Source organism: Paramisgurnus dabryanus, chromosome 7 (assembly GCF_030506205.2).
Source record: "Paramisgurnus dabryanus chromosome 7, PD_genome_1.1, whole genome shotgun sequence".
Taxonomy (NCBI): Eukaryota; Metazoa; Chordata; class Actinopteri; order Cypriniformes; family Cobitidae; genus Paramisgurnus; species Paramisgurnus dabryanus.
In genome coordinates, this window is record NC_133343.1 from 29,487,897 (window position 1) to 29,776,254 (window position 288,358).

Genomic DNA, 288,358 nt, shown 5'->3' on the forward strand with positions numbered 1-288,358 from the left:
CTGATGAAAATGAAGGAAGATATTTTGAGGAAGTGTTCATGAGCCCCATTCATTTCCATAGTATTTTTTTTTTTAAGTGAATGGAGCTCCTGATCGATTTGAGACCTGAAGCAATGGATGGTGATAATAATAATAAATCTATCAAAACTAGTCAATGACCATCCATCAGTATACACTCGAAAAAATCAGTTGAGCCAATTTTTTTAAACAATATTATGTGTTTTTTTCTGTTTTTATAGTTATATTATTGTATATGTGTTTGCATTTATTATCATTATTTAATATTATAGTAGTCAGGCCGCCGCTGATGCTAAAGTCAGGATTTATCTTCTGTTCCTAGAAAAAAGTTATAATGTACATATGTATAATGTAAATATATTTAAATGAATATGTTTTAGATGCGCATTCTTCTGTATTCTTATCATTATTGTGTGAGTTAGTAATGGTACAAGAATGCTGGAGAAGCGCTGTCCAGTAGGGCTTTCTCTTTTTTCCTTCAAGAAAAACAAAAAGTGAACTTCCTGTTTCGGGGTGGTCCACGGAGTCCACGGAGAAAGAGAGAGAGAGAGAGAGAGAGAGAGAGGGAGGGGGTGGTCTCGCATTCTCGTGCTGTAACTTTGGGCTCCTGGGACCCGCAGCACTGAATGTGGATCTCCGTCGCTGATCCTAAAATCCAAACTTTACAGGAAAGTTTTGTGATGCTTTGCGCGAGGAGACGGACAATAATATTCCCATCAGAATGAAGTGAAAAGTTCAGATCCTCCTCATCATCTGCATCAGTGTGTGTGTGTGTGTGTGTGTGTGGGACAGAGGGGCTTTATTGGAAATTCTCGAACCCCCATTGGGACGCTCTCGGCTTTCAGCTCCGCGCGGCGCAAGTTTTCCAGGGAAATTTCGAGTTTGCTGGAATCATTGTGGGATCAGACAGACGAATGAAGGAGGAATCGAGTCTTGTGAGGTAACGTGTCGAACTTTTCTGTTTACGCGCAAATACGCCTGATGCGTGATGTCTTTAAATCATACATATCTGGTTTATATCGTGATATATCGGTGGAGCTTTGCATTGAGTGTATGTGTGAATGCGATATTTAAGCTCATTGAGTGCTCACTAGTAAGTGTGTTGGAGTGTTAATCAAGTGGAATGTTTGCGCATTGATTAACAATCCAAACATGTGTGTGTGCGCGTCTCTCTCTGTGTGTGTGTGTGTGTGTGTGTGTGTGTGTTACACACTCTGCTAGTGCACACACACGAGTATAATGATGTACACAAGAGTTTTTAAACACACACACTTCATCAGATTTGTGTAATGATCATGAAGCAGCTAAAGACGAGCTCATTTTACGCTTCAACTCGATTCACAAATGTCTATGCGTGTCTAGTTTAGTTGGTTTAGTCTTCTTTACCTCTTTATTGTCTTGAGTTTAATATCTTTAAGATAAAATGTTCAGTGTTTGATTAGTAATGCGATGAGTTTTCTTTCGTGTATTGGATTTGAAGGGCAGTAAAGTGAAGTTTGTATGATGGTGGTCTTTCCCGGTGGTCCCGATGTGTCTGACGAGTAACGCGCAATGAGACTCGATATGAAACTTTTACTTGAGAAGTTTGATTTATTCTGAATGTTTGCGTTTGTTTGGTTTGTGATTGTTGTCTTGTTAGTGTGGAGTTCTTTGTGTTTTGCTGAAAAATAGCTGAAGTGATATCTTTAACAAATCTGTCGAACCAGAAGTCTGTCAAACATATTAAAAACCCAAACAAAATGACTTTAAAAATGTATTTTGATTTCCTCAGATGATTCCAAAGCATTTTCTCAGTTTAATGTAATTATTATTTTTATGTTTATTATTATGAGATTTTCTTTGGATTCAAACACTAAAAATGCAAATATATTCCTATGCTACTTTAACTTAAAAAATTAAGTTATAAGTTATGTCAACTATTCACAGGTCAAAACCTAAAATAGGTGGAATTGACTTGAAAAACCAAGTTGTTTTAACTTCAAGTATTTTTCATCATCATAAGGAGGGGTTTATGTAAGGGGGAGGTGTTTAGTATTTGACAGATTTGTGGTAATGAGACAGTTCAGACGTAGAAAGTAAAGACAGATTTGAAATGTTAAGGACATCTAATCTTCACAGATCTGTGGAACTTTTGTGTAAAATCTCACATGAGCCGATTTAATTATCAGTAATGAGGTGTTGGTGATATCACCACATCGTAAAGGCAACACTGATGACAATTTATCACGATTAAAAAATAACTTAAAGATATGTCAACAGTTTTATAGCATTCATCAGTTTACTAAAGAGAATCATTTAGCCTAATAAAGAGAGATTTTTTGGTGAATTGAAAAGAGTTTCAAAGGTAAAAATCAAGCAGTCGGGTTTGTAGCGGTGAGGTGAGAAAGACTCAGCAGGGTTTCTTCCTCTCATTAGTGTTTGATGGAGCTGCATTAGTGCCAAAAGGATTCTGTTAGCATACAAACAAACACCATCTACAGATCCTAATGAAGAGCTTTCAGATGGAGGAAAATGTTACACACAAAAGGGCAAAAGAGATTATGAATACATCACCTTTTGCTAACATGTAGGTGAATATCTAGAAGCTGAACAAAGTGTAAAATGATGTTGGTTGTATTTGCATCAAGTCCTGCTTTTGCACTCGTTTTCTGTAGTACAATTTGATTTGGTGTTTTTGGAGCGGCTATAGTGAATCAGGTTGAATCTTTAGATGTGTGTGTGTGTGTGTTTGTTTTCTGCCTCTCTTACTGTGTGATTCAATGCATGTGGGAGACGCAAAATCCAGGCAGGCAGGCGGCAACAAGTGGTGTGTTTTCGCCAGATTCCTTTTTCGGCTGCGCAGCTAGACGCTCTTGTCACGTGACACTTTCCTTTGCCTCCCCCTCTTCTCCAGCATGAAGACCACCCTCATGGGGATCGTAGACCCCAATCACACCCTTTCACACTCTGTGAACCTGAAACAATCAACTTTTAATAGCAGCTGTCTATCCAGTGAACGTCCAGAGCCGAGCTCAGATACCTAACCAGAGAGCACAGAAAACCACTAAATAGCCCTTTATTTCTCTTTTTCATGCCCCTGAGCTTTTCTTCTCTTCTGTTTTCTCTCTCTTTCTTTCATAAAGGGATAAAACCGAACACAAAACAGAAGTGATGCTGAGCATTTTCGGTTGCTTTCTCAATTCATTTCTTACAGTGCATGTGTCCTCCTTTATGTCTTCAAAACCTTTTTCAGGTTGCTTGCTTTTTCTCAATTTCTTGCGTTATTTCTTGTTTCCTTTCTTGCTTGTGTTAGTTCATTCTATCAAAGAAATTATGTTTGGCAATGTGTTCACGTTAGGGTTTTCAATATAATGAACGTCTTAAATCGTATGACCAATTCCAGCATTGTGGATGTGACACATGCAGTCAAAACTTTCTCAGTGAATGCATTTATTATCAATATATTGAACCATCTGTTTATATTTTCCTAAACTCCTGATAATAGAGTTCAGACATCAGAAAAATATCAGTCTATTTACCAGTTTTCTATTTTAGAGGGAAACATGCAGGCTTTATGGATGTGAAAAAAGGACACAAATTTTTGGGAGACAACATACTTTTGTGTTTTAAAATGCCCAAGCCAGAAGCAATAATACCCAACAAATAGAGAAAGGACAGCTCTTCAAATTTCAAATACGATATTTATGTATATTGTCTGCGCATATATGAAGAAGAAACGTTATGGTCATGTCCATTTCTTTGTTATGGACATGACAAAACTTGCACTCACTTAACTATGGGAAATAATTAAAATGTAAAAACTTTAAGTGTTTTATTCACTTTATTCGTGAATAATTTCTTGTGAAATTTAGATGCGAATAAGCCGGCTTTAGCTAGCTTGTAGTCTCATATAGAGCGACAATGATTTTGTCCTCCATTGTTGTTTCGTATTTCTGCCTCTACTCGCTACGTCGAAATCACGTCACTACTAGAGCAAGCTTCTGATTTGTTAATGCAGCGCAAATATCTGACAAACTTCAGATTTCTCAACATTCGCGAAATGCCCATAACACTCAATTTGTGCCGCAGGATGTCTATTGCATCTTAACTCTTCATTCGCGTCTGCTGTGAACGCAACATAACAAAGACTTTGCATGGGTATTTAAACTGATTCTTAAATTGATATCTGCGATATGACTTAGTAAAAGCTTTACTTTTCATAATAAAGTTGATATTTGCGTAGAATTGCCCATGTGCAATTTTCTGCCACTTTATTTATTTGGAGTTTGGTGACTATAAGCTTGTAAGGATCAGTGAAAACAAAATGACCTGACTCACAGTTGTGGCTCAACTATTAAAGTTTGTAAAGCTTCAGGCGTGGCTTACTGACTGACTGGTCATCAGTTCATGCTGTCAAGAGCTCCAAGGCGGGAGTTCAGCTGTAGTTAGTAGTTTGATTTTAACATCATTTGATTTAATTGAAAACATGTTACTATGTCTTGTCTGACTAGGGTTTAAGCAATTGTATGAATGTTTAAAACTTTTTTCCACCTCACATTCAGTTTGTCGATGTGAGCAGTAATGTTGAAGTTAGTGAGATACAGCTAACCTTAATGGTGGTAGTTGTCTTGAAGTCGATTCCCACAGTCGATTGCATTGTTGGTTTATATAAGGGCTTGATTTTGTGTCCTGTGAAAGATGAGAGCTTATCTTTGATCTCAGTGTGGCCTTTAAATTAGAGGTTGCTTTATGTTAGGAAATAGACGAACAATTGAGTCTCAGAAACGGTCCCTGTCCATCCTGAACACTTATCAATGATCACGAGAGTTTAGATTAATGCAGATGCTCCGGTGAGGAAATGTTTCTGTTGATCTGATAGATTCAGACAGGCCTGTTTTTCCACTCATTCTTTTACTTTAATCCTCTTTGACGTCACACTTGTCGTCTATCTTGCTGATTTTTTTATTAACTCTCTCCATTAGTTTAGAAAGTTGCAGTATTTTAAGTTAACTGCTAATATTTCTTTTCACTCTTCATTTCTTTAAGAAGAAAATTACTCTGTACTGTTTTCCAAGACAACACAAAAAATAAATGGAGGCTTTTGCTGAAGTTTTCTTCTTTAGACATGGAGCTGTGTACTTTTACTTGTCAAGTATTTTTGTATCTGTGCTTGTTTATGGGTCTGTTTTAGTTCCCTTAGTTAACTTTAGGAAATATATCTGCACAAATGAAATATTTAGTTTCAAATCCAAACTTCATTACGTCTCCTGAGCTATAAACGAGCCGCTGCTGAGCAATAAAGGATCTGTAAGAGTACTGTGTTGTGTTTATCAGGAGAAAGATTTGAGAAGAGGAGGAGATTACAGATCGCTTCATCTTTCTCTCTTCATTTATTCTCATCACTCTCTAGAGATATTAAAGAGATCTCATTGATGATTTTCCTTACTTACATGCTCATGATGTCACACTACTATAAGAAAGATCAGTTCTGACATCACACACACCTGGATTACACCTGTCTCTCTCTCTCTCTCTCTCTCTCTCTCTCTCTCTCTCTCTCTCTCTCTCTCTCTCTCTCTCTCTCTCTCTCTCGTGTGGGTTGGTCTATGTGGTTTACGAGGACATGAATAGTGTATAATAACATGTTTATTATGCTATAAAGGTGGTTTACGTGGACACAGAGAGTGTCCTCATAAACGGAAAAGCTAAAAAAACATACTAAATGGTAGTTTTTCATAGATTAAAGACTGGCAACAGGTTTTTGTGACATTGGGGTTAGGGACTGGGGTAGGTAAGGGGAATAGAATATAACAGTTTGGACAGTATAAAATACATTGCGTCTATGGAGATGTCCCTGTAAACCACATACACCAACATGTGTGTGCGTGTGTCTGTGTGTGTGCGTGCTTGTGTCTGTCTGTTAGTCTGTATTTGTGCATGCTTGTGTGTATGTGTGCATGTGTGTGTGTGTGTGTATGTGTGTGTGCATGTTTGTGTCTGTCTTTCTGTCTGTCTGTCTGTATTTGTGCATGCTTGTGTGTATGTGTGCGTGTGTGTGTGTATGTGTGTGTCTGTATGTGCTGATGATGACTCATTGGTGTCCAGTGCGTTAAGAGTTGTGAAGAGGCGGTGTTTATTATTCACTCTGTTGTCATGGAGACGCTGAAGTTTTGCGCTCACATCATTGTAATTATTCGTCTTTGATGTTTTTTCCTTTGGATTTTGCTCGCATTTTTGACATCTGACAAATGAAACGCAACAAAGAAAGATTGTCAGAGGAGATTGATATAATTGCTTTAAATGACAGTGATGGGTTGTGGTGGGATCATGTTAATAATATCTGCTCATATTTAATAACTTTATCTAAGTTTAAATTGTCATTATAAAGTTAAACAGAAAGAATGTGATTGGTTTTTACCAAAACTTTCCAGTGGAACGCAGATAATAATATAGACACTGGCAGACAGCCATGATTTTACACAACCATATGCACACACACACATGCACAAACACGCATACACACCTATACACACAGGTAAGCATACTGAAATGCTTTTCTCACACTGGGCTTATATTGCATAGGTTTGTCGTTACCACACACACACACACACACACAAACATCATCAGTGTTGAGACTTTTATCCAATACAAACACACACATGAACACATTTCTGCATGCTTCATACACACACATGTTGCCTTCACTCACTGTATCTCAAAGCATAACGCAATTAGGTCTTTACAGAAATAATATGGTTGGCAAGCGCTGAGAGGAGTTTTGTTTTATTAGCAGTGGGCACGCTGAGAGACTGGGCAGGATAATACAGCGAGAAAGAGAGAGAGAGAGAGAGAGAGAGAGAGAGAGAGAGAGAGAGAGCTGTAGATTGTTTAAAATGTGCTGTGAGTCAGGCACTCAGATTTATGCCCATCGGCTGCTGCAGCTTCTTGGGTGGGCTGCAGTCGACTGAATGAACCAATCAGAGATGAAGAAACTGAATTCTGCTTTCCTGCTGTTACACACTACTGCCCAAACTTTTCTTTCTTTCATTCTTCCTTCCTTTCTTTCGTTCGTTCTTTTTTCTTTCTTACTTTATTTTTTCTTTCTTTCTTTCCTTCTTTCTTTCATCCTTTCGTTCGTTTGTTCATTCTTTTTTCTTTATTTCATTCTGTCTTTCTTTCATTTAGCAGAATGTTCCCAATATTTTTCCTGTTTATGTGACAAACTTATCTAAAACAGAATTTGTCTATTTCTGGCATAATTATTATTATTTTTTATGACCCTTTAGAGACATCCTGGATTGCACTCATGTTTAACTTTAAAGCGAAGAGAGTTTTTGTTATTAAGAAAACAGTTATTTGTGAACTATGATTTTAAAGCACATGTAGACAAACATTTCACCGGCTTGAAATTATAAGACATTTATGTCAAATTTGAGTCATTCACATATTCTTATTATTTGACAACTTATTTGCATTATTTGATTGTTTTTTTTTTGTTTTGGTTTTTTTTTTTGGACATTTTAGGACTTTTTATTTAAAAGTCAAAGTCAAATGGAAAGCAAAACCTTTGAAGCTCAATATCTCAAAACGACTCTGAATGCAGATAGAAACGTATCATTCTAAGGTAGCGATGTTAAAAGAAAACCATATAACATTAAAGATGTTGTTTCTGCATTCAGCATATTTCTGTGTGTTTCCAGTTGAAGAGCAGATCTGATAAGCGTACATTTTTCCTGCCAGCTTGCTGTTTGTTTTACAAAAAAACCCTGAGACTCATGGCCCGCATATCCTCAGTAACTCCAGCAGGAATTGTGTGCGTCAAGTCCCAGTGTGTACAACAGCATGCAGGAGATGTGAATGATATCGCCCTGACAGACAACTTTAACCTGATTTCAAAGTAGGATTGTTTTTGAACGTACAGAATGAGAGTTTTTGCCCATATGCGCACGTCAGTCCCTCTACTTATACACTGGAAAAACGTATTCATTCAATTTACTCCATGTTTTTAAGGTGAGTGGTTGCAATCAATTTATTTAAGCTACATTTAAACAAACAGTTTTTTATTTTATTTGTTTTTTTCTAATTTTTGTTGTTTATATGTAGCTTAAATAAATTAATTGCAACCACTTACCTTAAAAACATGGAGTAAATTGAATGAAAAATTTTTTCAGTGTAATGCACTTTTAATATATGTGGTCTAAAGGCTAAAGCTTTACTATGATTAGATTATGTTAAAGTTATTGACATTGTCTTAATGTGTGACTTTATAACCTTCAACCACTTCAGTGACCAACGGAAGTGATACATTGTTGCTTGTTTAAGAAAGTGTTGATTGTTGTTGTGTTACATTTACAAAGTTTTTTGTCGAGAAAAACGTGCAAACTTTAAAGCAGCTTCACAGTAAACTAAGAGAATCACTTCGCTTGTGACAGTATGTTTTGTAGTATTTTCATGGTAAATGTCTAAAACATGGTATTATTGATGGTATCCATGTTAGTGAAGTACGTGACGTCTGAAAGTCAGCTGTGTGGCCGCTAATGCTCGGTGAGGTTTTTATGGTAATAGTTGTGCCTGTGAGCTCGTAAGCCTGGTCACTTTATTATTTACAGACGTCTGTGTGTGTGTGACCCGTGTGCATCTGTTTCTCATTGAGACTCATGGTTCCTCTGCAGTATTATAATAATTACACTCATTAATTACACAATGACTTCCCACAATGCTTCATGTTCTGGCTGTGAGGTTTCAGTCACCGGGTCATTCTAGACTTTAGACAGCAACAGACATGATCTTCACTAGTGTTGACCCATGCATGTTTATACAGTAAAGTCTGTAATACTTTTGACATTACATAAATAAACGGGTTAAACAGGTATAGTTTAGGTATAGGTTAAAAGGTTTCTAATATTTGAAGATGAAGTTATATTGGGCAAATATGATTCAAATTCTTCAATGGTACCTTAGGCAAGCGAGTCGATCTGTGCATCTAAATGTCAAGCTTAATCCTGGATTGAACGTCTTCTAGTCTGACTTACGATAAGTTAAAGGTAGAGCAGGTTCATCTTTCTGAAGTCTTCATCATCATCATCATCATCATCAGTGGACCAGCAGACCTTCATCCCAGCAGCACATGTTGTCACTCAAAGCATTACAACCAGCAGCTGTTGTTGATTCAGCTACTGAGCTGATGTTTTTTCACTCACACATGCACGTAAACACAAGGGTCACAAGTCCCACCCCTCACAGTTAATTACATCAGCGACAAAACCCTGTCCCAAACTTCACTTCCACCGGAAGTTTTTACAGGAGGAAGTCACCTGCCATCAGAGGAGGTGTGGGAGAAAGAGAGAGAGAGAGAGAGAGAGAGAGAGAGGTCACAGACGAGTATGAAACGCAAAAGATAGAAGAGCGAAAGTACTTTAATCATCTGTGGACAAACACAACGGGAGACTGCATGAGAAGCTTCATGACAGATCTGGGACTGACCACAGGCAAGATTTATTTCTTCTTTTATTGACATTGTAATATGAACCAGTTAGACACTGATCCAGGGACTTGTTTTGGTGTTATCTTGGACAGAAGATGAGAAACTGCTGGTGATTTGTAGTCTGATTGTGAGAATGCTGTGGTTTGTGTGTTGTTTAGACGCACACACCTGCTCAAATAAGGCCATGAGGCGTGCAGTGTCCTCTACAAGTACACAAATACACAACAATACATGGATCAGTCCTGAAAAACTTTCAGAGTTTTTTCTGATTGTTACAGGCAAAAATCCTTGATCTTGCGGCATGTTTTCTTAAAAAATGTGATGGAATATGCAGGATATTTATACAATTGTATGCAATGAAATTGCAGGAACTTGCAAAAATTGCGGGAACCTGCAAAACTGTTTGCAAGCTTTTGCAGATTTTCAGTGATGTTGTCGTCACATAATCACGTCACTTCATAATGTTCCCATGGCGCTTAAATGCAACATTTTTCAACTTTCTGCTAAGATATATGTGATTTTTGCAACAAAAATGTGGGAGTTATGAAATCATGCAAGCCCCTATGCATATTTTGCGCATGGGAATCTGCAATTTATACTGCGAAAAAGTGGTGTTTTTGAAAAAATGCGGCCCCGGCATAAAAGTGGACTTTGGCTGACTATGCGTTAAATCATGTGATCGCATAATTGCGTTTTTCTGGAGGGACTGATGGATGCATATATATATATATAAGGTATCTTTATTATGACACTCTCCACGTTCTCATAACTTAACGACCATTTACATATTTCCCCAAAGCGCACATTTTTGTTTATTTTCATATATTAGTGTCAGCAAATGAATGCAATGCAGCATCAAAGCGGTTGTAGCAGCGAAAACACAGCGAAAGAGGCACAAGATGTTGTGACAGCTATCGACGCAAATCATGGGTTTGGAAAATTTTGTTTTTGGAAAATAGATTGGACAGACAGATTGGTAGAAAACCATTGTCAGCACCAGCTGAAACACTGAAGACTTTAACTGTTGCAATCATAACCTTGACTTTATGTGACATTTTTTCCCTCGTTATTTATTTTTCTTTATTTATTTAAAAAAAAATAATCCTAGTTTGTTGTTGTAAATGTCCCAATTGGGACAGAGATAGTGCCTTTTTAAAGAGTTTAATTAAACGTTTACATCATATATTTTGGTTGCATTTGTGAGTTAATAGAAATGTAACTGCTTAACTAGACTCAAAGTATTAATCGAATCGAATTGTAATTGCATCAAAGAAATGTTCGATGTATCAGCAAATATCAGCAGAGATATTCGGCACAGTATCGTATCGCAATGAACTGTCAGAATTACACCCCAAACGTTTACCTTGTTATTTACTGCTCAGTTCTTTAAACATCCACACACTCTTAAGCCTCATTCACACAGCAGTTTAGTCCCAGAACATTTCTGTAAAGTTGTCCGAGAGGCTTCTGTGTTAAAACAAACACGTCCTGTAAATGTTCTGGGATCGATCCCGTAAAATGTAGTAACCTCCAGTAGTAACATTTACGGAAAGTATTCTGTGTGAACAATACACGTGAAGGTACGTGCCGTAGTGAGGATGTCATTGCAACATAAAATTATGGTTCAGCCCTTTATTTACATCCTTTTTGCAGATCAACATTCACAACGAAAAAATGTCAGCAAGCAGAGATCAGGGAGCTCATCACTGTCAGCGCTGAAGCTGAAATCATTCACCAGCATGACAGAATAGCGCGTCATGGCTCTTTGGCCCAAGTGCAGGACTTTAAATACGTCACGTGTCTTTATGGGATCTTTACGGCATGTGTGTGAATGCACGCACAGAATCCTGGAAATCATTGGCAGTGTGAATGAATAAAAAAAATCTAACGATCCCAGACAAATCCCGAACGCATTTTCCGTGTTTTCCTGTAATGTCTGTGTGAAAAGGGCTTTATGGGCAAGACCTAAGCAAATCAAGTGATATTAATCATTGCAGGTAAATTCTCTGATCATAACCATGTGTAGTGGTTCATTGAGATAGATTATGATGTGATGTTCTCGGGCACCTGTATGTTCTTACCGAGAAGTTTTTTCCTAAATGCTGATGGCTTTCCTGGCTCAGCTATTGTTCATTTGTCAGATAAGCAGCTGTGTGCATGTTTGTGTTCAGGGTTCCCTGTTGAGACACCTGCAGTCTTTGACTTTATGTCCCATCAGCTGACACAGAAACATTTACACCTGTGCTTTTAGGACACTGGGAAACAAGTCTGTTTCTGCTTAAAAAAGTGTTTTTCTTGTTGAATTTTAATCTGAATGTATGAATCATGTAGCCATAGTCAAATATCTGATATAGATGACCACACATCTGTTCAGATCTTTATTAATGCAGAAAGTTCTTATAAACCTGTGTGATTCTTGTTATTAATGAATATGATTATTAAATGATATATTTGCTGTATTATTGCGTTGTTCAATTAAAGCAGTAAATCTCTCTGTGTCATATTGTGATAAAATCACTGTAATGCATGGCTGTGAGTGATGTATTGTTTTAATATTGAGCTCTACATCTGGATTTTCTTTGGCTTTTAAGCTGCGTTCTCTGGCTGTGTTTTATACTTGCTCAGATTTTTGGCAACATTAGACTGTGAGTAACATTACAAAACCTTCACTAACCTCATCTATGCTTGTTTATGTCTTAGGGGTCACACCCAAATGTTTCAATAGTTTAATGTGGTGAAAAGCTTATTAGGTTATTAGATTATTAGGCTGTGACTGACAAGTTGTGTTGAGGACATAATGCAGATTTTCTGTAACCATCTGTAGGTCAGCTCTGTGTTCAAATAGACACAAACACAATACACAACAATACACAAGTTTTACATGTTGATTTTTATAAGCTTCACTGTTCGTGAGACAAACACTTATAAAAATCAGCATCTTATTAACAAACATAATAATCTATAAAGATGAGTTGTCTGTCATGTCTTGTGTTTGTTTATAGAGATATTCTTCTTTATGTAGCACAACCCTTTTTTCAATGTCAGGGTTTTCCCAGAGAAAAATGGTTTTGCTCAAAGATTTTTCTTTTTATAGCCTTGAGACTTCTTATTAGTTATGTTTTATTTAAAGTTTGTCGTCATCTGTGATATTCCTCCTAAAATTCCTTAGGGAAAAATAAAAAAGTTTTTTTTACTGAAAATATATAGCTGTAAAATGAATGCAGATAGCTTTCCTCACATCATTGGTCTTGGATTTGAGGAGCAATATTTGTCTTTTTAGTCTCTCAACACAGTTTGATATATTGTTGAAATCACTTTTGTAACTCAACACACGTGTCTTTTCCAACGGTATAAAGTACTGAAGTATTTTTACTTGAATCAAGTACATTTATCTTTACTTTATCAGAGTGTTTTTCTTTTCATACTTTTTACTCCACTTTATACCACGGGTCTGTTGAGTGCTTCATTCTGATTGGTTGATAAATGTTTCACAGGCATTATTTTTGATAACCGCACACCTGACCTGTCAAACGTCTTAAAATAATCACCAGAGCAATGTTTGTGATAACCATTGAATAACTGACTCCAGTGCTTTCAATTATTTGAAAATAATGCACACCTGCCGCATTACTACCTTGGGTGTGCATTATTTTCTAATAATTCAACAGCCGTCACAGTTATTCAATTCAATTATTATAAATAAGAAAGACCTACCTTTTTATGTACTTAAGTATTAAAAGTAAAGAAACAACTTGAAATGTGTATTGAAATCTGGGAATGAGATAATAGCAGATTTAGGGCCAGATTTACTAAGAGCTTGTGGTAGCGCAAACCATCATTTTGTTGTTATATAACGACTGTCGGGATTTACTAAAGACACGCAGTGGATAATTAGTGCTGAAAAAGTGTGGTCTAGTCATTTTTGCGACTGATCTTATTGCGTATTCAGACGCCAAATTTATGGGAGGACATTATTTAAATGATTCACGCAGTGTCATTTACTAATGTTTGCGCTTGTGATATTATTGGTATTTCAGCAATTATTTAAATCAGGAAAAAAGCATGTCTTAAATAATTTTGCACGTAATTGATTATTTATATGCCAGAGGAACATATTATTCAAAAAGATTGTTTTCAAGACATTTTATTTTTTTTTTGCAGAAGAAATAAAATAGCAGTCACTAGGAGAAGTCACACAATAGCAGGTGTTTCAAAACTTCACATTGTTTGTCCTTTCAGTTTACTTTGGCTTCATTAGCTGGAATTAGAACCCTGAATTTTCAGCTGTGATATCTGTGGTGCTGAACTCAAGCTCATCAGGTGTTAGTAGATCACCTGCACCTCATCAGCTCTGCTTATTTGTGACCCCGTTGCTCTTAGTAGATTGCATTGGTCATTATGGAAATCAGCTGTTGCACCTGTGTAATTTAAGTTGCGCCTTTTTAACAAACAATCCGCAGATATTAACTCTCCCATGATACGCTTTTTTTGAATTGCGCTCTCATGATAATTTGCCCCATTTAGTAAATCTGGCCCTTAATGGTCTGAGTGATTTTATAAGTGTCTGGGAGAAACACTGAGGTCTTTTTTGATGTATATTTTTTTCTCCTGAGAAATGATGCATGATTCAGAAGTTATTGCAGTGTTTGAATTATGGTTAACTACCGGTATTTCTTGTTGTTTGTCCGTGTTTGGTTGGGAATCCCTCAAGCTAGTGACTGAGGGAGTGTTTGCTAAAGCTCTGAGCTGTGAGGTTCACCGCGGCCGTTTCACACACAAATACACAAACATAAACACACACACACAAACACACACATACACAAACATCAGTCCATGCGGTGACTCAGGCTTCGTTCCAGTTCATAAGTCCATAAGACCACACTGGACATCTGTTTTTTTTATTGTCTTAAATTACACATGGAAATGATTTCTGAATTTTATGATTTTGTTCAAAATGTGTTGATTTAACATGGAAAACATGAAGATTTATTTCTGTCTCTCATATCATCTCACAGCTTTCACTGGGAACTTGTTGCATTGACATGCTGCTAATACAGTTTGGGTTACACTTTATATAATAAGGGTCCATGAATCATAATGAACAAAGACAGAAATGTAATTTTACTTAAACCTGAAATAATGTTGATGCATGTACTAGTCATGAACTAATAAAGAGTTATCATTATTAAAAAATGACATGTTTTTTTCATTGTTAGTTAATGTATTAATTAACAACGAATTCATGTTTTGACTCATGTTGTAGTTAAAGATGACTCTTCATTAGTTAATGCACCAGCATTAGTTCAGCATTAAGAAGGAATTAATTGATGTATTAGTTTATCATGACTCATGATGAACACTTATTATAAAGTGTTACCACCGTTTGTAATGAAGCATCCTTAATTGAATTAGAAAAGAAAGCAAATGCATTTTCTCAAGTATTGTCAGCCGTTAGATACCCCAAAACACACAAAGAAATACTAGTCAACTAGATAGTTGTTTTAACCCTTCTGTTGAAGTAGTTTGAAGAGGGTTTAGAGAAGGACCTGATGGATGTATAATTCACAGTCTTGTCTCTCTGTAAACAGTAAGACGTATTCAACAGTGTCCAGAAAGACGACCGTCCACCTCGGAGCTCTTCAGTTTTATACTCACAAGAGTCTTTACACAACTCACATAACCAACCACATTGTCTAGCAACCAACCAACCAGCGAGTCAGTCAGTGTCTGTGTGAGCGATCTAAGACAGGCTTAGACAAGCCACCGGGCTGCCTGTTTAAATGCTAATGTCCTGTTTAGCTTTAGGGTTCAGAGTTAAATATCTTCTGCTGTCGTCTTCTATGCTTGAAATCTTTTGTTTAGTTTTTGCATTTATGGCATAATGTGGATTATTATTTTTGTTATTAAATGGTTTAAATTACAGTAAACATCAAACACGTCATACATGAGGCTCATGTGATAGAAATAATGATGAATGTCTGTGTAATATACGTTGTTTTACATGAACTGCTGTCATGATCTTGTGAAGACACAAATGAGAAGACAGCAGGTCTCTTTAAAAACACATTCATTATTTCAAATGCACAACAAAGGAAAGTTTACTGTAAAGAACAATTCTTGCCTTAAAAAGTGCTTTAACACAAATAAGGTGTAAATTTTTTTTGGTAAAATTATTATTGCAAAGATGCTGTTAAGAAGGTTTCATGTGTAATGAAACATGAACATTTCATTTACTCTTTACAGGTTCAATCTTGTTTTCTTCAGTGTACTAAAGGTCAGTTTTGAGTTGATAGTTCCTGCACATCTTTTGAGTTGATTCTGCATGTGTCACCGTTCAGGGCGCAAGAGCCCTTTTCACACAGAAAATACACGGAAAAGGCGTTCAGGATTTGTCTGGGATTGTTTGATATTTGGTTCATTCACACTGCCAATGATTTTATGGAATCTGTTTATGCATTCACACACATGCCGTAAAGATCCTGTAAAGACACGTGACCAACCTGATCTCACGAATTTCCGTGGGATAGTCACCAAATTTTTTGCTCAGTGGTTGATGTCCTCAGGGCAACATTATGTTGAACCTTGGACAACATTTCAATCAACCAATCAGATTTCAGATTTCTGTTCACACAGAATGCTTTCAGTGAATGTTACGGCAATGTTACTACTGTAGGTCCTCTTTACCGGAGCAATCCCAAAACATTTCCACAACGTGTTTGTGTTCACATAGAAGCCTCTCTGACAATATTACGGAAATTTTCTGGAACCAAACTGCTGTGTGAATGAGGGCTCAGACCATCACATCTGGACCATCACAGTGACTGCTGAGCTCACGGGTTTGACCTGTATTTTCTGTTTTCCTGCTGAAATGAGGTTGAACAGAAATGTGGCTATATTTCAACATCATCTTGTCTTTGAGTTTTTTTTTTCTCTCAGATAGCAGTTGTCTAGTTAAAGAAAGAGTTGAAAAATCACAGAAAGCTGTGTAAGAGTGTATGTGAATGTTCGCACACGGTCACATTAACAAGGCCTTCTGTTTTACCTTCACATGCTAATGACTCATTTAACACTGACCATACACACACATGCACACTCCTGGTGTGAGGAGGAAGCTGTTACAGTGGCTGTGTTACGTCTGTTTGGTACCCAATACACAAAGGCAAGGTTCTGCAGACAGACAGAGAGATAGACAGGCTTGAGGATAGACAGAGGATGATTGGGGGGTGGATAAGGCTTTCAAATGACGTGTGAAATGGGAACACTGGTATTAAGTGTTTGTCTCTGGAGGAGGTCTATTGTTAGCGTGCTGAAGGTCCTGCTGAGACGCATGATCTCCTGCATTAATCTGAATGTGGTTGGGCTCAGACCTGCGGTCGGGGTCAAAGACCTACTAATGACCCGCCGCTCTGAACCCGCCCATCACAACACCCATCAGGCGCATGCTTACCTGGACCGCCTTCACTCCAGCTACACCTATATATAGTACACTGCAAAAAATGATTTTCAAGAAAATATTTTCTTAGTATTTTTGTCTTGTTTTCAGTAAAAATATCTAAAAATTCTTTGATTAAGATGCTTTTTCTTGATGAACAAAGCGACCCAAGAAAATAAGTCACTCAAGTTTATAGACCAACAATATCAAATTTAAGGGAGTTTGTGCATAAAACAAGCAAAAAAATCTGCCAATGGGGTGAGCTAATTTTTCTTGAATTTATTTAAAATTTTCAAGATTTTTTTGCTTACCCCATTGGCAGATTTTTATGCACAAAATCACTTAAATTTGATATTTTTGGTCTAAAAACTAGACTTATTTTCTTGGGTCATTTTGCTCTTCAAGAAAAAGCATCTTAATTTAAGAATTTTTAGATATTTTTACTGAAAACAAGACAAAAATACTAAGACATTTTTTCTTGAAAATCATTTTTTGCAGTGTAGGCTACTACCTAAAGGCCCAAGTATACTTTCTTGTTTTTTAACTGTGAAAAGTGAATGTACGCCTTGCAAAGTATACTTTATTTGGGCATTTCACACATGTGCATTGTGACAAAATTGCAATACCTCTCCTGGCTTGTATACTACATACTCCTGTACATGTGGTTACAAAAATCTGCCGGTGCCCCTATAGTATGCGCATACTATTTTGATGACGAAATTTGTGTCGTACGCAACATATGCTGACCCTTGCGTAAGCTAAAAAGTGAAGTTTCCCTGGGACTTAAAGTCAAATCCACCGCTCAAATGTATGGAAACTCAACGTAATTTATATTTAAAACATGAAATATTTCGAAAGACAGAAATTGTTTTGCTTATATAGTCTTGTCAGGGATTTCAATGGATGTGCTAAAGTATGGCCAAGTAGGTAAGTTTATTGGCTGAGCATTTAACATTTTGCCTAAGGGGCCAAGAATAAGTTTTGTGTACAAAGCTGTTAAGGATCCATTATACTTCTACGTAAGACCTACGCCGTAGACTTAACACTGTAGGCTATGCGTCGTTGTTCCCGTTGACGTGCACCTGCACATGCAGATCGCTAGTATGGAATGTCCACACCGGGCATGTCATGGTGTATATCATTCCTCAACTTGGACCATCTTTGTTTTTACCGTTGCAAGTGGAAATGCGTATGAGGAAATGTGACGCAGAGATTTTTTACCTGATGAGAGGGGTTAACTTAACGGACACGTTGTCACATTTTTGGAGAGGTGCACCTCAGGCCATGCATTGCCTACGAAACACTTTACTGTCATTACTCATTTGTGTATTTTGTGCACTCTCTTTAAAATCGTTTTGTCTTCATTAGTAAATACTGTAACAACAACATTAGCCATGAGTCAAATGTGTTCATAGTCACTTAACGTTCGCTGTCGTATTGCAGTCATTTGGGACATTGACACGTGCGTGTGTGTGTTAGAGAGGTTGTGTAGCGAGTGTACGCGAGCATATTTACACAGTGTTATCCTGCTTGTGCACAGCCAACAGAAGTGAAGCGATTGTCAACAGTGGAAGTCCATAAAATGTGCAGCTGACAAAGCGTGAGCAAACACTTGATTTACTCAGGATTTCCCAACAAACACTTCAGGAGAGAATTAAAGAAACACCATAGCCATTAGGAGATGACTCTCCAATCTCTTCAAAACTGACCTTGGGTCAGATGTTATTTATATCTGCTTGAAATGCTTCTGGTCTTGACCTGAATATTATGACTGATTCCATAGCAGTTTTGTCACATAAAAATGTATTCTTGATGTGTGGTTAGATAGGTAAACTTTTTAAGACACTCCTGTTTAACAACAGAGAAATACAGAATTAATAAGATGATTTGGCCTATTTGAGATCCCCTGCATGCAGAATTGGTAGTATATTCGGAAAAATATCACAATATATCTGACAAAGAGTAAAATCTCATGTTTACATACAAATGCTGCCATCCGCATTGGAATGAGATTGAATGTGAGATTTATTTACAGCCCTGATCTCTGAAAGAGACCTCACAATGGGACAGAAATCTAAAGCCCCAGCGCAAACACAAGCAGAAGATTATTGTAAGCATCTTTTTCTTCTCCGCCGAGCTGTCATGAAGCTCAATGTTTTAAATAAAGCAGCTCAAACCCAGATAAACTTCAGCTAAACTCAAAACTTTGTGAAAAAAAATGGCTGCGCACAGAAATGATCATTGAAATGGACACAAACCCATAGCTAGAATAACATAAATGTTCACACAGACCCAAGCACCATCTTTCATTAATTTATCAATGTTTAATACAACATCATGTTAACATTGCCTTTATGTTAGCCAGCTTTATGTTAATGTGTTTACATTTTAAAACGCATTACATTTGTTACGTTTACACCTTTCATCCAGATTACTCCAATGTTTTTAACCCTCGTTCGTATATGCTGCAGAACCTGTTTAAGTTTGACGAACGTAGATGAAGTCTTATGTAAACAAACAGCTGACTTTAATGTAACAGTGCATCATTTTCAAAGTGAAATTAAGGTTTGCAACAGTGGTTTTGTCCAAAATAGTAAACATAATGCAACCAACTATTATTAATGCTCTATCAGATGGTTTTTAAGATGGATTCTAATGGAGAAAATGTCTGTTTTATATTTGTTTATTTTCTGAATATTTTTGTAATGTTGTTTATGTTTTGTTTCAATTTAATTAGCTTATGACAAAAACCAGACGAAACTTTAAACGTCATTTATAGTAGAAATTGAGTCATTTTCAACCACATAATAAGTTTTGTTTGATTCTCATCACGAATTTCATTTCATGTAATTTGTTTTTTAATTTTAATCGATGTTTTGTTGATAAGCTTTGTGAATATAAATAAATAAGAACATTAAAAAGAACACTGTGCATCTCATTGATGCTTAACAAAAACAAACCACTGCAATATGCTTCTGCAGTCTTGAGAAAATGCTAAAACATGCAGTATTATCGTTTGCATTGTTGTTGTTGTTATAATGATGTGCCAATTATATTATATATATCACAAAAAACAGCCTTTATATTAATTAAAAAACAATGTCATATTAATTTTTAATACTTTAGCCAATCGCGCACTTTGCAATTACTTTTTGTTTGGTTAATAATAACATTAACATTAACCTATTTTGTGCATGCCAGTGTGTGTGAATGGTAATGTTTTATGTGATTATGGTTGTGTAAAGTGTGGACGAAAATCGTTTCTGAAATGCCAGTGTAGACGAGGATCGTTTTCATTTTAAAATGCCTTTTTAAAACGCAAATGTACACAACCCCTAACCTATAGTTGACAGAAACAGAGGAATACCTACTGTCTGACTTTCTTCTGCATGCATATGCACGACAAAGCAATATGAATAAACAGACAGATGATGAGAGATACAGTGTAAGATAAAAAGTGAAGCGATGGTGACTGGGGGAGGGCAGTAAGCCGGGGCAGGAGGGGTCGATGATTAGAATTCATCTCACGCTGCAAACAAAAGATGTCATGAAAAAGAGAGAATGCACGAGCAGGAGAGAGAAAGTGAAAAGGTTGTTCGGCTAGCCCTAAATCACAGCCTTTGACTGGCGGCACAATCGCAGAGGAGAGGAGGGGCGACCCGAGCCCGGGATACTGGGATGAAGAGAGAGAGAGAGAGGGGGGCATTTATTATTCGGAGGGCTTTTCCCTCCCGAGTGTCTTGGGCAGTTTGAACAGGAGGTCAACAATTTACTCAATTACAAGACAAACTTCCCAAGAGCCCTACAGCCGACCGACTCTCACAGACACGAGAGGTTTCTCTCTCTCGCCCGCCTCTCTCTCTGCTCTTAACTATAAATGTTTGGCCCTCCTCAGGTAGGAGAGAGTTTAACCTCCTCACCACTCCACCGTTCTTGAGTCTGTGTTTCAGTGAGATCCAGAGACTTTGACAAAGAGAGAACATGAGGGTATGCTGGAGAGATGGAGGCTCACGCTTTGTGTTATAATGAATGAGGAAATTCAGAGAGATTCGGATCAGGTGCCAGTGATCTGTTTTTGTGCCCTGACCCCTCTTTAATTCTGATGTTTATTGAGAAGATCCGGTGCATGTGCCATCGTCTGTGTAATTAATCTGCAGAATTACACACCTCTGTGATTTTAATTTTTGATTTTGATCATATTCATCAGAAAAGTTTTACTTTTAATAGTCATATTAAATAGTCAAGATTTACTCAAGTTGTTTAGAAGAGATTTACTGATCACACATGTTTTTATTAGATCTGGTCAGAGACCGGAATAGGCCGATTTTACGCATGATTGACCGGCCGGTCAGTCTCATGACATTCCGATTCCAAGACGGTCCTAAAGCAATAACGTCACAGCCTAAGATGCCAAACGCACACTTGCAGTGGAAGCAGCTCCCAACCCATTAATCAACAGCTCCATTCATTTCATTTTGTACTGGAAACATGATCCATTTTGCAAGACTGCACTGCAAAAAATGACTTTTTTACTTAGTTAATTTTGCTAATCAAGAACATGCATCTTGATTTAAGAATTTTTAGATATTTGTACCCAAAATAAGACAAAAATACTAAGAAAATTAGTCTATCACATTTAAGTGAATTTGTGCTTAAAACAAGCAATGGGGTAAGCAAATTTTTCTTGAATTATGAATAATGCCTGATTTTTTGCTTGTTTTAAGCACAAATTCACTTAAATTTTTTGTCTAAAAAGTAGACTTATTTTCTTAGGTCATTTTGCTCATTGAGACAATGCATCTAATGCATTTTTAGATATTTATACTGAAAACATAACAAAAATATTTATAACTAAAATATTCTTATAACTAAAAGTTGTTTTTTGCACCGCCCGTGCCTATATTGATTCTATAGTAACTTTGTCGCACATCCGTTGTTTGGGTGATGTTGGCTCAACAATATAATTGATGGATTTAATGTCAGAATATTGCTGTAAATAATGTACATTGCATCCAGTGACTCTTTTTGTTGTCGTGTTTTAGTTCTCTGTTGTTTTATTTCAATATATTTCATTCATTTGCAAGTTTCCTTCTACGTCTTTTTGACATACGTGCTATTTGCCTCAAACACATCTTCAGTTCACACGAAAAATTCACATGACACAAATTTAAATCCCACAAGTAATCTAGACCGTGGAACGTGATGCTTCACGTTTGGTGTGTATGCAGCATAAGTCTACACGTCATACTAAATACAAACTGTGCTTTTAACCACAGCTGTCTAAACGATATTTGGACATCTAACATAATGTCAGTGAGCCTGACTGAGTCTGTGAGCACTTTATTTTGAGATCTTTTCAAATGAAAGAAGATCCTGTAATTTAATGTTTAATAGAAAAAAATGTTTAGGAAGAAAATCGGTATCGGCAGGTCACACCTACAGAAAATTGCAATCGGTGCATCTCTAGTTTTTATGTTACATTTGGTGGGATATATCGTATAGCAAATGAGAAACGCAAGCCACATAGCAGAATATTACAGGGATTTGGGGGTCGTTTTGGAGGTTTAGCAACAACCTAGAATCTCCCCAGCAACCAGAAGCAGCACTCGAAACACTTCAGACCTGCCACTCTGGTGATGATTTGCATTGGTAACCAGTACTCAAACTTCCTACAGAAAATGTAGAAATGTAGTCCTGATTTATCCTCATCCATGACTGAGTGAACCCTCTGTGTTCCCTCTGGCCATCTTACGCTTTAGCCATCAAGACTGTAATGATGCTTCTCTAGATTAAACACAACACAATCTCTCATCCTTCTGTCTTTGATTCGTAAGGAGCTCCTCGAGGGCGTCTGAATGCCACACACAGTCTCTCAAACACGCACAAGCTGAAACCAACTTCCTGATCCTAGATATTTTCCATCTTGTGTGCTGGAAGTTTTCTTCACTCTGGATTTCTCTCCATTGCTTTCTGTCTTTCTGCTTTGAAGATTCAAAAGCATGATGAAATAAAAAATAAAGCTAGAAAATGTGTTAAATACAGTAACAGTAATAGTGTCATTAAGTGAGTTTCATAAAGCTGGGAGCAAAATAAGCAAAACAAACAAATGTGATTTAGGTATGTTTCCATCAACTTATTTGTGCGAATAACTGTGGAATTGGTAACCTACTGTAGTAACCAACAGTAAATAAAACAAGACATGCTTAGAAAATAAAGACAGAACTGCATTTAGTTATGATTGGGCAAGTTATAAATTAACTAGCAGTGCAGCTTGTTATTATCAAACTGAATGCTGTGGAGAGAAGAAGGAATGCAGAGTTTTTGATGCAGGCACTAACAGCAAGGGCATTAAGATGACATCAAGCCCATATATGATAAAGACAACGACAGCGGAAACAGCAAGACATTCAGTCACGTGGGTTTAATGTTCGCTACATCAGAATTTATTCAGCAAATACGTTTCCATCTCCCATTATTTGCATTTACTCTTAATTGCATAAGTCAAAAACCATCTTAAGTGAAAGTAAAAACTTTTTAAAAAATTAATAGATTTTTATTTCGAAATTTGCCGTTTCCATTATGTGATACTCGTTTCTTATGTGATACTTCTAGGGATGCACCGATACCACTTTATTGGAATATGAGTACGAGTACGAGTACTTGCATTTCAGTACTTGCTGATACCGAGTACTTAATAAAAAACATGATTTAAATTTACAGGTAACAGCTTTAGTCATATAATTTAACAAAAAAACAAGGGACTAGTTTTCCAGTTTGTTGTAAACTCTGCCTCTTTGGACAACACAAAAGGGAATTAACCCCTTACACGCCACTCAAACATAGACATATCGATCCCTGGTATCGGGGGACTTTTTACGAGTACGAGTACTTTAGAAAATGTGGTATCGAGGCTGATACCCGATACCAGTATTGGTATCGGTGCATCCCTACTTTAAAATGTGCATTAAATCAGTGTGATGGAAACCCAGCTGTATTTAAAAATGTTGCAAATCTCTGTTGCTGTCCAGTAATGATGTTTGTTTTATTGGCGTAGCGGCTTTACTTGGTTTAAATCTGCTTTCTGAAGGAGTTGTTAAGCTGTTATCAAGCAACGGTTGTTGAGGTTTCTCTGGCAGTCTGTCTGTGTGTGTGTATTTGTAATATGATCAGTGAATCGCTTGACGTCGAGTGATTCTGAGCTCTTTTTGGCTCACATACAGGCCACACACACACACACAGAAATACCGCGGTACTGATCTCTAAACCTGAGAGCAACTTAAACTCATTTAGATCTCATCTCTCTCTCTTTCTCTCAGTGAGATGACGGCTTCATTTGTTAGTGTTTCAGTGATGTAAATGGCCCTTGATGACAGAGCTGTTGTGGATGTTTCTCTCTCTCTCTCGTGTCGTGTGATGGTGGAGAGGGTGCATTTAGAGCTCCTGGGATTCGTATAGTAAGGAAACAAAAAGCTTTTTCACAAACTGAAGGCAGGAGGTGAAGTGTGCTGAATAAATGATTGTTGACCATCGTCCGTTTACCTAAAGGAATCTGTGTGAATGTGTTGTGTCAAAACATCAACAAATCAAAAAAGAAAGATGGAGATAAAGAATAACTCGGGCAGATTCACAAGCTCTGATTGGTTGGCCCGGCTCAGAGTTTCAGCAGCACCATTACACATTAACACTACGCAGGTCCACAACGCCGACATCCATAGTAATGATTTAGACGTGCATATAAACATTGATTGCAGTGGGATAAAGTCACAGACATGAGTTAGTTCTGATCCAGATGGGCCACACACTGTGTGCTGAGCTGAACGCATGGATCTGAAGTGAACAATAAAAATACATTTAAAGTCGTGCAAAACCTTTCATAAAAGTTGTCTTTTATTTTAAACAATACCAGTTCTTGTCTCAGGATAACTTTTTTGATCCACTTCAAATGTTGACTAGTGTATTTCAACTCTTTAACTAGTCTAAATGTCTTTGCGTTAGATAACATTCTGATAACGACTCAGCTGGTGTCTACCCAGTATCACGAAATTATGTACCTATAGTCACATAAATTTGTGAGTCTTAAGCGTGACACTGACACGGTTTTCCGCCTTTTTGCGTGAACATGTCACGCATTTCTGTTTACATGTCACTGTCACATATTTTGTTACTCAACTGTTTTGGACAATGGTAAGAAAACAGTTAAGTAACAAATACATGACAGTGACACGTAAACAGAAATGCGTGTCACGCTTAAGACTCACAAATTTACTTGACTAAAAGTACATCATTTCTTGATAGTGGATTGTTGTTGTCTGTGTGAATTTTATGTGTAAACATAAGTGAAGTTTAGCACATTAACTGTACACATCGGACACTTATTTTAAATACAAAGATAGGGGACGTTTGATATGGGTTTCTTACTCCACTTTCATAAAAAATACTGACAATTTACCCCCCCCCATGTCTTCCAAGATATTTATGTTTTTTTTGTCCAGTCGAGAAGAAAATAAGTTTTTGGAGGAAAACATTCCAGGATTTTTGAAATCCTTTATTGAAAAATATTTACAAGACATGTGTACTGCAGATCTGACATGATACTGTTTGAATGACACTTTACTGCATGCTGGAGTAACATCATGTAAAAAAGATTGATTGATCTGTTTGTATTTTGTTTGGAGCAACAAATTTAAAGAAAAGAAAGATAATTAAATGGATTTATCCACTGATGCCGATAATTAAAATGAATAAAAATTGGCCAATATATCAAGCACGGCAATCGGTCCATTACTATAAAGTGTCACGATAATTCAAGTCTCAATGTTTGATGTTATAACCATTGTGTTATCATTTAAAATCTTTACATTTTATTTTACTAAATGTCTAAATGTTTAATCATATACTTTATTTGTAATAACTTTTTTAAGAATTAGTATATTTCTATTTTCTTTCTATATAAATATAAGTAAGACAATGACATTTATAAGTGACCTACAGTAAGTTTGAAATACTTTTGGGATAACTGTATGTATATCTGGACTAGTTTGAAATTCCCCGATTTTTTCCACACATGCCGTGCACATTTTAGGTGTGGGTTTCATCTACACTGATGAGAAAATCCAATCCTGCTGTCATGTTAAACAGTGAAAATGACTCACTGTAGCTTTAAAAATGTGGATTTAAACTTCATTCACTTTTACAACAGACAGAAACATGATCACAGCCTGCCTGTGTGTATGTGCATTCATGCGTGTGTTTGTGTATCTGTGTGTGAGTGTGTGTTAGGATGCTCCACGTGCAGTCTCACTATCAGACTAGTTTGAAAATCTAAAGGTTGTGGTTTCCTCAGTCATTTAATGACAGTAAGTTCTAATGTAATTGACTTAAATCCTGTGTATGGACTGTAGATCAATGATATATAATACAATAGTGGATTTAATACCAACATTTAAAGTCTAAGGTTAAAATTAATGTTTTTTATGAATCCTTCTCACTTTAAATACAATGATGAGTTAATACGAATAATGGTAACACTTTAGTGTAGTTTAAAATTCTCACTATTAACTGTTTACTTATTAGCATTAATATTACTGAGATATTGTCTGTTTATTGATACTTAAAGAGCTCATATTAATACCTGATTCTTCAAAACCTTCTTCTACACCCTTAATCCTACCAATTCTTAAACAACTACTTTACTAAGTATTAATAAACAGTAATTAGTATATTAGGAGGCAAAAGTAGTTAATAGTTAGTTACTAGTTAGAATTGGAAGTGTGACCATAATAATTGATGTACTTTTATATGTTTTATTCAAACCTAACTTTGGTTCAAGGATTTAAAAATCTCAGCACACACACAGACGTCTACTGGGCCACCCGTGATTATTCTGGTTATTTTGTCTATTTTACACATAATCCTTGTGGTCACAGTAAGTCCAGAGGTTATTATGAGGCTTCAGCGAGGCTATTCTGAGTCAATGTGGATGATGTGAGACTGTGGTCATAGAGGAAGAGTCTGCATGTGTGTGTGTGTGTGTGTGTGTGTGTGTGTGTGTGTGTGTGTGTGTGTGTGTGGCAGCTGTGTCCCAGCTGTGAGTGTTTTGGTGGAGCAGTTTCCTCATCATGCTATAATCCTCATACAGTATAAAGTTCAAAGAGAAGTCTGATGATTTGCACATTAATATCTGATACAGTAAATGTTTTTTACCAGAGAGAGAGAGAAAGAGAGAAGAGAGAGAGAGAGAGAGAGAGAAAGTGTGTCTGTGGATGTGTAATATAGTGTATAAATTATGGACACAGGTTTTAGAAATGGGAATGAGTTGAGTGAGAGCCGATGGAGGTGTGAGGTTTTGGGGTGGAGGGGATTACAAGAAACCACAGGTATGGACGGCACAGGATGGGCGGTCATTCTGGAGAGAGAGAGAGAGAGAGAGAGAGAGAGAGAGAGAGAGGTAAAGGTAAGGGTAAGGAAAGAGAAACTGGGAACAGATGTAGGGAAAAAGAAGACGCCCTTTTCCAGTGATGTTTCCATAAAACAGTTTGTAGTTACCATCACAACAGCAGCTACTAAACTCTGAACTTTATATCTGTAGACTTCTAGCTTTATATTCTTAACCAGGACGTCTCTGTGTTTAGGTAACAGGTGTATGATGCTAAATGTACAGTGTAGCCTCTGTCAACAGAACCTCAGAAGATTCAGACTCTCAAAGCAGCAGAAATCTGACTGCTGACAGAGAAGTTTGACCTGCTGAATGCACTCGTGTACGTACCGCTGAGCTGTTAGGTTAAGATCGAGTTATCCGACTTATGGTTAGCCAATAAAACGAGTCGTCATCACGTTTGGAGTTGGGTATGATCGAGTCTGAGGAATTCTGTTAGGGTGGTTTGGGGGATGAGTCGGGTTATAAAAACAATGCCAAAATTGGAAAACAAAGTTTACTTTTGAAAAAACCCAACAGCACTGCAGCAGTGGGGAGAGACGGAAAGAAAAAAAGTGTGGCGTTTGGCTCGAGCCCAAGCCCGGCCCATTCTCTTCTCTCTTTTGGGCCACATCAGGAGCGGCTGGCTACATTAGGGCTGCCATTATCCGCTCCAAGTCATAACAGCCAGAACACCCACCTCGAGCGGCTGGAAGGGAGGGATCGGCTAAAGGAATGGGGGTTGGGAAAAGAGACGGAGCGAGAAAAGCACTGAGCCAAGAGGGAGGGAAAAGAGAGAAAGTTGTTGCAGATGAGGGTGTTAGAGAGCGTTTTGCCCTGTTTATGAGCCGTCTGTCTTTAAAGACTTTAAACATCACACCATCACACACAGACAGACAGAAATCTTTCTTTTAATCAGAATGCAAATACAAATTGAATTTGACTTTCTGTATAAGAGTCTGTATGACTTAACAGTACCAGAAAATGAGAACAAAACTCTCTCATGCGCTTTACACATGTTTGTTTTAAAGGGAATTTTGGTGGTTTGCCAAAAAAATATTTTGTAAATGGGTGATTTGAAAACTTAAGGGGTTTGTTCACCCAAGAATGGATTTTTTTTTGTAATTAATACCTTACCCTTTTGTCGTTACACCCGCAAGACTTTTGTTCATCTTAAGAACACCAATGAAGATTTTTTTAATGAAATCTGAGAGCTTTATGATCCCCCTCAACAATGCAACTCACAACTTTAAAGACATTATTAAAATGTGACTTTATTTGATCACTCCATAGATGCAAGCTGTTGATGGGGCATCTATGTATATAAATATGTCTATGGCTAATGCAGAGTGCCGTTTTTTTAAACGCATGCACGCGTTTAGTGACTTTTTGAGCACCAAAAGTATTCTCAAAGATTAAACTGTTGTAGTCACATGGACTGTTTTAATGATGTCTTTGAAGCTTTTTTGGGACTTAAAAGTTGTGAGTTGCATTGCTGTCTATATTCATCAAAAATCTTCATTTGTGTTACGAAGATGAACGAAGATCCTACGGGTATGGAATGACAAAATTTTCATTCTGGGGTGAACGGATAGCCTGGTCAAAACCAGACCATTCTCAGTAGTAACTGAGTTATGGTCTGGCAAAGCTTCATAGACAAATCAATTCCAAAGGGGCATCACCAATGGACCTTGCTCAAATGCCTCTGGGTGCAATTGGATAGACTCAAAACCAATCAGAGCGATGAAGGGGATAACGTATGCACCACTACCAGAGCGCTCGCCGCTCTTGCTAAGACCCATTTGTTTAGCCACCAAAGTTGCAAGCTGGTATATTAGACTTTTGCCGAATCCAGTCGGTAAGACAGCGATAACATCTTTTTTAGATATGAAAGCTTCGAGTGTTGTTCTTTGCTCGGTTTTTAACGAAAAGGAAAAGTAAATTGCTTACTCGATAGCTGATTTGAACGAGTTATGTTTCACAGCAGCATCCATCTGTGTAATGTACAAAATCTGCTTTACCGTAACTACTGCGCTGTCGTCATCGTGTAAAGCCCGCCCCAATGTTTCTGATTGGTGCCGTGATTTCTTGGCATTAGAAATGGGCTTGAATGGCCTCTTTGCCAGACTACTTGCAGAGCTAAATCTAAATTTGCCGGAAGTTGTCTGGGTTTTTCCAGGCTAGTGAACTGATGCTTTAATATATCATGTAAGGTGTTGTTATAAACACCTCTGAGCCTTAAAGAGCCCCTATTACCCGATTCACGATTTTACATTTCCTTTGGTGTGTTAGTTCATGTAAACGATATGCAAAAGGTACAAATTTCCAAAGTAAACGATGACTCAAGTTATCATCTCCAAATTAAATCTCTTTTCTTGGACTAAAACCAACACACCTATTGTAGGCAATAGTTTCCTTCCTGGCCCTGTTGAAGTGGAAACGACATTCATTATCATAACTCCGCCCACTTCTAAATTCACAGCCTGTAAGTTGTGTATGTTTTTATATTTAAAGACTTTACTACTGACTAAACCATGACTCAAACACAAGTTTTATGCAGTGCAGAGTAGCTCTTGTTTGTCATTTCTACGATCAAAAATGGTTTTATGTTTTAGTATCCTTACTTTTCCAATCGGTTACGTTCTGCTCAAGCCGTGCTGGTAAAGTTGATCGATCAGTTTGGTCAAATGCATTTTCTGTATCAGATTTGGCTCATATTGATAAGGTAGTAAAGACGATATTAACTCCTGTCAGCATTGCATTTAGATAATCTTCCAAATACGGCTCATCACAACGTTCTGGTTAGCTGGTCAATCAGAGGACACTGTGCTTTTCAGAGCGATGAGCTTTGTACAAAATTAACGCCGTTACAAGAAGGCAGGCCATAAGCGAGAAACAATAATGTACGGTATGTGGAAAATAATGTGTTTTTAGCCATAAATCATCTGAACACAGTGTATTACAGCAAATACACAAAACAACGTTGTTTTTAGCAATGTAATAGGTGCTCTTAAAAAAACTATTCGGTTTTAGCATATAATGTGAAATGGATGTATGCGTGTTTCAATATTTGATAAGTAACTTTACATGTAAGTTCTGCGTCCCATCTTTCTCCTGTGGGTTCTTCTGACAGGTGTGTGTCCATATGTGCTTCAGTGTGTGTGTGTGTGCGTGTGTGTGTGTGTGTGTGTGTGTGTGTGTGTGTGTGTGTGTGTGTGTGTGTGTGTGTATGAGACCTCCCTCCTGGTATTTATTGGGCCAGGCAGCTGTGACTTCATAATAGATCTGAATTTAGCGCCTGAAACTCATTAGCACACGTTACTGGATATACACCTACACCCATGTGCACTTAAAATTATATTCATGCTCTTGGTAAACACTTTAAAGAAACTCAATAAAGAGTGTAATCTGTGAAGATTTCTGGGAAAACAAAGGAATATTAAGAGCTACCCATGTGCACAAAATGACAAGTTAATCAATGTGTACATTTAATAATGTAATGAAATGTGTTGTGTGTTCTCTTACAGGGGTTTGTGGGTGTGCCGGTCTCAATGTTAGTGGATATGCAGCCACATCAGGGGCTGTACCACTACGACAACACTGCCAATCAACCCAGCAAAGGGTAAGAGTCACATTACTTACACAACACAAAGCATTTACTGCAACAAGATGTTGTTATGAAGGCTTCAGATAATCTGACCTAATGGTTATGTGCGTCATATTTGACTGTTCAGATATGTTCAGAATGTTTCTGGTGTACATGTTAGCCTGCGATTCACCTCCTGAAGCGTGTAAACACTGTCACACAATGTTGCTCAAGAAATAAATCTGTAAAGAAAGTTTGCTACTTGAAGTTTTCTGTTTTCAGCATAAACTACTGGACTCTTTTCCTTTCCAAACGTGCCTTTTTCATACTAACAGTGATGTCATGATGAAGACACATTGACAGTAAGGTTGGGATTCAGTAAATGCTGTAAGTTTAGCAGTTCTCCTCTCACTGATGTAAAAATCACAGCTCGCTCCTCCTCTCCCCCCTCCTCCTGCTGAATGCCACCCATGTTGAGCCGGCGTCAGCCTCTCTCTCTAACTCTCTCAATAAGTTTCTCTCTGTCTCTCGCCCACTTTCTCTATGACAGCTGCTTATTACTGGTCAGAGAGCAGAAACTCTCCGCATGACTGACCACACCAGACTCGGGTTACCTCAGAAAGAGAGAGAGAGAGAGAGAGAGAGAGAGAGAGAGAGAGAGAGAGAGAGAGAGAGAGAGAGAGAGAAAGACAGACAGACAGACGGAGCGAGAGAGAGAGAGAGAGAGAGAGAGATAGAGAGATCTTTATTCAGAAAGTAAAGGTGGAAGAAATACATTTTATCCAATAAATTATTTTATTACAGCTGTACTAATAAAAAAAACCTCTGAAATCTGTTAATAGCCTTGCTTTAACTAACAGGTTTTATTTCTACTTATTTTAACAGCTACGCTTGAGTTTAGGAGTTTGTTTACGTTTAATTTGAACACTTATTACTTCTGCTACAGCTTACTTTTTAGTTGTACTTTTTACTACAAAGTAGTTATCTAGTAATGCACTACTAGGAGAAGTCCCACATAGCAGGTGTTTTAAAAAATCTTGTAAACATTCTTCTTTTTGTCCTCCAGTTCTTTTCAGTGTACTTTGGCTTTGTTAGCTGTGATGTCTGTGGTGCTGAACTCAAGCACATCAGGTGTTAGTAGATCACCTGCACCTCATCACCCTGAACTAATTTGCGTTGCTTTTAGTAGATTGCGTTGGTCATTATGGAAATCAGCTGTTGCACCTGTGTTATTTAATTCGCACCTTTTCAGTAAATAACCCACAGATATTAACATTCCCATTTGCGCTTTGTTGGATTTGAAAAATTACGTTTTTAATTTGCCCCGTTTAGTAGTTCTGGCCCTATTTCTTTAGCTCTGACATAACCCTTTTTCACACAGAGATTACGGAAAACAAATCTGGGATTTGTCCGGGATCATTTGATTTTTGGTTCATTCACACTGCCAATAATTTTCTGGAATCTGTGCATGCATTCACACATACCCTTGTTTTTTTAATCGAGAAACCACTTGCGTGTATTTTAGTTTGTAATAAGATCATAATGAGTGCGTGATGCTCTGTTCTGTCATGCTGGTGAATGATCTCAGCTTCAGTGCTGAGAGTGAGGAGCTCCCTGATCTTGGCTTCAGATCAGTTTTCAGATATTTCTCATTGTGAATGTTGATCTGCGTTTAAGTCCCACAGTGCATTTGTTTATTCTCTTTAACACTAAATAGTGCACTTAATGTCACTAACTATTGCCACAGACGGAGATCTTTTATAAAATGCAGATATGGATGAGGATTTTTTTGCTGTAAAACACTTGAATGTTTACGAAAATAAAATGTACAAATGTTAGCAGGAAATAAGACTCTTCATAAAGGAGAAAAGTGAAAGTTTGACTTTTAAATTTAAAATTGACTATAAAAGCATGTAAATCTCAGAAATCTGAACAATAGTTTGTCTGCGGGAAAGAGGCGTACATTTGTATTTTTCCACCTATAGTTTAATCCGAAGTTTGCGTCTAGTCTTCATTTATGTACAGATTTTAAGTTTTGTTATTTCAGAGCGTGACAAACTGCATATAAGCAGTTATGTAAAAAGTTTCTGTAAAAACATCATTCGTTTGGGACAACAAAGGGGTGAATAAATAATGCCTAAATTATTTCTTTAAATGAACCAAAAATCCAACGATAATTTCTCTCATCCTACAAAAGATATCAGGGTAGTGACATTCACAAACACATTTTGGGAGCAGGGGGAAAGAGAGTTAGAGGTAAGACAGAGAAGGAATCTGCACAAGAGAAAAACCTTAATGTTCCTTTATTATTGTATTATTGTATGTCTTATGTATAATGCTTTGGCAACATTGTAAGTGACACAATCATGCCAATAAAGTTCCTTTAAGTTGATAAATTATAAACAACAGGGTAACAACAGTGTGATGTGAATAAGTGAGAGAGAGCGAGAGAGAGGGGGAGAGAGAGGAAAGGGGCTCAGGGCAGAGGTTCAGGAGAGAGAGAGACGTGCTGGATTAGAATGAGGAGATTAGACTTCTCCAGAATACACACAAACACACACACACACACACAGATGATGTTTAGAGCGAATGAGCAGAGACAACATCACAAAACATGATGGAAGAGATAAGCGATGATGCATGGTTCAGAGAGAGAGAGAAAGAAAGAGTGTCAGACACAAACAGACAGAGACTGAGAGAAAGAAGAATGTTGGGGATTCCCACTTGGGTGTTTTAAGTCTTTCCTCAGATGTATTTTAAAGGTAGATGTGGCGCCTCATAATGGCCATAAGCATGTGTTACAAGGAAAGCTATATTGGGCTCCAAGTGAGTTTTGTGTGACTCACTATTGCGTTATGCGGTTTTAACGCCTTTATTTATTAAAATTATTAAAATGAAATTATTCTTTAAATCCAGAACGACGAGCTGCACTGAACGCAGGGTGTTACATGTATTTCTCCTTATGAGAAAAATATTAACACAAGCTATACTACAGCTAAATAGATATTCTTTAAGAAATAAAATTAATTAAAGAGCATCATTTTGGTTTGTTAAGTGCAAATTTACAGAGTATTGCTCAAGCGGTGTCATAATGAAATTAAAATGAGCCAGTATTCGTTGAGAGTCAAGTGTTCAGTCGGTTACCAATAAAGCCACCAGTATTACATTGGCTGCAGCTCACAGTATTATGGCGCTTTGTGTTGAACAGTTAGTTTTAAACTTTAAAACTGCATTTAGAGGCAGTTTACGCTTATTCTGTCATCTCAGTTTCACTTTGATTGCTCAAGGCTTTTCACACATTCCTTATTTTCTTATTTTGATTTGAACAAACCCCTATATATATATATATATATATATATATATATATTCCATATGTGCTATGTGTGTGCAGACTGGCTCCTTCAGTGAGATCTCAGTACAGTGAGGTGTCATCTGTATGTGTGGCGCTCCCCAGTGGTCAATCTCCAGACAGCAGAGAGATGTACAATCCCTCAATGACCCCTGGAGCCTGTATGGACCCCTATATGCGGCCGCCTCATGCACCTCCACCCCACAGCATGATGGGACACCGCAGTATGCCACCACCAGAGGGTGAGTTTCAGTAAATATAATGACAAAGATGATTACTCACATGTCAGCTTTTTCTTAATTTTTTTTAATGTTTAATGTTAAAAATGTCTGTGAAATCTGAACAACCTATTTTTTCGCATGCTTGCAGAGAGTGGTTTACCAAAACTAAGTTACTGTGTTGATCTTTTGCACATTTTCTAGGTTGATAGAAGCACTGGGGACCCAATTATAGCACTTAAACATGGAAAAGTCTGATTTTTACGCTATGACCCCTTTAAGGAATAATGAACCCTATTGTTATGTCTGTGTGTTTTAGGTGGCAGCGGCGCCCCCTACTGTAACCAGAACATGATGTCATCTCATCACAGTCAAACAGGATTGGAGCACATGAGCTCAGGAGACGGTGAGATGCCAAACCGCCTGTTTATCAATCACATCTGTTTTTATCTCAAACTGTAGACTGTATCAATTAAACCAGTGTATGGTTGTTTTTTGATATTTATATCATATACAGCTGTGGAAAAAACTTGGAAATGAGGAAAAATTTAAAAATTATTTTTTTTAATAACACAATGCATATATTTTTACATGTAATCTTGGAATAGTTCAAAAGTGAATATTTTATGTAATAACCCTGATTTTTAATCACATCTTTTTACATTGCTGTTGGAAGACTTTGTCACTCCTACGGGTTTGCTTTGTTGAAATTCAATAGACAAATGGTCACAATACATCTAAAAATGTTGATTAAATGCAAAACAGGTGTTAAACATTTTATAAAAGCACTCTGCAAAAAATGTCTTACTGTTTTCAGTACAAATATAAAAAAATTCTTAAATCAAGATGAATTTTCTTGATCACAAAATGACTTAAGAAATTAAGTCTAGTTTTTAGACAATATATATATAAAATTAAAGTAAATTTGTGATTAAAACAAGCAGAAAAATTTGCCAGTGTGGTAAAAAAAATTCTTTATTTTCTTTATTATTTATGTGTTTTGTCTAAAAACTAGACAAACTAGTCTTAGGTCATTTTGCTCATCAAGAAAATGCATCTTAGTCTTTTTGTCTTGTTTTCAGTAGAAATATCAAAAAATTAAGTAAGAAATTAATTTTTTGCAGTGCAATAAGATGCTTGAGGCTGTGTTGTATCATGAATAATTCACGACTGAAGGGGTTACATGGACTTCTCGTCAGTGCCGGCCGGTGACTTCTCTTCCGAGGGGTGCAAATTCAAAATAAGTGTTAGTTGCGTCGTGAACCATGTGCATCATGCCTCACGTCAAAATACATGCCTGCTGCACACGCATCAAAAGAATTTATGATAAAAGAGATGCTCATGTTCACAAAATACTTGCAAGGCACTAATTTAACACTAAACTCTGATTACACATGAGATTAAGCGAGTATCTGGCAAATGCCAGCATCACTTTTATCATAAACCCCTTTCGAAGTGTATGCATTAGACACATATTTTGACAAGATGCATGATGCACATGACAAAAGTTTAAATGAAGCCAAACTTATATTTTGAAATGACGAGCCACACACATGGCAGGCTACATACATGTTGTAACAAGCTTCACATCGTGTGCCCTGGAAAAAGAAGTTACCGGCCGCCACTGCTACCAACCCTTTTAGCGGTGACTTAGCTTTAAGTTTGATCTCATAAAACAATTACAATAATTAAACCAGTTTATTTATCAGAAGAACTTCTCTCTCTCTCTCTCTCTCTCTCTCTCTCTCTCTCTCTCTCTCTTTCTTTCTCTCTTTGACAGCATCATGTTTTGCTACACCTCGCTCCATTTTAAAGTTGAGTAAGAAGCGTGCACTGTCGATTTCTCCTCTGTCTGATGCCAGCGTGGACCTGCAGACGGTTATACGCACATCTCCAAACTCACTTGTAGCGTTTGTTAATTCTCGCTGTGGGCAAAATGCTGCCAGCTCATATGGACATCTTTCTGTGGGAACCATGAGGTAAATAAGGGCCGTGACAATATCTGGATTCACAGTCTAATCATACAGGAGTACAGTTTAAAACAGTTCGATTTGCATTTACACCTGGATTAAATGTGGTTGAATGTCTCCATTCACTCAGTCATGATTCACTTTGACAATAAAATAAGACGCGTTTAAGGGCTTTGCAAAAAAATGTATGCCTGTTGCAGCATCTAATACTATGTATAAGTGTGCTCTCCCTGGCGTCTACTATTGATAATGATAATTCCAGGTGTCAACAGAACCTTGTTCTTGATCCCATTATCTTCCCCTCTTTACAATTGCAGTCCATCTTTGGGTTATTCCAGCTCAATGAACTACCAGTCCAGACACCAGGGGAACATTTACAGCGGTCCACATGCTCACTCTTCTCAATCTTGCCACGGACCTCCACCTCGCCTGCCTCCCCACAACCCCAGACTTCATGTTACCCCAAAACACACACATGTGAGGCTCTTCTCATTGCACTCCATCATTCAGTACACTGTTCAGTATAGACACTTGAATAGACTCTTTCTCTCTCTCTCTCTGTAGATGAAAACAGAACCTGTTCTGGGTTGTGTGATGGACAGCATTAACATAAAGAATTTAGAGGAACATTCAGAGGGAGATGTGGCGAGTCCATCGTCAACTGGAACCCAGGTAATGAACCCCTAACACTTTATGCGTGACCAACTAATTCACAAAGCGAAAAGTTCTTTCCACTACATTCCAGTTATTGTACTTTTGGACTATACGACATTTTGTAGTATTAATAGTGCAAGTTGGGTGTTGCAAAAACTAGGGTTGCAAAATTCTTGAAATATTCATGGCTGAAAAAACTTTCCATAACGTTGATATACAAGAATTAACAGGAATATGGGAATTAATTTGAGAGAAAATTGCATAATTACTATAACAGGGAACTTAAATGTAGTTAAAAAAAACCTTGCAGCATAATTTAGTTTAAACAATAAGATTTAATGCAATTTCAGTTGAATTTCTAACTTGCACATTCATCAGTCACATGCACACAGCACGTTGCTTACTGAAGGAGCATTAAGGCCACATACATCTTTGCATGTATTCACATAAATTACATATTCTCATTCATATAAGAATGATTTCTGAAGGATTTTTGATCAAATAAATCCAGGCTTGATGAACGTAAGTATCAGGATCCTTTAAAATTTTCTATTACCATGCATGCATGTCTGCTTATGACCAAACAAAATGTTTATTTATGTTTGTATATGATACAGTTTATATAAATTTCCCAATAATTCCCATAAATTACCGTTAGGTTTCCAATTTGGAATATTTCTTAAATTCCCCTGATTAGGTTCCCATGGAAAATTTTCAGAAATTTACCAGAAACTTTCCGCCCCTTTGCAACCCTATACAAAACACACTAATAAACAGGATGTACTATAGACCAATTTAGAGTAGACGTCACAGTTACGTCACTGCAACCTGCACGCGCAATGCAGTTGCAGAAAAACAGTGGAAATGAATTAGACACGAGTGAAAAGAGCAAGATAACTCACTGGAAAATGTCCGGTTGTGCTGTTAAGTGTCAGAATAAGAATGCCAAAAAAGATGGCTTTCATTTTTATAGAATACCATCGTCGAAGACATCATTTGAAGATAAACGTAGGTGTTTATGATTACAATAAGCCCTTAAACGGACAGAATGGAGCAAGGAAATCATCTGGAAATCTTTTAATAATTAGAATAGAAAATAAGTAGAGAAGATGTCCGTTGTTCTGTCGAGGTCTGTTCCCTCCATGTGTTTCTTATAGCGTTTTTATCACGTTACAATTATAATTTATTAAGGAAGAAATAATAGAAAACAAGAAAATTATGAAATATTTAATAAACGCTATTATATATAATACATGATAGTATTGCTTTTACATGTACTTTAGCGATTCAGACTGTAAAAATATTTGATTTAGCAAAAAAGAACAATACATATACATTACATACATGCATATCAGTAGCCAAGCCATTTAAACTTTTTATCTATCTAAAAAAATAAACGTAACGTGATTAAAACGCTATAAGAAACATTGCACTAAAGGAAAACATATAGGAATCAGACTTCGACAGAACACCGGATCCATAAAAATCACGGTTTAATGCTAAAACACTTCACAACTCAACTGCGGAGCAGTCACTTTCTGCAACCAGTTTGGCTCCGCCCACAAAAAACGTCATCTCTGTTTGCAAACACGAAATTGGTCTATACAGTAAGTACCCAGATGATCTACTGTATCATAAAATATATTCAGCCATAGGTTGCCATTTTCTCTGCATTGTCAAAAGAATGGGACTTGAACAGCGAAATAAAGAGCTATATAGTGCTCAAGAGCACATAGGTTTAAATCTTGCGTTGAATGAAAGCTTTTTTTTCCAAGTGTGCAACAAGGTAAAGGTTTCAAGAAGTAGAGTGACAGAAACATTATTTCCTATCTCATTAACTACACTGTTTACAAGACATTGTATTGTGTTCTACAGGATCCTCTTCTGGGTCTACTAGAGGGCAGAGATGATCTCGATAAAGAGGAGAAACCTGAACCAGAGGCCATATATGAGACCAACTGCCACTGGGAGAGCTGTAGTAAAGAGTTTGATACCCAGGAACAACTCGTACATGTAAGTGAGAGCACACCTGAGATTTTCATCTCAAGCAAATTCAAATGCAGATTTTTATGAGCAATAGGATTGATAATTCTGTATGTTCTCTTGTTTTAAACAGCATATTAATAATGAGCACATACACGGGGAGAAGAAAGAGTTTGTGTGTCACTGGGAGGACTGCTCTCGAGAACAGAGACCGTTCAAGGCACAGTACATGCTGGTCGTCCATATGCGTCGACATACTGGAGAGAAACCTCACAAGTGCACTGTGAGTGTTCTTCTAGCTCGGGTGTAGGCAAGTTCGGTCCTACAGAGCCGCAGTCCTGCAGAGTTTAGTTCCAACCCTAATCAAACACACCTGAAGAAGCTAATCAATGTCTTTAGGATTTAGACATCAGGTTAGATTATCAGTGCTTAGGCTAAAATATGCAGGACTGCGGCTCTCTAGGACCGAACTTGCCTACCCCTGTTCTAGCAGATATATTTCATTTCTCAATGCTTTCGTCAATCTGAATGTTTGTGTTTGTTTGTTAGTTTGAAGGCTGTAATAAAGCGTACTCTCGTCTGGAGAACCTGAAGACTCATCTGCGCTCACATACTGGAGAGAAACCGTACGTGTGTGAACATGAAGGCTGTAACAAGGCTTTCTCCAACGCATCAGACCGTGCCAAACACCAGAACAGAACACACTCCAATGAGGTAAAAACAACACACATAAACGTAGTCGTATCATAATAGAGGCTTTTGAAGTGACATTTACCCAGAAAGGCGAGATGATGGTGCCGAAGCGCCAAAAACTGACTGCAATCTATACTATATATTTAAACGGCTAATCATTTTTACATATTTATCTTTTTTATTTCAACTTTTTTCTTAATTTATATCTTGTAAAGATTTTTCACATTATTTGATTCCTGTTCATCCTATTTGCATGTACAACAAAATACATTACGTAACGTAATGTCAATAACTTGCCAATGACGAGTTTTTAAAGCAATCCATTTTCCACTATTATCCACTAGGTGGCGCTCTTACACAACTTATTAACACTGAAGCATAGACTGATCCAAAAACAGTAAAAACTCTGTGCATGTTTTATGATTGTTTTGAATCTGATCTTTAACAAAAGACCTTTACAAAAATAAAATTATCATCTTTTTCCTCAAAATTTTGTATTTTTTAAGAAACCTTCTCATATTTAAGAGGTGATAAAAAAATAAAAATAGGATTAAATGTTTTTAGTTTGTTTGTTTGTTTGAAAGCAGGGAGTCTTTTCTTTCATTTGATATATTGCATGTTTAAATATTTAAAGAAGAAAATTTTTGGAAGACATTAAACATTTTAAAATTATAAAAATGCTATTATAGGAGTGAATTATCTGAAGCAAACAGTTGTGCCATGTTTGGTGTGAAAGCACAGAGATTTACTTCACTTTATCGGATCACGTCCAGTGTTAATAGATCTTAAGCGTTTAATATGGTTGAACAGTTATTTCTAAACAATTTAGTGTGTTTGTGTAGCACTTTACCCAGACATTCAATGCAACCTGCTGTAAATTAAATTATTTATTAATTCATCACAAGGCTTAAGCTGTCAGCAAGAAATATTAAAAACAAGTAGTTCACAAAAGCCTAAATTTTATTTCGGTTTCCAACTGTAAATAATATACAAACCATGCTCTCCTATTTCTGGCCTTTAGAAACCATACGTCTGTAAGATTCCTGGCTGTACGAAGCGATACACTGACCCAAGCTCTTTAAGAAAGCATGTGAAAACGGTACATGGACCTGAGGCTCACATCACTAAAAAACACCGTGGGGACACTGGTCCACGTCCTCCAGGCTCTGGATTAACCCCTGCAGGTCCTGAACTGCTCATAGAAAAAGAGGAGCGAAGCAGAGAAGACTGCAAATTACTTGCTCCAGAATCTGCTTTGGTAAGACCTGCACATATTTGTTGTGGATATCCACTTGGTAAAGCTTGTTAGTCAGAGCTCCTTGCTCTCTTTTGACCCAGTGTAACTCATTTTCCTCTAGAAATCTCAGCCAAGTCCAGGTGGTCAATCTTCCTGCAGTAGTGAACGTTCCCCGCTAGGAAGCGCTAACAACAACGATAGTGGGGTCGAAATGAACCTGAATGCAGCAGGCAGTCTTGAGGACCTGACAACACAAGAGGAAAACGGGAACAGTGTTTCGGTCGAGTCCGGCGGTGGTGGTGTTGGGTCAGGGGGCATGTGCATGTCCGTTCAGGCCTTAAAGAGGCTGGAGAACTTGAAGATTGACAAACTGAAGCAGATTCGACGACCAACACCACCTGGGCGGTGTTCAGGAAATAAACTACCAGCTCTCTCAGGTAACAAGCTTAGCAAGTAAAGCACACGTAATACCGCATTATTTGCATAATTTTGTGTTTTCTGAATTTTGTGCTATAGTATTAAAGTGATGTACCTTTACTCATTAGGCAAATAACACAACAGTGGATTTACAATTGATGAGATAAAGACCATGACTTTGGCCGTGTCCTATTTCACAACCGAGTTATTGCCATGCTGACCTAGCTTTATTTTCAATTTCTTTCAGCAACAGGAGAGATGATTGGCATGTGTGCACCCTCACCCTTGCTCTCTAACCGTCGTGTAATGGAGCTTTCAGGCCCTGAGCTGGGAGGAGTTCCTGGGATGGGTATGCCATGTCCACCAAACGATCGGCGTGGAAGCGGCACTAGTAGCCTCAGCTCTGCTTATACCGTGAGCCGGCGTTCCTCCATGGTCTCTCCCTATCTGTCAAGTAGGCGATCCAGCGATGTGTCCCAAGTCGGTCAGAGTGGTCACTGCCAGTCTGTGATGGGGACTGATGTACCTGGTGACCAATTATCTCCTCAGAACAGCCAAAGACCTGGATCCTGCCAGAATGTTGGTGGGTTGCCAGGTCTACCAAGTCTCACCCCTGCACAACAGTATAGTTTGAAGGCTAAGTACGCAGCAGCAACTGGCGGCCCACCTCCCACACCCCTACCCAACATGGACCAACCTGGCACCCCTGGCAGACACGTTGCATTCCTGAGAGAATGCCACAGTCAGCCTCTTCCTCCATTTCTGCAGCAAGGGGGCACAAGGAGGCACAGTGCGAATGCTGAATACGGCACAGGAGTGATGTACCCACATCAGGCACCTGGTAACAATGCAAGACGTGCCAGTGATCCGGCACGATCGGGGAGCGACACGCAGGGCTTGCCCAAGGTGCATCGGTTTAACAGCCTGAGTAACGTGTCACTCATGAGTCGACGCAATGCTTTGCAACAGTGTGGGTCTGACAGCGTTGCAAGCAGACATATGTACTCGCCGCGTCCGCCAAGCATAACCGAAAATGTCATGATGGAGACCATAGCCATGGAATCTCATGGGAACACCGCCATGGGCTATCAGCAACACCAGCACCACCCTCACAATGCCAGTCAGCTATCTCCTGGACAAGAAGGCCTAGGATGCATGGATCAAGTCTACCAGCCACAGATGCAAAGTCAGTACCAGGGCCACCGTGAGGGAATCTGTGCCGGCGGGGTAATGGGTCAGACTGAAATTGCAAACAGTCTTCTACAGCAAGCAGAGTACAGCATGAGCACCTGTCAGTTAAGCCCTTCTGGCCCACACTACCCCAGCCAGGGGCAGCCGAGCGATGGGCCCTGGGGACAGACCGGTCAGCTTCATAGCCCCCAGGCAGGCATGCAATACCAGGCTACAGGCATGCAGGGGCAGCAATATCCTCAACAGGGTGTATATGACCGCACCTCTGACCCTAGCCATCAGAGAGTTACGATAAAACCAGAGCAGTTTCATTCCTCCATTGGAGGATCCAGCTCCTGCCAGAACACCAAAACTCTACACCAGCAACGTCTTACAGGGAACATGCAGGGATATCCTCCACAGCCACAAGGCCAGGGCCTAATCGGAAGGTCCTCCAACGCCAGTTGTGACTTCCATCATGGCCAGATGGGCACCCAAGCCGGTATGCAGCAGCAGTGCCAGACTGGATCATTCCCAAGCAGTGGAGGTATAAGCCTTGGCTGTGCAGGCTCTGCGTTGGCAGAAAGCCGCAGATCGCAGACACCGATGCATCAAATGAAGGAGATGATGGTGCGAAACTATGTGCAGTCGCAGCAGGCTCTTATGTGGGAACAGCAGCAGGAACAAAGGGTATCCGATGGCCTCTCTGGGAAGCCAGAAGGCATGGACATGGGAGGACAAACGGCAATGATGCAACACAGTCCGCAGCATCAACAAACTAACCAGACCCTTTATCACGGCACCAGTTACCAAGGCTACCCAAATCAGAACACAATGAGTCCACCTCATAATCGAATTTCCGCTTCAGTGCCAATGAAAGAGCTTACAGGTAATATACAGGGCTCCTGTTATGGGCAGGACATGGTACCACGCCCGCCTCAGGCTCGAAAGCCTCTGAGTCGCCAAAACAGCCTCTCCCAGCAGACAAATGGAGCGTACCTGGGCAGCCCACCTCAACTCAGCCCCGTCCACTCCACCGCCAGTCCCAGAAGAGCCGTGCGTTTACCACCGGTTCAGCAACAGCAGCAACATTCGGAAAACTTCAATAATAACAATGCCCTGTACTACTCGGGCCAGATCCACATGCATCATGACATAGTGAAGACGTTGGAACCCCAAGATGGTCCATGCATGGCCCAGCAGCACCTGACAGGCTTAGACCCTGCTGCGAAATCAATGGCCTACTCGGAGTCTGCACCCATGTCCAATGCCTTAGAAAACCTGGACTTGGAGAATGCTCAGATTGACTTTGCTTCTATTATTGATGACCCAGAGCCTTCATCTTACAGTCCAATCAATCAACCCATGGGACACCACCAATGCTCCTCTCAGACATCGTCTCGTCTCACCACACCCCAGACGTCCATTACGCTACCCAGTGGTCTCTCCAATATGGCCATCGGGGACATGACCTCTATGTTGACATCTCTTGCTGGAGAGAACAAATATTTGAACACTCTGTCTTAACTGTTTTTTTTCCTATAATTGGGTCGTACCCATCTCTTAATTCCCTTCTACACACAAGTGAGCATGTGGACTAAATGCTTCTTTATGGGTTGGATGTCCCTACATGGGATCTCATAGATTTTGTGTGTTTGGTGTAATCATTCTGCTGGTGTAAAATATAATGTTAGCGGTGCTACCACAAGGGCCTAAAACTATTATTGACCGGGCATTCCAGACACTACTGTGAGACTGAAATCTTTGTTAAAATGTAAATATAAACATTGGACTGTAAATGGGAGGCAAGATAAAAAATATCTTTTTGAGACATATCTAGTTTTGAGTTGGCAAAGACGCCACATGGGAATCACATAACAATATTGAAATGTAAAGCATAGTAGTGACTATGTGAAGGAAGCTGGTTTCATGTGTGGGTACGCTGTTGGCACTGTTCCTATTAGTATTAATACAGACAAGACTCAAGTGCCTTTTATCCTGTGGCCTAAATGCTTGATTAGCCACAGGTACTACATGGCGAAGATAAAGACAAATATTGTGACAGATGGAGATACACACAAACACAGAGTATTAAAAAATATATATAGCTGAAAGGGTGTTACTCATAGCTAACTGTCATAATGACAGATTATAGGACTGGCAGTATTTTAAGTCTTGTTAATAATCTTTCTAGGTATAGGCAAACTTGAGCCTTTGAGCCTTAACATTTATTCAAATGTTTCATGTTTGTTTTTCTGATTATTTGACTAGTCTTCATTCAGACAGGTACATTAAATGGTAACGGCACTGAGTTACGTTTTTTTCTATGTTTTTCCTTTGTCTGCGCTGCGCTACATTACCCAAGCTAACATGCATATGCATTGCACTGACAACAGCACTGAGCTGAGGAAAGTCATAAATATATACAGTATATATATATTAAGATTCTATATAGTATGGCAGTTACATATAGTGAAGGTACATGATAGGCCAGAAACCCTCTTAACACAGGTACGCAAACATACAGGCAAACTCCTGGCCAACGTATTGCAAGTTAAGGTCTTCATGGGTCCACTTAGATCCGAAAACCTGAGGTCAGAGCGGTTTCGAGTCTAAAAGTTTCATGTGTGCCTCGGACACGGGTCGTGTATAATATTGGCAGCATCGGGTGTCGAGTAATTTAAAATTAATATTAAATTTCTCGCCCAATGGACCCGAGAAGATCTTGTGTGTGTTCATCAAATTCTTTTCTAACGCCTTCATCATGTGGCTGGCAGTAGGTTCATTTTCATTGAGCCAGACCTGTCAATCAATTTTGAACGCACATTTTAGCCGTTACCTCGGTGTCGTCGTCAGATAACAAATTAAAATAAATGGAGCAATTAAAAACAATTGCCACTGGGTCGGACTTTTGGGTCTAATTTTCTCTGGTTTGTCTCTGCCTTTCTTTTAAAAGAAATTATTTATGCACCTTTGTTCGGGTAAAAGTGATTCGGGTTGGGTACATTTCTTTGGATCCGAGAAGACCTCTAATGACAAGACCATGATTCTGTTGAACATACTTATGTAATTATGTTGTTCTTGTGTTGTTTTAGCAATAACAGACTTCAGTACTCAAGGAGACAAAACAGTTGCCTTCAAAATTTGTTGCCATTAAACCGTAAGTGTTATTATTCAGGTAGCAAATTATTAGCATCAACTTTAACTAACTTGCTCAACGTGTCTGTTCTCAGGTTTATCAAAAAAAAAAGAAAAGAAAACTGACCATAGCTTAAAAATAGTTGCTTGCTATTGCACCCTTTGAGTAACCACAGACTAAATCATGCTTAGTAGTTAGATCCATCTGTGTTTATATACTCGTGTAGAGTATGAAGCTTTTGGTTTTATGTCCTCTATTGTTTCTACACGTTGTCTACATTGTGTGTAATCAGTTTGAAGAATCTTTTATCAAGTAAGTGTTAAAGAGGGATTCAGTATGAGTTCAAGTCTTCAAAAATCCCAGTTTCTGTGGCATACCAAAGAGAAGTGGCACTGAGAAAGTGCAAACACACTCCTGATACTAATACGATTCTCATGTGCGTCCATATTGCTGTGACAACGAATGTAAAGGAGTCCTTTTTATCACTTGCTTATTTTGTAAGGATAAAGACATGTTGTGGTTTGTGCCTTTCTGTGTGTTTTTTATATCTGTCACAGTTCACTTAAAACTTTTTTTGCTGGCAAAAGTTCATAAACTAGTAACAATTTTATGATATTAGCAATAATCTCATATATTTACGAAGAAACTAAGTGATATTTTTGCGTACCGTTTTCTACATTTTTGTACAAAGGTACTATATTATACCAGTTTATAAATAAACAGAGCCTGTGATGGAAGAAAATTGATGCTGTATCGTAATGTTTTGCTTATTTCTTTTCTCTTACACACATCTGTGCGTTAGTTTGACCAGAAATACAGAAAACACAAGCCAATATGTCCACTTAGGTCACATTTACACTGCCTCTTTGATCCACAAACGTGTAAGCAGGAAAAGTGCATAGATTACGATTTTCTCTGATCGGTTTCAGGCCTCATTCAATTGTGGAAATAAATCAGAAATTAATCGGATACATGTATTCGCGTATGCAAAGTGCGGACAGATCCTATGTAGTAGGTAATTACTAAATCGACATTGGCAAATCCACAATAACACAACTCTTCTTAACAGCGCAATAAAGAGGGATAGCTCAGCTTAGGTTGGATTTACACTGCAAATCTTGATGCCTGAATTCTGATTTGTTGCCTGTATCCGATTATTTGGACAACCCGCGTACATCATCTTTCAAAAGTATCCAATATCTGCATTTACACTAAACACTTGGCAGAACAATTCAAGGTAGACATATTGACCCAGAACAGCTTAAATCACAGAGGATGTAAAATGTTGCGATATGCAATGGACACAGACAAAATGATTTATTTCTGTAACAAGACATAAAACTTCAACATTACTACAAAAAATGGAGCTGTCGCCCCAAAGATGGGCTGCTAAGAAGAGTCATGTGATCGTGGAGTCCACCTGAGTTGATGTCATTTGCCAGTGTCGCATTTTCAATGACACACAACACATCTTGAGAAGGGAATAGCCAATCTGTCTGCTTACATTGCGGATGCAAATGCATGTATCCGATTCATATTCGATTTATTCCCACAAATGAGGCCTGAAACCAATCTGAGAAATCGGATTTTATTCGTTTTTTCCTGCTTACACGTCCGTGGGTCATATCCGATCTGTGCCCCATAAGGGGAAAAATTTTGTCACTTCAAACAGGCAGTGTAAATGTGGCCATAGTGGAGTAATGCTGAAATTTTATGTCTTGTTAAAGAAATTAAGCAGTCTAGTGTTGCATATCATGACATTTACTTTCTCTGTTGTTTAAGCTGCTCCAGGTCAGTATGCCAAGTGTTTGGTGTAAATGCAATCTGTATACGACTCACTTTTAAAAGATGATGTAAGTGGGTCATCAAAAAAATTGGATGTAGTCAACAAATCGGAATTGAGCATCAAGAATCTGCAGTGTAAAGAATGTAAGTCAATGAAATGTTTAAGGCTGAATCTCCTCACTGTCCTCTAGGTGGCGCCAACACTACAGCTCATGAGTATTGTGTGGTCATTGTGTCCTGCATCTGAGCCACACATCACAGGGTTTACGTTACACTGGCACATTAGATCCCTCCTCCTTTAGTTACAAAGAGAAATGTTTTGCTCGCTAATACTGAAATCTCTGTAACAAAGATAATCCTCTCCATACTTCCCTGTCCCTAATTATAAGATCAAAAGAAAGATTTTCCTAGACTACATGCCTGTGCGTATGTGTGTGTCTGTGCATAATGCTGTGGCTCCTGGTCCCTGGTACTCTGAGTCAGCCTTATAGATTTTAATACGGCTTTAGCATTTAACCAACGAAGAACTGCCCTCCGCATGGCCATCGCCAACTCTGCTGACTCAATTCCTCCATTTGTTATTTTCTAAAAAACTGACTCTGATCCTCTGAACTTCTTTATTTCACTCCCATTCTCTGTTCTTTTTAAAGGCCCTCAGGAACAGGATTTTTATTTTAATGAGAATTATTTAGTTTTAAAGCTCATATTAAACTTTGCATAATGGACACAAATGATTCCTCAACATGTTCGAATCACTTATGACTTATTCAAATCTAGTGACTTGCTATGAAGGAGGGACTTTGACTTAAGCAACTAACTAGCACAGTATTTAAAAATATATGCCAGTTCCATTGATTGGTCCGTCCTCTTTTTATAAAAGATGCTTAAACATCTTAATTTATCTAAGGCCTAGTTCTGGATTTAGCTAAGCCTTGTCTGTGAAACCAGGCCATTATGTTTCCTATGATGCATTCAGATGTTTGTAAAAATAAAAAAGGAAATCTACCGTTTGTTTCTATAATTAAGATCCATTTTGCTTGAAAGTAGCATACAGTGCTTGAATGAATCTCTAAAGAGAGAGTGCAGAGGTTTAGCAGAGCTCAGATCTATAGCCTGACTTAAGCCACAATGTACTGAGCTGAGATTGCTGATACAAATGGAAATGTCAAAATAAGCGCTGAGGTTTTCACATGCAAAGAAGTGAAACCAGCATAATGACTTTTCTTTTCTTGGTTTCCCATTCAACTCCTAGCTTTTTCTTCTCTTTGTCACAAGCCTTGGCATATAATTAACTTCTGTTTAATATGCTGTTAAGCAGACTCCACCCCCTGCTCCTTCTCTGAACCCCTGCCAAACTCCTGCACACTGGAAAGCCCATGGGATACCCCACCCTAGGGCGTCCCTCTGTGTACTGGTGTGCCTCTGACCATTTGGTGCCCAGATTTCTGCACTTACTGTGGGAGAGCAGTTTTCAGCCTCATCGCACACTGCACAAAAAAAACCCGACAAAGATTCATGTTAAAAAAACTTTTGGAATCACGTAACAAGGGCAGAGGTGAAGTAGGCTTTTCGTTGTGGGGCAGTTGAAGTGTTATTCACCCACCTCTTCTTTACTCTGGTCCACAGCAGGGTGTTGGTTTATGACCCATTCCAACTCCTTTCCTCTCCTGGACAAAAGGGCTGTGACCTCTCATCCCTGCTTCTTTTCTTTGCCTTCATACACCTGGAATCAACCATTTAACGTCTGTAAGAAGACAAATGACCATTAGAAACAACAAACACAATGTGCCAAAATTTAGTTTAAACGTGTCACTTTGTCCTATAGGCCTATTCTTACAGGATTTACAAGAAGTTGTCATATGTAAATAATCCTTTAGAAAATTAACCATGTTTTTGGTGTATTGATTACTATTAGCAAAACTATGGGTTTACTACTGTATTCGTGGTATGGTTTTTAAAAACCGTAGTTGTCAAAACCATAGTTATTTTGTGGTAACCATGGTTTTGCTACAGTAACTGTGTTTTTAACTGTATAAAACCATGGTAAAGGGAAACTTATAGTATAGCCTATAGTAAACCCTTCCTTGTTACCATTATTATATGGATATGATCATCACAAAATTCAAAAGCTAACTTACTAATAAAGAAATAATTCCTACCGTTTAATATCAGTTTTACATATAAACTCCCCGAAGGTTATGCTAATCAAAAATATAACTAATATATACAAACCTTTTCCTTTCAAATCGCAATAAGGCGAAATTTAGTGTTTTCGGGTAGGGTCATTTATTTTCTCCTCAGACTCTACATCGTTGGCGCGCTTTTTTCTGTCAGGAGCCGGAATGAGGACGTAAACAGGATGTAAGACAAAATTAATATAAAAATATATAAAAGGTTTAATTAATTACAAATTGTTCTTATTTCTGCATTTTTGTCTTGTAAAATTTGGTAATAACATAATTTCAGAAAAAAGAAAACAAAATTAAAACGACAAAATTATTAATATTTGTAACAATAATAAACAAGAAAGTGTCAGTAAATTAGGAACAAGGTGCTAAACCATTAACTTAGCGCAATTCTTAAAGGAAAAATTAATTTATTTCGGGGTTCTTGGGGATCAAGGCCCTACCTCGCGCACCTCAGGAAGTATTCCCCGCGCATTATCATGACACTGCGCATGAACGTGGGGGTTGTGCGTATGAATGCCAAGGTAGGGGTCCTAAAACGGTGTGTTTGACGTTTTCTGATGTTTTTCTTTTTCAGTTGCTAAACAGATTACCGTTCAATTACTCTTACAAAGGAGGTGACAATACAATACTTCCTACAGCGATCAACAGGAGGACACGAGCTGATTGGGGGCGCAGGAACAGGTGCGATTCATCCACATACCTATGAAAGCGTTTGTGTAGGCTAGTCTTTATTTTTTCCCAGGTTACTGTTCACAAAGAGCTCTACATTTAAGGCATGCCATCAAAAATACAAAACTTATGTTAGCACAACCAAAAAATCTTTGACAGAGATTAGTTTTTGTGACCCTGCTGCCCCAGTCAGAATTTCTTGTCTAATGATCACATCCAGGGGTGCCTGGAGAAGTGGGTATACTCCTAATTTATGCCCCTATTTTTTTTATGCGGCCGAACTAAGGCATATAAGCTGTGACTTGTAAGACTAGTCTTGCATTTAGTTCACTCTAAAATGGGCCAGTATTGTCACTGACTTCTAAACGTTAGGATCTTTATGAAATTAATATTATTTATTAATATTTACAATTTAGAAGTGGGCATAGTCCATACCTGCGTATACCCTGCACTACACCACTGGTCACAATTTCTAAAGCATCGCGTCTTTTTTGTGGGAATTTAATAATGAATTTTCAGTGTGAATTTAAACCTTTTTTGGCCTTTTTACCTGTAAAAGAAAAACTGCATAATAATTATGCACACCTGCAGATCACTTCCATTCACAATAATATATCATTTATAAATGAGTATATACGATATTAGTGGTAGTTATTAGGATTTATGTGGTTTGGAATTGCTAAAATGTGTTTGTATACAATTTAATGAAAATATTGACTTGCAAAATAATTATGCTTGCGGTGTGATTTAGCAAAAGTAGGCTACTTAAGTAGGCAACTATTTATTATTTGCGTAATTGATATAGTGGTTTTAAACCTTTAATAACCTAGTGTTAGCATTACTTATAGGCTTAGGCTACTTAAAAATTGTGTGCATATGTAATGATGATAGTACATATCACTGTACAGAAGGCTACAATGTAACAACATAAGTTAAATGTATAATAACAAGGTAAATCATTGACTCTATATGCACACAGACAAACAGCGTTAAAGTTAACTCAAAATTATTTTCCATAAATTATCTTTTGAAGAACACACTTCACAGTTTGGAGTGACACGGGATGACATTAGGACTAAACTATCGCGTCAGGTCCTGCCTACGATGACATCACAGAGTCGCCGCTCGAGACGCGGGTTTGACGCGCGGCTTCATTGACGCGCTGTGCAGCGGGCGATGCGGAGCGACACTTCACTCGTTTATCCGAGCGCATCATTCCCGAGCAAATTCTGTGAGGAGATGGCAGAGAGAAGTCGAGGAAAGCGAAGAAAACAGGCAAACCCGCGGAGAAACAAGGGTATGTCACTCTTATTAACACTTTTTAAGTGTCCGGCTTTATTTCTGCACGCATTCTTTCACACATACAGATATTAAGAGTTTATTTAGCGGAAACTAACACAGATGTGCGTTGTTTTACAAACTACAGATCATGCACAAAAGCAAACCGATCAGACAGATTGGTCAGATATCTTTACTTTATGACATGAATTTGAGTTTTACTGTGTGCCTGTGTTTGTGCTGGTAAAGTGAGAAGTGGTTTTTGCATTCACAGCATTATTTTCTCATTCAGACGCATTTGTTTCTGCAGCATCCACGCGTTTATTCTTATACAGAATGTTGCTTTCACTTCTGGAAATTATTGTCAATTAAATAGTTCGTTATTAGTTTAGTTTAGTAAGTAAATTTTTCCATTAACAAAGATGGAAAATACTGAAAACCATGGGATATTTTCAGACAAATTTCCTTTTTTGCAATAGCTTACATTCAAATTAATCATCAGTTTTAAAAGCAATCATCATAATAGAATTAATATTTGGATATTCATTAAATTCCCATGAAACTCACAAAAGTGATTTAATTATTTATTTTTATTTATTTATTTATATATTTTTATCAAGATGTCAGATAGTAAAACAGTTGTCAATCGTGTTTCAATCATTTAGAATTGATTATTGATTACCCTAAATACTTCATCATTAGAATAATTTATCTTTATGTTGTGCATCATTTGTTAGATTTATTAGTTAAGATTACACGAGCTGAATACCTTTATCGTTCTTCAGAATTTCTGCTTTTTTCATATCAAGTGAAATGTCATTGAACATCTTCATGTGGTCTCACATCCTTCTGTTGTTGGTTTTATTTGTCTGACCCACAAAAGTCACACAATCTAATCCACATTCATTATGGTATTTATCTATATTATATCCACACCGTATTTCTTATAGATAGAGATATTTTGCTTTTGAATTTTACATATGCTTAAAGCATAAAGAGTTCTTGTGATATTTAAAACGTCCGTTAGTGGCTTTAGAAAAGACAACGTGTGAAAGTGCCATTTAGAGCCATTTTATCTATTGTGTTTCTAACAGTTACAAGTGTTATACACCAATTAAAGACTTTTCTCTCACATCTTGAGCACGCTCTCTGGGCAGTGTGTGTGTGTGTGTGTGTGTGAGAAAGGTTCCTCATTTGGATGCAGGGTAAGGTGTCAGCTTTGTCAACCTCACACCCGTGTGTGATCCCCCAGAGCTAACAGGCTAAAGGCTATCACCCAACCCCACCCCATCACACACACAGACAAACACACTCCTGAATGTATTTTCATTTAAACAGTGAGATGCATTGATTATCCTATAGAAATAATTCACAGATGTGATGAAGTCAGATCCCTTCACAACATCAGACATAAGTTTGTGATGGACAGGCGGTTTGAAAGGCGTGAAATGATAGCGTGTTTAGTTCATTTGTTTTTATGATAGCCTCCAAAAATGTGTGAATGTCTTTGTGTTAGATAACAAAATATTCGTCTGAGCCCAAATGCAGATTTTCTCAGTTAACTCAGTTATGTTTTACTGAACTATTGGCAGTGTGATTTGTTATAATAAAGGTGCTTCACATAGAAGAACCGTTCAGTCAAAGGATCTTTAAAGGATCATTTCTTTCTAAGCTTTTTATAAGAACCTTTTTGTGAAGTTTAACAGAAGTAACTATACACACCAATGGTTCACAACTACACAATACTGTCAGTATTTGTTTTATCTTAATAGTGTGCTTGCACTTTCTTTAAATCTAATGACCATCATTTATTAATTTCTAATCTTGCTTTGCTGTTTTCTTATGTAATGCAATGAAATGTAGGAATTGACTTTATACAAAACATTTTTAAATACTTCTTAAAGGATTATTGCACCTTTATTAAAAAATCCTGATAATTTTCTCACCCCCAAGTCATCAAAGTTGTTTAGGTCTCTTTTTTGTTGAGAAGAAATCAAGTTTTTTGTGGAAAACCTACCAGAATTTTTCTCCATAAAGTGGCCTTTAATAGACCTTTTACAGTTTCAAAGGCTCTAAACGATCTTAACAAAGACATAAGGGTCTTATAACGAAGTGATCATCATTTTTGTCAAGGAAATAAAAAATGTTGTACTTTTAAACCACCAATCTCGTCTTGCACTAGCCGTGTGAAGCGTCAAGCACGACCTTACCCATTGCGTATTCACATTGAAGGGTCATGCATTAAATATGTGAAACGCACACTTGCGGATCATTTTAAAAAGACATTCATTATTATCATTTCACATTCAACAACGTCTGTACGCTCCTCTTTCCCCACACTTGTAAACACTGGAGCTGTAGTTTCACATATGTCATACGTGACCTTTCCACGTGATTACGTAAGGTCACGCTGGCACATCACACGGCTAGTGCAACACAAGAAGTTGTGGTTTAAAAGTAAAAAACATAACAAAAAAGCCTTAAAATCTTGGATGACATGGGGAAGCAAATTATCAGGATTTTTGATGAAAGGGTCATGTACACTGTATATGAGATACTGTCCTGCTCAGAGAATAATACACAGAACATTGCAGACGCAGAGCCCAACATTATCTATTCCCAATCTTTCTCACAAGTGTGTGTGTGTGTGTGTGTGTGTGTGTGTGTGCGTGTGTGCGTGTTTGTGTTTGTGTGTGTGCATATGTAGAGCAGATGATTGTGGTGAGAAGAAACAGCTTCTCTAGAACGTTCATGGTTTATTTCATGGGTTAAGTGTCAACAGCAAATTTCTTCAACATTAAAGGATTAGTTCACCCAAAAATAAAAATTCTCTCATCATAAACTTTTGTTCTGCACCTAAACACAAAGTTTCTTGATTAAATCTAAACATTTCATAAAAGTAACCTGAAAATAAATAATCTTTTAAAGTAAAACAACAGCTATGTGTGAAAATAAAACACAACCAATCTTCAACATTTTGGGACTTATACATGTACTGTATCTGTAGTTAAAGATATTTTTATATTAAAAGAACTGAAAGAAAGTCTGGGAATATCTGGGTTGGTGTGAGGGTGAGTTAGTTATGAAAGAATAGCATTTTAGGTGACCTTTTCCTTAACTATCAAACAGATGTGAAATAATGAAGTACGAGGATCTGTCTTTTGCTAATGTGTGTTAACTACAGACCAAACTAAAATGCATTTGGCAAACAGAGGAATGAGGGATAGACGGTATTTGTTGTAAACCGTAGGCCGATGCATTGTGTGTCTTTGGCTTTGTTGTGCCGGCACGACTCGAGATCGGCACGGCCTTTGGCCCTGGAAAACAGTGGAACGCTTTTATCTGACCGGGCGAAAGTTTAACTACATCCACACTTTTCAAAATTAGCATGAGAACGGCAGATGTTACTTACTGCAGTAATAATAGCTTTCCCTTTCCTATCCATCTATACTACGACGTGCTACGTCTCAGGGTGGCGGCCGCGTGGCTTGTTTTCATTATCGTGAAAAATTAGTTTGTCATGACTCGAGTCAAGTTTGAGATTGAATATTTGATACAGTTTTACATGGAGAAGAAATAAATGTCATTGGACTCTTAACGTCTCATCTCTGTTATCTGTCTTTGACCTGATGTGTAGACGCAACGCTGTTGTTACAGCTCATTTCCGCTTTTCTCTCTCTCTCAGCTCGCTCATTTCTCTCTGACGATTGCCTCTCCGCATTTTCTTTTGTCAAGTGCCAATTTATTTTAACTCTCTTTCCTTTTTTGTTCATTCGCCTTCATTGATTTCCAAACCTTGGCCTTTGTAGGCAGCTGGGATCCAGCTGTGTGTCTGCTGTCGAGTGTGTGTGTGTTTCTTTGGCACAGTCTTGTCATAGTGGGCAGAATACGAGAAAACAAGAGAGAGGAAAAGAGAGAGAAAGAGAGAGAGAGTCGCTTGTCATTTTGGACAACAGTGAAGAACTGGGCAAGGAATCAGAGAGATTTGAGGAGAGAGAGCGAGCGAGCGAGACAGCGAGGAGTCCAGGCTCCAAGGTTTATTAGCGCAGCTCCCCGAATGAGAGGACTGGGCGTCAGCCGCAGCGGGAGAGAACGATTGTATGAGAGAAAGAGGCGAGGAAATCACATAAAGAGACAGTAAACGTTTCATATTAAGAGGATGTGTGTGTCCCATCGTGTGATATCTGACTGAACATGTCTTTATAAAGAAACAGAAATGGTGAAAAAGTTCTGTCTCATGGCAGTTAAGTACAGTGGTAACATTTTATAATAAAGGTATATGAATCATAATGAACTAATACCTAAATTAATTCTTATTTAAATATTAACTAATGTTGAGTTAAGGCATGTAGTAACTATGAACTACAACATGGCTTCCTTGTTAATTAATACATTAACTAACAACAAAAACATGTAATTTTGTACTTAATGACGACTCTTTATTAGCTGATGATTAGTACATGTCTTAACTTAGCATTAGTTGAGGTTTAAGTAAAATACATGATTTTTTTAGTTCATTATTATTCATGGACCCTTATTATAAAGTGTAACCGATACAGTAGTCAATCTCTGTGTCAAACTCTGTGTCAAACCGTCCAGCATATATTATATAGTATAAATCAAGTGCAGTATGATATAGCAAATTTCTTATGTGCAGTTTATTTCTCATAAAAACATCAGGCTTTATAAGAATGAAGTCTGATATAAATAATAGTCAAGTGTGCAATGAGAAGTTGTTTCCTGAGCTCAAATTTATTCCAGCAAAAACAGAAACACCTAAAATAATCTTAAGCATGATGTGTGTTTTAGTTCCCATTTATGCTTTAATGTCTTAAATGTTTCTCCCACTGAGATTAAATGGAGACTTTCACACAGATCTCCTGTACTTTACATGTTTTCATGTCCATGCTCAGATTTGATAAGAAATTGTGTTGAATTCTGACATTTCAGGATGAACTCCACATTTTTTAAGATTCCAAGCAATATTTCTGTTTTAATTTCTGAAACTAATACATCATTAAGATCTGACATGAGAAAAAACGGTAACACTTTATTTTACGACCCGCAAAGTACCGCGTAATTAAACCGAATTTACAGCGTACCTATTTGTAACAACAGAGTACCTCTACAGTACGTACTTGTAGTTATAAGGGAATAATATTTTAAGTTTGGGGTAATAAGGGGGTAAGAATATATGGAAAATTATTCTCTAAGTATTTCATAACTACAGGGTACCTATTGTAATATTATGTGGTATGTATGACTTACGTCTATGGGTAATATGGTCTATGTGTAATAGGTTTTTTTTTCATATTTGCTACTTACCTGAGGAAGTGTTTTGTATAGCCTACAGTTGATGTCTACAAGCCACGTCGGCAAATAAAATATAACACACAATAAAGATAATAGCAACTTGTACCTCTTTGATCTGTATATGTATTCATGAGTTACGAGGTAACTCTTATATTTGCGGGCTGTAAATTGAAGTGGGGCTTATTCCCCGCTTGTTCTGTGTATGTACCAGGTAACTCTTATATTTGCGGGCTGTAAATTGAAGTGGGGCTTATTCCCCGATTGTTCTGTGTATGTACCAGGTAACTCTTATATTTGCGGGCTGTAAATTGAAGTGGGGCTTATTCCCTGATTGTTCTGTGTATGTACCAGGTAACTCTTATATTTGCGGGCTGTAAATTGAAGTGGGGCTTATTCCCTGATTGTTCTGTGTATGTACCAGGTAACTCTTATATTTGCGGGCTGTAAATTGAAGTGGGGCTTATTCCCCGATTGTTCTGTGTATGTACCAGGTAACTCTTATATTTGTGGGCTGTAAACTAAAGTGGTGCTTTGTTCACCTCTTGTTAATAAATGTTATAGGGTAAATACCATAAACATACAGAATATTGTTATTTTTATTTTAAAACAACTTATTTCAAAACATCTTTAAAACACTATAATTAAGCCAACACTTAATGTTTATTATCACATAACTTTTATTTAAAATAAAAAGTCATGACAATTTTTCATTGTTTTTGCGGCTTGGCTTCCTCTGTTGGTGTTCTTGTCCACTCGGATGATGAGTTGATGTCGTCTCACAAATGCTGTTCTGCATTACATATAAAAAAAAACATAAATGAAAGCCTTCAGTAAATGTTTCTTCACTGTGCCTTGACAGAAACAGAGTTTTCTAAGCCAGTTACGTTTATAAATTTTAGGCTTACTTATGTGCTAGCTAACCTGCTACCGTTAGCTAGCAACTTTCTTGAAAAACATTGTTTGAAATGCGTGAGTCATGTATTAACAAAACCAGTCACCTTATCCAGCATGCGGAACCTGCTAACATCACTCGCAGCTGTACTCCACAGTGTAGAACGTTTTTAAAACCTCTTAAATAAATTTCACCTCAGGATCGCGTTCCAGCAAACCTCCTGCAGACGACCGCGCGTTCTACACCTGCGCAGTAGTCTACGCATGTAGTCGTCTTTTGCTTTAGCGGGAGCTGATATCTGCTGTTGTTTCATTCTGGTTTGCCATTGCATAAATTATATTTGGCTAAAATACTTGTGTTTACAGTAAATAAATTGCAAAGCACCACTTCAAATATGTCCGCAAATGTAGGAGTTTCCTGGTAAATAGGGAATAAGTTGCTATTTTTATTGTACTTACCTTAAAAAAAAGATAACCACATTAAATCAGCTTGACTTTTGTTATTAAAAGCAAGTAATATAGGCTACTAAAATAAAAGTGATATGCTGTTATATTTATTTGCCGATGTGGCTCGTAGACATTGACTGTATACAACATTCAGTAGTCAATATGAAAAATTCACAATAAAAAATAAATAAAACATAATTTCCCCATAGACTTGACTAAGTCATACATACCACGTAATATTACAATAGGTACCCTGTTGTTATAAAATACTTAGAGTATAAATAATTTATAATTCTTCATATTCTTACCCCCTTATTACCCCAAACTTAAAATATTATTCCCTTATACCTACAGGTTACCTACCCTGTTGTTACAAATAGGTACGCTGTAAATTCGGTTTAATTACGCGGTACTTTGCGGGTCGTAAAATAAAGTGTTACCGAAAAAACATTTCCCCTAATTGTGTAAAAAAGAGAGATGTTTAAGTAGAAGTTTAGTCGCTGTAATGTCACTCATTTACAGCTTTTGTACGTCTTGTTTGAGGACAGAACTCACACACTGAGGTGATATTCACCCAACTGATGTGTTTGTTGAGGTGATATTTTCATGTGCTTGAGAAAGTACAGAAGCCATCTACACACACAAACACACATTTAAAAATTCACACACACACACTTTCAGCACAAACAAACACTAAAGAGTTATGATGGACTGACGGGTTGTAAACACTTTATCTCTACTGACTGATGTCTGTTTGAATTTTGTGGTAGTTAGCTGCTATGCTCAATTTAAACACACACACATACGCACGCACGCACACAATTGTCATTTCTTCATTATTTGAAACCATTTTATTTTAGATGAAATCAAAATTCACTTTCTTTATGCATTCATGGTCGGTTTATGTTTATATCATTAGCACATAACGTTTTGTCTTAGTAATTTTTCTTCCAAATATAATGAACTCGCTCTATTTAGACTGAACTCGGTTCATTTTCAGGCTGAACGGTTGTTTATTTTAATGCTAACTGTCAGTCAGAAATGCATATATCACCATTTCAATAACTGTTAAGAACAGTAGATTTACTCTTGGGATACACAAAAAATCAGCTGAAGGGTGAAAAAAGCCTCAACCTCCTGATTAAAACTCAAATCCTTTTGTGCATAAAATCAGGTCAAAGTTTAATGGCTTGTAAATGCAATTGTAGATGTAATGAAATCTTTATGTAATTATGAGAAGAGCTTTATAAAAGTTGTCATGCTGAGCTGGTATGAGTTGTGAAAGTGGCATCATGTTCTTCTGTTCAAAAAGTTCAAAGTTAAATTAAGTAAGTTATTACTGATATAAATCATTACTGTTATATATCTAATATAACATCAGCTACTTTACTAAGAAAGTTGAGAGGTGGAGCTGATTATTATGAAATGACAAAAGACAACCTTGTTTTATTTTGGAGTGACGCGTCATGCAGTAATGAATTGTTATAAAGTATAGAAGAATGAAATTCAGTGTGATTTGTATCATTATTTTAAATGTGTAATGTGGGCTTTAGCGTCATCTAGCAGTGAGATTGTGAATTACAAGCAACCTCAATTTCGAAACGCAGTGAGAAGCTACGGTAGCTGCCATAGGACAAACATGTCATCGTCTGAGACAAACTGAAACACGCTTTATAGAGCAGTTTATCTGTTTAGGGCAACTGTAGAAAAATGACGATGAATTTCATGTAAGGAGACCCGCGGTATATGCAGATTAAAACAGCTGAGGTAATAAACACATAACAGTTCATTATATAAGGTCTTTATACACCACTGATAATATAGTTATGTAGATTATATTGCATTTCTGTCAAGAGATCCTCCTTAAAATTACACGATGCACCTTTAATGTTTTTTGGGGTGGCAGTGGGTCAGTGGTTCATGTAGGTTGTCTACAAATCAGTAGGTTGGTGGTTCAATCCCCGGCTCCACCTGACCAAGTGTCGAGGTGTCCTTGAGCAAGATACCTAACCCTAGCTGCTCCCGACGAGCTGGATGGCACCTTGCATGGCTGACACCGCCGTCGGTGGGTGAATGTGAGGCAAATTGTAAAGTCCTTTGGATGGCGATAGGTCTGTTAAAAGCACTATATAAATGCAGTCCATTTACCATTTTGTGTAACTTTGTGATTCTATGATGACATCCGGCTGTAATGTTGAGTCTTTGTGTAGTCAGCTGTTGTGTAAGACTTATTTCATGCGGTCTTGGGAAAACATTTGGAATCTTGTGTGTTTCTTTGGGTGTGAGGAGAGATTTGTAAAGCACAACAGACCTCTGTTGTCTGCGGCTGAGGACAGCGAGATGAACTTTCATGGATAATGAAGATGCTCGTCCTTTAATGGATATATATGAGCAGAAATACATCAGTGGAGTGTGAATCTCCATGTAAACCAATCGACACTTTTGTACATACACACGAGAGATCCAGAGAGTTCCTGAGCTCGGTGCCGCCCTTCTGAAGAGTGGACCGCACTGACGCCACACACGGTCCCCCCCAAAACCACATCATACACGCACACATTATACACACACATCAAACACACACACACAGCCCACGAGCCTTCTGCTTTAACTTACAGCACACACACACACACACACACACAGTTCTCCAGTGATACACATCAAAGAAACTCTTAAACTCCCCGTTTGCCGTTAAACTTCCCATTTTTCCAACCAACTCAATTTCATTTTATTTTGTTCTTTCTTCCACTTTTCTTTCTTTTTGGCGAAAGCATCAGCAATCTCACACACGCACACCATACACCATAGACTTAAAATACAGCTGACTGAAAAGACCACAGTAAATCTTAACCAAAATAATTTGAACTCAAATCTGTGTACACATTACATAGTTCACATAGTTAGCCAGGTGTATAATATAATATTCAATATATCATACAGGGATAGATGATATGCTTTGTTTTATTAAGAGCAGCAAGTTATTTTTGTTTGCTAGAGATGAAACTTAAAACACTTTGGTGTGTAAAACATGATTCTGCCACAAGGTGGCATTCACTCCTGAAGAATGCTGTAAAGAGCAAGAAAGCGTGCGCTCGACCCTGCCAAAATCTAATCAAACAGTTTTGTGTTTTTACAGCACAAGTGCTTTGAGCTCTGAGGTTAAGCAGCTCTCCATTAAACAATGCAAGCTGTGAGATTCTGGATTCTTTAATGACCACAGATAGTGGTGTATTCGCAAAACCCCAAAGCTAATTTCTAAGCAGAATGTTGCAAGTGATGCACAGCTAACCAACTTTACCATTATACAGCAGTTAGGCTTAAAGAGAGGCTTTATTTAGCCCCCTTACCCCATTAAAACTTCAAAACTGTTGTGCTGGTCCCTGAGAATGTTCTAATATTCACCAGCCGCTATTGTGCGGTCTGCACAAATGTATAAAATACTGAGCCACATCAGAACCACTGAGAGATGTAGCAAACATTTCTTAGATGGGGAGATGGAAAAAAACAGAAGGAAAACAAATTTGGGGGGAAGCGAAGGTATTTATAGTGCGGTGAGAGCGAGAGAGACAACGAGACAGATCGGAGACAAGACGAATGATGAAGAGGCATTGATTTTATTAAGAACACGATCTGTGAACCATCACACACTCCCTGTGACATTCCTACACTTATTACACACACACACACACACACACACACTCATGCACGCACAGTCACACACAAACACAAACTCACACACACTTACATTCACTCATGCAGACACACAAGCGCACACACACACTATCAATGTAAATGAGGACATTCCGTAGACTTTTATTGTTGTAATAGTTATAAATGCTATAACCAAACCTAGAAACTAACCCTGACCCTAACCGAAAACATTCTGCATTTTTACAATTATAAAAAAATGATAGGATTTTAAGAAATGAGGACATCCCCAAAAGGAAGACACACACACACACACAACCATAGAAAATGATTTTATGTGTTTTAGGAGCGCATCTTATAACACTGCTGTTAAAAAACACACATGAGATCATCAATGAGATTAAGAAAAGAGCGTTTATAAGACGCTTTGGGTAAGTCATGTGTTTCTTTGGATTCAGAAGAGATCTTAAAGGTGCAGTGTGTACATTTTAGCGCCATCTAGCAATGAGATTGTGAATTGCAACCAATGGCTCAGTCCACCCGAAAGACATAGAAAGCTACCGTAGCTGCCTGCCACAGTACAAACATGTTGTTGTCTAACCCCTGAATTTCCACCAACTGAGGAGCGACTGCGGATTATGATGTTAAATTATGACGTTTTGCTGGACCAGCCCAGATCATGACACGAGATCTCGCAAATTCAGGTATGATCACGCGATATAGTCACGGCGGTGACGGATTCGGAACACAGTCAGTGGAAATACACACATTGACTTGAATGGAAACCGATTGACTCCGCAGTTGGTGAATATCGGGGTTAAGACAAAATACAGTTGTGACGAAACACGCTCTGTAGAGCAGTTTGTCCATTTAGGGCTTCCGTAGAAACATGACAGCGACTTTTATGTAAGGGGACCCACGTATGGAGATAAAAAACAGCTCATTTTAAGGTAATAAAAACAATACAGTTCATTATGTAAGGTCTTTATGCACCACTGATCATATAGTTATGTATATAATATATAAGATAAGTCATTTTCCTTCTAAACATTACACACTGCACCTTTAAACTCAAGATACAGTGATTATTATTATTAATTCTTTTGCACATTTTATTCATCATTTGTCATTATTTCTATTGCAGATATTTACACATGTGCTAACTAAGTGACTGTGTTTTACCATTTTCATTTCTTCTGTATGATCACATGCAGCCATCAATTACTACAGTAAAGTACAGTAAAACATCTCTAGTGCCGTGTTCATCTCCTTTTAAACTAAAACTGATGTAAGATCTGTTATGGGATCATTTAACTGAGACCGGATCCGAGTAAAACATTTTTCCCAAGCAAAGCTCGCATCTACGTCCATTAAGACATTCGATCTGCCGCATCTGTCATCCACGGCCAATGCTGCTTCACATTCGGCTGCGTTTGAATGCACATAATCCAGTGAGAATGCAAAACTCATTTCATCAGGGTTGGCCCCTTTGATTCAAATGCTTCACGGTTTACAGTAAATGTGACACCTTCAGCTCTAATCAGACGAGCCGAGCGTGCAGAAACACAACAAAGGTGTGACTTACTAAACAAAAAAAAAATAGTTGTAAGGAAAGTCTTTGCATATAGATGAAAGAAGGAGTGTTTGACACATGTATGTGAGAAAATGAGAAAAGGGAAAGACACGAGACCCCTGACTAAGATTGTGCGAGATATTCAAGACGTCGAAGGTATGAGGAGTTTGTGGAAATTCCCTGCGCTCAAATCTGGCCAAAGGCACGATGACACAAACATTTACCGAGCTCAGCGCGATGCTGCATGACAACACGAGACGCCGCCAGGATCTCTGTTATCAGCAGACTTCTCTGAACATACAGACGACTCGACCTTAACTGACCTGTTGTGATATAAGCAAAACATCATGTTATCATGACAACATCAGACTGATGTATGTATTCGCTGACTGTGAGAGAGGAAATCATGACTTTCTTTCTGGTTTCACTGCAGTTAAATGCAAGTGTCAGCCACAAATCCTCAGATATTGAAGCAGGTGAGGTGTGTAACATCCGGTCAATTTGCATTAGATTTGTCACTGTGTATGTGAATGTAGGCCATTTTCTCTTGTGCCCTATATGACTGTGGCCCTGTTTCTTCTCATACTGACTGCTGACAGCACACACTTTTAAACACGATGCTTGTTGCAGGGTTGAGATAACAGTGATCTCATGTGTGTCTCTGGTTAGAAATCAATATCACTTCTTTGAGATCCAGTTTTTATGTAACAGCTCTGTACTTCAGATGCAAATAAAAGTGATTAAAGGTTCTTCACAACCATTTTTGTTTCCTCAAAGAACCAATTCTAATACTACGTACACAGCAAACACGCAGCATCGGTTTCGGTAAACCATTCAATGCAAGCATCATTGAAATTTGGCTCCCCTTGTGATGTCAGAAGGGGATCTTATTATAATAACACCGCCCCTTAATCTGCACTATCCAACCACGGCACTGCCATTTAGAGCAACTGAGTTTCAATTTCAACAAACACCATGATGGCGATCTGTGTTTGTATTTCATCAGTTCATTCGCATTTTAAAGGACACACCCAAAAACTGCAAAAAATTTTCACACCTACAAAGTGTACATTTTAACATGCTATAATAAATTATTTATAAGGTATTTTGAGCTAAAACTTCACATATGTACTCTGGGAACATCAAAGATTTATAATTTTAAAAAAGTCTCTTAAAAATGTCCTCTTTAAGAGTGTGTGTCAGCAGTTAAATGAAAAATTGAGGAGAAACAAAAATAAAAATCATAACTAAGATCTTCATCTGAGCTATATAAGAGCGATAAGACTGTGAGTAGATGTGTTGTGTAGGAGGTTTGTTATCAGAATGAATACACACGGAGCGAAGGGGTCGTTCACTGGTGTACAGATGATGTAAACCCTAACTAGTGTTGGTGTGTATATTTGTCCACACACTGTTAACCCCTGAGATGTATTGTACACACGTGTGTTCAGGTGTGTGACGTGTCTGTAGCGTGTGTGTTGTTGTGTATGTTAGTGTGAGATATATCATGGAGTGTAGTGGGAGGTGTTGTAGCTGTGATGTGGTGTGTTTGTGACTCATTGTTAGAGTGTGAAAATAGTCGAGTCAGATAATTCGCTGCGTGTTGTTAAACTTCTTCGAGACATTCGATTTGTTGGAAGTTCATAGAAAGGATTTTGGAGGATTCTTAATTACGGATCTCGACACGTGTGACCTCGTCTCAGGTAAAACTTCATGTGGTTTTGCTCTTTTTGCTGATTCTGGCCGTGACCTTTGCAGTTATCATCACTGTGTGGCTCGTGTAGGGTATTTGCTGGTTTTTGAAACTCGACCTTTTAAACTAGCTGTGTGTTACGCTGGTAAGTTGTGTGTGGGGTGAAATTAACCTCTGCTGTTTAAAATGGTGTCTCGCATTTTGAATGTGCTGCTTCCTTTTAACGTGTCGCTCTTTACTCACAACTTTACATTGATGGGGTTTTTTTGTCGATTGCAAACGTATTTAAAATTTGGATCCAGTAAGAGGGAATGAGTTTGAAGATGACTATTGAATGATTGATGTGTTACAGTGAATTTTGTGTTGGCCAGAAAAACTGAGCCGTTCGTGCTGATGTTCATTGGATTGATTTACTTCAGTGTAAACACATGCTCTTTAAAACTAAGAAATACATGTGTGTTATATACTGAACATTTATGACTGTGTGTTTTATAAAATATTCATCCTTATACAGAAGACGTCGGAGGCCGTAATCCGTGATGAAGCATTAGATCAAATTGTATCAATAATATTTCACGTACTGTATGATCTCATAAATGCAATACAATCCATCATCATTAAACAAAAACAAAAAGAGCAGATGTATATTATTTTTGTATCTTTCCGATTATCTGATCGTATTTGTTTTATTATGCTGTGACAGTTTGTATAATAATGGATGATTTCCACGGCTTCATCCATCAGAAGATTTTTCTGTATTGACACACAGTGCGGTCCGCTGTGGCACTACACAGATTTATTGGCTGAAAGAGAATCTGCTCGGTCCACACAGATAATTCGAGTCGTCTCTTCGTGATGAATCCAGCCAAACCGTCACTCCGTTCTGCAGTAAATTATACTCCAGCGGCCCGTAATGCAATACAGGCCCGGTTCTGTCTGTCTTCACCACCCCTACTGTATAAAGTACAGAGGAACCCCAGCGCCCGCTGCCAATCAATCTGAACAAAGCAATTGTGATTGTTTTATTTGATAAGACTACAAACAACTGTTTTTCATTATCTTGTGAGATTCTGTGTAGCTCAGTGGTAGAGCATTGCATTAAAAAGTCATGGGTTTGAATATACATATTGATCAAATGTATACCTTGTAATGCGCTGTAAGTCTAAAAAAGCCAAAATTTGGGCTGTCAGTGAAAGTCTAATAGACGTCTAACCACAGCCCAAGAATAGACGATGTGTATACGTTTTAAACATGAAAGGAAAGCAAACACCTTGAACACCTGTTGACTTTGCTTACATGATGAAATATAGTTCTCAAAGTTATTTTGCCTGAAACGTCATGTAACCAAATTTAAGGTTATTTAGGATAGAAGTGGGTTACTCATAGCCGGAATATATTGGGTCTGTACTGTAGTTAGCTGTCTCCATATTGCTTGCTGGGTTTGGATAAAAGAGTCTGCATAAATGTAATGTAAATTCTTAAAATTTTCCACTGAATCACAATTCATCTCATTCTTAACTTATAGGGGCGTTTTCCCGGACCAGGTTTAGGTTGATCCAGGACTAGGCCTTAATAATATTAATTCATTTAAAACGTTTTTACAAAAATATCTTACAAAAAAACACTACAGATGTGCACCTTAATACAGAACAATGTCAATTTTTTTTTTACATTAAACAGGACAAGGTGTTTTTAAATTAAAGCAGCTCAAACATGCATTTTAGTCTGGGTTTAGGATAAGCCCTGTTTGGGAAACCAGCCCATAATCTTTAGTAAAATAAAAACAATTAAAAACATATCTTTTTCCAAAAATACTTAGATATTGACTGCATTTCTATCTCTTATATCTGTATGTAAAAAAATTGAAATCACAAAATTTATTTTTCTCTCAACAGGTATTGTTTTGAAATAGTGACAACTTTTAACTTGGTATAAGCACTTCTTGTATTATTGCCTCTTTATGACAAATCGCTTTATTGTTCCCTAATTGCTTTGGATGAAAGCGTCTGCTTAAGTGTAAATGTAGTGATGGAGTTTATCTGTGTGCTGCTGGACACTTTCATAATCTCACCCATAAACCTAAATCTACTAATAAATCATAATTCACCGACAATATTTATATTTGTGTGCAGAGCAAAAACTTGTTTAAATCACAAGAAATATAGTTTGAGTCTTGATTGACACGAATGTACTAAGAGGATAAAACAAATGTACTGAAAGTCGTGAGACGTGAAACATTGTGTGCCGATGGGTTTGATCCCCCCGTCTTCTGCACAGTCATAACTGGAAAAGGCCGCAGTCATGATATGCACAGTGTGTTTGTGTATCTCTATGTGTGTGTGTTTGTGTTAACAGCACGTGTTAAATGTGCCCTGTACATTGAGCAGAGATGCATTACACACACACACACGCACACACACACACACACACACACACACACACACACACACTCGCAGCATCATGCGTCAGTGCTGCATTGTTTGTTCCATTACACTCGAATTGAAACTGTAGTTTCCTGCGTGCTGTAGCAGCAGATATCTATTAGTCTCACACACACAGCCACACAATACTGAAAATCAAACTCAACAACAACTTCTGAGTGACCTTTAATGCAGCACTCTTAAAAATGTCTGTAGTAACTGTTTACCAGTAACTTACTGTAGATTTAAATTGATGTTATTTACTGGCAACATGTTTGTTTAAAGTTAAATGAACATTAACAACTTTTTATCTTTACAGAATTAAACTATAAAATAACAGACTCATGCAAAGCATTCTGGGAAACAAAATCTGAATGTTGATGAGGAGTTTTGGTTCCCAGAATGCTTTGCATGAAGTTGATATTTTATAGTTTAATTCTGTAAAGATAAAGACTTGTTAATGTTTAATATTCATTTAACTTTAAACAAACATGTTGCCTGTAAATAACATCAATTTAAATCTACAGTAAATTACTGGCAAACAGCTGCATAACTGTTGTGTGGCTGTGATATACATATAATACTGTATATACACTTAAATATTAAACTCATAATAATTTTAAAGTCCTTTACGTTGATATTTTACATGTTTAATTTAGCACATGCTTTTAACATAAATTACAAATGAGGAAAAAGACTAAAAGAGCAAATATATATATATAAACAATGTCAACCCAATGATGTTATTTAAAAAAATATTTTTTGTGTGAATTAGATTTCATTGAAAACTGAATTTTTACCTTGCTCCCGAGCTGTGTGTTGACTATGATTGTGTTCATTTAATGTGCTATTAATAAAGAAAATACAATTGTACACTTATGTACAATCTCTCTGATCTCTTAAAAAATTATTTCTTTAAATGAATGAAATAATTCCAAAGATGAATAGGTCATTAATCGTTTATTTATTAGTTAATGTATGCCAGAGAATTTCTCAAGTAATGAGGTCAATATGACAAATACTGTGAAGTTTCACAATGTGAAAGCGACCCCACGCACAGCGTATGAGCTGATGTTTCGTTTCACACACAGATATGATCGGTCCTAGGTTTTTTAATAATTAGATTTTAAACTAAAGGTCAATCTGTGAAAGACGGACACACGATTTTAAACTCTGAAAGAAAGCGTGCCATCTCACGTCTGCTGGGTTTCCGTGGTTCAAATAAAAATATCAGGCGTTTTAACAGCTTTCAGGCCTTTATTTTCCCATGTGCCCTCGCACAAAAATACTGCACACCCACATCCCATTTGAGAAAATTATAATGCCGTGAATCTATTCAAGTGTATTTATAAAAGCCAGCTGATAGAAATCACAGCCTGTTCTCGACTTAATCAACTTCATACCCAACATTTGAGTGATTAGACTGAATCAAGTTTCAAACACACAGATGGGATTATGGGTGTGCATGAAGAGGAATTCTTTATATAATGCCAAAGGCAATCATTTAAATAAAAAGAAGATTTTATTATTTTAGTAAAAAGATGAGGTTTACGTGACATGATTTTCACACATTCACTGGTTTAAATTCCTGTTGTAAACTCAGCATTCTGAGAAACTCTTTCTCACATGAGCATCTATTCCATTGGTTGTAAACATTTATCTCACAAGATCATAATCTTAACCCTGTGATTAACAACTAAACTTAAAACTATCTTATCTTCTTGTTTAATTACTGAAATGTTCCACTCACAGATCGCATGTTTGTGTTGTTAATTTTCACATTATTTTTCAAACCTAAATGAAAGATTAAATATTGTTACACTGACAAAAGCAAATAGCCGAAAATTTATAATTTTACACCCTGCTAAAAGAAAGTTTAGACTTTTTTGTATTTTCCAAGCCTAAATGCAGAAATATTCATTGATAAAAAAATCTAAGCGTCAGTACATAACAAAATATTAAAGTCTGTATCATCTGATCTTTTTTCACAGTAGCTTTACTTTTCTCAGTTTTGTTTTCGATGAGTTTTACTGAACAGGTGTCATTGTGATTTGTTAGTCAGTGGATTTATGAAGTTCATACGTAAGGGATAATGTACAGGCAGCAGGTTGTTGTCGCAGAAATCAACCAGACAGTGTGATCAGTGTAAGGGGGTTTATTTCAACGTCACAAAAGTTGTGCTATATAACTGAACAGGCATTGGATTTTGGCGTATGTATTGCAAGACTTTTCACATTTTTTTGTGTGCGATTTATACGCATTTCATGAATAAAACCTTAAATCTAAGAGGTGTGACCAAAGGGTCTGTTTTGGGCCCCTGCTCATTGTTGTTCATGTGATTTCATGTGTCTCGTGTCTTTCTGTTGTTAGGTGACATCGAGCACTGTTTGGGTTCTGAGGGTGAAGATGAAGGTGGAATTTGGGGGATGGAAGCTCCGGACAGCAGAGATGCTCAGGATAAAATAAGCGTCACGGCCAGCGAGAGTCCGGAGATCAGCAGTTCTCCGAGAGAAAGCTGGAGAGACATTGAAACCACGGCCAAAGATCCAGAACACACAGAACACAGCATGTTCAGTAAGTTCTCATGAATACAACATCTTCTGTGAAGAAGAACATCATCTAAAATTATGAAAGATTTTCTTATAGACAATAGCAGAAAAAACTGTGTTGGAGCACCACCAGTATTCACAGATGGTTGAATTTTTTCAGTGTCAGAACTTTATATAAAAACCCAATTCAATACATGTAAAAAGGGTTAAATGGTCTTTATATATGACCTTATCCCCACAGCACTTTAGTCCCAGAAAATTTCCGTAAAATTGTCAGAAAGGCTTCTGTGTGAATACAAACACGTCTTGTAAATGATCTGGGATCTCTCCCATAAGAGGACCTACAGTAGTAACATTGCCGTAACATTCACAGAAAGCATTCTGTGTTAACAAGAGGCAGAAAAAACACCATAAGGGGCGTGACGTAGTGAGGATGTATGTGTCATCGCAAACAGAAGTTATGGTTCAGCTCTTTGACACAGGGATTTAAACGCAGATCAACATTCATGATGAGAAAGTCTGCAAACTGAATCAGAGATCAGGGAGCTCGTCACTATCAGAGATCATTCACCAGCATGACAGAACAGAGCATCACACGCTCCGTATGATCTTATCAAAAACTAAAATGCACGCTCATGGTTTCTCAAGAGAGAAATCACGGATATTTATCAAACTTCCGACGCTGTGGAAAATAAAGTGCAGGACTTTAAATTCATCACGTGTTATTACGGGATCTTTACTGTATGTGCGGGAATGCACGCACAGATTCCTAAAAATCATTGGCAGTGTAAATGAACGATCCCGCATTGACGCATTTTTCGTAATCTCTGTGTGAAAAGGGTTTATGATTCAAGCTAAATTGTGAAGAAGAAAATTTCCTTTGAATATCAATATCTATTTGTCTATATTAAAGGTTTCAATTAAAACCAAAAGAGTTTCACAATCTGATGTCATAAAAGCTTTTTAAACACTCATCTGAAGAATCTACGAAACATCAAACATTTTAATATGAAAGGAAACGTATACAGTAACTCACTTCTAGGCTGTGTCAATAATAGCATGCCTACGTATTACTCATACTACTTTCTGTAGTATGCAAATCTTTTGTGTGCATATGATATACTTACAGTACAGTACGTGACCTACATCCAGAGCACAGTGCAATGTAAAAAAACTGCATTTTTATAAAAAACTTTAGTTAAGTTATGTCAACTTATTGCAGGAAAAACTTGAAATAGTAGGTTGTTTTAACTTCACGCTGCATTTTTTTACAATGTGCACACCATAATAATACAGGAAAAATCTTTGTTTGGTTAAGCTGAAGTGAACAGTTTTTAGAAACTCTGAGTCAGGACAAAGTTCAGCCTGATTACGATCTTATTGTAAGAGTTAATCTGGGACATATAAAACTCTAGTAAAGATGAGAGACATCAGTTTCCTGTAGATAATCCCTCAGTCAGTCTTAATGCAAACAGGACACGTTTGGTTATGATACATATTAGGTGTAATTTAAATCATCACTGTAGTCACGACTTTGATCTGCTTCTGAGACTTTACTCATTTCCAGCAGAGTTGTGCAGATATTACGGGCGGACATGAAACGTTTCTCAAACGTTGAGATAACGCTGCAGTTTCTTAAAAACAATTCGCTGTGCTCATCAGGCAAAACTAGATCCGTCAAAATATTTCCTCACTTCAAAAGAAGTTATTGTCCTCGTCTGAAATCAGAACTGAGTGTTTCTCTTTTGTTTGATGAAGATCAAACGCTCGCACAGTTCGCCTGCGACCGAGTATTTACAGCGGCGGAGCGTTCGGCGTCTTCCACGGCCACATGAGAGAACGCTGGAAATATGATGCCAACATCTGCAAACATTTGTAAAATCATCTTCGGTGGCAGCGCTGGGTTGGCAGCTCTGCTTGTATTTCAGTCTTATTGGTTTCAAGGGAGAATTTCTGTAACATGAATGATTTGTTTTCTCCGCTCGTGATTCCAGTTACTTTCAGATTTTCCTCAAAAGTTTTTGTGTCTTTAAGAAGAATCGCATACATCGGATGACCGCAGGATAATCTGTAGCTGCAGAGCCCGACCGCATCTCATAAACTCAGTCTTCATTTAGCCATTTCTGTATGTAATGTACAAAACAACTGTAGGTTTTCAACTGGTTTTGCTTTAGGTCAGGGGTCTTCAACTACTCAGGATTTTAAAAATTTAATGATGCGGGACAAACTTTTACTCCTATTTTTACCTTTTATCTATACATTTTTGACCCATTATATATTATTGTGATATAACTTAAGTTTTTTACTTTTTACGGTATTCACAATTTTTTTTATATACAGTATAAACAGGGGGTGGTTTCCCAGACAGGGATTAGACTAGTCCAAGACTAAAATAAATATAAGAGCTGTCCAATCGAAAAAACAACTGGCATAGACAAATCTTAAAATACATCAGTGCCCTTTGTTTTGCCTCAAAATGCACACAAATAATGTTTTTGGTAATGCATGTTTGTTAAAACTAGTTATATTTCATAATTAAACTAAGGCCTAGTCCTGGCTTAAATTAATCCCTGTCCGGGAAACTGCTTTTAAACAAAACAAAACAAAAAAACTGTTTTATGCTATCTTCATTTGTTCAACCTCTCCAATATAGGTAGGTTTTCTCAAAAAGAACACATTTTGCACAAAAAGTTGAGATTTTTGTTAAAGCTCATATTCAGAACGATGATCCAAACATACTCAGGGTATTTACTGCTTTTGGATCTGTAGATGCTCCCTTGTTTTATAAGGCGGAAATATGGATTGCTGTAAAATCTCTTTGGCGGGGAAGCATTGTCTCTTAATTGACAAGATCATTTTCAATGGCAGGAAAAAGTTAAAGTAATTGCGCTGATTTTAAATCAGATAAAGATGACTGGCAGGGCGCATTTGGCCCGCGGGCCGCCAGTTGACTAGTTCTGCTTTAGGTTCTGCTTTTACATGCAATGCAGGACACAAACTGTTTTTCGTAGAAAAGTAAATGTTGAAATGTATTAATATAACCATTTCTGAATGTCTCTTATTTGAATCTTTATATACATGTTTAACAGTCCATGATGTTATTTCTTTATTGATGATGTTTAGGTGAGACTGACTCTCGTGTGATGGAGAACGACTCTATGGTCCCTTTGAGAAAAGCATCACATCTGTTCAGTCCGGCACACAACGGATCTGCGCATTCATTTCATTCAGATGCTCTTAATGGTAACCTGTCACCTGTCTGCTGGTCTCCTGGTGAACAGCAGTCACCTGATGGCAAAGGTAGGCGTTTTCAGGTTTTCTGTAGCTCAAATAGAGCAAAGATCATAGGTTCGAATCCCAGGAAAAATGCAAGCTGACAGAAAAAATTAAAAAGTGTTATCTCGTCTATTTGAACTAAAAGTGAAGTGAAAATACAAATGCACAACGACCCATTTAACAGAAAATACTCTGACTGATAACATCAGATGGGACGTAATGAATTAAAGGTGCAGTGTGTAATTTTTATAAGGATATCTTGACAGAAATGCAAAATAATATACAAAACTATATGGGTGTATAAAGAACTTTTTATAATGAACCGTTATCTTTTTATTACCTTAGAATGAGACGTTTTTATCTACATACACCGTGGGTCCCCTAACATGGAAGTCGCTATTTTATGCTGCCACGTTTCTACAGAAGCCCTTAACGGACAAACTTTTTTACCAAGTTGTCTCCGTCAATGACATGTTTTCCAGTGGCGGCTACCGTAGCTTCTCTGTGCGTTTCAAAAGCGAGGGGTGAGCAGTGGAATGAGCCATTGGTTTCAATTCGCAACCTCACCACTAGATGCCGCTAAAATGTACACACTGCACCTTTAAGGGTTGTAGGTTGTATTTCATTAACTTAAAAAAGTTACAGAGCTGTAAATCTAATAAAATACCTTTCTGCTTTATACAGTTATATTTGAGATAATATGGCTTAATAAATCAGTTTCTTTAACTGTTGGACAGACGGTGAAGCCCCACAGGTGCACAGTCCATCCTGTCAGCGGTCATACAGACGTGATGCATCTCTGAGAGATCATATGAAGTTCTGTCAGGAGAGAGAAGGAGGAGAAAGCGTTTGTCCCGTCTGTGGTTACAGCACGCCGTACCGGACACAGATGGACCGACACCTCACACTTCACAACCAAGAGAAGGTGAATGACACACGTCAAACATCATGAAAAACATTCACAACATAATCAAAATAACACTTATTTCTCTTCATCATCATCCAGAATTCATTGTCTGATTCATCTGTGGAAAACAGAAAGTTTAAGTGTAATCAGTGTGGAAAAGCTTTTAAATACAAACATCATCTCAAAGAACATCTCCGCATTCACAGTGGTAAGAATCATAAATGAAGACTTTATTGAAGCATGATGTCATTCTTTACAATTTCATCCTTGTTGTACTTGTAATGCAATAAAACTCTTCTTCTAACTCATAGGGGTGGTTTCCCAGACAGGGATTAGACTAGTCCTAGACTAAAATAAATGTAAGAGCTGTCCAAACTGAAAACAACTTGCACTGACATATCTTAAAATACATCAGTACCCTTTGTTTTGCCTCAAAATGCACACAAGTAATGTTTTTAGTAAGGCATGTTTGTTTAACCTAGTTATATTTTTGAATTAAACTGAGGCCTAGTCCTGGCTTAAGATAATCCCTGTTCGGGAAACCACCCATTTTTTTAATTGTGTTTTTTTTACAAATGAGCTTCATTATTTAAAAAAAATGAATGTACCCTCCTAATGTTTACTCAAAACACAAATCTCCATCCCTCATAAAAAACAATCTCTCTTTACTTATGGGAGGTGGGTGGGTTCCGGGAAAAAGATCACAATGATTAGCAATTAGCAACATAACCCAACCTCAAATGATCCAATCAGTTCTCAATGGATGAGTTCAAGTCCAGCCCACATTTTTTCTGATTTCAGAAGTCGTTTCACTTGGATATACGTCACCATGGTGAAAAATTGACAATCGCTAATTCTGATTCATTGTGACTTTAAACTTTCATTAGTGTGATACAGTCATGAAAATCATCCTGACGTCCAAACAATATTTATTATTATACCACGGGTCTGTTGAATGCTGCATTCTGATTGGCTGAGAAATGTTCTGTGGGTATGCATTAATTTCTGATAACCGCACACCTAACTTCTCAAATGTCTTAAAAATAGGCACCAGAGCAATGTTTGTGGTAACCGTGGTATAAGAGGAATAATTGACTCATTTGAATAATTTGAAAATAATGCACACCCGCGGTGTAATTGCACCTTGGGTGTGCTTTATTTTCTTATAATTCAATGGCCCGTCATCAATTATTCCTTATTTTTTATTTAGTACAACAGACATCAATGATATAGACATAAATTATATAAATACAAATACTTTTTTTTAAATAATAGTATTGAAATAAACTGATACAAACTTTCTGTGCTGATACCAGTGGTCGAATGGGGGAGTCTGGGGTGGTCCCGAACCTCCTATAAGCATGGAGGGGACTCCCTATAAACACAAATTAGGGGGGTCCCCTGGTTTTTATTAAAAAGAAAATACTGCATGAATTTAAAACTCTGGTGCTGCGCTGCCACAAAGCAATACTGTCCATTATTTTTCCCAATTTCCCAAAAAAAAAACTATTCAAAAATTTCTGTCTAAAAATAAATATAAACTCTCAAGTACGCTGTTTTTGGAGGTATTGATAGATTGTTAGATTTAGGATGGGTTTCACGCTACTTTAAGGGGTAAAAAATGGTTAGGGTTTGAGTTAAGGGTAATTTGGGGTTTTATTGATTAAAACGTTGATCCAGGACCAACAAAAAATGTTAATCCAAGATCACATTTTGATATCACAGCGACCCTATAATGATGGGGGGCCTTGGCCATGGGTGGGCTTAGCTACGGGACCCCCTATAATCTTTGACATAATTCAAACACTGGCCGATACCTAGATTCAATTACATTGACATCTGCCAATACTGATAGATAACGATAGTTTTGCTTTTTACTCAAATCATTATGTCATGAAATCCTAGAAAGTGCAGAGCGTACAAACGGCAACATTCTTGTTATTATTGGACAATTTTAATAAAGTCACACATAATGAATTTTTCCACCGCTTATGATCGCCAGAAATTATCTGGCTGTTTTTCTTTTCTTTTATCTGTCAATACTGATTATAGGCCAGTACATGTCACAGGATTGTGTGATGATTTTAAATTGAATGTTTTTAAGTGTGAGTATTTGTGTCTGTGTTGTAGGTGAGAAGCCGTATGAATGTTCAAACTGTAAGAAACGCTTCAGTCATTCAGGCTCTTACAGTTCACATCTCAGTAGTAAGAAGTGTCTCAGCGGCGGAGGTGCGTCAGGGAACGGAGCTCATTTTAATGGCCACTCCCACTCTGCCTATCTCTTCCCGCCCCCATCGTCCCCTCCGGTGATCGGAGGTAGAAACGGCAGCAGGGGTAAAGGCTCGCCGTACGGCCCGCTGGCTCACTACCCCATAGACCGGCTTCACGCGCCGGGTCAAGATTCAGCGATGCCAGTTTTACAGGCGGTAGAGTTGAGCAGGTCGTGGGACCCTACGGCAGATTTGGCCATGAGGACGGGCGTCTTCAAAGGCACCACTTTACTGCCGTTAATGCAGTCACGCAGCAAATTTGAGCAGCTGTTGCAGGAAATGCTTCGTAGAGAGGTGGGAGGAGAGGAACAAAAGACGGGCGAGGGTATATCGTGCCGTTGGTGTTCACAGTTGTTTCCCAGCGAGGCGACGCTGATGCATCACGAACAGTATCAGTGTCGCAACAGAGACACCAACGACAGTCCACAGTCGCACAGATTCAAAGCCGAATCGCCCCTTAACTTCTCTCGACCGTCAAATCTGCCTTGCGATGCCCAGACGTCGCCCACCAACGTTGTGCCATACAGAGACCTGACTTCACCCCAGCGGGCGTCCTGGCATTCTGTCCCACAACAGATTCTTGTGCCTTTACCAACACCGATACAACTAACTCAAGATTCCCCACATAAACACTGGCCAAATGATGACAGCCCGAGGATGCCCAAACCCGTCGACACCCGGACATCACCGACGGTGCCTGAACGCCAACGTACCGTCGCCTCGAAGTTCGGCTCTCCGCCCCGTCTGGATCTGTCTGTCAATTCCACATCACCCTATCGATCGAGTCATCTGGTCTTAAGTTCAGGGCTCGTTCAGAGTGAACCCTTAGATCTCTCCGTACCCAAACCCAATTCTACATCTGGTGTGACAAAAGAATCCAGAGATCAAACGTGTAACGGCTTCTCGCCGCACAGGGAAAGACGAGACAATGAAAATATGTTTAAGCAACAGGTGGGCGGAGCTTATGCAGCATCACCGCTGTTCGGGAACACGGTTTTTAGCAACTACCCCCTCTTTAACCACATCATTCCAGGGATGGGACACAATGGTCTTACATCACTTCCTCTCACACCACCAGCAACGAGTCCAGGGTTTCTCTCACCTGTGGCCTATATGATGGAGGCGGAGCCTGAATCCTGGCTCAAGAGAATTCAACATGAAAGACATTCAATGATGGTACGACAGAAAAACACACACACACACATAAGATTGATTTTTATCAATCACTCAAACAAATTGAGTATCAGAATGAAAAAGTGATATTAGCAGCCTGGTCTCACTGTTAAAGGTGCAGTGTGTAGATTTATGAGCCATCTAGCAGAGAGAATGTGAATTGCAACTGACGGCTTAGTCCACCGCTCACCGAAACCCATAGAGAAGCTACAGCTGTATTTTTCCCTTTAACCACTTTATCGATAATGTACCTTACCCCACCCTAAAAAAAGAAAACATTTTTTTATATTATGCAACGTAACAGACAGAAATGTGTAGGAAAAGTTTAGTAACAATATAGCATTTAAAAGATATTTTCAGCCGCTAATACAGTCCTATTATTATCAAAATCATACTGTTAGAAATTAAAAGCATAAGTGTAATCACAATAATTTATTTATTGCCAAATTTCAACAGCAATACTAAAAGTAGTTAAAATGATGATGTGCTGCAGTCGTGGTCCTCTCTGGAGTTTATGAAATATAGAGAAATATTAAAGTTATTAATCCACCCGAAAGTTAATCCAGCTTCTCTCTGTCAAGGCGCGAATTTCAAATTTCCAAAGTACATCGACTGAAAGACGGAAATGTCGCAAATCTGTGACATCACAGATTTGATATCACTGCCGTAAAGCAATGTGTCATAAAGCTTCTTAGGGTGCAATATTTAAATTAACATTCATAACAAATGTAAGATTTGACGTTTACGGTCACTGATGAGAACTGGGATCAAGATCGCTGGATAAAGGGCTGAATTTAGATCTTTTCCTCACAATCTTATGAATTTTAAAGATGTGGATTACAACAAATGAATAAAATGAGCATCTTTTGTGAATTTATATCGTGTTTTGGTGTAACTATTGTTGCATAGGAGAAAACACCTTTACGTGTCATGGCAAACAAACTAAATATTACAAAACGGTTAAATGTTATTTATTTTAAGGTTCTAAAGTTGTTTGATATTATGTAAAGTCATGAACATTTCATTAGGTAAATAAATAAATAATGCGACTGAAAACATGACTTTAATATGAGTAAGAAACACCAATGCATGCAATTTGAATATTTCCTGTAAATACGTCAATATAATAAGTTTCAGTGTGTTTTTAAATGTAAGTAAATCTATGTTTGGTACAACCACACTTGACGTAAAAATGCACACGTATTCTCATGAGATGAGGTTGGATTTTAGTCACAGAAGGAGATTATGAAGTATATACTTAGTAAATATATGCAGAGTATTTACTTATCTTATTTCAACAGCAGACGTGTGTTGTGTTGTGTTGTTGTGTTGTGCTGCGCGTCTTATCTGAGGTTGTAGATTTTGATAAATTCATTTCCTCTGGTTAAGTGGGAAAATCCCCTCATATGGTTTTAAAGGGCAACAAGATTGTGCGTCCGGTCTATAAACCTAAGAGTGACATCGAGCATTTCATTATGGACAATATAAATAATGTCATGTATGAGTTGACACACGAAATCCCCGAGAATTCAGAGCGTCTTTCTGACAGCAGTGATTCATGATTATTCATAGCTGATCACATTTATTAGTCAGAAGTCATTTAAAGTTAAGACATCTAGGAAGATCTTTTAGCGCTTATCGTCATGTTTCCACTGATGGTTTGGAATGGCACGACTGCAAACCGTTATTTATTATACTCTCCATATTCACATCGCATACCGTCTGTAAACTTTTGTTTTACCAAGGCAACGATTGAGGTTCACATGACGCAACAAACACATATTTTGAATTTGCGGCCCTTGGAAGAGAAGTCACCGGCCACCAATGAGCAACAATGATAACACAAAAACAACTGCAGTAGTAGAAATAAAGACAACAAATTGGCACGGCAATGGAAAATCTTTCATGTAGTAAATATGGTAAAATATGCTTTCTTTCAAAAGGATTTACTGTGCTTTTAAGTTATACATATGTGTAAACTTTGAGATTGAACCCATGACATTTGCACTTAGCTACCCATTGAGCTAAACGTTCATTCAAACCTCCAAAGTTTTCTTTAAATAGAGAATAAATAAACACTGAGTTCAAACTTTTATGGGATTATGGGTTTTGTATTTGATGGGATTTCTGTAGCCCCCATCTGTAAACTTTGTCTTTTGTGTTCAGAATGAAGCGATGAATCGTGGAGGTCTGGAGTATCTGTCTCTCATAGACGATGGGCTGGATGGAGAGATCGGCCCGGGTAGAAAGAGACTGAAAAAGACAGAGGAAGGATTGTACGCCTGTGACATCTGTGACAAAACTTTCCAGAAGAGCAGTTCACTGCTACGACACAAATACGAGCACACAGGTACATGAATGAACCTCCTCTCCAAACACCTAACCCTAAACATATGACCCACTGATAACAAACTTTCCATGTTTCTTTTCAGGAAAAAGGCCACACGAGTGTCCGATCTGTAAGAAGGCCTTCAAACACAAGCATCATTTGATCGAGCACAGCCGTCTGCACTCGGGAGAGAAACCCTATCAGTGCGATAAATGTGGCAAACGTTTCTCTCACTCGGGCTCGTATTCACAGCACATGAATCACCGATACGCCTTCTGCAGCAGAGACGGAGATCCGGACGCAGCCGGAGAGGACGCAACACTGAGTCCTGTCACGGAGCGCAGCGCCGGCACCGACGCGCTCGCCTCGGCTCTAGAGGACAGCGGCACTTATCTCAGTGACTCCAGTATGGAGGAAGATGATGAAGAAGAAAATCCTCTTAATAATCACATTCATGATAAAAGCATGAAGACGGGTAACAGAGAAACTGCTGGAAACTCCTCACGGCAGGAGAACCAGCCGGAGAACCCAGTCAAAACAGAACCGAATGAGGACATGCAGAACGGCACGAGAACTGAGACGGAATGAGACAGGCGCTCAGGGTTCAAGACATTCCCAAAATTCCTATAAAATTTGCTCAGTGGAGAAACATTTTAATGATTGGATGAGGATGTTTACTGAAGATATCTGCTCAAATGTCCACTGGAGAGCTTTACAACACCAATCACAATAGTTTTAGATCAGTATTTTTTAGTCCATTGGAACATTTACAATGCATCGTGGGATTGAGCATAAAAAACTTGAGAGAAATCTTCATCAGTGTTTACTAAAGATAACGCACATTCACCGACTGTTGTATGACTCTTTACTGACGCGCTTAAATCAACCTCATGTGCCTCGGGTCAGAATGAGCAAATATAAATGTGACTGTGAACAAAGACATCAGACTTTATAATTCATCTCTATGAGCCACTATAACGGTTTACAAAGTCAATAAATAAATAATGAATAATAATAAATAAAGTTATAAAAACATGCGGTGAATCTAATGAAACACACACATCTGATGTGTCATATTCAAGCACAATATCAAATGAAGGAAAGAGAAAAATATTTTTTGCTTAAAGAAAATGTTTGATCTTTTAAGATGTTTTGCATCAAATATTATTTTTATATCAATTGTTTGTCATTTAAATTAAAATGAACTTTATAAGAATCACCATTAAGACTGCAGAACGGTGTAATGATCCTTGATTTTCTTTAGGTAAAAAGAAAACTTTTCTTTCTTTAGTATTAAAAGCAGATTTTAAAAGCATTCTTGGTCGTGGAGGTTTAGTTAATGAATGGCTTCATAATCCTTCATACAGTCGCTCTAATGCTTTCTGTCTCATAATTATCTCAATGTGAACTATAACTCAACATAAAGATTAAACACACTTTGACATCTATAAACTGGAAAAAATGAAAGATAATGACAGACATTGAAACCTCAAAACCCAGTTTTACTTTCTTTTTAGCTTTAAGTTGTTTATGCACTCAGGGTAGAACGGTGGATCAAATATTTGCACATTTTTATACACCAAATGTGTTTTAAACACCCTTCATTCATTCGTCATTATTTTGCAGATGTTTTATGAACCGATCTAACTAAAATCAAAATGATACCCGGTGCTCAAACTCAAACATTACCACTCAGCTTTTCTTTGTTTACTTGTAAATTCTGACACAAAAAACTTTTATCCACGAGTAATGTGCTGTATTTTTACCAGTGTTATTTTTATATAAATTTCTACAATTTGTTAATACAGAACTTTTGTAATAAAGTTGGACTTATTTTGGATGACAACGTAGCAGTTTTTTATTGTACCCTCTTTATAAAGATAAAACACTTCACATTTTCTTGTGAGAATATTACTGTTACTTTAAATGACAATATTACTGTCAGATGTTTGTCAGTAACTTACTGTAGATTTAAATTGATGTTATTTTCTGCCAACAGTTTGTTGAAAGTTAAATGAACATTAAACATAAACAAGTCTTTATCTTTACAGATTAAAACTATAAAATATCAGCCTCGTGCAAAGCATTCTGGGAAACATAATCTAAAGGAAAAAAACAGAAAAAGGTTGATAAAGATATCTGTTACCCAGAATGCTTTGCATAAGTCTGTTATTTTAGTTTTAATCTGTAATGATAAAGACTTCTTAATATTTAATGTTTATTTAAATTTGAACAAACTGTTGCCAAATATCAACAAATTAAAATCTACAGTAATTTACTGGCAAACTACAGCAACGTTTTTACAGCGTGATCTAAAAATATAATTCTGATATTACTTCACATGTCCAAAAACATAACATTTGTAACAAAATAAGCTTAGATGACATGACACACAACATTATTGATCAGATGTTTATTACTGTAACAGCATGCACAGCCGACTGAAGATGTTTAGAGATGTTTTAATGCTTCTCTTTCTGATGACATTTTAGTGTAAAGTTTAGGGGAGATCCCGAATTTACTGCTGACTCAAATCTGCATCAAACACAAACTAAACCCACTGTGTGTCTCTCAGACGAGTATACAAAACTCATGCTTATGTTTTATGATACTTTATTAAAACGGTTGTGTTAAAACAACATTAATGCAATGCACTGACACGATATCTGCAGTGTGAGCACATTCAACATGAGATGTTTCAGAAGAAATCTTTCCAAAAAGATGCAAACAGATTTTCAGTTTTTTATTCTAAAATACAGAATTGAAGAGGATAAAGCATCAGCGGCAGTACAGTATGTGCTGTTATGAACAGATTTTATACAATATTATAAAACATGAGACTGTTTCTCTTGAGTAAAAACACACAAGATTACAGACATTACAAAGTGTAGAAGAGATTTAAAAACACTTCATTCATCTGAGGAGAGATTATAAAGATGATGAGATTAAAGTCACCTTAAAGAAACAATTCACTGAAATATTACACCCATTATGTTGTCATTTATTCATCTTCATTATGACTGAACACAAACACACAACACAACACAACACAACACTGCCACACCAACACAAACCAGATCATAAACAGAAGTGTGAATGAGAGCTGCAAATGAATATTGACATCAAAGATACATTGAGAATACGGTTGTGATTGACAGCTTTCATTTGAACATCATACAGGTGTGAAACAACATAAGAGTGAGTAAACTATTACATCATTGAATAAAAATGTTTCTTTAAGATAATCATCATCTCAACATGTTGTGAGGATTCATCTACTGTGGGGTGAAAGAGGTAAACAACATCTTTAAGACACCTTCCTGAGTCCTGAATGTCTTTATACAGTATTTAACTCTTTAGTTTGGGTGGAAACCTCAAAGGATTGCAATAATAAGAGAATAAAAATGAATAAATATATAAAACCGAATATTAAAATCTTCGTGTGCCTTCACTCCTCTTCTGCTTTGCTCTTTTTGTCTCGAGCCAAAGCCACAGTGCATATAAAATTACCAAACCACGACGTGGGGCGGTGGGGGATACACATTTTTTAAACATATGCATTTTTAGTTCTTCTTTTGTTCTGTTATTAAAAGCAGAATTTTGGACAAATGGCAGCGGGGAGCTCCGCCTTTACAGAGAGTGGCACACTGAACTTCCTCTATCACACACACACACACACACACAAAGATACACAAACACACACAACACACACAAGAACCACACTTGAACAATACAACAGGAATTACGTTGCATTTTGGAGTGAAATGTAAGCAGATTTATTTCATTAAAAGGCGAGTAAATGACTCAAGCGCAATAAAACTCATTCAACTTTTGACCTGAGCTGATCTTTATGACACACACAGCTTTCATCTGACAGGTTTTCATCATTTGTATAGTGCATTAAATAGAGATGAGCTTTAAAACAGAAAACAGTCAAAGGCACTCAAACCACACAAATACACAGATATAAACCTGTCACAGCATTAAACCCATAACATTTTCATTCAAATATATATATATATATATATATATATATATATATATATATATATTTGCATTGAACCCCCCTAAATTCTCATGACTATACTGTGAGTCGTAAAATATTTATACATCTTATACATTAAGTTATACACCGATTAAAAAAAATAATTGTGTGGCCGTCATGAGATTCCCCAGTCAGAATAATGAAACAAAACACACAAGACCAAGGAAGTTTGTGTGTGTGTGTGTGTGTGTGTGTGTGTGTGTGTGTGTGTGTGTGTGTGTGTGTGTGTGTGTGTGTGTGTGTGTGTGTGCTTGTTAGGCTTGAAGTGTCTGTCATTCAGTAAGAACCCGTTGGTCCAGGGCAAAAGATCTGCTGATATTCACTCAACAGAAGTTCGATGGCTTGGTTCTGATAGACCATGTTAATGGCCATGTTTCCTCCCTCGTTCTCCGGACGCATCAGGGTCGGTCCAAACACAATCCCGATGTTCTGAGTCGTCATGCGGTTACTGTCTGAACACTCCATGACCCTGAACAGAGAACACAAGAGATATTCATTCAATGTTCTTGCATTAATATTAAATGTATTTACTGTATGGACATATGCATAACACACTTTTCCATCATGTAATGAATCTCTCTAGGAATGATGAATAGAAAACATTGACAGGTTATCATGGATTGAATATTTAAATAGTTTTATTTGTAGTCATCCCTGCACTTTTACTTTACGCTACATTAGGCAACAAAGAGTTAACACCACAGCACCAGGATTTCTGCTAAAAATGTCTTTCCAGCTAAACCTCTGATCTATTACATGAATTCTCAAAACTTCCACAATAAAAGAGAAACAAGGACGAAAGAGAGGAGAGATCGAGAAGAAAGAACGTCCAGCGGTCACAGAGACCAACCCAAACGAAAATGTTATCGTTCTTTTATTGCTAAAGAGACTTAATGAAGTTCTCAGATATATTTGTCCAAAGTGTTTCTCCTATAAAAATAAATGAGACAAATGTTGACATCCATTAAGAGTATAGGACTGTAAAGTGAATGTGCACGGCTCTTATGATCACAAATCTGCACAAAGATGCAGGATTGTAAACACACGAGAGATTTCTGAGTTCTTGTCTGGGGAGAAACATTTAAAAACTTAAAGACTGCAGAGATATTAAAGACATCTCATTTTTTACAACTTTCTTGTCATTAAAAACAATTTTTGTCTGTAAAGAGGCCTTGAGTTGTCTCTCTTCTGACAATGAATATATATTATATATTTATGATAGGCTATTCAGATGAAGTGCTTTATAGTTTCTCAATAAATACAGTAATAAACTTTATAGTTAAAGAGCTAAATGTCTTTGACTTCTATTTCATGAGAGGGTTTTGAGTCTCTAATGAGAGGAAACATCGCCCTCTAGTGACCAAACACATAAAGCTAATACACATCACTACAGAGTCTTTCAAACATTATTCATGAAGGTCTTATGTATGCTGGACAGTCAATATTTATACAAATGTTTTCCATTAAAATGTATATATATAATAAACATAGCTTTTTAGTAATGCATTTTGAGGCAAAACAAAGGGTACTGATGTATTTTAAGATACGTCAGTGCTAGGTTGTTTTCAGTTTGGACAGCTCTTACATTTATTTTAGTCTAATCCCTGTCCGGGAAACCTTCACATAGGCCCGGTTTCATAGACAATACTTCAGCCTAGTCTCAGACTTAAATGCACTAAAATGAGTTGTCATAACTAAAAGCAACTTACACTAACATATGTGACCCGTGCTGGCAAAATAAGTTGAAATGTGCACTAATTGTCTAATTTTGAGCTACAGGAAAAAAAAAGGAATAAATGTCATTTTCATAAAGGTTTTCATAAATATAAGTACATTAAGTCCCAACATCTAAAATGATCTTTATTTGTTATAATCTTAGAGGTGTGCCACCCTACATGTTTAATACAAAAATGCGTCTCCATCCACTTGTGCATCTGACATTTTGGTTTAGTTTTAAAACATGCAGGAGTTAGAGAATAAAGTGCAGGACTTGCTTGATGTTAAAAGAGTCATAAAGAGAGATAAGACATGAAAACGATCTTTCTCACACTGACTGACAGATCTGAAGCATGCACACAGACATATACAGGTGATTCTCACGAAATCCAGATTTAGAAGGTGTCCAGCATCACATTTTTTAAAAAGCCCTTAAAGCTTTTTTTGCACATATAAGATTAAGGTCTGAACTTACTATAATTACTATTTTTAGAGGATTTAAAAATTTTTTCCTATAGAATTATTTACATTTTTCATCTAAAATGATCATTACCGCAGCATGATATTACATTAAATAAATGCATTTACAAACTCATGTTTCGGTAATGAGAACTAAAAAGTTGTCTAGGTACTATGACAAACAAAATATCTACTTTTATCTGGAGAGAAAAAATAAGAACTTCTTACCTGGTAGCCATCACAGTTAATTATGTCTCTTACAACAATTGTTTTTGATAATGTTCATTGAGGGCTTAAACAATGATTGAAAATTGTTGCGGAGGATGAGAAAATTGGTCTTGGACTCATTTATATTCCTTATTATTGTCTCTACATTTACCAATGATCATCAAATACCTCATGTTTCTTTACTGTAAATGTTTATAGTATAACATGCACTGAAGCGCTTTATTTTGTATATTTTTTAATTGTAAATATTTCCATGTCAAAGAACCCAAATCCAGTCATGGACACGTTGCGGTAATGAAAATGTTCCCCTTAAATATGGAAAAAACAACAAAATTGGTTTGTATGATGTCATTTAAAATCATGTGCAACATATGAAGAGATGTTTGTAACTGTATGCTTCTTATTTTGATACTCTTACTTTGCATTTACTTTTTTTTTATCAAAATGTTTCATGACACCACATAAGTCTAATTTCGCGTTTTAAAAATACAGTAAAATACACAGTTTTAAAAATATCTTTTGACAAGAGTTTCCGCAGATATAATCTGTTATGTCTAAAGTGAATGTTTGGTGAACTGTTGATGTGTAACGTTATATTAGATCCCTGCATTACAGTAGATCTTAAAAGTGTCATAATGTCAATCAAACAATAAAAGAAAGAAAACAGTTCAACATATAGATATTGTTTTTGAGTTGTGTGTGTTAAATCTATTTGTTTTACAGTGATTTTAAGGTATGGATACATTGATTTTGCCTTTGAACCCTCAAAAAATTTGAACTGGATTTTTCTCAAAATTGATTTGCTAACTCTGTCAACTTCAAACAGGTGTAGCTCTGTCATTTTTTTGTCAGATTCCAACAAATCATACATCGTTTTGAAGTTTTTTTTTAACAGAGAATATAAATAAGTAATTTTGAAAGTTTGTTCATTCCGACTCAATTTGCCAGCACGCCGGGTCACATTTGTTAAAATATATCAGTGCCATTGTTTGGCCTCAAAATCTACAGCAGTTATGTTTGTTTTGCTAAGGCACATTTATAAAAGCTACTAAAATTTTAATTGAACTAAGACTTAATCTAAACCCCGTCTGTGAAAGATGTGATGTCAGCATGTTTACCGTGTCAGGTGTCGTATCATGTGTCTCAATGTGTCGTGGTTTGGTGAAGGCATACTGATGACCAGAAGTTTTAGTCTCTCCACTTTCTCCATGTAATCGGATATTTCTACAAAACACACAAATGTATCAGCAGCCATATGACATTAATAATGCATGACTGATCTATGTGTTTTCTCACTCACTGACGGTCTCCATGATGTCGTGAAAGAAGTCGAACGGTATGAGAGGTTCAGGTAATTCTCTGAAGAAGAGTTTGAGAGCTCCTGTGATGACGTGAATGTCTTCCCACTGCGGATCATCCAGATTCAAACGGTCTGAGAGAGAAATAAAGATCAAAGGTGTCAATGGAGATCATGAGGACGGAAGATGGAGGAGACACCCAGAGGAAGGGAAGAGAAAGATGTTGAATGTTTCCCAACACACACACACAGTTGTTTGAAGTTTTTGCCGAAGCAGAAGAGCTGGTGAAGAAAAGCTGTGAAACAATAAAAGTTCATTACACTGAAAGCCTGTGAGGAATTAGATGAAGCGAGAAGCAGCAGACGTCACACAGAGAGGAGCTGGAAGCATTGTCCTTTAGCCACTGGCCTGAGATCAGTGAAAAAGTTCTTTTTTAAACTACCTTGCATTAACTCCTCAGGAAAGAGATATCGGCCATCTGTGGTCACCGCACGCTCTAGAAGAATGGACAGAAGTTACACGCGTGACCTCATCTAATGACATCATTCATAAATGTTTCCCTGAGCGATGACATCACACATCAAATGACAGGAAGTGAATGACTCAATTTTAAGGGGAACTATCCCTTTAAAAGAGTTTTACAATGAATGAATAATGAATATCAATGAATAATACTGAATAATGAATATCACATGATAATGAATATCAATGAATAATAATGAATATCACATGATAATGAATATTAATGAATAATTATGAATAATGAATATCAATGAATAATAATGAATATCACATGATAATGAATATTAATGAATAATTATGAATAATGAATATCAATGAATAATAATGAATATCACATGATAATGAATATCAATGAATAATTATGAATAATAATGAATATCCCATGATAATAAATATCAATGAATAATAATTAATAATGAATATCAATGAATAATAATGAATAATGAATAATGAATAATAATGAATAATGAATATCCCATGATAATGAATATCAATGAATAATAATGAATAATGAATATCAATGAATAATGATGAATAATGAATATCAATGAATAAAAATGAATAATGAATAATGAATAATAATGAATAATGAATATCCCTGCAACCCCTTCAGCCGTTACTTATTCACGATACAGCACTTGCCTCAAGTACCTTATTGCTTTTATAAAACGGTTACCACACAATTTTAAAGTAAAAAAAGTTTAGTGCAACTTTCATGAAGTTAAATCCATAAAAAGCATTCCTTCCTCTAGAAAAAATTGTCCCTGACCATGAACAAAAATGTGTTCCAATGTATAATATGCATGAAAGCTTAAATAAAAACAACAAACCCATACGTGTGGTTGCTAAGGGGGTTGCTAAGGGCGCAGTGATAAACAAAACCATTAGGTGAAGCGGTCATAGCTGTGTTTTATCATGAATAAAGCACACCTATTGACCAATCAGAATCAAGGATTGGAACTAACCATTTTATTATAATGAATAATGAATATCAATGAATAATACTGAATAATGAATATCACATAATAATGAATATCAATGAATAATACTGAATATTGAATATCACATGATAATGAGTATCAATGAATAATAATGAATATCACATGATAATGAATATCAATGAATAATAATGAATAATGAATATCAATGAATAATGATGAATAATGAATATCCCATGATAATGAATATAACATAATAATGAATATCAATGAATAATACTGAATAATGAATATCCCATGATAATGAATATCAGTGAATAATAATGAATAATGAATATTTGAATGAATAATAATGAATAATGCATATCACATGATAATGAATATGAATGAATAATAATGAATAACGAATATCAATGAATAATGAATATCACATGATAACTTAATTATAAGGTGAACTATCCCTTTAAAAGAGTCGAGAATGATTATCCTGAACAGCAATGAATGAATAATGAATAATGATAAGATATTGATTTCTCTCACCGTGATTGACAGCAAAGCGAAGTTTCTGAATGGTCGCTAGATTCCCACTAACTCTGTAAATCCCATCAGTATGTAAACCTAAAAACACACGCACACACACTGATGTATTATTTATATTGACAGAAGAGCAGACAGTGTCGTGATGTATTATTGTGTTTATGAATAAAGATGATACCTCTTCTCTCTACAGCCTCCGTACATTTCCTGACAAACTGTGGTATCGTACATTTATCTCTGTCACATAACAACTCCAAACCACAGCCAAACACCTGATCTACAAACACACACATACACACACACAGTTATTTTTACAACAGTTATCTCAATCTTACTCATGATCATGTTACAGAAGTACAGGATTTATTGTATACAGTTAAATTACCTTTAATAAGACCTTTCTCCTGTAGGGTCTGCAGCGGAGGTCTCCTGAGAATCAACTTCTTCAATCGACTCTTCACACGCTTACGTTCAGAGGTCTCTATGTTTGAGATGGAGCGCGGCACTGCAGACATAAAGACTGTGAGTCCAGAAACATCTTTGTGTGAAAGTGTAAACTTTCAAGAATATATCCTGATGTTGGGCGATCGATGCAAATGTGAAAAAGCAGACTTCGTCAACATGTTTTGGGCTTGACTGACTACGGGGAACTAAAATTTAAAACACTTAATGATGCCTTTAATTTAGAAATTGTTATTTTTGGTGTACCAGAACATAATGTATTATTTACAAACAAAATAAAAATGTCATCGCCTTTGCTACTTTATTGGCCAGGAGAAGAATATTACTTGAGTGGAAATCAACAGTCCCACGTAAAGCTTCAATGTGGATGTGTGACCTGGTTTTACATTGAAATTAGAGAAATTTACAGTAAATATTTAATGAAGGGATCTGTCCAAACATTTTATGAGACATGGCAACCTATGATCGCATATTTTGAAAAGATGAAGAGTCTCCCCCCTTAATTGATTCCTATCAAGATGTTTGTGGAAATGGCTTAAATGTGACCATTGAAATTGTTTGGTTTTTTTATAACTATGCAAAGAGGTCAAACTATTGAATTGTATTATCATGCAGGTATTTATTTTCATTAATTATGTTTATGTGTATATAATTATTATTATTATTATTATTTTATATCTATATTTTTATATCTATATTGTATTATTATTTATTTGTCCAATTGTCTTTTTATTATTGTTTTTTTTTTCATTATTGTATTCTATTTCGTTAGTTTAATTAATTTGGTGGGGAGGGGAATTTTGGGGGAAAAGTTGTAACCTTGATTGTATAAAGTAAATTTTGTCAAATTTTGGAAAAATTCATAAATAAATAATAATAATAATAAAAAGAAACGTGTGTGTGTGTGTGTGTGTGTGTGTGCGTGACTTACATGATGCTCTGTATCCTAGACGATTCTCATCTTCATCTCCACTGTGGTCCAACATTTCCGCTGAACCTGCTCTCCTCAATGAATACAGCAACACATTATCCAGAGGGTTCTCCTCATCCTAAAACACACACACACACACACACACACACACACACACACACACACACACACACACACACACACACACACACACAGACACAATAGTGAAGTTGTGAATCACGGATCAGTCATAAAACCTCTGTAGTGTTTGTTTTTAAGACTCACCAGTCTGTCTATGACTTTCTGTATGGTTGTGTACCATTCTCTGATGAGAGAGTCTGTGTCAGACTGCAACAGGAACTCATTACCTGTGACTGTCCTCAACTACACACAAACACACATAAACAAACACACACATGTGTACTGTTGTTCTGTTTAACATCATGCCCCTTTTTAAATTTATAAAAGAGGAAGTTACTGAGGAAGTATCACAGATAAACCGTTAACAGCTCTGCCGGAAACACACACACACACACACACACGCTCTCTTTCTCTTTCTCTCTCTCTCTCTCTCTCTCTCTCTCTCTCTCTCTCACCTTAAAGACATTTTTTTTACTGGACAGCTCATTGGCCCATTGAAGTTGAGCTCCTCTGAGATCCATGCTGCTCTCAGGACGACTGTTCCCCGGTTTCTACACACACACATAATGTATATCATTTATAATGTAAATCATTTGTGTTGTATTGGTTCCATGTTATTTCTTGTTCGTGTTACCCAGCTTTCAGGATTTTGGCTTTTAGGGTCTTTGAAGAACACAAGACTGTTTCCCACTAAAACCACCCATGAAGGGCTCCAGTTTTTCCTACAAACAGAGAGAAAGTCATTGTGTAAATAATACAGTAGAGATCAGAGGATCCGTCTGTGCTTTAACATATCCAACATGATTTCAATTAGGGCTGTGCAATTAATCTCATGTTTTTAATTTTCAATTTCAATTAAAAAAAATTTAATTAAAATAATAATCAAGGTCAAATTATTATTGTGCGATTAAAATATAAATTGCATCCTGCTGGACCGATGTGTTTGTAAGACACATGTAGTCTATAGCAACACTTACTAAATAAAAAGGTTAAATAAATGCATGTTTTCAAAGTCATGGCATAATTGTGTTAAATAATTGTGATGATGATGATATTGCCCATAATCAAGCAGCCCTAACTTAAACATGGTAACTTTTATACGACACCATACAGTTTAAGAAAAAACACTACACCTTTGTACCTAAAGTATCAGCAGCTCACAGGTTTATATTTGTATCAGCAGCTGTATTCATATCTATATCTAAATGATACACATGAGGACCTTTTTAAACCAGCGTCAAAGTGACAACTTGTGCATCTTCATTACTGAAAGTGTAGTTTTATAAAGTGTCTGTTAACATAAACTTCACAACATTAGTTTGTTTTAAACAAGAGAAACTATTTGTAGATAAAGTACAAACAGAAGTTGTGAGTTTCTAAAATGACTAGGTTGACTTTTAAAGTGATGAGTGTAAATGCATTTGCATGTTGGCTTCTATCACACGTATGTATGTGTGGATACATGTGCGCATGTGTGTGTGTGTGTGTGTGTGTGTGTGTCTGTTTGTGTTGATAAGCTCACCGCAGTTTCCGGCCTCCTTCTGCGATCTTGGTTTTGTTGAGCAGACCTGCCTTTTCCAGCTCCTGAAATGACAGAATCAGTCCAATGTGTTTGTGTTAGTATAAGATTTCAGCTTCAGAATCACATCATCACTAATCGCTTTCATTCATTGTACAGATTTCAGTCTATGTTTATATCTGCACTGCTGATAAGATCAGCTTGATTTTTTTAACTGGTTCTTGTTGATTAATGGTGGCCAGTGATTTTCTGATGCTGGTCAAACTGGTAGACCCATATAGCATTGATGTTAACTACAAAATGTAAACCAGATGACCATGGTTGATAAAGCTCAAAGGAGTAGTTCACTCAAAAATAAAATTCTGTCATCATTTCCTCACCAAACCTGTTTTCATTTATTTGTTCTGCTGAATACAAAAGACCCCTTAACTGGTCTAGTGAGTGGGACAAATTTTAATCTATCACGACTAACTATATATCGTATTAGAATGGAGTTTCAAAACATTTTAGCAAGTAATAATAATGCAGTGACAGTCATTTATTCATTTGTGACAAGAGTATGCAGCAAACAGCTGACACCTAGTGGCCGTTGTTGGTAAAACCACTAAAAGTGTAACCCAAACCTCATTTGTGATAATTTTATGTATAAAATATATTTTTATTTATTACAATAAATGTAAACTGCTATAACATTTTATTTTTATATCTTTACCTTCAGACACTTCCATAAAAAACTTTAAAGTGTCTTCTTTAAAACAAGACCATTATTAGGCTTTTAAACCAGAAAAAATGCCAGAGTTAAATTAATTTGAAAGTCATCACGTTTTCACCCCCCCCCCCCAACTCAAAAAGATTACATTAATTACAACCTTTTTTTATTTCTTCCTTTGTATTCAGCCGTTTTAAACAACATGAGGATGAGGTAATGAATGCAGATTTTTCAGTGAACTATTCCTTTAAAACTCCAGAAAATGACAACGGAATTAAAAAAAAAGTTTGTGTAAATTCCCAAGCATTATAGTTGTTTTCTTCTGAAAAAATAAAGCAGAAATATGAATGATATCATCTGGTTTCCGTGAAATTTTTGTTTTTGTATTCCCGTTGTTGTTACTGTGCATGTTATTCTAATGAAACTCTTATCATTGATATGTGTTATGTTTTACTGGGGTATCTGACCGGAGTTACACCATCACTGTCCGGTGAGATGTCTGATGATGAAGCTTCAACCTCCAGCCCGTAGTCTGACTGCAGATAAACACACACACACACACACACACATACATTTGTATTTCCTCTTTAGGTTCATATGAAATCTTATTTAGCGCCTCTTGCATCAGAATTTAGGTTTCATCAGCACTTCTGAGTTCTTAATATAAACACTGTCAAAAATTATATCAAATCAACATATGTCAGTGTTTCTCAAAGTTAGGGCGTGACAAATGGAAGCAAATTTGGTCATTTTTGTGTCCATCTCTATTAATGTAATTAAAGCAGAATAAAAACTTTAATGTGGAGAGGCGGTATAGGCGGTAGCTTTATAAAAGTTAGCAATGAATAAGTTTGTGTTACAGAATGAAAAAAAAACTGGAGATTCGGCACCAGCAGAGAAAACCAAGACAGACAGCATTGCATTATTATTATTATTTACACTTGAACAAAGTCTTATTTCATTATCAAGTGATAATACAATTGCATGTTTAATGTAATATAAATTTCAACAATTAAACTTAAAAGCCTATTTGATTACCATTTTGTTGGGGTGATTGGGGACAGGTTTAACTTAACAAATTAAGTTAAACAATTTTAACTTGTTTATATACTGTAAGTTATTTCAACTTTTCACAAGTAAAACTTGAAGTAGTAGGTTGAATTGACTTGAATAACCTAGTTGTTTTAACTTCACGCTGCATTTTTTACAGTGTGCACTTGTAAGATGTAAAATAAATCTTTGGTGTCCCCAGATTACGGATGTAATAGTTTTAGCTCAAAATACCCAATAGCTAATTTGGTTTAGCATATTAAAATTGACACTATGTAGGTGTGAGCAAAAATGTGGTGTTTTTGTATGTCCTTTTAAATGCAAATGAGTTGATCTCTGCACTAAAGTGATAGGCCGATAAAATGCAGAGGCAAAAAATTTCAGTAAATTTGTTGTTTGTACTTTTTAACATGACGTCATGATGTGTCACACACTAGTTCAACACACTTTATTCAAACAGTACAGTGAGATGTCAGATGCACATTAAGTAGGTATTATTATGTTAATTATTAATGATGTAAAAATGTTTTAAAAGGGTATATGTTATGCATAGCAAATGTTTACCTAGTTTTACCAACTTTCAGCCATACAGCTTTCTTAATATCACTATCGTTAATGGTTAAAAAAACATCAGTTGACCACTACTTACAATATAATCCACATCAATAACAACAAACAAAAGTGTTGTTGCTTCAAAAGTTCAGTCACCTGTCATATATTACTGATAGAGTTTGATTTGTTATCATGAGAATGTTTTATAAAAACATCACAAGACAAGTTCATGTATTTTACTGTAAGGGGGTGTGTCTACACCAAAGTGTTAACCTGGCTAACACCAGACCAGTTTCATAGAGAATGAGACGTCGTCTGGGAACCATATGCTCATTTTCTCGTATTTGAGGCGTGGTTTACCAATGTCCAGAGCTGTTTATTGGGTGCTACGAATGTCAATCAAATGCGTCTGTACGTAGCTCATATTGATATTAAAAAGCAACACAACTTAGTGGCACTGTGACAACCACAGTACAGGCATAATGACAATATGATATTAATAAATACCACTTATCATTTATAAGTTAATTGTACTTCATCTACGACGATGCCTAGCAGGTTGGTCCTATAAAACTCTGTGGCTATCATGTCTTTCCATATCCAAACATCCATATGAAATTGTTTAATGCCAAAAGTTGCTCTTTTCTTAAATAAACTTGCGTTCAAAACTACTTCAAGAACACTATCTAAGGCTGCATTGAAAAGTAACTTCGCGTCTGCTCCGCGTTGGATAAACAAAACTGCTTCGGTGTGTCGCATAGACGTCGTCATCGTCTTGCTGCCCCCTCCCTGTTCTGTGATTGGTCCCCTATTTCATGGACAAAAAAGGTCCATAGTTTCCATGCTAGACTTGCAGCGTGAATAAATTTCCGCGCAAGGCAGCATGGGAAACCCAGGGAACCAAAGTATTTAAACGCAGCTGAAAACGGCAGGAGGACGCCGACTGTAGGCGTTTGACAGATTTTTATCAGTTGTGCGCTTTGATGCTATGATATTTCTGCTTTGTTTATCAGTCGTTTATCAACCGGTTGGTTGTTGTGATGTTTGTCCCGCCCCTCCTCCACTGTGATTGGACAGCTGAGTGAAAAGTGACAAAGACGGACTGAGTGTTTCACACACAAAGTTGAACATTTTTCAAATCGTGGTGCTCAGTGTGGCGAAACCGGTGGGGACCGACAATTAGTGCAAACAAAACCAACCAGCTGCTGGCATTTTTAAAATGTGCGACGCTTCCATTGCAAACAATTGAAAAAATGCATCAGCCGCTGGCATAAACGCTTTGGTGTGCACGCTACATTAATGTTTGTAGTGTTTTTCTGGTTGATGTACAGTATGTATGTAAAATCTTTTAATAGTTTAATTTGTCTGCTTCAGTTTGTTTCACCATAAAACAGAATGACAATAAACCAACTTCCGTCAAAAACACAGAGATGGTGTTCACGCTGAATAGATAATGATAGATAAACGTGGGCATCATATATGTGAACGTGCTCATGAGTGTGATTATTATTTTGTGAGTTGATTGTGTGGAAGATTTGAGTTTGTGTGTTGTGTAAGGTTTTGTGTGCAGGTACATCACTCTTACCTTTCCATTAGAATGAACTCTTTGTGTTGGCAGGAACATGGAGTGGGAGTGGTTTATTTGTGTCACGCCCCCAGTGGAGGTGGAGCTTCTGCCAAGAGGATCCTCATAGATGGCAGAAGGGGAGGTGAGAGCTTCGGTCGACGCCGCGCGCTGCATCTTCTACACAAGAGTTTATCCGGTTAGTTAAAGTCAGTCCAGCCACTTACATTTGCTTTAATTTGTTTACAAAACCACTCAGCTCAATTAGCAATCTCATTTACCTCATGTAAAAGACAAAAGCAGCTTAAACAACAGACCCAATGCACAGGTGGGCATCAGACAGACAAAAATAAGCTTGGGTCAGTGAACTGATCTTCCCTGCAGTCCACATATAATGATCATTATACAGAGAGAAAGAGAGAGAGAGAGAGAGAGAGAGAGAGAGAGAGAGAGAGAGAGAGAGAGAAAAAGAGAGAGAAAAAGTGAGAGAGAGATTTTATTGACTCACCTGATTCAGCTGCCAACCATTTGCATTATGGGTAATGTAGGGGAAGTCAGGTGACAGCTAAAGGAGACAATGAAAATATTTATTTGAGTAATATGTTGGGTCTCTCTTTAACACAAACAAACACACACATACAGAGATACACATTAAAGGCATGTAAATGTAAACTTAAACATAAAGGTGAGTTCACACTAATGCAACAAACACTCACAATCTAGTTTGGATTTAAGTTTACGTGTTTGTCAGATCAGTGTAAATGAAACTTTAAAGCTTTCAATCATTACAACCTGACTTTGGTCCAAAACGTTCCTCTAAAGGAAGAATTAAATGTGACAATACAGTTGTTATAAAGCAAACGAAATATATTAGGTACCTAGAAAACACGGTTCCTGTTTCACAACAACAAAAAACACAAAACTCAACTTACAAAATGAGCTCAATCTTCAGACGTTTAAATCTCGGAGAAATCTCTGAGGACGCTGCTTTTAGAAACACATAAACTTACAGTCTCTCTCTTTCTTTCTTTCTCTCTCTCTCTTTCAGTGTTTAAACAGAGCGACATATGACTTAAATTCAGTTCAGTTCATCTGACTAAGAACCCAGCTTCCTCTTTACATGAGGAAGACAACAACATCCCTCACCCTCGCTCTATTTCTCTTGCTCTCTCTCTCTCTCAATTTCAATTTTAATCTAAGTGTGCTTTATTGGCATGATAAATATTGTACATTTGTATTGCCAAAGAATTTGCAGGGCTGCATAGAAATAATGTAAATAAAAGTACAAATAAAACAAAGTATATAGTGCAAAATTAAAAGTAAAATCTCTCTCTCTCTCTCTCTCTTTCTTTCTCTCTCTCTCAGAAGGAAGTTGAGTAAAGTGTAAAAAAGTCAAATTCACACGTGCACACAGCAGTCAACGCGAGTGACTTTGTACAATACAAACTTTATCTCCATTATTTCTCAACTGTTCATTATCTCTCTACTATTATAAAAAACAAACGTTTGCTGAAAACTTCGGCTCATCAGATGTTTAAAGGACTTCATTAATCTCAAACTGTGCTCAGACTTTAAAGTCTACAATAAAAAACGTTATTTTATTACATACTTCAATGATTAAATGATCTGTGGTTTGTTATACGCACATATTTTATAGCTCTATATATTTTTACACCAATTGACTAATTTCTGACTTTTTTTAGTTCTTCAAAAGAAATGTGATAAGAAATCAAAGTTCAAACTTGTATAAAACATTTACATTCATTACGGCTCATAAATGAGAGTTTCCTTTCAGCATCATTCAGATTAAAGCGACTTCATAAAGAAATAAAACAGCGGTGGTGAAAATAAATCCTCTTTTTCATTTGCCTGTGTCTGTAATCTGTGACTCGAGCAGATGTCTCTCTATCACACACATTAGATTTTAGGGGAATAACACACAAACACACAGAGATGCTGCTGTACCCTATGTGTGACTCTGCTTCCTGAAGTCTGTAAGGAAAGTGACAGATGTCTGACATCACGCTGAACCTTCCCAGAATGCACTGCAGCGCTCTACATAAAGAAGAGGATAGCACGCACAGGTCAGGGGACACCTGGATGTTTATTAACACTAATAAACAAGTTTATGTGGTGGTTGATTATATTTAACCTCTATGTAAGGAATAATTGATGATGGGCTGTTGAATTATTTGAAAATAATGTACACCCAAGGTGGTAATGTTTACACCATTATTTTCAAATAAGTCAAAGTACCGAAGTCAATTATTCCTCTTATACCACGGTTAACACAAACATAGCTCTGGTGTCTATTTTTAAGACATTTAATAGGTCAGGTGTGTGGTTATCAGAAAAATAATCAACACCAATGGAACATTTCTCAGCCAATCAGAATACAGCATTCAACAGACCCGTGGTATATTTGAAGAGATTATACTTAAGTGAAGTGAAGTTATGTTTCGAATGATAACATGTTTTTCAGCTACTCTACTTTTCGTTTATTTTTAGAATGCAGTTCACTCATTACCTTAATGTGATTGATCTGATGATGAAGATGATGATGATGATCTTACCATGTTCTGGCTTGTCTCACGAGCTCTGCGAGGGGGTTTCCAGGAACGCTCTTTAGTTACGGTGTTAAAATAATAAAATCGTCCGGAGCTCGGGTCGCGGTACTGTTCCCACACCTGCAGCGTCTGCAGAGGTCGTTGACCCGGCAACGGTGATGGAGGCTCCGCCCACTGCCTCCTGCCCTGCTGTGATGGAGAATTCTGGGAGATGTACCCTGATGATGAGAGCTGTGAAAACAAATGAAGATGAAACGTTAAGACATAGCGTAAAATCTGGCGACTCAAGGGAGTTTTGAGTTTCAATGTCATTGCCACTGAATTAAATGGGTAAATATTCAGGTAACAAGTTATATGGTCATATTTACTCACTCATGACTTTATTTTCTCAAACTATTGACCTGAAAAAGGAAACTATCATGAATGTTTACACTAATGTTAAATCCTGATACATCTACAGCTGCTGATGTTTGCAATCTAAAAAAGTCTGTGTTATTTTTGACCCATTATGGGTAAATATTGGACAGAACACACCACTTGGTTAAAACTGACCCAATGCTGGGTTATTATACCCCATGGTTGCATAACGACAACCCAACATTGGGTCATTTTTAACCCAGCATGTGTTTTGTCCAATTCATTTAACCATTATGGGTCAAAAATAATCCAGACATTTTTAGAGAGTGTATTTTTATAGTTAATTTTAAATGCTTTTATCTTTGCGGTTACATCTGATAATGCTAGATATGTCTTTGACTGCAATGGATTATGGGGTTTTATGGTTGTTTGTCCAGGACAATCAGGTTTTGAGTATACTGATCTGGATTATATGACATACAGTACAGTGTACAGTATTGTGTGTGATACCTGTGATGGACAGCAGGTGTCTCTCCATCTGCACTGCAACTCAAATTAACTTCTTACAGTATCACTTTTTATTATTGGACACTAAATATTATTATTGATGTGTGGCAATCTCCAAAAAATCTAGTACTTCACATTTACTGTGTATATTTAAAAAGTAAAGTCAGGAAGTTTTATTCATAAAAAAATTTACCCCAACAACGCATGAGAAACTAGTTGTCAAGACAATGACCCTGAATATTTTAGGTGTATCATCATATATTACAGACCTCTTAAACATGACTTAGCATAATACATCTAACTGTATGTCTAATCCTGAATCTAAATATAACAACACAATATCATCAGTCTTATACATTTATAACCGGCCTGTCAAAAATGTAATCACAATTAATCAAATACAAAATAAAAGTGTGCACTGCGTGTAATTATTTTGTATATATAAATACATATATATATATATATATATACATATGTATTGATATTGATATTGATATATTTTATATTATATATTGATAAATACATATAATAAAAAATGTATATATATATATATATATATACATATATATATATATATATATATATATATATATATATATATATATATATATATATATATATATATATATATATATATATATATATATATATATATATAAATAACATTTTTCTTAAATTTATATATGTATGTGTGTATTTATATATACATAATTGCACAAAATACACACAAATATACTATGCAAACACAAACCATTTACCATTTAATAAACATCCTATATAAATTTACAAAAATCAACATAGTAATAGGGTACCTTAATTTAAAGCTGGTGATCATTCAGTGTCATGGTATTAGCATCTTATACTATAAGTTCATGTGAATATTTTAATGCTTAATCTGTAGAATTAAAATATCACGTTTTCTCATGCATCAGGACTTGACTACACAATAAAGTTAGTTAACTCTTTATTGTTATAATGTTATATTGTGTTTATCAGGATTTAATATAAAACTGTAAGTTATTTTCTCTGGACACGCCTGCTCTCTTCACATGTGTTTGGGTGGACACATCTACAGCATGTGTGTTAGTCACACCAATGCACTTTTACATGCAGAATACAAATAACATTTATTCTGAATACAGCAGCTCCTTAGAGATCAGGACATCCAAAAAATAAGACTTTAAGACAAAATAAACATTTAAAAGACATTAATAGCGACCAAACACGGCCCGGATGTCTAGGCTGAAACAAGGCAAAATTTTGGTCTGTCAATGAAAATTTAATAAACCTCTAAACAAAGACCAAAAATAAATGAAATAAAATGAATAAAACCAAACACCTTGTATTCACTGTTGACTTTCATCTGAAGTTATTTTAGTGAAATAGACATGTAAACACAGTTTTTTTTTCTAGCTGTGGGTTACTGGTCTATAGTTAACCTAGACGGTCAAATGATGGTTACATCCATGTCCTCCTTTAAAATGGCATTTCCATAAATATTAAAGCTTTCTCACTTCTGCTTTAATGACTTTTAAATGGACACTGCGCCAACACTTAATATATAATAAACAATGGTAACCACACAGTTGACAGCACCCATTAACTCCCATAGTATTTTTTCCTACTATGGAAGTCAGTGGGTTTTATCTGCGTGCAATCATTTATCAAAATATCTTCTTTTGTGTTAAAAAAAATCATGAAGGTTTAGAGGAAGAGTGGGTCAACTATTCCTTTACTAAACTGGTATCAGTGTGATTTGTTTGTGGATGTATGACATTACACATCATACACTAATGTCTCACATAATCCATTTTTGTCTTCATTCTCTCTCACTATATATGTATTGTTTTATATTTGAAAGCTTAAACAGACCTCAACCATTTTGCTTAAAGGACAAGTTCGGTATTTTAGACTTAAAGCCCTGTTTTCAGATTGTTTATGGTGAAATAGAATGGTTTTGACTGAAATTTCGACATTTTCGGCTGCCCTGAGAATTTTCGCGTGTTTGTGTTTCAGCTCAGACCTCTACAATGGGTTTAATGGTGCACTGGAACAATCCTTCCTAAAATGCATTAAACTTTCGTTTACAAAGACGTGAAACTCACCGAGTGGTCAGGGGTGTTCACTGGTATGCTCACACAAAAATCGCTCCAAAAGACGCATTCCAACAGGTTTTATCGTAGTTTTTACCAACTCCATTGACTGTATTAGACGTCCTGTGAGGTACGGTATTACTCCGCGCCGGGAACTTTGTTTCTATTCTTGCAATTGGCAAAGGCGGATTAGCGCCACCACCTGGGCTGGAGTGTTTATTATTCAAGCTCTAAGCGGAAGAATGTACGGGTGTGAGGCGTTTGGGGAAATAGGTCCACAAGTTAACAACGAATGCTAAAACAGCTGTTGGAAAGCATCTTTTGCAGCGATTTTTGTGTGAGCATATCAGTGAACACCCCTGACCACTCGGTGAGTTTCACGTCTTTGTAAACGAAAGTTTAATGCATTTTAGGAAGGATTGTTCCAGTGCACCATTAAACCCATTGTAGAGGTCTGAGCTGAAACACAAACACGCGAAAATTCTCAGGGCAGCCGAAAATGTCGAAATTTCAGTCAAAACCATTCTATTTGACCATAAACAATCTGAAAACAGGGCTTTAAGTCTAAAATACCGAACTTGTCCTTTAAAAAGTGTACTGTTAGTCTTTATAAATGATGACTTACTTGCGCCTCTAGCAATCTTTGGGCCCTATGAAATTTAATAATACAGACCTATTATGTTGCTATTGCTTTTGACCACTATTATCAGTCTTTAGTCAGAGACCTACCGTCTGTAGCTATAAGATGATTTATTGTGCAAATTTAAATTTAATAGAAAAATACATGACAGTAATCAAATATAAAAAACGTAAAGAAAACCTGTTAAATTGACTATTAATGAACTGTTAACGGTTGGCTATAATTGACACTAACATAAAAGGAAAAGGAAGCTCCGCAAATAACTGATATATGAAATGACTCTCTGACCTCTGTAGCTTCTATTTTAGTTTCTGATGTCCAGACTTATACTTCCTCATCAAAGATATCTCTAATTTGGCAGTTTATCATCTGATCCTAGTGAACGCGTCTAAAAAAAACGGTTGTAACTCTAGTCTTGAGGCTACGTAAAGCCGCCTTTCCACTGCAAACGACATTCAGACACGACTGTCAGTGTTTGCCCCCTAGTGGTAGTTGTTCTAAATTCCCTATGAGTAGGTTATGAAACTTTAATTTGAGACTTTTATTATATGCCGCTAGATGGCGTAGTTCCGCTTTGCGGTTCATTTTAGTTTCACTTTCACAGACGCTCGCTCCTTAAACAATAACAATTAACATTAATACTTCATTGCAATGCTGTACTTTGAGTAATCCGTTTCTATTACTAATATAAATGTTAATTATGATGTAAAAGGCCAGTTATATATATTGTGGTTAAAACTTTTATGTTATATTACCAATTTTACTCCACACGATGTATATATCATGTTTATTTGTATTATTTGACAACAATGTTATGTTAGCTGACTTAAATTGATATAATTCCTCTGTGTATTGCAGGAAAACCACATTAATACCTTTTGGCCATGATTGTATGCTGCTATGAATATTAATACTCAAAGTGCTACATAAAGAGTTAACTGTTGCCTGTCTCCTGTCACACTTCTTACCGGAGCCCCGTAATGGATGGGCATTAACCTACCTAAACACCACAAAAGTCAATTACATTTGGTCCTTCGAGCCGGATGCTGCATTCATTACGGTGATCAATGGAGCGACAGAGCCACAGTTATCCTCTTGATTCCACACACCCTGTCCGTAGACAGGACAGAGTACGTCAGCTGCCTGCTCATCTGCAAGACTATGATGTAGCATTACCCAAATCGCTGATGCCAGTCCCTGGACTTTATGATAGTCCATACGCACAATCAAGGATAGATCATACAGGAGCACAGCTGATTCTCAGTGGACAGGCCGAGCCAGTCTCGACTGTTGAACAGCCTTCTGGTTATGAGCAACACATGCAGTATGGACCAAGCCATATGAGCAGTATTAACGTTGAACTTAGTGACCTTGTGAGGCAGCTAGATGTTGGGAGCTCTATTAGTCAGCTTGCTACACCAGCAGCACGAAACATGACTCACAGTCATTCTGAACATAATTCCCATAGCAGCGGCACAGTATCGCCTGTATTGCCCAGTCTCGAACAGGCTGAGGTTACTTTGCTACCTCCGGTTAGACCAAAGGCTACCGCTGTCCCTTCGATCGCACCTTGGCGTTTGGGACATCCATTGCCTGTTTTCGCTGGCACAGGAAATCTTCCCCAGCAGTCAACTCCATGGCATATGACACAGACCAGACCCAGTTTGGCACCTGATATGGCTATATCACATCCTGATATCACTGCTTTACATACAGCAGCATATCAGCAAACTTCATACAGTGCAGCAGACATTCACTCCTCATGTCAAATCATTTCATCACTACCACAGACAGTCACGTCAGTGAAGCTGCCAATAGTTACTGCACACACAACCTTTGTGCCACCTGTCTATCAGCTACAGGCGAATCGACCAAGTCAATCGCAACAGCAGTCTTTCACAAGGTCAGATCCTTATCGGATAACGTCATCTGTGACAGGATATCATTCTACCTTACTGTCTTCTCAGACTCCACTCCAGCCACATTACTCTACTCCAGTTTCGACTTACCAACCAATGCCTGCGTCCCCTCCTCTTCAGCCTTCGTACCCTGCTTCATTTTACCAGCCAACGCCTGTGGGCCCTCCACTCCAGCCAGTTCCAATTCCAGCTTTGCCTAAGCTTGTGAATGACAGTGAGCGTGAGTTTACAGACCTAAAGATGGCTTTGGACAATCTCCTCAATCCCCGTACTGAGCTTACTGAACATTATAAATATAGGGTGTTAATGGAACAATTGGTTCTGGAGGAGGCAAAGCTAATTGCACAAGCATGCCGGCATCATTCAGCACCTTATACAGCAGCGATGACCAGTTTACAACGCCAATACGGCCAACCTCACCAATTGGCACAAAGTGAAATAGCGGCCCTCCTAAATTCACCTGACGTTAAAGTAGGAGATGCAAAGGCTTTCCAGAGTTTCGCTCTTAATGTTGACTTGTTGGTGGGCATGTTGATGTCCCTTGAAGGACCACAGGGGCGAGAGCTTACCTGTACAGGACACGTTGATAGGTTACTCAGTAAGTTACCGAAGTACTACAGAGATAGCTTTATTGAACACCTCCAGTTACGGGGCCGACTGAGTTCTGTTAGCCTAAACCCATATAATTTGCATGACCTTGCAGACTGGCTGAAAGTAAAGGCAGAGGCCCAGCGTTTATCCTCAAAAATGGTGCAGCGCTATCAAACTGAGAAGGTTCAAGCAAGTAGAGAACGTCAGCCTAAACTAAAGCCCCCAGCTCGGCCCATCGCTGTCTATCATGGAAGTAATCAGCCCAAAGAGGTAAGCACCGTACATTTGGTTGCTACGGAAACTGCAGGTGCTCAACAATCAGCTAATAGGTTCAAGCGCCTATGTCTGTATTGTAAAAGTCAGGAACACTACTTGTCACAGTGCAATGAAATCACTAAACACTCGCCTGCACAGATTCTGAAGTGGATTAAGGATGGCAAGAGATGTTGGAAATGTGGACGTACAAGTCATAAATGTGAAGAATGTACACTAAAGAAGCCTTGTTCAGAATGTGGCGAGGTACATCTTGGGGTCCTACATCGTATCGCACTGGAAGTTTCCCGCACTGTGCTGCTTACGACATCTCAAGATCGTGCCTATCTGTCGACTTCAAGCTCTACAGGACGGGTTTACCTAAAGGTGGTTCCAGTGCTGCTGTGGAAAGGCAAGAGCTCCATACCGACATATGCCATTCTGGATGATGGCGCCCAGAGGAGCATTATCCTTTCAGAAGCAGTCCAGCGGCTAGGTCTTGAGGGTGAAAATGAAACTATGACCCTACGCACCATTCGGCATGATATCAGTGTGTTACAAGGGCGGTCCGTTGATTTACTGCTTTCCACCCAGTCAAACCCAAATGAAAAATATACCCTTATGGGTGTGTTTTCGGCTCCTCTCCTTACATTGTCTGAACAAACATACCCGACTAGGAGACTTCAGCAATGTTATTATCATCTCAGAGAGATCCCTCTTCCATCCTTCGATAAGGTCCAGCCTCTTCTGCTAATCGGGTCCGACTATCCAAACTTGATCACAGCCAAAGAGCCTATCAGAATAGGACCAGCTGGTGGCCCAGCAGCTGTAAATACGCAACTTGGTTGGGTTCTCCAGGGACCAGATGGACTCCTTTCACATCAGGTACCTACACAGCAATGTTTATTTACTTCCCTCTCACCAATACCAGATCCGGTTTACCAACATGTCGAACGACTGTGGCAGCTAGATGTACTACCATATCGCAGTGAGAAGCTAGTAACACGGTCAAAGCAGGATCAAAGGGCTATAAACATGCTGGAGACAAAGACACAGCGAGTGGAAGTTAATGGCGTTGAGCGCTACGCTACCCCACTTCTTCGTGTCCAGGATGCTACCCCCTTGAGAGGAACCAAGGAATCAGTTCTTTCCAGCCTCAGGAACTCTGAAAGGCGCCTGAGTAAAGACCCAGAAAGAGCTAAAGTTTACGAAGCCGAAATACAGAAACTCCTAGATGCAGGCTATGTTGTCAAAATACCAACGGAGCATCTGTGGACAGATAAGGAGTCGTGGTTCATACCGCATCATCTTGTCCATCACAACGGCAAGGACCGGCTGGTTTTTAACTGCTCCTTCGTGCATCAAGGAATTTCACTTAATCAGCAACTACTTCCTGGGCCCAGCCTCGGTGCCTCTTTACTAGGAGTTCTCCTGCGGTTTCGGCAGTATCCTGTTGCCATTAGTGGTGATATCCGTGCGATGTTTCACCAAGTGAGACTTCTGCCGGAGGACAGATCCCTGCTGAGGTTCATTTGGAGGAACATGCGGAGGGAGGATCAGCCTGACATCTATGAATGGCAAGTCTTGCCTTTTGGAACGACCTGCAGTCCTTGCTGTGCCTCCTTTGCTTTGCGTAAACATGTTCAAGAACAACAGCCTGGCAATGAAGAGGTGTTACAGTCTATAGAGCAGAGTTTCTACGTAGACAACTGTCTACAGAGCTTTTCGACCCCTGAAGAGGCTAAGGAACTAATTGACAAGATGAGACCACTCTTAGCCTCTGGGGGTTTTGAGATAAGGCAATGGGCTTCTAATGTTCCATCAGTAGTCCAGCACTTACCAGCAGGAGCACGTTCTGAGAGCATTGAACTGTGGCTTCAGCAGTATACCCCGGATCCTCTAGAACATGCTCTCGGTTTAATGTGGCATTGTCTCAAAGATCATTTAGGGTATAAGCATCGGGCAATAGGAGAGCATCCCCCAACAATGAGACACCTTTACAAAGTTCTAGCATCGCAATATGACCCCGTAGGGTTTATTGTTCCCTTCACTACCAGGGCCAAGGTGCTTATCCAGAAATTCTGGACCAAACCACGGAATTGGGATGATCCGAACTTACCTGCAAATTTGCTGGAGCAGTGGAACCTCTGGGAAAGAGAATTACCCAACCTTAGCAAAATCAAGTTGCCTAGATGTTATCTTCCCCCCAACTTTGCAGTGGAAACATCAAGATTTAGCCTGCATGTGTTCGGGGATGCATCAGAAGTGGCCTACGGATCCGTTGCGTATCTGCTTATTGAGCAGAATGGAGAAGTCCATACCTCCTTTGTCATGGCTCGCTCCAGGGTTGCCCCCAAACGACAGCTATCAATACCACGTCTTGAGTTGTGTGCAGCGCTGACCAGTGCTCAATTAGCCAGATTTCTCCAACAGGAACTGAGCATTGTTGTGGAAAATGTGACATTATGGACTGACTCCACCACCGTCCTTACCTGGATAAACTCTGAATCTTGCCGATATAAGGTATTTGTCGGAACAAGAATAGCCGAAATTCAAGAGCTCACTGGAGACCACACATGGAGGTATGTTGATTCCTCAAATAACCCGGCAGATGACATTACCAGGGGCCGGACACTTACTGAGATAGCAAGCCCTGGTAGGTGGAGTCAAGGTCCAGAATTTTTGAAGGAACCACCAGAGCAATGGCCAACTACACCCATGGCAGAAATCCATGATGATCCTGCGGAAGCAAAGAAAGGTATTTTCTGTGGCCTAGCAACAAATGACCAAAGCTCTGGAATGCCTGATGTATCAAAATATACCTCATGGAAAGCCTTGGTTGATGCCACTTACCAGTTCCTTCACGGGGCGGCTACTCAAGATACAAATGCACAAACTCCAGACTACCGAAGTGCAGAAGCTTGCATACTGAGCCAGGCTCAAGAGGAATCTTTCTCAGAGGAGTTTAGAGCCCTAAAGACAGCAAAACTGGTGCCCGTATCCAGCCGTCTGCATACCCTTGCGCCAGAGTTTGATCACACGCTGGCACTAATCCGTGTGGGTGGTAGACTACGGAAACTGTCTGATTCCACTGAGACTGAGATACACCCAGTGGTCTTAGACCCACACCATTCAGTGACTAAGCTCCTCATAAGGCACTTCGACGAGCGTTTACTTCATCCAGGTCCAGACAGGGTTTTCGCAGAACTACGTCGCTATTATTGGATTCTGAGAGGCAGGCAAGCAATTGAAAAACATCAAAGGGAATGTGTGGAGTGCCAGAAGTGGAGGGCTAAGCCGATAGTACCCATTATGGCTGACATACCCACAGCTCGTCTGCGACTCAACCAACCGCCTTTTTTCTCGACTGGAGTTGATTGCTTCGGGCCCTTTATTGTTAAGATTGGCCGGCGCTCAGAGAAGCGATGGGGAATCATCTTCAAGTGCTTGACAACCCGATGTATTCACCTTGACCTTCTTAACAGTATTGATTCAGATGCATTCTTATTGGCACTTAGGCGTTTTATCGCTGGAAGGGGAACACCATCTGAAATTCTCTCAGATCAAGGGACTAATTTCAGAGGAGCAGAAACTGAATTAAGGCAAGCCTTTAAGGAAATGGAGCCCAGGCTGCAGGAGCTGCTATCTGACTATCAGATCACCTTTAAGTTGAATCCTCCGGCTGCACCACATTTCGGAGGCATCTGGGAAAGGGAGATTAGATCAGTAAAGTCTGCCCTGCAAGTAGTTATAGGAAGTCAACCTGTTCCAGAGGAAGTGCTGAGTACTGTCTTAATCGAAGTAGAAGGTATTCTGAATAGCAAGCCATTAGGTTACGTTTCATCTGACGTAGCGGACTTAGACCCGGTCACTCCTAATATGCTGCTTATGGGCCGACGGGATGCCTCGCTTCCTCAAGTTATTTACACTCCAGAACCTGTAACCAAGCGCCGCTGGCGTTATACTCAAAGTATTGTTGATCACTTCTGGTTATACTACACCCGACATTACCTGCCTGACTTACAGACTCGACAGAAGTGGCAACGAGAAACACAGGATCTAACTGAGAACACAGTGGTGATGATTATGGATCCACAACTTCCTAGAGCCAGCTGGCCAGTTGGTCGGGTTGTTAAACTGATACCCAGTGCTGATGGACATATCAGGTCAGCTCAAATACAGGTCAAGGATTGTCTATACTTAAGGCCTGTCGCCAAACTTGTAAGACTTCCACCAATTCCTGATGGAGATGAAACTAATCCCGGAGACTAGGGAATTTACTTTATTACATATTAGCTATGCTAATCTGGGGGCGGCTGTTCTAAATTCCCTATGAGTAGGTTATGAAACTTTAATTTGAGACTTTTATTATATGCCGCTAGATGGCGTAGTTCCGCTTTGCGGTTCATTTTAGTTTCACTTTCACAGACGCTCGCTCCTTAAACAATAACAATTAACATTAATACTTCATTGCAATGCTGTACTTTGAGTAATCCGTTTCTATTACTAATATAAATGTTAATTATGATGTAAAAGGCCAGTTATATATATTGTGGTTAAAACTTTTATGTTATATTACCAATTTTACTCCACACGATGTATATATCATGTTTATTTGTATTATTTGACAACAATGTTATGTTAGCTGACTTAAATTGATATAATTCCTCTGTGTATTGCAGGAAAACCACATTAATACCTTTTGGCCATGATTGTATGCTGCTATGAATATTAATACTCAAAGTGCTACATAAAGAGTTAACTGTTGCCTGTCTCCTGTCACACTTCTTACCGGAGCCCCGTAATGGATGGGCATTAACCTACCTAAACACCACAAAAGTCAATTACAGTAGTTGTAATGAATTTTTAGCTAAATAAACAGCTATGCATATATGACAAAGACTGCCATTACCCTAGAGCAGTGGTTTTCAATCTTGTCCTAGGGGACCCACAGCTCTGCATATTTTGTATGTCTCCCTTAACTGACACACCCAGTTCTGTTCATGAATCTCTCCCTTAATGAGCTGATGATCTGAATCAGGTGTGTTAGATAAGGGAGACATGCAAAATGTGCAGGGCAGTGGGTCCCCTAGGACAAGATTGAAAACCACTGCCCTAGAGAACATACAGAGACAAAAAAAAAAAATTGGTATAGGCTACATATAAAATTAATCATTTATTACTTATCAATCTTTTTTTAATGATTCAAATGTTATTAATAAAGTTAAACAAAATAGATTAATAATTTTCACAATATACTAAAATACATCACTTCTGGTTGGCATATCACATGCGTTGTAGTGGCACAATTTTTTTAACGGATCCAATGCTTAAAACAGAACCGAAAATTGAGCATCCGCAGTTGGTCGTCACTCTGGGGCCCAAAAGTGCATGGGCGCCTAAAATTGTCCTAACTACCCAAACCCCCCCTCCACCTAAGTAGTGCCCCTGACTACATTGAGTTTCAGACGACTCTCAGACTTCAGTGTAAGTTAATTTTGTTTCTTTCAGTTCCTCTGAGTTCTCTAGATGTCAAAGACAAAAGCTTTGTCTAACATTCAGACCAATAACTGATCTGATCCTATCCTACAATCAGAGTAAATCTAGAAAACAAAGGAAATCACAACATTTCTTGTTTATCATCTCAGTTAGGGCTGCAAAACGATTAATTGTTTTCATAATTTTTCATAGTTTTTCTTTACATCATATATGTGTGTGTAACTGTGTATAATAATTGTGTGTATATAAGTACACACACATGCATGTATAATTTTAAGAAAAATATATTTATATATATAAATAAAAATATATGATGTAAACAAAAACTTTTATTCTGCAAACGATTGATTAGCAAGTATTGACTGAGCTGGATTAGTTATCATCAGTGATGGTGTTGGTTGATGTCTTTAGCTCATCTGTGATGTCATCTGTCATGTCCGGACCATGTGTTGTGTAACAAGTCTTACTGCACTTAATCCTCTAGAGAAAAATGTGTTTTTCTGGCACACCGCCATCACAGCGTTTAACAGAGATTATTTTGAAGGGTCCATATAAAGAGCTTGTACTTGTACCGTATAATGGTTGAAAATGAGGGTAGTAACAATGTGTGATTGTTGCTTTAATCCTGATTACTGCCGAATGAAACACAAGAAACCACGCACAGACAAACACGTTCTAAACCACCAAGTCCTTCGCTTGTCTATATTTTTAGATATAATTGATGAAAACCGGGAGGCATAGACTGCAGACTACTGATGGCACATGGACCTTTTTGGGGATGTCTTCATTCTTTTCTGGGCTTGATTGTGTGAATCAAATTGCAGTCTATGCCTCCTGGTTTTAATATAAAATATTTATGATCAAATTGTCATTTTGGGCTGAAATAACCCTTTAAATCCATCTGCAAGATGCATAATGTATAAACATGGCACAGTGAGTTGAGTGTTACCTGTACATTTCCGTCTGTATGTCTGCGTGTGGCACTGGCTACGTCCCATTGACTGTAAGATTTAGTAGAACGGGTTATACTGGGTCTGGGGGAGTTTGTGTCCTGGTATGGGTTCTGAGGGAGATTACTGGAGCTCTGACTATAACCCAAAAATCCACCCTGAACCATGAGGCTTCCAGAAGAGGAGGAGGGGGGTAATGTGGGGAAATGTCCTAGAACTGAAACTCCAGCATTGTGTTTGTCCCTTGAGGAGCCGTTACTTAGATTCTCCAGAGATCGACAGAACTGTTTGTCATTCACTGATGGAGGAAAAAGAAGAAAGCGTTTCATTATACTGATGTAGCTCAACTGAAGATATTTTGGTACGATCACACGCTCAACACTAATGGGGCGTTTACACCAGACACGAATTAAGCGCTAAGCACAATTGATTTACGTTAAGTCAATGCAAAGATGTGATAGAGATCCTGCGGTGGGATTCAGTGAGGCGGCGCAAATTAAGTGTTTCGGGCATTTTGTGCTGGGATAACACTAGTTAAAAATTACACACGCAAATGAAGCGAATTAACTTATAATATTCAAATGTATAACTACGCACGAATAGCGCAATTTATTTGCTTCATTCGTGTCCGGTGTGAACGCACAGTAATGCTGTAATGGTGCATACCATACGCGAAGCATTGCGTTCTTCACTCTAAATTACTAGTGGGATTTAACTTCGTGTCATGCCAATGTTTCGCTTGAGTTGAATATTTTCAACCTGCGCGAAGAAACGTTTGAATTAAATCGCGCATGTAAACTTTTCACGGCAATTGTGCCGCCAAATTCACATCATTCACATCGCCCTTCTTGAGTTTGCTTCTATTTGCATCTTTGCATTGATTTTGTATTAAATACACTGTGATTACAATATCATAACTGGATCAGGACAGACACATGCATAATAAAATCACGAGGTCTTCATACCCGAGCCGTATGATAGCATGCAAGGTGTGCAGGAACCTCGTGAGATCATCTTGAAACTGCCACATTCTGATTGGCTGTCGAGCTGCGATGGGCGGAACGAGCTGACAGGTAACTCAATGACATATGTGGCTGGCACATATATTGGTTTCACCTTAGCGCCCACCCCGATCCTCCGAGCCTGCCACCAGTCTGCGTTAGTCTTTTTTAGAAGCAGAAAGCGTTCGCCCTCATGTATGGAGACCAAACGTCCGTCTGTCCCGCGGTACGAGTAGTCATACTGAGCCTCAAGAATCACAGTGCTCCCCAGTCCTGATCCTGATCCATCTTTACTCCCCGTCGGGCTGCTCGGAGAGGGTATGATGGTACCCCGACGCCAGCTGCCGGACAGCATGATGTTCAGCGGTAGAGAACGAGATGAAGTCAGCTGGAGATATCACAGGTGTTAGATGAGAGCGGATCAGCGCTGGATGACACCAGATGGGCCATGTTCTAAAATGAGAAGATATTTGTTATTATATTCAGCAAAGCCACAAATACATGGTATGCAAAATATCAGTCTTCTTCTTTGGGTTTTAACGGCAGATAATTCAATATAAATCAATAAATATAACTTTATACAAAACAAACAACACAAAAAGTGTAGCACTTATATAATATACAGCATTTCATGCATGATGCTATGTTAATATATATTAAGAATTTCTATAATATCAGTGATAACAATCACATTGAGTGAGAAATCTGTGATAAAAACACATCTCTATTTAGACCGGGTGTTAATGCTTTAATTATTTGTGCCCTTCCAGAGATGAACTTCCCTTCTACAAAGGAGAGAGAGAGCGAGAGAAATCCAGACGTCTCATTTTCGTCTCCCTGTGTCTCAGTCCAGTACAGATTGTGTGTGTGTGTGTGTTTGAGCTTTACTGATAATCCACAGCATGCACAGATAATCCTTACTACACTTCACTACAGTATTAGGATAAATGGTTTTTAGTTTTTTATTTACAAGAAAACCAGAATATCAATGGCTACATGTCCAGACAGTAATGCACATGCACATTTTATCTGCAGTTTTCTTTCTGTAATTTATATGTTTTATTTAGCATTTCAATATATCAAAATAAAAAAGAAAGACATTCTTAGTATTTGTTTAGTGTATGGTGCTTTACAGACATCAGCTCTGGATCAGAATCAATCTGTGTTCCCTTTCAATACGGTTCACTTCGCATTGCGTCAGTTAGCTGACGCTATGGGGGAAACTCCTGTTTACTCCGTGACTGAAGCCTATTGGTTAACGTCTGTACAAAGTACAGACCAATGACGTTTGAACCCGCGCGCGGGAGGAACGCGTCCCTATATAAGCGCGGTTCAATCGTCAGGAGCTCATATTATTTCTCCTTCAGCGCGAACCTCTCGCTGCTCCGAAGAAAAAGAAGAAGCCTTACCTCGCCGTTGACAAAAGCCCTGCAGCGGAGTCCAGGCCTAGCGTCTTCCCCTGCCGTTTTCCGGCTGAGAACCGAAGATAGCAGAGTCCAGGTCTAGCGTCTTCCCCTGCCGCTTTCCGGCCGAGAATCGAAGATAGCCTTCGCTTGCCGTGGTACGAGCCCTGTGCAGCGGACACACGCCTGACGAGGTCTCCCCTGCGGCCGCCCGGTAAGATCAATACTTTTAATATAAAGCTATAAGCTAGAAGAGCAGGCGCTGTTGTAATAGCGTCCAGCACAGCGGCTCGGTGAGCCTCTCTGCTATGAATTTCCTCCGAGCGCGTTACTGGTCTGGCACCTCCCACGCCGGGACCGCGCTTATGCTTTGGTTGTCTTATCCATGTTTCGTGCTCCCCCTGCTGTTCCTCTCTCGCCGGGATGAACACACGGCGAGCCATGAGACTAGATGGATGCATAGACAAGCACACACGGACTAACCCCCCCTGTGTTCTGTCACACCGCAACCGTTCATGCTTACAGAGTCCCTTCGCTCCTTTCACATTCAGTGGCGAGATCTCTGGCACATATATTAATCCCCCGAGTGCATCGGGTGATACCGTCACGACGCATGGCTGTTCTGTCTGTGTTGCTGCTCCCCTCTGCCGTTCCTCTCTTGTTGAGATGAACAAGCGGGGAACCGTAGACCTGGATAGATGCATACGACAAGCAAACACGGGCGGTCTGCCCCTGTCTCTGTCATAGCACAGCCACTCGTGCTCCACGCTCGCGGAGTCCCTCGCTCCTTTCCCCACAGTGGTGAGGTCTCTTAACGGCTTAGCTAGCACGCGGTATTACGGCTCGCTGCCTCTAAATGCAGCTGTCCAGTGTTCAACGATTACAGAGCTTCATGCCCCTCCCCTCCTGGAGCGGCGCGATCTCATTCGTCTGCTCGATAGGGCCGATTCGCCGCTATTGGAGCACCAAGAACACTCATTATAAGAGAGCTTCATGCCCCTCCCCTCCTGGAGCGGCACGATCTCATTCGTCTGCTCGATAAGGCGGACACGCCTCTATTGGAGCGCTAAAACACTTATTATAGAGCTTTACTGGCCTGAGCCGATCTCACTTCAGATAGCTCATTTTTCGTCTGCCTGGTCATTTCTCTCTGGTTTAGACGGAATCAGAGGCAGAACGAATTTGTTTATAATATACTGAGGCCCGAATACCTCCCTTTATTCAGTCCCGTCCTATATCAGTGCGCTGAATATTGGTACATTCTTATATATATATACCCGGTTTTTCTGCCCTTTTAATAAACGGCAAAACCGCGGGCCTCGCGGCAGACTTCCTCTCTGCGATGGGTTCAGTCTGACATTAAACTACCTAGACATACTACCCTGCTCCGTGAGCCGTTCGGTCACCGTCACTACTGAGGCTTGTTCACCTGAACGGCTGAGCTCTGGTCTCCGCAGCATAGCTGCATCAACAGAGAACGCAACTGTCTGGGAAAAAGGGGTTATGTCGCGCCTCGGCTGGACTGCCCTGAAATGTTTTCTGTGTGCTGTTTATCCAAACATACTGTGTAATACTGTCGGCTATGCGACCTCACTATAGTGGCGAACGGTATTTAATTCCTCTAAAAAGAGTAATTTCCGTGCTTACTATACTGTGTATTGACACCCACGGTTGTACGGTGTCTCTAAACACTTTATCGCCTTACTGACAAGCAATCAGTAATACGCACACACGGCCCGCTGTCCATAATTCTATCGACGCTAGCCGAAAAAACCCCGGTTTGGCCATATACTGTGTATTGACACCCCACGACTGTACGGTGTCTCTAACACCTTTCTGCCAAATTCGCTCGCAGCCCACCTCAGTTTCTCCGCTACGATGCTGATGGCGCAAACGAGCACGGTCTTACGGCTGTTATTCTCTCTTCCTAGAGGAAGGACAGCCTCAGACTTTTGCATGGCTCCAAGCGTTTGAATCGCGCCCTCTCCGGACGGCCACTCAAAGGCTTACAGCCAAGCGGTTTATGACGTTTTTCGGCCATATAGCTGATTTATATTAGCGGATCCGAAGACGCTCACACCTCCGCTCCAATACTCGGAGATATTAAGGGTAATATCAACCTCAAGTGAGCTTGCTACCCGCCACAATAAGTTTCAAAGCTTAAAGCGCGCGCACAGTCAGACGCGCGCGGCATCTCGTTTAAGACGGGCGCACGTACCCCTCTAACGAGCCTCAGAAAGCTGAATATCGTGGCATTCTGTTCATAAGTCCACTTCAGTTTGACTAAGCAAAGGTCCCGCCCCGAGCTGACGGCCGGGAAGCTTGCTTAAGTTACACACTGCTGCATGAAGTGCTGTCATTACGAGCTAGCCCAGCATTTGCTGTGGGTTGAACACGCTTTACGACGGCAATCAGCCTTCGGCGCGTGGAACGCCGTTTGTCTCATATAAATCACCTTGTACTGTGAATACGGTACATTAAGAGGATGATTTAGCACTGCAGCACTCTCGACCGTGTTATTGTGATAATGCGGTCGGGCAATCTACGGTGGTTTCATTATTTACCGAACCAGACTGAGATCTCGCCCCCTGAACAAGCTGACGAGTCATCTCCTTTATAAACTCATTGCATCGCTTTATAAGCTATGTTCAATCAGAGTGATACGCATCTCATGCTTAAACTACCAATATTAACCCATTACGATGGGCGTGCGGAGATGGCATCCGTGGGACACGACCTACATTACGTGCCTTATGACACATTGACACAAGCTGCTAGGACCCCTTTCACGAGGCGTCCTTATGCACAGTCTGATCCATTCTGTCTAGTGACATTTGAAAGTCAATACCCCCCGCGAATCGTGGGTGGAACACTTTTCTCCTCACTACAGAGGCACGGCGGCTCTCTCCCCTACCTATATCTATGTGGCCGTGATAACAGCGAACCACGCTTTTACGACCGGCCATTCATTTAATTCACAAGCCTGTCATCTCTCAGATGCGGACGGCGGCGGTAACAGCGAACCATGCTTTTACGGCTGGCCATTCACTTTATTCATAAGCCTGTCATTTCTCAGATGCGGACGGTGCCCGAGGCACAGCGCTCTGGAACTGTCCAAGGTCCTGGATGACAGATACGTCTGACGTACATCAGACGATCAGCTGTTCATCTGCGTCACAGATCACTCACTAGAGCACCTGTCAATACAGGCTATTTATGGATCGTTGACGTTATCACCTCCCGTGACAATTATGCTCACTTGTCTTAGAGCATGGGCATGGTCTTAGAGGTTTCTCATTTGACAATTGTGACACGGCCGGCTGGTCCCCGCCGTCCACGTTGTCAGTTTACAGCTTCGACATCCCTGCTTCGCGCACTACTGAGGTTTGTTGCATTAAAGGTGCGCCCATTAGCTCACCTGTATGCACGATATGGTTTTTAATTATATGCGTCCACCGTGCGCTTAGAGAAGCTCACATGTACACGCTATAACATTTTGGTATACAATAAGATGCGCTTGGGAAAGCTCACCTGTATACACAGCTGTGTTATGCTTTGTGACACATACATTGTTGTTCATCTGTGTACGTTCACGGTGCGTTGGGTGCCCACCGTTACGTTCATCAATCATATCTGTACACATTCACGGCGCGTTCTGTGCACTGATTTATCTATACGCATTCACGGTGCACTGAAGAGTTCACCCGTGTGCGCACAATTTATTATCAGAACACATGACGGCGCGCTCGAGAATCTTGCCGGCCTGTGCATTATAACACTCTGATATGCATTTACGATGTATTCAAGTGTTCACCTGTGCCCGTGCAATTTATAGTCAATACACATTTATGGCGCGCTTGGAAAGCTCACCGATCTGTGCACTATAATACTACCTACATGCATCCCGATGCGCTCGAGGGTGCACCTAGGTTCACACTATTGTGGTATCTGTATAATCCCACGCTACGAACCGTTCTGCCGCATATTATAGTCAGATCGGCCGTTCGTGAGCTTCGCAGATCACTCACTACGTATGTCTGTTGCTAACAGTGGTTATTTAGATGGATCGTTGAAACCATCGCACTGGCTCACGCCCCTCTATGAGCTATGTCCTATATAGAGCCCACTCTGTGCGAGTTTGGCTTCTTCATGAACTTGGTCTACAGGGGTATCTATATCTATATTTGATATCTGCTACGCGGCCGGCTGGTCTTCGCCGTCTACGTTGTCAGATTGTACAGCTTAGACGTCCCTGCCCTACGAGCGCAGGTTCTGTCGGCTCAATCATGCACGCTCATGCGTTTTATGTGTACACCACGGTGCGCTCAGCGAGCTCACCAACGTGACTCTGAATTTACTTATCTCGCACAGCCGCGGCGCGCTCGGTACCTCGCCGTCTTGTGCTATGTTATGTGCCCCCGGTGCGTTTAAAACCCCACCGTGTGCGCGTCAACAATTTATATGGTGCTTACACATTTGCTTTTAAAGCTGTGAATATGCCGGGTATAGGGCCACACGCAGTGTCTCTCCGGTAAGGCACTTCAGTACGTTGTGTATGCACGGCGTGATGGGATTACGTTCCCCCATAGCGTCAGCTAACTGACGCAATGCGAAGTGAACCGTATTGAAAGGGAACGCTTAGGTTACTCACGTAACCCCGGTTCCCTGAAATAACGGGAACGAAGCATTGCGTCTCTTGCCGTGCTACAAACGTCTACGCAGCGAGTGTTATTCGGCTGCGCGCTTCAGTCGAATAATATGAGCTCCTGACGATTGAACCGCGCTTATATAGGGACGCGTTCCTCCCGCGCGCGGGTTCAAACGTCATTGGTCTGTACTTTGTACAGACGTTAACCAATAGGCTTCAGTCACGGAGTAAACAGGAGTTTCCCCCATAGCGTCAGCTAACTGACGCAATGCTTCGTTCCCGTTATTTCAGGGAACCGGGGTTACGTGAGTAACCTAAGCGTTCTTCAGCAAAAACTGAGATACAAAACTTCTGATGTGTTTAAGTGGAAACTAGACAGTTTGATGTTTTTCTCCAGAGTAATTCACACACTCAATGTCACAGATTTCCTCATTTCATTTGTTGCTAAGAAATAGTAAAGAATTCTTATAAAATGAGTAATAAGTTTTCTCTCTTTCTGTGTGATAGCATGAGAAACGTTACTGTGTCTACAGAGATTAAGATTAGGAGACAATGTGTTGAAAACAGGAAACCACACGCGCTTACCAACACCAAAGTCCAACAGACTCACAGGCGTCACCAAACATGACAACCTCACTGGAGAACAATGAAAAAATACATTCAAACTTGTATTAGAGTCATTTGAGCCGAACCTCACTAATCAAATCTAAAAAACAGAACAGACATACATCAGACCTTCATGGTTTTTGGTCTGACACTAAAGGATTGCACACACACACACACACACACACACACACACACACAGTTTCCTTCTGAAGAGTCATATCCCCTGATCTTAACTGAAGAAAGACTGAGGTGAAAGAGAGGAAAAAAACATGAAGCATCTTACCACGTAGACCCATGTACACATTTAAATCTAAATGGTTCCTCACATCTTTCTATCTTTATAGTCTGTAGAATCATTTTCCACTACAAAGAACAGTTTATGCAACAGAAACATTCTGTAGATGTTAAAAGATTTTTAGGGTAACATACAGCTCTAGAAAGAACATTTTAAGACCTTCTGCAAGGTTGTCAGGAGATTTTGCGAGGTAGTCAGTGGATTCTGTGAAGTTGTCAAAGGGTTCTGCGAGGATGTCAAGGGGTTCTGCAAGGATGTCAGGGGGTTCTGCAAGGATGTCAGGGGGTTCTGCAAGGTTGTCAGGGGGGGTTCTGAGGTTGTAAGGGGGTTTCGCATGGTTGTCAGTAGGGGTTCTGTGAGGATGTCAGGGGGTTCTGCGAGGATGTCAGGAGGTTCTGCAAGGATGTCAGGGGGTTCTGCAAGGTTGTCAGGGGGGGTTCTGGGGTTGTAAGGGGGTTTTGCGAGGTTGTCAGTAGGGGTTCTGTGAGGATGTCAGGGGGTTCTGCGAGGATGTCAGGGGGTATTGCAAGGATATCAGGGGGTTCTGCGAGGATGTCAGGGGGTTCTGGGGGGTTGTCAGGGGGGTTCTGAGGTAGTAAGGGGGTTTTGCGTGGTTGTCAGTAGGGGTTCTGTGAGGATGGAGGATGTCAGGGGGTTCTGTGAGGATGTCAGAGGTTCTGCAAGGTTGTCAGGGGTTCTGCAAGGTTGTCAGGGGTTCTGCAAGGTTGTCAGGGGGTTCTGTGAGGTTGTTGGGGGGGTGGTGAGGTTGTCAAGGGGTTCTGTGAGGTTGTTGGGGGGGGGGGTGAGGTTGTCAAGGGGTTCTGTGAGATTGGTAAAGGGGTTCTGTGAGGTTGTTAGGGTGTTCTGCAAAGTTGTTAGGGTTTTTTGTTAGGATCATTACACCAAATATGTTTTTAATTCATTGATGCACACCTTCAATTCATTCACTGTGCCACTGTCAATCCCATAAAGCCCTCTGAGAGTAAGACACTCATGCTGCGTCCGAAACCGCCTACTACATACTATATAGTACGCGAAAAGCAGTAGGCGAGGCGAGTAGTATGTCCGAATACATAGTATTCGAAAAACAGTATGCGAAAAGTACCCGGATGACCTACTACTTCCGCTTAGATTTTGCAGTGTGCATACGATGGACGCTTCACTATCCCATGATGCCCCGGACGAGGAGTTATCCAACGAAGAAGAAGAGGCACGCGGCTGTTTTCGCGCTGAAATCATAGATATGTATATAAAGGCTAGATGGCTCGTCCGCGCTGATGGCCAATTGAGTTGAACGTCCGCATTTTGGCGGCCATCTTAGGACAGGGCGCTCGCTCACTCGTAGCATTGAGTTTTAATGATGCAGGTACTTTTAAATGACCATAACTTGCTTAATTTTTTACCGATTTTCAAACGGATTGGTTTGTTATAAACGTCAAAGATGTACCTATGACACTGAATACGTATACTAAAAATAAATAAAAAATTCATGAAACATGTTAAAGCATCCATAATTATAGCCACGTTAATAACGTTTGTAAAAAACCAAACCGTTTGTAAATCCGTCAAGAATTCAGCAAGTTACGAGCATTTTAGTTGGCGTATGTCACTCACCTTCCGTCCACAGCAGCAGGGAGCAGCACTATGGCAGCACTGACCTAAGATGGCCGCCAAGTGACGACACAGCTGACTCCGCCTTGAGCCATCTAGCCTTTATATACATATCTATGGCTGAAATGACATGACGTGATGACGACGTATGTCACGTGATGTAGCAAGATGGCGGATGTAGTACGTCCGAATCTCATTCATACTACCAGGATTCATACTATACAGTACCTACTGTTTTAACGCCAAGTAAGTAGGTACTTCATCTAATTCAGTACCTACTATACAGTATGCGGTTTCGGACGCAGCCTCAGTCTCGACTTTACAACACACTTCATGTTCATGGTAGTTTTTGTGGTCACTCTCTCAGAAAATATATATCCAGAAACATCTGTGTGCATGTGCATGATTGTGTGTGTGTGTGTGTGTGTGTGTGTGTGTGTGTGTGTGTGTGTGTGTGTGTGTGTGTGTATTGACATCGAGCTCAATGTTTGCCCTTCACTTCTTCTGCCCTGTTGCTGTGTGCTCTGAATCTCTGTTACTATGACAAGTGTCAGATTCCACCAATAGGATTCTGCCTGAGTTCTTTCTGCACTGCAGATTGGTCAGTTTTGGAAAATGATGTTGCTTGATGTGATGCAAAGATTGTTGCATCTGTACAACGACTGTCTTAGACTTTCTTTTATAAAGTGATCAAATAAACATCATTCTGTTTAATAATTATTTCCCATTGTGGGGACCACTGGGCAGACTTTTACTATGATCATGCAGGCATTTATAACCCCACAATGTATAGAAACCTGTGTGTGTCACGACGCGGGAGTGGAGGGAGGACGCAAACGCAGAGTTCGAAAATAAATAACATTTAATGATAAAATAGGAAACCAAAAACACGAGGAGTAAAATGACGAACAGGTAGCAAACACAGGGACATCCAAAACATGACACTGGAAACAGACTGGGTAGTAATGACAATCTTCCGGCAACAAGTGTGACACAGACACCAGTATAAATACACAAAGACTAATGACACACAGGTGGAATGAATGAGGTGATAATTAAGAATTGTCCAGGTGATGACAATATGGAACAGACATAAAACATGACACGGATCACCGTGACAGTGTGTGTGCGTGTGCGCCGTGCATGCGTGCGTACGTAAGGTGAGTTTTCCGAATGGACCAGAGATGACCAAAGAAGTTGTTTCCAAAGTATAAAGTATTGTGTCACAACTGAAACAACAAACATATGTTGTGTTTTAAATGCTGGTTTTCAACACTAGGCTTCTTAACTAGCTTAACCAGCAAAATACCATGGATCAACCAACTTCATCAGAAAGACCAATGTCACCAGGTTTTGCATGACTGTGGTTTAGCAGTTAAGCTGGTCTAAGCTGTTCTTATCTGCAGGGGTCTTGTGTGTTGTTTGGGTGGGTGATTTAGTTTATGGCCTTATGGAAATATTAGGGGTGAAACATGCTTATATTTCCGCTGTCATTCAGAGTATTGCAAGGTTTGATGTGACCTTTATACATGCATGATACAATAATGAAACAACGGACAGAAAAATGATTAAACAAGCAACTTTGTGCTGCATGCCATGCACACAATTTCTCAGATGCTGAGTTTGTGTAGTTGTAGCCCTGTGGCAGTGAGATTTTTCCATTATGATTCTGTGACCATCACACAGTCAGCACGTTCAGATCAACGCATCATCAGACACTGACTAAACTCTAGATTTAAAATTTGTCTATGAAAGACTGAGGAAAAAAACAGAAAAACACAATCAAAAACACTTGCATTTCTCCTCATATTTATTTAATAACATGATTGACTTTCATTATTTGTCACAATAATTTCTCTCATTTCTATTTAAAAATAAGTTTTCATAGTGTCATTTCAATTTATTTCAAACTCTAAGAGGTTAAAAAGTGATTTTAAAGGTGCCAAAGAATGCATTGTAATAATCTGCTAAATTGTTTTCTGATATCTACTCAGAAGGGTTGTGGCTTTATTAAGTGCAAAAATGATCAAGTCAATGAAAAAAGTCAGTTTTACAACCCTAGGATTTGCCTTTAGAATGAAATGGTCTATCTTATTTGAAAGGGTCATGAATAATAATGTTGAGCTCTGCTCTGATTGGCTGTTTCTCCTTCAGTAGCTCTGTGTGTGTGTAAAAAGATCTTATGTTTGAGTCTGTATCAGATTTTGAGGAATAATCAATTGTTTGGAGATTGTTAATGGACGTTTCTGAGTGGTAAGTTTGTGTTTTTTTAGCATGGACCTGCAAAACGTAACTGTAACGTCAATAGTAGAACTTCAGCCTAAACGATAACATATCGCATTAACTAGCATATAGCATTAACTCAGCAGTCACAACTTTGTTTTTAGCATTGTAACAACATTGTAATTAATTAAATGTGTAATTTAATGTTGTGATGTACATCTGGGCTGTAACATTACAGTTGGTGTTACGTTGAGATTGGTCTGTTTTCCAGCGGTCTTTTGCATGCACAAGGTTTACATAAGGAGGAGGAAACAATCGCGTGTTAAGGCTCATGATACGTCATTATCATGTACACAACTCAAGGCCTAGATAAATACAGTTTTACATTCTACAGCACCTTTAACTTTTTGCAGCAATTACATTGTGTTCATTTCTTCTGTTTATATAAGAACAAACAAACTATCAGAACCGATGAGAGTTTCAAATAAATTGAAAGTGAGAGCCAAGAGCTTTACAGAAGATGAAGTGTACAAATATCCTGAGTCCCATGAACATTGATTGACATTCACCCCACAGCAAATCATAGACTTTGACACTAAAGTAGCCTACACATGAATAAATATACCTCACAGTGGCCACAAAACCAGTCAGACCAACAAAGATGTAGATTAACAAAATACAACTCGACACGATAAATCAGAGCTTAACAATTTGCACATTTCTCCAACAATAGACTATTTGTCAATAACTAACCTATTGCTATTTTTTCAACTCTTTCCATTGCATTACATCTGTATGTAAAGTTATTGCTTCACAGTGCAAATCTATGATGGAACCCAGCAAACATTTGATTCGCTCTCATGTCGTGCATCTCACCGGATGAACTTCTGCAGGGCTCTGACGACACACACAATAAACCCACAGTCAATCTGAAACTAACTACTGCAAAAAGAATGCAAAAATAATCTGGCTCATTCATGGGATTTTCAGACACCACATCCTTTAGAGCACCAGGTTTATCACGAAATGGACTTTACAGCAAAGCGCATTTGCTTTGTTCTCCAATCGTGCTAAAGATCGTGATGCAATGTTACTTCTTACATAAACATAGTGTGCTTTTTGATCGGGGTACCAGGTTATACTCATACAGGCCCAGTCACTTTTAGGAAAGACAAATTACATTAGATCTGTATGATTTCTAATAGACGACAAAATTGGAACAAAACTGGATAAATAGCAAATGGCAGCTTCTGAATTTCCTGCTTCTCAAATATTTTTTTTTCACTTGAAAAGACAACAAAGAGTTTCACAAGAAATCTCAACAATGTTTTAAACTGTACACAGATTGGTAAAAATCTATTAAATAGCCCGAGCCATTAAAGAGCAAAATCTGAGCAATAATATCTTCTGTGTATTAATGCATGTGCTGATCTATAGATGTTTGGGTTGTGTTGGTTGATTCTGCTCACAAATTTTACTCTTACAACCCATAACTCCAGAATATCTCAAAGGCACTGATAGGACAAGAAAGTAAAACCTCAAATACATAGTTTAAAATACGTTCAGATCAAAATGTAAAGAATAACATTGTTCATGTACAGGAATACATAACCTGACAAGTTCCACTGAAATAATTTACTTATATTTTATCATATTAAACTATTTAAACCCTGCAATATATCAATAGTGTATGCAGTTGTACATTTCAGTTTACACAAATTGTTTACATAATTAAACTTTTATTTACCTATGTAGAATGTGTGTGAACAGACTGACAGATTTCCATCTAAATAACATTCACACCTCATAATTATATTTACATTCAGTTACAAATGCCCTGTAAAGTTTTGAATTTGAATATAGAGTTTATTAAATTATATAATAAGAGTAAATATACAGTAAATAAAAAACTATATTGTGTTGCTAGATTCATAATGTGGTATACATCAAATGTATTATTCATATGCAAGTGTTATTTTAATACTGGATTGTAGAAGAGTTTACACAGTGAAAAGCTTTGATGTCTTACCGGTAAGTGCAGGTGCATCCGTGCGCTTTATCATCAACAAACTCTCTGTTCGTCCTCGATCTCCGTCTCGCGTCTCTCTCAGTACAGTTCAGACACCGGGGCGGGGCCTTCTGAGTTACGTCACAGAGATGCGGTGCCGAAAGAACCTACAGGATGACGTCAAAGTATCGCGAGAGCGAGTCGGAATTACACTTCTCCGTATAATTTCTCAAACCGCTCTCGCGGTACTTTGCCATTCTTGTGCCGCGGTATGAAGTCGAACAAGCAAGTCCGCAAAAACACATTCTGCTTAGTAAAATAAATTTCTTTTTAAAAAATCCATACGTTTAACCCTGCAAACCACTATGTAAAACATTTCAAAAAATACATTTCCTCTAGTTGCTTCTTCTATGACAATTCTGATGAAACGGTAGTTCAACTTATTATTGTACATTTACTAAGATCTTGGCAAGATTTATTAGGAATGAAATTTAAAAGGAATGTATGTTGTTTTGAAAGGAGGTAGTACTAAATTTTGTAGATCTAAAAGATGATTTTTTTTATTATTAATCTGATATTGCTGCTTGCTAAGGTCCACATTCAATAATCTAAATGTTTGAATGCTAAACCTCTCTTTCATGTTTTTATGAAAGAGTTTAAAAATACCTCACTTCGATCAAAATCAAAACAGCCTAATTTTAATATTTATCTATTACTTATTTTTATATTAGCTTAGCTTTTTGTGTATGTAAAAAACAATAAAGAGTTAAATGACTTAAATTTTGCATTATTTCAAAAAAATAGTTTTAAATAAATTAACAGACAAGTAAGCACCGATTTATATTATTAAAATATATTCGTTGTATTTTGAAATAAGGGTTTAGCTGTGTCAGCGTCTCTTTGACCAATGAGGTTAACCGTGCCCTGACGTAAGCGCGCTTGTCCACACGACAGCGCGCTTGGCACTATGGGTAATGTAGGCCACACATAGAAGAAATTCATTGCAAGTATAAGGACGCCTGGAGAATAAAAACTACAATTTTCTCTGAAGTGTTGTAGTGTGGTTGCATCAGTGTGTACACGATCTGTTGGCTGCTTTCTGTTTAAGGGAAATTCTGTCAAAAAAGAAATCAGTTCAAGAGAGTCGTTTAGTGAAGAGGGTGAGATGAAACTGTTTATTGGCGAGGGGAATCCGCACTGTGTTAAAGTTCTGGCTGTGCTGGAACTTACTGGAGTGAAATGTGACGTGCAACTGGTCAACCACGAGGGTGAGTGAAACATACTGATGGACCACAGTACTACGATTATTATAGCTATGTCAATTGTACCATAATACATACAAATACCATGTTTGGTGGTGTTATGGTAGAGTGATGATGTATCAGATAGTTAACCATGGTGCAGTTGTAGTTTTGTTTTGTAAAGATATATTCATTGTTGGTTTCTGTCATGTATGTCAAATGTTGTAGAGAGAGTGGTACCATACCTCACTCGCCCGGTGTTACCTGTCCTGCTGTTACCCGACGGTCAGCACCTCTTTAGCCCCAACACCATCTGTCAGTGAGTGTCTTACTTTGACTTTCTTCCACATTACATTACATTACATTACAAAACAAATACAGTAAACATTACATTACAGTTAACAGTAAACATTTAGTCATTCTGTCAGACAGGTGCCCCCATCTCAAGCTAAATAAAAATGCATTTATGGGATATAAACACACAGTATTGTTGCAGATATGTTTTGTTTTAGAAATATGAGCAATATTTTCCTTTAAATATTTTAATTAATGTGTTTATTTTAATGCCTGTGTCCCCACAGATACCTTTATGATGTAAGTGGTCAGAAAGCATCTGAGGTCTGTAACCAATGGCTGGAATGGGAAGCAACAGATTTACAGGTGAAAATCTTATGAAGAGAGGCTTCATAATCATTACAAGAGATTTTATACGAATGCTGTGGAACAATGAAAAGCATAAACAAAACAATCTAGATCAGTGATTTATGGTCTCAAGGTTTTAAACATCACTTTTCTGCCTAACATACATAACAAGTCCTAGACCTAGACCTGTTAGGCTTGATTAGACTAGTTTAATTGTACTTACAGTCCTGCCCAAGAATGTTGCCACCCTCGGTAAATATGTCCAAATAAGGCTGTGAAAATTCATCTGCATTGTTAATCCTTTTGATCTTTTATTTAAAAACATCACAAAAATGTATTCTTCATTGGATAATAAGAATTTAAAATGGGGGGAAATATCATTATAACATAAATGTTTTTCTCAAATACACATTTGCCAAAATTATTGGCCTCCTTTAATTCAATACTTTTTGAGACCTCCATTTGCCAGTTTAACAAATCTAAATTTTCTCCTTTCTGCCTGATGAGGTAAGAAAACACCTGACAAGAAATCAGACACCATTCTTTTATCCAGAATCACTCCAGACCCTTTAGATTCCCAGCTTCTCCTCTTCAGTTCACTCCTCTCATTTTCTGTAGGGTTCAGGTCAGAGGACAGCACGTTTTTGCACACACCTACAAAGAGGCAATTTTAACATGCTATAATAAATGATCTATATGGTATTTTGAGCTAAAACTTCACATATGTTTTCTGGGGACACCAAAGATTTATTTGACATCTTAAAATATTATTGTGACATGGCCCCTTTAAAGCCACTTCACCAATTTGTGAAGCTCAATTATCTTTTGCTGCACATCAGAGATATATTCTTTGTTTCTTCTCATTGTGATGGATGATTAAGGGAATTTGGCCTTTTTTTCCCCTCCTCTTTATTTTTCTGTCAAATGGGAAGCCAGAATGATTTTGTGTTTATAATCATGCTGGAGTGCTCAAAATTGTGAATTTGACTAGGAATATACTTCAGAGATATTTGACTCATAAAAATGTCTAGGGGTGTCCAACGAGTATTTAAGAAAAACATTTATTGCATAATGATATTTCCTCCCATTTAAATTCTTATTATCCAATGAAAGGATACATTTTTGTGATTTTTAAATAAAAGATCAAAAAGATTAACGATGCAGATGAATTTTTACAGCCTCATTTGATCATATTTAGCAAGGGTGCCAAAAATCTTGGACGGGACTGTATATATATTACTGTTCTTGTCTTGTTTTAATCGCTTCTATTGTTTACCTCATTTTTTGGATAAAAGTGTCTGCTGAATGACTATCTACCTATTAAGACAAGATTCATAGCAAACCATTACAAACACCAATCCCATCTGTAAAGTTACAGGCTAATGATTTATATCGGATCCAAGTGAAGATCCAGAAACATATTTAATGATTGAATGTTGATTTGTTTTTTTCAGCCTGCAGTTTTACAGGCCCTCCACATGATGTCACTGCAGGGAAAACAACGTGAAGCAGCAGCTGTGATAAAGGAGACACTGGGTTATCTTGAACAGAGACTGAGTAAAGCATCTACACCATTCTTAACCTCTGTGAGTCTGATACACACACACAAACGTTTAATAACTGATTGGCTGAGAAATGTTCTGTGGGTATGCATTAATTTTTGATAACTGCACACCTAACTTGTCAAATGTCTTAAAAATAGGCACCAGAGCAATGTTTGTGGTAACCGTGGTTATAAGCGGAATAATTGACTCCGGTTCTTTGAATTATTTGAAAATAATGCACACCTGCGTGCTGCATTGCACCTTGGATGTGCATTATTTTCTTATAATTCAATGGCCCGCTGTCAATTATTCTTTACATATTTCATCTATATCAAAAAAAAATTTAATTTTAAAAAAGACACAAAATATACAAAACTAAGTTTTTTAATTTGTGTTTAAGTCATGGACATTGCTGTAGTAGTGATGTGTTGTTGAATAAAGAATAATGTGCGTTTCAGGATAAAATATCAGTTGCAGATATTGTCCTGTGGGCGGCGCTCTACCCCATCTTATCCGACTCAGGTTTTGAAGCTGGTAAGCACAGATTCACACGTGATGTTTAACCTTTTAGAGATTTGATGAGCAGGATCAGACATCCGTTCCCTCTCTTCCTCTGATAGGTGACCTGCGGTTTGTGCGAGGTTGGTTTGATGGCATTGGCGTTCTGCCGGCGTGTCAAGCGGCAGCTCAGAAAATTCTGCATGGAAAGAATCCTGAAGTCCTGAAGACTTTCCTACAGAAACTACCAACCACACAAACACAGCGAAGAGACGTCCCGACCAACAGCAGTCCTGCAGAGGTGTGGACACAACCATATGTTAACATTATTGTGTGTGTGTTTGTGTGTGTGTTTGAGAAAAACTAAGACTGGATCGATCTGTGATGTGTTGTTTGTAAGGCTGAGGACACAGAACATGTGATGTCAGTGCAGGAGATTGAGGAAGCAGCTCAGGTTTGGTCCACAGGACTTAAAGATTGTCCAGAAGTACCGCAGAGGAAACACCCAATGTATGATCTCACACAACACATCCAGCCTGTGTGCCATATGTTATGTTTTTTTTGTTGTGTAATTGTACGTGTGTGTTGTACTTCAGTCTCCCACAGAAAGGAAAGAGGAACGTGTTGGTCACAAGTGCCCTGCCCTACGTCAACAATGTGCCTCATCTGGGCAACATCATTGGCTGTGTGCTCAGTGCTGATGTATTCGCCAGGTAATAATTATCATCATTGAGCATCCTGTGCTGTGTTTCTCTCTTGTGTACTTCAGTGTGTACTTCTAAAACAAGTTGTATACGGATGTACACCACGGATGAAAGAGCGCACGGGGAGTGATCTGGGGAAAGATACCCTGCTCAAGATGACTCGAATCGGCGTCCTTTGGGTTATAAGGCCACGACTGCACTTGTTAATGTTTTTCTGTCTCTCTCTCTCTCTCTCTCTCTAGATATGGGCGTTTACGAGGCTGGAATCTTTTGTATGTCTGTGGTACAGATGAGTATGGAACAGCGACTGAAAACAAGGCTCGTGAGGAGGGTCTGACACCGAAAGAGATTTGTGATAAATACCATGACATCCACGCCTCCGTCTATAAGTGGTTCCAGATCGACTTTGACTTCTTCGGTCGCACCACCACCCAACGGCAGACTGAGTAAGAGACCAATTCTGAGATTGAGAAACAGTCTCAGACACATTAACTCTTTCCACTCCATTGATGAGTGATCTCGTCAATTAAAAGAAAACGCTTCCGTGCTAATGAGAGCAAAACATATTTCTACTATTATCCACTAGATCCCCATTCCCACAACACTTTGATCCTAGAAAAGTTCAGTAAAATTGTCAGAGAGACTTCTGTGTAAACACAAACACGTCCTGCAAATTTTCTGGGATCGCTCCTGTAAAGAGGACCTACGGTTTACATTGTCGTAACATTCACGGAAAGCATTCTGTGTGAACAAGAGGCAGAAATTATTTTTTTAGTGGCGTGCCGTAGTGAGGACACGTGTGTCATCGTGACCAGAAGTTATGGTTCAGCTCTTTAACACAAGAATTTAAACCCAGATCAACATTCACGATAAGAAATGTGGGCAAACTGAAACAGAGATCAGGGAGCTCGTCACTATCAGAGATCATTCACCAGCATGACAGAACAGAGCATCACACGCTCAGTATGATCTTATCATAAACAAAAATGCACACACGTGGTTTCTCAAGAGAAAAATCACGGATAATTATCAAACTTCAGACGCTGTGGAAAAACCTAACAAGTGCAGGACTTTAAATTCGTCATGTGTCTTTACGGGATCTTTACTGTATGTGTGTGAACAGATTCCTGAAAATTGAGAAAAAGAATGTCCAGGGCGCTCAGGGAGTTCAAAAAACAAATATTTGAAGGTTCTCTTTGGGATAGGGAATTCCAAACGAATATATCAAAAAGATGAATCCAAGGCACTCTTCTTCAATGAAAAATTTAAAAAGCCTTTATTAAACTGGCTACTTCATATTAGAAAGTTAAAAATACATGGGGTATGGAAAACAACCCACGCGTAGCGGCACAAAACAAACGTCATTGGCAGGGAAGCATTTTCTCTTAATTGACAAGATAACTCGTCAATGGTGGGGAAAGAGTTAAAGATGAAGAAGAGAGAACAAATGTCGAACAAATTTTTTTTTTTTGAAAGCAGAGGGTCTTTTCTTTCATTTGATATGTTTATATGATATTTATTTATACAAGATGGCATTAAACTTTTGTGAAAATCATAAAAAATGATGGCGGGGAAAGAGTTAAAAATGTTTATTGAAGAATTTTTAGTAAAAGCAACTTTTGCAATGTTTTACCTTTATTATGAATATTGCATCTGTGAAACGTATCTTTTAGACGACTGATTGTGTCAAGATACTGAATTAAATAACTTATGTACTGTAGATGATGCTGTGATGTATCCTGGTTGTTACCCCAAACACAAACTAACTGATTCTCTGTGTGTGTCAGAATCGCTCAGGATATTTTCTGGCGTCTACACGAGAGAAGTTTTCTCCTGGATGATACGGTGGAGCAGCTGCGATGTGAGAACTGTCAGCGCTTCTTGGCCGACCGCTTCGTTGAAGGCGTTTGTCCGTACTGTCGCTATCCTGAAGCTCGTGGAGATCAGTGTGATAAATGTGGCCGTCTGATCAATGCTGTGGAGCTCAGGGTGAGTTTGAAGACCAGCACATCTGTTTGTGTTTCGAGTAACCTGTAGCTCTAATGATTATATGTTAGCAAACCCCTGGAGGGTTTTACATGAAATCATTGATGTTTATGTGTGCTAATAGATAATTGTGTTATTTTGTCTTTTTTGCAGAATCCACAGTGTAAGACGTGTAAGGAAACTCCTGTGATCAAGTCCTCTAAACATCTGTTTCTCAACCTGCCAAAGGTGATATCACATATGATAAAATATATAATAATACAGTGTGTGTTTCTTTCATTGACTCACTGTGTGTTTGTGTGAGTTAGTTGGAAGGCGAGTTGGAGAAGTGGTTGGATCAGTCAACAGGTTCTGGTGATTGGACATTAAACGCACGGCAGATAACTCGCTCGTGGCTGCGGGACGGCCTGAAGCCGCGCTGTATCACCAGAGATCTTCAGTGGGGGACGCCTGTACCTCATCCAGATTACAGTGAGAAAGTAAGAGAGTTTACATGAGCTGGATTCATAAGGGTGACGTGTTTCTGTAAGCATGAACCAGAAGTGAGTTAGCATTTTAGCACTTCAGGCTCCGTCATCCTGAAGTCAATGTTTTTTTATGAGGTTTTGTTAAAGTGCACCTATTTCATTGATAAAAAACAACTTTAATTTCTGTATTTGGTATAATACAATGAGTTTGCGTGGTTTATGTTTCAAAAACGCATTATTTTCCACATAACGTAAATTTTTGTAGCTCCAGATATCCCTGCCTTCCTCAAACGATCTGATAGATCAAATAGATCTGTTGTTTGTGTTTCAATGGCTTAAAATCACTTGTTTTAAAACTGCAGTGCTTTGAGCTCACATAACACACTCTGTTTCTGCATTTCTGATGTTAATCTGGAGTACTTATTGACCGTTTCAGCAGTAACAACATAAACAAGCGGCTGTCGTGGTCCGCACGTAACTTCCGGTAAACTCCGGTAAGAATAAATAACAACAACGTTCTTTAAACGTAGTTTATTTATATAACAAGCAAAAAAACAACACATAGATAACCTAGGAAAACAAAACATTTGTTATTTTCGACGAGGCATTTGTTCAAGAGATCAGTTTAGTAACTAGTCAGACCATTAAAAAAACGAAACCGGAAGTAAGGTTCGGATCAAGACGTGTATCAGGTGCATCCGATGAAACCGTCTATAGAGTAGTATTACATCCTTTTTATCTCTGAAGAGTCTTTAGTTTAATCAGATTTATAAAAGAAAGATTAGCTTTACCGAATCTTTCTGATAATGTACGAAGAAATGAAGAAGGAGGAGTTACTACCGCAAGAGTACGAGTCATTCAACACTATACGACACTGTTTAACTTATGAACTACATGTTTTGTCATTTATATAATATGCACGCGCCTATTTCCAACATAAGACCGAAGTATTACTTACCGCATGCAACTCATGACCCGGTTGGGACTTTTCAATGAAATCCAGCACATCAAACACACGCGCAAAACGCCGCTTCTACACCGGATAATAAACTATATCCATTGTTTTTATAAGGCTGACTTTCTTCTCCTTACATCCAAAAACACACTTCTTCTTTCGTGCCATTGTTGAGTTTTTAAATGAAACAAAGCTGTCGCGGGATGTGATGTTTTTAAGTTCTAGCGTCTCCCACTGATTGACGGGTGGGCGGGGTTATCCGGGGAAAGTGCCCATAAAAAGAAGCGATACATATAGAAACCCCTGAAACGTCAGCTCTATAATGTTAAAAAATGTTATATAGTAAATAAGTTTAGTTAAAAGGAAATTCTGAAAATGTAACTTGGTGATAAAAATGGCAAAATAATTAGGAAAATGAAAAAAACATGTTCGGCTTTCGGCTGAGTGTTTCATTTTATTCGGCTTCGGCCAAGAATTTTCATTTCTGTTCGTCCCTCCTAGAAAATGCATTTAGGCTTCTTGTTGGACAAAAAGTGTCATAAACAAAAAATCTAGCGATAATCAAAAAATCTATGGGAAAAATGAAAATGCTTTTTGGTAAAGGAACCAGCATCCCGCTAACTTTCGGGTTGTATGTGTGTGTGTTAATGTAGGTGTTCTACGTGTGGTTTGATGCTCCTATTGGCTACCTCTCCATCACAGCAAACTACACCGACCAATGGGAGAAGTGGTGGAAGAATCCTCAGCAGGTGCGAATTAACATTTTTCAGTTTTATTATCATCTTCCTCATGACAGTGAAGATTATATTTATTATCATTATCAATTATTAGAATCTGTTTAACATGAGTAGCATCAGCTGTCTTAATGTTGTCATGTTTAAATACATTATCATATAGTGCAAATGATAATTTTTAAACTTCTTAAACCTCTGAATTTATAAAATATAATAACTTTCATTTTGTCAAGCAGTTTCTTGAGGTTTAACACTGAGGTTTAGATCACAGCTTTTTTGGGATCTTAGTCCAAATTGTTCATTTTAAAATAGATATTTCTAATAAAAGAAATGAATATGGTGACATCATTTTATTTCTGTCTACAACATTTAAGCAAAAACCTTCAAATCAAAAAGTTTTTTTTCAGGATCTTGAGAAAGATTTGAGTCATTGAGACTAATAGACGTCCTATGATGAAGAGGTTTGTCATGATGGGTTTGTAATGTTGACGTGTCTCCTGTAGGTGGAGCTGTATAACTTCATGGCAAAGGACAACGTTCCCTTTCACAGTGTGGTTTTCCCGTGTTCACTTCTGGGTGCACAAGACAACTACACACTTGTCAATAATCTCATCGCTACAGGTGACACACACCTGAACACACGTCACATTATATCTATACAATCTAGATTTAAACTCTCTGTCTGTCTCTCCATCTCTCTCTATCTATCTGTCTGTTTATCTATCTTTCTGTCTAATGCCTGTTTTTCATCAAATTAATTTACTAAATGTTTAAGTCGAAAAAAAAAACTTGATACATTTCATTAGATTATAATCTATACATAAGGACAATAACATTTACATTATTACTTTATATTCTATAATAAATGTACTGTTTATTTAATAATTTCACCATCATTTTCTGCGGTTTCATTTCTATCTTTCATGTAAAAGGCTGCTTTGAAACAACGCATCATTATAAAAAAGCATCATATAAATCAATTTGACTTCACTTTCTATCTATCTTTCTATATTTCACTTAATATCAGTCAGAAAAACGTCACGTGCATGAAATGTTACATCACTAAATGTTTCTTCCTGTACTTAATGAATATGATCATTCGGATGTATTTTGAGAGGATCTTCTTCTCTAGAGATCTCTATAATCAGTTTTGCAGATGTGATTGGTTTATATGTTAGTGAGAGAATAATGGGACATTTGTTTTTCATTTGTACAGAATACCTGAATTATGAGGACACTAAGTTTTCTAAGAGTCGTGGTGTTGGCGTATTCGGTGACATGGCTAAAGACACAGAGATCCCGTCAGATGTTTGGAGGTTTTATCTGCTGTTCATCCGTCCTGAAGCTCAGGACTCTGCGTTCTCGTGGGCTGACATGGCCCTCAAAAACAACTCTGAACTTCTCAACAACCTTGGAAACTTCATTAACAGGTCTCTCAATCTCATCTCATTATTTAATAATAATAATAATAATAATAATAATAATAATTGTGCATGCAGAGAAGATTTTTACAGAATAATTTTTTACACACACACACACACACACACACACACACACACACACACACACACACACACACACACACACACACACACACTAATATGCTTTTATTATGGAGTTATACTCCATATAACTCAACGTACAAGCCAGAAATTAAGCTCTGTTTTTGCATAGGCCTACTAAAGGGTTAATAGTGCCTCATAGTGATCAAAAGTAAAAATGACGAGTTTGACCTGTTTGCAAAAGGAAAAAACACCAACATGCAAAAATGCATGATAAAAACGTGTCATAGCTCTGCATTCCAAAAATGTGGCAAAAACAGCCACTAACAATAAATGAGGGGGAAAAAAATAAAAACTGATGCTACACAAAAACTAAAAATGCATAAAAGCCAATGTTTTTACCAATCTTTGACATCTCCGAGACAGGTAAACAAAAATCGAGTTTACAATCACTTTTTATATTGAAAATCTGTCATTTCGTGTGTGTGTGTGTTTTCCCCAAATCAGTGACACCACTTATGAACTTGGCAATTAAAGAGTTAAAATCATGGAAGTTTTGTGAAGATTTTGTAGTTTTGATCAGTACTGAGGTTGATTAACAGATTTATAAAAAAAATATTCATCTGATACATTTTTATAGTTGTGGCCAAATTAAGAGTAAAAAAACCCTCTAGTGGATGAAAACATCCCCAACAACACACAAGGGTTATTAATAAGCAAATGAAATGTAATACTTAGAAAGCATAAACACACGGATGGATTTTTATTGCAGTTGTGAAAGTAAACATTAAACTAACCATTCTGTTTAGATAACTCACATTCAGATCAGATAACACATCAAATAGTTTATTTTATTTATATAAATACACAATATTAATTCATATTTACACCTCAGTTATGTTGATAAATGACATGACTGAGCATTGAAGTGTTTATTAAAAACAGTTTTACCCTGGTCAAATAACACAACTCCAGATATTTAACACATAAACACAATTACACACAGTGAGAGATTAATCCTGCTGTGTGTAACCTCTGAAAAAGACCATCTTATGTCTCTCATATTGTCTACATTATAGTGCAGAGTGAGGCACAAAGTAACACTTTTTGGCTTTGTCTCTATCATTACAATAATATTTAAATTAGATGAATCATTTTTTTACACAATCACCACACACATCTCTGCTACAAATGAAGGGTTAAAGTTTGTTTGTGTGATCTACCGTTATCGTACAATTACACTGAAAGTGACAGGAGTGCAAACGTTACCCTATAGGTGGGGTTCATTGTAACAAACAAGAGGGTTTGTTGTAAAACCTACTAGAAAATTGAGTTTAAACACAAATAATTCAATCAAATTCTGTCTATATACTAAAGGTGGATAATGTTTATATATCTGCCTATAATAGATAGATATCCACACATTCATCCATACATCATCCTTCATCTAAACATTTGTTTATTATGCATCAGTACATATAAATAAATCCTAATAGTGAGTTATTTCTACTGATATTGTATTAACAGTTATCATTTTGATTAATAGTATTACATTGTTTTCATTTCATTATCATTGTATACTTAAGACTGTGTGACAACCAGGGCTGGGTATCGATTCAGATGTTCCAGATCGATTAGATCAAATCAATTCTCCTTTTGATTCCGATTCTCGATTCGACTCAATGAATATAGATTTAATACAAATACTTTATTTATAAAAAAGAAAAGTGAACATAAGTTTACAAGTGGATAATTAATAAAAAGAAATTAAGAGCCACAAACCTGTATATAAAACTTCTTTTATTTTAGGTACACTTGGGTACATTAAAACAAAACCTGTCTCTAATTTTAAATGCATTCAATTATGTTAAATACAATTTTGATGCAAGATGAAAAATGTATGTTGAAAAAAGTCAGAACAGTCGCATTCCTTGATCAAACAGGATCAGATTATTTCATTAAAAAAAAAAAACGATTAATTGAAAAATAAAAAAAAAATTTGCCCAGCCCTAGTGACAACTAACCTCGCTGTGTAAAAATGTTTTCAATCCCAGCTTTCAGTAACTAGGAGTTGCTTACATGTTTCAAAATTGTGTTATGTTTTAGGTAACAAGACAGTGATTGAAATAATATAAGGTTGGATTTGGTGACTTACACACACAACTCGGCAATAAAAAAACATAAGATGAAGAAATTTACTTTCATGCCTCTAAAACACTCTTTGTCCAATATCTTCACATCAAAACTTTTCACAAATTCACAGGAGATCTTCTGACAGTAAGAGAAACAGATTGCTCGGCCCTGTAGAAATATATAAAGTAGTCGTGTTACAATTAACCCCGCGTTAGTTTCTGCCCGGCTCAAACATAATCAATGGATTATTAAAGAAATTAAACCGTGAGGACCAAATGCTTCGGTGTAGCTTTTTTAATATCGGTTTGATTTGTAATGTTGTTTTTATTATTTTTCTGTCGAATATTTTCATGCTGGTAATTGTAGTTTTTCTCACTCGTCTGCGCAGGGCAGGAATGTTTGTGAGTAAATTCTTTGAAGGCCTCGTTCCTGAGATGTTCCTCAACGATGATGATAAACGTCTCATTGCTCAGGTCTGCTGGGAGCTCAAGCAATACATCCAACTGCTGAATAAAGTCCGGTCAGCATCTGCACTTCACCACATTTCTCTGTTTGATGTAATACACACAGAATTTAGTGAAGCGTTTTATACAAACATATGTGGCACTTCAGTATTTCATTTGAATAAAGGTCAAATATTTGTAAAGTTATTTTAAATATCCAGTATGTAAGGAGTGGAAATTGATGTGAAATTGAACTGTAATTATATTAGTATTGAACAAGTGTTTATACTGTATGTATGCTGTGTGTGTGAGATGTTTGGTTTTCTGTCCGTCAGGATTCGTGACGCTCTGAAGTGCATCCTGAACATCTCGCGTCATGGCAATCAGTACATTCAGGTGAATGAACCCTGGAAGAAGATCAAAGGAGGAGACAGTGACAGGTGAGTTTCTTTAATGTGAAAAATAACAATATAAAAAAAATGTCCTCCTTTTGTTATAGGCAGATGCTGATTTAATGTTTGTTTGGGCTTTAGGCAGCGAGCCGGTACGGTGACGGGTGTATCGGTTAATGTGGCGTGTCTTCTGTCTGTCCTGCTGGAGCCCTACATGCCCACAGTGAGTCAGACCATCCGAACCCAACTGCAGGCTCCGCCCACCTGTACCGCCGCTATGATGACTGAAACGGGACGCTTTATATGTACACTACCAGCCGGCCATCGCATCGGCACGGTAAATAACACATTCATGACGTGTGTGACCCTGAGAAAGATCATGTTACATTTTATTAACCTTCAACTTTTTTTGCAGGTCAGTCCTTTGTTTCAAAAGTTGGAGAACGAACAGATTGAGGCATTGAGAAAACGATTTGGAGGACAACAGGTTTGTTAAAACAGTCATCCCTCATTAAAATGATCAGGCAATGTTAAAACAGCAAGACATTCAAGGAAATACTAAAAAAACTGAAAAGAAGAGATTATATTTACATCATTTTATTGGATAGATGAGAAGAGTTGGTAACACTTTACTTGAAGGGGTGTTCATAATCATGACATGACACGTGCTATGAACATGAAGGAGATTTATGCGTTTATGACAACTGTCATTAAGTGTCATTTCTTCAATTATGTCATTTTTAATGTAAAGATGACATTGTTTGAGATGTCTTTGTTATGACAACCTGACATAAACCAAGACAACATAACTGACCACTTTTTCAGTGATACAAATTGAATTTATATTAAAAATATATAAAATAGTTTTATAACAACATCATGAATATTCTTCAGTTCATAATGTTTTTTTTAAGTTTCCTATGTGTGTTTAACAAATAAAATCAATCATTTAATAATAATAAGAATAATAATTCTATAAAATTATAAATGATATTTTATTGGAGACCGATTCACCTAAAATTCAATGAAAACAGTAGAATAATGGGTAAAGCCATGCAGCGGTGGGGTACTTATCGCTGCAAAGTTAATTAAATTAAATTAAATTGATTAAATGTTTTGTTCGTTTTTTTTCTTTTATGTCAGAAAATTTCCTAACCCTTTGTGTGAGAAAGAACTGTTCTGTTCGTTGTCAGTTTTTATGTATTGCACACATACATCAAGTTAAATATAATCTTTTGATGTTGCATTCAGTTAACGTATTTAAAATAATTTGACATACTATTAACACTTAATGACATTTATATGACAGTTTAATGTAATGTTAACCCATAAAGCTAGGTAGTTTCTTACGTTTAATAATTATTCTGCTATAGTTATGATGTATTGGTTAATGTCAAGTTGTCATAACAAAGACATCTTAAACAATGTCACCTTTGCATTAAAAATGACATTATTGATCAAATGACACTTAATGGCAGTTGTCATAAATGTGCATAAAATCTTCTTCATGTTCGTAACACGTGTCATATCATGATTATGAAGGTGTTATTTCAGTCTTATGAACACCTCTTCAAGTAAAGTGTTATCAAAGAGTTCAGGTGCAAAACTCTCTAAAAGTGCGTCTGACATGTTTTCTTGTAAATGAGCTTCTTATCAGACTCGTATCTTTGTGTTCAGTCATTTTACTTTAATAGCAATGAAAAGGTTTTTAGTCAGTAATTGAAATGCCTTATTTTCACAAATCTCACTTTAGTCATTTCATTGGTATTTAACAATTTTTACTGTACGTGCATGCAAAAATCTCAATTTTTAAAAATGTCGCTCTTTCTGAATTAAAGGAAAAAGGCAAAAAAATTAGTCAGTATCCTAGTATATTCTTTAAACCAATTCTCCTTCTGTGTACATTGAGGACCTTGCAGAAAAATGGTTTTGCCGTTGTGTAATAGATTTAAGTAGTATTTCTGAATGGCCTGATGTTGGGATTAAGCGGATTTGAAGCAAAAGTATTTTATAAATGTATAATAATAAGTGCACTCGCTTAAAGTCAGCATCTTATTTTTTCGAGGCTTTTGCATCTGAGCTCTTTATATATTTTATGTGATAAACTTGAAAATGATCTCAAATTTTACATTTAAATGATTTATTTATTTTGAAACTAAATGATGTGTGGTGATTCTTACTGGTTAACAAGATCACCTATGAACACAGTGTATTAATGATCCATACTGTCAACTTGAGCCAAATCTAGCAGAAGATTTGATCTCAGTCGGGATCATCATCACATTTTTTTATCCGTCGGCTGTTTTTTTCTGAAGTAACATGATGACATGAAGTGCCTGCGGTTATTTGTCTCTCTGATTTTCTCATTCAGTCAGAAGAGGAGAATGATAAAGGAGAGGTAGATACGCATGTGAGCGTTCAGCTTTGTGTCTATAACCGACTGTGAAATGGATTCAGTGATGATGTGTCTGTATTCAGTGTGGATCAAAGCCTGCTGCTGTCACTCATCCAGCGCTGTTTTCTTTAAACTCAGAATAGAAACTCAGAAAACACTCAACATCACTTTATATTCTGCTTAACCTTTATTAAAGAGAGTTGACTTTACACACAGCTAACAGAGATTTTTGCATGCGTGTGTGTGTGTGTGTGTGTGTGTGTGTGTTATGATGAATGAACTAATGTGAGATTATTTCATTATTAAATGACTTTATTTGTATTCTCAAGCAGTCACATAATAAAATATTGATTTCTTAGACTCCCAACACAGCTGCAGCCGACACCAAACCCAACGCCGGTGTTGAGCTGAACTCTCCAGTGAATGTTAAAGCAGATCCAGAGAGAGCCAAACAACTGAATGCTTTACTGACAGAACAAGTAAGAAATTAATACAAGATCTGAATCAGCTTGTTTTTCTAATATACTGCTATATATCTGATCATCCGTACACCTGCCTTTTCTTCCTGCGTTTTGTCTTTAGTAGCAAAGTATTTTTCTGCTTTAGTATGGTGGGAGATTTTAAAAATTATATTAAATTTATGACAGATTAAATTAAATGTATGAAATTATGATTCATTATAAAGAGTTATTAACTTGAACATTGTTTAATAAATATTCTGTGAACACAAATATTTAATATTTTTGTAACCGCGCCGAGCGTGAAAACACACTGATGTTGAGATACATGAATGCAAATTAAACATTACAGTTTTTATCAATAATTTGTTATTTTAATTGTTAAATATTTGAATTCTTATTTATTTTGATGAAGATGAGATCGTGTTTGGGAAGAAACATTTTCCTTACAAATGTTTCATTTTATTTGCTGTGTAATTTGAGGATTTTTTTGTCTAGTTTCATGGATTTTTTATATCATTTTTAATAACTTGCTCACTATTCTAAAATTTGAAGATTTTTTTAAAATAAAAATGTTTTTCAACATTTTATTATAATTTAATCTTTAAATACTAATTAATTTATTATTTTTGATTTATAATAAATATTTGTGTATATGTACCGTCATTTGAATGTGTGTGTTTTATTTCTAAAGCGTTATGTAATAGTTTGAAGTAGATGAGAGGAATAATCGGCTGTGATTTGTGTTTTTCAGGCTGATAAAGTACGAGCGCTGAAGGCTCAAAAAGCTGAGAAGTCTGTTATCGCTGAGGAAGTCGGCAAATTGCTGGAGCTTAAAAAACAACTCGCTCTTGCAGAAGGCAAAAGTCCAGAGCCGTCCAATCAGAAAGCGAAGAAAAAGTGACAATTTTATCAGTTCAGGTAGACCGCATATGAATTTGTTGATAGGATTGTATTGGATATATTGTTTTATATAACTGCCCTGCCCGGATATGCAAAACAAACCCAATAAAATATGTCCTTTTTAAAACTCAATAAAATATATACATTCCCTATTTTATTTATCTGCTTTTTTATTACAGATTTATTTATGCACACACACAAAGAAAATCCAGACTCAGTTCAGTTCATTTTTTAAAATTTATTAATAAAACTTAAGTATTACAATTTCGTATCAAGTCTAAGTGAAATTCAGATAAAAATGTTTCACTATTCTAATACAGAAATTCAGCATGCAAATGTGTATTTATTAAGAAACTACAATAAAAGATTAAACATGATTATTAAATAATAATAATGCTTTGATATGCATGTGATACACTTCTAGAAAAATAGTTATGGATTAGAGGCAGAGCGTGTTATAAATAGCTACAGCTAAACATTAAAAAAGTGAGAGCATCAACATCCATTCACAAGTTTATCTTCATCTAAACACATTCACACACACAAACTCTTAAGAGGCATTGGTTAAACACGAGAGAAAACCTTCACACAATCTTCTGGTTAACAGTCCTGAGCTATGAAATCTCTGTCAACTAGGGGTGAATTTACATCTTTAAAGCCCTTTCTTAAAACAGATGGATCAATGAAATGCACCTACAGTCACCAAAAAAAAAAGAAAAACGTTACAAAACGAACATTTCTTCTGAAATCTTTCATTTAAGTCGTTATTTGATTTTATTGCATTGACTTTGTCTCAGTAAATTTTCACACAATCGAGGTTAAATAACAAAAACCATAACCTGATGGTGGGTGTTAATTCACATTTATCAAATCATCAGATGAATCTCTCAGAAAAACGCCTGGTCATATTTCACCCTAAATTTAAAAGAAAATAAAGTTTGTTTTAGGAGTTTTTTGGGACATTATTTTCATGACTGTTGAGCAAAACCGATTCTGAAAGGAGTGAGCTGAAAATCTCTAATGCATAAAAATATATATTTTGAGTTTTAAATTGTGTTTGTATTTGATATACATTATTTTTGCAGATTTGAATGATGTATTACAGTAATGCGAATCCCTATTTAAATGTAGTATTCAATTTTTTTAAGAGGTGAAATGGTCATAACAATAATGTCTTAAAAATAAGCCTGTTCTAATGTCTCTGTTTGGATTTTTGGGAGTGACCCGGACACATCATCCTCCTGAGGTTCAGTTTTCCTCTGACGCTGGAGTCTCTTCTGTTTGTCTTTGGCTTCATCTGACTTTCTCTTTCACTCTCGGTGGGAGATGCCGCTCTGTAAAACCCCTCTCTCCCCCGTACAACGTGTCTTTTGTCCTCTCTGCTGCATCTGAATGTGCATTTCATGGTCTCCACAAGATTAATTTCCGCCAATTGTTCACTTTCCTTTCTAAGTTTCTCTTTAAATCTCTTTCCTTTTCTTTTCCGTCTCTTCCTGTTGCTCCTTCACCTCCTGGTGTTGACGAGTCTCTCGATGAGCGCTCTCCGCGTCCTCTGCACCTCCTCTCCGAGTCGTTCGATTTCCGCCTTCAGACGCTCGTTCTGATCCGTCAGCTCTTGAACCTTCCTCTCGTTCTCGTGTTCTCGTTCTCTCCTGCTTTTCTTCCCTGGGGACGGGGAGCACGGAGCACCTCCTCGTTCGCCTCCTCGCTTCCTTTTCCCCAGACGCGAGGAGACGCTGGCGGGAGGTGACAGGGGAGGGGAGGAGGGTGGCGAGCAGTTAAAGGAGGGCGATTGGGATGCCGAGGAGCAGGACGAAGCGTCGGGAACCGTCGGCGGCAGCTCCTCCTCGCTGGCTGTCGGAGACGAGGGTTGGGGTTGTGAGAGATTGTAACCGCCGGTGACCATCATCGCCCCGGTGTCGACCAGGCCCACTCCTCCTTCGCTCAGGAGCTCGAAGAACTCCGGCGGCAGAAGGTCTCCGCCGCTCGAGCTCTCCGTCTCGCCTCCTCTCCGCTCCTCCTGTTTTGGGGGAGTCGCGCAGGTCGCCGGCGGGTGGTTGGGAGTCTCGTCCGTCACGCGCTGCACGCCGTCCCCCCATACCTGCCCCTCCGTTAGCCAGGTGAGCGAGCAGCTCTCCAACACATCCAGGAACTCCGGCTCCTTCTGCATACGTTTTTAAAGATATGAAAAAACGACAGAAATACGTTAATAAATCTGCGTGCGATGTAGCACCGATGAAATCGTAGAACGTCGCTTCGCGTTACTGACCTCGGAGCAAGGCGGGGCTCTCGTAAGTTTGGCCCCACCCGTGTCGGAGCCCAGTATATCCTGTAGGTCTTCATACCACGCCTCCAACTCTGCACCACAAAGCGGCCCCACGCCAGGGGGATACAGCCACTCCGCAGTCATCGCACCACACAGTCGCTATCCACAGACACAACACGATATGCTCCCACACCTAGCACACCAGACCTGACCGACGACACAAACACATAAATAAGTGTCATACAGGTTTACACATAAAAAAAACTCACTAAAGCACAGTGATTCAATCAAACAGACACTTCAACACATCAGCACAGCGTGCGGCATCACTCGCTCTGGTGATTTGGGAAACAGCGGATTTTATCTGGGTGACCCGTTCTTATTTGACACTAGTAAGGACACACAGTGGCCAAACAGCGCTACTGCACAATAACACCTTGAGCTTTAAAAGTGTGCGAGCATACATTATTACAGATTTAATAGCATTCATTTACAAATAACATTGTGGACGGGCTTGCAGATGAGAAATAAAAAAAGCTGTAAAACAACCGGCTCACCTTTAAGTGTCTTGACAATCAAGTCTGAATGCGAGTTGTTGGTGATATTTTGTCCCAATAATTCTAAAGAAATAAAAAAATCAAACATTAACCAATTATAACAAACCAGCATGCATGGATTCTGTCAATAATTATTCAATTTAATAAGTGGAAGAAATTTACATTTTCCCATTCAAATCTCCATAAGCAGCATTGAAACAAACCAAGAATAGAAACTGAAAAGGGATATCAAAACATGACAGTGTTTGCTGGATGATAAAGTTTCTTTAAAAATCTTTAATCTGGCAGATTTAATGAGGTCATTGTTTTTAATGTAAACAAAGGCGCATTATGAGCACGAGAGCGCCTCGTGCGTCCGTCTGAGAGATCAGACAGTGTCTGTGAAAAACATTCATCCTAACAAGACAAAAACATTCCTCTTCACATAAAGTAAGATCTCTTTATTTATTTAAGAAATTAAAATCTTATATTCAGATAGATGTTAACTTGTTAAAGCGGTTGACTTATTTGTTAGGCTCTATGGTTTGTTAAACACTAGATAAAGACTAAATCGTAAATTGATTGTATTAAAATGACAACTCAATCAATACATTATATTAAAATATATTATATTATATTATACGTAAATGTTGACTAAATTTAGATCAAGTTGTTTAATCGCGCCCTGAGGCTTTACTGGTGACGTCATGGAATCAAAGTCCAGGACTGAGGAAACAAAGCGCGGTCACTTCACACAAACCAAAACTAACTTACTTTAACTATATAAAACACAACGAATGAACTATAAAGATGACATCTATTTAAATTCGCAAACTCTTCTAAAAAGTTGAGCAAGTAGCGATGTCCGGGAACATCAATGCCATAAATGTAATAACTTCCTTATAATGACTAAAAAACTGTTCGGAAAAGTTCGAGGATGACCCGATAACAACAAACTAACAGCTGTCATCACGAGATATTCAAATAAGTTGAATGAAAAAAATGAAAAAAAAAAAAAAAAATCACTATCAATACAAAAAATAAAAAACGCCCCAATTATGGTCTTTAATTAAATTAAAGAAAAAAAAATGGAAATGATAGAAAAAAAACTCCAGTGAAATTTGAGTTCCTGTCTGAGCAACTGTATTCCAAAAACAGCCGTGGGATAGTCGCCAAAAACACGCGCATTCCCGATGTCCCAAAGAAAAAGGCTGACATTAGATCCAGCAGCAGAAATCAAACTTTAGATACGTAAGAAACTGATGACACTTACCCTTTTCTTTTTATTACTTCTTTTCCTCGGCTGTTTCTGGTTTAGGCTCTGTGCGTGTTTCTGTAGAGATTGGTGATAGCTCATGTTAACCATTGTTCAGCTGAAGTCACCGAGTGTGGATTTCGGAAACTCCCGGGTACATTTATAGAGTCACTTCAACCGAACTCTGTGGGAAGGACCTCTGGGTGCAACCTAACCCAGAACTGAGGGAAATGACAGCAGATGGTCGGCTGCGTGGTCCAATCACGTGTGGCAGACGGGATTCTTCTGCTTAGAGACATCCAATCAGCAGGCGCACTGAGAGGATGGGGCGGGGCCTCAGTGACTTTGCTAGTTGTCTCGTCCTGTGAGAAGTTTGTGTGAGCTGTGAGATGTGATGCAGTCATAAGACGGCCAGGACGAATTTGGGGCGTAAGGGAGTCACATGAAAGGAATGATGCAATCGTTGGCAACCGGTTTCTAGTTGGAGATAAGACTAGCAGAACCCGAGCATGTTTTATTAAACAACCTTTCGTTATAAAGGAAAACTGATAAAATACCTTATAAGGACGAAGCAAAGAAATGTCTCAATTTTTGCTTGCGTTCGCATATGCATCTACTGTATAAAAAATGGGTGTGTCTGCGCGCTCTTCGTGTGACATTGTACGATTTGTTTTGCTCTTTATCTTTAATAATTCCCCTCTGGTTACCTGAGGCGATTATTTTATGTTTTCCAAGTGTACTTTAGATTGAGTTATTCCGTAAGAGTTTAACAGTCCCACCCCACCCGAGCCGCGCGGAAGTGCTGTGTGATCCGTATTTCGGTCCATTTGACGCTTTATATGAACTATTTATCACATTGTACTTCGTGAAAAATTCATACAGATACGTTACCGCATCAAAATAAAAGTAAACAGAGGTAATGTTACATTATTACTCGACGTGCATAGTAAACTAGGGCAGCCAATAAAGCGAGGATGAAATATCAAAGGCCAGCCACTATCTTTTACAAATGTAACGTTACAATGATTTCTGTAAGTATAAATTAGATTAGGTTTTAATCTGAGGGAAACTTGAAAATAATTATTTCCCAACATATATTGTGTATGACACTGACAGCTAGTTGCGCGCGCGCTGACAGGAAATCCGAATAACTTAAACTTTCTACCATTAAAGGGATAGTTCACCCAAAAATGAAAATTCTGTCATCATTTACTCATCCTCATGATGCTATAAATCTGTATAAATTACTTTTCTGATGAACACAAAATAAGATATTTTCATAAATGATGATAAGCACACAGCTGATGTAACCATTGTTTCCATAGTAGGAAAAACAAATATGATGGAATTCAATGGGTACAGCGTCAGCTGTGTGCTGCTTACCATTATTTATCAAAATATTTCCATAATATTTGTTTTCCTACTATGAAAGTCAATGGTTACAATCAGCTGTGTGCTCAAAATATCATCTTTCTTGTTCATCAAAAAGAAACTCATACAGGTTTAGAACAACATGAGGATGAGAAAATAATGACAGAAGTTTCATTTTTGTGTGAACTATCCCTTTAACTTAGGTTGTTTCAGTTTTGAGATTTCATTTAGTGAAACTGCAATATTGACAAATAATGTTTCTTACGTGGATTTTTATTGTAAGGTTGTTAAGATCATGCAAATGTCTTATTTTGGTCTTCAGATTTCATCTCGTTGTCATTCTGGTCATCCAAATCAAATCCAATGTGAGTATATTAATATTGTGCTGTGAGCGACATTTTTACGATCATTTCCCTGATAACACGCAAACGTCTCAGAGACGTCTATTTGATGTGTGCGTTTACATTTACAAGATGTATTTTTTGATTGCTTGCTCATCTGCAATACGTTCTTGAGACGTTTTCTTGAAAAGATGTCTTATGATTTACGTTTTTGATTTAGATTGATGTAAAACAGCTCCTTTATCAGATGTTTTCAGACATACCTGTGCTATCTGGGTTAATATACAGTATATGATGACCTGTAACACACCTGGTCGTCTGATGTCACCAGAGGATCATCTCGTTCGTGTTCTGAAACTATTCCAAACACAAGAGTTCAACTCGCATGGTGCAAAGCGTGCGATGTATTGCCTAGCAACAGCGCAAGTGGGATGCGCGCGAGGTTAGCGAATAGAAAGCTCAAATACTGTTTCCATGAGCAGCGCACCGCTCGCGTGGAGACGCTACCGACACGTCACGATTGGTTGGCTGTTGCTGTGTATCTCCCCACTGCCTAATGGTTATCACCTCCGCGCGTGTCATTCTATTGGCAGGTTATGCTTTTAGTCCCCAAAGTTGTGTTTACTCAACATTCCTTTAAAGCTCTGCCGTTCAATAACTCCAAAACTTTGTAAAGTTCCCTTAAACACAGTGGGAGGTTGATCTGATTTATATTTCTAACCTGCACCCAAGACTCAAACCCAAATGTTGTCTTGATATTGTGCTGGCGAGTCAAGTTTCTGCTCAGGAGAATGACACATATATCTTTAGAAACATCGTGTTGTAAGAACTATCTGCTCACAATGTGATTTTCTCCACGCATTTTAAACACTAAATAGGTTTAATCCGTGATTTCCCTCAGTAGTTATAAAGTAAAGGCAACCCATTTTTTCTCTTTTCTCAGCTAACTGACACAATAAGGCCAATAAAGATATGTGTGTCTGTTGAATCATCTTTATGGCATACTGAGAGGAATATTTTCTGTGAACACTTTTTCCCTCCTGCTCTGAAATGTGCCTTATTGCTCGACCGATATGGGTTATTCAATGGCCGATAGCGATATTAACAAAGCTGTATGGCCGATATAACACAAATGACATTACGGTAAATAAGAGAAAAATAGAAAGTTGTTGAAGCTACATAAATATTGTTTATGCATAAAAATTTTAAATATTACCTTTTAAATTAGGCCTACTTAAACCATTTTTACATAATTCATAATTTACATAATAAGACATAATTAATGTGGATGTGACATCTCACTGTACTGTTTGAATAAGTGTGTTAAAAAGTGGCTTTGCATTGAGTGACACTGAGTGTCTTTTCATTACAAACAAATAATTTAAGCAATAGAAAAATTTACTGTCCGATACAAGGAAAAATTATCCAAATATCGACAGATATATCGGCCTCTGCATTATATCGGTCTATCACTACATTTTTTTAAATTAACTTTATAAACATCACAAGTTGCAAGACAGTTTTCATTAAATTACATTGAAAGTATTAATTAATTACACAAACGCCATTATTAACTATTTAGAATTTAGGTCGGAATATTCTTACTTTAATTCCAAAGAAATTATGGGATTGCACAATCACCATATGAGTTTATCAAAATAAATGTCTCATTTGAGTTTCATGTAAACACACAACACCCAGTCAATAGTTTATACACAAACAAATTTTGCTTTCAACAATGAGCAAAAAGTGATTTACAAACTCTGTTTTACACACATACATGGCACACAAAGGGAAGTGTGTATTTATTATTGTATTACAGGGTGTATATCTCTTCCCGTGTGGCTCTCGCGCTCCCCCTCGTGGATAAGGAATTGCGTGGCATTCCCAAGCCCGACAGCAGCTACTGCGCATGCTTCGAAAACTCCATGATTTTTTTGGCACGGGATCCTAAGGAAAAATAGGAACTTGGAATCGAAGATCAACTAAAAGCACCATCGCAGGGCCACAATCAAACCCAAGGTCGCACACAGACGCCGCGAAGACGCTCGAGAGGTCGCCGAACCATTGAATGAAGCGATCGCGAGCGATCAGGATTCACGAAATTGGACGACAATGCAAGGGGCGCAATAAAACCCAGCGTTATTGCTCTTTGTTTTTAAGCAGGACGCTTCAGATGCTGCGCGGGGATGAAGACGCGGGGAAGTGCTTAAAATCACACGGCGTTGATAACAACTCTCGTAACCGGGACATTTGTAAGTAAAGTTCGTCGAGTCGCTCGTTCTGTCTTTCGCCAGCGTTGTGCAGCGCGCGACAGAAGCAGGAAACTTCGTAAACAGACGAGAGGTGCGTAGCCCGCGAGCTAATGAAAGCTAACAGCGCGTCTGCGCCGAACGCGACGCGACGTATTACAACGCCTCCGCTAGAATGCCGTTGAGATAGCTTTGTTGTTGTGAACGAGAGCGTTGTTGTATGTCGCGTCGCGTCATTTTACAACGTAAATGAAGTATTTAAGACCGGGCCAGCTAGCCGTCAAAAGGCGACATTCATTGGTTTGTTCTTGATTGCACAGTCAGCCACCGAAGTCACAAACTGAAACTGAAGCGCATGCGTTTGTTTTCTTCATTTCTTAAGGATTTGCTTTTTTTAAACTTTGCCTACTTTTATTCCTGGTTGTTTGTTTACACTCGTGTTCCGCCATATAGCCGCCTCATAATCACCCGCCTTTAAACCGGAATAAAAACCGTTAAAGCCTTTTGAAAATGACATCATCTCGTTGAGTTACATTTAAATGATAGATTTGGCGCGCCTGAGGTGTCATTCTTTACTGTAAAGTCAAACATATGAACATCATGATCTCTGTAATCATAAACTCATGTTGTCATTTTACAGTAACTTAGTTCAAAATAATTTATACAGAGGCTATACATTTTTTACTTGATTGAAATCGATAAAATAATATATAATAATACAAAAATCACTTAAATATTTTTATTTTGTTTTTGCAGGTTTTCAGTGTAAAGTGAAGCATCTGAGAGGACTGGAGAGGATTGTGTGTCCAGACAGATTCATTGACCTGTATTGAGTTGTGTTGACGTTAATGTTGTGTAAATGTCCTACAAAGGGTGTATTTCCCGAATGGTGCTGACCGAGGCTGTATAAAGATGAACAGGTATTTTTTATCAATTTTTTCCTGTCAGCAGTGACATTTAAAAGAAAATTTAAATGTTGTCATTCGTCACTTTCATGAAGCTCCACGAAAGTACATCTGACTCATGTTTCCTGTTTTTAGGTGTTGGATGTTTGTGATGAGAAAATGACGGGGGGCAATGAGAGTGCAGCACGGGATAAAGATGGAGGTACAGCACTCATCGCTCAGATACCGATTGGCTGGCAGAGAAAAGTACAGGATGGTGCTGTGTCCTACATCAGGTACACACGTATGTCTGGTCTTTAAAGATGTCGTGTTGTGTGCTGTAAGGGTTGCTTTATTTGCTGTTATTTCTTAGTGTTGTCTACCCATATTAAGTGTTAATACTTGCGATTAGGGCTACATAACTATTAATCGCAACTAATTGTTTGCAGAACAAAAGTTCATATATGTGTGTGTATTCTGTAAAATAATATTCTGTAAATAATTATGTATATATAAATTAGGGATTGTCAATTTATGCAATTTCCCATATTCGATGATCGTTTAAATTAACGATCAATTAATCGAATAATCGTTAACAGTAATAGTGGAAGAAGCCTTTACAGCAGTGCATTTAGCCAATGACATAAAAGTGTGCGTAAAAATGCCAGCTTCCTAACGCGAATTAAAATATTTAATTTTGTCTAAATAACATGCTAGCGGGATTGTAAATTGAGTCAATGTAGTTGGTGTTTTGATAGAAATCATCAATTTAATCTCGTAATGAAATATAATGACTAATAAACACAGTATAACTCCGCATCATAATGTGCCCTTCGCACAGTTGGATGAAAGTCTGTGCGTCCATGACAAAATAAAAGTTTCATTATCATCAAGTGTTATTTTTCTAGTTGTTCACCTCGCTTTTCGAGTCATTGATACACCACTTGTTGTAATTATATCCAAGAAGCAAACAAATGGCACTTTCCCGTTGTCACCTCAGCTGCAGCGATCTTTCAGCAAAGATGCTTATATTATGAAGATTTCAACCTTCCATTAGAAAACCCGTTTAGCGTGTAGCGCCTAAGTCAGTCAATAATGATGATCAATGATATATTTTTTTCAACAAGCTGTGTATGTGTTTTGCGCAGGCGCCGCACACACTTGCTTTTTCGACAATCGTTAAGTTTTATCGATTTAATTCTTATCGACAATTAATCGAAGATATATATATATATAAATACACGCACATACATGTATAATTAAAAAATATTTATATATATTTATTATATTTAAATCTAAATTAGAAATAAAAATACAATTTATATTTTCTCGTGTATGTACAAGTGTATAAATGTGTGTGTATTCATATATACACATAATTATCATACACAATACACACACATATAAAATGTAAACAAAAACTTTTATTCTGCAAATGATTAAAGTCGCAATAAAATTAAAATGAAAAACAGTAATATGTTTGGGAATATTGTGGTATTTTTTACAAACGACTTATCTGCGAGCGTCATTATTTTTGTAAAAATTCATGTGCCCTCATAATCTTTAATCAAAAACGCAAATCTCCTCCCCTCCTCAAAACGATCTCTCTTTACCTCTGCTCATATGGTATGGCAGGTGGGCGGGGTCCGGGAAAAGATTTCAGTCAGCCATTAGCAACATGACCCAACTTCAAACGATCCCATCAGTTCTCGATGGATGAATTCTGCCTTATTTAATTTCAGAATCCAGTTTCACTTGGATATACGTCACCATAGGGAAAATAAGACAATCTCTACCCCTATTTCATGGCGACTTTAATTGCCATTAATCGTTATGCAGCTCTACTTGGGATGCACCGATATATGGCCTATAATGAGTATTGGCAGATAAAAATAATTCCCCACTATCGGACATCACCTGATTGTTTAAAAACAGCTGTAGATCAGGGCAGATTATATCCTGACAATCAAAAGGGGCAGAAGACGCATCAGAACTCAAACTTGCGCACATGCAAGCACATTGCTGTTTTCTCAATCCCTCCTGGTCTCATCTTCTCTAGCCCGAGTGGATCTGTGCTGAGATCAGTGGATGAGGTCAGGGTGTATTTGCGAACAGACGGCACGTGTAAATGTGGACTTGAGTGCCCACTTGTCATAAATAAGGTGAGTTCACTTCTGCTGTCTCATTACAATTAATTTATTTCAAGTACTTTTTAATTTATTTAAATATATTCATATATTGATGCAAAGCATGCAGTGTCCATTTATCTAAAAAATTTTGTGTAAAAATGTTTAAAGTTTTGGTGGTTTATCTAATGACTAATGATGAGTCAAGTAATGGAGATGAAAGTCGTAATTTGTCACACAAAAAAATAAAATGGTCAGATGCAGTGTGCTTAACTACTTACGCTTTTGTTTGCAAAATTGGGCATGTCTGAATTTAAAAGAGTCATCTACCAAAATAATTTGGAATAAATTGATATAAAATGACAAAAAACTTTGTTCTCCATAACTTATATAAAAAAATATTTTGATGATGCCGTTTTGGACCTGCCTGTCCCCAGGGTGATTCTGTATGCTCACTGCACATTTTGACAAATGTCATAGATAATCCAGATTTGAGTATGAACACTGGAATACAGATTGCAGCTAGAACATGATGGTTATAAACCATAATTCTCTATCTGTTTTTCAATGAATGCAGGTTTTTAGCTTTGACCCTGCTGCAATGGTTCAAGCTCCTGGTCATCAGTCAAGTAAGATAGAAGAAGACATGACCAAACTCTGCAACCATCGCAGGAAAGTTGATGCCATGGCAGCTCTATGTCAAAGCATGCAGCCGCCTCAACTACCCCCAACCGGTTTGTACCTTAACTCGCATTATTATTCCAACACTATCACGTTATTACAGGAATGATCTGTGTTTCAGTCTTGTGGGTGTATGTCCGAAATGGTCAACATTTATTTTGGTTTCAAGCATTCTTTTTAACTAAAGAGAAGGGGACAAAATGTTTGTTTGTGGTAATTGACAGTACAGTCAATAGAGCTTAATGTAATTGAACACGGGACGTCCCTTAACAGCTTCTCTTAAGGGTTTTAACTAGAGATGTACAGAGCTGATCGCAAATATTGGCATCTGGGCTGATCAAGGTATTTTTAAACGCATCACAATCATTTGCATGTATCGGTCTGATTATTTATTTAAATCAGCAGGTGCTGTAAGCAGGGAGCACAAGTAACGGGTATACTTTGCTTTTTTACAAGTATGCGAGCCTAGCGGTACTGTCGTATGCACAGCCTTGCAAAGCATACTTCATTTGACACATACACAGGCTGCAATGCCTTTAAGTGCATGCTCTACCTGCGCATGCAGAGTTGTCAAGCATATGCACAGAGTTGATTTTAATAACTTTTAATAATTTCAGGTGTCCACATAGCATTAGGACAGTGACAAAACCGATACTCAAAATGAAAAGACTCAGATCAGATCAAGGGCACAAAAAACGTGATTAGTACATTCTTAGCTTAACCTATAGTTTTGGCATTTAACTTGTTAAAGTGTGTAATGTTTGCAGAAAGATAAGTGCCATCTGCTTGTTTGTTAAAGGAGACGTTGTGTGCTCAATGGAAGGCAGAGAGTCGAGAGGATCTATCGGAGAAGGCACCCACTGCACTTACTCTCAACCGAAACACAACCAGCCCAAATCTAGCATCTATCCTTTGACCTCACCTCGCTCTGTCCTGCACAACGGCTCTGTTAGCCACCTCTCACGACCTCTAGAACCGAGTTCACCCTTGAAGAAGCCCTCGTGTCAGACGCCCGTCGGAAGCAATGCGCCTGTTTGCTTAAAACAGCAGTGGAATCCTCACCCTCATCTGCCTCTCTCCCAAAACATCCTTCAAAGAACAGTGCACAATCCCACCTCTCCCAGCAACAACAGTCTCTTCCCGAACTCCTTTTTGGCCTGTCCCTCACCGACCGGTCAAGCGGCACACCAGGGAGGAAGTGTAAAGTCGTCCTCTCCTCTGTCCGTTTGCTCCTCACCCTCACGTGCGCTAGAGTCCTTCTCACCCCATCGGCGCTCTCGCCACTCCTCGACCTCTTCGCTATCCGAGCAGGGAGCTTCAGGGTCCATATTTATCCAAGGAGTTAAACCCTCACCGCCCACCGTGCCGTGCTCCTCTCCCAAGCTCCCATTTACGCCCACCAGCCCGTGCGGTCGTCTGGAAGGCATGCTACAACACTACAAAGATTGTAGTACTACCAACACTAACACCGCCATTAACAACCAAAGCAACCTTCAGATGTCGCATGTTGCATCACCGGCTCATCCCAACCCGAGTGACAAGAGAAACGGGGTGTCTGCAAGCCCTCTGAACTCCGCTCAAGCCTCAAACCTGCTCACTCGTCCTCTAGGACAACAGAAGAACCAGCAGAACGTCAGTAACTCTTTTCCGGCCAGCAATCTCCTATCTGCGGCTGCCAAAGCCCAGAAAACACAGAGCCAGCTCAACACAGTAGACGCTCAGTCCGCAGTCCTGGAAAAGGAGCAGCAGTCAAAGGTATTGATTAGCACTTTAAACAATAACCTTCACCCCACCTCATCCAGAACACAGTCCCTGACCACCCTCTTGCTTCCGCAATCCCCTTCCTTTTCCCAACATACCTCCGCTCTTGCCGAGAAAACGTTACGACGCAAACGCCAGCGGCGCTCGCCCACCGTATTGAACATGATTAAAGAAACGCACCCGAGCCGGACGACGGGAGATCCGTCTACGCCACCTCTCCTCATCTCTCCATCGCATTCGCCTTCCTCTCCTTCCATTCCTGTCTCAGACAACCACAGGCTCCCTGTCGCTCCCCCTTTCCAGAACGCTGCTCTTCGGCTACAGGAAGCCGAGGAAAGCAGAAAGGCAGGACTTGGTCATTCCCTCTCCACCCCGTCTCCATCCCAGCCCCTCTCTGCCCTGCTTCAGTTTCTTAGCATGCAAAGTGCACAAAATGCGACCCAGGTGTCCAGCAACACGGCTTCCTCTCCCAGCAATAGACACACACACCTGCCGCCCTCTTCGCCGAGACCCATCGCTCCACAAGCACCCCAACCTGCTTTACAAGTACACATCCACCCCTCCCAATCCCAAAACTCAGTGCCTATCCAGGAGCCATCGACTCATCTGGCCCTTTCTCAAGTGTTTTCTCCGATGGGTGACGAGACAACCGTGAACCTCAAAACAACCTCCAGTAACGCTATCCTGAACTTGAGCCAGTCCCATACGGGCATGCAGCCAGACCTCAACAGTTCAGTTATCACAATGATCAACCAGATGTCCTCACCATCTTGCTTGACACCTCACTCAGAGAAAGGTTGTGAATCCAAATCGACAGACATGTGTCCAGACAACTTCACCTACCATCAGTCAAACCATAACCACGCTGTGGAAAGTAAGATTAAGAATGCAATAAGATTTATTGATTATTGTAGCTTGTACGATGTTTATTACAATTTTGTGTTCTGTCAGCAGGTCCTGTAGAGACATTGGATCATCCAGACTCAGACACAAGACTACCGAGTGACTGTGAGCCTGATCACAGCCTCTCTCTGAGCACTACCCCCACACCTGACCTCTGTAATCCAACGGCCGACTCCCTGCCGCTAGCCGAGGCTTTTCCCTTCATGAACCAAGACCAGCTTCTCCAGCTTCTGACGTCTAACGCCGGTCTGCCCTCCCTGCTTCCGCCCTTCCTAGGCTCCCTGCCGTTAGGGATCTGGACCGGTCAATCCTCTTCGCCCAATGTCACCCAGCAGTCGGCGCAGGCGGTTGGTGGAATCCTAAATCAGGGTTCTCCTCTCAACGTGCTGCCATCCACGCTGGCTGCTCAGAGTGAGCTTCCCCTAAACCTTGTTGGCCTGTTAAATCCGGGGGTGGACGGGGCCGAAAAGCCGCCTGGACTACAAGCTCTCCTCATGGCCTCCCTGCTGCTCGGGCAGAATCCGGCCGCCATGTTTCCGTTACCGGCGCTCAACCTGGAGCTTCCAACGGCCCAGCAGCAGGTGTTCACAGAGGGGATGTCTCTGGAGAAGACACCTGCTCTGATGGACTCTGTCCTGATGGGGCCGGGGCTCCTGGAGGCTCTTCAAACCTTAGCTCTTCCTGCAGAAGTCCAATCGCTCCTCCTGTCTGCGCCTCTCACCCCACCTGCCTTTCTCTCCCTAAATCCTGCTCTGTTAGCGGCAGCTCTCGGCCAGACTGAACCCCTCCCTAACCACACGCCATCCCCCCCGCTTCATTCTCAGGTATAAACACACAGATGAACACCAACTGCATGCTTTACATCTGCGCACACCAGCCAGGTATTTGCTTAATATTTCTGTAAGGTGTGTTCGGCACATGATGCAGCACAGCAAAAACTGACAGGTGGAGGACATCAGAGTACTTCTATTCTGTATGATCTTTAATATCATTTACCTGCCGATTCTTGCAGCGCCGCATGAAGTCCAACATGCCTACAGTTCCTGCAAGGTTTTTTGAACCACATGCAATCTATTAGAAACGGTCATATTTTACCACAAAATCTAAATATGAGAACTTTAGATACTGAGTAAATAAATGACAAATTTTGCAGTGTAACATTCTGGCCTACTGTTATGCAAAGAAATGCTAACATGAATCTACTAGTGATGATCTGGATTTGGTTGGGATGCTCTCGTTCTGTGGTGTTTTTGTTTGTTGATGTGTTGTATTCAGTACATGTGCACTGTGTGTGTTTGTGTAGGGCTCTCTGTCCAGCCCTGCTTTAGTTTCTACCTCGGTGTCCTGTGGTCCTCTGGCGCCCCCTTCAGGACAGGAAGTATGTGACCCTATAACTGAGCAGGACAAAAACACTCACTTCTTACCCCATCTCATTGGACCTGGGGTTCTTGGTAAGTAAATCACATGAAAGTTAGGGAAATGTTCACAGTTTAAACCCGTGTAGAAAAGTTTTATTTGGCTAGAAATGGCTTTTTTAATATACATTAAATGACTAGAAGAAATCTATATATATATATATATATATATAGTCTATTGATTTATGTACAACCAGCTGATTGTTTTGAAAGAATAAATCCTATTAGGATGTATTAAACTCACCGTGGATACTTCTCTATTCCATGATAAAATTTCTGATGAACTGAATCCTGAAGGTAGTTAGGGGTAGCCTGGTACAACCAGACTCTCGTACATTCATTTCATTTGTACAGAGAGTCTGGCCACGCTCCATTGTAAAGCGTTACTTCCGTTATGGAGGGTCCTCTGTTGAAGTTTAAAACTATTGGATCTGCCCAGAGTCACTCAGGATCTGCCATAGGCGATTGCTAACGTTTGGTCGTGACGTATATCATGCGCCGAAACCGGCCGGAAACAAGAAGTCAGAATAATCAGAACAACAAAACGTAGCAAACCTGGTTCTTGCTCCAGCTTTAACTTCTGTATATTCGGCAGTTTTGCAACAACGGACCGAATAGCTTTTCTCACGTCTTTCTCCGCTGCCATTACTGAACTACAACTCAAACTGACGCACGACCTCAACGTCATCGTTCTTAGCCACCCCCATCTGTTCGCTGATTGGACCTGCAGGAGAAAACAAAAATCTACAAAGCAGTCCCAGAAGTAGTGCTGAAGCAAAATGAAAATTAAGCGGAAGCACGTAGGAGGGCGGAGCGAGGCTAAGTTAGGGGTGCATAACGATTAATCGTAATTAATCAGTTGCCAAATAAAAGTTTTTGTTTGCATTATATGTGTGTGTATTGTGTATAATAATTATGTATATATATATATATATATATTAGGGGTGGCACGGTCCATGAAAAAAATCCGAACCGTTCGGTTCGCTTGTCTCGGTTCGGAGCGCGTGTGTACCGCGCGGTTCAACGGTTCATGGCATGCGCAATGTAGTCTCATGCCCTGTATGTGACCTCAGATAGCGTGTTTCCCTTTCGCGCGAAAGAAGAGGTGACTGGTTTGGAGTATAAGTACTGCGGGTTATGTTACGTTGTAACACAGTCTCACCCCATTTCGTTACGTGTAGAAATGGCAAGTGGAAGAGAAATGGAAGTCTGCCCACAGTTGGAGGATGCGCCAGCGTCGTATAAGTTTGGTGTGTGGAAACATATTTTTATTTCATGTTACTTATGATGACAGCGGAAATAAAACAATAGATAGAACTGCAGTCTATGGGTTGAATATGCTCCAACAGCCACAGGAGATCGCCTTCTCTCCGACCATTTATATAATCTGAGGTACTGAACACAATGTTTTACGTCTTTTCGTATTCAGCGCTATTTTTAGCCTTTCATTGATAAAATTAAAGCGGCTGATTTCCGCGTAGTTTCATTTTGCTAGCGTGTGAAAGTTGCGCGATCTTATTTCATAAATTGCCCCTCAAAGTAATCAGAAGTGGTCAAAAGTGGACAAAAGAGACTTAAAGAGATTTTAATATTACAGGTGCAAAGGTTATGTTTCTCTCTCGTCCACATAAACTCTCAGTATTAAAGCAGCCTCTCAGTGATAAATCTGAGCTACACTGAAGTTGGCATTTTAATAAATGCAAGTTATCTTTGTGTGCTAAAAATGCACATAAAGTTTATGTAGATGGCAATACACATTCTCTTTTTTGCCAATTAAATGAAAAGCATGTTGAAATCATCAGTGTCTTCCCTCTTGCTCTATCAAAATCTCATCTGGCTTTCCTCAGAGATGGTCCAATGTGCTTAAAGTCAAATTCAGTTTGTACATGATTACATGATATAACTTTTTTTAATACTGTATCCTAAATTATGGATAATTAATACATTAATAATATAATACATTTCTGGAGTGTTAAAAATTTAAAGAAAAAATAACAACAAGAACCGTACTGAACCGTGAACCGTGACCATAGAACCGTGATACGAACCGAACCGAGGGTTTTGTGAACCGTGCCACCCCTAATATATATATATATATATATAAATATATTATATATAAATGTATATACACATGTAAGCATGATGTAAACAAAAACTTTTATTCTGCTAAGAAATAGTTGCGATTAATCGTTATGCAGCCCTAATGATTAAATAATCACTGCTAGTTGTTTTCGAGTGCTCTTCTCATGATTGGTGATTTACTGTAGGGCTGTAGTTTTGGGATGTGTTTATGTTGTGTATGAAGCACACAGATCTGTCCAATAGCATTACATTTACTGTCTCCTGCTGGTCATTTTGTACTCGAGTGACATCTCGGCTGAGTTGATAGATTAATGTACAGTGACTGGTGACTTTCTGACTGCTGAACCAAATAAAAATAAAATTTCAGAGAGACTTTCAGTCTTAATAAGAGTGGCAGTGCTTGAATGGCATCTGTGTGCAGAAAACTGCTGATGTCAGAAACACAAATGTTGACTTGTTTAATAGTGAATACTGTTGTGTGTGTGTTTTAGTATCAGAAATAAAATACAAGAGTTTCATGAGCTGTTTTACGTGCTGTCCTGTGCAAACTACGTCAAAGTTGTTTACTGAACTAGTTTATTTTATGCTTTTGTTGTGTGGAGTCAAATCTGGATTTGGTGTAAACACACAAAAGTCAGATTTGGAAGATTAAAAATATTTAATAGATGTGATGATGCCATTTCTGTGTTTATTAAACTTCATTAGAGTTGTGACAGATCACAAAACTCACGATTCGGATCACATTACGGTTTTTGAGGAATGGATCGGATAATTTTTCGGATCAGCAAAAAAAATATAAAAATAATATTAATATTTGTAAGCCTTTGAAACGTGCAAATGATAAACTCTCCCAATTTAAATTTGCGTATTAATCTGCCAATGGCATGCGAGCCGGTACACCACTAAACTCCATGCATCTAACATGAGCTCTGTTTGTGTTTGTTCCAGCTGCTGTTTCAGCCCATCATTGTATTTAGTTTTAGATGTTCATCTTCAGTATCAATCAGCATTTGAAGATTTCATGTTTCTGTTCTTTCTCTGTCTGTTCAGGTGACCTCACAGCTCTTCATAGTTTATTAGGCCCGGGTCCACTGTTACTCCCTCAGGGCTCGTCTCTGATGACACAGAACCAAACAGCCCTTAACCCTCTCACCTGTCTACAGGTAAACCTCTACTCTCTGAGTACACATTATTTTCATCTTTACTTGTTGGTATCTTTTAAACTTTATACAGATATGCCCCAATGTGACAAGCCTCATTTCAAAGGCATAAATAGAAAATAACACACCTTATTCTGCATGTTATTGTTGTTGTTTTTAGCTTGCAATGGGACCTACACTAATGACAGAAAAGTCAGTCAATCTGCACGAGAGCCCTCCATCACAACAAGAACTTCCATCGGCTCATACATTGAACTCGGTTCAAACACCTGCGCACCAGAGAGAGGGTTCGACGGGCAGCGGGACGGGTCTGTTCGACCCGTACGGCTCTTTTATGGACACCATCTACACCTCGTTCCTGCAGGTTAGCGAGCGCACAGAGAGTGGCTCTGACTCGACTCCCCTGTCATATCCAGAACTGCCGCCCCTCCTTCAACAGGCCAGCGCTCCGCACTCCCTCAGCCCACGCCGGGCGTGTTCGGTACACAACCAGGACCTGTCGTGTCTCGGAATGGAGACTGCCCAGTCTCCGGCCCGTGGCACGCCCAAACCAAGCGAGGAACCCTCTACACCACCACCCAATAAACCAGCGGGTGTGGACACTCTGTCGGATGCCCCTCTGCAGTCTGCCTTCATGGAGGAGGCCAAGACAGATGGGTCGTCTAAAGTGTGTCTCTATAGCAATGGGATCGGTTCAGGAATGGAGGGAAGAGCAGAAAACAATAAGGATGAAGAAGACGATTATGATGTGGGACGAGGCCGACCAGCATATTTGAGTCCCGGTGAGAGAGCGCTGGATGACATCACTGAACAAGAGAGGGTACGTTTGGTCAGATTAACATCTTTCACAATCTATACAATTAGTTGTAATGTTGTGTGTGATGATGATGTTGATTCAGCTCTTTCCAAAAGATTGCCAGTTGACAAAAACATGTTAAATATTGCACACCACTCGCTGAATTATACGTTTAATAAAATCTGTTTGAAGTGTCTGAATTGTTTCCCATACTGTTACTAGACTGTAATGAGTGTCTGTCCGGTCTCTCTCACAGACTGAAGACATGCACACAGGAGCCAAGAGAGGCCGCAAGAGAAAACAATCGTAAGTTCAAAGTCTAATGGTGCGTTAATACCAGACACAAATTAAGCATTAAGCCGGAGTTATTTTCATGTTAAGTCAATGCAAAGACGCGATGGATATCCTGTGGCGCGATTCATGCAAATGAGTTGGGACAAATATGCGATTACCGCGAATCAGGCGTTCAGTGCAAATAAGGCTTACGAGTTGACACGACTGAACTTTGGCAGATATTCACACCCCATTAACCAATCAGGAGCTTGCCTTAGTAGTGCATGAGGCGACGTTGACGGGCGCATGAGGCGACGTTGACGGGCGCATGAGGCGACGTTGACGGGCGCATGAGGCGACGTTGACGGGCGCATGAGGCGACGTTGACGGGCGCATGAGGCGACGTTGACGGGCGCATGAGGCGACGTTGACGGGCGCATGAGGCGACGTTGACGGGCGCATGAGGCGACGTTGACGGGCGCATGAGGCGACGTTGACGGGCGCATGAGGCGACGTTGACGGGGGCGCATGAGGCGACGTTGACACGAGTTTGACGGGCGCATGAGGCGACTTTCACTCGATTTTGAAGAGCGCATGAGGCGACTTTGACACGATTTTGAAGAGCGCATGAGGCGATTTTGACACGCGCATGAGGCGCCTTTGGCACGCGCATGAGCCAACTTTGACACGCGCATGAGCCAACTTTGACACGCGCATGAGCCAACTTTGACGTCCACATCAGGCGACTTTGACATGTGCATTAGGCGACTTTCTTCTAAATGTTCAATCATCCAACTACGCACGAATACCACGATTTATTTGCTTAATTCGCATCTGGTAAGAACGCACAGTAGCATGTCTGGTCACTGATGTGATGCGCTCTGTGTTTTTACGCTGTTGTTTATCATCAGTCTTCAGAGGGGGGCGGAGCTTCCGGAGGGGATCGACAGCATCATAGAGGAGCCCACAGTGACGGTAAGATCAGCACAACAAACTCTTTATTTTACTCAGTCATCAGATCGCTCGACATTAACACGTTTTTAATCTGTGTGTGTTCAGAAAACTCTGTCACGGCCGGCGAGATCCACCCGGGGAAAGAGACGGCGCGTGGTTCGATAGATCCCCTCATCTTACTGTACTCTATCACCAACACCAGCACTGTTGCTATGGCAACACAACCATCAGGCCACACTGTGAAGTGTGTCCATTTGAATCCGGTGTCTCAAGTTTTCTGATTTTTTTTGTACAAATTCTGTTGATGTTTTTGTCTTTCGTCTGGGTGCCTGTGATCTCAAAGTGAAACACTACGAGCTTTCTTCATGAAACACGAGAACGTTTGTGTGATTCGTATGTGAAGCAAATTTGTTGCTTAGAGTTCAGTGTGACATTTGATGCATAAATGAAGTTTATAGACATTTTTGTCTGCTCGTGTTTCATGAAGAAGTCGGATAATTGTCGCATGGATGTGATCAGTTACGCTGTTTATTCTCAACTCTGACCAAATGACTCGCATCATGATTGTGTGATTTCATCTTTTAAACTGTCGTGTACCTCATGACCAGTAGGTTTGTCAGTATGTATGTGTTTATGTGTGTGTATGTGTGTGAAGAGATATTATTGTGTATTTGTAGAGGCTTAAGTTGTGGACTGTGTCAGCACAAAGCTGTGTATTAACCTGAGCTCTCATGAGCCACTTCAGCCACAGGAATTATAACTGAATATTTAAAATAATGACTTGATAATAAGGCTAATTATGCAATTTTACTATGGATTTTTATGTAAATATGTACAGTTTTAGTATTTTATTTTGTACACCTTTTTTAGGATAAAATGATCAATGTGTAAAATATTTCTCCTGCAGAGAAACCGTTCCTCTCACATTCACGTTTGCTTTGTAATGAAAAGATAATTGTGAACGAGTAGCATTTCCTTTTTTATCAGGAGTTGATTTTTATTTAACAAATTAAAATGTTTTAAACAGTGAAATGTTTCTGTTTGATTTATTGTCTTGAGTCATTTTTTCATTAACTAATGACAGCCCAAAGACAGATGTAGTAAAGCGTGTGATGATGGAGTTTTGGGGCTTTCAAAATGTTTGAACATGACATCCACCGAAACACAAAAAACCTGAGCAAAATGTAATCAAGATTATGAAAGATTTGTGCGTTATTGAGAAGTACATGGAGTGAAAATACAGACAGTCATTTCTCAGGATGACCGTCCCAGATAGCAAAAGAATCAAAAGTGGGCAGTTCTGGTCCAGGTCTTCTACTGGACTCCATCAGGGATCTTTCACAAAATTAAAGTAATAAACTTTAAATTGCACTGTCTGATGTTGTTTATGATGTATGATCCCCAGTTGATGCGGTTTATGTTCTCCACTGCAGAGTTTGAAGGTTTTGGTTTGTTTGCAACAGTTGCTTAAAAGTGGAGTACAACATCAGTACCGATTTCTTTTTGCTCATTTTTTGCTTTCCAATGAACAGGAATATATGGGAATTAACGGAACCCAGCAGGCATTTCAACGTTGATTCACTGTTGAATCAACGTTGAACAACAACTGACATTATTTCAATCAAATTTCAACTTTGATTTTTAAGCGTTTTATTAACCTTTTGCAGCCGTGTACCATTCACCATTGAACAAACAACTCACCTTATTTCAACCAACCAAATTTCGGTCATATGCCTGCTATGAAGCTAAAGGGGAATTAATGGGAATAAACTGGAAATTTGAAAAAAAAGCAGAGTTGCCTATAACAGGGAAATTAAAAAAAGTCTTGCAGCATAATTTTTATTTAAAACAAGACTTCAGTTTCAGTAAAATTTCTACCCTGCACAATGAGCCCAAGGGCTACATCAAGTAAGTTTTGATGATAAATATTTGATCTATGGTATTCTAGTTTAACCAAAATGTGTTTGTTTTTACAGTAGCCAGCCAGCAAATCAGATATCTAGATGTAAGCTAGCATTATTTCACTGAAAATGTATGAGGCTAACTATCATGAAGCTGTGATGCTCTTTCTTTAACAGTCTGCTAGCCAGTTTACTTTTATCATACAGAATAACTGGAACACCCAAAAGTTTGGACACCAATTTGGAATATTTCCTTAATTCCCCAGATTAAGTTTCCATGGAAAGTTTCCATAAATTTAACAAAAATTGTTACACCCCTTTGCAACCCTACACTGCAAAAAATGATTTTCAAGAAAAAATGTTCTTAGTATTTTTGTCTTGGTTTTAGTAAAAATATCGAAACATTCTTAAATTAAGATATTATTCTTGATGAGCAAAATAACCCAAGAAAATAAGTCTAGTTTTTAGACAAAAAATATCAAATTTAAGTGATTTTGTGCATAAAACAAGCAAAACAATCTGGCAATAGGGTAAGCAAATTTTTACTTGCATTTAGTGTCAAAAATGTTCAAGATTTTTTGCTTACCCCATTGGCAGATTTTTTTTTAGCTTGTTTTCTGCACAAAATCACCTAAATGTGATATTTTTGGTCTAAAAACTAGATTTATTTTCTTGGGTCGTTTTACTCATCAAGAAAAAGCATCTTCATTTAAGACTTTTTAAATATTTTTACTGAAAACGAGACAAAAATACTAAAAACCTTTTATTTTTAAATAATTTTTTGCAGTGTAGTAGAGAAACTTTAAAAATGAAAGGTGTTTCTGAAAGCATGTTTAATTTTTTTCTTTTGAAATCCTATCTTGGAAAATGATAATCATAAGATATGGACCGTTGCACTTTGTATTAATACATTAGTGGTTACAAGCAATAACTCATAAGAACAGGTTCAATTACAGATAGGCCTGAATATATTTATATACAACATCAGCATCTGAGATCCTTAAAAGAGCTCAGATCTATCAGGAAAAATGATTTGAAATAAAACAAAAAACATCTGTAGGTGCTACACAACTAAAGACACTAGATCAATCTGTAAACAGAAACGTCTTGGTTTCATAGGTTGACATTGAGACTGTATGTGTTTGTAATGTATGTACAGTATCTTAACTCCACAGAAAGAGATCAGGTGTTTTGTAGTGTGCGTTACATTTGGTCTCAACCTTCAACTGCAGTTTCATCTGTTTAAAGACAAACACAAAGGCAATACAAGGATAAAGAGCTTGAATCTAGTCGACGCAGATGACTTTCCTCCTCATTCCTCACAATAAACAAGATTTTATTTAGAGAGCTTCTTCATTCGCTGATCGAGGGCACCAAAGTTTTCTTCAACTGCAACCAGGTTCTCCTTCATCGTTTGCTGAACCTAAAAATAAGAAAGAAAATACTCAGTAAAGGTGTTAAATATTGAGTTTGCACATGACTTGTCTTAAAGGAAAACCCACAGACCTGTGTTAGCAGAGTGCTGTTGTCCTTCAGTGAGTTATTGATCATCTGTTGTGTTGTGTCCAGATGTGTTAGCAGCTGGCCAAACTGCATCGCTGAAAAACACAGTTACGGTAAGAGAGCACATCTCATATACGGCTGTTTCAGGCTGATAATAAAGCAGAGAAATGGTGTAATACCCTGTTCATGCAGTTCTTTAACAGCTATCAGACGCTGCACCACCTGTGGAAGTGAAGTGGCCATCGCATCCCACTTCTGCACCACATCATACAGCTGTGACACCTGCATAAAAACACACACACAGTCAGTCATGAGACTCAAATACAGTGTGACATCATTACGTCTGCAATCATCAGAAAACATCTTGACCTTATTCTGGGTCTCAGCGTCTTCAATGGCTGCCTTGTGCTTTGCTATTTCATTCATCTTGCCCAGAACGCTCTGAAACAAACACAACACACAGTCAAATTACTCACTGGAGAAACGCTCAAATAAAACATTTGACTCTTTTCAGTGCTTGGTAACTAAAAGCCTCTTTACCATGGTAAAACACTTCTGCATTAAGCTTTAAGATGATTATTATCTAAGATAATACATTAGGAGATCTCAATGTAAACATTTGTTAATCATAAACATGATCTCAGTGTGAACTAGGGATGTTCATTTTAGTTAAAGGGATAGTTCGGCCAAAAACTATATTAAACCCATGATTTACTCACCCCCAAGCTGTCCGAGTTGCATATGTCCATCGTATTTCAGACAAACACATTTTCGGATATTTTAGAAAATATTTTAGATCTTTCTGTTGATTAAATGTAATGTTACGGGGTCCAGCAATAGTCCACGACCTTCAAGTCCAAAAAAGTGCGTCCATCCTTCACAAATTAAATCCAAACGGCTCCAGGTTGATAAACAAAGGTCTTCTGAGGGTAATCCGTGCGGTGTTGTTGTAGAAATATCCATATTTAAAATGTTATTAACGTTATAAACTACCTTCCGGTAGCGCCGCCATCTTAGACTCAGGAGAGAGTATTAGCGTAGTGTACGCACTTTTCTTAGTGACGTATGACAAATTCGGAGGGCGGGGGCACAGAGCAGCAACAGAGAAACCGCTGTATGCTGCGTAAGCGCTCATCCTGAATGCGGATGACTCTAAGATGGCGGCGAAACCGGAAGGTAGTTAATTACGTTAATAAAGTTTTAAATATGGATATTTCTACAACAACACCGCACGGATTACCCTCAGAAGACCTTTGTTTATCATCCTGGAGCCGTTTGGATTTAATTTGTGAAGGATGAACGCACTTTTTTTGGACTTGAAGGTCGTGGACTATTGCTGGACCCCGTAACATTACATTTAATCAACAGAAAGATCTAAAATATTTTCTAAAATATCCGAAAATGTGTTTGTCTGAAAAACGATGGACATATGCAACTCGGACAGCTTGGGGGTGAGTAAATCATGGGTTTAATATCGTTTTTGGCCGAACTATCCCTTTAATGTTCCTGACCAGTTTGTTAACCGAACATTAACCGTTAACTGAAGGGCCATGTCACTTTTTAAGATCTAAAATAAATCTTTGGTCTCCCCAGAGTACATATGTAAAGTTTTAGCTCAAAATACCCCACAGATAATTTATTATAACATGTTAAAATTGACACTTTGTAGGTGTGTGCAAAAATGTGCCATTTTTGGGTGTGTCCTTTAAAATGCAAATGAGCTGATGAAATGCAAAACACTGATTGCCATAATATTGGTTTGTTGCAATTGAAACTCAATTGTGCTGTGAATTATTTTCTTCCTCGCTCTTTCTCTCTGCACTAAATGGCAGTGCTGTGATTGGATAGTGCAGATTAAGGGGCGGTATTATTATAATAAGATCTCATTATGACATCATAAGGAGAGCCAAATTTCAATAAGCTATTTTTTCACATGCGGAGAATGGTTCACCAAAACTAAGTTACTGGGTTGATCTTTTTCACATTTGTTTATGGTCAAGGCCGGACAAGGGCAAGACAAAGATATTTTTATCTTTTAAGTGATGGGCAAAGATTAATCGCGATTAATCGCATACAAAATAGAAAGTGTTTTTAGTATTAATATATGAGTGCGTGCTGTGTGTAATTATTATGTACATATAAATACACACACATTCATGTATGTATTCAAGAAATATTTACATGTGTAAATATATTTATTTATATTTTTATATATTGTATATAAATTAAAAAAATATATATACATAAACAAAAATCTGTAATTCTGAAAATCACATTATTAGGGAATTATGGGTGGTTGCCAGGGTATTGGTAAGCTATGATTAGATTTGATTGTTTCTAGACTCTTCTGTGTGGTAAGTTGTTAACTCTCATCCTCAAGTCTCTATGATTTACTTTAGTTATAGTTGAGGTCAACAAATCACTGCAAGTCTATGGGATATTATAACAGGGCTCAAAATTGTGACTATTTTGGTCACATATGCTCCTAAAATTTATTTGGCGTGACCTCAAACTATATTTGGGAGCATTTGTGCAAATTATTAATATTTAAAAAATGTATATATATATATATATATATATAAATAAAAAAATTCTTAAATGAATATATGTATGTGTGTGTGTGAGGTTAAATATAAATAATAATTACACACAGTACACACACATATATTATGCAAAAGTCACTTTTATTTTGTATGCAATTAATCGCGATTAATCTTTGCCCAGCACTACTTTTAACTGATAATATTAATCGGTCATAAATTCTAACCTTCGCTTAACCGGACAATATGAACATCCCTGGTGTAAACAGTCTTAAAAGTTTCTTTTACTCTGGAAAATATTCCCCAATAAGAGCATCAATCTGTGTCGTCATGGTTACCTGTAGTCTCACTTCAACCTGGTCCAGAGTAGCAGCATCCAGCGCACTGACCCGAGCCTGAAGAAGCTCTATAGTGTTCTACACAAACACATCAACATACAGATGACATCACGTGCGATTATGTGTACATTATTACAGTCTCCAAAAACACAAGCTTACCATCAGACTGACTCCCTGGACTCCAGCGCTGAGAGGACCCTGAAACACAAACACAGTTTAAAAGCCTGTGGTTTATATCAGTAAACACATCTTCTTTTAGGTGTTTCTACCTGTTTCTCAGACCCTGAGCCCACAGCAGTCTCCAATTCAGCCAACCTCTTCTCCAGCTCCGCGATCTACAATCACAGACAGAAATCATCACATCACATCTCAAACACATCAGAGCTATGGGATGTTTCCTGAACGCTCTACCTTAGCTGACTCTGCAAACTTCTCTTGCTCCGGTCGGCTGTGAAGCTCATACAGAATCACTCCGTCAGGGCCTTTGGGCGCTGCAGACTTCCCCTCGGCTGCACCGCTGCTCCTGACGCCCCGCGCCGCCTCCAATTGAGTCAACAACCGCCTGCAGGGATGAAAATGAAAGTCAGCGATCGGCACTCCTGCAAACTTCTCTCTAGGGATGGGTGGTATCATATAACTCACTTAGCGAGAGCTCCGTCAGGGTCGGTGAGGTTGATGTGAGCGTTGGGTCCGAGCACAGAGTCCAGATGAGCAGAAACCAGCTGCTGTTTGAGCTGTGCTGCCTGATTAGCCAAATCCACTGGAGTCAAACTCTCTTCAGCACTGCTTTCTTTAGTGCTGCTCTAAATACACAAACACAGAGATACTTTGTGTGCTTGTCCTGCTTTCAACAGGTGATTCAATAAACAAAACTAAGAGAAGGGGTTGAAACCTGAATTTTTTCCACATCCTGACAGAGCTCATGAATCTCATTGACCAGTCGCTGATATTTCTGCTGAGGAGTTTCCTTCAGCCCACAGCCCTCAGCCAGCTGAGAAGAGAGACACAACATCAGAGTTAACCTTATTTTGTACTATTATGTGTTATGGTTTATTATTACATGCTTAATTCTGATTGGCCAGTCACAACAATCCAACAGAGACTCATCATACAGCAGTCAGTCCCTCACCAGCTCATATTCTCCAGACTCATATCCCACCCTGCGACTCTTACTGATGCGATCAGAGAAATCTGCAGACAGACACACAGAGGATCAGAAGCAAAGATCTTCAATATAAAGTCTCATCGTATCGTCAGAATACACCGTACTCACCCAGACCCTTAGCACTGATGTGTTTGTCTTTAAATTTATCATAGGCAGCGTTTGGATTGACGACGATCCGCTCCACACTGTCACTGCACAACTCTTCCTGCGGAGGCAGCAGAGAGCAGTTAGAAATCATTCATAACAAACAAAAATAGCCCCCTGTACCCTCATTCACTATTCCCTACATTACTCAACTAATATAGTACACTCGAAAGAATGAATGAAAATTAATTAAAGAATTTGGACACTTGAGTGGACGACTAGCGGCTAGCTGCGGTTGCACACTCATCCACGCATCATGGGGTTGAACGAGTGTCGGACACCACTAAAAATGTACTCTCGCTCAAATAGTGCACTATTTAAGGGTATAGGGAGCCATTTCAGACACAGCCAAACAATTTTCAAGCTGAACAGATTGAGATCATCAGCTTCTCATGCTCTGATTGGCTGAATCATTAAGAGTCTGTCAAAGAAGGGGCGTGGCTAATTAAAACACTGTTATTATTGTAATCTTCAGTAGGAGCTCAATTTCTCCAGATCATTAGTTATTTTCACACACAAGGACACACACACATCTTCATGCATCAGTGTCACAACAGCACAAAACTCACAGCTCATAGATAAATACAGAGAGAGATTTAAACTGACAGCACAGATGTTTGCAGATCTACCAAACTCTCATTTATAACACTGCAGGCAACACTTGAACTAGATTTATATATCTGAAGAAAATGAGATTGCTAAGCCATTCTTCCATTACTAGGGAATTATGGGTAGTTGCCAGAGTATTGCTAAGCTATGATTAGATTTGAGACTCTTCTATGTGGTAAGTTGCTTACTCTCATCCTCAAGTCTCTAGGACTTACTTTAACTATAACTAAAGTCAACACATCACTGCAAGTCTAAGTGGGATATTATAACAGGGCTCGAAATTGTGACCATTTTGGTCGCATATGCTCCCAAAAAATTTTTAGCGTGACCTCAAACTATATTTTGGAGCGTTTGTGCGACCTTCTTTACAAACATTTGCATAAACTGTGGAATAATTAGTGAACGTCTCAATGAAGAGACCAATGAAACTTTACACAGATTATGCTCAGTTTCATGCTGTTTTTGGTTCATATTCAGAGCTGCTATCTGAGTTCATGCAGAATTAATTGAGAAATGCAATCATCAAATACAAACTGAAAACCCATCAAAATAAAAGTCTGTTTAATGTAATGAAGTTGACAGAAATATATTACTATCGAATAGTAAAATCTACTTTTAAAATAATTAAAAGTAAAATAATCACACTCTAAAGATTTGTAATCTTATTTTTAATTCAAACTAAATTTTGTTATGCAGCACTTTGATAAAAAAATAAAAATGCAATGTTTTGATGAAAATTAATTTGTTTTGTTTTTATTTGATTATTTTAGAAAATTTTCTGAATTCAGTTTAATAAACATGCTGTTTGAAAAGTAAAATGTAATTAACCATTAAAGAAAATGAAAAGTGAAAAAAAAACAGAAAAAAACAAATTTGTAAAAATAAATACATTTCTATTTAACTGAATAACCAAATGTAAAATGAATAGTTCAAAATAACATAAAATGTTTTTTGTAGGACCCCGTGGATTTACACATTTTAAGCATAAGAGCTTGTTAAAAAATAGGGCAAGCACAAGTCAAGTGTGTGGCAAATAATTTAAGATCAAATTTGATTGTTTAAGCTTAAGTTGTGGTGCTCCTATAATTTTCTATGAATGCTCCTTAATTTTTGGAACCACTGATACCTACTAAAAAAGTTAATTTCGAGCCCTGTATAATTAGTTTTATTGTCCACCAGTCCACTAACTTAAAAACTACATCTCATCTCAATGATTTAAAGATTAGTTCATGTGTATAGCACTAACAGTGATGTGTAATATTAGTGTTTTGGGTTTTGTTTAGTTGGGTTTATGAGTAACAGATATTGTGTTGTCTATACTAACATGAACACACAGATTCATCACAGACGAAGACTTTGATCACACAGTGAGCTCATACAGGATTTGGACAGGTGTCAGGATGAAGGGTATTTTAACATCATTTACTGTAAAGCTCAATGTATTTAAGAGAACTTGAACAGAGAATTATGACACTGAAGTTAAGCTGATAACCTTAAGGATAAAGAATTGTACAATTTTTAAGTTACCCTCTTAATGTTTAGGAGTGTCAAAATACCCTTCAGCATCCTATGGAAATGTGATGTAACAAATCATATGAATTTCTACAGATTAATGCTCAAATAACACTGTGTTAGTCCAAATGTGTGTTGAGTTCACAGATACACAAATCATGAGCCGACTGTGATCAGAGGATCTGATTGGTTTAGAGGTTAAAGGGGAATCAGAAACTCTTACCAGCTCCTATGGTTTCCCAAAGACAGTTAGAGCAAATAAAAGAGAAAGAGAGAGAGACAGAAACAAGAGGAGTGTAAGGAGGAGAGAGAGAAACAGAGAGAGAGAAATATTAATGTAGTTATCATATGACAAGCACAACAGGAGCTGATGGGAAGGGAAAACAAAGTGTTGTGTTTTATCAGCGGATGAATGTGTCTGATCATTACAGTCACAGAAGATCTGATATTTACAGGCTCAATCACAGAGTAACAGGGACATCTATTCGTGCAATATTGCTAAAAGCATCGATTACAGCATTGCTATTTAAAGCTGCAATTTGTAACTTTTGCCTCGCCATCGCCATCTCTGGTTGAAACATAAAAGTTATTTGCAGAGTAATTTTCTGTATATGTGTTGTGCTTCGCCGCTTTGCTCTGAGCAGATGAATGTGTCTGGTAAAACATTTTCACTTCAAATGTATTATTTTTGACAACTTTGACAATTAATCTTGTTTACAGCAGCTTTACAAGGGACTGTAATCAGGAAACACACAGCAAGACACAAAGCAAATATGAATGCTTCTGGAATGTATGCAGCAAGAAATGAAAGATAAAATGAAATAAAATATATTTTTTCTTTTATCTTTTTCATTAGCATTTTCTGGGGACCCCTTAGAACCTCCTGGAGGGCCCCATACCATATTTAAAAAACCCTGGTATAGACGGTTTCATCAGACGCACGCACATTGACGCGGTTACACATCTGGGAAAAACTTACTTGCTGGTCTGTGTTTGTTTAATGGTCTGGCTAGTTGCTAAACTAAACTCTGGAACAAATACCTTTTTGACAATTATACACACACACACACATATATATACACATTATACATTTACAGTATAATGTTCACATTTTACACAGTAATGTTAGCTCAGTGTAGTTTTTAATGCACTTTAGCTAGTAAATGCAGTTACTATAGTTGGATTGTAATTGATTTGTTGCATACACTATTTTATTAAACTATACAGTAAGTTAGGTTCTAAGGGAGTGTTTCTAGTTAGCATACTGTAACATGGCTATAAACATACTTTTATCCTTTAAATGTTTCTGCTCTTCTATCCAGTTTTCCTGACCCGTGCACCTGATGTCTAAGACCTTTATTTCTGTCTCTCTCCATCTCTCCTCTCTCTACATGACCCTGCACCTTCTCAAGGTTCTGGATGAAGTGTGTTAAGTTCCAATTCATGCACGAGGCTGCGTATTGGTAAATTTATTTAGGCACAAAAACGATTGACGCATCAACGTTGTGCAAATGAGCAGAAAAAAACCTGGTAGCGCATTTCGTTTTTTTTTACGAGTGCCCCGCAATCACGAGTGTGAAGCCTAGCTTTCATAGGAAAGAAATGGAACAGTTATTCGCCCCGCACCATTGCACACACACCAGCACACTGATGTGGAGAAGAGCGGGAGCTCAGCCCCAGCCCGATTTAAACCCTGCTTGTTATCAGATAAAAATCTAGGGCCCTTGGTGCTCAAACAGATGTGAAGTTTCTGAAGAGGTAAGCAGATAATGAGTGAGATGAAGCTCATGTCTAGAGGAAGAGAAAAGAGTTGACAAAGCATCACATACAGTTCAGAAAAAAAGTTGTTACACACGCACACACACACACACCAAACATCACTTTACAGCCTCAGCAACTTAATGTTAGACATGGACTCACAAACAACCCTTTAGATTAGAAATAAAGCTGTTTCAAACTGTGACAGATCTGCTATTGAGGATATGACATATATAATATCACACAGTATAAAAAAATCAAACACACATAAGCAATGGCACAAAGAATTTGACTTTACATATAAAATGAAGAAAAACAAATAATATCCAAATAATTGCCCGTAATGCATGATTGTGCCAGATTTATAAACAAACCATGCCGTTTCTGTGGGGAAAATAAGGGCATCTTACTTGCACAAACTAGTGTCCAGAGCAGGTCAAACAATGAAGATGGATTAGTGGGATGGGGAGGGAAAGTGTTAAGTGTCACATAATGTACTCAGGTCAGCTTATAACACACACACACGCACACTTACAGACTCAAACTGGGCCTGGTCATCTTCGGGCAGATCACTGGTCTCATACACATCAGGCTCGTTGGATGCCTAGAAAGAAAATTAATGCCTTTTAATATGACGTCATTCCAATAATGATTATGTGTTGGGTGGGGCGGGACTTGAATGATAAACGATACAGACTGACAAACGTCCAATAGGAAACTTTATACACAATATTAACATCAATCACAGAGCTGGCCAACGCCCATCACAAACCGCTATTTAATACATAAATTTAAACTATTTAACCTATACAACAATTTCTTTAACTAACACATAAACAACCATGCTGAATTCATACTCATTTAGAAACATATTTGTACGTTTTGACTGTTTTATGTAACAATCATCATCCGCAAACGCGAACTAGTCATCCCTAACCTCACCCATCTAAGTTAAACAAACAAAGAAAAATACAGTCTTCAAAAACAACATAAAAAACAATAACATGAACATTACTGTGTGAATGACAACAGACTTAACCAGCTCGTGAATGTTACATCTCTGATCAGAGAAATAGCCTGAGTGAGGAGATTTAACCGGGTGCGTTTATTTATTTTACTAAACCTGCTGCAGTTAACGAGTAAGCTAATACAGATAGTTTGAACAAGTCTGTTTATGTTTATATTTAACATAATAGGCGTGATTTAATGATAGAAGTGACTGTATGAGTTTCAGTTTAATGAACATCGCTTGTCAGATCTGAGCTAATGCTAACACACACAAACACCGTTATTATTGTTGCTGTTTATGTGAGAAATTAAAAACTTACGATGCCCGGCAGGTTAGCATACTTCGGGTCAGCCATACTACCGCGTTATAGACAGATAGTGACCTTAAAATACAACTATAGTTTGTGTAATGGTCAGTATAAAATGAGAAAAGACCGATGAATCTGCGCACAGGCCGCCTGCTACAATGACAGCTGACGTCACTCAAACGAAACATCGCACAATCTCGCGAGGAATAGAGGAAACGCTCTTTTACTATAACATTTATTTTAAACTTTTTTATTAACAAAAATTGATGAACAACTAAATAATAATAATACGGGACGACAATTCACACACATTTCAGTCAGACAATTTTAAAACTCACAATGTGTCGAAGGGGCGGTTTGCAAAATACAGCAGATTTATTATTTAAAACTAACATAGTGTGGTGATACATTTTGTCAGACTGGTGTGGTTTAATGGTTTATAGGAGTATAACAATGCATTTAATTTTACTTCAGAGGACTTTTATTCTGCTAGTATTGCACTTTTAAAGTTTCTAGCTAAATCCTACCGTCAGAACAGCGGTACAGTATAATAAAAGTTTTTTTAAGGTTGTATGTGTTTTTATCATTTTGTGAATGTAGTATTTGGCTAGTATTTTTTCAACGATCTCTATGGTCCTGATGCGAGAATAAGCACACGCCCCACCCCCTGCCAAATATTGACCAATCAGAGAAGACCGGTGCCAGGCACGTGTGTCCCTGGACCCCTGCAGCATCACGCTGCACACATCTGCAACACTCACAAGCTCGAGAGAGAGAGAAACTATGATCTGCTCCAATGGTTTACCGAGTAAATGTGCAGGATTAATTTGCAGCCTACGGATTCGTTGCGCACACGCTATTCATCAGACGGATTTTTAATCCCGATTGCTTGTTTTCTCTGAAAGACATTTATCTACAGAAATCTGAATTAAAGCAGACGAAGGTGATTATTGTGTGAATACTCGAGCATCACAGGATGGCTGATGGCAGCGCTGAATGCAACATCAAGGTGTTGTGTCGCTTCCGACCCTTAAATCGCTCTGAAATTCTCCGTGAGGATAAATTTATCCCTTCATTTCAAGGAGATGATACTGTCATCATTGGGGTGAGTTTCTATATATTTATATTTAATGAAGAGCTGTTTGTCTGTAAAGTGACGCAGATGGGTTCACAGTCTAAAATTATCTTCAAAGTTTCAATACCACACTCCACCAGATGTCCATGTAAATGTTTCATGCATTGCTCATTAGTTATGCATACTAATCATCTGATCAGATATGTGTATCAGATATATATGTTATTAAATTTTATATAATACAATATCACAGAATAAGAACTTAATAAGAACTCAAACACATAAAAACTCCTTCCTCACTGCTGTAAGAGATGTGAAAACCTGAGATCTCAGCACAATGCACAAATGTTCCCACAGGAGTACAATAGTGTCATTTACACACTCACACACACACACACACTGATGGATGACTGCTTTTTCAGTGTAGATAGATAGATAAATAGATAGATTTATAGATAGATAGATAGATAGATAGATAGATAGATTTATAGATAGATTTATAGATAGATAGATTCATGCACACACTCAATGAGAAGGATTGAATTTGATGAATTCAGCTCTGAATTGTGCTCTCTGTTCATTTGCATACACACACACACACCTCCACCTACAGACAGACATGCATGCATACACGCAAACTCCACACGCTTCATTGGTGAGGTCTGTCTATAACATAATGATGAAAACTGTATGTTTGACTGTCTGTTGATATTTTTGTGTGGTAAACAGCAGGGAAAACGGCGATTAATGCAAACAAACCATATGATTATGTATAGTTAAGATAGAAAAATAAATAATATTTATAAACTTTAGATAAAACGGTTATGCTGTCACTTAGAAGAAGCTGCTGGGCAGCATGATCAGTCTGCATAACAAGGTAAAAATATGACCCATACCTGACTAAATACAAATTCATCAACTCTTTAAAATGTATTGATGTGGCACACTGTGTACTAAAGTAAAGGTGGATGAGACGCACTGCTGTTTAAAACACAGACAGAAAAGTTTTTATGAGAAAAGAGACATTGATCTTCTCAGCATTAATATGAAAATAATCACAGTGCTTCTCTTTGCTGCACATACTGAAAAAAACAAACAAATGTGTGCTAGTATTATCTGTGTGATACCTGCTGTTATTGATGACTGTATGTATGTGTAGTTAATACGTTTTAGGAGACATGGGCAGATAATAAGTATGGACAAAAATGCCACAGCAGTGAGAGAAAAGCACTCTGACAGCCATTCAGTGTCATTTGTGTAGATGTTAGCGTTCCTGTGATCTGATTGGTTTAGATTTGGACATATAGTGCCTATCTGATTTGATTATGTTTAAGGACACAACCTGAATGAGACACCGTGTATGAGTTCCAGATCAATGGAGCTGTAATGACACTGTGTTTATTTCTTTGTTGAGGTCGGTGAAAGGTTTATGTTTATACTCCCTGCCGTAAAAAAATCAATTCAGCACAAATATTGTTTGAGTGACTAACACAAAGGCTGTGAAATATGACTTACTGCACAGCTGGCAGTACAAAGGGAAATCTGTCGCACTAAAAAAGGTTGCTGACTCTCTCTCTTCACATTTTTTCACCAATTTTACTCTAGATTTGTAGTGCAAACACACACAAGATCTCAAGGAACTGTGATGGGTCAAATGTGGGTTTTTGTTAGACCAAACCTTAAAAAAAAACAACTTCAAAACACAAGTTAAAACTCTGAATGAGAGATAGACGAGTAAAGAGGGATACATGAATGAATAAATTAAACTGCATGAAGAATCTGCTAATTTGAAATAGACAATTAAACTGCACCACATTTATATTGGGGGGATTTTTGGTTTTCCTTTGCTATTTTTATGTTATTTGCTTTTTTGGTTTGGATTATGTAAACCATTTATGTGCATATGCAATAAAAAACTACATGAAGAAAAGAGAGAATGAGACACAAAATGGAGGGTGTGAATAAGCCAAGAGAACAAGCATAAAACAAAGAAAGAGAGAAATCTAGAAAGAGAGCGAGAGAGAGAGCTCATTTACTTTCTCTGTTTCAGGAGCTCTGCAGACTGATCAGTTTTCAGCATTATACATCACAGCTGCTGTCTGTCTGACCTCAGAACAGCTATAATGCAGCTGAAAACTAATGCTGAACACAATACTGCTGTCTGCAGGTGTAATCATATATGAACCCAATAACAATAAAAAGTGTTTGATCGACAACAACAGTAACAGTAAGAGTAACAGTATCAGTCCTCAAACACAAGCAATAATACATGAACTAAATGTATAACATTTTCTGAACAGTGTGATTTATCTGTGCTGAAGTCCCAAACATGAAGTGTTGTTGATGGTTAACACGGTGGGTGGGCAATATTTTTGGATAGCAGTCAATAAATGGTCCAGATATTACAATAAATATCTTTCGAATAAAATGTTCAGTCATTGCATTAGGTCTGAATGGATAGCATTCAAGATGACCTACCTGCCTGTCAATTGTGTAGATAAGTTAGTGGTAATATAGGTTATGACTGGTTATGGCTTTGGTCAAACATATGTTCACAAATGGACTGAATGATTTATGTGTGTAAAGATATTAAAAATACATTCAGATATGACTGTAAACGTTGTTGAGGCCCTGTGTGTGTTTGGTGAAGTTTGTAGATCAGATGTTGTTGTGAAGTGTGTTTGATTACTGTGTGTAATTCATATCCCAGTGTGGCCGTTTATCTGCACAGGTTTGTTATTGTTCAGGGTCTCATCGGATCATACGCTTCATACAGGACACATTTATATCTCAACCAAATCTTTCAAAAGCCTCTTTCATTTTCTGCCTTTTTACTTTCTGTCCAGTGTTTAAACAGCAATTAAAAAAACTTTTATATATTAAATCCATGATACTGTTTGGGAGTGGGGCACAAACTAACACAGCGTTAATTGTAACACGACTTCTTTACATATTTATACAGGACTGAGCAATCTGTTTCTCTTATTGTCAGAAGATCTCCGGTGAATTTGTGAAAGTTTTGATGTGTTTTGGTTAAGATATTGAACAAAGAGTGTTTTGGAGGCATGAAAGTAAATTTCATCATCTTATGTTTATGTTTTTTTTATTTCTGAGTTGTGTGTGTAAGTCACCAAATCCAACCTTATATTATTTTAATCAATACTATTCATCAAAATGATAACTGATAATACAATATCAGAGGAAATAACTCACAATAAGGATTTTTCCCTTTTTTTGAATGAAAGAGACAAAGCCAAAAAGTGTTACTTTGTGCCCCGCTCCCTCTATATTAAAATTCCCTCTCTGCAGATAATCATAAGCTAATTCAGATAAAACTCGACAACTAATTCAGTTTTGTAAATCTGTAGGTGGAGCTATTTTTAGTTGGTACAGATGAAGAACAAACTAGAAACTGTAATGTATACAGCTACACCATCTGTCTCTCTATACACATCTCTGTTATTTTGATCATATTTATTCTGTCTATATATTTCTTATATGAAGTGGGTATGAACAGTAGAAAGATGAAGTTGTGACTGGACAGATTATATAACATCAACTCTAGAGTTATCCCAGCGTATCCCACAACCCTTTATGCATTTTCTCCTTTACTAAGTCATTTGACATTTAGCAGATTATTTATACATATTAAAACGGTTTATTATCTTATTTCTGCAGGCGTTATAGCAACACAATTAAACCATAAACACAGCGTGACCTCAATTATAATAAATCAAGTTTATGATTTCTGCAGGCAGATAGCAACATAAGCTCATCAGTGTGATGTTTTATCTAAAGAGCAGATGAAGACGCTGTAAAATCGCTGAGCTCTGCGTTCTGCACACCAGCTGTGTGATGCTTAATATAAAGTTTCTATGTAAATGTCCCGTGTTCTCAATCTGAGGTGCTTGAATAAATGAGTTTACCTCAAATGTCCTACAGACATAATATATCTTTGTAATATGTTTGTGTTTTTCAGAGCAAATCGTATGTCTTTGACAGAGTTTTTCCTACAAACTGCACGCAGGAGCAGGTGTACAGCGCCTGTGCTAAGCAGATTGTCACAGGTGAGTCTGTATTCACGTGATTAAGGATATATATTGCTAGTGATATATTAATAATATGAATGGATGACTGACTGATGTTTAATGGAGATATGTTTAGATAAGTTTTGTTATGAAGGCTCTCTGTAGATGTTTGATGTCATCTTAAGATCTTCTCTGTGTTTCTCATGACAGATGTTTTGGACGGATATAACGGCACCATCTTTGCTTACGGACAGACATCTTCTGGTAAAACTTACACCATGGAGGTACGACACTTTCATGTGATTCTTGTGTAAGGAACGGACATTAAAGTTTTCTTTTCTGAAAGTTTCCCTCTCTCACTGAAGCTCTGGATCTGATTTGTCTTTGTGCATATTTAAATCTGAGACACATGAGAGTGAATGATGTTTCGTGGTGTTTAATGCGCTGTATTCATGTAGATAAAAGGTTCTGCTGTGTATGATGATTTTCTGTGAATAATAACTGTCTTATAGTCTTAAGTTTCTGTCTTATATGTTAGTAATAAAGGACTTCAAATGTTCAATACATGATGATTATCCAGGGGGATGAATTGATTCAAATCAAAGTGATTTTATTCTATTCTCTCTCTTCTCAGGGAAAACTACATGATCCTAACGGCAGGGGAATCATTCCTAGGATTGCTGAAGACATCTTTAACCACATTTACACCATGGATGAAAACCTGGAGTTTCACATTAAGGTGCTGATGATGGATTTATATTCACACGTGTTTATTTTTAATGAAAATTTGATATAGTCTGGCCCTCTATCATATATTCTGTCTTCAGGTTTCATATTTTGAAATCTACATGGATAAAATTCGTGACCTACTTGATGGTAAGTTTAAGTATGTAAATTATTTTAAATATTTACATGGCTTCAGAAATACATAAAACATCATGTGCAGCATAGAGATTGATGTCTTTACTTATAATCCTTCAAATATCAATGAAATAATAAAGTTAAAGAGAATTTATTGAGAAATATAACTAAGCAGTGATGATGATGATGATTGGTCCAAACACCACAGCACTACAGATCTCCAACACTTCAGTCACATAAATCCCATTGGAGGCAGTGTTGGGGGTAACGCATTACAAATAACGTGGATTATGTAATAATATTACTTTTCTGAAGTAACGAGTAAAGAAACGCATTTCTTTATAAATGTACACGTTAATATTTCAGCAGAATTACACACTCTTTGTATGCGCGCCTGAGCAGGAACGATTTGACTCACAGACGGAGATGGAAGGCCAGAGCTTGACATTTTTGCGATGGAAAAAGCAATTTCTTAATGCAGATCATCTCAGTCATATAAAACACCTGCAAGGCCTTAAAGAGATCAAGCCTCAGACAAGTAACAAAAAGTAAAGCAAAAGTAACGTACGTATTACTTTTCATGAAAAGAAACTAAGTAACGCAGTTAGTTACTTTTTTGGGTGAACTTAATATTGTAATACATTACTTTTAAAAGTAACTTTCCTCAACACTGACTGGAGGAGAATTTAAATGTTCATCACATGTACCTGTGATATTTAACACATAACAGGGGGTACTGCAGGGCCTTTCTACAAAGAGTTTTCATTAAGCATGTTGCCCGCAAAATCGTACAATTATTATCTTAAAACAAATGTACTCATTACAGACAATCCCTTAAGCGGATCATCTGTATTCTGCTGTCATCACTGAATGAGTCATGAAACAATCTGAGAGAATATCTGCAGAACTAAATAAGAGACACAGACAGACAGATATGAGGACAAATGAGATCTCTCTCTCCCTCTTTCTTTCTAAAACACTGAGATCAGGTCACTCTCTTTATCTCTCTCTCTCTTTCTCTCTGTATTTCAGTGACTAAGACAAACTTGGCTGTTCATGAAGATAAGAACAGAGTTCCCTATGTGAAGGTGAGATTAATTATTCCAGTGCAGCAGCACAAGAGATCTAAACACTCAATGCACTGATATTACATCTAAAACAGGGGTTCTGTGTGGTTGCCAAGTTGTTCCATGTGGATGCTAGGATGTTCTGTGTGGTTGCTAAGGTGTTGCTATGTGGATGCTAGGATGTTCTGTGTGGTTGCCAAGGTGTTGCTATGTGGATGCTAGGATGTTCTGTGTGGTTGCCAAGGTGTTGCTATGTGGATGCTAGGATGTTCTGTGTGGTTGCCAAGGTGTTGCTATGTGGATGCTAGGATGTTCTGTGTGGTTGCTAAGGTGTTGCTATGTGGATGCTAGGATGTTCTGTGTGGTTGCCAAGGTGTTGCTATGTGGATGCTAGGATGTTCTGTGTGGTTGTCAAGGTGTTGCTATGTTGATGCTAGGATCTTCTGTGTGGTTGCCAAGGTGTTTGCTATGTGGATCCTAGGATGTTCTGTGTGGTTGCCAAGGTGTTGCTATGTGAATGCTAGGATGTTTTGTGTGGTTGCCAAGGTGTTGCTATGTGGATCCTAGGATGTTTTGTGTGGTTGCCAAGGTGTTGCTATGTGGATGCTAGGATGTTCTGTGTGGTTGCTAAGGTGTTGCTATGTGGATGCTAGGATGTTCTGTGTGGTTGCCAAGGTGTTGCTATGTGGATGTTAGGATGTTTTGTGTGGTTGCCAAGGTGTTGCTATGTGGATGCTAGGATGTTTTGTGTGGTTGCCAAGGTGTTGCTATGTGGATGTTAGGATGTTTTGTGTGGTTGCCAAGGTGTTGCTATGTGGATGTTAGGATGTTTTGTGTGGTTGCCAAGGTGTTGCTATGTGGATGCTAGGATGTTTTGTGTGGTTGCCAAGGTGTTGCTATGTGGATGTTAGGATGTTTTGTGTGGTTGCCAAGGTGTTGCTATGTGGATGCTAGGATGTTTTGTGTGGTTGCCAAGGTGTTGCTATGTGGATGTTAGGATGTTTTGTGTGGTTGCCAAGGTGTTGCTATGTGGATGCTAGGATGTTCTGTGTGGTTGCCAAGGTGTTGCTATGTGGATGTTAGGATGTTTTGTGTGGTTGCCAAGGTGTTGCTATGTGGATGCTAGGATGTTTTGTGTGGTTGCCAAGGTGTTGCTATGTAGATGCTAGGATGCTCTGCGTGGTTGCTCAAAGGTCACTCCACACTGTAGATATATGATTCTGGGCTTTCCTTTAATGTCAATCAATGGGATTTTTCTACTGTTTATTCCTCTGCAAGGTGAGTCGATGTGAAATAGACACATATTTATCTCTGCACAACAAGCTGTCTAATGTGATGTATCACTCATGCAGTTATATTTAAGAGATCTTGTGACTGATGGTTCTATTCTCCATATGTAAATAGACCGAGCTGAGCCTGAGAGTTTAGGCACTGGTGATTTATAACAAACTCAATCTGTTAATGTTGAATGTGTCTGTAATCTGCTGATAAGAATTCTATTTGGACAACAGATCAGACGGATCACTTGCTATTATTAGATAGATAAAGTCATCATGACAATGAGTTTACTGTGTTTTACAGGGCTGTACCGAGCGTTTTGTCTCCAGTCCTGAAGAAGTGATGGATGTCATTGATGAGGGAAAAAGCAATCGGCACGTTGCTGTTACAAGTAAGGTTTTCCAACACTCATTTATTCACCCTGGTACCAGCAAAAATACCATGGTAATACAGTGGATATTTCGACATGCATATGATGGTATGAATATAAATACAAAAACTGCATTAAAGATTTAAAGATTTGGTTTCAGATGTCACAAAAGAACATAAATAAGTTTAATGTTGACTTAAAGACTATATTATGACTGATCTGAGATCAGTATTTAAATGTGTTTTCTGTATCAGATATGAATGAGCACAGCTCCAGGAGTCACAGCATATTTCTCATCAGCATCAAACAAGAACACGTGGAGACCGAACAGAAACTCTGTGGGAAACTTTACCTGGTGGACCTCGCTGGAAGTGAGAAGGTATCAGAACATGTGTGTTACACAGATCACGTGTGTGTGTGTGTGTGCGTGTGTGTGTTTGTGAAGAGATTTGTATAATGTGGTGTAATCTGTCTCAGGTGAGTAAGACGGGAGCTGAAGGGTCAGTCCTGGATGAAGCCAAGAACATCAATAAATCTCTGTCTGCGTTGGGAAATGTTATATCAGCTCTGGCCGAGGGCACAGTAAGTCTAATCACTTATAGATCGACTACAGGACAAAACAACAAACCATTGTAATACAAGTCTAATGAGTGAACATTAAAGTGTAATAATAAACATCAATGACTGATGAAGTACTTTAACAAATCATGCTTTATATTTCTGTTTTAAAACTCTCCAGAGAAAATGTCCTGCTCATAGATTTCCAAGTGTTTCTCTGTGAATAAGATTTACGTTTGCTTTCACTGAGAGATGAGTTAAAATGAGTTTCTTCCCATCACAGATGAATATTGTACCTTACTGTATATTAAAACAATAACCTTAATGAACCTGAAGGAACACACATGAATCTTCCTTAATCTAAGTTTCCGCTGTTGTCTCTCTTTCTCTCTGTGCAGAAGACTCATGTACCATACAGAGACAGTAAAATGACTCGGATCCTGCAGGATTCACTGGGAGGAAACTGTAGAACCACCATGTTTATCTGCTGCTCACCATCATCCTTCAATGATGCTGAGACCAAATCTACACTCATGTTTGGACAACGGTAACACACAGACACACACATGCGCACACAAACACATGCACTAACTCACACACGCATGCATGCACGCTCACACATACACGCTCACACATGCACAAACGCATACATGCACGCACACACAAAGCAACACATGCACAAACACACACACACATGCTTGCACGCTCACACAAACAAACACATACACACACACACACACACACACACACACACACACACACACACACACACACACACACACACACAGACACACACACACACACACACACACACACACACACACACACACACACACACGCACATTCTGGTTTCCATGTTTTTTGGGGACATTCCATAGACGTAATGCATTTTATTCTGTACAAACTGTATATTCTATTCCCCTTACCTGCCCCATTCCCTAACCCCAACCATCACAGAAACCTTTCTTGTACCTTAGATTTTCAATAAACATCATCTTGTTTGATTTATAAGCTTGTTTCCTCATGGGGACATCAAAATGTCCCCACAAGGTCACAAAAACACTGGTATTCCTATCTTTGTGGGGACAATTGGTCCCCACAACGTGATAATTACCAGGTACACACACACACACACACACACGCACACACACACACACACACACACACACACACAGACACACACACACACACAGACACATACACACAAACACATACATGCATGCACACACAAACACTCAGTCAGTCAGTATCAAACACTTCACAGAGATCTCTCTCCCTCAATTTTCAATTTAAGTGTGCTTTATTGGCATGACAAAAACTGTTAATTTGTGTTGCCAGCATTTGCAGCTGGGCTGCGTAGAAATAAAAGTAAAAATAAAATCTCTCTCTCTCGGTCCGTTTCTGTCGGTCTCTCAGTGCAAAGACTATAAAGAACTCAGCGTCTGTGAATGTGGAGCTCACCGCTGAGCAGTGGAAGAGAAAATATGAGCGAGAGAAAGAGAAGAACAAGAGCCTAAAGGAGAATCTACTGAGACTGGAGACAGAACTTCAGTGCTGGAGGAACGGTGAGAATCAAACTCATCATCAACAAAGAAAAACAAAACCATACAAAGATTTGAAAAGCTTCATTCACTTTTTCCAATAGATCCTTATCAAATATTTTAGGTTTTAAGAATAACTGTGATTATGAAAGGGTGTTGTTGTGTTTCAGGTGAATCTGTATCAGAGACCAATCTCAGTGGTGTTATTCCTCTTCATTCTGATCTCAGTGACGAAACACATCTAGACAATCACAACAATACTCAAACAAACTCAACATCTGACAAACTACCAGAGGATGAGATACAAAATCTTTACAAACAACTCGATGACAAGGTCACAAAATACACACACACAAAATAAATTCAAAACATGTCTAATAAAAGAGAAAAGGTGAGGATGTAAATAGATGTTTTCTCTTTGACAGGACGATGAGATTAATTTACAGTGTCAGCTGATTGAGAAACTAAAGAAACAGATGCTGGATCAAGAAGAGGTAAAACATTCAAAATGAAATGATAGTGCACTCTTTACTGCACAATATATACTCTTTACCTTTGACATTAATACAATTTTATGCACAAATATTTTTTGCCAGCAGAATAAAACATTGAGTCGATTATACCTAGCTCATTCAGGTTTTTTATTTAAGAAAGAGTATGCATACTGCAGGAATGATGCATATATATGTGTGTGTGTTTGTAGCTGTTAGCATCATCTGAAGGTGACAGTGAGCGTGTGCAGTGTGAATTAAGTCGTCTGCAGACCGAGAGCGACAGCGCTAAAGCAGAAGTTAAAGAAGTTCTTCAGGCTCTTGAGGAGCTCGCTCTTAACTATGACCTGAAGATCCAAGAGGTTGAAGATAAGACCGTCCATAACCGACTGCTCACAGAAGAACTCGCTCACAAAACTGTACGACTCTTAACACACATTCTCAAAAAACACAACACAACACTACAGAAGTCTTCGTATTTAACAAGAATTGTGTAGAAATTGCTGCTATAAGAGCACATTTAACATTATATTAAATCACTGCTCATTCTTTGATTCATCGCAGTCGGATGTGATGTGTTTGGAGGCGGAGTTTTCACGGCTACAGGAAGTGAGCGGTCAGCAGAGGAAACGCATCACTGAAGTATTAAACATCCTCATGAAGGATCTCAATGATTTCAGCTTTATTCTGGGAAATGAGGATATCAGACTGGTGAGAGGTTTTACAACACGACAAACATTACAATAGAAACCAAACATTTCTACACCAAATACAGACAAAGAATTGATCTATATATATACTTTCAAATATAATGTGGTCTCAAATTTTAAGACTGTCTGTCTGTCTGTCTGTCTCTCAGCCGTGTGATCTATCAGGTGTGTTGGAGGAGGAGTACGCTGTGGTTTGTGTGTATGTTAGTAAAATCAAATCTGAGTTGAAGTCGGTGGTGAAGCGCTGTAGACAGCTGGAGAGTCTTCAGTCTGACTGTCATCGTAAGATGGAGGAGACGGGTCGAGAACTGTCAAGCTGTCAGCTGCTCATATCACAGGTCCAGAAACTAACACAGACACACACATGTGCGCGCACACAATACAGACTCACAACTGTGTGTGTTTGTGTGTTTCATCAGCACGAGGCAAAGATCCGCTCCCTGACAGAGTACATGCATAATATTGAACTCAGAAAGAGACAACTGGAGGAAAACTATGACTGTCTGAGTGAAGAACTCGCCAAACTACAAACTACAGGTAAACCACACACACAAACACACATGCACATTATTACTTGATGTTCTGTTCTGTCAGTGAGTCCGTATGTGTAATAATAACTTTACTGATTGTGTTTGTAGAGAGCGTTTCAGAGGATCAACAGCGCACTGAGGAGTCTGGACGTGTGAAGGTACTGTAATCTCGAAATAACTGAGTGATAAAGGCACAGTATGTAGGATTTACACCACTACAGGTCACTGTTTCACAATATTACACCACAGGACTGTTAAATGCTTTATTATAAAATGGGCAGTTCTGGTTCTTCATTCTGATTGGTTGAAATGCGTTCTAAGCTGTGATAAAATACCCCGGTAACCCCACGGTTCAGACCGCATTACAAAAGGAATAAGCCCCGCAAAGCAGTGCATTTTGTGTGTCAGTGCTTTACATTGTCACCTAGCTGCCTGGAGTGCATACTACCTTGAATATCACACACTTTTGCGTCACCATATGCACACAGATTCCCCCGCCCCAAAACGCTTGTATAAATGCAGAATATGTGTCACTACCCTTACAGATTCTGCTGTATTAAAGTGAAGATATTTCAGTGTATTTCAGTGTCATCTGTCTGTGTTGTTTAGCAGAAAAGCGACGTTCAGCGTGAGCCTCAACACAAGCAGCTGGGACGTCTGCGTGATGACATCAACCACAAACAGAAGATCATCGATGAGCTCAGAGAGTCAGAAACTCTTCAGATAAACAGACATTAAATCTGTGTGTGGTTTCACTGCTATTTGTTGATCTGTTGTGTTGTGTGTTTGTGTGCAGTGATAATCAGAGGATGGGTTTAGAGCTGGAACAGATGAGAGTCGAGTTTACTGCGCTCAAGAACCGAGAACACGAGAGGAGCATTCAGCTGAAGGAACTCAAGTGAGAGATTCACAATCACTGCAATATTAAAAGATGATTGATACACAAATGCGATGAAACAAAAGAGTTGTGTGTTATTTCTGTAGATATCTGAATGAACGTCATGAGCAGGCTAAACAGGACATGAAGGGTTTGGAGGAGACGGTTGTGAGTATCCATCATACAATGAGTCTTCAAGAAGAAATGATCTTTATAGTATATTATGGTGATCCGTCTTTGCTTAATTCATCTCAATGAAAAGGCCAAAGAACTTCAGACTCTTCACAACCTGAGGAAGTTATTTGTTCAAGACCTCACGACTCGAGTTAAACAGGTGAGTTAAACCTCAGACACGCTTTACTGATGCTGTCTTCTCACTTTATCATCATCCTCATTATCTTCATCTCGGTCTCAGAGCTCTGAGATGGATCCTGGTGATAGTGGAAGCTGTTCAATCCAAAAACTGAAGATTTCCTTTCTTGAGAACAACCTGGATCAGCTTACAAAAGTTCACAAACAGGTTTAGAGATTTACATTCATGCCTTTCCCATTTAAGCTATGCATTTGATTTGTTCCCTGGGACCTTTGAGCTGCTAATGCAATGTTGTACCTACACAAATAGATGTGTTAAATAAAATATTCAGTACCTTTACAATAAATATTTGGAAAGTTGCTGACTGAAAAAACTTCTTGAAAAAGCCAGTTAGGAAGTACAAATACATAAATATTGCAAACCATCAAGAATCTGAATGAATATCTATATATTAACTGGATGTTTCTCTTGCTCAGCTGGTTCGTGATAATGCAGATTTGCGTTGTGAACTTCCGAAGCTGGAGAAACGTCTTCGCTCTACGGCTGACAGAGTTCGTGCTTTGGAAGAGGCATTGAGGGACACAAAAGAAGGAGCAATGAAAGATCGCCATCGCTATCAGCAGGAAGTCGAGCGCATTAAAGACGTCATCAGGGCCAGAAATCCATTTAGACGACCTCACGCCGCTCTGATTGGTCAGTAAAATCATCACTGCACTGATTGGTTATGTTTAGGTTGGTGATGTGTCATTAACTATTAACTCTTTCCCTGCCAATGACCAGTTTTTATGGCAATCCATATTTCCTCTATTATCCAGTAGGTGTCGCTCTTACCCAACTTATAAAACACTGAAGCATCCACTGATCCAAAAACAGCAAAACTCTGTGTATGTTTTGATCATCACTCTGAATCTGATCACCAACAAAAGTCCTTTTTGTTCAAAATTTGCTATTTTTGAAGAAACCTACCCATATTTGAGAACAAATAAAGATAGGATGAAACTTTTTTTGTTTAAAAGCAGAGGGTTTGTTCTTTTATTTGATATATTGTTTGTTATATATTTATAGAAGACAGTTTTAAGGCATTAAAATCGTTTTCATAAATCATAAAAAATTCTGGCGCTGGCTGGCAACTAAAAACAAAAAAATGCTGGTGGGGAAAGAGTTTAAGCAAATTTAATGTACACTATTAACATAAGAACTTAATTAATAAACTATATAAAGCCCCATATAACAACTTTATAAAACTAATGAATTAAATTTTTGTTTTTCAGCCAAACCGATTCGTCCAGGTCATTATCCCGCCTCCCTGTCTGTCAATCATATGTTTTCACACAGCAGAGATCAACCAATCACCTTCAACAATGCGATATTCAACAGCGTCATGCAAAAAAACAAATCAACATCAGTAAAACCTGACACGAGCACGTGAGTCACAGAGCACTATCTTATACCAGGCGTAATGCAACCCCAGACACAAGTATTTCTTGCTAGTTTCAGACCAACACAGGTATCATTTTATGTCCAGCGTCAGGTTGTTTAAATAGCACTTGCGTGCATCTGTTCGCCCATGGGTGTGCTGGTCTGACAACTTTTTTTATTTATTTAAAATGATTGATAAATGATGGTAAGCACATGGTTGACAGTGCCCATTGAATTCCATAATATTTGCTTTTTATTCTATGGAAGTCAATGGTTACCATCAGCTGTGTGCTTGCCATCATTTATTAAAAATCTTCTTTTGTGTTCATTAGAAAAAAGAAATTCATACAAGTTTAAAACAACATGAGGATGAGTAAATGATGACAGAATTTTCATTTTTAGGTGAACTATCCCTTTAAGAGAACTGGTACAACTCATTTGGACCATGCACCTGGCGTGCAGACCGTTTTCCCCCGTCATTAAACTAGCAAAAGTGGATTCAGACATGCCCTAAATGCATCTGCGCCATGCACTTAGATTGTTAAAATAGTTCTCACATCTGTTCTGGTTGGTCTGTGATTGGACACAGTTGACTGATCTCAGATCTGTGTGTGTTAACAGCAGGCTGTCAGAGGAAGGGAGACTCATTACAGTAAATCCAACTGAATCCATGGACTCGACTCAGACCCTGAACATCTCTAACGGTAAACCACCGTACCTCCATCACTCCTGAAATCAAATCTTTATACACAGACAGCCGGGCTCACCCTGACAAATATAACAGCTGGAAAATCTCATTGCTTATTTATAAATCAAGAAAGTTTTTAACTCCTAGTCACACATTCATATTTATTTCTGCAGGAAACGTCAATGATAACAGGCAAGTGTTCATGTGTGGCATTTAAACAACAAACTTTATAGTGAACACTACAGCATTGATCTCATTGAATCTCATTCTTCTTCTGTAGTGAAGAATCTCCATCCATCCCTGATCATCAGATCAGATCAACTTCAACAGAAACACAATGTTCATGAACAACAACAACAACAACAACAACACACTGTCAGTTAATCACAGGTAAACTGTACACAATCTTTACTAAAATACTCATATAGTACCATAGAGTAAAAGTATCAGATGACAACACCATTGCACTTTTAGATATAAGACGCTTCTGAATGATCACCATAGATGAGATCAAAGAAATGATTTAAAGACAAGTTATATTGTATATATATAAAAGCTTTGTTGTACCATGGTATCATTTCCAAAAACAACATGGTATGGTACTTCTGCTATGTTAGTGAATTACTGGGACATTTGTTATTAAACATCACTGTTTTACATGCAAAATCCCCACAGTATTTGAATGAAGATGATAATAAGACGTGTTTTTGTTTATTTGATTCCAGATTTGACTGAATTCTCTTCTGTATGTTTGCATGTTAGTTGCCTGCCTGCAGATCTCAGTGATGCTCTGTATATCTTTCATATAGCCTGACACACACACGCACAGGCACACACAGTAAATAAAACAGTATACAGTACAGTAAATAAAACAATGAAACAGTTTGTGATGTGAAGAGAAACATCAAACACATGGCCAGCAGAGGGCTCTGTACTTCTTAAATGTTACTCAGTCTAATGTACAGTACTGTAAAGTGATCCTCTAGTGCAGTGGTTCCCAAACTTTTTCAGCGTGTGGCTCCCCTTGTGTACGGTGCATTCCTTCGCAGCCCCCCAAAGAAAATTTGTGGCAAAAAACTGTTCTAAAACTCAACATTTTATTACAAAAAAAAAAAAACATTAAATTATACAAAAAAGTAGTGCTTTTGGTTAGTAGCCTTATTTTTTTAGGTTTAATTACACACAATTCATGATAAATTAATGTATTTCATAAAATGTCATAAAACTGGGGCCCCCCTGGCACCATCTTGCGGCCCCCAGTTTGAAAACCACTGCTCTAGTGTACATCATGTGTAAGATAATGTAGTGTAAAGGTGAAAGGTGTTTTTAAGTCAAATAAATCTGATGAATATGGGTCATTCTCACAAAACAACACATTTCAGAATGTAAAATATTTATTACAGACCTGTAGTGTATCAGGATTTATTTATTATTTCTAAACTTTAACACTGTCTGTCTGCAATACTTTAGTCACAGTTATTATTAATACTAAAAATCTGCATATATAACTAGACTTAATATCAGTTAGAGATCAGCGTCACCCAACCTGTCCCTGGAGGCACCAACAGTGCACTTTTTGGATCTCACCCACATCTGATCCCAGTATTTCCCATAATGAGCTGATGAGTGCATCCAGGTGTGTTTGAATGGGAAGAGTTGGGAAATGTGCATCCAGGAACAGGGTTGGGAAATACTACTGCTGATGACACATTAAGCTAAATATTCCCTTTTAAACATTATTCATGGTTAAAGGTCAGTGCAGAAATGTCTAGCAAATACTGCAACATCATTGTGTTTACAGAAGTTGAAATATCAATCAAATATTCATATAGTAATAAACTTAATAAAGATAAGCAGATTATTGATTCCTGAGAATGACTCAAATATAAATCCACAGACGTTAACATGTCTAACTGTTTAATGTGAAGTTCTGAAGCTATTTGTATGTTGTTGTTAATATTTTTATACTCATATTTAAATGACACAGAGTAACATTACATTAGGCTGGGTATTTGTTATGCACAGATTTGTTTGTATTATTTAGCTGTTTATCAGTATTGTTGTATAACTAAAAACTATAGAGGGAGTTGGAAATGTAGAAAACTGTTTATGATAGCTATTTATTATTCATAAAAGTACGAGAACTGAATGAATTAAGAGCGGGTCAGATGATCAAATATATTAATACATATATTATACAAAAAAGAGGAAGAAAGGTCAAGTAGAATCGATTTTTCATTTATACATTTATACATGACATGTCATTTATAGTAAGTGGGTACTGTCCATAAGATGTTGAATTAAGAATATAAAACACTTAGTGTTTTATAAAACAAATATCATTTCTATAGAGACTAACCGACATTATTTGTACAGTGTTTTATCTCAAAGGTTTCTAATGGAAAACTGTACTTTGCTACAAATTTGCCCCACAAAATGAATCAGACACATCAGTCAGTGTGACCTGTGATCAGATAAAGAATCACGTGGCAGATTTCTAACTCTTTATATCCTGATCTACCAGTCAAGAGAAATCTGACAGATATGAGTGCAAATTAAAAAAGTGATTTCAGACATTTTCCTGATTATAAACACACAATAAATTAACCTTGCCCACAAAAAACCCTGCAATGATCATAAGCCAATCCAGTGTCTGCACAAATATAATATAATAAACTATTTGATCTTTCATGATTGTAAAAGCAGGTATAATGCATGTCGAGAGTATAATGTATTAATGATTTGCTAATTTAATGTGTTATATCATCTTTAGCTTTTTTATGTACCTGTAACTATTTTTACACTCAATGGCCCTTATTTATCATTCTTGCGTAGAAACGGGTGTATATGTTGGCGTAAGATTATGCTTACACTCCTCTCACCGCCTGATTTATGAAACTGTGCGTACCGATGATATTCAGGTGTACGCAATATCTGCCCTTCATAAATGCCGCGGCTAAAAACGATCGTCATTAGAATAACACGCCCATATAAATTCAAGTCTCCGCCTCCCCCACGCCCTCATTTTACGACATTGACACATGGAAGACGGCAAAGAAGACAAACCGGGGAAGTGGAAAGAAACAAAATTATTTTATTTGGGAGTTTAAAGAGCGGGATTAAAGACATTAATAATTGCATGACATTTTGTAATATTTGTATTATTATTTTTATTATTAATGACGCTTAAATGATATTTAGAAGAATAATTATTTATTATTATTATTATTATTATATTATTATCATTATTATTTACTGTTGCCTACATCTAAATTATATGTCTGCTTAATGGTTCGGTTAAGTTTTTTTTAAAATAATATTTTAAAATGATGTAGTAACTTTTGTAGTGTGTTTTTCTGTATTTACATACAGTTGTTTGTTAGCTAAGATCCAGTTTGATACGGAGCTCCGGATATAATTCAAATTAACAATTTGTTGCCACGACATCCACATGTTTTACTAAGCTATTTCATAATTTGAAGTAATAATACTTGTAATAGTAATTACAAAATATTATAATAATTAATTCCAAGGAACAAACTGTTGAATATTGGGAACTAATTTTATATTTATGGCCATACTTTAGACTAAATAAGAAAAGGAAGTGTCCATAATGTAGCATAAAAGATAATTCGTGGCCATGATTTTGTCCGCATGTTATCATATGATCGGATTTATGGCTCCATTCAACACAAGCATTTTACCTTTCCTATTAATGTGTAGCTATTTATTTATCATCGAATGGTATGTAACTAGCTTACCTTTTGATGCATTATTACCATGTTTTCGTAGCAGATCCTTGTGCTTTCTTGCAATGTGCCGCTTCAGATTCCAGGATTGCTAAACTTTTACAGTCTCTCCGCAGTCCCTTTCAATGTTTTCTTTCTGTCCAACTTAACTTTGAATTTTACTTTACATTTATGTATAAGGCTTGAATTCCATAACTTATTGCTAGACGTTTCTACAGATTCTCGAACAAATTATCAAAGGGCGTTCTGGATTAAACGAGCGGTCCTGAGCGAACGGAATTTTCGGAAAAAGGTGCTCTGATGGTATTACCGCACCGCTCAACGCTCCGATCCGCTCACGTGCTCTGCCCTGAAACGGCTCGCAACTTAAGGAATACATATGCATACAAATCAAATGCTTTGGTAAAGTCACACAACATTGAAGTTCATGTTGCATAAAAATAAACACTGAAGTTTATAATTACTATGTTGTAGTTTTTTTTTTTTTTTTTACAGTGGGTCATAATATATCATATATTTTAGTTTGTCAGTGCGTTGTGGTGTTAGGAAGTGTTTGCGCATTTCTGCACTAACTCAAAATGTGCGTACACCACCTCCTGAGCTGGCGTAGGATTTGAGCGTGCCGTACGCCAACGTCCATATTGATAAATCTCAAAGTCACCGTGGTTTTGGGTGTACGCCAGGTGTACGCTGGAAATTTGGTGTACGCACTTTTGATAAATGAGGGCCAATGTTGGGTTGTTTATTTGCAATGCACTTACAGTCATAGTGTTTGCATTATATGAGTTATTAGTGAACAGTGTCACTGTATAGAGCATCTTAATGCATTATAAACTATTCATAATGATTTCATAATGCCTTATAATAAACAATACACGTGTATAATCTCGTAAGTGCAATTTCTATACACACACTGACAAGACATACTGAAATTCATTGCAATACATAAGTCATCATGAATAGGTTTATAATGCATTGTACAGGTTTACTATTATTTTACATATTGTGTTTCTATTGTAACATAAAGAAGATTTAACGCAGTTCTCTAACTGTTATGGACATTCAGACTTCTGCTCTGTTCAAAGTTTCAGATGTGTTCAAGAGAAATAAATTAAAGACTTCATCCTGAGTTATATTAAATAAAGTGAAATCTTCAAACCCTGATAGATTGATGATGTGTATAATTTGTCGATGGACAAACACCTTTGAAAAACATCCTTTGTTTCAATAAAAAGCTTTCAGTTAATATATCATGTGTGTTATGAATATAATGTGTAAATAAATTCAAACTTCATTTTGTAAAATATAGATACGTGAGCTTTCTTTCAATACATGAGATGTTTGATATTTAAAAGAAGACCAAACATGTTACATATTACTCAATGAGGTCATTGTAATGATGTTTGATATTTTATGAAATTACATTCTTATACTTTTTTTGGGGGGGGGGGGGGGCACTAAACAGGAGTGAATATGTAGACAGTATTTGATATAAATATATCAACAGATTTCAGATGACAGCATCTTATATGGCAAATTTTTTTTTTTTTTGGACACAAATATATTTTATATTTATGCTAAATACATTTTGTAAGAAGTAAAGCTTAATTAAATATATTTTAAATTTTGAAAATATAATTAGTTTTAACCTTCATTATATTTCAAAATTTCAGCAAATACATTTCTTATTTTACAGCCTATATGGCAAATAATATATTTTCTATGCCAAAATATTAAAGTTTGTATAAAAAATATAAAATTATAAGCATATTTTTGCAGTTGAAAATATATTTCATTTTAATCGTTTCAAACCTGTTATGGTTACAATATAAATGCTTTAAAATATATTGCAAAATATAAAAAAGGGCCACAAATATGTAATGAAATATATTTTGAAATATGTTCACAAAAATGCATTTTTCAACAATATATTTTTTGGCCATTTTTTGTATATTTTAAAACATGTATATTTATTTGGCATTGGAAGAAAAACATTGTATGTTACAAACCTGTTAACATAACAGGTTTAAAAAGATTACAATTAAATATATTTTTAACTGAAAATATATACTTATAATTTTATACTTTATACATTTTATATAAAATTTTATTTTGGTCAGGAAAAATATATATTTTGCTGTATGACAAACACTGATTCAATACAGTGATATAAAACTGTTATTATTATTATACCATGAAGTTCATATGAATTTAGGGTCAGTAGGACAGAATTCAGTCACTAAACAGATCAATAACAGTCCCGTGGTAAATCTGTGTTAAATGGTTATCTGATACATAAAGACACACACAAACACACACAGTCAGGACAAACACAGAGCTCATGCACACATTCAGTTTATCTGAGGAACATTTCTAAGGTGAGTTCAGTCTTCATGTCATCCTTCTGAATATTTTTTTTTTACATTTGTGTTCAGAGATCATTCAGTTTGCATATATTCAAGTCATTCTTCACTAACAGACTGCTGAGGACTTTAATCTTGTATCTTTAAAACCGTATTGTAGCACATTTAGCTTATATTATATTTCAAAATTTCTTGCATTCTTATACTTATGTTCACAACTTTATGATTTAAATGTTCCTGTAAAGAGTTTAGTTTCTTATGCAAAATATTCTTCATTCTGGCGTGAAATTTGATCAGCCTTATATTTGTTCAATTATACCACGGGTCTGTTGAATGCTGTATTCTGATTGGCTGAGAAATGTTCCATGGGTATGCATTCATTTCTGATAACCGCACACCTAACTTCTCAAATGTCTTAAAATTAGGCACCTGAGCAATGTTTGTGGTAACCGTGGTATAAAAGAAAGTATTTGAGATAACTGAATGCATTGAAAATAATGTATGGAAAGATTTGTAAATCAAAGTTCTTACGTAAGGAATAATTGACTGCGGTCCTTTGAATTATTTGAAAATAATGCATATATTTTCTTATAATTCAATGGCCCGTCGTCAATTATTCCTTACGTAAGACTTTTGATTTACAAAACGTTCCATATATTATTTTCAATGCATTCAGTTATCTCAAATGCTTAGTTATGGCATAAATCTGCTGTCCACAGTTTACGTGAGATGGTAAACAGATGATAACACAAACAGTAGGCTATAACAGTTCAGACAGACAGACCGAGGTTACTCGCAGTCATCAAGTCCCCTTACTCAAACTTTAGCATTGTTTACATTCAGTTGTGTAATCTAGTTGTAGTGACAGTGGTGAAATATACCTGCTATAACACAGTTATTTTAGGTCAACACAATAAACATATAGTCATATACAACAATGACCAGAACATTCAAAGTTAAATCTACATCACATAGAGAAAAGAATAGATGATTCTTTCTTTAATTTAGGTGTTAAACTTTATGGGGTGGTTTCCCAGACAGGGATTAGTTTAAACCAGGACCAGGCTTTAGTTTAATTATGAAATATAACTAGTTTTAACAAGCATGCATTACTAAAAACATTACTTGTGGGTATTTTGAGGCAAAACAAAGAGTACTGATGTATTTTAAAATATATCAGTGGTGGACGTCGTTTTCAGTTTGGACAGCTCTTAAAAACATTTTAGTCTAGGACTAGTCTAATCCCTGTCCGGGAAACCGCCCCTACATTGTTGATTTGTAAAGTACTTTGGTCTTATACTGTAGCAGTGGTTCTCAAACAGGGGGCGCAAGATGGTGCCAGGTTAATTCAACCTACTATTTTAAGTTTTTAAGTTGACATTACTTATAAAATCAAGTTGAAATTGTTTAACTTATTTTTAAGTAAAAAAAACAACATAAAATATATGTTGATTTGACAAAAATGCTGCATGTTTTTTACAGTGATAGTTTTATGACATTTTATAAAATACATTCATAAATACTGTATAATTAAACCTTAGCTTACCAATAGCAATACAACATTGTATCATTTAATCAGTTTTGTTTAATTAAATTCTAATTGTAATTTCATTTTAAGTTTGAGATTGTTAGGAATTTTCTTTGTAGGGCGTAAGGGATGCATCCTACATGGGGGGGGGGGCAGACACACGGCGAAAAGTTTTGAGAACCACCGCTCTACACTGAAAAAAAATCAGCATGAAGTTAAAACAACTTGGTTTTGCAAGTCAATTAAGTTTTGACTTGTGAGTTGACATAACTTTTAAAAACAAGTTGAATTGTTTAACTTAATTTAAGTTAAAGAAACATAACATAACAATATTTGTTGATTTGACAAAATGTTTTACAGTGTCTAGAGTTCTGGTGTATTTTCAGTATTTCTGTTTCATATCACTAAACTCTGACTCAACCTCACAACAGAAGTCATGAGCACACATGACACAAGCAACGGTGTGATACATCGCACAAATCCACGAGCATCCGGTGAAGATCAGCATCGCTCAGAGAACGGATTCATTAGACGTGAGTTTGTATTACTCTACTCATGATGTTTTACTGTACAGATACTCAGTGATTCTCAAACCGAGGTAAACTCACAAGACTGTTATGGCCCATGACCAAAACAATGATATTAAATTTAAATGATGGGCATGGACCGAACACATAAATGAGCCACAGATCCTTCAAAAATGTTCCGAGAACCAAAATGACTGCATTTACTTGAAAGCGGGAACAATAATTCAAACAGTCAAAATAAAGTACATAATTCACAAATAATTGTACAAAAGTTATTGGCCATAAATTATTACGTTATTGGCCATTATTAAATTATCGGCTGCTACAAGGTGTAATATAAAGGCTGTGAAAATGATTCTCCCCCTCAGTAAACTCTTCCTAATAAGCATGCATTTTTTTTCAAATACTAAGTGCAGCTAACCTGAAAACATTTTTGTCTTTTTAATAGTAATTTTTTTGTTTTACAAAATGAACATTAAAGAAAAACCCTATACTGAAGAAAAACATAAGAATCTTCTCATCATTGGCTTAATAATATTTTTAACTTGAGATTTCTTACATGCAACTAAACGTTAGCAGACATCTCTATAGGCCTATAGTACAACTTTTATAAACATGCCTAAGGCAGCGTTAAAGATTCACAAAGAATAAAAAAGATATATCTTTAAAGTTTTGTGAGTGAATATTGGTACTTGCTATAAATGCTGTTTAAATGCAAGTGCAGTATAAGTATAAATATAGGATATTTCATTTTTTTTTTATTAACCATGGTTTCACTAAGGTAAGAATAATTAAACATGATATCTGTTGTAATCACTGTGCCAAATAAATATACTTCCCTTTCACAAAACAGTGTGGTAATGGTCTTGACGCTGTCGCGAGCTAAATCGATCTGCCATGTTATTGTCTTTTCATCTTTAATCCTAACAAATTAAATTAGAAATGATTAAATAACGTTTATACAGCAGTGCTGTGTATTTTCTTTGAGACAAATGGCAAAATACCGATAAATGGCACACGACCGCTTTACCTCACTGCTCCGCCTTTCAACTGTGTGTGATGCGCGTGCACGCGAGGGGAGTATGATTTGTCCGAGGAGTCAGATTTCGGTACAAGACCTGTTTTGAAGCCCAACGACACCTGCACGCACACTACCTCCCTCACTGCGAACATGACCATAGGCACTCCAGACAAAACGCACGTGGCATGGATTTTAAAGTCTGGTGGAACCTTTCGAATCCTCCCTGACTTTCGGGATGGTAACAATAGAAGTGCAATGTTGATCCAGAGCCCGTTTAAACACACGTGACAATAAATTCGTACCTTGATCAGATTGAATGTTACGCGGAAGGCCAAACAATGAGAAGAATTTGAGAAGTCAGAATTCGTAAGGGGGCAAAGGGGCGACACAATAACCACTAAACGGCTCACCGATGGCTGGAATCGGATGTAACGGAGCAGGTAAAATAAAATATTCTGGTTCGGTTTTCCAATCATTTGACACACGACACCTTTGAAAGTAATTTGCTTCATCTTTTTTTTAAACCAGGCCAGAAAAAAACAACTGAGTATATGATCGTATGTTTAGTTTACTCCCAAATGACCGACAAATGGTCAATCATGTGCGAGTCTCAGAATTTCACGATATGAGGAAGGAACTTATTTGCCCCTCATCCTCAGCAGATTCAGTAGATGGTGTCCACTTCCTCATTAACACACCACCTTCAATAAAGTATCCTTGCGATACGTGTTCGAGTTGTTCGACAGGAACAACAAAGAGGGATGACATATAGTCCCATCTTTCCTCTGTTCCACAGTAAGCTGTTCACGCGACAGCCCCATAAAATGCTCACCTCGTTTTTTAACAGCGATGTCTGAACCGTCAACAGAGTTTGAACACTTAATCTCACAAACATCTGAATTAGAAAAAACCCTTTATCATTCAGATCAAAATTCCACTCTGGCAGGATTTTTATTTTCCAGTCTCTGAGACATAGCGCGAGTACCTCTGGGTATTTCTGAGTCAATTCATCAGGAGTAGAAAAGGGAACATCAGTTACCTCAGGGCTGGCAAAAACTTTTCCTCCCGCCAAGTTACTCCCTAAAATAAAAGTGACATCTTTCACGGTCGCACTCCGCGGCCAGTAACAAGGGAGGATTACAATTTCGTGCAAAGGCACGTTCACAAAGCCCATCTCGAATCCCTGTACCAAAACACTCGAACCAATAGAACTTTCATTAGACAAAGGCATAGGTGTCATTTACACTGTGGACAGGTCCCCACCACTTTTTGAAAGCATTTGGTTAAAATGTTCTGAAAAATCAAACAATATCTGTGTGACTTACACTGCAAAAATTACTCTCTTACATAGTATTTTTGTCTTGTTTTCAGTAGAAATATCTATGAAAATGACCTAAGAAAATATGTCTAGTTTTAGACAAAAAATATACAACTTAAGTGAATTTGTGATTAAAACAAGCAAAAATATCTGCCAATGGGGTGAGAAAAAAATCTAAAAATAAGATTTCTTTTTTCTTAAACACTTAATTTAAGCAACATTTTCTCACCCTATTGGCATATATTTTTGCTTGTTTTAAGCACAAATTCAGCTAAATTGACTTATTTTCTTGGGTCATTTTGCTCATCAAGAAAAAGTATCTTAATTTAAGAATTTTTTGATATTTCTACTGAAAACAGTAAAAAAATACTACGAAAGAAAATCAGATTTTCAAGAAGAAGTATTTTTGTCTTGTTTTCAGTAAAAATATCTAAAAATTCTTAAATGAAGATGCTTTTTCTTGATGGGCAAAAAATATCAAATTTAATCTAAAATCTGAAAATCTGCCAATGGGGTAAGCAATTTTTTCTTGAATTTAGTGTTTAAGAAAAATGTTCAAGATTTTTTTGCTTACCCCATTGGCAGATTTTTTTTGCTTGTTTTATGCACAAAATCACTTACATTTGGTATTTTTGGTCTAAAAACTAGACTTATTTTCTTAGATCATTTTGCTTATCAAGAAAAAGCATCTTAATTTAAGAAGTTTTAGATATTTTTACTGAAAACAAGACAAAAATACACTGTAAAAAAATCCGTAGAAATTGCAGCTGGGTTGCCGGTAATTTACCGTAGATTTACATTTATGTTATTTACTGGCAAGAGTTTGTTCAAAGTTAAATGAACATTTAACATTTACAAGTCTTTGTCTTTACAGAGTAAAACTAAAAAAACAGCATCAAGCAAAACATTCTGGGAAACAAAATCTGAAGCAAAAAAACAGAAAAAGGTTGATGATGATTTCTGATTCCCAGAATGCTTTGCATGAGGCTGTTATTGTATAGTTTTATTCTGTAAAGATAAAGACTTGTTAATATTTAACATTTATTTAACTTTGAACAAACTCTTGCCAGTAAATAACATAAATGTAAATCTACGGTAAATTACCGGCAACCCAGCTGCAATAACATTGAAATTTCTACGGATTTTTTTTACAGTGTACAAATAATTTCATTAAAAAAAAATCAATTTTTTTGTAGTCTTTTCTTTGTCTTTGTACATTGCACTTTGTATGGATACCTATGAATTAACAAAATCCATACAAATTCAGGCTGTTTATTTTGATTGTTTAGAGAAGCAGGTTGTTAAAGGTTTGGGAATCACTCATTCAGACAATATTTGACACAATGCAATTCAGTGAATATTTTGTATTAAAGATACTGTTTGATGTTACAGATGATAATTTGACTCATATGAGGGAAGTGACACAGAGACGAGATGAGATTGAGGTGAGAGAGTATAAAGATTTAACAGTGTTTTTGTAACCAGCGCATCATATCCATCTGTGTTTGTTTTATTAAGCAGAAGATTAAAGCAGATGTGATCAAACATGTTAAATCTCAACTCAATGAAGTTCTGGACAAAGCGCTCACAGACTTGATGCAAAACACCTTGAATGATAGAAACACTGATGGAAAAGAAAGCTGTGACGGCAGGTGAGCGTTTCTGTTAAGTCACATCATCTTCTTCTCATCATAGAGTGAAGATGAAGGAGTTTTTATAGATATATATATTTTTTTAGGCACAGACTGAACCAGGAGAAGATGTTTGTGGCCAGATGGTCACTGCTGGAGTGAGTACACTATGCTATATAATATACTGATCTGAGAAAAAAATGAAAAAAATGAGGGTGGACAGGGCTTGAAAACTAGTTTATAAAATAGGAGAAAGTTCAAATGAGATGATAAAAACAAATATTTGCAAAATAAGACCAGAACTGTATTGTTATGAAGCTGAATGTTTATCTGTGTGTCTTTTAGTGAATTATTTGAGATCAATCACATTAGGACCATCTATCACATGTTCATCGCTGCTCTCTTCCTCTTCGCCTTGAGTACTTTAGCGGTGGATTACATTGATCACGGCAGGTGCGTGTGTGTGTGACATCATCATTCTGTGTATGTGTACACCTATAGCTGTGTTTTTACCATAATTAGTTCCTAAAACAGATGTTTACAGACTGCAGTTCTTTGTATATTTCAGATTGGTTCTGGACTTTGATTTGTTTTTTTACGCATTCGGGCAGTTGAATACTGTAATATGGGCCTGGTTTCTCATGTTCAGTTACACATTGTTTGGACCGTATCATGTACTGAGAGTTTGGGCTGGACGGTACCATCGCTGTGAGCACAGGACTTGTGTAACAGCAGTGTCAGCACTTATATTGTGTGTTACTCAGCTGAGCATTCTGGGAATATTTCCAGTGTATGTTGTGTTAAAGTACCAACTGCCTCCCGCATCACGATTCATCATCATACTAGAACAGGTAAACTAATCTACGTACTGTACTACATGTATACACTCACCTAAAGGATTATTAGGAACACCTGTTCAATTTCTCATTAATGCAATTATCTAATCAACCAATGTAAGAATGAAAGAAAAGTGATTTAAGCGTGGCATGGTTGTTGGTGCCAGACGGGCCAGTCTGAGTATTTCACAATCTGCTCAGTTACTGGGATTTTCATGCACAACCATTTCTAGAGTTTACAAAGAATGATGTGAAAAGGGAAAAACATCCAGTATGTGGCAGTCCTGTGGGTGAAAATGCCTTGTTGATGCTAGAGGTCACAGGAGAATGGACCGACTGATTCAAGCTGATAGAAGAGCAACTTTGACTGAAATAACCACTCGTTACAACCGAGGTATGCAGCAAAGCATTTGTGAAGCCACAACACGCACAACCTTGAGGCGGATGGGCTACAACAGCAGAAGACCCCACTGGGTACCACTCATCTTCACTACAAATAGGAAAAAGAGGCTACAATTTGCAGGAGCTCACCAAAATTGGACAGTTGAAGACTGGAAAAATTTTGCCTGGTCTGATGAGTTTTGATTTCTGTTGAGACATTCAGATGGTAGAGTCAGAATTTGGCGTAAACAGAATGAGAACATGGATCCATCATGCTTTGTTACCACTGTGCTGGCTGGTGGTGGTGGTTTAATGGTGTGGGGGATGTTTTCTTGGCACACTTTAGTGCCAATTGGGCATCATTTAAATGCCACGGCCTACCTGAGCATTGTTTCTGACCATGTCCATCCCTTTATGACCACCATGTACTCATCCTCTGGTGGCTACTTCCAGCAGGATAATGCACCATGTCACAAAGCTCGAATTGGTTTCACATGACAATGAGTTCACTGTACTAAAATGGCCCCACAGTCACCAGATCTCAACCCAATAGAGCATCTTTGGGATGTGGTGGAATGGGAGCTTCGTGCCCTGGATGTGCATCCCACAAATCTCCATTAACTGCAAGATGCTATCATATCAATATGGGCCAACATTTCTAAAGAATGCTTTCAGAACCTTGTTGAATCAATGCAAGGTAGAATTAAGGCAGTTCTGTGAAAGGGGGTCAAACACAGTATTAGTATGGTGTTCCTAACAATCCTTTAGCAGAGTGTATATATACGTACATAAGGAATAATTGACAAGAGACGCTTTTTTGATTATTCAAAAATAATGCACAACCAAGGTGGTAATCGACATGACGTGGGTGTGCATTATTTTCAATATATATAATTAACTTATAACACAGTTACCACAGACATTGGTCTGGTGGTTATTTTAAGACATTTGACAGGTCAGGTGTGCGGTTTACAAAAAATATTATTTATTTGAGGTTCAGGGTCCAAAGTCTTTTAATCTGACAAATAAAATAAACTAAGTCACTGAAAAAAGTAAAGCAAAGTTGTGGGGTCAGAGGTCAGGGATCCAAAGATCATTGAACAAAACTGTCAATACAAAGCTGACAGTAATAAATTATAAAGTTATAATTTATGCTATTGAAGGAAGTAATATAAAGAGAATAGATGGATGGAGGGATAAATCCTATGTTTGTTCCACAGATCAGATTTGTAATGAAGAGTTACTCATTTATTCGTGAGACGATATCACTTGTTGATAGAAACACATCACAGAAAGGTAATGATGTTAAATCTTACACTACTGCAACTGTATAAATACTGAATATGATATTATTATTATTTATTACGATACTATAATATATGAATATCGGCATGTTATCTATACTTTTTATATGATGACTCATCATCTGTTTATCTTGACAGGTCAAGTGTTGCGCTATCCGTCTCTTCACAGTTATTTGTACTTCTTATTTTGTCCCACATTGATCTATCGGGAGGTTTATCCACGGTAATCAGACTTAACAGAACTTTATTACAAACGTATAAAGTGACAAATCAATATGTTCAGTGTTTGTTGTTCTTTTAGGAACACGTGTATCAGGTGGAACTATGTTTGCATGAACTTTCTAAAGGTGGGATTTAATGTTTACTCTCAGACAAACAAAGATATTTCCAGGCCCTTTCACCTAAAAGCTAAAGAACAAATGAGGAATTATATGTGAGTTTTTTTGATTGTTGTGTCTTCAGGTATTAGGCAGTGTGTTATATCTGAACTTCATACTGGTGAGATTGTGCATCCCAGTGTTTATGGATAAAAGCAGTCAAGTGTTCAGTACGCGCACACTCATATTGGCTATGTTTCACGCTGCTTTTCCAGGTATTTACACACTATAACACACTAACAAGTCAACTTTATCATCTGCTCATTTGTTCATCATCTCTATTCTTGAATGCATGAGCATCTGTCTGATGTTTTGGTTCTTAGGAATGTTGATGTTAATATTGGTATTTTATTCCTTGCTACACTGCTGGTTCAATGCTTTCGCTGAGATGCTGCGATTTGCTGACCGAATGTTCTACAAGGTAAACACACACGCACGCACGCACGCACACACACAGGTTTCCATGTTTTGTGGGGACATTCCATAGACGTAATGCATTTTATACCATACAAACTGTATATTCTATTCCCCTTACCTACCCCATTCCCTAACCCCAACCATCACAGAAAACTTTCTCATTATTCACATTTTCAAGAAACATCATTCTGTTTGATTTATATGCTTGTTTCCTCATGGGGACATCAAAATGTCTCCACAAGGTCACAAAAATACTGGTATTCCTATCTTTGTGGGGACAATTGGTCCCCACAACGTGATATTAACCAGTTACACACGCACACACACACAAGCATGCACACACAAAGACGCATATGCATGCACGCACACACCCACACACACAGATGCACAGACACACATGCCAACACAATCATAATGGTTTATAGTTTTATACCGTAGTATATATATTTGATCCCTTAATCTATTCTCTCAACTTTCTTGTGTTTTAGATTTTCAAGATGTTTGATTCATAATCTTGTTTCCTCATGGGGACCAAAAAAATGTCCCAACAAATTGAATAAATTACTGACAATACTGTCTTTGTTGTGACATTTGGTCCTGATGTTCTCAGGAGACTTCACCCACTGTGAAACAAGTAATAAAAAGGAAGTTATCTGCTTGCCTTAAACTTGAGTGAAATCAACTTAAAAATATTCTTTGCATTAACTAATATTTTTTCAGTTGAATTATGGTAATTCAAATTTTAAGGCAACCAGGTTATTTACTTTAATAAGTTGAACCAATAAAACTTTTTTACAGTGTAGATACTCCTTGGGTTTATGGACTGATATTCAATAAATTGATTCTTAAAAATGTTGTATATATTTACTAAGTTTGTTGATATTTCAGTCATTTGTATTTGGTTGTGTGATCAGGATTGGTGGAATTCAACCTCCTTCACCAATTATTACCGCACCTGGAACATTGTTGTACATGACTGGCTTTATTATTACGGTTATCGTGATTTCCTTAGGGTAAGTGAATGACATCACCAGTGATCTGATTATATACGATACGAGCAATGACAGAAACTCATTCTCAATGTTTCAGCTGTCAGGTCAGAAGTTTCGCTCGGTGGCCACACTCTCTGTATTTGCAGTTTCAGCTGCGGTTCACGAATACATCTTCACTATGTGCTTTGGTTTCTTTTATCCGGTGTTGTTTTGCACATTTGCTGGAATTGGAGGTGAGAGAGAGAGAGAGAAAGTTTGATTGACAGGTCTGAACTGCTTTGCTTTCATGTAGTGATTTGTCATTTGTATTTTTCAGTGATATTTACATTTACATTGAATGACAAGAGGACGAGTCCGGTGTGGAACATCATTATGTGGATGTGTTTGTTCATTGGCCAGGGCATTCATGTGTGCCTGTACTCCCTGGAGTGGGCCGCCCAGATTCACTGCCCACGTACCGGGGTAAGAATTACTCATCCATATGCTAATGTACTCTTAAATTAACTTAAAGCCTTTAGAAATGAACAAGACGTTATTACTATGAATATGAGAACGTGCAAAACTCAGTTTGAATGAAATCGACTGGTTGTGCATGCACAGTAGCTGGAACAACAAATAACAAAAGGGTCTGTTTAGCACAACTTCAGCTTAAGAAACTAAATTTATGGTACAGTTAATGTCAAGTTGGCTGTAAATATACTTTATTTTGACCTTGCAAGGGATTTTATAAGATAGAAAGTAGATAAAACTTGGTCTTATATGACTGAAGTGTAACGCCTGTCAATATGTCTAGAGAGCACAAAGACTTTCCTTAGAGATCTAAAATGTACAGTATAAATGCTCTCTAGAATGACTATGCCCCGCCCCTAATGATAATAATTATGATAATAACTGTAATGTAATTCAAGCCTACTGGCTATGAAATATATCCGTATCAGAAGGATGTATTTTAATGTTTGTATATTTACTCTTTTTAAACAGACAAGCTTCTGGGAGTTGGTGACTCCACGATCATGGACGTGTAGCTATCAATGACAACAACACAACACAAAAGTGAACTGAACTTGCGGCTCAATAACAAACATCACAGAACAATACAGACCTGATCAACTGACACACCATCATATATTATATAATATAATACAGAAAATAATGAATACACGGAGATCAAATTCTGGTTTTACCACCAAGTTTACATTATATAACAGTGCACTGTGAAAAGTTAAAAGTTGGATCAACTTAAAAAATTACTTTACAAAAGTTGTTAAGCTTAAAACATTTTTACTAAAGTGGAACAAAAGTAAATTTTTAAGTTGGAAAAAAACCTAAAAATGTTTAGATGTTAATTTTTTAAGTTTTCACTTTTTACAGTGTGGTTATGAACTGATCTGATGGAAAAATTATTGAAATGCATAAAAAAGAGAGATCAAATTTCATTTGCTAACATTTGCACAATAAACAACTTTGGCATTGTGTTGTACTGACACATAAATGGACAACTTAATCTTGACGCAAAAACATTTATGAACCATTATACTGACAATAAGATTATTATTTAGACTTTTTTAATGACTTGAACTTTTAAAATATTGCCTTTGGAAGGGTAGATTATTTGCTGAATTGAATGCTAACTTAAATCAATGTGTGTGTATATTTTGATCAATGTAATAAACATTATTAAAAGTATTTAACATTAAAATATACTGTGGTATTTACAAGTGGCTGAAATTCACAGAAACAGAAGCGGAACAAAACTTCATGTAAAAATACAACATCTGCACAAGCAGAAGATGATAAACTCCTACTTCTCCAAAATCAACATTATCATATAAAACAAATCAGTCTGGAGAGAAGTCATCGTTGTGTTCACACGCATACAAAAAACAAACTTCCTCACACAGAAAACGTTAACACATTTTAGTTCAGAAGATCCTTTATCTCACGAGTTTTTGATAGAGAAGCTAAAAGTCCAGCGCTTGTATTCATGAAAAATCTTAATGCAAAGAGTTGCTCCTAGTGACAAAATTCTAAGAAAATCCCTCTTAAAAATAAAGGAAAATATCCTAGTAAAGAAAAAAGTCATTCAGTAAGCATCTTTACCCTTAAAAGAGGTCTTATGATTTAGAAATGGAGAAAGTGGAGGGTGCACAACTCTTTGCGCTAAGATTTATCATGAATACAGGAGCTGATGTTTAAATTTTACATTGTCTGTGTTCTTGGCTTCCAGTGTTTGTTCAGAAAAAGGATTTTAACAAAGAGAAAAACAACAGCAAAGCAAGCGCTTCATTGTCAACATTTTATTACAAAACAAAAAGGTGAATGTTTTTAAACAGAATTGCTAGTCGAGCAGTCACTGAGGTTTATCTTTAGTTTCTGCAGAAGTGAAATATCTGATTTTCTGTTCTTGCTCAAAGATGTAAGATTAGTTTAAGATCTAACTTGAGAAGGAAACGGCAGAATATTTTGTATGCCAACATCTACTTGACTCTAACTGTTACCAGGGTAATAAATTCACAAACCAGCAGCACATCACAATAGATATGTAAATGTGAGGGTGTTTAACATACAACACACATACAGCACTGGATTTAAAGTACAAAACACAGTGAAGTATACAGTCTGTCATTTAAACCTGGAAATAAAGACTTGAAAACATTTTAAATCAAGTAAAAAATAAACTGCTTAACTAGGATTTCTAGGTCACTAACCAAATGTACTGTAAGCAAATGTAATGTTGATGATGTGATCGCTGTACAGATGGTCATTGAAACAAAGATCATCAGGTGACGATGATCTTTCACACAGATAACTATACTGTATAAGTAAAGAGGATTTTACCAGGAGCTCTGAGAGGTTAAACAGCACCAACTGTACATCAGACAACAATATGATCTCCTTTACAACAGCAATATTATTCAGGACACCGCAGCACAATTTACACATGAAAAATCAACAGTACAGTAAAATCTTACAAAATGAAGTGTTACAGTACAAATCCTTTAGGACAAAGCAGTAATGAAACACACTTCATGATGTTTAATAATGTTTCTGGTGTTTGTCATATATATGATTCATCAGTGCATGCTATTCAAAATAAAACAACATAAAAATAAAGAAAAGTTGGTCCTGGTAATCTCATAACAAAGTAAAGTGGCAGTGTTTCAGAACCTCAGTGGTTCTTAGTTGACTCTGATATTGAAATGGTAATGAGTTAATGGTTAGTTTCTGTGGTGAGACCCTACTAGTAGATGCAACTTAACTACTCTAGTCTATAGTGCATACTGGGAGATTCAAGACTGTAAACATGAGTCTAAGGGACAGAATAACTAACAGCTACTGCCAGCGCAAACCATCATTTTGGTGTAAAATAACGACTGTCTGGATTTAATGAAGATGTGCAGTGGATAATTAGAACTGAAATGTGTGGTCTAGTTATTTTTTGCGACTGACCTTATTGCATATGCATTTTTAAGAGTTTCCTTTTTAGATGCAAGAGTATTTAAATTATTCACGCAACGTCATTTACTAATGTCTGCATGTGTGATATTACTGGTATTTGTGCCATTATTTAAAGCTGAAAAAAGCATGTCTTAAATCATTTTGCACTTAAAAGGTCTGCAATTGTTGCCTATGAGAGCCATCAAAAAGCGTATGATAGAAGGCATAGGAGTGTTTTAACACGAAATATATGCCAGAGGCACATATTACTCAAAAATATTGTTTGCCAAACCATGTTATTGTTTATTTGCTGGAGGAAATAAAAGAGGGGTAACTAGGAGAAGTCGCACAATGTCTGACTGTGATGTCTCTGGTGCTGAACTCAAGCTCATCAGGTGTTAGCGAATCACCTGCACCTCATCAGCTCTGATTATTTGTTACCCTGAACTCATTTGCGCTGCTCTCATTGGTCATTATGGAAATCAGCTGTTGCATCCGTGAATTTGCACCTTTTTAGTAAATAACCCACAGATATTCCCACTCCCATCCACGTTTTTTTGGAATTGCACTCATGCACAATTTGCCCCTTATTTAGTAAATCTGCCCTAAAAGTGTCTTCACAGTAATAAGTCACATAACATTTATAAATCTGGTTATATAACCGGATATCTGTGCCAGACAGACAACAGCTACATATAAACGCCTATGTATAGTTTCATCCAGATAGAGATATCACTGTATGGAATGACCAAAACAATCCGTTTTCTAATCAATGTGTTACAGTATTGTGGTAAAGTACAACTTGACTTTAAAAACGCATCTGATAGCGAGAGAGATCGGTCATGTTAGTCTTGTTGATAAAGGACAGGATGAGTATAAACTATGAGACTCATACGGGTCAGAATGACATCAGCGGATTGAGAGACGTGAGGATTAATATTCACCTCCTATCACGTGACTTGACCAAATAAGAGGATAAATCAGATTTCTGCACATGAACACGGTAAATAAGAACAGAAAGCACACAGTCCTTTATTTTTACAGTTAATGTGGCTTTAACATCAGAGACTGAAGATCACAGTACTGTCATCTTACACAACAATCAGATGAATGATTCAGCAAAGACAACACGCAATATCCATACACATCCAATAACTATCAGATGATTGGGTTATTAAATAAACTGATCTTAACATTGTATAAAACAATAAATGGTTTTGTGTCAATATTATAAAAAACGTTTCCTATAACCTGACAAAAACCTGAGGATGTTTCAGGAAAAATAAAAAAGACAGAATGAACATCAGTATGTTTTTTATCTCTGTAACAATGTAACAGCTAAATGAGATACAGACATTCAAGTCATCCCAGTTTCTCTCAGCGTTGTGTCTTTAATGTGTAAACATGTTAACCTCCGATTTGCTTTTTGGACCTTGTATCCAAGTGGTTCTGATCCCTTTGCTCACATTTTGTACAAAAAAATCTTAAAAAAAAAAGATTTTAACAAAGCAGTCAAGAAATGTCCAGGTCAAATAAAAACCGTTACGATTATTTTCTATTGTATTTCAACCAAAACACATTTAAGCCAAAAATTGTGTTACCATAAAAAAACTTGTAAATTAGTAAAATACAATTAAAACAATTGTGTTATTTGCTGTACTGAAAGGACAGAATTAAGCTGCTTTTAATAATAATTATATTATTAAATAAACAACTGAATCTTTTTATTTTTATTTAACTGCAGTAATAATGAGAATCTTTTTTGCAAAAATATAATGCAGTATATAATTATCAAATATAATGTGATTTTGTCTGAAAACATGACCCAGACATGTCTGTGTTTATAATGAAGTAAATCTCAGTGAACATTAGGGAAGGTTTGGGACTTCACTGATAAGGTGCATTTCATTACCAATACAAAAACAAACTATGATAAACTAAGGCATGACATATACTGTCATATACATATATACACGAGAGAGAGAGAATCGTGCATTCACTGTAAAAACTCACATTTCATGTTTGTGTATCTTTACAGTTTCTGCATGGAGGTTTAACATATATTTATATCCAGCACACAAGTCTTTCCTCCCTGAACAGCTGCGCATACAACATTTGCTAAAAGTGGAGCTTAATAAAAACACCACAGCTTGTGTGGGTCTACACATGCATTTGTGTGTCATGCACACATGAATAAGCGTGAAAGCCGTACCGTTTTGAGTGCACATTTCAATCAAAGTATTTTGTCACTGAATGTTCTCATTGGTTTTTGCATGAGTTTCCTACTTCCTTGTTTGTGAGCGCTGTTTGGCGAGTCTCCTCATGAAGCAACACGTCACAGCTGAGATGATCAACACACCAATAAACAACGCAGACGAGGCGCCGATCACCAGGGGAATGAGCAGCAGATCAGCAACTGCAGGTAAAAACACGTCAATGCAAATATAAACCACTACCAATCCATTCAACGCCCTTATAAACACTTCTGAACAACATGAGGTTTTCCTGGTAAACCTTTGATAGAGTTGTTGTTTAAAACAAGTGCCTTTTACTTTTTGAAATGATCTGCTTTAATCTACTTTTCAACTATCAGTTGTTTAACATATAAAATCAATAATTTGTTCTAAATTAAACTATTGAAACACAATCACCATTTGCCTGGCAATAAATATGAATTTCTTTAAATGCTTTTTTCCATTGTATTAAATGGCTTTGCAATGTATCGCATTACAATGTCAGTCAAGGAGCGCCATTAGATACGGTCTCATTTATACACGTGCTGCAGCTCCCCCTTGTGCTTTTAGAGACATATGCAATCATTGTGGTGATCTAAAATCATTGCGATGAGGTCAAACAATCGTGATGAGACGATAAATTAATAATTGTGACAGCCCTAATGATATATATCATTTATTTGTATATGCTGAACACATGCACTAACCAATACACCACAGATTCATTTCTGATGAGCTGTGAGACGAGCGGCTCCTATAAAGTTGAAAACATCATTCTTACCTCGAGCATACAGGTATAGGTGTACGGTCTCAGACTCCGCTCTGCCGCCGGTGTTGTACCATACGCCGTGTGGGTCCTGTGACCAAACCTCCACCTGACACCGATAGTGACCCTGATCCTCATCATGGGCCGAGAATATTCTCAGCCTGTAAGAACTCACGGACACGCGATCGACACTCAGTTCACTGCTGTTACTGTGGATCTGTGCCAGACCGGCGTAGGTCAGAGTCGCCAGGGCGCGCCCTCTGCTGTCCTCTGACAATGGGATGTTGTTTCTCTCTGGATCTTCTCTCTTCTGAAACCACTTCACTTCCACCTGGAAAGGACCGGTGGTCAGCACAGAAACGTTGCAGATCAGGATGACCGTACTGCCTCGTTTCAGCAGCGATCGTTGGAGCAGATCAATGGTGGCGGATACACGGACATCTGATGAAGCACAGGAACAAAACATTTTTCATTTTACATTGCAGTGTTAAGTCAGGTAGTTAAAATGTTAATATACTCCAAGCCACTAGGCATTAGGGCTGCAAAGGGGCGCAAAGTTTCAGATAAATCTCCGGAAACTTTCCATGGGAACTTAATCTGGGGCATTTTGGAAAATTGCAATTGGAAACTTAACAGGAATTTACGAGAATTATTTGGAAATTTATATAAACTATATCATATACAATCATACGTGTAAGTCTTTTAGACAAATATGTGACCCGTCACGGAAACCAGGGACTCAAGTCGGCAGCACAAGTTTCGAGAAAATGAGAAACAAAGTTTTTTTTTCGAAATTTGTGATTTTCGTTTTATTGCAGAATCTGTTAGTTGAGATCACGAAGAAGCCTCTCCATGTTTGAGATAGCAGTTTTTGTATATTTGAAAGCGTACATTTTGCGGTTAAAATAGGCTTGTTTTTCCGGAGATTCTAGCGTGCAGCGGGGGGCGTCATTGTCTGTGTGTATATTTACATACTGTATAAGCTTGTGTTTTCGCCTCCGCCCACAAAGGGAACAGCGTGACTACTAAATAAGGATAGTTCGCCCAAAAATGAAAATAATGTAATTAATGACTCACCCTTATGTCGTTCTAAACTCGGAAGACCTCCGTTCATCTTCGGAACACAGTTTAAGATGTTTTATCGTTAGATTTAGTCCGAGAGCTTTCCCCTTCATTGAAAATCTATGTATGGTTTCCATGTCCAGAAAGTTAATAAAAACATCATCAAAGTAGTCCATGTGACATCAGTGGGTCAGTAAGATTGTGTTGATGCATCGAAAATACAGTTTGGTCCAAAAATAGCAGAATTACGACTTTATTCAGCATTGTCTTCTCTTCCGGCTCGAGCGTGAAGTCACGTGACTGTAGTGACGCGCTGCCCTGTTCCTCAGACATGTTTGCTAAGTTTTTTTTTTTTTCAAACTTATAGCGTGCGTCTCCCCAGACTGTAAAGCTCGGGCGCACAAAACAAAAGAAAAATAAAAGAAGCTGGGGCGGAACAAATAACAGTCAGCCGCATCGTACGTCAGCCGCGTCACTGACTTTATGCGGCGCCGCAGTCGGTAGACGTCAAAGTACCGCGAGAGCTCTTCAAGAAATCTTACGGAGTAGTTTAATTTCGACTCGCTCTCGCGGTACTTTGACGTCATCTGTATGTCAGTTCTTGCAGCGCAGCATGAGTCCAAACACACAGAAGTTACACAGATATCGTTGTATTCTTCATATAATTGGCTACATGTTTTGTCTATCAATATTTTCCATGAAGTCATTGGCTGATGGAGGAACGAGCGAGCCATTGGTAACCTCTCTAAAGGATGTCACGTTTTCGACGGCGCTGTTTGGATGATCTATTATACTACTTCCCTATTTTAAATACAAACTGTGAAGGCGGGTTCATGTGTTTAACGGAATGTAAGCTCATATACCCTTACATGTTACGATTTAAATAGTCTTCAGATTATATATTATATTGTATTACCAGACATTCATGCGAAATCTGATGTAAACAATCTATACTTCACGGATTATATGCATTTGTGGACAAATATGGACATTGGATAATCTGAAACAGACTGGATTCGACTTGTGATCCCCACAAAGGTAAAAGAGTCATGTTTATTTTTGCGGGTTGTCATTTGGTCATAAAATACTACATATGATGCTAGAACATCTCAAAAAGGGTTTTACAGGGGGCATGGCTTAGCTAAATGAGATGTAAATGAGCCCTATTGTCTCCCCCAGCTGAAAAGAAGAGTCCCTTTCGTCTCGATTTTCTCGGTTTGAGTATTTCTGAGTTCCTATATTCAAATGGCCACAACTTCTCCAAATCTTATCAGATTTCCATGTGTTACACATCGTTGGAAAGCTTAGAAACTGCACTTTCAGAATCTGTGAATAACTCAAAATGCCCAGATCCGACTTGTGTCCCTACTTTCCGTGACTGGTCACATATTTGAACATCCGTATTGTAGAACCAAGAGGAATAAAAACAGCTTTGTGCCAGTTGCTATCAATCAGTTGCAGATATGCATGCAGGGTAATAAAATCATGATACTTATGCTGCGTTTACACCAGACGCGATAGAGGGAGCAAGCGCGAGTGATTTCAATGTTAAGTCAATGTAAGGTCCCGCGGCACGGATGAGGCGTTTAGCGTGGTGCGGAAGACACGTTTCCGTCTAGTTTGCGCGAATTGAGCGTATGGCACGGTACACGCGAATGGTGCTTTTTGTGCATTTTGTATTTGACGCGAATTTGACTAAATACAAACCGGTAACTCTCTCGATAAATGCACAATCAACATCAGTCATCTTGCAAACAGACAACCGCAGGGTTTCCCGCAGAAAATGTGTTAGTTAAGGTGGTAGGGTTGTGCCGGTGGGCGGGCCGGGGGGGTGGCAATCAAAGGGGCGGGGCGTACGCGTCATGATGAAAATATTTTTATTTAAAACACTCAAATAAAACTCAATTTTGAAGAAATTGAATTAAATGTTTTATCAACAGGCTAGTTTTCCTCCAGACAGTGACTTACCATGTCTTTCTCTCATTTCGGCCATGTGGCGCGTGCCCGCTTGCGGTGTGAAGTGTGGCCACGCTATTCTCTGAGATGCACTTGATGGCCTTTTGTGCAGCAAATTTTTTTTTTGGACAATCTAGTAAAGGTGGTAGGGTATCCCAGCTTAGGTGGGCCGCCCGAACTGAAAAGTGCTGCGGGAAACCCTGAACCGCATAGCACTTGCTCCTCCCACAAGAAGCGGATTTCGCTTCCGACATACGTCAACTGCTTGCTTTTTTCCACGCGTCTAGAGCAAAGTAGACGTGCGGAAAAAGCAAGCATTTGACGCGCGTCAGAAGCCAAATCCGCAAATGCATTCAAACTGTTCAAGTGGCAAACTAGGCGCGGTAGATGCGATTTTGATTTGGATGCCTGAAATGCGGTTGGTGTAATCACAGCATTACGCTTATCAAGCCTGGATTTATTTAATCAAAAATCCTTCAGAAATTATTCTAATATTATTGAGTAATGAATATTTTTTTCAAATTCACAGTTTATCCCATTAATTACTATTAATTCCCATATATTCCCATGGAAAGTTCCCAGCCTTGAAAATTCCCAGAATTTTGCAACCCACTATTATGATTTAATGTAACGGCTTGTACACATTGTACACAGATTTTAAAATGTACCCATAAACAGGTTAAATCAAATACTTTACACGTACCTTCAGTCTTCAAGTTAACAGTGACCCAATCAGACCTCTGAGTTATGGTAGCAGGGCTCGATGGTCCTGGTGTTAGTCGGCCGGCGTACACGCTCACGGCACACCGGTAGAGTCCGGAATCAACGGGGTGAACAGAAAACAGGCGCAGAGAGAAACTCCCGTCTGCTTCCTTCTCCATACTGCCTCCACCCGCCCTGCTGACATCATCGCCCCAGCTCACGACACCGTCAGTGCCCATGCGTGCCACCTCCACCTCCGTTCCCCCTGTCCTCCCGCGCCGCATCCACTGGACGAGGAGTGCCGAGCGGTTCCACAAGCCCACGCCAGACACCTTACAGGTGAGGGTGAGCGGAGCGCCGGTCTGCAGCGATACGGCACCTTCTGGTGTCGAGCGTACGGTGAGCGTGTCCGCTGTGAGAGTAAACAATAAAATTAAACAGACTGGTTACAAATAAAAAAAATCGCACATGAGGGTCAGAAGTTTTATAAATTAAAAAGCATCTTGCATTTAAATCAGATTAAATAAGAACTGTTGTTTATTTCTAACCGAGAGGTTGAACGGTGAGATTTCCCATCTCCATGGTTCTCTGAGCGATGCGTTCCCATGTGCCCTGTGGGTCTCTGACCCACTGCACGGCTTCGCAAAAATACGCTCCGGAATCGTCCGGTGTCAGGGCGCTTATCTTCAGCACGTACAGATCCCTTCCTCCATCTCCTTTTATCTTTTCCAGAGCGATTTCTCCCTCTTTATATCTCCTCTCATACGATCCACCATGCCCCGGAGTCACAAGCAGCTCGCGATCCAAGGCGATGATTTCTCGAAGGTTGTGGCCTGCGGACTCCGTCCCCTTGCTGCTTCGCATGCCAAACGTGACTGCCACGTGAGTGTGCTGCTCTGATTGGACGGAGGCCATGCAGGTCAGCTGAAGCTCCGCCCCCTCGATCATAGGCTGGCCGCTTAGGATGCGTGAGTGTGTTATGAGCAGAGTATCTGGAATCACTTCAGAAAGAAGAATACATTACAAATAAAAAGGCAATAAACCTTCAAAATCACAGTAATGAACGCCCAACAGGAAGTTGAATTTAAATTAAAAGACTAAGAATTTCTGATGGCACTTGTTTAAAGTTTCATTTGGTTTTTAATTTCATGCCACCCACCTTTGACCACCACTGATGAACTGTAGTTCCCCAGGTAGCGGGTGTCAGTGCTGGGCGTGTAACATTCGTAACGACCCTGGTCCTCTGGGCGGAGCCTCTGAATTATCAGTCTGGCTTTGTCGCCCGAGTCCCTCTCCACCCGAACCTCACCCGATCGTACACGAGGCTGGAAGGGAGCGTACGGGAACTCGGTATCTCGTGTGGACACCACATGCATCTGCTGACCCTTGGCATCCTCCCGGTACAGGGACCACTCAAAGTCCTGAGTCCGTGAGCCTTCGTATGCTGAAACGGTGCAGGGCAGGGACAGAGGGAACCCGGCTACCCGGTACAGTGGACCGGCCGGGACAGAAACGTCACGGCAAACACTACAATGGAACTCTAAAAGAACAAAACAAATAGGAAATGAACATGTGTCACAAAAAATTTGTTAGCTGTGCACAGTTTGGCATGTTAACCAAAATAATTAAAAAAAAAAAAATCAAGAAAAATCGAATTTAAAGTCCAAATGAAGTCTTTATCATGTACATTGATAACGGAAAGGTTAGTTTTAGCAATCTCTACTGGCTTACCACTGTACTGACCTTGCTTACTGAATAGGGTAAATTGTAAGCTTTTATATGAACTAAACTTGAATGGGAAGCCCAAGGATCGAATAGCAAAGTAAAGTTTGTAGAAAATAGTTTTTTTCTGGCCAATTTTGATCGTGACTATGCTGCATCCACTTGCATCCCAGTTTTGATATATTTATGGTATGAAATGTACAAAATATCTTCATGGATGGAACATGATCTTTACATAATAAACTACTAATTTTGGCACAAAAGGAAAAGCGATAATTTTGACCTATGCAATGCATTTTTCTACAAATTCCCATGAATGGTAATAAAGATATTTATTGTCTATTCAAGCCCAGTAACTGCTTGGTGTCCCAGTCTAGCATAATGTTTGTGTAATGTGTTTCTGAATGAATAGGCCGACAAATAAGAAACAGTAAACCATTCTGTCAGTCCTTGCCTCACTGCTGATGTCATCTTTTTATATAGCGGCAAACATTTTTCAACCAGAAACTAGGGATGCACCGATATACCAGCCTACAATCAGTGTTAGGAGATAAAAGCGGTTTCCCCTACTATTGGACTAGTGTTTAAAACAGCCGATGATCAGGGCAGATTATATCCTGACAATCAAAAGGGTCAGAAAAAGCATCAGAACTCATTCTGCGTGATTATTTTGAATTAGGATTCTAGGATTTCATGACATAATCATTTGAAACAAGGAATTAAAAGCAAAATCACCAGTATCTAGTATTGGTATCGGAACATATCATTAAAGGCGGGGTGTATGATCTCTGAAAGCCAATGTTGACATTTAAAATCACCTAAACAAACACACCCCTACCCAATAGAATCTGGACCTTCTTTTGTTAGACCCGCCTCACACATACACAACCCAGGCAACGATGTCGGGTAGTAGACACGACCCTTACTGCTGATTGGCTACAAGTGTGTTTTGGTAGTTGGCCCAACTCCCCTTTTCAAAGCGGTTTACAAAAATCGTGCACCCCGCCTTTAAAGCAACACTAAAGAGTTATTGCTCTCTGCTCCCCCTACAGGTTAGACGCGTAATTGTTCAGTAGCACTGTCGTAAATACTGCAGCATAGCTGGCTCTGATTGGATTGTAGGTCTGCCGTAAAGCAAGTTTTTGTAGTTTTCACTCAAACTACAGGACCACTACCCGACGGTTGGAAACTTCTTTAGTGCGGTTTTGGCCGATAGAGGGCTGCAAAGCGATTGTGAAAGTGCCATTCACCCTGTTTTGAGTGGATGAACCACTGAAACTTTTTTGGAAACGTTATTTTAAGGTAAAAAAAAACTTTAAGTAATTGCATATCGGTTTCGGCACAAAAAGTTTGTATCGGTTGCATCCATACATTACTAGTAGGAACTTTTATATTTTGTTGCACTCATGATAAAGCTGTCTCACTAAAACAACCATACAAATTCAAATGTTTTCCGGATGTTTGCATAATAAAAGGCAATATAGCAATAAAAGCAAGTGGTAATGTGTCATATATCTGAAAAAATAAAAAGTTTTCCCACAACGTGTATGACGGTTTGACTAGTGATTAACTGGCGAGATAAACTAAGCTATTGTTATGCTGTTGTTGACACCAGTGGTTGGGTGTGATAGCGTCCATGATCCTGTTCATCAAAAACTTACACAACTTGAAAAACGAGACGTGTGCTGAGACGTTTCCCTATTTACTACACAACACATATACTTTAAACCAAAACGATTACTGATTGGATGACAAATAACATAGACATTAACTTTAATGTTGTTTAAAATAGTTTTAGGTGAATTAGATCATGTCAAACTGTATGACACTTCTGTGTTGACTTATCAAAAACACTAAAGTAGTGACTAAATAATGCAAAATAATAATAATTATGCATTAATGTGTGATCTCTTACAAACACATATTTTGTGTCATTTCTGTCTGTGGCTGTAGTGTTGATGTCTCATCACAATATGTGACGACACACATCCTCTCATGAACCGACACCAGAAGGCTTTTAAACAGATCAGATGTGTAATTAAACACACAACTGCAGCAGCGAAAATCCTGAAAACATGTGCATGGTACATGATGACGTCATTATTGTGACTTGTGGAGGTCACAAAACTGAACACGAAAAAATGCCAAAATAAGTAATAATGTTTCATAAAGAGCTAAATCAATGAGGATACGCATGGTTACAAATCTCATTCATTAACCAAATATCAAGAGCTTTACATGCAGAGATAAACCATGAAATCAAAAACGAAACAAAAGGTAAAGTCTATATCTAATTATCATCTGACAGAATCGCTGTACCAGAGTACTTTTTGTAAGGGTGTGGTAATGAAATGAATTGAGTAACATCATCACCTATGTTAGTTACGTAATACTCATTGTACTTGGTAGTTTCAAGAATACCACTGATAGGTGTCAAAAAGCCACAAATACCGCGGTACTTCAGCATAGAGCACAATATTATTGAATGATTACCAAGCACCACATCCACACACAATAGCATTTATATACATAGAGCTGGACTCACCCCACAGTAAAACGATAAACGCGACCCTCCACGATGCCATACTGCTTTAATCTCCAGTAGTGCACACTCGCATTTGCACAGTTTTACTCTGACTCCACCACTAACACATGCTTGTTAGACATTTGCTGTCGGTAGAGAAGTCAAACGCGTTTTATCACCACAGATTAGATAATCTAACGCGCCAAAACCAACGTGAACTGACTGACCGCGAGCATAAGCTTCTAATTTAACCTGACGTAACCAGCTGTTTATAACCCATAAAATATCTGTGTTGTTAACCAGATATGTCAAAACACTAATCTTCTTGTATTTCGTGCACTATATTCCTTTAAAATCCTTTTTGACTTGTAATCGTATCGTCCACAAGATTACAGCAGCTCGACTGGATGTAGCGCATCACACTACTACAGCGAGACGCACGGCTGTCCAGTGACGTAACGCAGCGTGGACACTGCAGCCAATAGGAAATCATCGCGATGAGAGGGTTGACTCACTTTTAATTATTTTAATAACAATGGTTGAATCCAGAGTCGTATACGACTCTGGTTGAATCCTACGGTTGAATGTAGGCCAATCCCACAGAAAATGTTTCCTATGAGTTGTCTTGACTGTATTGTAACTCGTATTTGTCGTATTGCAAATATATATTAAAATATATAAAAAATATGTTAATGACAACTATTTAATAATAATATTTTTACTACTAAGTTAAAAGTCTGCCTCTGCAATAGCAATATAATTTCTTACAAACGACTGTAATGAAACAATAATTTCAAACAATAATAAAGCGTAATATTAAATTATTATTTTATTATTTTATATGCATTATAATTTTAATTATAAAAAACAAAAAAATATATATAATTTAATATTACACCTTATTATTGTCTGAAATAGTAAATTTGTATTACATTCGTTTGTAATTATTCAATAACGATACAAATAAATAATCATATTGCTACTACAGATGTAGATTTTTAGATTCCTAAAAATATTACTATATTCAATATTAAATATTATTAAAGAGTTGTCAGTTTTATTTATTTTATTTATTTTTTATAATATATGTTATTTTTATAATATTTTTTAATATATACGCTTTACTGTTTTTGTATTACACCATTATTGCTTACACTAGATATGGCTCCATCTAGTGGATATGTATTGATGTGAAGAACTCACATTATAAAACATATATATTTAAGCTCAGGTTCTTTTACAAAACACTGTCCTTATACGTTACTAAATGGTTAAAACTATTAAAACAAAAACTAGCGGAGTCAACTTTACTTTTTTCTTTTAGTTATGCAAATCAGTGTAAAGGTCAAAATACAAAAATACTGCAAGAGCCACTCACAGCCCCTCAACAACCGCATAACGACCAATCATAAGAGCCAAAGCATCGTGGCGGTAAGGTTTAGACATCAAGTAATGTAATAATATTGTTTATATAAATTATTTTAATAATTTTACAAATTATTTTAAAACTAAACTATACATTAAGGAGTTTTAAAAAGTTGTTTTTCTCTCCACCACTCTTTTCTGTGCGCATCTCTCGTGTCTCCTCAGTGGGGCAGCATTGATTCATCATGAGTTTGTTCACGCGCATGTTAAAGGGATAGTTCACTCCAAAATGAAAATTTTTTCATAATTTACTCACCATCATGTTGTTACAAACCTGTCTACATTTCTTTGTTCTGATGAACATGAAGGAAGCTATTGTGAGGAATGTTTGTAACCAAACTGTTTGTGAGCCCCATTCACTTCAATAGTATTCTTATTTCCTACTTTGAAAGTGAATGGGGCTCATGAACAGTTTGGTTTCAAACATTCCTCAAAATATCTTCCTTCATGTTCATCAGAACAAAGACATTTATACAGGTTTGTAACAATATCACGATGAGTAAATGATAACAGAATTAAAATTTTTGGGTGAACTATCCCTTTAATAAACTTTCATTACTACAATGTGGTGTTTCATAGGAGCAAATCATCGATTTCACATTAAATGTTTAATTCCTCATATTTGAAATCATGTTTAATTGCTTGGTCAATAATACACACATCGTCACACATCCATCTAAAACCATTGCTCTGCTGTGGCCGTGCCATGGCGTCTCATTTATCAAACTTTAATCTGAGCATTTCGTGATCTGTTCACTGCCTTCTGAAATATGAATGTAATTGCCTGCGATGAATGATTTTACTATAAAGCGCCACTGCAGGCGATTTATTTCATCAGATCTCTATTGAGCGACACACACACACGCACGCACGCACGCACGCACGCACACACACACACACACACACACACACACACACACACATACACACATCCTCTCTGCAGCCTTGGCCCCCATCTGTAGATTCAATTTTGTGGCTTTAGCAGGAGCCAAAATCATCAGCAGATTCTGTGTATCTTATAAGAAGTCGAGTAAAGTTATATGAACAATTTTTTCCTTCCCTCAATGTGCTGTGTTTCCTTTTCTTGTGTGTGTTTTGATCCCGGCTCTTGCGGTGGGCCGCGCTGCGGGCTGGAGTGGCGCTGCAGTGTTATTTTTGGCGGCAGCAGCGGTTGGTGGCTCTGGAGCGGTCCGGCTCCAAACCCAGGCCGTTTAAGGGAAATCTCATCAGCGTCATTATGTGCTCAAACTAACCCGTGTGTTAATTTCAGCACGTCCCTCAACAACAACATTACGTCTGTATGCATGCACTCTTAACGTTCTCCGTACTCTCATGTTATTGCTTTTTGATGCATCATTTTTGATGCACATCTGTCTTTTAATGTATAGGTCTGAGCCCAATGTGAGACATTGTTGAGATCTCTTCAGAAACTCTGGCGGAGACACATGTGGTCTTTTTCTTAACAAAAGTCTCCATTTTCTTTCCATTCAGTAATGGTGATTTTTCTTTCCCTTGGGTAAACACGGGAGACAATATCAGTCCTTCAATCTGTGCCCAGTGTTTATATTTCTGCCCTCTTTGGCTTTGATTGTTTAACGAAAGTCCATTTAACAGACCGAATGAAGACGGTCTCCATCACTGTGCACCTAAGTGTATTTTTGCTTTAAAGGTTTGCTTTAAGTTAGCGAGACTCAAATAAACACAAAGGCTTCCGACCAGCATTAAGGGGGAGATAGGTCAAGCATTGCAGTTGTCTACGTCTGCCTCGCTATTAGAAGCCAAACTGGTTTGTGCGGCCTTAAGCATTTTTCGTCCTCCCATTACGTGCTGTAACATCATGTTAAAATGTCCCTCTAACCGCTCTTGGCAATAAATGAGAGAACCAAATGATTTTTATATATTTATTTTTGGTGGTGAGCATGTGTGTAAATGCATGTGAAGTCAGCATGCTTGAGCGCGAGTGCATGTGTGTACAGTATGTGCATGATGCCAAACAGTTGTGTCTGAGTGTGTGCATGTGTGTATCAGGTTATATGTCAGAGTGCATGATGCCGAATATTTGTGTTTGTGTGTTAACCCACAAAGATATTTCGATTTCTGCTGGATATTAAAGAAGCATGCCGTGGCAACGGCCGTCGGCCTGCTAGCGGGTTTGTTAGGGGGTGTTGTGGCTGTGACTCCTGGGGGGGAAGCGGCTCATGGTCAGGGCCCCTGCCGGACACACTGGCGCCTCTTTCTGGAGGACTTCAGAACCACCACACTCCTCCACCAGAACCCTGCCAACCCAAATCACTCACTTTTAACATCCTTCCATTTCTCTTTCTCTCTCTCTCGCCCACTCTGAGGTTCTCTTTAAAGCTATTTTCCTATCAATTGTTAAATTTTTTTAGTCAAGTTTTTAAATGTCTTCACCTAATGTGTTGCAATTTAGTTATTAAAAAGGAATTTAACAGCAAAAAAAATGGCTGTTTTATTAAAATTTTGTCCCACTCTTTCATAGACTGTTAAAAAAATCCATAGAAATTACAGTGTTACTTGCAACTGGTTGCAAAAAATCTGGTGCAAAAACAAAAGGTTGATGATAATTTCTGGTTCCCAGAATGCTTTGCATGAGGCTGTTATTTTATAGTTTTATTCTGTAAAGATAAAGACTTGTTAATATTTAATATTTATTTAACCTTAAACAAACACTTGCCATTGAATAACATAAATATAAATCTACGGTAAGTTACCGGCAACCAGCTACAAGTAACACTGTAATTTCTATGGAATTTTTTTACAGTGTAACATGAAAAATTAAATACTAAAATTTAAACAAAACACTATTTGGGGTTGGATGCACGGATATATCGGCTTATAATTTGTATCTGCAGTTTAAAGCTGTTTTTAGGGCAGAAACACACTTGAACTTATACTGAAAAATTGCTGTAATTATGCAGCTGTTTCCCAGTAACTTACTGTAGTTTTAAATGTGCGTGTTATAATTTTGTGTGTTATAATTTGAGAAATCCTCATCAACTTTTTCATTTTTTTTCCTTCAGATGTTTAATGTTCATTTAATGTTGTTCATAATATTCATTGCCAGTAAATAAAATCATTTAAATCTACAGCAAGTTACTGCAAACAGCTGCCAGTTATACTGTAATTTCTACAGTAATTAATTTAACAGCATGCAATTATTTTGAATTGGATGGCAATGACACAGTTGCAGTTTGTACTTTATGCACTTCTCGGATTTCAGAACATCATAATTTGAAAAGTGTCGGTATTAATGCATTCCTAATTTTTTCCTAAATAATATTAACACCACACCAATAAAGTTGACGGCAATGAAAGAAACGGCATTGCAACACATTCACAATAAAAATGACCAAAAAAGAAGAAATGGAAATGAAATGTTAATTCAAAGCGAATTACAAAGAGGAAGTAGATGAGTATAAAAACTTGTAAAAAACCACAGAAAAGGGAAATTGAATTCTTCACCTCCAATAAAGTATGAAAGAGAATTATGAATTTAAGGCATTACAGAGAGTGGATGTCTATTTTAAAGTGTCACAGCTCATTTCCTTAACGTCCATTTTTTTTCTGGAAGCAATTTGTCATCCCAGGGACATTTAATAGGGAACATATTATCTTTTTACAGGGGCATGGACTCTGCCACAGCCTGCCCACAGTTCCTATAAACAGAATTGGTCCATTTAGTGGTGCGTTTGATACATTTTCGGCTAGCAGCGAGCTCAGTTACAGACTGGAGCTCATAAAGGCGCCCATGAAAGACTCAGATAAGTGCTTCTATTCAGACGCCCTCTGCCAATGCAGTTAATTTAAATGAGCTAATGATGATCAATCTTCATTTGTTGTGCCAAACTAAATACTCTCTTTCCTTTTTCTTAATCGTTTTCCATCTGACCTCTCTCGACCTCTCCAGTCTTGTTTTAGGTCTGTAGTTGACTCTTCTCTTCTCCTTCATCATCTGTTTTGCAACCATTGTTGACTGAAGTAAAGCCCCAGGCAGCACCATACACCCTTCAACACATCTACACACCCCTTAAGAGCCCTAAAACAATGAGGCGCTCACCTGAGGACACCTGTGCCCTTTCCTGTGGACCTCTCCCTGGCCTGAGGGCGAGCTGTAGATTAGTGTATGGGCCATTGTTACCACTTTAATCAGGTACAAAACAATTAGACAGAAGGTAAACTTTGTTAAATCTTCATTGTTTAATCTTTACGTTATGGATGTGTGTAAACACGGTTCTGTTTCATTCATCGTGGTGTTTCCTAAAGCATGCGTTATAGTTTCTATTGCATCAAACTTTGCACAGCCAAACATAAACAATGCAAAAATGTTACATGTGTCTGGCCGCGCCGACCAGAAGTTTGTGCTGTCCGTCTTTTTCCTTTTCTTTCCTTTTCCCCTCTTTTTCTCTCTCATGGCTCTAAGTATATTTATCTTTTTATGGCTTTACTTGAGGCAGATCCTCGTCTTTCCTTTTTTCCTCCTCCAACATAAAGATATAAAAATAAAACCGCCACCACAGGGGAGTATAAAAGTTCAAAAATAATAGCGAAGCCCAAGTCAGAAGCCACGGACCCTCCTGTACCCCCCATATAAACCTCCTGCCCCCCACACACCCCCACCCATGGACGAACACCCCACCCAACCCTCCGCCCGCGTCTTTAAAGCTGCGGACGCGACCGCCAGCCCACTTCAGACCACCATAAACATGTCAGGGCCTGATGACAGAGCCAGGGCCCGGGATGCTTTATACCAACTGACCTCAACTCCTGCTCATTAGAGTCAGTAAATGAGAACCATACAGACTGTGTAAAAGAGCGGTCGTATGAGAAGAGAGCTGGAGCTATATGAAGACTGATGCGTGTGTTTGATCAAATAAACGTAGGCCGGTCTGCTGTGTGTGCATTGCTTCCGGAATTCACAGCTTCTTGTTTCAGCTTCAAAACTATTTACACATTATAATGCTGGAGTTCACAAAACTACAATTCATGGCTATGTCTAAGACTTCATTCCTGCAACAAAAATAAAAACACATTTTTTTTAAACACTGACAGAAACAAAGTCTCTATAGCTGTCACTGGAGCAGTGACACCTTTTAAAAAGTACTAGTATTTATGTAAAGTTATTTGGTAACAATTAAGTACCTTTAAGGTATACTAATAAGGTGCAAATGTGTACCTTTTAGAAATGACAGCTAGTGACCATTCCCTGACCTTCTTTTAGAGTAAAGGAAGCTTTTACAGTTTTAATTAAAATAAAACATATGGCTGCTAAAGCCACCTCTATCAAAAATGAGATAATGATATAAACCGAATACTTTTGGTTATGTTATACTAATGTTATACATTCAACAAATACTTTCCCTTCAAATTAAAATATAGTATGAACACTGATTAAGTTTTTTTTTGTAAAAAACTTTGTTTTGTAAATAACTTTAGTTTTTATACTTAAAAACATTAAGCCCCACACCCATTTTATACACCCTGAAAATGAGATGCCCCAACTAAAAGGGTTGCAGTACCATTTAGTCTACAAAAATAATCTGTAAAAACTTGCCCAAAGGTAAAATTATTCAAAGAAATACAATAAATTCACTGTAAAAAAATCTTGTTCAGTCAACCTTCGATTTATAAGTCATTTCAACTTACTATTATTTATCTTGACAAGAGATGCTACAACTTATAAAATTAAGTTGACTTATTACAGCTATATTTTAAGTTAAAGCAACTTGGTTTTGCAAGTCAATTCAACCTACTATTTTAAGTTTTGTCTTAAAAAGTTGACATGACATACATTCAAGTTGAAAAAAAAATTTTTTTAGTTAAAGTAACAAAAAAAGTGTGTTGGTTTGACAAAAATGCTGCGTATTTATTACAGTGAAGTCCTTACTTTAAGCAGCTCAAGCTGAAATAAATGCAGACATTTGTGGAGAACATGAGGAATTTCAATATAATCTGTTAGAAGTGTCTGTAGAAATTACAGTTAGTAGCAAGTGTTCCCAGTAACTTACTGTAGATTTAAATTGATGTTATTTACTGGCAACAGTTTGTTCAAAGTTCAATATCCATTAAACATTAACAAGTTTTTATCTTTTCAGAATAAAACTATAAAATAACAGCCTCATGCAAAGCATTCTGGGAACTAGAAATCTAAAGGAAAAACACAAAAAGGTGGAAGAGGATTTCTGGTTCCCAGAATGCTTTGCATAAGGCTGTTATTTAATAGTTTTATTCTGTAAAGATAAAGATAATGTTTAACATTCATTTAACTTTAAACAAACTGTCGGCAGTAAATAACATCAATTTAAATCTACAGTAAGTTACTGTAAACAGCTGCATAACTACAGTAAAGTTTTTAAATAATTTTTATCTACATTGTATTTCGATTTTTCAGGAACTTCCTTAAAACCCCATCAACCCACAACTTAGTAAACAGTCCTGTAATGCGGCTCTCCTCTCATCTCTTCTCCTGCAGCATTACAGCGGGGGTAATTGTCCAGTTTTGGGGCTGGTGGGGGTAATTGGTCCTCACAGACAGTGGGGGAGATTTAATTTCCTTGAGTGCTGTACTGAGAGACTCTTTGTGTCGACTGAGACCTCTGCTTTGTTTGTCCTGCAAAAACTAATTAAAGCACTTGTTGAAGCATAAGACCGCAGAATGGAAAAACCAGGAGGAAAGATAAAAGACATGCTGGAAAGGATATATATGAGTTATCAATTTATTATCCTTTAGTCCTTAGCCAAACATGTCAAAGTCAAGACACCTCATTGTTGGAGAAAATCAGCTTTACTTACACTTTGTGGTCAACATATTTTCAGCATTTATACATTTCTGATTTATTATGTCCCAAATCATCTCTGGATCCAATATGCTGGTGAGACAGTAGTACTAAACTCACAACATGACATCTGGCAGAAGACATTTTTTTATGAATATTCAACACATTTTAGTGCATTTTGTGTCTGTAGCATGCACATTTTGTGTTTATAAATGTCTTATTCAATATATTAAAACAGATGCATCATTTATAAATGTAATTGGATAAATCTCACACTCCCAGTTGTCATTGTTGTAAGACTTCTGGACTTGGTGTTAAGGTTTATAATTAAGTGTTTTTCTGCAATCTGCTTATTTATTAGAAATTTGTTTCACTCATCTGATTTGATTACATTGAATGCTAAGATTGAAGTCTTTTTTTTAATTCAGCATTGAGTGATTTGTAAGATTGTCCACTAAAAGTAAGAAAAAGTAACTTTAAATCGGTCCAAATAAAAAATAAATAAATCATCACATGAATGAGAAAACTTAATTTATTCATAAATGACTCGCTTCACGGTCAATTTCCATTCAGAGAAACCAGTGGAACACAACATTGTCTCCAAACTACTCATAATTTAAAACATAAATTAGTTTTATGTAAATATGAAATTAAATAAAACAATGAATCATCAATGAAATGAAAAAGTATGGTTGAACACACACCGAAATACCTCTTTGCAGTCTAAACTGATAGTTGTCATAATGTCAAGATCAACTCCATCTAAAAAAGTGTTTTAACACACACTAAATAAAAAAACAAATACATTTTAATTAAATAAAAATGATGAAATGAAGTCCAAATGTCAGATGCTGCACTAAAAGCAAAAAAACATACAGTCTGCTGCTTGTTGGGCTTTATAAAAACACCCACCCCTGAAACATTTCAAAAAGAACAAAAGACAATTTTTTGACAATTTAAAAAAAAATGAAAAAGAAGATCCAAAAGGATAAAAAAAAGAGTACTTCAGTTTAAAGTACTTCATTATAAAACGACTTGTGTAAAGATGTTAATCTCCCAAAACTTGCTGTTTTTTTGTCTTCTGGTCCACAGTAAGTTTCTTTTATAAAACATTGTTCTTTGGGAAACATTTAATGAACAATGAAAAAATGTTTTAACAGCTTAGCACCAATGCAACAGCAGCTCCAACTGTAGAGTCCCTCACCAGTTCAATGCATAGTGTTATATCTCCAGCAGACCACTGCCGCTCTCCACACCGTTTCCTGTGCCGTTCTTCTCTTCTCCGCTGGCCGTGGGGTCCTGCATGCCACTTGGAGGGACCACCTTACTGGAATCTGTCGATTCTTCTGGGCCTCTGGGTTCCACGTCGCCCTCCACACCTTTACCCTGCAGGCTAGCTTCTGTGTGGGTCTTCTGATGTTTGCTCAGGTGGTCGCTACGAGTAAAGCGCTTATTGCAAAGCAGACAAGTGAACTTCTTCTCCCGCGTATGCGTGCGCACGTGGCGCTCCAGTTCATCTGAACGAGTGAAGCGCTTACCACAGAAGAGCCAGTTGCACACGAAGGGTCTCTCGCCCGTATGCCAACGCAGGTGAGCCTTCAAGTGAGAGGCCTTGCCGTAGACCTTTCCACATCCAGGAATGTGGCAGCTGTGTACAGGTTTCTTGCGCAGGGATGCCGCGGATGCCCCGAGCCTCTCCAACTCCTGACAGTTTGGGCAATCGCAGGAAGACCTACCTGTGGTAGAGCCACCCGCGTATCCACCAGAACCCCTGGCCGGTTTTAGTCCCATGGAATTATCCAGGATCCCAGAACTACCCACCGGCTTGGGCTTGTACATGTCCTGTGGCAGCATATGCTGCGAGGACTGGAGCAAGTGTGAAGATGAACTCAAACCCACAGAGGGGTACGGTGCCGGATTGAGGGAGGTGAACTCAGGGGTGTAGCTGGGCATCTGAGGATTGAGGGAGGCCTGTGGGGCCACGGGTTGCAGTGGGCCTTGAAGGCCGTCGGGCTGAGTCTGTCCGGCACTAAGCCAGTTCGAATTAGTGTGGACATCCCACCAAGAAGTAGTGGCATTCGCGGGCGCGGCCGTGATACCGGGGTGGATGCCCTTGTACCATGAGCCGTAAGGGTGCGTCATATCCAGGTAGGTGTTGACGCTGGTCAGGCAGTCTGCTGTGGTTTTGCTCCCCAGAAGTGAAGGGTCCTGAGAGACAGCGGAGGTCTGAAATGTGGAAAACGGGTTGTAGTCGGTGTTGTACGTTCCGGTATGAGGAGGTGGAGGGCTACCGGTTGGGGTTAGCAAGCCACCGCTGGACGTGAAAGAGCCGCTGTAAGTGTCCGCTATGCCCTCGTTGCCTCGTCCGTTTTTGGGGCTCTGAAGTTCAGACGTCATGCTGTAGGGTTTCCTAACAGGTGCTGTGTTTCCTGCTTTACCGGGTGTGGCGGAATCTCGGACTGGACTGGTGCTTCCAAATTTGTTGCAAGTGGCGGTTAGCATAGCCAAGGGACTGGATCCATAACGTGTTTCCTCCTGAAATGAGACCATAAAAAACATGAATCAGACAGAATCCTTCAGTAGCAGACAAACTGTGAACCATTACTCACACGTTTCTTTGATCAAATGGTTGTTGAAGGGATTGTTTCATTTATCAGGTACACATTTGGATTTTACAATTCAGTTTGTTAAACAAATAAAACCAAATTCTTAAACGGGTATTAAAGCAGCTATTACAATTCTTACTCTGCCATAATGTATATGTGGTTAAGCAATCATCCTCCTTGTGATGAAATGTGACAACACAGTAACTGCATAGAGATCCTGTTTAACACGTTTACATCTCCATAGAGACCATTAGTCAATGAAAAACAGGCTAGAGATTTTTAACAATGACATATTGTTAAGAAGATTAAGCGATTGTAAAAAAGCATGGTTTTGATTCGATTGTGATGTCAGTCAATGTGTCAGCTGTACGTGTCAACACAATAAACAAACTCATCAAAGTAATTAAAATACACTTATCAACAACAATAGAAATATATTCAATGATTTAGAGATCAAAAGTTATCTTTCTAAACAGGCACAATTGATTTAGGCATCAACCCACATATTTAAAAAAAAATTATTTAAGTGCATGCATAAAACTGTTTTAGAGTCAAAAATGAGCAATTTAAGATAAAACAACAAAAATCTCTGCTTACAATGTTCAATTTTGGACTGAAATTGTAATGTCATAATGTCAGTGTTGGAGTGTATTTTCCGATGGGATGTGATGATAAATGAATGAGTAAGATCCAGTGTGATGATATTTCCCGCTGAGTGTGTGCGGTTCATCTTGGCTTGACTCTGGTTGCTGTTTCCAGGTTAATTGCTTCCCATTACCGCACAGAGCTTAAACTTGAAGCCTTCATCCAAACCCATCGCCACAAGAGTTTGAGATCCTAGGCTCCTATATTCTCATCATTTATTGCAGGCTGACCTATTGATCATAACCCTAAACTATTACTAAGAGAGTTAGTTCCATTCTTACACTCAATTTTATGGGGTTCCTATGTTAAGTTGCTTGCCAGATCCTTTGAACACAAACTTCAATTAATGTTTGTAGATTATTTAGATGTGTTGAACTAGGGAATAAATAACTTTTAAGAATAAAGTGTCTCCTATAGCACCAGGTGTTATTTCAGTAACAATAGATAAAAGATACATGTTATACTTTTTTATAAGAGTCTTTAGAGTTTTAAATGTAACATGTGTTCCCAAACAGGTTGTATAACGAGATAGATACATTATTTCTATCCAATAACACTTTGCTTAGTTAAGATGCAACTTAAAGCAATAAAGACTGACAGAAATAAACAATAGACGTCAATAGAAACATTGCCTCGTTTGTAAAAAATTAAGATGTTGACTTTTAAAAAAACATTTAATATTAAATATTAGGCATAAAAGACGCAGGTCCCAGATCAGAATGAATTTTCAATACCTCCAGAATCGACGCGGCCATCCCGGAGGAAAAAACTCTGTGAAGTTCAGTCCGTAAGCGGGAGAAGAAGCTCGCGATCCGGCGGAGTGAACCAAATAAACCCGAGCTCGAGAGCTGCGACTCTTCTATGAGTTAAGACGGAGACCCGGAGACCCGCCTCCCTCTTTTAAACACCCGAGAGAGAGAGAGAGAGAGAGAGAGAGAGAGAGAGAGAGAGAGAGAGAGAGAGAGAGAGAGAGAGAGAGAGAGAGAGAGAGAGAGAGAGAGAGAGAGAGAGAGAGAGAGAGAGAGAGAGAGAGAGAGAGAGAGAGCACGTGTGTGTCAATTTAGTTATAACAATTATATTAGAAGACCGGGGCTGATTGTCACAAAATCAGTATTTCTATCGTGTTGGTGTCAAAATAGTAACTAACCTCAGCAGGTTGTGGGTTTTCCTTAGCATTTTCATTTTGTATTGATAAATTTAAGTTCATTACACGTGAAGTTTTTGGATTTAAATGAACTTTATGGATTTAAGTTTATGGATTTATGTAAATTAACAAAGATTTTTAAAGTAGCCTATAGGTCAAAATGCACAATTTTAGAGAATGTTTACTTGATTGTTTCAGGCAGCATTTAGGTTTAACGTAACCTACTGTAGGCTATATTTATTGAAATCTTGATTCTGAAATTGAATCTTTGAGAGAAACTGATCCATCATTAGGCTAATTAATAGGAAAAATTGACACCAGGCCGTTGAATTATTATTAAAAAAAAATGCACACAAAAGGTGGTAATGCAACATGACGCAAAGAAATAATTCAAAGGAGAGTAGTCAAGTATTCTTCTTATACCACAGTGCCCAAACATTGCTCTGGTGTTTATTTTTAAGACATTTGACAGGTTAGGTGTGCATCTTTTGAAAAACAATGTGGAACATTTCTCAACCAATCAGAATAAAGCAATCAACAGTCCTGTAGTGTAATCAAATCTAGTTATTTTGTCATATACACTGCAAAAAGTAAAAGGTTGTATGAAAATATTACTTTAGTCTGTAACACCTAAAACATTTAGTTATTTTAACTTATATTTAAGTAAAAAATACTTTAAGTGAAAAATATACTGTAAGTTGAAAAAACGTAAGTTTTTAGATGTTGCCAATTGAAGTAATTTTTCAACTTTTTACAGTGTAATTTATGCTGGAAGGCTGGACTACACCTGACTCAATGCATTTATACTTCATTTGGTTTTCAAATGGTCACATGTTGTGAATAAATTATTTTTTTTATTTTTTTGAGGGTGTGCTCAATTGGTTTAGAGCAACAAACTTAAATTTTATTAGTACAGAGAAAAAAATTATAATTTCTTTCTTTCTGTTATTTCTTTTTTTCAATAAAACATGTTGAACCTAAAGTTGCATCCAAACATTAAGTACAAAACTTTGCAGATATTTATTGTCATTGAAATATAGTCTGGACTAAAGCGTATTTGCCAATTTGATTAGACACCAAAATAATCTATAAAGTAAAAAAAATGACCATTGAAATCTCAGCAAGAGGTGTCATGCCCATACAACCTCAAAATCAACAAAGCATATTTTTAACTTGTTTTATAGGCGAAATATGACCAGTTCTTCACTTCAAAGTGCTGCATTTTATCTGATAGAATTAAAAACACCATCACAAACACTCACAACACTTTCAAAACGCAGCAGCTACCGTACTAAAGTGCATTTCTTAAGGTTTAGATTGACCCCTAGAGGGGGCGTGGACATGTCCTCTGAATCTGAGGTCAAATATAATGCATTTCTCTACTTATTTATATCAATGTTTTTATAGACTACTTTGTTGTTCAATGCACTCAATGCAATTAAACTGAAATGTGAAATGAACATTAAGATCTACGTTGCATTAAAGGTTTGTTTTTATTTCCTGTTTTTGCAGTATTGATCATTACAGCCAATCAATCACAGATGTGACTGACGAGTGCATCAATGTAACATTTAAATTAATTTATTGTTTCATTTTCACTCAGTTTTTCCTTAATGTGTCAAACAGCAATTAAATTAACTCCTAAACACTTCTTACCTTTTTTTGTTTGTGTAGTCCATGAGAATATAGCTATATAAAGGTTTTAATGTATTTTATTAATGGACGTTAATGATTATAATTACAGTATGAGTGCATGAAAAAAAAATTTCTCGCCTGAATTTTTTCTTCTTTATATTTTGTATTATCATAACATTGAAGAGTATTGAATTTATTATATACAAAATTAACCCTAAATTCTCTCTTTGATGAGAGCACTGTTTCAATCAGTTTAAATGTTTACATATGTAAAACAAATTCTTACAGATTGTTTTTATGTGATTTGTTTGTTAAACAGCTAGTAACATTTGTGTCGTTTTTGCCTTTTAAACTATTCAAAAGGAAAATGACATATTCTTAATAAGTAGCCAAATATGAGACACATTAAAGCCGTTCACAAACTTAACTTTAACACATTTTCATTGATCTATTTGTGTTTTATACCAAAGTGAAATAAATGTGTTTGTAATGTTTCACATTAGATGATCTAGTTTATAAGCACACACATATAGTATACTAACCCTAAAGATGTTTCCAGCTGTTTGTCTTTTGCTCTGCAGACATCCGTCAAGTGAATAAACATTTGGAACAGCCTTCCGACAGCCCATCTTGGTTTTGAGTGTCCTTGTGGGTGTTGCTTTTTTCCAAAATGAGGGGAGAGAAGATTAAAATTGTTTTCAAAAATAAACATGTAATTTTATTCTTTATTTTCTCCCTCAATTACAAGGCATGGTCAGAGCTAGCTTGTAGTTTGCGAGCGTTTGGCTCTTACAGTAACACACAGACTATATTTAGCAGGCTGCTCTTCATCTGACCCTGTGTGTCCACCTCTCAAATCCAATATATACACAAATACATGCATGCATTCATTTCAACAATCATAGTATTGCTGTGTCGTGGCTCATTTGATCGCTGCCATTGAGGACACAGTTATTTCTAATGTAACATGAATCAGATGTTTGTCAGGAGCTGAAGACCACACTGCTGTGATTTATCACAGATTTAAATAATAATTTAGCTCATCTCTAGTAAATAAAACTTTAAACTCACACAATGTTTGTAAAAAGAGACTCAAATGCCTCTTTAAAAATGTTGCTGTAGTTAAGCAGCTGTTTACAGTAACTTACTGTAGATTTAAACTTATGTTATTTACTGAGAACAGTTTGTTCAAAGTTAAATGAACAAGACTTTATCTGAACAGAATAAAACTATAAAATAACAGCCTCATAAAGCAGAAAAATCCTCATCAACCTTTTTCAGTTTTTTCCCTTTAGATTTTGATTTCCAGAATGCTTTGCATTTAAATCTACAGTAGGTTACTGGCAAACAGCTGGCAGTAATACTGTAATTTCCACAGAAAATTTTAACGGTGAAAAGTTGACAAAAATACACATTTAGAGTCATTCTCTACTAAGTACTGTAGCAAATCATGGTTCACATCTGTAATGTAAACTAAAAGATAATGACAAACAGAAAAAATAAGTAAATATGTCCCACTCCAATGTCTTGTTACAATATGAAATATTAAAAATATGGCCACAACGCAATCATATAGGATTTTTAAACACAGAACACTATTAAACAAACATCAGCTTTAAAACATGCAGTCAAATCATTTTTCCAGTTATTGCATGTATATTTGCTAATGTTTGGGATGTTCTGATAATTTTGCATTTATCGTAGGCCTCTGTTCAACACCTCATCCTTTAGAAATGCATGGAAGAAAAGACACCAACGTTTACACACTGGAAGAACAGAAGGAGTCATGGAAATCAAATGTGAAACTTTAGATATGATACACTGCGTTATTTTATGCGCTGAGCGATTTTTAAAACACACAGATTTAGCTGATGTTGTGCTTCATCATGTAAATCTTGTTGTGTACAACTGTATTTGAATGGCCATTTTGTCTCATAATGGATGATGAGTGAATCTGTATGTGTGTTTACATGAACCGCACACTGTAAAAAGATTGGTTCAACTTCCCTGGCTGGCCAATGCTATCTCATGGCAATTTGTACGTAGTTTACAAGGTGGCTAATTCGTATATGACCACATTCATACATTTTTGTATAATATGCCTTGACCCTTATGACGCTGTGGTTAGAGGTGGGGTTTCGTTCTTGTTTTTTAATAATAATCGTATATTTTTGCACGATTACTTCATAGGAATTCATACGAAATAGCAGTGGCATCCAGTGTCTTCTTTTTCGCACAACATGTATGTAGCCCGTCATGTGTGTGTGGTTCGTCATTTCAAAATATGTGTTCAGCGCGTCATGTGAACCATGTGCATCATGTCAAAATAGGTGCCTGCTGCACATGTGTCTGGGTTTATGATAAAAGTGAAGCTCATGTTTGCCAGGTACTCGCTTAATCTCAGAGTTTAGTGTTAAGTGAGTGTCTTGCGAGTATTTAATTGCACTTATTTTGACATGACGTATGATGCACGTGGGTCACTTGACGCAACAAACACTTATTTTGACATGACTCCCAATACATATTTTGAATTCAACCCCCCTCTCGGAAGAAAGGTCATCAGCCGCCACTGCGACTTCGCCAACTCATAAAATACGAATTCTTATGAGATCAGGCTGGGCTGCCTTCACATTTTGAGTTAATACAACTTAAAAAATATCAGTTGATAAAAAGTTTAATTAACCCAAAATTTGAAGGCAGTCAGGTATCTTTTTTAAGTTGAACTAACTTATTTTTTTACATTGCAGCAATACAATACAAATTTCATTGCTTGTTTTGTGAAATCGTACAAATAGTCGGATACATTTTTACAAAAGTGTCTAAAATAAGGGCACTTCAAAAATGTGAAAAGCAATGTTAGTATAGTTATGTGATATAGTGTACATGTGCGTTATACATCAGCATTCCAAGAAGAACTGAGTATAAACTAAAAAGGTTAAAAGCTGGGTGTGCCTTGGTGAAACACATGAAGACGAGAGCTGTGGCACATGTGGAACTTTAGTTTGAGGAAACCGTTTTCATCACGATTTGCATGCGGTTTCCCCATTTGAGCTAATAGCTCTTATTTCCCTTTGAGGGTCACAGCATCCACACCCTGAACGACAGATATTGAAAGGAGAGGTGCTGGATTGAAGTGTTTTATTGGAAAATCCTTTATCACTCTGAAGAGCTATAAACAGTTTATCTCATAAACATTTTCCTTCAAAGTGCTGCCAAAAGAAACTATAATTAGAGATTTAGAAGGAAAAGATTTGCTGTTTCTTATCTTTTCTATTTCTGATTTTTACATTGAAATCTCTGCCCTTTGGTAAAGTAATAGACTGTAAAATACATCAAGATTGTGTTAATGAGAGGCCTGTGTGTGTGTGTGTGAGGTTGGTCTTAATATTTTTTACTACATACATACATGCAAATGTAGTGTATACGTAAGGAATAACTAATGAAAGGCCATTGAATTATTCGGAAATAATGCACACCCAAGGTGGAAATGTGGCAACACATGAAGCACACCGTGGATGCGCATTCATTTTCAAATAATTCAAAGGACTGGAGTCAATTATTCCTCTTATACCACTGTTACCACAGACATCGGTGGTTATTTTAAGACATTTGGGAGGTCAGGTTTGCGTTTATAGAAAAATAATGCATAACTGTGGAACATTCAATCTCAACCAATCAGAGTAAAGCATTAAACAGCCCTGTGGTAAAAATATAAATATATACCTGTATGCTTTAAATAATGTTTTATCCTTACAACAGAAGTCAATGCAGTCCACCCTACTGAAAAATCCAGCTAAGACCAGCATAAGCTGGTAGCTGGTTTTAGCTGGTTTAAGGTGGCACTAGCTGGTTTACGCTGGTCCTCCCAGCCTGACAACGCTAAGTCCAGTTAGACCACCTTAAGAAGTGACCAAAACAAAGCTACACCAGCAAAACCAGCTAAAACCTAGCTGGGAGACCAGCTAAAACCTGCTCACCAGCTTATGCTGGTCTTAGCTGGATTTTTCAGTAGGGCAGTGAGGTTTTATTAACTTTATTCTCTGTTTAATCATCTGTTAACAAGAAAAATAAGAGGTGTTCTCTCCCTTTAGAAATTGTGCACGATTATGATAGTTAGTTGCATATGAGTCTATAGCCCACTAAATTGTAAACCACTGTTGTAAATCACCAATGAAAATAATTCCCACAAATACCATTCCCTTTAACATTCATGGAATCACTTTGACTGCAGATGAAATATCGGTCAAGCTTTTGGCCAAATTTAAACACTGAACTATATGAACTATGGTGCGTCTCTTTGACTCTAGTTTGGGTTTTTTTAAGTCTCTATGCTTTCATCATTAGCCCGTGTATCAGCGTACAGGGATTTCAGTGTGGTTAAATGGGAATCAATGGAATAATTCTCCCAGAATTCCTCTCGGAGTCTGAGCCCTAAATTAAACTTCTTAATAACGCTGCCATGCAAGGAAAAAGTGAAATGATTAGACGTGTGCGAGTGGCTTTGGAAATGGAAATGTGGTAAGCGAGAGATATAAGGTCAGGGACGAACTCGCCTCATAGAGAGATGGCTTTTTCCAGGCCGTGTGGTCACAGAAACACAAGAATTTCTATGGAAAGATGAATGAGAAACTAAGGCAAACGGTAGAAAAAAGCTTAATTTCATATACGCTAGATCTTTCTGGAATAAAAGACGCTTTGGTTTTGCTTTACGCAGATCATTAAGTGAACACAGTCAAATAGTCATGAATTGCAATTCAAACTGTGTGGGGCCCAAAGGAGCCACGATGATCATAACAAAGAGACCAATTTTATGAATTACTGGTTACTCGGCACTCCAGACTATACTAAACATGGCACCGAGTTACCACAGTACAACGCTGCTGTCCTCCCCCCTCAGCTTTAACCACAAGTGTCCTCCACAAATCATCCATCCAACATTTAACATTAGGCATATACACACACACACCAGTACGGTAGTTTAAAACATAAATCAAAGAACACAGATACACATAATGAAGAAGAGGAAGAAAGTCTTTTAAATTTGTATTTATATCTTTTGCTTTATGACAGTATGAAATATCAATAAAGATTTCCAATCATGAGATTTCATGAAATAATGAAGTTAATAATGCTTTATTTTGAGCTCAGAAACAGTGTTTTCTTCTATTTTAAAAATACAATAATGAAAGTAGTGGTCCCCTGGAGTTGTGTCACTGGTGATACTGTTGAACAAAAAAAAGCTCTTATTTTTAAATCAAAATCACACTGATGACATCACTTCCTTCTTTCAATTTCCTGGAGATCTATGAAGAGACGCCCATATAAGTCCACTGTCTCTTTTCAGTTATCAGAAATCTTCTCATTTATCTCATGATTTCATGTGAAGCTTTTAGTTTAAGTCACTGCTATGACCTCCTTTATTGTTTGGGAATTACAAAAAACTAGAATACAAATAGATTAAAATACTTAATTTAGTGAATATACAATGATTGACAACATGTGGTTTGATACTTTGTAGCAGAAATTTTGTAAAATGCAGTTTTCATGAAAATTGTCACTGGTGTTACTGTCACTGGTGTTACCTTCCATATTATGGAAGGTATTTTTGGACTTTTTTAAATTAATTACTTAATTAAATTATAAAATAATTAATTAAATTATAAAATAAAAAATAAAATCCCAAAATATGTCCCAAATTTGAAAATGAAATGCTAAAATAAAAAGTAAAACATTATATTTAATTATTTCATTTTCATTTTAAAGTGATGAAGCATCATTCCAGCCAAATTGAAAAAATTAATTAAATTGATGATTTGACATTTCATTTTCAATATAATCTTGAGTCAAGACTGACAATATTAAAATAAAAAGGCAAGCTTGAAAAGGAATCTGTAAATACATATTTTTAAAGGCTTTTTATTCATGCCCAAGCAACAATAGGGACAAAATTAAAATGTAAAGTTCAGTTTTAATTTTATGTTCTGTTTTTCTTTTTCATTTTCGTGTTCATTTTTATTTTCAACTTCTATGCAAATTCAATGTTAATCAGTGGGTGGGGCTTACTTGCTTAAAAAAAGGGGATTGGCTGAAGCAGTGTTGCCAACTCATTGACTGTGTTGCTTGCCAACTTAGCGATCTTATTGCTACATCTAGCGACTTTTAGACCCATTTAGCCAAACTTAGCGACTGTTTGGATGAATCTTAGCTTCACATCTGTACAGATAGGCTACTGTGTCGATTGTACTGGCCAACGAGTGCTGGGTGGCGCTGTCCCGGTGAAATCTGCGTCTACCCTCTGTGCACGGAGCTGGGCAGCGAGCAACATTTAGACTGTACGAGCTGACGTGTGGATGAGATTTGAGTACAATGTTTACATTTCAAAGGAGGAACAAACACTAAAAAGTGGCTGGTCCGCTGTTATGTATGTGCGTATTTTCACAAATCTGATCCGGTGAGGTCGCTAAGTTGGCAAGCAACACAGTCACTGAGTTGGCAACACTGCTTCAGCCAATTTTTTAAGCAAGTAAGCCCCACCCACTGATTAACATTGAATTTGCATACAAGTTGAAAATAAAAATGAACACGAAAAATAAAACGAAAATGAAAAAGAAAAACAGAACATAAAATTAAAACTGAACTTTACATTTTAATTTTGTCCCTATTGTTGCTTGGGCATGAATAAAAAGCCTTTAAAAAAATGTATTTACAGATTCCTTTTCAAGCTTGCCTTTTTATTTCAATATTGTCAGTCTTGACTCAAGATTATATTGAAAATGAAATATCAAATCATCAATTTAATTTAATTTTTCAATTTGGCCAGAATGATTTTGTGAAAATTTTGTGAATTTGGGACATATTTTGCGATTTTATTTTTTATTTTATAATTTAATTAATTATTTTATAATTTAATTAATTAATTTAAAAAAGTCCAAAAATACTTTCCATACATAAACGCCTTTAGTATTGCTAAAGAAGTAAGGTAACACCAGTGACAAAAAAGGTCTATGAAGTCTTGAAGTTCATGCACAAAAAAAATCATTAAGCTCTCATTTATGTGTACTTATATAGTTTTAAAGTCAAAGAGTAATCTAATAATGTGGTCTAAGTTTAAATGTTAGAAAAATAAATCAATTTTAAGACATCTTGCCATACCAAAAGTGGACGTTTCTGTAGAATGACCCTTAGAGATCTCACAAAATCAGTCACTTGATTTATTTATATTGATATAACACATTAAAGCAGAAGATATAAATAAAAAATGCATGTAGAAAATCTTAGAAACTTTTTAAAGCATCTAATAGGCTAAGATTTATGCACAGCACTTTATATATAAGAATATCTTAAGAACGAGAAACCTTATAAAACTAAACAAATTATATTTTGCACTGTGACAATTCAACATGTCCCCCCCAATAAAAAGCCTGATTTACACTGAATGCCAAAAACACATTTTAAATAATCTCAGTGTTAGTTGTCTCATTAGTATAAATTAGCTTTAAGAAATAATATCTTTTTATTTCTGCAATGCAATAATAATAAGACGATGATTAATATTGTGAAGTACTATCACATTATATAGGCTACTGTTTGTTAATGTTAAAAACATGTAATTTTTCTTAGAAAATGAGAATAATTACACTGAATGAGCACATTACCGTAATGAATATTTTGGGGATGGGACAGGGGGTGGTAAACGTCCTAAAATAGTTTTGGTTGTGCAAATTTCTCATGTTCTTTCTGTTGATTTTGTGCTGAAATGTGACCTGGACTTTTTAATGAGATATAGGCCGAGCCCAAGGCATGGAAGTCTTTAAAGACAGAGTAAAAATAATCAGGTTTACCTAAAGAGAACCTCTCCTTTATAGACACCAAAACAAAACACGGCAGGTCAGAAACCCACAGCGTACGCTGGAGGAGATCTCAGACCACCCAGATCTGCACCCACACCCTGCAGCTAAAGCAGTATAATAGTGGTGAAATATAGCCATCACAAGGACAAACACTGAAGTCAGGTCGAAAGCTGTTTCCACCTCTCTCACCGTATGTCCGTTTATTCTCAGCTTCCCTCCAGAGCGCTATAAATGTGGAGACCACCACTGAAACCATTCAAAAAGTGTTATGATTGAAACGTGACCTGTTATGATTCCCTCAGTCCTACGTTTTTTAATTCATTTCGAATCGAGCAGTAATCTGATCCGACTACAGCAAAGTGTTTGCGACAGCGAATGCCACGCAGACTAAGCTCAGAAATAAAGCCGAATGCCTTCGCTTCCACTGGGCTGAGGCGTGCGGCCTCAAAGCCGCTCTAAATCCGGAGGCCCGGTTTAAAGAAACACTGCGTCCCCCCACAGAGAGTGAACACGGGTGGGTGTGGCCCCTGATGGTTTTTGAGGGGGCCCCTCCCGAATGCTCTGCTGCATGCCAGCGCCCAAGGGCTCCAGTCTGCCTGACCAAAGCCACCACGAGCTACCCACGCCACGTTAAACTGAACCGGCTTAGTGAAGAACGCCCTCTACTGGAATTAATCTAAAGAGACACTGAGACGCTCCACCTGTAATCATCACAAAGACAATTTACTTGCATGATCAAGAAGAGTTCAGCGATAACTAACTTTCTGTTTAAAATGATGCATGAAAATGATGCATGGTATAACGCAGTCACAGGAAATCTGAACATGCATGATGTTTTAAGACAGTCATGTAAAGTCTTTCTTTTCAAGTAAAGCAAATCAAAAACATCAAACATTTTTTGCTTAACAATACTCCCTAGAATGAGAATGATAACACCTGCCGCATTGTTAACAATAAATCCTGATCAACAGCTGTGATGCAACTAAAGATTCAATATCTAAAGTGTGTTATCGTGAAAAATAAGTAATCTCATTATAAAGGCACAATATGGAATATGTGTCACCACTAGAGGTCGCTAAACATAAACAACGGCTGCAGCTTGATGACGTTGTTAAAGAGTGTGGAACGATGGGAGTTGTAGTCTTCACCTTTACTGTGTAATACTACTTCTTCATATGGCATTGCGCACATTAATTGGCATCAAAGTATAGTCAGAGCTTTGTGAGATCATGTTGGTCAGAGCGACGTAACAGTACTGTTTTTGATTTGATCTCACAATACTTTGATGTCATAGGCTGCGCAGTGTCGCATGAAGTCAAACACATCTATGGTTTCTATGGAAGTCTGAGAATAACTCAGATATGACACCATTGACAAGTGACCCCGGTTAAAATGTAAGAAGACGTGAACCAAATCTTTAAAGGATTCCTCTACTTTCATAAAAATCCTGATAATTTCCCTATATCACCCAAGATGTTTATGTCTTTCTTTGTTCAGTCGAGAAGAAATTAAGTTTTTTGAGGAAAACATTCCAGGATTTTTCTCCATATAGTGGACTTTAGTGGACCTCAACAGTTTACAGTTTCAATGCAGCTTCAAAGGACTCTAAACGATCCCAACCGAGCCATAAGGGTCTTATCTAGCGAAACTTTCATAATTTCACCCAAAATTAAAAAAAGAACTTCTGAACCACAACGTCTCATCTTGCACTAGTGTCATGCGCCAGCAATGTATGTGAAACTACTGCTTCAGTGTTTTCAAGTGTGGAAAAAGAGGAGCGTTCAGACGTTGTTGTAGGTGAAATGATACTAATTAAAGGTGCAGTGTGTAAATTTTAGTGGCATCTAGCGGTGAGGTTGTGAATTGCAACCAACGGCATAGTCCACTGCTCACCCCTTGCTTTTGAAACGCATAGAGAACCTACGGTTCTACTGTAGCTGCCACCGGACAAACATGTCATCGACGGAGACAACAAAAAATTGTCTGTTAAGAGCTTCTGTAGAAAAATGGCGGCACAAAATGGTGACTTCCATGTAAGGGGTCCCTCTTTGTATGTAGATAAAAAGGTCTCGTTCTAAGGTAATAAACACATATCGGTTCATAATGAAAGGTCTTTGTACACCCCTGATAATATAGTTTTGTATATTATTTTCCATTTCTGTCAAGAGATCCTTCTAAAAATTACACACTGCACCTTTAATGTCTTTATTATTTTCACAAAAGTTTAATGCATTTTACAAAATGTTATTCTTTAAATATATAAACATACAATATTTCAAATTAAATAACAGACCCTCTGCTTTCAAACAAAACAAACCGTTTCATCCTACCTTCATTTGTTATCTTTTATCACCTCTCAAATATGGGTCGGTTTCTTCAAAAATACCAAATTTAAAAAAAAGTTAATTTCATTTTTGTGAAAGACTTCACAAAATCCACTTTTGCTAATTTAACGACGGGAAAAATGGTTTTTGCGCCGAGTGCATGGTCGAAAAGGGTAGGTCCTATTGTAATGGGAGTATTTTGGGCGTAACGTGCAGTAAACCAATGAGAGTCACAGCTCTCATCCCCTTTAAAAGCAAGTTGCGCTGGCGTTATGTCTAATCCGTATTTAGATGACGGACTTTGTAAACTGAAAAACTAAGCGGAGGAAGAAGATCCCCAGTTTAAGATTAATGTTAAATAATTGTGTTGTTTTTCACTTGTATTGAAATTGTTAATTTTTTATTAAAACCTTTAAAACCCGTTTTCTTTTAGTCATGGAAGTAAAAAGCAGGCTTGTAATTGCTTTAAATGTATGGCTATCCAAAGTCATCAAAAAATTATTTACAAGTATGTAAGATAAGGTTTGTACTCTAAAAATACTTTATTTGTAACAAACAGGAGATAAAGAATTTACAAACGGCTCTCCTCACGTTTCAGCACTTTGGACAGCGTTTTTTTTAGCAAAGAGTTTTTTTAAGCATTACTTAAAAATGTTTCTCATCTCACCATATCCACAGGTACAGAGTCATCATATAATAAATCCGTGAGGTAGCATAAAAAAAAACATTTAAAAACAGATGCATTTGTTCAAAGCAAAGCATTTATTTACTTACCAGGCTGCAGGTGAAGCAGCTCTTTGCGCCTTTAACGTCTCATAATTACTCCTCATTTATGTCCAAGAGATTCAATAATAATCTTTTACATTCAATCCTTTAATCTTTCATATTTTAAAGCATTTTTGTGCTGCTGCGCATTCATGTACCTTGTGATAAGCAAACCCGCGTTGTCCTCCCGTGTATAGGCGCATTTTACTAATGCGCTCTTTAAATAACATAAAACACATTGCGCCATTGACTTTAGACTTTAGACCAGGTTTTTGTTGGTCAATGGCGTAGTCTATTTTAGTTGCCTCAAAATAGCAACGCGCCAACAATGCGCCTGAACACACCTCGTTTTCAGACCAGAACGCCCATGGGCGCAAAAGGGGGCACAAATGCATTTGCTATTTAAACAACGCGGCGCTGCATTGCGCCGGGTGTAAGATAGAGCCCATTGAGTTTGAACTGTTTGACTTGATGGTTTGCTTCTGGGTTGTTTAAGTTGGGTAAGAGCGCCATCTGGTGGATAATAGCAGAAATACGGATTGTCGGAAAAACTCGTCATTGGCAGGGAATCGCTTTCTCTTAATTGACGAATTAACTCATCAATGGCAGTGAAACAGTGAAAATAGTCCACACTGTGCGTTTCACATATGTAACACATGACCTTTTAATGTGATTATGTAATATATAAGATTCACACGGCTAGCGCAAGACGAGAAGTTGTGGTTTAAAAGCACTTCTTTGTGAAAATGATGATAGTTTTGCTAGATAAGACCCTTATGTCTTGGTTGGGATCTTTTCAAGCTCTTTAAAGCTGTATAGAAACTATAAAATGTTGAGGTCCACGAAAGTCCACTATATGGAGAAAAATTCTAGAATGTTTTACTCAAAAAACGTCATTTCTTCTCAACTGAACAAAGAAAGACATAAACATCTCGGATGACATGGGGGTGAGTAAATTATGTGGAGTAATCCAAAAATCTTACATATTTTGCCTTTAAAGGTGCAGTGTGTAATTTTTAAAAGGATCTCTTGACAGAAATGCAAAATAATATACAAAACTATATTATCAGGGGTGTATAAAGACCTTTTTATAATTAACCATTATGTGTTTATTACCTTAGAATGAGACTTTTTATCTACATACACCGAGGGTCCCTTACTTGGAAGTCGCCATTTTGTGCCGTCATGTTTCTACAGAAGCTTTTAACGGACAAACTTTTTTTACTAAGTTGTCTCCGACGATGACATGTTTTTCTGGTGACGGCTACCAAAGGTTCTCTTTGCATTTCAAAAGTGAGGGGTGAGCAAAGGACTGATTTGTTGGTTGCAATTCGCAACCTCGCCACTAGATGCTGCTAAAATTTACACACTGCACCTTTAAGGTCTTTCATTTAATATACAGCTATGTGTATGGGATTTGGATAAATCAAATTTTACTGTGGTGCACGGGGCTACATGACACTGAAAACACCAAGAAACTGAGAATTTGTATCACTCAACATGTTTTGCTGTCATGCTTGTTCAAAACAAAAACGTTGATTTAGCTGAAATACTCATATCAATTGTTGCATATAGTTAGGATTTGTAATTTTATTACACTCATATAGATTATATATTATTGCATAAAGAACCTATAATATTCACTAAACCTTTCTGTTGCAGAAAACTTTCCTTATAGTGGAAAATGTCCAACAGACTAAAAAAATCAAATCATTCTATAAAAACCTGCAGCTGAAAGTTTCTTAAGGAAACAAAAACTGTTATTTGACGGAGTTGAACCCTTTTAACACCTTTATATTTAAGAATAGAATTGTTCATGAAATCAAATTGATCAAACATTTGTACATCCATTTTGCACAGAATGATGAAATGATGCTAAACTCGCATCCAAACGTTAGTGGTTTCAACCATTTATTTTTTGTGGTTTCCAACAGAACAGAAGCACAGTATTGCTTATTCTTAAAATGAATTGAACAACAATCTTGCATTTGTCAGATGTTTTTTCTAAAGTGATTTACAGTGCATTTAAGCTCTACATTTTATCAGTAAGCTTTCTGTATTTTCCTGGTAGTGAATTCCCATGACTTGTGCTGCTGACAGAAGTATTAAACTTAAGCGCATAACTTAATAAAATCATGTGGTGTTGATAAGAAGTGTGCAGGAGTTTTAAAGTAAAATGAAAATCAATGATGATTTGAAGATTATTCATCTATATAAACGCTCATGATCCCTCACAATACCGTAGGTCTAAACATTGCATTACTGCTCGAGTGCCCTGCAATTATTTGGTAGTTTTTTAAGCTAACTACCATTACGTTTGTAAGTGCTTCCTAAACAATCAGCCATAATATGGGAATGATTTAGTGAGTTTTGTTGGAAGCGGAGCGGCTGGTTTGAATCAGAGGCCTCTCGTATGCGCAGCCCCCCCCCCCCTCTCTCTCTCTCTCTCTCTCTCTCTCTCTCTCTCATCTGTGTGTTTGTGGAAGTGCGGCTGGTGGTCGACTGCTCGCTCCGAGAGGCAGCGCTCTTTAATCGCTCTTTGTTGTGGAAAGAAAAGAGTTTTGGGGGGACAGGGGGTGCACGGTTCAATGTGGTCACATCTGTACGACGGTGGCGACCGGGGCGAAAACTCTCACACGTGTACGTGCAAACGCACGAGCGCACAGGAAGTCTGAAGCCGTGCTGAGGTAAGGCACGAGCCGTGGATGATGCGTTTCCTGTGCGTGAGGAGATTTTTAACAACGTATAATTATCACATTTACAAAAGAGCTTCTGAATAATGAGATACTGAACATGTGGTCGATAGTCCATCCTCATTCTCTCTGAAAGCCTAAGACAAGTGTGAGGTGCTGGACTTCATATCAAACCATATGAAGACCATAAACACTGCGGGAGTCTCTGATGATTTCATCATCATGTATCACAAAGATCCTCCTCTCATTCTTCTCTACTACTGTGTGCATTCCTCATCTTTTCCTCTTTTACCTCCCCCATCTCATGTGGCACTGATTGAAACCCATCAAAGACTGCGGTGAGGAGAGACCGACTGCTCCACATCCAAACTTACTCAGACTAATGAGACTACACACACACATACACAAAACTGTTGTACACACACTCACTCACTCTCTTTCTTTCTCTCTCTCTCTCTCTCTCTCTCTCTCTCTCTCTCTCTTTTTTTGCCATGTCTCATCACACTCCTGTAAAACCACAGCTCTCTACAGAGTCTTTTCCAAACCAGTCTGGCGTCTGTCTTCCCCCTACTAACACCCCTCTCTCTCTCTCTCTCTCTCTCTCTCTCTCTCTCTCTCTCTCTGTGTGTGTTCTTACTTATCAACACGTACATCTACACTGGACCAAATACTATTTAGATACTTATAACACAATTAAAATATGTAAATATGATAATATCAAGCATGGGCAATCATGGGGGGATTCACGGAGGACATGTCCCCCGCACTTTTCAACTCGCCACCACAATTCCCGCCCATGGTTGTTTGTTTGTTAATTAGATTTGAGAGAAGATTAACCCAATCACGAGTGATTTAAGTATCTTTCATGCATGTGCGTCTGTTTAAGCTTCAGAAGAGTGAAATGGGAACAGTGAGCACAGAACTGTCAATTGCTTCAGACAGTGCCCAAATGCTAAGTTCATGTTATCTTGCGCTGAAACACACATATTTACGCAAAAATATCAATAAACCACAATTATCTTCGTAAACACAGTCTATTTTCAGTTAAATGTAAGTGGATGAGAAATTAAACACATGGTAGCTGTGGATCTGTACACTTCTCAAAGTGAAAGTATGCTGTCGGTTTCTAATGTTAATCAAACAACAGACAAAAACAAAATCATTCAAGAAAAAAAAATATATACCTCAAATGTATTTGTAACCAAATGTAACCAAAATGTATTCTCTTCATAAATCATGTTAAATATTGCAACTAACACAGGGGAAACTTATTTATTCAACATATATTCAAAAAAAAAAACTGGTATACATGTTAAATAACTCCATAACTTATATAGCATATTGTCAGGCATTAAAAGCAAGCTTCATATGCGTGTATGGCACCATCAGGTGGACAAATATAAACATTGCATGCAGAAATAGAAATTTCATAATTTATTTGTTTATTTAATGGTCCTCTTGAGATCAGAGCAAAATTCAGTTAATAAGACAAAACTAACTTATATTAAATATATATTATAAAATTTACAAATATATAAATGCTCACACATTTCCATAAGTTATATACTCATTATATATATTCAACTTCAGCATGTAATAAATACCAATGTGTTTCAAATCCTCATGTCTGCTTGGCAGAAGGTGCGTGATACCTGTTAAAAGGCCCTGACCTGTTTCTATGCATTTTCAAAATTGTAGAGTAGGCCTAAATGTAAAGTCTAACATTAATAGATATCAATCATCAATAAATCAAAAATCAAATCAATGATTTATCTTCTGTAAGTTCTCACAGGTCCTGACTGAGGTTTTTGAACCTGGATGTTGCTGGCAGGATTAATCGCACATCATTTCTTTTGATAATGATCAAGAAGTTTTCTCCATAAAGCATTACACCTCAGCAAGTTCTCATTACCTGTAAAATATCATCATAAGAATGTTATAACACATTGATTCAATATAAAAACACACAAAGATGTTTGTTGAGCAGATGGCATACCAATGATACACAGGCCTTCTTGTGCTCTAGTGATGCCCACATTGACTTGATGTCGATCTGTGATAAATCCAAGACGGCTTGTAATCCAGGATTTGGTCGGCTGCGGCTCTATATCAGACTGAGGACAGGAGCGCACAGTTGACAAGATGACATATTTCCATTCACTTCCTGTGGCCAATGATAAGAAAGACACAATTTTATTTGAGTAATAATAGTGTTTGTGGGTCTAAAAAACACTGATAGAGTTTTAACTTTTAATGCAAAGATTTCACTGTACTTCAACAGAAAAACTGGCTTTAAATAATTAGAGCTATTGGTCCTGTAAGAGAATCGGATTTGACTGTAGGTGGTTTTGTTAATGTTTTACCTTGACTCTTCATGATAGTAGTGACTGTGATGTCACGCAAGCCCTTTTTAAACAGCATGTCACTGATGTTTGACACCTGTGCATTATACGGTGTCAGTATAGCAATGTCTCGTGTGTGTATCCCAGCCTGAATCAAATCTTTGGCAATCCGCACCTGACAATACAACACAAATACATTAATGTACTTCCTTTCTAAAAACAAAAAAATGTATCATATTCATTGATTACAGTACATGTCTTATATTCAATGAAAAATGAAATAAACCATGTTATTAGTTTACAATCTATTTATGAGGACAATAAAATATATATTTCATTCTGTGTAATCCTTTCCCCTTAATTGACTTTCTTGTGAAGCTGCTTTGAAGCAAAGAAACATTGTAAAAAGCACTATAGGCTACTGTATAAATACATTTGTGGACACAGTGGACTTTTCTCTTACCGTTTCTTTTGCCTCTTCCACATTTGCCTTTGAATTTTCATTGCCTCGTTCTGTTGAGACCACCAGACTGATCTCCTTTCCTTCAACATGACCGAAGATGATGTGTGTTGGTCTTTGCGCTTCATTTAGGAACAGACCTGGTTTGTGTTTTTTATCAGTCTTTAACTGTCCTCTGTAAAACTCCTCAGATGGAAACGCACAAATGGCTTCTTGCTATAAGCGACAAACATGTGAGAAGAAGAAATATTAAGTTAAATATCAGAACAAACTTTAAAATATGAATTAAAATATGAGTCACCATTTCTTACCATTCTGTATTGAGTGTCAAGCATCAGCGCTTTTTCCCTGTAACGTTCAAAAAGAGATTTATTCATGCCCAACCTCGCCACAACTTCACACTGAACAACAGGTTGTAACTGCTCGTGGTCGCCCAGAAGAACAATCTGGAAACAACCATTTCAATATTTTATTAAAACATTTGGTTTTTAAGTAACGAAAGTAATACATCTTTACTGAATGCTAGTTTACCGGTAAAGTCTTACCTGCTCAGGTTTATGCGTCACAAGGGGAATAAAGGCTTCAGGTTCTGTTGCCATGGCGCATTCATCAATGATGATCTGTTTTATATCAAGAACTTTAGCTAATAAAGGATGTGAAGCTGCAGTGCAGGTGCACAAGATGACATCATGCTGCAATAGTTCATCCTTACGAGCTTTTATGAGCAGTTCCTTGTAGCTGTATGAAAAGAGATCATGTTTTTATCTATTTAAAAGACTAACAGCGTTTAAAAAAAGCAATTGTGCTTAGCTTGATTACTGGTTGTTTAAAGAAACCCTTCAGGAAATTGGAAATTCTTATAAGTGTAAAAGAGAAAATGTAGGGACTCTTAAAAATAAAAGTGCTTAAAATGTTCTTTAAAGCGATGCCACTGTAAAACTATTATTGATGAGACGATCAGCCATATGGGTTTAATGTTCACTATGTCAGAATTTATTTGGCAAATATGTTTTCTCCCATTATTTACATTTACTCACCTCAAGGAAGCGTAAAAACTTTTATGCGAATTAAAAATTATTTTTTTCCCAGCCCGATAGCACAGAGAGGATCATATGGGAAAAAACAGCTGTGCAATGTGGCTTTGCTGGACTGTGCTATAAACGGAACGCTATTGGTTATTAAAAAAGGGGAGGGTCTTCTCGATAGTTTCCGTATTATTTTAAAAATTCTGTTTAATTGACACGACCACATCAAATAATGCTACACGTTCCAGTGGGCCTTTAAAGATTCTTTGTGGGACCATTTAGCCAAATTGTTTTTTCTGTGGCATCATGAAGCACCTTTATCTTTAAGAGTGTTGTCATTGAATTATATACAGTATGGATATACCATGATATTTCTTCCTCAGTGAGTTGCTCTTCTCTTTGAATACGCTTATCAAAGTCCTTTATTTCTTTAGAGAACGGTTTGCCATCCTTTCGAATCAGATGATGCAATGCAATGGAACTAATAAAACAACATTTCACATTTATATTCATATATCCATTACATTGAAAAGTATTAAGAGTAGTATAAAGTATTAATTGCTGATTACACCATATGGTCGATATTAGGATTCTTTAAACTTCAAATACCTGAGCTCTGTGTTGGGTTTTTCTGCTCTTTTGGATTGACGTAAGAGCTTCAAACTGCAGCCTGGGTAAGGAAACTCCAACATCTCAATCTGTTCACTGTAGACTCTCAGAGGTCTTGTTTGATTTAGTTTTAGTAGATGACCTACACATTGACATTGTACAACAGATCACAAGCAAATATATTTCAGTTCAATTTTTTTTTAACTTTTATTTAAAGGGACAATAAGTAGGATTTCCCCCATCTAGTGGTGAAATTGTATTTTGCATTTAAACAAATAGTGCTCTCTAGCACCTCACTTTTCCAAATGCGTGTTGCACACAGAAAAGCAGAACTAAAAGCAAAAGCTATATTTGGTCGTAACAATTTACCTGCAACTACATCAACAGATTTATTTGATGGTCCGCAGTACAGTATGGCTCTCTTCTTCTGAAAATTACAGCTAGTAAGTGCTTGTATTTTCTTGAGCAACCAGAACACAATATGGACACCAACCACTGTTTTTCCAGTTCCTGTGAAAAAAGTTGTAGCTTTATTATCATGCTTATCTTTAAAGTATATAATTCAGACACAGTGTAATTTCTGAAATCTGAAGGAAACTCTTTGAGCAGGGAACTGCACAACAATAAAATGTGAAGTACCATGTAGGATATTTCTCATACCTGGTGGTCCTTGTATAAGAGTAAATGGGTTGGTAAGTGCCTCTCTTACAGCCTTACACTGACTGTTGTTAAGATGGAAAAAACCAATCTCAAATCTGACAGGCATTTGGCCCCAATTAGGGCTTCCTTTGAAGAAATATTAGTTACATTAGTCAGTATATATTATATTGCCAGTAAACTAAAATGAAAGACAGATCTTTTTTTATAGTATTAATCTGATATAGAAGCTTGATCCAAATCATTATTGTTCTGTTGTACCTCTTTGACAGTTTATTTTCTTGCCCATGGCAATATTTCTCACAAGTTGGTTAGCTTTGGTCAAACCGTCAATTGCCACCTTCTTGCGCCTGAAAATATATACATTTATCCATGTGTGTAAGTATATCTCAAGAAAAACACAATTAAACGGTTGTGAACAGAATTCAGAATGTTATTGTACATTTTAATGGCTCTAGTCAATACACATGTATGCATGTTTGTTGATATATAAATACTTTACACTCTTACACATCTGGCAGAAGCTCTGGAATGAGTTCCACTGTAAATCTCGTGTCCTCACAGAAGATTTCCTCAGGAATGTTTGTCATTGCCATATGGGTTATTTGAAAAGCGATTACCAAATCATTGAATTTAGTTTCTTCAACATTTGTGACCACACCATGGGCAACCCAGATGACAGCAGGATTATCTGTCAGATAGGCAGTGTTCTCCAGGAACGGACTACAGTTGTTTATGCAATTCCTTCGTCGGATGCAGAGGAAGCAGTTCTCAAGGTCGCATTCAATGGACCACTGTTTCTTTTTGTCAAATGGAAGTACAAAAAGTCCTTGAAGCTTCTCTTGATGAGATGTTGTCCATTTTAAAGCTACATCCTCCAAAACAATGCTCTCATTTTCAGCCACAGCATTGAAGACCGACTCCATTTGACACAACGGTGCCCATATTCTTTGATATTCCTCAAATGAATTGTATGAATCCCTTGATGAACGGAACACGTATTCTGAAAAACACTTGATTGGGTCTCTCACATGCTCCATACATAGCTCAAATTTTGGGTGCACGACAAACACCTGAACCACGGGTGTCATCATTGTAAAAGCAGTGGTTGTACCCAGCTGCACCTCGACTGCCTCACCTTGCTTTAATCTCAGTGACAGTTTGGCATAATGTCCTCCTGTTGGAGCAGAAAGTTCCTGAAATTGTTTTACGTGGGATGTCGAGTTCACGTCAACATCTTCAATCAAACCAAACAATGAGTTCCACTTTTCTTCTTTGATAGCAGCAACTAGTTCTTGCCAGAACTTGGCTGGGACATAGGAAAGGATAGAGTCCGGACTTTGTTTTTGTAGTTCAGAGTGTATGTCAGGATTGGAGAATGAATATATCCTTCGCACCCATTTCAAGATCATGCTGTGGTTTCTTTCATCATACTCTGGTTGATCTGCCAGCTGAAGGTCCCTGTACATAATACCAGTCTTGTCCGACATAGAAGCTCGGTTAAGTGGAAAAGAGACTTTGAAGTTTGTTGCTAATGGAATGACCTCCACAATGTACGCCACCTTTCTTTCATTTTGAGTTGACAGTTTTGATGCAAAATGTAGGGCATGCACTTTCCTGTTATATGCTGACTGATAGTCATTTTTTCTTGAGAATTCGACACAAGACATATTAATGTCATTTGATGTGTAGCTAACATCTGTCTTGTCAATCACAGAATGAAGAAGGCGTTGCACAATAATGTCTACATATCGGCGTATTGGAGATGAGGCCTGTGTATAGCTGTCAAGATTCAAATCACTGTGCCCAATTCTTGAGGCATATGTGGAGTTTGAGCGCCAAAAGTTAGCTTTCTGAAAGAGTTTCCTAAATGCGATAGCAGAAGGAAGAAGCTGGGGGTGAATGTCATCAGTTGTTATTAAGTCAATAATTCTGTAGATGTCTTTGTTCCGTGCAGCTGCCTTAAGACATTTCAGAAGTGATATTAATATGGGGAAGGTTTCAGAAACATCAGCGATTGGGTTTGACGTGCTGGCGTAGTGTCTACTCATTGTTTGAGAATCAAGTCTAGTTACATCAGCTTGACATGAGAGATGCACTGACAGAGGAACCAGAGAAGCATTCTTGTCCAAAAGGTCCTGTATATGTTTGCTTTTGGGGCTTTCTTGGCATCTGAGTGGAATCAGGCTTCTTGTTGCCTTATCATACAGAAGCCGCTCAGCAACTGTGTGGTTGAACATGATCATCAGCTCCTCAACCATTCTGTGAGATCGCCGTCTTCCGAGAGGTGTATTCTCATCTGGAGACTTGTAGCACCAGTCTTCTTGTTTTCTGTATTTACGGTGAACATCTGCAAAGTGACAAGCTATCACAAGGCAGACTTCAAGGAGGTCAAAGTGCTGACTATCGACTTGCTTCTCAAGGATATCATCAACTTCGGAATACGAAAACCTCCTTTTGGAACAAATGATGGACTTGACAAAATATCTTCTTTTAACATGATCTGTCTTTTTATCTACTTCTATTATCAAGGAGATTGCATGTCTGTCATGATTAGGGATTAAACTAAAAAATTTGACACTTAGCTCTTCAGGAAACATATGTCTTGGCTCCCTGTCAGGTGGATAGAAGGTAGTACCTTGCTTTCTTGCATATTTGTCCAGTTCACTGTCTTTCCTAACAAAGCTAGCAACATCAGAAATGTGAACTCCTATTTCATAGCAGTCACCCAAATTCCTTACACTGATTGCATCATCGAGGTCTTCAGAAACTTCTGAATCAATGGTGAATGTTGGTAGGTCTCTGAAATCTTTTCGTCCATCTTCAAATACATGAAAATCTTGAAAATCTAGCATCTTTCTCTTCACATCTTCAGAAAGTGTCCTCCTCAACTGGAACTCTATGTCAAGCACATCTAACCAATCCTCTAAAGATGCCACTTTTCGAAACACTCCCACAACAATGCCTAAAGGTAACCGGAAACCTTTTCTCCATTGACAGATCCTGACAACAAAGAGATAATTTCTGCGAGTCTCTTCATTTACTTTAATGAACTTCTGTATTGTGTGGTCCCCCCCAGGATAACGTACTGCAATGTGATTTGGTTTATCCTTACAAAATGGTGTCAAAATGTTGCTGATACGTTTGTTAATTGGTCTCATCACCTGACTGTCATGTCTTTCAAGGGTGCAGACAAACTCTTTGAGGGTATCTGCACTTTCAAGAACCTGGATTACTTTTCCCATCGGAGGATTTGAATGTTCATTCAGGATCTCCACTCGTACCTTGTCTCCAGGGAATGACTGGCCCATGTTCTGTCTACCCCTGATGTCAATTCTTCTAGTTGGCTCATCAAGTGGTATAGCATAACCTTGGTCAAACCTCTCCATGACTATCTCACAGCATTTATGGATGTTTAATCCACACTGTTGCTCTGCATCTACTTCTATATTTTGGCTTACCACATTTCCGACAAGATGCTTATTTTGTAAAACTGTAAACAAGCCTTCCTCTGTCAATGAAATGTTTATATCCTTGCTCTCATCAAGAAGCTCTTGAAGTATTGGGTCATCTATGTCCGAAATCTCAGATGTGATTGATTCACAATCGCTCCTCCCATCATCCTCACTTCTGCAGAGCTCTGATATATCAAGAAGATCTTGTTTCCAGAAACTTTCTGCAAGGTCATAAGCGCTTTCCTTGTTAATGCAATGCTCTATGTAAGACCTCCAGAGCCTCCAGCACGTTCCAAAGTGAGGGCTCGAAAGCGCAGCTGCATCTCCGACTACAACTATTTGAGATTGAGCTCTTGTCATAACAGTGTTCAGCACACGCATGTCATTGAAAAACTCAAGAAAGGACTGGTCGATCCCCAACAGACTGTCCTTTGTGTGCACAGTGGAAATCACAATTACTCTGAATTGTTTTCCTAAAAATATGGGAAAAGGCTGTTATTATACTGTTATTATGATCTTCTGTATGATTATGATCATGAGTACAGTACATTAATAAATTATACGGTTTTCAATAATATATCATTTATACCTTGCACGTTTTCTGCATTTTCCACAGTGATATGGGCCAGTCTAAGGTCACGCAATCTTTGCCTTATTGTATAAACCTGCAATACAGAAAAAAAAACTAAAGCATTTGGTAGGTCATTAAATTTAATTTACATTTAGTGGGACACTTATAATAAACACAATGTAAGACAGTAGGTTTGTTACCTGTGCACCTTGTGAAAGAACACAGATCGATGTTGAATCTTGTTCGCACCACTGTGAAGGCCAGTTACTACTTATTTTTTTCACAGTGTCAACAACACTTTGAGACTCTTCGTGGTTGAACCAGGATGAACGTGTTGAGTCCAAATAACATTTTCCTCTTACGTGATGGAACTGCAGGGCATGTTGGTCTGGGTGTGAAGGCACGTCTCCTCTAGCCTTGATCACATTACTCTTTCCCACATAAAAATGTGTTGAAACAAAGTCCACAATGTCTTTTGTCGAGCGGTAGTTTTCGTTGAAAATGATTCGGCTGTGTTTGGCAGCGCTGCTGTTTTCAGCTTGGTAGTGATAGAAGAGGCGATTCAGCAGCGTGTATTGTGAGCATTCGTCTTGAGTCACAGAGAAGAGTTTGGGTCCCATTTGCATGTGATCTCCTGCTAAAACAACACGCGTCTTTTTACCTGCCAGGCCGAGGGCCACAAGAGCTTCACACTCCAACATCTGAGAGGCTTCATCGATCAGAATGTGACTGAAGTAGTTTTCAGGTAGCCTCATGTTGTGAAAGTAACAGGCCATTGCAGTTGTTGTTATTATGATTCTTGTAGAATCCAAAACAGCTTTATCTGGAAATTCAAAGTGATGGCCATCTTTAGATAAATAACAGTACTGTAGTGTGATCAGATCTGTGGATTGGAGATTCCTTTCTTTTGTCTTTATTCTCAAGAGTCTGGCTTCAGGATTATCAGTTACGAATTTGTGGAAATGTTTTTCGACATAAAGATCAGCCGAGCTGCAATAAGAAACAAGAGATATAATTAGAAGATTGAAAAGGATCTTTGGAAATGTTAGATTCTTGATGTACTCTGAATTATGTTACATTAGATCTACCTGTTTGTGTGTGTACAAATCAAGATTTTGTTTGATGGTTGCTGCACAAGAACCTGGGCCATCTTTGCCAGGGTCAAAGTTTTTCCTGTCCCAAAAGGTCCATAAATCAATAAAGGTGGCACACTGGTTCTGTTGTCTGTTTCAGCTCGGATGAAGTTCATCGCAGCTTTTTGGTGCTTATTTAAGTCCCTTATATCTGACAGATCAGAAACTTGAATGCTGCAGTTTTTAAGATCAGGCAAAACTTGGTCCAGATCTGGGAGATCATCGATAGCCTTGTGCATCTGACAGAACCAAAGACGATTTAGATGGAACTGGACCTCCATCTCACATTTCTGCTCATTCTGCAGATTTAAATCGGTGCAGCATCGTTCAGAAAGCTGTAGATGTATTTGTGTCTCAGAGGCAGTATCTTTTATTAATTTAGTCTCGTAAACAGGCATGTGGTGATCATCAGTTTCTGCCACACGCACCAGAACTCTGACAGCATTTCTTTTCATGATGTAACCTTGAGGAGTGTCAGGAGTGAGAGGTCGAGACAGATCAACAGAAGCAAAAAGTTCCCCTTGGAGAGCAATTTTCAATCCAGACATCGGATCTGACAGGTGATTTGTCAGTTGCGCTGACCCTCGTTGATTCAGCCTGGTTTTGGGACAGGATGCAATTTGATTACAAGTATTGGACTTATAAAACAGTACATAAGAGTTACTTTAGAAGATAAAATCATATATATATATATATATATATTTACCTTGAAAGCAGTTCAACTACCATCTTTTCCTCCTGGTATAAAAAACTATGCATGCTGTCTTTGTAATTTTCAAGAGTAATTGATCTGTTCATATGGTGTTTCACTATCAGCTTGTATTTATTTAGCAGTTCTTTCTCTGCCTCTTCTCTCTGAAGAAAATGGATAATTTCTATGTTTTCTTCACTCCATGGCTTCACTCCATGACACTTTGGTTCTGGAGTCAAATCTGGTGTTTCCTCGCCACAACTCTCCATGTCCTTTCCAACTCTAATCTTGAGTTTTTTCATCAGTACAGGTCTCATATTAAAGTCAAACACGATCCACTGCTCATACATGCCCAGCCGATCAGATGTGAATGACACTGGGACTTCATACACTTCAGAAACAATTCAGACAATGACAATATTTTATTAAGAAGAGGCATTTGGGATGCATAAGCAAAGCACTAATTCAAAGCACTGTTGGTAAAAGTTTGCACAATCCAAGTTAATTGTCTGCATACAAGTTTATGAAGCAGTAGTGTTAAAACTTTATTATGTGTTTTGAAGATTCCACCTTTTAGATCAGTGATGAGTTCAGTTAGAAACCAGTCACCAGTGGAATAGGTCTGTTCTGTATGGTGGTCTTTATTGAGAGTGAATTTGGCTCCAATGTTTCGTCTGAGTAAAGCAACAACTTCTAAAGGTTCCTGTCGAGATGAAAATGACGTTAATAAAAGTAAGTATTCATGACCAAGGTGCTGTCATTTTTGGCAAATATTAAATATGCAGGGGTTTGAAAAGTATTTAAAAATTAAACTTAAGTGAAAGTACAAATATTGAGGGAAACATTTATTCAATTAAAAGTACTTAACAAAAAATACTTAGTCAAAAGAAACAGCAAGAGTTGACAGTTACAGTTTTAAATGGAAGAATAGCTAAGGTTGCTATCTCCCTAAATAGATTATCTCTGCTATAGAGGATGATGTATTTTTGTAGGCAAAACCTGTTTTAGCATTTAGTTAGCATTTTAGCATTTCCGGTTCCATCGTCCTGAAGTCAATGTTTTTTTTAAAATGGGGTTGTGGTTAAAGGCCCTAAGTAATCATTAGACTGTTAGCTTCCTCCTGGCCAGCAGATGTCGTCTCTCTCTGATCAGCACCACTTATTAAGCCTGAGGTGTTACACCTCTTTTTGTACTATATAAGTGAAGTTTTGCCATGCCTTATTTGTTTAGTCTTAAGCCTTTGTTACCAGTTTATGTCTGTTTTCTTGTCCCTGTTTTTTGGAAACACGGCTTCCTTTATTTTGGTTGTATATTTACTTCAGTGAAGTTTATAAAGTGATTGAAGATCAGCTTTGTGGGACTGACAGTCTCCACTGTCTGCAAACAGTAGCAATTTCTTTGTTGGAATGAGGAGGGTCCTCCACCCTGCCAGCATATGTAATGTTGATTACCATTTGCTTTAACTCTGTCAGGGCAATTGGAGTGTGGCTGAGTTTACCATAGACTTTTGTACCCTTGTGTCTGAAAGTGGATGGGACCAGCATGCTTGAGGGCAGCATTCCACCAAGCCTTGTCTCCAGAACTCAAGGATGAGCTAGCATTTAGAGACCCTGCGCCAGACTTGGAGTCCCTGATTGGTATGACAAACCGAGTAGATCATCATCTCAGAGAACGTCAGTAGGAACGTCACCGGGAACCGGGCCGTGTTGCCCTCAAGAATTCTCCAAAGAAAGAACAAAATTAACCCAGAAAGAAAGAGATCGACAGATGAAGGAAGGGAGCGACACTGTCTGTACTGTGGCAAGTCTGCTTACATCTGGTCAGAGTTAGAGAAAATGACCAGTGGAAGACGGCATTTAACACCCCCACGGGCCAAAATAAGTACAAGGTAATGCCCTTTGGCCTGGTCAATGCCCCAGCAGTTTTCCAGTCACTTATTGATGTACTACCAGGAACATGTTCAAAAAAATAATAAAAAATTTTTTTGTTACATTTAAATAGCGCTTTTCTGCAGCACTCAAAAAACTTTACATATGAAAGAGGGAATCTTCTCAACCACCACCAATGTGCAGCATCCACCTGGATGATGTGACGGCAGTCATATTGGACCAGAATGCCCACCAAACACCAGCTTAGTAGTGGGGAGGAGACAGAGTGGTATAGCCAATTAATGTATATGGGGATGAGTAGTAGGCCAATGGGAAAGTTTGGCCAGGATGCCGGGGCACACCCCTACTCTTTTTCAAAGGACATGGGATTTTTAATGACTATAGAGAGTCAGGACCTCGATTTAACATCTCATCCAAAGGACAGTGTGTTTTGACAGTATAGTGTCCCCATCACTATACTGAGGTGTTAGGATCCACACAGCCCACAGGTGAGCACTCCCTGCTGGTCCCACTAACACCAGAAGCAACCTAATTTTTCCAGGAGGTCTCCCATCCAGGTACTGACCAGGCTTAACCATACTTAGCTTCAATGGGCAACCTGTCTTGGGCTACATGTTTGACATGTCCTGTCCCAGTTACTTAAACACAGCCTCTTCGTCAAGTTGGAGAAAATTTAGTTTCATGTGTCCTCAGTCCCATTTCTCTGCTTCATTGTGTCGAATGGGAGTCTTTAGTTGGATCATCACCAAAAACACCCTTGTTACATATCCCTACTCGTGACAATTAAAAAGCATTAAAGTTTTTTTTCAAAGGACAGTTGCTAACAAGTTGCAACACACAATTTCCATCAAAGATTCATCTTTGGAGTATTTGTTTATCAGATACCATGTTTTAAAATAGGTTTAATAATGTATGAAAGAGCTGTTGGAGGATTGATGGTGATGACATTGTTGTAGAGAGACAGCTGATGTAGTTCACTTGTGCTACATCAAAAATGCAATTAGACGTCAATAATCATAAAAACGGTGTATCTGTGAAGATTCTCTTGTTGGACAAAACGTGTAGGTGTCAAAAACTTTGGTTAGACACAAGCTTATTTTTGTGATAAACTAGGGAAAAAAATGAATGGGCTTTTTAGTGAGTTTCCCTATAACAAAAATACATCATCCCTGCAGCACTTTATTATTTGTCATGGTGCTGCCTGTTAAAATAAGAAATGAGATGTGACACTGCATGTTATTAGCACTGCAAGTACTGCATGTTCTTATACTTACCTTAGACGTAATGGTAAAATTCCATGTATTCGGGATTCCAGCATCCCTTACATAAACACAATCTAATTCTGAATCACATGTGACAGAAACATCAGGGATGTCAATGGTGTCGCTCACCTGTGGGAGCAAAGGGTCTCTTAATCTTTTTGACTTTGTAGAGCACTGTGTTTGCAGTGCAAAAGCCATGGGTTAAAACCCAAGGATCACACATGCTGATAAAAATACTGTATATACCCTGTAATGCACTGTAAGACACTTTTGGATTTAATTGTTTTTACATTAAATGTGTAAATGTGAAATCAACAAAACCAAAATAGCACAGTCCAGTGTCTGTTTAGTTTTAGTTAAATGTTAAAGTTAAATGACATTGTACTTTATTAATGTTGTCACTTACAATCTTTTCTTTATCCTTGCTGTGCCTGTATTCCTCCAGAAGATCATCCTGATAGGACAACAGACCTTGATCGGATGCATTCTGAGCTCTTTTCCGAACATCCTTTATTCGTTTTTTCCATTCTTTAAGTTCCTCTTTACTGTGAGCCTTTGTGCAGTTACCTCCATACTCACATGTCAGGGATCTGTGAGTGACAGACAGTGTGTGTCATTTCAGAAAATTGTTAGAAATGTATTGCTAAAACATATTACAAAGACTGTGAACTAATTGTGGAGTTACACCGTTAAACACCTTTTCCACATTTATGTGTTCAGGATTATTTGGGTGGGGTTAAAATGGTGACAAACTAAGAATAAATTGAATATCAGTTTTTACACCGACTTTAATTCAAGCAAATACATCAGACTTCATTAATCTACTGTACCTTTCACACAGTTTTAGGTCTTTATATGTTTGTGGTGGATCACGGTGCTTCCATTGAGAAGATGCATCTTCAAAGATCAGTCTCCTGTGCTCTGCAGTGAAACAGTGATTCATGAAATCCTCCTCTGTGGAAAACCGCTGCTTGCATAACTTACAGAACTTCATGATTCAGAGAAGATGAAATTCCTGGTGAAATGAATGCAAAACATGTCTTGTTAGTCTTCACACATTCATTGTGTTGACCACTACTTAGATTCAATTTCATTCAATTTTATTTATATAGCGCTTTTCACAATTGGTAATTGTTTCAAAGCAGCTTTACATTAATAGAAGCAGTGAAAAGCACAGAAAATCGACAGATAGCAATAGCATAACATAATACACGATAGCATATGCAGTTAAATTTGCTGTGGCAATGAATCAACATTATAAGCGAGCGTATTACTAATGCAACGTATAGAAGAGGGTGCTAAGTTAAGCCGAAGATGGCTGCCTCCCCAGTTTGAAAAACCCCCTAGGAGAAAAAAAGCCAAACCATTCATTTGTATATACAGAGAGCTTTACTGACTGTTAGAATTTGTGCTCTCCCAGACCCTCAACAGGTTAACTCATGAGACAAACCCAGCTCTTTTATGCATATCCTATCTGTAATATGCACATTCTTTATATTAATCTTTGTGTCCTTATTCAAGGGAAAATTCTGTCTTGACCTGATAATGTTGATTAGTACATTGTTCATGCACGATACCACAAGGCCTGTTGATACATGTTTGCTATGATTTATGACCCTGCATAGGTCATGCTGGAGAAGGTATTGTGTCATATCCTTTTTAGCCCTTTTGGAGAATGTTTGTGGTCAGGCCACTAAGCGCATCCGAGGACATGTTCGGACCCCACTTCTCTGTTCTAAACATTACTTCCCTAAAACTAGAATGTGCACCCATAACTGTCTAGAAATAATACCAGTGTGCAGAGATGTTGATAACATGATTGTTTTAGCCCGACGGATTTACACAATATTCTGATCACAAGATATGTTCCAGACATTACATATTGTCTAACAGGTGACTAGTATTTCCTTTCTGTACCCTATATAATCTGAAAGTCTGTCTAATAAACTTTGGTCTATGTTTGAACCGCATCTCGGTGTCAGTGTCTTTCATAACCCCTGATATATATATATCAGAATTCTCTGCTGCTCATCTCAGACCTCGCCTCTCCACTACAGATTCAACAAACATCTCATACCTCTAGACCTGCTTAGAATGAGATTCTAACACTGACATATACACTACTGGTCAAAAGATTAAGGTCACTGGACTGAAATATTTATCATGACCTTAAAAATCTTTGTAGTCAAAACTTTTTACTACACAGCTGTTAAATGCTTCATTCTGATTGGTTGACAAATGTCAATTATTCATACATTTTACAAACAATTTTGAGTGTAAACTGAAAGCAAGGTTCATCTTTAAAGTTGTTGGTAATGCTAAAGGACTTAAGCTCCTGAGACTGTGCTGTGTATATATCTTTAATTGTTTGTGCTACCAATCAATGTTTAGCAAATAAAACCACAAAACATTCACAAAAGACTTGAATGAGAAGCAGCAGCATTCATACCTCTATCATTTCTTTGTCATCTAAGATCTTCTGATACGTTATGATCCAGCAGATGTCTCAGTCTCTGTTGATACGTCTAATAACTCTGAGACGTCTTCAAGCAGTTTATATAGAGATATTGCTCAGCAACACTTATTGACACTCCCTAAGTTTATGAATGAACTCTCGAGTCATCTCACTGTGGACTTGCAAAACAAATGCAAATACAGGATTAGGTTTCAGTTTCATTATTCATGAAGAGCAGATGACACATTTTATCTTCTGCATACCTTGCCTTATTACGTAATGTGCATTTTTGTCTTATAGGGGATTTAAAACAATTAACCATTACATGTGGATTTTCCCTTTTTTCATGCAGATGCAAGAGGAAATTACTGTTTATCATTTTCCCTTCATAACCAAAACATTTAATGAATTTGTATCTTTCACTTATGTCACAACATGTAAATAGAATTATAATTAAACAAATATACATCCTTAATTACGACTTAAGTTGTCTCAAATATCATGTGACATTACAAAACGAAAAAAAAGATAAAAGATAACATGATAAGATTACATGTAAGCACATTTTAAAATTAATTACACTACACTGAACTCAATAGAACTGTTATATTATGTTAGGTTAACATCTCCACTCAGAAATGTCTCTGTATTGGCTGGTAAACAACAGAACTGGTAAAAAAAACAAGAAAACAAACTATAACTGAGAATAAGTTGAGTTGTTTTATATATGGAAAATGAACAAATATGGTACTTACAAACCCAAAGGGCACAAACTAAACTAACCTAAATGAATTTGTTCCTAAACATGCCATGCCCTGATAATATAATAACTTTAACACATTTTTCACATAGCTTCATATCTAAAAATAGATCCTGTAAGAGTTGAAAAAACTGAGATCTTCATTCATTTATAGCTCAATATAAACTATTGTTAGTTTGGTGGTTTTATTATTTAAATGATCTAAGCAAAAGCAATATCTGAATGATAAAATGTTCATGGACACAGTGAACGGTAAATAAAAACAGTATATGGTTTCAGTTTCAGTAAAATGAAACTCAGCTCATAACTTGAACAATGACACACACAGAGAAACATGTGATCTGTCTGTTATGTAACTAGAAGAAGGTTATCTTTGTCTTATCAGCCGTAATATAAGTTATCATAATGCTTTTTTTTAATGGAAACACAACCACAGCTGTTCTCATTAATGAATAGTGTATCAGAAAGACATGACTGCAGATATGAGAGAAAAATAAATAAAGGATAAATAAGTCGGTCTCTAACTAAGATCTGTTGTGTTATCTTCAGCATCTTAGCTATATGTGTTCATATCCACAAGATCAACCAGAAGAACCAGATGAACCACAACAATGATTTAACATCATCAGAATTCATTGAGTGAAACCTCTTACGCTTTAATCTCATTTCTCTGCATTATTTTCAGTATTTAGCAAGCAGTTTAGGTGTTTCTCTTTAAGGTCACTAAAAACAGACATATCAATCAGTATACGTTATGTTTTGGACACTGTTATGCTGGTTTTTGTTATTTACTAATCACAACTAGCTGATCTACCTCTGTTTATAATCATCTTAACTAAAGGTATAGTAACACACCATTGCCCATCTAAAACTAACTAAGAACATCAGGTCTACGCTTTTAATAAAGAGAGATAAGAGAAACATATTTAGAAACACTTTTGAAATGTATGGGTTTGGATATTTAGGCGTCATTAATGAAATCATTACATAAATGTTAATTGTCCGGCATAAAATAACATTCTAGAGAATTGTGGGCCACCAGCTTTGTAAAAGTGTAGGTAAAGTCTTTTCTTTTCCAGTATATTAACGCACCTACGCATAATGAGGTTCATAAAGAAATGCTTTACTAAATCTAGTGTGAAAGAACGTGAGTGTCATGCTAGACAGCAGACCTGAACACACGGACTGGAAAGCCATTTGTGAACCCGACCTATCAACCCAACATCAGCACTTCACCTCAGTGACGCAACAGCCTGCATCCACGTTTCAACACCTTAATAATGCTCATAGTTATAAAATGTTATATTGGCTGATGGGGATTTTTATTGGTTCAAATCTTAAGAAAGTGTGGCCATTCCCCAAATGCATTCATGTTTAGATGTTTGGGGTTGTTTTCAGACTGTGTGTCTTTATCCAGAGAGCTCGGTGTAAAGCTCTTTATTCCTGCGAACTTCGGCGGCGTGGATCTCCTGGAAAAAAATGAAAGAGAAAGAGTCAGACACTACAGTATAGGTGCACTACGTAATAACAATAAACAAGGAATTAAACTAGCACCAGCTATGAATGCAATGCTAATAGGTGTTTCCTATCAGGATGGAGCCTGAGATGTTTCACAGATCTGATGAAGTTAAAACAACTTGCAAGTCAATTCAACCTCTACTATTTTAAGTTTTGGCTTAAAAAAGTTGACATAACTTATAAATTCAAGTTGAAATTGTTTAACTTAATTTTTTAAGCTGTTTGACCATTCACTATTGTAAGCCAATAGTGTGAAAGACCTTGATGATGTCAGCAAAAAAGGAAAGTTGTTTCATAAGTGAAGCAAGTTATTAAATTTTTAACAAAGGAAAACAGTCACCTTCTCTCGCAGACGCTGTTTGAGAGCATTAAGACGAGCCGTGCGGTTTTCTTGGATCTGCTTCATCTTGTGATTGAGTTTCTCTTCTGTCATTTTGCTGTAGTTGTTGTTGAGCTCCTGTGCTTTATGAAGCACCTCCCTCTCACGCTCACGTTTCTCTGTCAGATGCCTCAACACCTGCATCTCCTGACACTGTAAACAAACCGGATCGAAAAAAGAGGCCATATATGAGAGGTCAGATAGTCCTCATTTATACAACTGTACCATGAAAGAGTATAAAGATGTTTACAGGAGTTTAACTCGTGGCATCAACACTTTAGAGCGGTCTTTTCGAGTCCAAAGTAATGTACCCAACAAGAAATGTCCCATATCACTTTTTACCTGACCCTGACATAATAATGTTGCATAAATCATTTTTGTTTAAAAGAAAGACCTGACCCAAAACAAAACCCCCAAAAATGTATACCCTAATTTTTTTTTAACCCAACAGGACCTAAATGTGAACAGCACCGATGTGCCAGTCAGACAGAAAGAAACCCTGGTGGCCTTGCCAATTTGGCTCGTTGCTCCATTTATTTTCATTTGTTATCTGACAACGTCACCAAGGTTATCGCTAAAATGTGCATTTAAAATTGATTGACAGGTCTGGTTCAATGAAAATAAACCTTCCGCCAGCCACACAATGTCACAAGTGCTCTTGGCAAACAGAGAAGGGGTTGGAAAAGGACTTGATGCACACATGCACGATACTCTTCTCGGGTCTGTTTGGCAAAAACACATTCATTTTAAAATACCCGATGCCGCTAATATTATACCCGACCTGTTTCCTAGGCACATGTAAGACTTTTACACTCGTACGCAGTCGGTCAGACTCTGGGTTTTTGGATTTAAATGGATCTGTGAAGACCTCTATTTTAGACTTACTTAAATGCTCTTTACTGAGGCCATGAGAGTTGCATCTTGGCATCTTTGGCATACATGTAAAAAAAACTACTTCAAGCTTAAGAGTTTAACCAAGTGTGCTCTTTTAGTATAAATGATGTTTATATGAATAATGACCTCTCTTCTATAGGTCCTTTATGGATTGAAATGTTTGTATATGTGTAGCCTATGTGGCTTTATTGTTTTTATTATGGATTGGAATGTTTGATTAGCGTTTGTGTATCTGAACTCCAAAGTCCAAGTGAATTACCACACTAAACATGCAGTATAACATTTAAAACCATAGTAATACCTTGGCACTTTTATGAGCGTATAGTTGTCTGGGTATGTGCAGTGCAGACACTGAGAAAGCGGTTGTAAAGATATTAAAGCCGTATGTGATGCGATCTTCTTACCTTTCGTCTTTCTTCAGCAGCCTGTAGTCTCCTCTGCAGGTCTTTCAGTGAAGGCTTCTTCTTCTTCTTCTTCTTCTTCTTCTGTGGTGGTAAGACGAGGACCTTCAGTCTCTCCGGAGATAAATCAGTAGGACGCCTGACCAGATGGTCGCTTATTCAGCGACTTCACTTCCGTATCTGTGATAGGATGAGGAGATAAATGTGTCAGATATACTTCAATATATACATTATTAAGAAACACAGGGTTGCTGAGCTCCTACCATCAAACTGTCTGATGGTTTTTGGATGAGGGTGAGAATACAAACAAGTGCAGATGAGAGACAACACAGACATCTCTCTTAACTTCTCACAGTAACCTGCAAAAGAAAAATAAATGCATAAGATAAAGAAAATGTGAAGTACAGTTAGGCCATTATAAGCTGCAGGGTGGGTAAATCGGGAAGATGTTTTTAGTATCCAGATCAGTATTAAATCTCATGTAATGGTTTTCTCCTGATGTTACCGATGAATGTTGGCAGGCATCACAGCGGAGATCAGACCGACACCCCTAACAATCTGATTCATACATTACTGATCTGATCAACACAGGTCAAGCATGCATTTCAGAGGAGTTGTGCTGTTTGTGAACATGTTGTTTAGCATATTAAGTGTGGAAAAAAATATATAAAGCAATTCTAATTAAAATAATTACTAATGAAACATTATGATCTGTCATAATTATTAATGCTGTGGTGTAGACTTAAAGATATAGAATATCCAGGTTTGAATATGAAACAAAGACTTAATGTGGTTTTAAAAAGGACATGTGCACTCTTACTCAATGTAGAACAACACACAAACATCAGAAGAACACCATATAATGATCCATACAGTTATCATCTCGTAAAAACCCACAGTATATGTATCCATCTGAGTCTGAGCATCTGCCCAGGAGAGAGATAGAGAGAGAGATTCTTACCTGAAACTGTGCTGGTCATAGTGATGCTGAAGATGAACGGATGCTGAGGACAGATGAACCGAACCGAACCTCAAAAGAGAGATGCACAGCAAAGGATGAAAGAGAGAAATAGTGCATGCAGACAGAAGAGATGCGGGAGAGAGAGAGAGACTATAAATATAAGTAGTAACACTGCTCTCCTTGTTACAGCCACAGTTATAAAAGAATATTAATGCATTAAATATCAAAAGATCAAAGCAAGAGTTAAATGTTATTTATTTGGGGGGAAGTCTTTGTGTTTAGAGTATTGGTTGTCTTTGGTGTTGTTGATGAGCAGTATTGATTTCTTGAGTGATGTATTGAGTTCAGTCCAGTGACAGCACCTCAGACTTCAACATTGTATTATTTCCGATCAGTTATTGGTCCAGGACTGACACTGGAATTCATGGAATAGATCCTGCTTGGAAATTCTGGTGCATAAATGAGTTTTAGATGCATCATACCTGCACTTAATGGGCCACAAGATTCAAAAATTATACCATTAAACAAAACTACGTACATAGTAAACATTCTTTACTATGTACATAGTTTTGTTCAATGGTATAATCTCTGCTCTTATAACTCTTAACTAATAATCTTTACTAAAGATTATTAGTTAAGAGTTATAAGGGCAGTTTCTTGGACAAGGTTTAAGTGTAGTGTCAGATTAAAATGCATGCACTAAACTGAACACTGACATATCTTTTAATATATTTTGTAAGGTACTGTATGTTTGCAAAAACTACTTAAATGTCCTAAAATAACTAAGGCCTAGTCCAGGCTTGTCCTCAACCCTGTCCTAAAAGCTGCCCCATAGCGGTTTATCACTTACTGTAGTATCTGTAAGTGTAGTGACATTTTTCCTTAGCAAATAACACTAACTAGCTGCTTAAAGATATATAACAACTGGTGATGCCTCCAGTTTGACTCGAGGTCGATGAAATGAAGACACTGAACATTATATCGACTCTTTCATGTGTCTGAATATTCTGCATGTGAAGTGAATCAGGAGGACACAGATGTGTTTTACTCTGCTGTAATTACACACATGGCTTAAAAAACACTTTATGATTCTCCAGTAAAATGCATTTGGCTCAAATAACAATAAATCAATAAAGTATAAAGCATATTTTATAGTCACGAGAGACTGAAAAACATCTGTCAGGTAAATAAATCCCAAAAACGCTAAATGCTTTCATTTCCACCTCTGCTTTTTATTATATTATTGATAGTTAAAAATCAGTTTTAATTGCTGGACTTTGAGAACAACAGCTCTCAAAACACTACCAGAGGAATGCCTTAAAGTTCGTCTAATGGTGTTGTATAAATGCAAATATACTGTAATGACATGTCTTAGTTTGAATAAAACTTTATTTGACTGTGCAAAATCAAAGCAGTTTGTCATTATATTTAACACATAAAATTAATCATTTAATCAAAAGAGGTGAAAAAAAGATGAATGTTTTATCAGAGAAAATATTTGTAATGATGTCAGTTTAGCATACAAATATCATGACATTACACAAATATCACACGCGCACACACAACGTCTCCTCTGGTTTCACTCACATATAAAGTCAAATAACTGAGGTGGTAGTAACTCAAATTTATCTGTTAAGTCTCTGACTGAACAAACACACACACACACACACACACACACACACACACACACACACACACACACACACACACATCTATGTAATGTCTTTTTGTCTAGGCGGGCGATGAATATTCCTGATCACACATTTGACCATCCATTCAATGCCTTCGTTTACTCCATCCCTGAAAGACACAACACAAAACATTTAGAAAAGTGCAATAATCGCACAATTAACACAAAACTCTATAGGCCCTTTTACTGTTTGTACACAATGATGACGTGGCAGCGTATGCGCATGCATTTTGGCAACGGAAGAATGGCAAAAAAAGCAGTGAAGCAACACAGACAGAGAAAGTTATTTTAAAAAGTTGACTTTATCAACACAGCTACCAGATCCGTGTACTATAGTGGAGTGGATAGAAGACATTAATATAAATATATTTGGCCATCTAATATATATATATACGTATATTAGTATATTATATTAGTGCAACCAAACATTTTGATGCTGGGAAACCGTTTAAATAAACTTTCTGAGTTGCTAACACGTTAGAACCACTGGGGAATAACACCACTTCTGTTGACAAAATGTGCGCGCAGGCTATTTGATCACGTGCGCTGTACAAGGGTGTATTGTGAGATATATCACAAGATGCAATTTCTAATTTCACACAAATCCCTTTTATGTATAAAGTTATATGAGTTTTTGTTAAACCATGTTTATGCCGTTTCTGCTGTGTTCTGGACACAGAAAGCTCGTTGGTTCAATGAATAATTTACGGGCAGAAAGAGGTCACACTTACCCTGATAAAGCACAGCACGGCTGAACCAAACAGTCACGTTTACCGATTTTAGGAGCACAGTCGCTGAACGTGGTTTTAATGTCAGGAACAGAAAGACAGTTCTGAAACACAAGAATACAACATCACACTTGACTCTCTCTCAACTAAACAAATCATCAGCAGCAGTCTTTACGTGAGACAAATTGATGTTTACATGAGAGCTTACAAACGTAATAAATGTCCATGTGTTTATATACTTCATACCTCTACGTCTTGTTTGTTTGCCAGCACAAGTAAAGGAACTCCTTCCAGAGCCTCACTACTGATCATTTTCTCTGAAAGACCAACAACAAAATTCATTTTACTTTAGACATTGAGATATGCCCCATCTTAATTTAGACTGCTTATTCAGACCCAGAAAAAATCAAATCTACGTCAGATAGTAAAGGTCCCCCGTGGTGAAAATCAAGTTCTTATTGTTATTTATATTGTCTATGTGTTGTTTTTAATATGCTGTAAGATAAAAACATTCATGTACACATTTATCATTAAACACCATTGCTAAGTTTTCCAAAGACAGACTCCTTCCCATGGTTTGAAATTGTTTCGGTTGCCTATGTCATAAACATGTAACCAATCACATCATCAGAATGAGTGGATTAGTAGTTCTAGCAATAGATATGATCTACTTCTGTGATGCTCACATGTGCAGTGCGAATGTTTTAACCTGTTAACTCAAGTATGCATTGTGAAACCGAACTGAGCATCTGTGCCAATTCGGCATCTATGCAGATATATATCTATGGTCCGAGCTGGTGTGTGATTAATTTGCATATTCAAAAATCCGCGTATACTAAATGAGGCAAGGGTGTAGAGTTACAATCAAGCTGTTTTAAACATGAAGAAATTACTGTCACAGAATAAACATTCAAATATGTTATTATGATGCTCAAAGATGAGTTTTAAAAAATAAAATTATTAACTACAGGAGACTTAAAGTTTTCTGTACTGTTTTCTAAAGAAACTTTAAATCTTGCTTTACCTACACATCCTGAAATTTTAATTATGAAAAGAAATTAAACCAAAGTTAGTCACAAAAACAGAAAAAATTACCAAAAGCGATCTTTGACTCGCCCAGTCTCCTTTCATCAGTGGAGTCGATGACATAAATCACACCGTGAGATTCGGCGTAATACTGAAACAAATGAAACACAGTTAAAGATCAATATACATCATCTAATGTATATCAGTGAAACCTTTAAAGGGGACATTTCACAAGACTTTTTTTAAAATGTAAAATAAATCTTTAGTGTCTCCAAAGTACATATGTGAAGTTTAAGCTCAAAACACCACATAGATCATTTATTATAACATGTTAAAATTGCCACTTTGATCGTCATAATGGTGGTTTGTTGAAATTAAAACTTGTGGTGTCAAATGCAATTCTCTCTGCACTAAATGGCAGTGCCATGGTTGGATAGTGTATTTTAAGGGGTGGTATTATTCTGACATCACAAGGGGAGCCAAATTTCACATGCTTGCACAGAATGGTTTACTGGGTTCTAAGTTACTGGGTTGATCTTTTTCACATTTCTAGGTTGATAGAAGCACTGGGGACCAAACTGTAGCACTTTAACATGAATTCAGATTTTTATGATATGTCCCCTTTAAGAAAATCATGTGATGATGAATGCAATGAATTACTTTATCCCACAGTGACTGTAATTCCTCCTGTCCTCCCAGATCCCAAAACATCAGTCGGGCATTTCCCACATCAATGGTACCAACTGAGAAGAAAGACATGACATCATAACAAAGAGTTAATAACAGTTTGACACATATACAGTATATCAGTTTTAACACGGTTACTCACTGTTCAGGCCGACTGTAGTCGTGATCTTTGACAGATTCATTCCTTTGTAATTTTTGCTGAATTTTGTCTTTGTCTGCTCCAGAAAGGTCTGTATATCACATCAAGAACACACGTCAACAGGACCCGCACTTCTACGGGATCATATTTATTAAACCTTTCTCTAAAAGGACTACATCTGGACTGAACATTTTTGTGCATCAAATCCAAAAATCAAGTCATCATCGAACTCTTAAAACCTAATGTTAGTGATCTGTAGTCTTCAAATCAAGTAAACCAAAGTGATAATGACCCAAACTGTTGCTAATAAGATTAACTAGTTTAACTAGTACTATAGAATAACATTAATCAGGAGTCTTACCGTTTTCCCCGCATTGTCCAGTCCGAGGATAAGGACACAATATTCATCCTTTTGAAAGACATATTTATAGAGACCTGATAGTAAAGTGTACATGCTGGATTCACGACAGTTTTACTGCTGTTAGCTTTAGCGCTCACTCACTCGTACATTGAAAAGCATTCAATAACTTTCCAGTAAAGATTATTATATACATCGATTATACAATTGTATATGAAGTCACTGTGTTAAAAAATAAAGGCCTGAACTGCTGTCCTGTGTTGTTATTCCATGTTGGCACTTGGCAGCAGGCAATTGGTTTTTGTGTTGTTTGATTTTATACGGCGCTGCGCAGACCGTTCGCATTATGACGTCAAAGTATCGCGAGAGTGACCGGACAGCTCCGCTTTCAAACAGCTCTCGCAGACATTTGAAGTCTACGTCGACAACTCTGCGCAGCGCTGCATGAAACAAACACGCCCACTACAAACACTTCCTGTGGAAGTTGCTGGCAAATTGCAATGCATTATGGGAAGTGTTGTTCTTTAAGTTTTTTCATTTTTTCATTTAATTTTCAAAACATTCAGGCAGCTTTCTTTAGATTTTACTGTCGTGAGATGGTTAGATGTAAAAACAGTTGAAGGTAAATGTAATGTATTAATTGCACGCAAAAGTCTTCTCACTAGATAACAACAAAAACACAACTGTTTTAATGCCAGAATAAAAGACGCCAAATGTCTGTGAAGACAAATGTGTAAGCTACAGAAACAATGTAGCCTACTGGAATTTCTCAGTCATAATTTTGAAAGATCATAATGGGATCAAACAGTGCATGAGATTTTATTCACTTATGCAATATCGTAAAAATGATATTGTGTAATATTTATCCAGAATCAAAGCAAGACCATTCCAGCACAACAGGAAGGAAAGCATCAAGGTATATACATACTGTAATAGTTGATAAAACACATAACAGTTTGTATGGCGCCCCCATGTGGACATTTTCTTTTACTGCAACGCTCCAGTGATTTGCTTGATGAGTTTACATCACAAGATCAGTTTCAATCTGCATCCTCTCTCTGACGTCACCTTCTAGGTTCAAATGTTGCTATGATTTTCTCATTCTGTCCAGGATCACAAAACAATGACGTCATGGTTTAATGAGCCATTTATAAACACACCAGTCTGTGTCATTTAAAGACTTTATTAGGTTTTTCTGTCTCGTGTTATCACACATTTAACACCTGCAGGTGTTTAGTAGCATAATGGTGATGGGGAGTAATGTTCTTGTTTTAGAGAGCATTTTACTGGAAGACAAAATTGGTTTAGTGTCATTATTTTTTGTAAACTTTAAGTGTGCTTATATGCTAAAAGATTGTCACTTTTTAGTCATAGTTGTAATTATATCATTTATCGGACACGTATATGTTTTTAAGAAGAGGTAGGGTTGAATCATGCTGGCTCATATTTGATATGGCCACTATGTGTGCATTGGATTATTATTGATTTATTACAATTAACCCTATACTATACTACATATACTGTGACCCTCAAAGCTAACAGACAGCACATTTTGATTCAATGATACCTTTAATGCAACAACCACAGAATATTTTATTATATCACTGTTATGTTGATGATCTATAAAATATTAAACTCCTGTGTAGGTGGAAATGTTTCCCCACAGAATGCGTTTGTGGTTCGTACATCAATGATCTGGATGATGGACAGGCCAAAGTAAATGTGCACAACATCAATGTTCTGAACCAGACGGGCCCAGAGCAGTCGGTCCTCAGTCCTTTACTGGAACACAACACAGAAGAGAAGATGAAATATTAAAATGACTTCTTCATTAATTACTCATTTGTTTCTTCTAGTGAGAATACATTGAGAACAAATTGGGTCGTCTGATTAATCTCCTGAGATAAAACAGATATCTGCGAAGAACAGATAAGGCTCATAGTTTTAATGAGAATAAAGAGATTTAAAATTATTTATAGGCCAATACTCCGATTTTTTGTGGTTTCATTGACTGCAGTCTTCTTGTGTTTATGATATATCATCATCTTATTTCTTATTTTGTAAGGTCACAGTAACTAAATCTCAGAATCTTTTTCATGCTTCGAAACAGAAGTGAAGTCATTTGCAAAATACAACTGTGAGATTACTTTAATCACATTTCACCTTCAATGACTCCTTGTGAAATATAAATAAAGATAAGCATACAAAATACACACATAAGTTCATGTTTGCATTTAATGTGACGCTGTTACCTTGAGGAGACAAAAGACAAAAGATGAAGAGCACACATAAAACGAGAGAGAGAGAGAGAGAGAGAGAGAGAGAGAGAGAGAGAGAGAGAGAGAGAGAGAGAGAGAGAGAGAGGACGAGATCTTCAAACGTTACTCTCCTGGGTTTTATAAAAGCTGGACAGACTGCATCTCTCAGGGGTTCTGCACATGTCCTTGATGTTTTTCTCACTTTGTGTTGTGTTGAAAAAAAAAACCCTAAAAAACCTAAAAACTTCCAGATGCACTTTTTTGTTTTAGTTCTGATTTGTCTTTGATGTTTTTATAAACTCATGCCGTGGAGAATAAAAGAGTTGCATTATTCAGCATCTTCATCAATGTCAAACTCGGCATTTATCATAGTTTCATATTTGCACAGTGTGCCTCTCAGATCTGATCTAATGATCTTATCTCATTTAAACTTCATTTGGAAAGCCATCAATTCATTCATCAAGTTCTTACAAAAAAGTTTTTAAACTCTTAAAGCAGACTGCACTACAATTTTTGATTTCAGATCCAACAAAAGATATTGGACTGAAAGTGTGAACTTGACAGATGATGCAGTTTTAGTTTAATGTGTTTGATGTAAGAAAACTGGATTAATTCTGAAGGATTTATGATTCCCTCACGTCAGCAGATCAAATGATAATAAATGGAAAGAGTAGTCTTATATTCGGTTTGTAAGGCTGCTCTGGAGCGATTTATTTGTATTGTGAAAGTGCTATACAAATAAATTTGAATTGATTCTCCTATAGCGCCGTGAGAGAGCATTTCATGAATGTGTGTAAGAGAAACTCTGAATGAGGACACGCATGCAACTAAACATTCTGATATACAAAGTTTATTTTACATAACCGTATGTCCCATGAGCTCATGGATTTGAGAGACTACACAACAGATATGCTACATAATAATCAAAAGCTATATATATATTTTTTACATATATATGGCATTCAGCAGTTGCGAGCATGCCAGCAAGCATTTACTTTTCTTGAGAAGAAAAGAAAAATAAGACAACAGTGCTTATCATTTGTGGAAAAACAGCAATGGAATTGACGTGAGATGAAGGTGCTGTGGCTTTGAAAACATCTCTTTTGCCAATGTGAATCACATCATTGTCCATTACAACACAGAAATGAGAAAACTTAAGGCTTGCCGCATACGGGACATGAGCGGGTCGTGTTGTATTGCTAACCACTCTTATGGCAAACATGGACAACCTGCTTTCTGTGAAGTGCTAAGATTTACTCTTATAAACCTTTAACATTTAAAAACAAAATTTGGTGCTTCATCATGACATTGATACATTTGTTTTTGTGTAATATAAAGAAGATTAAAAATTCATTTTTTTCTAGGTGACCCAGTTTAGTTTTACTAGTAGCATGAAGGTTCTTTGTTGAATCCTGCTGATCGTTTTAAAAGGATTAACCAACTTTAACAAAGACTTCATTCAGTGTTGTGAAGTTTGTGGCTTTCTTAAGTAAAAATGTAAACAAACATAATATGAATGTTTGTACAGTGAAAACAATCTATGAAAGCATTTGACTGTACATTCACAGTTATATTAAAAAACAATAACAAAACATTTATACACAACAGAAAATAACAAAACTGTGCCAGCATTACAAAACATAGCAAAGGCAATTTAGATACAAAATCCAGAAAAATCTTTGGGGAAGAAACCAGGAAAAGGCATCTGTAAAAAACATTCAAACACAAACTTTTACAGACATTGATAATCGATGTATTTCTGTATTGAAATACTCCTGGTGATTCAGTTCTTTTGTGAGGGATGTTTTTGTCTCATAACTCAGTTCAAATGATGGTTCATATCTGGTGTGTACACGTTAGGTTAAATGATTTCAATTTTTTTAACTCTACGTGATGTTGTTCAAAATAAAGAAATCATTTTGCTGCTTTAACCAAATTTACATTCCAACATCAGAAGACAAAAATCATAATTTTGCATAAAGAAAATGCATTTTGGGATTAAATGTGATTCCAGAATATTCAAGTGTGCATTAAAGGGTTTGCGTGAGAGAAAAACACAGGCCGTATGAAAGACACAATGGTGAAACTCAACATGATCATCATCTTTGGAGATGTGTGAAGTGCTGGAGAAGTTTCTACATCAGCAGTGATTTGTTTATCACAGGTGATGTCTATGGCGTGTTGTGTTATCTTCTCTTAACTGTCTAGTGTCCACGTTTGGTTTTGTGCTGACAGTTGAATCGTGTGCCAGTTCATTGTGGTTTGAACCAATAAAACAACTAGTAAAGGCAGTCAAACATCGATGACATTAGAGCAAGACTTACAGTATAAGGCAAAACCACTTTGTACATTTCTGACGTGATCTCAGTGCATCATTTGAAACATGAGTGAGTACAGTGAATTAAAAGGCTTGAACAGATGACTTTATGATATTTAACACGACCCTCATGATGTTTTAAGACGTCATGTGATAGCACAAATGAAATGAAGAAGTTGATACACTTATGTGATAATCGTGATATTAAATGAATAGTTTTTGTTGTTACAGAAATAGTTTGTATGTACAACATGTTAGTTTTAGAAATTACTTTGAAAGGTTTATTATCTTTAGGAAAAAAGTATTGGCAGAAAATATTAGGTGATTTTATCGTCACCAAAGCCTTTCATTTGCGATATGAAATGAATAGGAAATATCATCTCTTCTAAGTACTTCTAATTCATCAGCATGCAGATTATGAATCCAGTGAAGTATTCAAAAAAGTGTAAACTTGAGAGAAAGTGTTCATCTACAATATATAACTCTATACCTGTCAGTGTGATAATATTGAGATAATCATTGAGTGACCGGCTTTAAAATTCGTCATCAACATTCCCAAACCAACATTGATGATATGAAATGACAGACTTAAAGAAACACAGTTCACCACTGGGTAATAAAATGCTGTTACTTACTCATCCAAGTGTCATTTCAATACCTATGTTCACAAAAGATGAATCTTCACAACATATCCTTCAACCTACTGTATATGACCCACAGAATATTTTACCTAAATGCATTGTGAGGTTTAATCTGTGTGATCATTTTACTGTGTGAAAATAAACCATGCTTTTACTACAGTTATAAAAAAAACATGGTTACTGTAGTAAAACCATGGTTTTGCTAATAGTAATCCATCCACCAAAAAAACATGGTTATTACACTTTTACCACAAACAACATGGTTAATTTTCATAAGGGGAATGAATGATGCCTGCAGCTTAATTTGGTAGCTGATCGCATTAGCAGTGTCATAATTTTGTATGAAAATTTGGATATTGGAAACATGGTAAGTAAGGGACCATGTAAAAGTTCACACATTACGTTTAAACAAAACTGGACTTTGACTAGTAGCAAACGACTAGTTGTCATTTCATGACAACATGCAACCTAACCCTGCTGTTTAATTTTAAGCTAGCTTGAGGACACTTTACTTTAAAACTATTTGCTTGTTTAGTCTGACATCACACGACACCGCTTTCGGGTCCAAACGCTATATCAGATGCTTTAGCAAACAACAAAAGATACTAATACACACTTACAGTGAGCTTTAAAAACAACAAAAACATCACAATCCTATCCTTTATTCCCATACTGAAGTGCCAGATAGCAATACATAGATTCATCTTTAACTCTTTCCCTGCCAGCGTAAAAAAAAATAACGTTACCAGCCAGCGCCAGCATTTTTTATGATTTTCACCAAACTTTAATGCCTTCCAAAAAATTTCTTTGCCTTTAAACAAAAACAAAAACAAAACAAAAAATTAATCCTACCTTGTTTATTCTCTTTTTATCACCTATCAAATATGGGTAGGTTTCTTCAAAAATACAAAATTTTGAGCAAAATGCTGAAATAATTGCTGAATAAATCCGATTCAGATTGATGATCAAAACATACACAGTTTTTGAACTATTTGCCCTAAGTTGTTGATTCCAGGTTTTATAAGTTAGGTAAGGGTGCCATCTGGTGGATAATAGAGAAAATACGGATTGCCAGAAAAACTCGTTACTTGGAAGCGTTTTCTCTTATTTGATGAGTTAACTCGTCAATGGCGGGGAACGAGTTAATAAATCATTCAAATGTTTGTGTCCTTGAGACTGGAGCCATGTAGTGAACACCGTGAGTTTATAAAAAGCATTTAAGCCTAAATGTTATGAATAAGCAGCGATCGTAAATGATCGTAGCCTCTCTTGAAATCTGTTTGCTTGGACCCAGAAACTGCATTTTTGTGTCATGACTTAACAAGTGGATAGGTCATAATAAGCTGCTTGGACAAACAACCTATGGTATGGGCTGTAGGACTGCTTTTCTAAATAAAATGTAACTCTGTGGGTATGGAAGAGTGAGTATTTCTTTAACCAGAGGTGAGTGTTTCTTTAACCGACACAAGACAAACATTGACAATGTGTGAATCCTTAACATGTGTTCTTAAGGATGAAAATGCACCACATATGAAATGATAAAGACATTATTTTCTCTCTATTCCCTTCGTCTTCAGATGTCTCTCATCCATCCTCACATTACCACCCGTCTCTCTCGGCCGTACGGCCAGGTAAGAGCTGATGGATAAGCAAGTGCTTGACTCTCAGCTTTTTCACAAAGTCCTTTTGTCCAGACTTCAGAAGCAGACATTCTCAGACTTCGGTTGCTGGCGTTTCCATGGTCCTACTGGTCATGAAGCTGCGTTTGTGAGATTTCACACTGCTTTTTAAACACACGAGCAGCTTACTGCCCACAGTCTCGCGTGTCCTTTGCCTCACACGCTGCTCTCGGTTGGGTTAAATCCTACTTTGTGAAGTTTCTTTCTACTTGGGACCACCAGACCAACCTCTGTCTCCGTAGGCACCGTCTCCGGTGGCAGAATGTGGAGAGGGGGCACACAGGTCGGAGTCCGTGTCAGACTCGCCCTCGGCAATGTAGGGTCTGACTTTAGCGCACCGCGACACACCGCTAAAATAGGCGTTGTTGAGAAAGTCCAAGTTTTCCTTGGATTGAGAAATGGAGAAGCCACTGAAGGAGCGTTCTAGTTCCTCGTGGTCCACCGAGGGGATGGATATGGACGTGTCGCTCTCCGCTCCTGGATGCTGCTGTGAAAGAGCCAACGGGCGTCCGTCCTCCATCCCACCTCCACCTCCTCGAGAATGATGATGCCCGGAACCTCGGGAACTCCCGTTGTGAGCGCCGGAAGAGCGCTCGTGAGCCGGAGGCGGAGGGATGCGGACAAGCGACGGGTCGCCCACGGGCGAGGTGCCCCGACTACCCTGTCGGCTGGGTGTTGGGAGGGTTTGCGGATGCCAGGATGTTGACGGCGGGCAGTGGTGGTTGATGCAGGTCGAGGGGGGCGGGTCAAAGTTCTTCTGGCCTGCGGCGCTGTTGGAGCGGATGATTTTGTTAATGGAGCCGCTCTTCTCCATGTGGTCCACCGGGCTGTGGTACGGAGGCGCCGGGTCGGGCTCCTTGGAAGCAAAGTAAGCATCAGTCTCAGACTGTGGAATGCCCATTCGCTGGATGTAGATGTTTACCAGGAAATCCAGTTTCCTTTCCATAGACATCACCTGCAGTAGAGGAACATCTCATTATTTCATTCTTGGACTGATATGTAGATCTAAGACGTAATATTTCCATAACTGACCTGTTTCTCCACCTTTCCGAGTCTTCCCATCATGCTGGGATCTTCAGGCAGTTCAGACTCAGTGGCTCCTTTAGGACGATCTTTATCTGTCATTGCAGCACCTCGACCAACAATCTGATCCACTCTAATAATACATTTCAAGAGAAGAAACATCTAGAATACAAGTATTTAACTCATCCAGTGCTCATAACTGTTCAACACATCTGGGGAAAATACTGTATATGATTGCAGTCATACAACAAACACAGATAACACATCTACAACAGAATTGTTTCACTTATATCTTATCTTACAAAAACCCAATCAGATGAATAACTTTTTTTCTTACATTTTTAATAACGACATTGCTGGGAGTCACCTGAACAATAATAAACCAATTTTTCATAGAAAAGATTTATATATTGTTCATTTAAGAAAGTGAACCATGTATTTTCCTGTAGTAAGCACAAAGCAGATTGAGACATAAATGAATGCATGCAGGGGGAGGATTATGGTAATGAGTGGGTGTGTCCACACATCAATATTCAGAGAGGATTGGACAGAAAGAGACAGGCCCAACGATCGGACAGTCGTCGTTGATATTTCCCGTTTTTATATTTGAACAATGTGCCAGTGTAAAATTCCAAAATGCATAATTTCCTTCAACTCAAAAATACAACTATTGCCGCTCTTAAAGCATCACTATGACACATTATCCAAGTATTAATTGATGTGCTACACTATCAGAAGTCTTCATTAAATGTACTGAATCTACCTCTAATCCAAAATTTGCACTAAATAATCTTTTAAACGTTGTCAGAAAAGGGAAAATCAAGCATTTGTTGAATCGAGAAAACGGCATTAACTAGTAAAAAAACATCAAAATACTCTTAGAATTGTTCGAATTCTAAGTCAGTTACTGCGCATCACGCGTCATGCCCTAAAAACACCATGCCAACATGCAGAGGTGAAAATAGCAATGCTAAAAAGAATAAAGAAATGATTTGGCCATGTGCATCTCCATATGTTGCTTATTGCTGTTAACTACCCATCGTCATACAGAGCGATGCAGGCAAACTAGCTTAACTAGTGTTTGTTCAGCTACATGACTAGTAATTGCTCAGTATATATAAAAACCTAATTCAGTGCATTTCTCTCAACCCATCATCTCGCTGTTAATGAAGAAACTGCTCAGAGAATTATGATCTGTATTGAATTAAAGGGGACATTTCACAAGACTTTTTTAAGATGTAAAATAAATATTTGGTTTCCCCAGAGTTTTAGCTCACAATACCACATACATATTTATTATAAGATGTTAAAATTGATACTTTGTAGGTGTGAGCAAAAATGTCTTGTTTTTGGGTGTGTCCTTTAAAATGCAAATGAGCTGATAATGCAAACACTGATCACCATAATGGTGGTATGTGAAATTGAAATTCAGTTTTGCTGTGAATTATTTTCTCTCTCTTTGCACTAAATGGCAGTGCTGTGGTTGGAAGTGCAGATTAAGGGGTGGTATTATAATAATAAGAGCTAAATTTCAATGAGCTATTTTTTACATGCTTGCAGAGAATGGTTTACCGAAACAAAATTACTTTTCATGATATGTGCCCTTTTAAAAAACATCTAAACAAGGTGAAAATTGTGTCAGATAAGTTCTTTTTCTAACTTCGCTCGGTGTTTCACTATGGGAATCGCTTTGGGCGTGACCAACTGCGGAAGCTCTAATGACACCACGTCTGTCTTTGACAGACAGGTCGACCTGTGACCAGGCTCCGCCCTACCTATATCAGCCAGGTCGACTCCTGCCTACGTCATTCGCGCTTTCTTCCCGTGGGAGACTGCAGCAAGCTCTCTCAGCACATCCCGACTTGCTGATTTCGTTTAACTGTTCAACAGGCGGACCGTCATTGGATTCCGGCACCGAACGCGACATCAGTGGAGGGATTGTGTTGAGTGACAACTTTTAATATTGGAATAGCGTCCGCGTCGTGGCGAGCTATTCTGATCTTCCTATTGCGTATTCAGTTACAGCGGTAGGTCACATCTGGTTTTAACTTTCTGGGTTCACGCGTCAAGGCGGACCTGTCGAAGGTTTAATTACCTATTTTAAGCAGACTAACGTGTTGTGACGAGTCTAGTGATTGCGCTATGTCGACGGCGACTACCCCCGCCAAAGGGCACGAACCGAAGACTAAGGAGGCTGCATCCCGCCCTTGTCCATCCTCATGTGGAGCTACCATCTCGGGCAGGGACCCTCACCCTATGTGCATCGTGTGTATGGGCCCGAAACACGCTCAAACGTCGCTAGCGGACCCGCAGACATGCGCTCACTGTGCGTCAATGCCGGTGAAAATTTTGGAACGGAGGCTGAAAGTGTCGGTGGCTAACAAGCAGGACCCTTGCCTGTCTGGAGCTGCCTCGACAGCGACCGATCATCTCCCGCGAGCGAGTGCTAGCTGGGCGGAAATGATGGAAGCTGAATCCCCGGACATGCCTCCGCTGTTCGGGGGCCTGCTCACGCCGGAGGATGGCGAACTGGGGGACGAGGACGCAGATGGTGATGCAAATTCTGACCTCCTCGATCTGGATATGGACGACGAAGAGGAGGAAGACAATTCCCTCTTCCCGGCCCAGCAGTCCAGACCACCTAGCGCAAACGATTCGGCCCCTCCTGCTGACAACAATCTACATGAGGTGTGCAAACGAGCCGCGGCTAAGTTGGGCCTAGCCTGGCCAGCCGCTAAAGACGCCGAAGGAGCCGTGAGAGACCTTTATGATGGGAAAAGGCTGCCGCCGGCCCACTCGACAGCGAGACAGCTCCTGTCTGCCGTGCCTGCGTGTATGAAGGAGATGTCTCGCTATTGGTCTAGCCCCTTTAAGAGTAAGCTCCCCACCAAGGGACATTCGATGCTGGAGATTCAGGGAATGGAGGAGCTGGGGTTGGCCGGACCCCCAGCTGTGGAGCCTTCAGTGGCTTATCACCTCCATCCGAATCGTCGATCTATTTCT

The 288,358-nt window shown here is 37.9% G+C and overlaps 15 protein-coding genes and 1 long non-coding RNA gene across 27 annotated transcripts in view; 6 read left to right on the top strand and 10 right to left on the bottom strand.

Annotated features, from left to right (window-relative positions):
- The first annotated feature begins 588 nt into the window (after positions 1-588).
- gli1 (GLI family zinc finger 1) lies at positions 589-46,485 on the top strand. The gene is made up of 13 exons (XM_065272406.1): positions 589-958; positions 30,855-30,949; positions 34,305-34,504; positions 34,800-34,886; positions 36,261-36,459; positions 36,768-36,927; positions 37,015-37,122; positions 38,980-39,117; positions 39,221-39,370; positions 39,637-39,801; positions 40,802-41,038; positions 41,139-41,454; positions 41,682-46,485. Exons 2-13 carry the CDS (start codon positions 30,879-30,881, stop codon positions 44,129-44,131), a joined length of 4,281 nt encoding a protein of 1,426 aa, XP_065128478.1. The 5' UTR covers positions 589-958; positions 30,855-30,878; the 3' UTR covers positions 44,132-46,485.
- A 5,042-nt stretch (positions 46,486-51,527) lies between these two features.
- On the top strand, positions 51,528-81,993 carry LOC135757750 (zinc finger E-box-binding homeobox 2-like). Of its 2 annotated transcripts, none has more exons than XM_065272441.1 (8): positions 51,528-51,683; positions 70,020-70,223; positions 73,322-73,498; positions 74,212-74,399; positions 74,481-74,589; positions 76,512-77,827; positions 79,991-80,174; positions 80,257-81,993. In XM_065272441.1, exons 1-8 carry the CDS (start codon positions 51,563-51,565, stop codon positions 80,739-80,741), a joined length of 2,784 nt encoding a protein of 927 aa, XP_065128513.1. In that variant the 5' UTR covers positions 51,528-51,562; the 3' UTR covers positions 80,742-81,993. The 2 variants fall into 2 exon arrangements, with proteins under 2 accessions (XP_065128513.1, XP_065128514.1); XM_065272442.2 differs by lacking the exon at positions 51,528-51,683 and adding an exon at positions 65,062-65,239.
- On the bottom strand, positions 57,509-58,751 carry LOC141282414 (uncharacterized). The gene is made up of 2 exons (XR_012337056.1): positions 57,976-58,751; positions 57,509-57,767 (listed from the first exon to the last, which is right to left on the bottom strand). It is a non-coding gene; the product is annotated as an uncharacterized lncRNA (long non-coding RNA).
- Positions 81,994-83,982: 1,989 nt separating the features above from the next.
- arhgap9 (Rho GTPase activating protein 9) lies at positions 83,983-126,088 on the bottom strand. The gene is made up of 20 exons (XM_065272526.2): positions 125,995-126,088; positions 113,144-113,632; positions 112,178-112,476; positions 99,377-99,601; positions 98,769-98,858; positions 97,312-97,368; positions 96,825-96,983; positions 94,105-94,173; positions 92,932-92,993; positions 92,044-92,131; positions 91,865-91,960; positions 91,554-91,652; positions 91,290-91,407; positions 90,282-90,401; positions 90,075-90,173; positions 89,900-89,977; positions 88,342-88,395; positions 87,902-88,033; positions 87,720-87,825; positions 83,983-84,667 (listed from the first exon to the last, which is right to left on the bottom strand). Exons 2-20 carry the CDS (start codon positions 113,532-113,534, stop codon positions 84,475-84,477), a joined length of 2,535 nt encoding a protein of 844 aa, XP_065128598.1. The 5' UTR covers positions 113,535-113,632; positions 125,995-126,088; the 3' UTR covers positions 83,983-84,474.
- Positions 126,089-127,012: 924 nt separating this feature from the next.
- On the top strand, positions 127,013-143,784 carry mars1 (methionyl-tRNA synthetase 1). 2 transcript variants are annotated; one of them, XM_065272463.2, is made up of 22 exons: positions 127,023-127,241; positions 127,443-127,533; positions 127,796-127,874; positions 129,311-129,442; positions 129,859-129,934; positions 130,021-130,199; positions 130,299-130,408; positions 130,495-130,611; positions 130,845-131,048; positions 132,390-132,591; positions 132,742-132,816; positions 132,897-133,067; positions 134,664-134,759; positions 135,248-135,365; positions 135,961-136,174; positions 138,768-138,899; positions 139,158-139,262; positions 139,356-139,551; positions 139,630-139,701; positions 141,586-141,612; positions 141,969-142,088; positions 142,822-143,784. In XM_065272463.2, the coding sequence occupies exons 1-22, from the start codon at positions 127,139-127,141 to the stop codon at positions 142,969-142,971; spliced, it is 2,769 nt and encodes a 922-aa protein (XP_065128535.1). In that variant the 5' UTR covers positions 127,023-127,138; the 3' UTR covers positions 142,972-143,784. The 2 variants fall into 2 exon arrangements, with proteins under 2 accessions (XP_065128536.1, XP_065128535.1); XM_065272464.2 differs by lacking the exon at positions 141,586-141,612 and having other exon boundaries at positions 127,013-127,241.
- On the bottom strand, positions 143,639-147,203 carry ddit3 (DNA-damage-inducible transcript 3). The gene is made up of 4 exons (XM_065272466.1): positions 147,046-147,203; positions 145,794-145,856; positions 145,240-145,443; positions 143,639-145,134 (listed from the first exon to the last, which is right to left on the bottom strand). Exons 3-4 carry the CDS (start codon positions 145,378-145,380, stop codon positions 144,475-144,477), a joined length of 801 nt encoding a protein of 266 aa, XP_065128538.1. The 5' UTR covers positions 145,381-145,443; positions 145,794-145,856; positions 147,046-147,203; the 3' UTR covers positions 143,639-144,474.
- A 3,370-nt stretch (positions 147,204-150,573) lies between these two features.
- mbd6 (methyl-CpG binding domain protein 6) lies at positions 150,574-165,058 on the top strand. Of its 3 annotated transcripts, none has more exons than XM_065272445.2 (13): positions 150,574-151,085; positions 151,748-151,911; positions 152,032-152,171; positions 153,935-154,037; positions 154,579-154,735; positions 155,482-157,317; positions 157,395-158,170; positions 158,650-158,797; positions 161,894-162,006; positions 162,164-162,823; positions 163,056-163,105; positions 163,984-164,047; positions 164,132-165,058. In XM_065272445.2, the coding sequence occupies exons 3-13, from the start codon at positions 152,056-152,058 to the stop codon at positions 164,189-164,191; spliced, it is 4,083 nt and encodes a 1,360-aa protein (XP_065128517.1). In that variant the 5' UTR covers positions 150,574-151,085; positions 151,748-151,911; positions 152,032-152,055; the 3' UTR covers positions 164,192-165,058. The 3 variants fall into 3 exon arrangements, with proteins under 3 accessions (XP_065128517.1, XP_065128516.1, XP_065128519.1); XM_065272444.2 differs by having other exon boundaries at positions 150,574-150,994; XM_065272447.2 differs by having other exon boundaries at positions 150,575-150,994; positions 157,398-158,170.
- Positions 165,059-166,741: 1,683 nt separating this feature from the next.
- dctn2 (dynactin 2 (p50)) lies at positions 166,742-176,983 on the bottom strand. 2 transcript variants are annotated; one of them, XM_065272449.2, is made up of 14 exons: positions 176,825-176,983; positions 176,032-176,100; positions 171,582-171,678; positions 171,438-171,499; positions 171,201-171,299; positions 170,951-171,111; positions 170,720-170,870; positions 170,578-170,643; positions 170,468-170,506; positions 170,309-170,386; positions 167,800-167,871; positions 167,610-167,712; positions 167,434-167,525; positions 166,742-167,350 (listed from the first exon to the last, which is right to left on the bottom strand). In XM_065272449.2, exons 1-14 carry the CDS (start codon positions 176,858-176,860, stop codon positions 167,264-167,266), a joined length of 1,212 nt encoding a protein of 403 aa, XP_065128521.1. In that variant the 5' UTR covers positions 176,861-176,983; the 3' UTR covers positions 166,742-167,263. The 2 variants fall into 2 exon arrangements, with proteins under 2 accessions (XP_065128521.1, XP_065128520.1); XM_065272448.2 differs by having other exon boundaries at positions 176,026-176,100.
- A 574-nt stretch (positions 176,984-177,557) lies between these two features.
- On the top strand, positions 177,558-197,531 carry kif5ab (kinesin family member 5A, b). Of its 2 annotated transcripts, none has more exons than XM_065272414.2 (29): positions 177,558-177,917; positions 181,867-181,954; positions 182,126-182,199; positions 182,550-182,654; positions 182,743-182,791; positions 183,809-183,864; positions 185,425-185,512; positions 185,746-185,870; positions 185,969-186,073; positions 186,448-186,596; positions 187,466-187,614; positions 187,761-187,924; positions 188,016-188,084; positions 188,294-188,500; positions 188,646-188,792; positions 188,941-189,129; positions 189,211-189,328; positions 189,430-189,479; positions 189,931-190,028; positions 190,118-190,219; positions 190,306-190,366; positions 190,461-190,532; positions 190,614-190,718; positions 190,988-191,204; positions 191,783-191,936; positions 192,552-192,634; positions 192,792-192,810; positions 192,899-193,008; positions 193,344-197,531. In XM_065272414.2, the coding sequence occupies exons 1-28, from the start codon at positions 177,789-177,791 to the stop codon at positions 192,963-192,965; spliced, it is 3,039 nt and encodes a 1,012-aa protein (XP_065128486.1). In that variant the 5' UTR covers positions 177,558-177,788; the 3' UTR covers positions 192,966-193,008; positions 193,344-197,531. The 2 variants fall into 2 exon arrangements, with proteins under 2 accessions (XP_065128486.1, XP_065128487.1); XM_065272415.2 differs by having other exon boundaries at positions 189,934-190,028.
- Positions 197,532-198,632: 1,101 nt separating this feature from the next.
- Positions 198,633-210,748, top strand: soat2 (sterol O-acyltransferase 2). 2 transcript variants are annotated; one of them, XM_065272429.2, is made up of 16 exons: positions 198,633-198,745; positions 200,690-200,791; positions 204,517-204,569; positions 204,643-204,776; positions 204,863-204,913; positions 205,101-205,208; positions 205,324-205,606; positions 207,193-207,268; positions 207,415-207,499; positions 207,578-207,623; positions 207,739-207,868; positions 207,977-208,074; positions 208,985-209,083; positions 209,160-209,295; positions 209,379-209,524; positions 210,044-210,748. In XM_065272429.2, the coding sequence occupies exons 2-16, from the start codon at positions 200,695-200,697 to the stop codon at positions 210,095-210,097; spliced, it is 1,596 nt and encodes a 531-aa protein (XP_065128501.1). In that variant the 5' UTR covers positions 198,633-198,745; positions 200,690-200,694; the 3' UTR covers positions 210,098-210,748. The 2 variants fall into 2 exon arrangements, with proteins under 2 accessions (XP_065128501.1, XP_065128502.1); XM_065272430.2 differs by having other exon boundaries at positions 204,646-204,776.
- igsf8 (immunoglobulin superfamily, member 8) lies at positions 210,335-223,901 on the bottom strand. The gene is made up of 6 exons (XM_065272428.2): positions 223,488-223,901; positions 220,380-220,760; positions 219,769-220,221; positions 219,222-219,632; positions 215,516-215,941; positions 210,335-214,916 (listed from the first exon to the last, which is right to left on the bottom strand). The coding sequence occupies exons 1-6, from the start codon at positions 223,525-223,527 to the stop codon at positions 214,783-214,785; spliced, it is 1,845 nt and encodes a 614-aa protein (XP_065128500.1). The 5' UTR covers positions 223,528-223,901; the 3' UTR covers positions 210,335-214,782.
- A 7,787-nt stretch (positions 223,902-231,688) lies between these two features.
- sp7 (Sp7 transcription factor) lies at positions 231,689-235,785 on the bottom strand. The gene is made up of 2 exons (XM_065272419.1): positions 235,671-235,785; positions 231,689-234,220 (listed from the first exon to the last, which is right to left on the bottom strand). Exons 1-2 carry the CDS (start codon positions 235,689-235,691, stop codon positions 232,907-232,909), a joined length of 1,335 nt encoding a protein of 444 aa, XP_065128491.1. The 5' UTR covers positions 235,692-235,785; the 3' UTR covers positions 231,689-232,906.
- A 16,736-nt stretch (positions 235,786-252,521) lies between these two features.
- On the bottom strand, positions 252,522-268,150 carry helz2a (helicase with zinc finger 2a). 2 transcript variants are annotated; one of them, XM_065272522.2, is made up of 21 exons: positions 267,891-268,133; positions 266,272-266,456; positions 265,848-266,031; positions 265,454-265,570; positions 262,861-262,993; positions 262,306-262,681; positions 261,555-262,196; positions 260,667-261,456; positions 260,485-260,560; positions 256,951-260,368; positions 256,702-256,790; positions 256,444-256,569; positions 256,153-256,293; positions 255,784-255,925; positions 255,539-255,655; positions 254,695-254,887; positions 254,461-254,595; positions 254,153-254,365; positions 253,711-253,864; positions 253,344-253,511; positions 252,522-253,259 (listed from the first exon to the last, which is right to left on the bottom strand). In XM_065272522.2, the coding sequence occupies exons 2-21, from the start codon at positions 266,433-266,435 to the stop codon at positions 253,192-253,194; spliced, it is 7,446 nt and encodes a 2,481-aa protein (XP_065128594.1). In that variant the 5' UTR covers positions 266,436-266,456; positions 267,891-268,133; the 3' UTR covers positions 252,522-253,191. The 2 variants fall into 2 exon arrangements, with proteins under 2 accessions (XP_065128594.1, XP_065128595.1); XM_065272523.2 differs by lacking the exons at positions 252,522-253,259; positions 253,344-253,511; positions 253,711-253,864 and having other exon boundaries at positions 254,227-254,365; positions 254,461-254,497; positions 267,891-268,150.
- Positions 268,151-268,468: 318 nt separating this feature from the next.
- Positions 268,469-273,225, bottom strand: stmn3 (stathmin-like 3). Its single transcript, XM_065272525.2, is given in 6 exon segments — positions 268,469-270,125; positions 270,515-270,706; positions 271,852-271,984; positions 271,986-272,028; positions 272,112-272,207; positions 272,810-273,225. Coding segments are annotated over 6 exon segments (543 nt in total). The 5' UTR covers positions 272,829-273,225; the 3' UTR covers positions 268,469-270,065.
- Positions 273,226-274,180: 955 nt separating this feature from the next.
- arfrp1 (ADP-ribosylation factor related protein 1) lies at positions 274,181-277,748 on the bottom strand. Its single transcript, XM_065272524.2, has 7 exons — positions 277,441-277,748; positions 277,083-277,170; positions 276,914-276,996; positions 276,323-276,404; positions 275,474-275,544; positions 275,231-275,331; positions 274,181-274,609 (listed from the first exon to the last, which is right to left on the bottom strand). Exons 1-7 carry the CDS (start codon positions 277,531-277,533, stop codon positions 274,522-274,524), a joined length of 606 nt encoding a protein of 201 aa, XP_065128596.1. The 5' UTR covers positions 277,534-277,748; the 3' UTR covers positions 274,181-274,521.
- Positions 277,749-281,117: 3,369 nt separating this feature from the next.
- kcnq2b (potassium voltage-gated channel, KQT-like subfamily, member 2b) overlaps positions 281,118-288,358 on the bottom strand; it is a 44,387-nt gene continuing 37,146 nt past the window's right edge. For all 4 annotated transcript variants that reach the window (XM_065272403.2, XM_065272404.1, XM_065272402.1 and 1 more), the window contains 2 exons: positions 285,365-285,488; positions 281,118-285,287 (listed from right to left, as the gene is read on the bottom strand). In XM_065272403.2, the coding sequence (XP_065128475.1) occupies positions 284,538-285,287; positions 285,365-285,488 (874 nt within the window). In that variant the 3' untranslated portion in view covers positions 281,118-284,537. The remainder of the gene's footprint in view (positions 285,288-285,364; positions 285,489-288,358) is intronic.

Bases quoted from the DNA above. Each gene is read 5' to 3' on its own strand.
- dctn2 (XM_065272448.2), bottom strand. From the start codon at position 176,860: ATGGCTGACCCGAAGTATGCTAACCTGCCGGGCATC. The intron at 171,300-171,437 runs GTGAGGGACTGA...CTCTCTTCTCAG, and splicing joins AGTCTGGAGAATATGAGCTG to CTGGCTGAGGGCTGTGGGCT. The intron at 167,351-167,433 runs GTCTGTGGGTTT...TCTTATTTTTAG, and splicing joins ACAGCACTCTGCTAACACAG to GTTCAGCAAACGATGAAGGA.
- igsf8 (XM_065272428.2), bottom strand. From the start codon at position 223,527: ATGGCATCGTGGAGGGTCGCGTTTATCGTTTTACTGTGGG. The intron at 220,761-223,487 runs GTGAGTCCAGCT...TTGTTCTTTTAG, and splicing joins GTTTATCGTTTTACTGTGGG to AGTTCCATTGTAGTGTTTGC. The intron at 219,633-219,768 runs GTTAGAAATAAA...TTACTCTCACAG, and splicing joins TCTCACCGTTCAACCTCTCG to CGGACACGCTCACCGTACGC.
- LOC135757750 (XM_065272441.1), top strand. From the start codon at position 51,563: ATGCGGAGCGACACTTCACTCGTTTATCCGAGCGCATCATTCCCGAGC. The intron at 51,684-70,019 runs GTATGTCACTCT...TTCTGTTGTTAG, and splicing joins AAACCCGCGGAGAAACAAGG to GTGACATCGAGCACTGTTTG. The intron at 74,590-76,511 runs GTAAGAATCATA...TCTGTGTTGTAG, and splicing joins ACATCTCCGCATTCACAGTG to GTGAGAAGCCGTATGAATGT.
- arfrp1 (XM_065272524.2), bottom strand. From the start codon at position 277,533: ATGTACACTTTACTATCAGGTCTCTATAAATATGTCTTTCAAAAGGAT. The intron at 275,545-276,322 runs GTAATTTTTTCT...TTGGTCTTTCAG, and splicing joins CGAGTCAAAGATCGCTTTTG to AGAAAATGATCAGTAGTGAG. The intron at 275,332-275,473 runs GTATGAAGTATA...CTTGTGTTTCAG, and splicing joins CAAACAAACAAGACGTAGAG to AACTGTCTTTCTGTTCCTGA.
- kif5ab (XM_065272414.2), top strand. From the start codon at position 177,789: ATGGCTGATGGCAGCGCTGAATGCAACATCAAGGTGTTGTGTCGCTTC. The intron at 190,029-190,117 runs GTCAGAAACTCT...GTTTGTGTGCAG, and splicing joins ATCATCGATGAGCTCAGAGA to TGATAATCAGAGGATGGGTT. The intron at 190,367-190,460 runs GTGAGTATCCAT...CTCAATGAAAAG, and splicing joins AGGGTTTGGAGGAGACGGTT to GCCAAAGAACTTCAGACTCT.
- ddit3 (XM_065272466.1), bottom strand. From the start codon at position 145,380: ATGACTGCGGAGTGGCTGTATCCCCCTGGCGTGGGGCCGCTTTGTGGT. The intron at 145,135-145,239 runs GTCAGTAACGCG...AAACGTATGCAG, and splicing joins GAGCCCCGCCTTGCTCCGAG to AAGGAGCCGGAGTTCCTGGA.
- soat2 (XM_065272429.2), top strand. From the start codon at position 200,695: ATGAGCACACATGACACAAGCAACGGTGTGATACATCGCACAAATCCA. The intron at 204,570-204,642 runs GTGAGAGAGTAT...TGTTTTATTAAG, and splicing joins AGAGACGAGATGAGATTGAG to CAGAAGATTAAAGCAGATGT. The intron at 208,075-208,984 runs GTAAACACACAC...TTGTGTGATCAG, and splicing joins CTGACCGAATGTTCTACAAG to GATTGGTGGAATTCAACCTC.
- arhgap9 (XM_065272526.2), bottom strand. From the start codon at position 113,534: ATGCTGTCCGGCAGCTGGCGTCGGGGTACCATCATACCCTCTCCGAGC. The intron at 98,859-99,376 runs GTAAGATCATCA...TTCTTTATGTAG, and splicing joins GTGAGACAAGCCAGAACATG to AGCGCTGCAGTGCATTCTGG. The intron at 90,402-91,289 runs GTAAGTCACGCA...TTATGTCTGCAG, and splicing joins TCTAGGATACAGAGCATCAT to TGCCGCGCTCCATCTCAAAC.
- sp7 (XM_065272419.1), bottom strand. From the start codon at position 235,691: ATGGCCGCGTCGATTCTGGAG. The intron at 234,221-235,670 runs GTATTGAAAATT...GTCTCATTTCAG, and splicing joins TGGCCGCGTCGATTCTGGAG to GAGGAAACACGTTATGGATC.
- mbd6 (XM_065272445.2), top strand. From the start codon at position 152,056: ATGACGGGGGGCAATGAGAGTGCAGCACGGGATAAAGATGGAGGTACA. The intron at 154,736-155,481 runs GTTTGTACCTTA...TGTTTGTTAAAG, and splicing joins GCCTCAACTACCCCCAACCG to GAGACGTTGTGTGCTCAATG. The intron at 162,824-163,055 runs GTACGTTTGGTC...TCTCTCTCACAG, and splicing joins ACATCACTGAACAAGAGAGG to ACTGAAGACATGCACACAGG.
- helz2a (XM_065272522.2), bottom strand. From the start codon at position 266,435: ATGAAGTTCTGTAAGTTATGCAAGCAGCGGTTTTCCACAGAGGAGGAT. The intron at 266,032-266,271 runs GTACAGTAGATT...TGTCACTCACAG, and splicing joins GACCTAAAACTGTGTGAAAG to ATCCCTGACATGTGAGTATG. The intron at 265,571-265,847 runs GTAAGTGACAAC...TTGCTCCCACAG, and splicing joins GCAAGGATAAAGAAAAGATT to GTGAGCGACACCATTGACAT.
- gli1 (XM_065272406.1), top strand. From the start codon at position 30,879: ATGTTAGTGGATATGCAGCCACATCAGGGGCTGTACCACTACGACAAC. The intron at 30,950-34,304 runs GTAAGAGTCACA...ATGTGTGTGCAG, and splicing joins GCCAATCAACCCAGCAAAGG to ACTGGCTCCTTCAGTGAGAT. The intron at 39,802-40,801 runs GTAAAAACAACA...TCTGGCCTTTAG, and splicing joins ACAGAACACACTCCAATGAG to AAACCATACGTCTGTAAGAT.
- mars1 (XM_065272463.2), top strand. From the start codon at position 127,139: ATGAAACTGTTTATTGGCGAGGGGAATCCGCACTGTGTTAAAGTTCTG. The intron at 134,760-135,247 runs GTGCGAATTAAC...TGTCTCCTGTAG, and splicing joins GGTGGAAGAATCCTCAGCAG to GTGGAGCTGTATAACTTCAT. The intron at 139,552-139,629 runs GTAAATAACACA...CTTTTTTTGCAG, and splicing joins CCGGCCATCGCATCGGCACG to GTCAGTCCTTTGTTTCAAAA.